Source organism: Barbus barbus, assembly GCF_936440315.1.
Source record: "Barbus barbus genome assembly, chromosome: 4".
Lineage (NCBI taxonomy): Eukaryota > Metazoa > Chordata > Actinopteri > Cypriniformes > Cyprinidae > Barbus > Barbus barbus.
In genome coordinates this window covers 10,719,693-10,997,921 of record NC_136732.1, presented here as the reverse complement: position 1 = coordinate 10,997,921, position 278,229 = coordinate 10,719,693, and the positions used below count along the sequence as shown (strand labels likewise).

General features: G+C 37.6%; 10 protein-coding genes across 13 annotated transcripts in view; 7 read left to right on the top strand and 3 right to left on the bottom strand.

The window, feature by feature from the left end:
- Nucleotides 1-2,842: 2,842 nt before the first annotated feature.
- LOC306868817 (parvalbumin, thymic CPV3-like) lies at nucleotides 2,843-5,435 on the top strand. Its single transcript, XM_079415198.1, has 5 exons — nucleotides 2,843-3,188; nucleotides 3,678-3,742; nucleotides 4,363-4,495; nucleotides 4,796-4,905; nucleotides 5,160-5,435. The coding sequence occupies exons 2-5, from the start codon at nucleotides 3,682-3,684 to the stop codon at nucleotides 5,183-5,185; spliced, it is 330 nt and encodes a 109-aa protein (XP_079271324.1). The 5' UTR covers nucleotides 2,843-3,188; nucleotides 3,678-3,681; the 3' UTR covers nucleotides 5,186-5,435.
- A 13,417-nt stretch (nucleotides 5,436-18,852) lies between these two features.
- LOC306866095 (aminoacyl tRNA synthase complex-interacting multifunctional protein 2-like) lies at nucleotides 18,853-25,525 on the top strand. Of its 2 annotated transcripts, none has more exons than XM_079411106.1 (4): nucleotides 18,853-19,142; nucleotides 19,606-19,812; nucleotides 23,469-23,703; nucleotides 24,652-25,525. In XM_079411106.1, exons 1-4 carry the CDS (start codon nucleotides 19,020-19,022, stop codon nucleotides 25,038-25,040), a joined length of 954 nt encoding a protein of 317 aa, XP_079267232.1. In that variant the 5' UTR covers nucleotides 18,853-19,019; the 3' UTR covers nucleotides 25,041-25,525. The 2 variants fall into 2 exon arrangements, with proteins under 2 accessions (XP_079267232.1, XP_079267233.1); XM_079411107.1 differs by having other exon boundaries at nucleotides 18,868-19,034.
- A 7,933-nt stretch (nucleotides 25,526-33,458) lies between these two features.
- LOC306868023 (voltage-dependent calcium channel gamma-4 subunit-like) lies at nucleotides 33,459-48,728 on the top strand (the record flags this gene model as incomplete). The annotated part of the gene is made up of 4 exons (XM_079413996.1): nucleotides 33,459-33,675; nucleotides 45,697-45,780; nucleotides 45,900-46,040; nucleotides 48,208-48,728. 4 exons carry the CDS (start codon nucleotides 33,459-33,461, stop codon nucleotides 48,726-48,728), a joined length of 963 nt encoding a protein of 320 aa, XP_079270122.1.
- A 13,576-nt stretch (nucleotides 48,729-62,304) lies between these two features.
- LOC306864365 (voltage-dependent calcium channel gamma-1 subunit-like) lies at nucleotides 62,305-72,488 on the top strand (the record flags this gene model as incomplete). Its single annotated transcript, XM_079408355.1, has 4 exons — nucleotides 62,305-62,545; nucleotides 68,193-68,267; nucleotides 71,265-71,402; nucleotides 72,256-72,488. The coding sequence occupies 4 exons, from the start codon at nucleotides 62,305-62,307 to the stop codon at nucleotides 72,486-72,488; spliced, it is 687 nt and encodes a 228-aa protein (XP_079264481.1).
- Nucleotides 72,489-75,104: 2,616 nt separating this feature from the next.
- Nucleotides 75,105-140,105, bottom strand: LOC306867866 (putative helicase with zinc finger domain). Of its 2 annotated transcripts, none has more exons than XM_079413796.1 (31): nucleotides 140,053-140,105; nucleotides 137,484-137,690; nucleotides 136,778-136,814; nucleotides 135,945-136,069; nucleotides 134,082-134,138; nucleotides 133,834-133,882; nucleotides 133,653-133,728; nucleotides 133,193-133,391; nucleotides 131,889-131,996; nucleotides 131,216-131,516; nucleotides 129,664-129,931; nucleotides 128,524-128,863; nucleotides 124,033-124,163; nucleotides 123,600-123,779; nucleotides 119,897-119,998; nucleotides 118,364-118,542; nucleotides 117,269-117,387; nucleotides 115,566-115,711; nucleotides 112,858-113,005; nucleotides 112,519-112,702; nucleotides 107,669-107,897; nucleotides 93,146-93,350; nucleotides 89,770-89,821; nucleotides 86,727-86,905; nucleotides 86,337-86,544; nucleotides 85,697-85,779; nucleotides 85,007-85,460; nucleotides 83,459-83,687; nucleotides 82,054-82,564; nucleotides 76,767-76,995; nucleotides 75,105-76,015 (listed from the first exon to the last, which is right to left on the bottom strand). In XM_079413796.1, exons 2-31 carry the CDS (start codon nucleotides 137,670-137,672, stop codon nucleotides 75,684-75,686), a joined length of 5,649 nt encoding a protein of 1,882 aa, XP_079269922.1. In that variant the 5' UTR covers nucleotides 137,673-137,690; nucleotides 140,053-140,105; the 3' UTR covers nucleotides 75,105-75,683. The 2 variants fall into 2 exon arrangements, with proteins under 2 accessions (XP_079269922.1, XP_079269923.1); XM_079413797.1 differs by having other exon boundaries at nucleotides 86,748-86,905.
- Nucleotides 140,106-142,866: 2,761 nt separating this feature from the next.
- LOC306865178 (cytoplasmic phosphatidylinositol transfer protein 1-like) lies at nucleotides 142,867-246,459 on the top strand. The gene is made up of 9 exons (XM_079409631.1): nucleotides 142,867-143,468; nucleotides 219,103-219,251; nucleotides 225,622-225,710; nucleotides 228,085-228,092; nucleotides 235,244-235,315; nucleotides 242,221-242,316; nucleotides 243,494-243,649; nucleotides 244,087-244,150; nucleotides 245,114-246,459. Exons 1-9 carry the CDS (start codon nucleotides 143,421-143,423, stop codon nucleotides 245,425-245,427), a joined length of 996 nt encoding a protein of 331 aa, XP_079265757.1. The 5' UTR covers nucleotides 142,867-143,420; the 3' UTR covers nucleotides 245,428-246,459.
- Nucleotides 246,460-250,706: 4,247 nt separating this feature from the next.
- dxo (decapping exoribonuclease) lies at nucleotides 250,707-256,463 on the top strand. Its single transcript, XM_079409810.1, has 6 exons — nucleotides 250,707-251,453; nucleotides 252,593-252,819; nucleotides 252,899-253,118; nucleotides 254,238-254,373; nucleotides 255,149-255,243; nucleotides 255,502-256,463. The coding sequence occupies exons 1-6, from the start codon at nucleotides 251,047-251,049 to the stop codon at nucleotides 255,617-255,619; spliced, it is 1,203 nt and encodes a 400-aa protein (XP_079265936.1). The 5' UTR covers nucleotides 250,707-251,046; the 3' UTR covers nucleotides 255,620-256,463.
- An 8,670-nt stretch (nucleotides 256,464-265,133) lies between these two features.
- anks4b (ankyrin repeat and sterile alpha motif domain containing 4B) lies at nucleotides 265,134-269,739 on the top strand. Its single transcript, XM_079405726.1, has 2 exons — nucleotides 265,134-265,387; nucleotides 268,358-269,739. The coding sequence occupies exons 1-2, from the start codon at nucleotides 265,227-265,229 to the stop codon at nucleotides 269,463-269,465; spliced, it is 1,269 nt and encodes a 422-aa protein (XP_079261852.1). The 5' UTR covers nucleotides 265,134-265,226; the 3' UTR covers nucleotides 269,466-269,739.
- Nucleotides 269,740-269,817: 78 nt separating this feature from the next.
- Nucleotides 269,818-271,820, bottom strand: LOC306865964 (uncharacterized protein). 2 transcript variants are annotated; one of them, XR_013783912.1, is made up of 5 exons: nucleotides 271,620-271,820; nucleotides 271,335-271,387; nucleotides 270,655-270,874; nucleotides 270,479-270,554; nucleotides 269,818-269,973 (listed from the first exon to the last, which is right to left on the bottom strand). XR_013783912.1 is itself a non-coding variant. In XM_079410852.1 (5 exons), exons 1-5 carry the CDS (start codon nucleotides 271,644-271,646, stop codon nucleotides 269,931-269,933), a joined length of 465 nt encoding a protein of 154 aa, XP_079266978.1. In that variant the 5' UTR covers nucleotides 271,647-271,818; the 3' UTR covers nucleotides 269,818-269,930. The 2 variants fall into 2 exon arrangements, 1 of the variants encoding a protein (XP_079266978.1); XM_079410852.1 differs by having other exon boundaries at nucleotides 271,335-271,433; nucleotides 271,620-271,818.
- Nucleotides 271,821-273,638: 1,818 nt separating this feature from the next.
- The window catches only part of LOC306865953 (5-hydroxytryptamine receptor 3A), a 6,005-nt gene continuing 1,414 nt past the window's right edge, over nucleotides 273,639-278,229 (bottom strand). The window contains exons 3-8 of the mRNA XM_079410825.1: nucleotides 278,152-278,229; nucleotides 277,343-277,515; nucleotides 276,916-277,076; nucleotides 276,516-276,726; nucleotides 274,403-274,534; nucleotides 273,639-274,218 (exon numbers count right to left, since the gene is read on the bottom strand). The exon at nucleotides 278,152-278,229 is cut by the window's right edge and continues 32 nt beyond it. Coding sequence (XP_079266951.1) covers nucleotides 273,968-274,218; nucleotides 274,403-274,534; nucleotides 276,516-276,726; nucleotides 276,916-277,076; nucleotides 277,343-277,515; nucleotides 278,152-278,229 — 1,006 coding nt within the window. The 3' untranslated portion in view covers nucleotides 273,639-273,967. The remainder of the gene's footprint in view (nucleotides 274,219-274,402; nucleotides 274,535-276,515; nucleotides 276,727-276,915; nucleotides 277,077-277,342; nucleotides 277,516-278,151) is intronic.

Here is a 278,229-nt window from a genome sequence, read left to right as displayed (position 1 = left end):
GGTTATTTGGGACCACTGTCATGAAAACTGCAAACATTAAAACATGTTTTATTATTAATGGCTGTTTGTTTGGTGGATCATGCATGCATTCAGTTTTACTGCATATGTGAAACACCTATATTCACAAAGATTTTAGTTACTCACAAGCCAAAGCTTATCTGTTCAAATAAAATAATTGAATCAATTTAAAATAATATTTAATTATTTTCTGGAAGATAAAATTATATTTTTATTCAGCAAGCACAAGTTAAACGGATCAAAGGTGACAGTAAAAACATTTATAATAAACTATTACAAAGATTAGAATTACACACCAACAATTCGCCTGTTTCATAAAACAAGTTTACCAAACAAGCCAGGCTTATTTCAGTTAGTCTGACTTATTTTGAACCAAATCAACTGACAATAATTCAGACTAACTGAAATAAACCTGGCTCATTTGGTAAACTTGTTTTATGAAACAGGCCCCTGTTCAAATAAATAAATAAACAAGCAAACTAACTTTTCCCACAAGCGTATGTTTTAGCTTAAGTCTTCCACTAGACGGCGTTACTTCACAATCAGTGAATAGATAGTAAAAGCATACACTTTTTTACTGTAAAAAAGTATCTACAATGTCAGGAAAAACAGCAGCACCCTTCATAAGGGACATCTTTGTAGAGGGTGCATATTAGTACCTTGTAATAGTAATATGTATCTTTAAGATACTAGCCTACTGTAATTTTTAAGGGGTGCAAAGATGTCCCTCAAAGGGTACTGCTGTTGTGTCCCTAAAAGTACAGTTTTTGCACTTTTTTATCTGAGCGTAGTAGCTAAAGAGTAGCATGCTAGGCTTGTTAGGCTCTGACACACTAAAAGCAGCTGACCTTAGTAGAGGTCAATAGAGTAGAGAAAAATAAGCAAACGTAAATGAATAAATGATTGCTCAGTAACCGTATAGGATATGAGGTATCATCATGGCCCATGACATCAGTGTTGCAGGGTAAGTAGCACCTCTGTATCCGGTGTCCTTGTCAGCCTCAGGCTCTTGGGTTTCTCTCTGTGCAGCATCACGCTGGGTTATCCCACACATGGAGTGTCCCAAAGCATGTCACAGCAAACACCTCATCCTACTGAATTTACCGGTAAATGGGCCATGTGGGCCCTGCAACTCAATAGGCACGCTAGTATGCATTAACGCAGTCTTTTGTGATGCACTCAAACATGACCGTCAACGTAAATGCTTAAAGAAGTTGATACTAGCAGGTGCGCCGTGTGCCAAATTGACTTGCTATCATAATGACAGATGCATTAGTAAAACAAATGATAAATCCTCACTTAAATTGTACTACATACCGATTAGCATAATGTAAAAGCACAGCTGTCACGAAAAACACTACCTTTAAAAGCTTAGTGTCTGTAAGAGGTAAAAACAAACAAACAATAGGCTACTTTTATTTAGCAAAGGATGCATTAAAAAGACATTTTTATAAACTATTAAGAAATTAGGCTATTTTAGAGAGTTCTCACCAGCAAGCCAATATTTAGGCCAACCTGTTCAAATAAATAAATATTGAAATAAGCCCTTTATGCTTACCAAGGATGCATTTATTCGATCAAAGTAAAAACTTTTTAAATATTAACACAATATTAAATAACTGTTTTCTATTTAAATATGTTTTAAAATGTATTGTGATGCAAAGCTGAATTTTCAGCATCATTAATCCAGTCAGAAATCATTCCCATATGCTGATTTGCTGCACAACTACCATTTCCTATTCTCTATAATGTTTGCTGCTTCATATTTTTGCTGAAATCGTGATCCTTTTTTTTCAAGATTGTTTGATGAATAGGAATATTTTGTAATATTATAAATGCCTTAATGTCAATTTGATCAATTTTAATGCATCACTACTAAATAAATGTACTGATTCCTTATGTAATGCTTTGCCAGTTACAGTATTATGCATGCAGTATTAATCAGAGAAACTGATTATTTTAAGAAATTATGCAAATGTCATTAAAACATCCATGCGTAGAAACATATACTTTTTATTCATATTTTTCAGTTTATAGCATTTAAAGCATGAGAAAATATAACTAGAAAAGTCAAATTAATATCTAATACATATTAGACACTTGAAGAAAAACTGTCAGTCTATCTGTTACACACGTATGAAGGATGCGCTTTCTGTAACCCCATCGCTCTGATGGAAACAACACCTCGAATGAATAGCAACATGGGGTTTGGTGACAAAAAGTTAGGCAGTGTCTGTTTTTTTTTCTTTTCTTTTCCTGCACTTTAAAGTACTGACATATTGCACCCTCTTACATAATATATGCATCTAGCAGGTGCATTTTAAACATTGATTACAGTGTGCTATTGGGCACCAGTCAAAAGGTGACCTTGTATCCCTGAATCAGCAGGGGAAAAATGACAGCTCGCTGTTTGTCTGCCTATGGAGGGTGAAATGAGAAGGATAAACTCTCTATAACAACACAGCTGTACCTATGAATTAGTTTTGCATCTGGTGACCAGTGGATTACGGGGTCCCATCTGTTCATAAAGACAATATGGATATAAAAAAAATACAAAATACAAAATATCAAAAATCCAGTGCAAATTATGGGATTTATAAGAAGCCATAAATGAAAGCAAACACAAGGAAATGTGGTTTTTGAGCATCCCAGAGTGTCCTCACCTCCCAATAGAAATGCAATATAAAAGCGTTTATATAATATTCTAATGAGGAATTTTGAATGACCTCATGTAAAGCAGAAGGGAAAGAGGGAGGGACGGACTGACCAGCCTGAGAGGAGGATCGGATGTACATGAGAGAGGTGAACGAGTGCGAGGGCTTTTGTGATGTGTGTATTATGATATAGGATGGGAGGGATGTGACAGCAAAGCATTTATTACTTAATTTGCCTTTTACAAGGGCGTCACAAATGTCTGAGGGCTGGCCCATACACACACACACACACACACACACACACACAAGTCAAACAGATATAAATAGTACAGGTTAATTAGTTAGGTAAGTAATTTGAGACAGGGCCTGGCAGTTAGAATTTGATCCACAGACAGGTAACTCAAGAATTACCCATTGTCACTGCCTTCAGATCTATATAAATCGCACCTGGACAGACTCGCAGTCACCACTCAGCCTTACTTCTGTTGACTCGCCTGCCGGGAGAACTTCACTGAGGTAAGTGTCTGCTCTTTGCCAGCGAATCAGCAAATCTCTTTTTGTGTTTAGCAGCATATTGCATACTGCTTTAGGTTTGTTTTATGAGAATTATCCTCAAGTTGTATGCATTTAATAATGAAAACTGCTCCAATGCTGCATGTAAATAAATCCTTTTATTAAAAATAGCATTCAAACACATGCATATACACATTTTATACTGAAAAGTGCATTGAAAAAGCATGCATATAAAAGTTTTATTTGATAAAAATGCATTTGAATATATATATATCAATGCCAGAAACTTAGTTGAACTTGTGTCAGTCTGTATCTTTAGTCGATTTTTATTTATTTGTTTTGTTAAATTTTTTAACCAAGCAAGATTATAAATGTAGCCCAGCCTGGTTTGTGAATTAAAATGAACTGTATATAATATTATGTTACATATGGCTGCTGCTTGTAAAAATCAATGAATTATTTAAAAGTGTTCTTCTTTTTTTTCTTCTCCAGGACCATGTCACTCACATCTATCCTTTCCGCTGATGCCATCGACGGTGCACTCAAGGACTGTCAAGGTAGGAGACATGACCATAATTATAACATGATCATGAGGTAAGGATCCTGGACATAGTAGACAGGTGTTTTGAAAGAGGTGTAAAGGAGGCGATTTATGTGAAGGTTGAACGTCGCTCACTGAAAAGAGGAGGGGGTTTAAGACATCATCTGTCCGATGCATATAATGCTGTTTTAGAAACTATGCCACGGCGCTGTATGGCGAGATCTAGGGGCTTCACTGCAAGATGAGGAGGGAGACCACTGTAAGCAGCGGAGAATACCATCAGATCTGACAAACATACCATGTGGACAACTTGGTAGTCATGTGACTTCTACATGTTTGCAGGTCATGTGATTTTACAACTGAAGATGGTGTTTGGAAGAGCACTGAAACATCTTGCCGTTTGTTTTTATGTAGTCCAGTGGTTTTAAATAAATAGTTTGCTTGGAACAGGGTATAGGAGACAGAGACACTGTTTCTTCGGTATCAGCAGCGTGTTTGTGCCTTATCAACAGATTAGGAATTGAAGCTTTGAAGTTTTTGTGAACGTCTGACTTCAGCTGCTCCTTATATGGCAGGGACAGATCTCACAGTCACTTACCATGTTTTTAATTGGATGTTTCATTGGTCTTCTTCCAGCTCCTGACTCCTTCAACCCCAAAAAGTTCTTCCAGCTGTGTGGTCTGACAAAGAAAAGCCCCCAGGAAGTGAAGAATGTCTTTAACATCTTGGACAACGATGCCAGCGGCTTCATCGAGGAGGAAGAACTCAAGTAGGAACTTTCACACGAGTCTACATATAAACCAGATAATTGACAGGATCAATGCAAGAACAACAGATTTCAGCCCTTTATCTTACTGGGCTGGCTTTCCAAGCACATGAATTCTGAAGTATTCAAAAACAGACATAGATTACCTAGCTGCAGCCTTTTAATTAAGAAAGACGCTTTATCCTCCTGCTTTGAATACATCCTGTCTCTGTCTGCATATTGATATTTTAAGCATTTACTTCCCGGACAGGAGGACTGTCTGATATGGGGCAAGAGATGATGCTCTTTCTGATGTCCTTCCAGGTTTTTCTTGCAGCGGTTCTCACCTGGAGCTCGTGTACTGACCGATAAAGAGACAAAGGGTTTCTTATCGGCTGCTGACGATGACAGCGATGGCAAGATTGGAGTAGATGGTAATCATGGCTTTTATATAATATTTCCATCATTCATAATTAACACACAGTTGATCCAGACAGTTTTGCGATTGTTTCCATTTGATTTCTATTCATATGAACACAAGTGCACGTGCAATTTAAATATCCACATCATGCTTACATTATATTGTCATATATAAAAAGGAACTGCGGTATATGATTGTACGTCGTTTATTTGAGCATCTAGAGCCAGGTTTACAGCTCACATGAATTGTGTCTGTGATCTCTTGCAGAATTCCAGGCGATGGTTCTGTCCTGAATGATCAGTACACATCTCTCCCCTCTCCTGTACTCAGATTTCATTTCAATTCAGCAGTCCCGCCACTCGATACACAGGTGTTTTTGCTCCCGGGGACCCCCTGGTCAAAAGAGTCCACACAAGGCAGACGCATACTGTACACACTGCAGTTTTTATTTGATTTTTGAATAATGTAGAGGGGCACTGACCAAACGTAAAACTACCTGAAAATTATTATTGAAGTGAATAAATAAATGGCTCAAAATATTTCAAATGTTGTCTGTGTTATTTTCAATCTGGTTGTAAAATACTGAAGAGGTGAACACAGGTCCTGAAATACAGTAGCACTTCACGGAAACATGGAATGCATGAATAAAAAGGTTTGATGAATGTCTTCAGGAAATAAAACGTCACAATAAAGAGGACTTTGTGTAGATAAACATGATAAAGCCACTTTGGACAAAAGTGTCAGCTACAATGAAATTGAAAATGACATTTTTTAATGTCACAAATTGAAATGTGACACAAAATTCTCATTCACAGAGAAACAATGACATTTCCGATCGCAATATCCAAATGTGCATAAGATTAGAATAAAATTGTATATTAATCAAATGATTAATTATTCATCAAAAACAAACAAGACTTACATGCAATAAATAATTAGTGAAAATAATACTAATAATTCTATTATAATTTCAGAGTTTTGAAAATTTATTTTATCTTATATATTAATAATAGATGAACTAAAACAATTAATTAATCACTGCTGAAGAGAGAAATTGTAGTAAAATGATATGCCCACAAAATGAATCCCATTATAAAAGCTTGGCGCTTTGTATTGATAATATCGGGTTTACCATAACGTGCGTCATTCAATATGAATAAACAATGCACGAAGACAATGCGTGAACAAATATTATTAGGATAACTATGGCTGCTGTCAATCATTATTTAGCACGCACATTTTTGCCCATAAAATGTACACGCACAGATTTGCCATAAATCTAACCAGTTTACTTAATACACTGAACATCTTCCAGTTTCCACTGTCTCTCTTAAACACGCATTTACTAATGTATTATAGCAATGTATAACGCTACTGTGGTATTGGTTTGTGCTGCATCCTAGAAAAGTGAAAAAATCAACTGGCATTTCATCTTGAAGCTGATGGAGTATTTGGGTTGATGTGGCATAGGGGTTAAACTTTCAAGGAACTGATCCTTAATTGCTGCAAGTTGCTAGTTTAAAAGTGTCTGCTACACGACTGCTTAACAATTGTTGGCCTCTAACCCATGTTTAGTTCGTTATGGTCGTCCTTCCAGTTGCGATCAATCGGTGGTGGAGATTTCTCGCCTACCTACTGTAATTCAGCCTCTCTGTATGGATGCATTTTCTACACAAATGCATGTTTCCAAACAGTCAGCTCACTGTAGACTATAATAGCTGAGAATTACACAACAGGACCTAGAATTAGAGCGAGCATGTTGACAACTAGACACCACACCCTGACATTAGCAGCCTGTGTATTAGTGCAATTCTGCTTCACGTACATGCACTGTAAAATATTGCCAGGATTTTACCAGAAACAGTAACGGAAGTTTCTTACATTAAAATACTGTACTAAATTTTGCTTGGTCGTTTTTGTCTTAACTCAACTCAAGTGGTGTTTAAGAGAGAAAATTACATTGTCTCCAGAGATTTCACAGTAAAACCCAGAGGATATAGTGTTTTACTGTGACAACCATTTGGTAAATTGTCAATATTTTCAACTGTAAACCTACAGCCCAATGTACCATGTTAATATTAAGGAATTGTGTTTTAGGGTTGAAGGAAATGGAATATGGTGCAATATCATGCACCTTACACCACTAAAATGTGGGCTATCTCAGGAGATTTCATTAAAATTTACATCAGCTGTTCCAGTGAAGTTTAAAGGGACAGTTCAGTAACTTTCCACATCACTCTTGTCATCCTCCTCCATGATAGCATAAACAAAGGCCATTTTTAGACTGCATACAATTTTGGACTGATATAATTAATGTAAAAGTTCTAAATTAAATACACTTTATCTATACGTGTTTACTAGTTATGGTTCATGAATAAGCCTGACATGATTATGAACATATAATAAATGAATGAGTGAATGAATGGAGAGAGAATGAAAAACAAACGAAAACGACTTACAGCGGCTTTCGAGCAGTAAATGAGGTGCATGTGGCACTGCTGGGATATATGGGCTGGAAAAGTCATAGATCCCACTATTCAGGGATACAATATAGATCATGACCCCTAAATGGTCAGAAAGCATGACTTGTAAACAGGAAGGAAATCGGAGATGTCAGGTCCAGGCTGACTCTTTGGGCAGTAGAGTGGGATCATGTGACAAGGGCGGGTGAGCGGGACAGCTGTGACTATGCAGTATTATTAGGCATACTGTACAGTCTCAAGCTGCAGAGGGAGAAACAGAGGAAAAACACAATCAAGGCAAAAAGCTATTTTTATGGTTTTCACAAATTACTGAATGTGTTGCTGCTAATTTTAGCATGTTTAGCCAGCACGCTAAACAGTTATACTTGTAATGAACTGTCTATGTTTTACAATGTGGTTACCTCACTCATTAAACATATAATATAAAATGACATATAATAGTGCAGAACTATGCAAAATGAGAGGCACCTACAGATTTAGTAGATAGAGGTAATATGCTTTTTTATGTGCATATTACCTTTAAATTCTGGGTATGATTTTTATGGTGTGGGTCAATTTGACCCTTTGGATTCGGAATAATTCACTATGAAAGAAAAAAAATAAATAAGCTGTTTTCCCACAAAAGCAGTTGTGAAGCCTCTCCTCCATTGACATCCATTCAAAAAAACATCTTCTAGTCTCCTGGAGCATTATGTTTTTTTTTGTATTTTTTGCTAACCTTGGTATAGCTATCCACTGTAATTGTGACAGAGATATATTTACGACAGTGAATTAAAGGTACGGCTGGCGATGTCGGAAAGGCTGGCAATAGCAAGCAAGCTTTGAAAGCAAGAGATCCCACCCTCCCTGCAAAATCACTCTCCGATGTCACGCCTGGAGGATTGAATGGAGCGCTATCAGATTACCGCATCGCTCATTCGCCGCTGAGAAAACATTACAGTACAAAGCGCATAATACAACAATAATAACATCTTTCATACTCTGCAATAGCGTAATGAACGTGCTGATGACGTATTATGTCTGTGTGAACAGTGTGCACGGAGGTGTGCTAATACATAGGCTACGTTGACAGGAAGGTAGGACAGCCTATCATAGCGCAGGCTATTGGACCGAGAAATATGATTGGACAAAGATTTTATGGTCCTACACCTTCCACAGTATATAAATAAAATTTCAATACATTTGGACCACTTAGATTTTTATCGGCATGTGACGAGACTTTCAACAGCATAACAAATAATGTTTTTGAACCAAATCACCTACCCTGCCTTTAACTGTTGGGGGCTTTAAAGTAGCAAAACTAGACAAAACATACTGTTCCTTTAACATGCATGAACTTCTACAAATGTACGCCATCAACACAGTGTAAAGTTCTTCTGATAAAAACATCTGCCAAATGCGTTAATGTAAATACCCTTAGGGGGGGCGGTTTACACTACCCCATTTTCAACTATAAACATACAATTTTTTATGTGTTTTAGCCGTTTATTTACACGACAATGGCATTTTGTGGGCCTTAAAACACAATTTTTTGAAAAAGGGTTTCAAATGGCACGTTTTTGCAAATTATACCATTATCGTCTCTGTGTAAACTTCAAAAACACGAATTAGTGAAAATGGTGGCGTCATGTGCGTAGGTATTGCATGTTCAGTCTATAGATATGTGCGCAGGCATGTAGTGTTTCTTTAATAAGTGACATGTATGGTGTTTTTAGTCACTTTCGCAGAACTGCAGATGTATGCGAAAATTTTCAAAGACACAAACGAAAAACATTTCCATTTTCAGTACATGACTGTCATGTAAACGTACCCTTAGAGAGGGTAGGTGAGAAAATCACATATCAAATTATTTTTGGTTTTGTGCAGCTGCCTCTAAGTATGAAATATGTCATAACATCATAATCATAACAAAAACTGTGCATGCACATTCACACACAAAATAAGAAAAAGTCGCAAAATAAGAAGAAAATCATACTTTACCAGTATTTCCGACATCTCAAAAATCACTTCGGGTCAAATTTGACCCGCAACATAATACAAGGCTTAAAAGGAACAATGGCAGAAATTGTCACAGATAATTGTTGAGTGTCACATGTCTGGACTGTCTGTGTTGTGTTTTCACCCTGTGTCAGTTCCTGTTTTTCCTTTTTTGGTCATGTTCCTGTTCTGGTTGTCTCATCATTAGTTGATTCCCGCACCTGTCTGCCCCTGGTTATCCTGAGTTTATAAGCCCCAGTCTGTTCAGCTCATGCTTGTCGGGTCTACTTGTTGAATTGGCCTGTGCCACTCATTTGGATTATTAAAGACTCTCGGTTTGTGAATTCTCCTCATTCCATCCCGTGAGCAAAGTGTGACATTGAGATTTGTCTTCCGATATCATTTTGGCACCCCTAGCACATTTATTCAAATATCATCTATTTTAAACACTATTTTATACAAAACAGTTTTTGGTATTCTTGTGTTATACTATACTGTACTATAAATGTGTCACTTATCATCTCATTTTCACTGTAAAGCCAGCTACCGTTATTAAGGTTTACGGTATAAATGTCAAGTCCACATTTTAAACAGTCATGCAGCTTTTCGCCTCTGTTCTAGCTCAGTCTAATGCATAATTAACCAATGTCACCTCAGTTCAGTGCGACTATAATGCACATTTAATGATAATCCCATGTAATTAATTTAAGATACTGTAAACAGTATCAAATGCATTTTATCAATAGATGTGGCCTGAGCACTTGACATCTCAGTCATGCATGGGGCCATGAAGAAACCTCAAAGAGGTGAGATCGGATGCCCTGGATTTGAGTCGGCGGCGTACCCTGGGAGGGATTATGATCTGAAACTCGACCAGGGCTTCCTAGCAAGATTTGATGAGCATGTCTAATCGTAGCAGTAAAAGAATGATGTAAATAAGTAATGCTGGCCAAATTTATTTTGTCCTGCTGTGACAATTAACTGGTCTGGTGGGGTGACGGCCGAAGATAGTTCCAGCGTCTTGTGCCTGCTGTCTCTCGGCTGGTCAATAATTGATGCACCTCGCTTCATTGTCACCAAAAACTCATAGCAAGGAAGGAGTGTCAGGGTCGTCTTACTTATTAAAGGTCTGAATCTTTAATGGGCACCCCATCCTCCGTGATAACACACCGTTAGCGGCGATTTCACAGCTCCAGGGTGTTTGTTTCAGCTAGATGGTGTATGAAGGATGAAAAACAGTAATTACAGATTCGGATAAAGGGGATTAACTGCTGCAGGCCGTGTTATTATTCAGATCTGATTCGATTTGGGCTCTCCTGAGTCCTGAAAAGCATGAGCGTCGTGAAAGTTTTAAGTGCTGGGGAAGATAAAGGTTGAGTGGATTCTGCATGCCACGGATCATGCATTATGCAGCGTGGGCTTCTGGCCAGCGAGTCAGCTGCTATTGTTTAATGTCTGCATAGGGTTACATGCTGGCACTTATGCATTATGAGAAATCTCAGCCAAGGTTAAGAATGACATCAGCTCTGATACAGGTCAGTCCTCTAATGCAGGACATTATGGGTGTCTTCATTCAAAATATAGAAATCATAAGACTTGTATCATTAACATCATGAACTAAGTAAACACAAATAATTTTACTACTTTGGCTTGAGCTGATGTTACCAACATGAAAAACAGGCAATTTAATAGTTTCTTTATTTCTTTAAATGTTTCAAACAAAACGTATAATTTTTTTTTTTTTTATAATTTTCAGTTTCGATTTTGCTCTGTCCTTAATTTCACTTTTCATTTTGTTAGTCTTTTATAAAATCCCTTCGTGTATCAAAGGAAAGTTCCTTATGACATTATCGAGGAAGTGACCTCATTTTTAGTGGGAAAACAACAGCATGGTCATTAGTAAGTACTGGTTTTGATGAATTCTGTGATTTTTGTGAAGTTTTGTGAGTTGGTTTGTGTCACTAAAAACATTGTCAATTTTAATATTACAGAAATCTGTATAGTAATTCAAAAGATTATTAAACTTCCTCATATTGTCAGCAGATAGACACAGAGGTAAGTGCAATACAATCAACAGGTTTGAGTAGTAGCAGAGGGGAATGAGAGGAGCAGAATGTCCAGGTAAGCAGGCAGGGAACGGGAATGTCTCTAGGGGCTTATCTGAGGGTGAATGTCCTTTTTCCTTTTCCAGGGGATCCGGAGGTAACAGCGGAGCATGGAGCAGTGGAGAACAGGGATAGGAACACTGGAGCAACTGGTAGGTAGACAAAAGGTAAGTGGGTCAGATTAGTCAACATGGAAAGTTTGAGACCACACAGTGGCTGTGTCCAAATTCAGGGTCTGCATCCTCCTTAGGATCCTTCCTACCCGGTTGAAGGAGGAGGGATCCTCCGACGTCCGCAAAACCCGGAAGTCTGTGTTTGTGAATTTGGACAGCCTACCCTTCTTTCAGTTCCCTCCCTTACCCGTTGCTCATATCCTGTCGCCTAGCAACCGTGACAGCGCCAAGCAAGAAGCGGGAAAATGGACAAACAAAGAGTTATTCTCCTCCACGGGAAAGCCGTGGCCTAATGGTTAGAGAGTCTGACTTGTAATCCAAAGGTTGCGGGTTCGAGTCCCCGGCCGGCAGGATTTGTAGGTGGGGGGAGTGAATGTACAGCGCTCTCTCCACCCTCAATACCACGACTGAGGTGCCCTTGAGCAAGGCACCGAAACCCCCAACTGCTCCCCGGGCGCCGCAGCATAAATGGCTGCCCACTGCTCCGGGTGTATGTTCACGGTGTGTGTGTGTTCACTGCTGTGTGTGTGCACGTTGGATGGGTTAAATGCAGAGCACGAATTCCGAGTATGGGTAACCATACTTGGCTGAATGTCACTTCACTCATTTTAATTCTTTTGGAAGAAATAAAGCAATTAAATAAATTAAATACTTTCTTTGCTCGTTGTCGGAGAGTTTTTTATATCAGACTACAAGACAGTCACATCCAGGTAAGCCATTATAGCCTATTTTTATTTGTTTTTAAGTATTCTACTAATTTCTCCTACAAATTCATTGAGCCGAAGCATAAACTTTAGCTTGTTTTGTCAGAGAAACTCCTCTCCCACTCCGCTACCGCTCGCTTCGTCCGCCATTACGCTCTGCCGAAAAGAATTATGGGATAGGTAGGACGGGAAAGGATCCACCACACCCATCCTTCCAATTCGGGGAAAAGGAGGACGTATTTGTGGGCCGCATTTGAAGGATCCTACGAATTTGGACAGCCTTCGTCGCGGCGCTGTGACGTAACATCCTTCAAATGAGTACTCCGAAGGATGCAGACCCTGAATTTGGACACAGCCAGTGAATGAACGGGAGGAGTGCAGGGATATAGTGCTGACAGGTGGCGGTGATCAGAAATCAGGGGATTGGGATCTGGTGAGTGTCGTTGGTGGAGACTGCGGTGACTCTCTGACATATATGAGCTACCCTTATGAAAAAAGAAGTGTGCTTAATTGTGTTAAATGTGCACTTGTAGTGTACTTCATCTTAAAAGTATTTTTAAAATCTGTCCTTGCAGATAAAATAATATTAATAAAATATAAGGACACTTAAGTGAACTTAAAGAGAGACACTTTCATGACTGTTTTCTAAACACACTTAGGTACAGTTATAAAAAGTGCCCTTTGAAATAATGTCGAATTAAAAGTTTTTAAATTATTTTAACTAAAGCACAAGTTCTGATTGCAACTTGTGTGGTAATCACACACAAATGTTTAATTATAAATTACATTCAAATACATGACACACAAGTTTTAATAGAAATGACATTAAAGTATATTTTAGTTCATCATAAATGCTTGTCAGTACATTTAGCTGTACACTTATAAAAATGTACTTAAGTCCATACTTAAGTGGGCCAAAAAAGCTTTTAAGGGTAAAAAAAAAAGAAAATTAAGCTTTCTGTTCATTTTCTTGCCATTGACTAAATAAAGAGTGTTGGTTCCTGGGCCTTTATAGAAATACTAGATTATAAAAATAAGTTAACACTTTATTTTAAGGTGTGCTTGTTCCATATGTCACATGTACTATTATAATAACAATACATTATACATAATTACATGCAAGTAACCCTAAACCAAACCCTAATATATGTAGTTAATTATATTACTCAGTACCTAAAAGTATAATTACACTGTAAAATAAAGTGTAACCAAAAAAATACTTCCTTGAAATACAACACAATACAGTATAAGCTTAAAAGTTACTACACTTTTAAAAATAAAGGTTCCCAAAGAAGGTTTTTGAAGGTTCCCCAAAGAACCTTACAGTGAACAGTTCTTAAAAGAACCTTTTTTTTTGCTTAGTGTGAAGAAACTGTCAGTAATCTAAAGAACAATCATCCACTATAAAGAATCTTTTGTAGAATGTATAAGTTCCATAAATGTTAAAGATTCTTCATGAAACCATCAATGCCAATAAAGAACCTTCATTTTTGAGAGTGTATGTAACAGGAATGCATACAGCTCAAGGGTTTTGGCTTTACACATTGATCTTTGCATCATAGAAATGCAGATGTCCGATTACTTCAAAATGACGTCTCCATATTATAGGGCTAGATCAACAGCAGATCATCAGTACATAACATTTGTTTGGATTTGCCCGCCTTTGCAAAAGCAAATACATGCAAAGTGACCTATTGTCTGAGGAGCCGTAAGGGTTTTCAAAAACACGTCAAGCATTTGAGCCATGAGGTATTGTCAGTCCTGTGTTTAGAGTTTCCCTTGTGAAAAATAAGCTTACTTTTAAAATGTACAGAAATAATATACTTTAAAATAATATATAAGTGTGAACTGAAAGTTATGTTTTTGAACACGTAAACTGCATGTTATTTACCGTTAAATTAAAATGTATTATATAGTTTAAATGTATAATAAATGTAATTTGAGTAATTTCATAATTAAGAATATGAAGTGCACTACCACATTTTTAAGCATGGTTATTTTTCACAAGGGTTTTATTGGTTCATTTGTCCTTTAATTTTATTCACATTTCACATGGAATTGATTTGTTTTTCAGATCTTTTGACTTTCCACAATGACATTTTGCAAGTGATGAAATCGTATTCTTTAATTCAAACAGTGTAGTCAATGTGTCCGCATGTTCACTGCTATAGAAATGATTTAATTTGTTTATTCGCATTTGTACAAAAAACTGAATTGCCAATAAGTCTTTCTCATTTTTTCCATCTGAACTTCCTCTTGCTCGACCTGTTGGTTGTGGCAGTCCCAGGTCACCCATTCATGTTCTTAAGGCATTCAAATGTTGAGGAATGCTTCATTTGACAATAAAAGACCATTCAAATGTTGAGGGATACTTCATTTGATAATGAAAACCCTTGTGTTGGCCTTATAGTCATCCGAATGTACACAAGACAGATTACATGTGCCATGAAGATTTAGTGTATAGGCCAGGGGACTTGCAAAGCAGTTGTGACTAAATCGTCCATTCAGTACTGGCCAATATTAAATGCCGCACTCTTAAACTGCTCAACTTTGCATTAACTCGAAACATGTGATCAGTTGCTGCTCTAGGAGTAGTTGTGTTTATCAGAGATGCTTCGCTTGCTGCTGGAGCTCAGGCCCTGTCAAATCCCGACACGAACCAGTCACAGAACCTCACTGAGCTTCGTTTCCCATCCTTGCTCCAGTTTCTACATGATTGCAGGAGTCACTGTTGGGTTCGATTTCGACTTGACGGCCACCAGATCTTCTCATTACCTAACAGGGTTCTACACAACATAGCCATCACATCTCCAGGACCTCAGCGAACAGTGAATTATTAAAGCGTAACAAGCTGTCGGGACACCGAACTCAATTGTGTGTTTTAATTAAATGTCTCCCTCTCTCGCTCCATCTGCTTCCTTTCTGCTGACAGTGAGATGGTGGTGTTTGAGATGCTCCAGTGTTTCCTCTTGAGCAGACGGGGAACTTGGGACATGGAGTGTTTTTATCTGCTCAGTCAGCATGTTGAAGTTTATTATTGCTAATGTTTTTGCAAAACAAATAATCCCTCAAATTGTACAGCTTGATTGTATTGAATGAGCACTTGTGGTGAAGTGTACAAGTTCAGGTTTGAAAGTCTAAAATGATCATTTAATAAAATATTCATGAAATAAAAGGCCACTTAAGTGACTTTAAAGTTTCATGAATAAATTGTATTATACACCTTTAAAATGTGCTCTTTGTAATAATGTCAAGTTAAAGATTGTACTTTATGGTACATATTGTATAATACAATATAAATAACAACATATTAAGATATAATTAAAGTGCAGTTTGATTTGTTTAATAATCTTTTGTCATACTGTAAAGATTGACGTTTATTTTGATGTTGACTAACATACTAAAGCACATGTGAAGTACTTGATTTTCATTTTAACTGTAGTGTGTTATTTGATATTACATTTAAAGGAAATATATTTTAAATACACTAAATTGCAGCTTCATCGTAATCACATATAAACTGAAATACATTTCAATAGAAATTGCATTCTAGTATATTTTATTAGTTTACCACAAACGATTGTTAGTACATTCAGCAGTATTTTAAAGACAATAGAAATAAGTATGGACTTACATACAAAAATGGACTTAAGTCCTACTTAAGTGGGTAAATAAACCACTCTAATATTCAGCTAACTGCATTTAATATACATTTAAACTATAATACAAATAGCATGCAATTAATTGTCTGAAAACATTACATCTAGTTCACACTAAAGTGTATTTTTTTAAGTATATTATTTCAATATGTACTCTTGAACTGTACTCCCCCCAAGGTTAGCATTGCCCTTGCTACTACCCTAACAACCACCTATCAATAAGAAATTCCTTAGCATCACCTTAAAAACCGGTTAGAACATTTAAGCAACAACCACTTTTATAAGCAACCACTTGGCATTACCCTACAAACCACAAAGTAAATTAAAAGCATTCAAACACATTTAGTAACATAGTAGGCTACTTAAAACCACTCAGAATACTTTAATGACACCCTAACAAACACTCCTTAGTAAGCATATAGCAACACCCTGGCAACCACTCACACATTAGCAATAGCATCAACCACATTTGCATTTTGGTAGCAGGTTTTCTTAAATATCTGTACTGTTTTACTTGTAGTAAAAGGCTGGATGGCCAAGTCTGTATGTTGGTGTATATAAATAGTATGAGTCCTTTTAAACACTTGAAATGTTTTTTACTATGTCCTGACCCTGCTGAGGTTAACCTCAACAACTCACACACACGTAAACACAGTTCCTCTTATCACACGCGGCGTGCACACAGCGGGGCAGATCAGCGGCTCAGTAGTAAATGAGCAAACGCAGGGCTTTGGGTGGCAGAACAGATCACAGGTGTGCTGACAGAACACAGCCACTGTCCCAGAGCTGATGAGTGCAGAGAGACAACACACACACACACACACACACACACACACACACACACACACACACACACACACACACACACACTCACACAGACAGATTTACTGCACAATAACATGCACAGCAGGTTGCATGCTTAGGGAGCTAGTCCTACACATGACTGAACACATCCCAGGCACATTATTCCTGTTTATGACTGTAAATCACAGACAGTTGTTTGTGATTACTGGATAAAGATTTTCAGAAATCACTCACAACTTACAAACCAAACATTTTATAGTAAATAAAATATTTTAGAACTGATTATAACTAAAAATGTCATATTAAGGGGAGACACTGCAGGCAAAAACACAGTTTTTTCATGCACCTGTCAAATTTGAGATTTTGGGCTTTTTGGTTTTTCATAAAGTATTTTTTCAGACTAGTGGAAAGAAAACATCCAAAAGACACTGTTAAGTGTTTATTTTATAGCACTTTATCTATTTGTGCCAATAGATTTCAATTACAATACATATTTTTAAAGGCCGTTTTCTCAAAATGAGTTTTCTCTCCTACATTGAGCCATATTTCTCCACTTCAGTTGCACTTACACACACCAAACTTTATTATCTTTATTCCTGTCTATATCCTGAAGGGTTTTACAGAGGGATTTGTTCATATATAATTTGCTTGAATATATACAACATTTTATTCCCCCCAAAATTGTGAAAATGTGTTGTTTTCTGTTTGTTCTAAGTATTTTGGAGTGACAAAATGAGATACCCAAAATTCCCTCTGTAAAAACTTTTGACTCTAATATGTCAATAAAATTAAATAAGAATTTTGAAACCAACTTCATCCAGTGTTTAGATTTTTGTTCTAGAATGTATGCGAATTAGCACATATTTCATTAAATAATGTCTCATTTGCATATTTAACCCTAACATTTTAGAAAGCTTGTAATACAAGAAATGTTTGCAATTATCAATGTAATCAATCAACTAGGAAAGTAAGGTGATAACTATTAGTTTTTTTTTTTACCCTATTCACCTGCATTGTCTCGCCTTAAATAATTGTCATCTTACATTTCTTTTCCAGGCCTGAAATAATAACCAATATGGCTAATATTTAAGGCATGCTCCTTGTTTTCAAGGGGTATATATAATATAAAGGAAGTGTGTTTAGAATTTCACTTTTCAGAATCCATCCACTAAAGTCAGTGTTGCACTGAACCACAAGTCTTTGACTGAACTTCCCCTGCCATGTGTTGTAGCGTGCTGCCCTCTGATGGACATGAGCACTAGATAGATAGATAGATAGATAGATAGATAGATAGATAGATAGATAGATAGATAGATAGATAGATAGATAGATAGATAGATAGATAGATAGATAAACTCTGATTAAAAGATTATTAAATGCATTAAAAAACTGTGCAGAAGAGGCAACTAGGCCTATATTAATCAATATAATAAAATTAACAATAAAATAATATACAAAATTATATATACATGTGTGTGTGTGTGTGTGTGTGTGGGTATATTATATAGTTAATAACATAAATTTGACAGAAATGACTTATTTTAAACCTCAATATATTGTGATTAACCAAAATATATAAATGTATATAATATAAGCATATTTTACATATATGTACAAATGTGTAATTACAAGAAGCTTTGCAGAATATTGACATATTACTAATTCAGTTGCATAGTTAGTAGGCTACATGTTACTACACAGTAGTACTGTAATATAAAATGTGACCATGAATGCTGAATGTATTTAATATTAACCCCAATATACTGTGACAAATCCACAATCTTATTTACATCATTCCATTTTATAAGCCTATAAATGCATTATCAATAAACATACAAAACAGTTAGCCTACATTTCCCAAATATATTAATATAATATAATAAAATATAAAGTATTGAATACAGTGCGTGCATAATTTCAGATCTACAAAATTTTAAAATAAGACTGAGCCAATAAATTTGTCAAGTCTTCAAAGGCAATTTGAAGCAATCCTAAAAATGTTCATAAACTCATAAACAGATTCCATCCTCTGGCGTCACTGCGCGCGACCCGAGTGCTTTCATTCTCAGCGGAAATGACGTAAGACGGCCTCTTCTCCACTCAGCTGCTGTTAGCTGGCTGCTAGACGGTCTGTCGAGAAATCGACAAATCCCGTCAAAAACTAACATATCTGGAGCCCGTGCTTTTATTTTGGCACTGGAGCGCGTTTGTCACCCGACATCATGCCCATGTACCAGGTAAAGCCCGTCAGTCCCGGTGGCATAAAGATTGATTTGCCAACCTGCATGTACAAGTTACCAAATATCCACGCGCAGGGAACGAACTGCGGAGAGCACGCGCTTCAGGTAATCGGAAACCCATCAGTTCAACATTCAAACCACACATATAGGCATGCAATCATAAAGATGCGCAAAATACTCAGTCGCTCATGCGGAAGCCTGTTTGTCTGATGCAATGGACGCATGCCTGCGGTTTGATTGACAGCTGCAGTGCTCTGTGCTCTGAATGAGAGGTTGGTCCTCCAGTGAGATGTTTGATTTCCTGGAATCACACTTTCAGTTTAATACACTACAAATAGCAACAACAACGACTCCCTGAGATACTTAGGAAGGAGATGGTTAATACTAGAAAGGATGTTGATGATGATATGGTAATAATATGCCTATTATTTATATCAGGGTCCACTTGCACTTAGCTATAGTTCGTTTAATGCAACCAAATGCTGTTTTGTAGTGAACATTTGGGAAGGTATCCATGCAGATTGCCTGTAAACGTTCTCTTCTCATCAGCATCTCTTGTCTGTCTCAGAACGGGGAGGTGGATCCTGCTCTGAAGAGGCTGGAGGAGCGACAGGATGAGGTCTTGAGAAGACTATATGAGCTAAAGGCAACAGTCGACGGGCTGGCGAAGACAGTGACCACTCCTGACGCAGACCTGGACGCCTCCACACTGTCACGCGGACCTGCTGAGTCTGTGTTCAGAGGAACGGCCGATCTAGACCCCTTACTGGGCAAGGTGAGCCTTAATGAGCAGTGAAACGGTTTATATTTATGTTGATGATTCAACCCTGTTCAGGTATTTTCCTTCAACATTCTACTACCAACACTAAATCAGCATAAACATGTTAGTCCATTTAACCTAGTTGGCTGTTAACCGATTGTTTGTGTTCTGTTTAGCAGCCATAATTAGGCATGGGCATTATGATTAAAATCGTATATCAAAAAATAAGTAAATTTATGTCACGGACGTCTAAATTGTGAGGTTGTTTCTTCTGGAAATTTGTTTGTTTTAAATAACATTTTAATGCCTATTTATGGATAAACCTGTGAATTAACAATTAGTCTGGTTTCTAAATTGGAATTACTAACTTTAAGACAATAACAGAAAAATATTGATATTTAAACAATACCAATGCAACGGGGAGAAAAAAGAAGGCATTCAATTTGAACGGTATCAAAGTTCATTTACTGCTTTTGTAAAGATACATGCACACGCCTCCTTCGATTAAATATAGCCAAAATCCCATCAAATTCCGTTGCCATGACTTAACGCGAGAGGAAAAAAAATTAGTTTTTGTCGCATAACATCTGTTAATGGAAACACGGTCATTTCGCAACACTTTTTTTTAATCTACATTTATAAAATATCGGCAAAGTTTTGCGCAAATCTGTAATGGAAACTGTAATAAGTATTTTATTTCCCCTCACTCCACTACAAATCAGTTAAATTACATGGATGCGCATGCGGTTGCCGTGCAATCAGGATAAAAGCTAACAGAAGCAGTAGCATTTACAAATAACAGCGTATCTACAAGTATGAGACCACAACAAACAAACATACCATTAAGAGCCGTACTTGCACAGGTTCTGTGCGATCCTCTTCACTAATAGGGAAGTCGTGGCCTAATGGTTAGAGAGTCGAACTCGTAACCCATAGGTTGTGGGTTTGAGTCTCAGGTCCGGCAGGGATTGTAGGTGGAGGGAGTGAATGTACAGCGCTCTCTCCCTTGAGTAAGGCACCGGACCCCCAGCTAGACTCCCGGGGCGCCGCAACATAAATGGCTGCCCACTGCTCCGGGCATGTGTTCATGGACTGTGTGTGTTCACTGCTGTGTGTTTGCACTTTGGATGGGTTAATTGCAGAGCACAAATACCGAGTATGGGTCCATACTTGGCCGTATGTCACGTCACTTTCACTAATATCCTCAATCGAGCTCAAATTGATAAGATGACGCCATTGTTTACAATACAACAGGAGCACATGCCAGTCACAACACACTGGAGCAGCTAACCAATCTCAGCTTATTGTGTATTTCTGAGGTAGAGGCTTCATAAAAGCAGGAAATGATCGGAGCGTTTATCAGAGAAGGGACAGAACGGTGTAGAATAAAGGTAAATTATGTGAAAAGTAATGCATTTTTAAAAAGAACATGAATCTGCACCCCATAAACACAATCAAGCCTAGAAAAAAAAGTCAACCACCCCTTTGAAATACTCGATGTGTGTCAGAGAGAAAAGAGAGCGAGAAAGTGCAGCAGGTAGCAGTGTACTGATAGCGCAGAAAATGAGTAGTGAAACCATCTCAAGTATTTCAGTTTCAATATGGATCCAAAAAATTTATATTTTTGACTTGAATACTTTACAAATGAGAAGTATTTAATCTCAGTTGATTTTTATTTGAAAATGGATGGATATTAACCAAAACATGAGATTCATACAGACGATGTGATACATTTGGTGTCAGTTTGAAAACAGTTTTACATTTTGTGACACAAATATTATAAAATTAGTGCTGTCAAACGATTAATTGCATCCAAAATATTTTTTTGTTTACATAATATGTATGTACTGTGTATATTTATTATGTATATATAAATACATACACACAGTATATATTTTAAACACACTTGTGTATGTATTTATATTCATATTAATTTATATTATTTTATATGTAAATATATTTAATATACAATCAACATTTTTCTGAAATATATACATGCGTGTGTGTGTATATTTATATATAAGGAGCCCCGACCAAGTATTGAGTGCATAAATGAACATACTTTGAAGAACTTGAACTTTTCTGTTTTGCAAATCCTTTTTTTAATTGATCTTAGGAAATATTCTAATATTTTGAGATACTGATTTTTGACTTTCATGAGCTGTAAGCTCTAATCATCAAAATTAAAACAAAAAAAACTTTTGAAGTGTTTACTTTACATGTAATGAATCTAAAATATATGAAAGTTTCACTTTTTGAAATGTTACAAGAAAAAATGAACTTTTTCACAATATTCTAATTTTCTGAGATGCACCTGTAAACAATAAATCGTTTTCGTAATCATTATGTTCTCACCCCTTGACGGAAAAATATATGAGCTGTGTGGCGGATTAGGGAAATGCCTGTAAATGCCGCATCATTCACGTGAGGTTATCTGACTGAGAGACGCAAAGCCGTTTAAAGCAGAGTCCTGCACCTTAACAGAACACCCGGTCCGTTATCCGACAGCATCACTAATTTAATTCTGTACCAGACCAGAACCGTTTGACATAAAGACCACAAGCCGCGACGCGAACCGCACAACACCGCATTAAATCTACATCAGGCTGGCAAGATTATTTATTTTCTCATGTAACACAAGCAATCAAACCAACATTAGGCATTCTAAGTTGGTGCTTTGAAGAAAAACAGACACACAGCGCAACGTGATAATTAACAGAAAAAAAAGATGAGAACGCGTCTGTCTGTAAACAATAGCCTACAAAACTTTTGCCTAGCCTTGTGATCACTCTGCCAGGCTTTCGATCAAATGTGCAAAGGCTAAATCCCATCGTACACACGCTTATACTTCTTCATAAATGAAAAAAACCAAAAACATATTCAAATATGAGCCTTAAATGCGCAATGTTAAATGCGATTGCCGTTATTGAATTTCATTAGTCCCAGTTATGATTTATGCATGGATGTTCACGGAAAAGTGAGCTAGACACGGCAGCTACAATATCATGATTATGGTTAAATAAGAAAAAAGACATCTAACCATCAAAACCAAATTAAGCTACATTTTTCAAATTAAATATCTCAACACGCATAATTAGATATAATCACAACTGTAGATTTATTTAGTAAAAAAGCCTGACTGCTTCTTTTTGGCGTATATTTATATACTTTTACCATCTAATCACTCTCAGCATGCATTAATTTTGTGTCGCTAGACGTTTGCCTCACTAAGGTTAAGTCTTTCTTTGGCCTGCGCTCTGGAAATGATCTGTTAATTTTGCTAAACTTTAATTAAAACTGAAACTAAACTAAATAAAAGCTAAACTAAAACTAACAAAAATATTAATGAAACTAATAAAAACTTAACTGAATTTTATAGCAAATTTGAAAGCAATATTAAAATATAATGATTTTAAAAAGTCAAAACTATAATAACCTTGATGTAAACGCATGTGATTTAATTGCGATTAATCGTTTGACAGCACTATATAAAGCTAATTGTTCAGACTCTGTAAGTTGAGATCAAACACTATTTTCAGGTTCACACACACATGCACCTCTGCTGAATTCCATATCAGTGTGGCATGTTACAATGTTTGCTCATTCATCTGGTAAACAGCTTGATGTACTCACTGTTAAATCTTGCTGAATTGTTCCTGGTTGCCCTCCAGGACCTGGGTGCGCTGAGAGACATCGTGATCAATGCTAACCCTGCCCATCCTCCTCTGTCCCTGCTGGTTCTTCATGGTCTGCTGTGCCAGCGCTACCAGGTGCTCTCCAGTGTGCATGTGCACTCCTCTGTGAGCTCTGTGCCTCCTCCACTGCTGTCCTGCCTGGGCCCACGGCACATAGACAGCTACGCCCGCCAGCGCTTTCAGCTTGGCTTCACTCTCATATGGAAAGATGGTGAGAGGGTAAAAAGAGAGCAGCACTAAGGTTTATCAGAATGTGTTTTCCTGGAGGGCTGCTGTATCTTGTGCATTCAAGGAATCATGGTTCTCTTGTATGACAAGTGTGAAGCTGATCTGCTTAACACTCCTCTAGTGTATGTGTGAAGATGCCATGCTAAACGTGTAAGACTCAACTAGGAAAGAGGCCGAAACGAGTAGCTTGAAAAGCTTTTGTGGAGGTGTTATTTGAAATGCAACACTTCAGAATGCCTGGAGACTGAGTTGAACTGAATTTGAAGGTGTTTTTGGTGTGCAGTGGGGTCTGATTAACTAAGAATTGCCAGTTTTTGGAACATTTCTAAGGCAACATCCTACATGTTTTAGTGTAGGGAAGTCTTGGGTTTCCATCAGAAGTTTGGAGACATGGAAATCAAAATCAGTGTGAAAAACGTAAACTAACTTTCAGACGTTTGGGTTTGTATTTTTATGCTCACCAAGGCTGCACTTATTTGATCAAAAATACAGTAAATTCAGTACTATTTTACCATTTAAAACAACTGCTTTGTTTTATTATATTTAATATATGAAACCATGATCTGCACTCACAATAGTCTTCTTTTAGCATTTTGTTTTACATTTATCACCAGCAGCACAAAAAACATACGTTTTGGTTGGCATTGAATAATTCAATCCCTCAACACTTTCTAAATCATTAATTATATTGACTTCATTATTCATTAACCAATGTTAAGTCTCTAAACATTAATGCTGTCAAACGATTTATCGCGATTAATTACGTCCAAAATAAAATATTTAGTTTACATATGTGTGTGTGTGTACTGTATTTTATGTATATGTATATACTTAAGAAAAATGTTTTGTTTATATATATATATATTTAAAATATATATAGTTTTTTCCCAGATATTTCGACATGCTAATTGTTGTATCTTTTTCCTTTCAGTGTCAAAGCTGCAGATGAAGTTCAACACACAGAGCATGTGCCCGATCGAGGGGGAGGCCAACGTCGCCCGCTTTCTCTTCCGTCTATTGGGTGCCGAACCCCAGAACCCAGTTGCTGCCACGCAGATGGACTGCTGGATCGACACGGCAGTTTTCCAGCTGGCCGAGGGGGGCAGTAAAGAACGGGCGGCCGTGCTGAGGTCACTAAACGCAGCTCTGGGACGTTCGCCGTGGCTTCTGGGTCAGGAGTTCTCTCTTGCCGACATTGTGTGTGTCTGCTGCATCCTGCTGACCGGCCTGACCACCTCTGCACCAGCTAACGTACAGCGCTGGCTCAAGGCCTGCCAGAACCTGGGCCACTTCGACTGCGTGTACCCGTTACTACAGTAACGACGAGAGCTGGGAGATCAGTGCAGGTCGCTCTCCGGAAACTGATACACCACAGTAAATTATATCATGATAAAAGGGAAATGCAACATGACATCACCAACCAAATGTAACCTGTTCTGCCAACAAACACTGTTACATCCCAGAATCCAGTGTTAACTGAGCTCAGGTCTGCCATATGGAATGTTTAGAAATGATGCCATGTTGATGTTTGAACTGGAGGCGATCTGAAACTGATTCCAGGCCAGGGTCATAGATGCAAACACTCAGAGAGAGGGCATTTGGGATAATGATACTGTAAACACAACTCCCTCCTGCCTTGTGCCTAATAAAACGTTGTACTAGAAGATGTTGTGTGTTGCTGTTGCATAATCTATTGGGTGTTAAATGAAGCGTTTGAAATGTGAAACCAAGGACCTACTGGTATGTGACGGTATGAGAGGTGATGCTTTGTAGCGTCTTTTTCTTATTAAACACTTTCACTTCGGGTTAGATGTTTACGGATTTATTTTTTTCCCCCCAATACATAGATAGAGAATGATTACTGTTGTTTCTTAGTGATAGACAAAAGGATTGCACTTTAATTTAAGAAAAAAAAAAAAAAAAAAAACTTTTTAAATGGTAAAATAGTACTGCTAAAAATGTTCAGGTCAGTAATTAATACTTTACACAAGAATGCATTAAGTAGACAGTAAAGAAATATTTTTCTATTTCATTTATTCTTCAAAGAGTAATACATTTATCACAATTTCCACAAAAATTGTAAGCAGCATAACTTTTCAAAAATGATAATAAGACCCATTGCTTGAGCAGCAAATCATCATATTAGAATGATTTCTGAAGGATCATGTGACACGAAAGACTGAAAATGCTGAAAAATCAGCTTTAACATCGCAGGAGTAAATTGTATTTTAAAATACAATACAATATAAAACAGCCGTTTTACATTTTAATGATATTTTGCTGTTTTACAAAAAAGCAACTACAACATTCCAACCCAACTTTTGGACGGTATTGTAGCTTTCAGCTTAATTTCATTAGACCAAGCGAAGTAATTGTAGAAAACTACTACTAAATTATTATTATTACTACTAAAAAGGCCCATTCAAAGAGGCTGTAATACATGATGTAACCTGTGTATGGCAGCACCATCCTCAACAACTCTTCAGTTCATTTCCCTTTAGGCAAAATCATTTTAATTTCACAGCTCTTTACCTCCACTCACAACAGGAAAGAATTCACACCCTATACAGATCAAACCATATACTTTCAGAATGAATTAGGTTATTAATATGTATTGAATCACTAAGCACAGTATACACAGATTTAAGCTGATATGAATGTAGTTCCAGGAACTTGCCCTGCTTGGTAAAATCACGGTTGTCTCTAGCCTCTTCACTGACAGCTAAACAAATCGTACCACATTATGTTGTTTACAGTAGTATGACATTGACCTTTACAGCAGGCCAGTTATTACATTGTAGTTGTACAATCTTGCTCTTTTCCCCCTTAATAGAAGAATATTTGTTTTTGTTTTTCACTGAAGTGCACATTTCCAAGCTAAAGAGATTAAAGAATCAATGATGATATTATCAGCCCGGCGTTGATAAAGCTGATATCAATTTTCTCTCTCACGTTAATGAGAAAATTCCCTATAACGCCTTGAGGGACGGGTCACAATACTCAAACCGTGTGTTTTTAGTTAAGTTATTACGCCTAGAGGTCTTGGCAGCTGTGCTCAAGCCATTTCTATTTACATGAAAGCTGTTGTGGAATATAATAGGATTCATATCTGCAGGCGAGGGTTAAAAAAACATGATGCTTTGATTTCACTAACAGCACTCATCAGTGATGTTACTTGAGGGCTTAAGACTCATTTGCGTCATGTATTTCATATGATTTGACAAATATCAGATTTATGGATTTGGGTTCCAGTGTTGTTTACACAAACACTTTTTTTCTCTCAGAATGTTCTTCTTCCTAAAACAGAGCTGTTGAATAATCAGTTTATGCGTTATATCTTTTTTTAATCCTCTGTTTAATCATAGTCATTAAAATAACCATAATGAGGATGATTAGATGAATATGTACATGCAATATTTTCATGGAATGTATTTAGTTCTCATTGTACCACAATGTAGCTACAGTATAATAATCTTGATTTCACATTTCTTTTGCTGACCAGCACCCATAACAAATCATTATTAGATTAGATTCACATTCATTGTCATTGTGTGCAGAGTACAGTACAAAGCCAATGAAACACATTTTTGTTGCATAGCAACCATCTGTCATGCCGGGGACTATAACTTCTGGCAGGAGGATATACACTTATGAATATGCTTGATAAAATAATATTAAGATGAAAATTTGTGTCCTTAAAATTTTTTCAAATATAATACAGTATCCCCCAAAAATGATTCGGACTCATTATTGACACTTCTAGCATGAGATAATGAAAACAACAAGTGGCATAAATTGTGCAGATAATATTTTGTTAATGTAGTTAACATTAAGACATTTTTTGGGACCACTGTTTACTTTATATTTTTGTACTACCGTGCAAAAGTTTGGGGTCAGTAAGATTTTAAAAGAAATTAAATCTTTAATTCAGCACAGATGCATTAAATGTAATGGAAAAATTACAACACAAGTATTTAGCTGCACAGCTGTTTTCAACATTAGTGATAAAAATTACTTCTTGAGCACAAATCAGAATGATTTCTGAAGGATCATGTGATTCTGAAGACTGGAGTAATGATGCTGAAAATGCAGCTTTGCGTCACAGGAATAAATGACATTTTAACAGATATTAAAATCAGTTATGTTAAATTGTAATAATATTTCACAGTATTAATATTTTATTGTGTGTTGGGGGGGTGAGCACAGGAGATTTAAGATCAAAAAATCCTACTGACCCCAAACATTTGAACAGTAGTGTGTCTCAGTATTTGTAACAGCAAACATAATGTAAAACCCATATGCAGACGGGCTGTCAGTTCTGTCCTTCATTCATTGGTCAAGGTGAAATATGCACAGAACCTTCTTTCAGTGAGTGCTTTCTAAAAATAATGCAAGAGTGCTGACCTTTGTTGTGTTGGTCCACTTGTCAGACAATGCGGCCTCTCCTCGAAGAGCATCACACTCAAACTGCAGCTATAATTGGTGTTAACATCATGTTTTCAGGCTTATTTCACACCTACCACTCTTCAGTTACCACAGATGTATCCTGGCAACATAATCTCATGTGTTTTAATTTACACGGCATACATCAATATACAGCTGTGAAGATACATGGGGTTTGTTTGTGGCTATGTTGTTGAAAAGGTGAAAGAGAGGCAATAACATATCAGAAGAGTTTGTGTTGTCATCATCTGTTTAAGTTACTATTGCTTATACTTGGTTTAGGTTTTTTCCCCCATAGCCCAGCTCTAGGTACTCATCCCACACAGTTTGTGATTAAGACATGAATGATACCTCAAATCATGTAGCATGCTGAGGAGAGGTGTGCTATTACTTCTTTTTCCAATCAAATGACCAAAAAATTCCCATAAACTTATACCTATGCCCTTGTGTCGTATCTAGACACCAGAATATCATAGAGACTTGGAGGTGGGCTCTTTTGATTGGGCCAATGAGCAACTACTTAGCAACCACCAGAACACCTTAGCAACACCCTAGAAACTGCAAAGTAACATGCTAAAAATCTTGCACAACATCTTAGCAACTCCCTGGCCACCACCCGGATTGTCTTAGCAACTGATAACAACATGCTAAAATACTTTGCATGTCAGTTTAGCACTGGCTCACACAACATACTTTTTGTTGTTTTTTTAACAAAGTTTAGTTTTATAGTATACTAATTTGATTCTATTCTATTCTATTCTGCATTTTCAAACCGCCTGTCCAATGTTGGTTTGTCTATTCTATTCTATTATATTCTATTATATTCTCAATTTTACAAACTGCTTTTCCTAAGTAGGCTCTCAGGGATGCTGGAGCCTATTCTATTCTATTCTATTCTATTCTATTCTATTCTCAATTTTACAAACTGCTTCTCCTAAGTAGGTTCTCAGGGATGCTGGAGCCTATTCTATTATATTCTATTTTCCATTTTCCAAACAGTGTGTCCTATTTTGGTTCTTCAGAATGCTAGAGCCTATTCTATTCTATTCTATTCTCAATTTTACAAACTGCTTCTCCTAAGTAGGTTCTCAGGGATGCTGGAGCCTATTCTATTATATTCTATTTTCCATTTTCCAAACAGTGTGTCCTATTTTGGTTCTTCAGAATGCTAGAGCCTATTCTATTCTATTCTATTCTATTCTCAATTTTACAAACTGCCTGTCCTAAGCAGGTTCTCAAGGATGCTGGAGCCTATTCTATTCTATTCTATTCTATTCTATTCTATTCTATTCTATTCTATTCTATTCTTTTTTTCCATTTTCCAAACAGCTTGTCCTATGTAGGTTCTTCGGAATGCTAAAGCATATTCTATTCTATTCTATTCTATTCTATTTTCCATTCTCTAAACTGCTTGTCATATGTAGGTTCCCAGGGATGCTTAAGTCTATCATGTTTTATGTATTCTATTCTAATCTCAATTTTACAAATTGCTTGTCCTAAGTAGGTTCTCAGGGATGCTGGAGCCTATTCTATTATATTCTATTTTCCAAACAGTGTGTCCTATTTTGGTTCTTCAGAATGCTATAGCCTATTCTGTTCTGTTCTATTCTATTCTATTCTATTCTATTCTATTCTATTCTATTCTCAATTTTACAAACTGCCTGTCCTAAGCAGGTTCTCAAGGATGCTGGAGCCTATTCTATTCTATTCTATTCTTTTTTTCCATTTTCCAAACAGCTTGTCCTATGTAGGTTCTTCGGAATGCTAAAGCCTATTCAATTCTATTCTATTCTATTCTATTCTATTCTATTTACCATTTTCTAAACTGCTTGTCACATGTAGGTTCCCAGGGATGCTTAAGTCTATCATATTTTATGTATTCTATTCTATTCTCAATTTTACAAATTGCTTGTCCTAAGTAGGTTCTCAGGGATGCTGGAGCCTATTCTATTATATTCTATTTTCCATTTTCCAAACAGTGTGTCCTATTTTGGTTCTTCAGAATGCTAGAGCCTATTCTATTCTATTCTATTCTATTCTATTCTATTCTATTCTATTCTATTCTATTCTATTCTATTCTATTCTCAACTTTACAAACTGCCTGTCCTAAGCAGGTTCTCAAGGATGCTGGAGCCTATTCTATTATATTCTATTCTATTCTATTCTATTCTATTCTATTCTATTCTATTCTATTCTATTCTTTTTTTCCATTTTCCAAACAGCTTGTCCTATGTAGGTTCTTCGGAATGCTAAAGCCTATTCTATTCTATTCTATTCTATTCTATTTTCCATTTTCTAAACTGCTTGTCATATGCAGGTTCCCAGGGATGCTTAAGTCTATCATATTTTATGTATTCTATTCTATTCTCAATTTTACAAATTGCTTGTCCTAAGTAGGTTCTCAGGGATGCTGGAGTCTGTTCTGTTCTGTTCTATTCTATTCTATTCTATTCTATTCTATTCTATTATATTCTATTTTCCATTTTTAAACTGCTTGTCATATGTATGTTAAAACAATGTTTTTTGTTATACAAAATATGACTACTAAATCAACACACAAGTCAAAAATATGCAAAGTGTAGAAAAAAACACTGGTAATCAGAAACATCATGTAAACCTTTTTTTTTCATCTCTTGAAAAGAGTGTAGGGAACCAGCCAGCTGTGAACAGATCCTTTCCATTTGCTTGCTATTGATGAAGTCCTGTGTTCATCTCGATCGGCCCAATCAGTGTGTCTGCAGTCACTGCACTCTGAGTGCTCCAGCCTGATTCCAGCCACACATTCTCCATCGATCCACTGGGCTGATCACACACTCATCTGGGGGTCCGACACTCATCTGGGGGTCTTAGGTACTCCACCTCCATCATACTTATTACACTATAAATATCAAAAACAGTCTCCAGTCTCAAATGGTAACAGCACACCCGCACCTCTGTTTCTATATTATGTTTTCCCTGAGAAACATTCATATTGCTAATGGATTTAGTGGCTTCCATGTTCAATAGTGCAATTTTTGTGTAAAATGTGTTAAGCTAAGAAACAACCGGCTGCTGTCGTAATGTTTCCCAGGAGAGACGGAATAATGGTTTTACTCTGAGGGTCCAGGCGGACTAGATTGAAGGAGAACAGATTTATGAGGTACTTGACGCAAACTCAGTAAACAATCGCTTTTTAATGTCTCCCAAAGAGGATCTATTTGATTGTCCTTCTGAGAACTCAGAGGATTTAGAGAACTGTTTCATCAGCGCATGTTGCTTAAACTGCTGGTCAAATGACTGCTGGTTGGAAGGATGGTTTTATTGGTTTATTTCTCTGATGTAAGGCCACTAATCAAATAGGTACCATGGTACTTCCATGCTAATTTAAGCATGTCTTATGGTATGCTTGGACGTTCCTCGGAGAACCACGTGAATGGCTTGATTCATAAATAGAGTAAGTATTCAGATGGTACAGTATATATCAAAGTACCATGGTATTACAATCTAATACCATCAATTCCATTGTACCTTTTTAAGGGTATTTTTGGATGTACCATCAGTTTGTATACTGATGAGGAAAATATTATGATATAGTATTTGTTTTCCTGGGTATGATTTTCATAAATAATAAAGCTGAACCTTTAAATTAAATAAAAGTGGAGATCTGAGGCAAAATAATTTATAAATAAACTATAAAATGCCGTATTGCTTCAAGTGGTCATCTGATAACAATGGGAATACATCCCTTCCCTTATTAATAGATAGTTTGTGCTTTTAAATAATGTAAATGAATGATTATATTGCAGTAATCCATAATCAGTAGCACATTTTAGAAATAATAAGCACATCTGTGCCAGTTATTTAAGCACCAGTTACTGTACTACTGATGATGACGAAATCATCCATTTCCCAAACCGCTTGTACTGCAGGGTCACAGGTGATGAAATCATTTCTGGTAGCCTAACAAAAAAATCTCTATATGAAAAAAAGACATACTGTATTAATATTAGTCAATATTTTTACTTACTTGTATTTATAATAAATATTTTCAAATAATTTCTGGAATAAAAACTCCTATGCCATGTTTTGTAAAACATCATTAGTTAATTTAACATAACAATATTATGTTATGGCTGCATTTATAATTAATGTATTAAATTTATCAAACCTCATCTGCCATATTTTACAATAATATTATATAAACAGATTATAGCCTATAATATAGAGTAGCCTATAGATATACTTTATATGGGAAGAATGTGTGTGTTTACAATATGGTTAGTACATTTTATAAATTATATTAAGAACACAAGTTTTCATTTAAAAAAAGTATTTTATGAATTAATATTTCATGTAAACAATTTTAAGTGGATTTAACTGGAATGCTGTATTGACCAATCCGTGGCCAGAACCAGAACTTTCTGTTTTATAACTTTAATTTTGTTACTGACTCCAGCTCTTTATCCAATATGTGTAAAGATGGGACCAAGATGGGTTCCACCAGTGGCAAGTGCAATCCTATATGAAATCCATGTGGGCAGTTAACATGGGGACCCGCGGACAATCCCATATTTAGCCCATTTCAAACCCACATGGGCCCCACATATAAATGTAAGTTGGGTTAAAGCTGGGACCGAGGTGGGTCTTGTGCATGTTGCCCAGTTGGGTCCCACCGAGTGGCAAGTGGAACCCTATATGAAATCCATGTAGGCAATGGGGCCATTATGGAACCCACAGACAATCCTACATGGGGCCCATTTTAAACCATATACAAATGTTGGCTGGGGAGTATAATCTCATAACACATCAAACACAGAGCAGTGAAAGTTCATTTCAGTCTCTTTATTAATTCACACAAGCATCAAAACCTATAGGCTACTTTAGATTTTATTTTTTGTTTTCTGTTTTAAACTCATTTACAGCAGCTTTCGTTTAAGCATTAAAACATATCGTGCGTTTTCCTTCCTCATCATGATGATGAAGAGATGGGAGAGCATCATCTTATTCTTCAGGCCATGTGTGTTTCTCATTGGTTAGTGTGACTGAAGGTGGGGTTTGAAGATTGCAATCCCAAATCAAAGCCATCTGAGTTTGGAAAAGAGGGATGCGATTATAGCAAATGGTGATGATCAAAACTCTTCAGAAAGCATAGAAAGCTGAGTGAGCTCACGCAGCTGCTCACTATATAAACAGCAACATGTGGACGAGACGCGCTCAAGTTTCCTGATCACCCCGACTGTCAGAACAAAGCGGCGCAAACGCTACGCGCTCCCTTGTTTGAGCGATGTGTGGATTATTGCCGCGGCTGTTATTATAATGAGTGACCGTGGGATTCAGATGATGCTGGCCACCGTCGGGGCTTTCGTGGCGTTTAGTTTGATGAGCATCGCCATCGGGACCGACTACTGGCTTTATTCTCGGGCATATATCTGTAACGCCACCAACATCAGCACGGATGACACGCAGACGCAGCCCAAGAAGGTGCGCGGAGATCTCACGCACTCAGGGCTCTGGAGGATCTGCTGCATAGAGGGTACCATGTGCTTCACATCCTTTCTTAGGCTTGAGTTTTAAAAGAGAGAAAACTAAGTTCATTGTTCAGCCTTTGTCTCCACACTAAGAAGTCTTGCTTTAGGAGTCTTTTGTTCTTTATCAGCGTCCAGGTGAACTCAAAACAGACGCTTAGTTCTTTTTTAATAACCTATACATTAAAGTTAACCAAAATCACTGTTTTTCTTCATAATTACAGGCCTTTAGGAAAGAAACAACACAAGTGTGAGATCTTAAATATCTTCTAGACAGTAAATGAAGAATTCTACTGAAAACCCAGAAGATTGCACTCTTAAAAATAAAGGTGCTTCACGATGCCATACCTAAATGGTTGCATAAAGAAGCTGTAACATCTGAAGAACCTTTCTGTTTCTGTTTGTGGTGAAAGAGGGTTCTTCAGATTATATAAAGGTAAGAGATGGTTCTTTAAAGAACCTTTGACTGTTTCTTTGTGGTTCTTCTACGGCATCGCTGTGTAGAACCTTTTAAGCACCTTTAGTTTTAAGAGTGTAGTTTCAATCAAAGTCAGATCTCAATGTGAGCTCAAATGTTTCTCATCGAATAAATCCGAAACCCATTTTTGTAGATCACAGTATGTGCGTCGTCTTTAGGGAGAAACATCTAAAGCATAGTTCATAGCATGCGATGAAAAAGCAGTAAAATGGTCCTCTGGGTGGCCTTTCATCCACAGGATCTGCCAAGTACTCATCCAAACTCATTCACTGGGCTTGGATCTCTCTCAAGTTAACATAACTTGACGTTCACTTGGAAGGGAGCGAAAATGCTCCCCATTTCTCTGGGTTGACACCAGCGGGTTTCTTGAATGGACAGAAAGGCGTAATCAGTCCAGAGATTCTCCTCATAAAACCTCTTCCTTAATTCATGTCTTTCTTGCATTTGATGCTGTTGCTTGGAAACAATATGTCTGAAATCACTATGGTAACGTGGCCACTGTTTAAAAATAGATGAATCTGTTGCTTCTTATGATAGTCCATGGAAAAGGAAAAGACAGACAGACACGAGAGACAGACGGATGGATAGACTAACAGATGTTTAATAGCCTATATATTTGTATCATTTCGAGAGATGAAAGGTTTTTCCCACAACATATGCAATTTTGGCAGAGCTTTGACTCAGACAGTCAGACTGATTACATCATGCATGCGTTCACAGGTTAAACAAGGACATCAGAAGTGATGAACAGTCGTAACATTGCGTATCTTTTAATAAAAGTTGAATGATGATGCTGTCAGGCTTCATTTTAAGAGCAGAACTCATATTTACAAATGAAAATCAGTTTGTTTCTCAGGAAATTAGTTGACACCTGAAATGAACCACTACTTGATGTATTGTCATTTTATTATAGTGTGAAAACATTTGACTTTCACTCACTGAAAGAAGAAACTTAGTTAATTTAGTTACCAAAGAAACTTATTTTATTTTATTTTATTTTATTTTTCTTTACTTTATTTTATTCAAGTGCTGATATCCAAAGTCAACAGGACATAGGTCATGTTTTTTGTTTATTTATTTGCTTATTTTATTCAAACTGATCAAAAAATGTGTAGGCCATTCTAGAATAATACAGTTTTGACCCATTTCTTACTTTTTGTACATGTTTCTCATGTAGTGTAAATAAAATCTAATTTACATAGAAGTAATAATAAATGACTTGAAAAATAAATAAATGACTTCAAACTTTTGCATCACGTAACTAATAAAATAGAATTGTTTATTAAGGTTTTATTAAATTAAAGTTTATTTAGGTTTATTACTCAAACATAAATAAACACCTAAACTGTACCATATAAATAAAAATATAATAATAATAATAAAATAAAATAAAATAATCCATGCCTTGAGCCCTGAAAGTGTTTAATTGGTTATTATTCTTTTGTCTGTGATATTACGGGGTATTGGAAGAGAAGCGCTGTCACTTTTGCCATTCCCAGTGTGTGCAACAGATCTGTAATTAAATGCAGTGGCCGAAAGGCCACAGAGTCTCTAATTAGCCACCGGGTTTGACTTCCGCCGCTGATCCACGCTGAATAACACAGTCATAACGAGCTTTGAGCACGTGCCAGGTGCCTTACCGCCATTCTCGCCGTTTACCTTTCCTGCATAAACCTCACATAAACATGTCAATGATAGATATGTGATGCAAATAAATCACAGCTGGAAAATGCTGCTTTGTATTTAGTCATTACTTCTGTCATTAATAATATATTTTAAGAGCAAAAAACAGTTGTGATGTATTTTCATTATCAGTGGAAACTACAGTAAATAGAGAAATAAATCTTTTTTTAAACATACATCACAACGCAGACAATCAGCCACAACAGAGAGTGGTACACAAAACAACAGCAAAAAATAAATAAATAAACCCCTAATTAATAATATAAAATAAAAAGACAAAAATGAATAAATAGAGTAAATGACAAAAGATACAGAAAACAACCAAATGACGCATATATGCAGCAAAATATATACAACATTCTGCATATTCATTTCAAATACACATTTACAACAAATACATATACAAGCATCATTTTTCAGTTTTCATTTAGTTTTAGTCATTTTGTTATGTAATTTTGACATTATTATTATTATTATTTCTGTTTAGCTTTCATTTTTATTTCAGATTTAGTTTTAGTCATTTTAGTACTTCAGCTTATTTCAGTTATCTGCCAAGAAAACATTTCTAATTTTCATTCTCACTTAAGATTTTTAAGCCTTTTCCATTTATTTGTTTGTTTGTTTATTCATTCATTCAGTCATTCATTGAATTTTAGTTTATTTTAGTTTTGTTTTCATTTTAGTTAAAGTTAATAATAAAAATGCTAATGAGACATTTATTAATAAAAAGCATCATGTTAGCACTTTAATATTAAAATTGGATTTTTACATTGTCCATGTCACTGCAATGCAAAAGAGTGTGGCTGTTTGTTAGGGCTTTGTTAAGAATTTAAAGTGACTACAACATATGCAGTTGCTAGGGTGTTCTGGGTTGTTGCTAGGGTGTTGCTAAGTGGTTTCTGAGATGTTCTAAGTGCTTGCTAGCATGCAGTTCCTCCTTCAGTGAAAATAAATTTGAGATATTATGTCCAAAGTATAATACTCAGTTTAGTTTGTTGAACTCCCTAACGGTAAGTATACACAATAATAATACTGATACTTGCCTCAGCAAAGAAGACACTGTATATCGCCAAGGCAGTCTTCATATTGATCGATTTGAGATGACAAACAAAGGCACACTTCCCCAGCATGCAAACCACTGATTGGTATAAATTCTTGACAAGGCGAACGATTGGCTGCCCTGCCCCGATTCACAATTATGTCAAAATGCTGGAGGCGGCAGAATGCGGGGAATGTGGCAGCTGTTTCCTGGCCACGCTGGATGTGCCCAGTGGGGATGTGGGTTTGCAAGGATGGAGGGGGCTTTTGGCATGGGGGAGAGGAGTGTGTTGCTGTCTGCTGTATTAAACCACAATGAAGATGTCAAAGGCATCCTTGGAGACATTATGGAAATCAGATTGTTGGATCAGACCTGAGGTTGCCATGGAGAAGACATGCTCAGCGATGAACATTGTTACCTCCAGGCAGGCCGCAGGGACCGAGCGCTCGTTTTCTCCTCTCTCACGCTCCATCTCTGATGTGCCTCCGTGTCAGTCAACTGAGGTTCCTTATTTTGTCTTTATGAGGCTAGGTACACTTCAGTCACTGGACCAATAACCAGCTCCTATAAATCAACAGCCTGAGCAGAGCTTTACACAAGATCCTATGGCTCACCACACTCACTGCACACATTTACAGAAGTTATAAAGTCTGTCAGAGAGCCTGTGTGGATGTACATTGGGGTCTGAACGTCTGAGAACACCCTGGAAATGGCCGATTTGTTTAGTTAAACCTGGAAATAAACAAATATTTTGTTAATGTCGTTAAGCATTTGAACTTAAAATGGTCAGATTTTCTTGCTTTCACTGAGCACCAAATGCTCTTTGGATCATTTTCAAATCATGTTGATGATTACAATTAAATAATTTTCAATTTTGTAATTAAATCACAAAAATGATGAGAGGCCTTGCAACCAAATTGGGGACAATACAATAGACTTTATTTTAAGGTGTCCATAATACAGAGTAATTACCTAGTTAAGTACTTGTAAGATTGTAATTAAGATTGTACTTAAGTGTACTTTAAGTGTATCTATACTGTACACCTTATCCAGCTGCACCTTAGTTTGATTTAACCCACCAGTACACAGCTTAAATACATGTAATACCTTTCTAATTACATTCAAATTACAGAATATTACACAGGCATAAGCTACTTAAAATAAAGTGTATCAAGATTGTACTTAAGTGTACTAGTAGCGGTGTAACAGACTCGGTTTGTTACATTTGTGTATCAGTAGCTGCCTACTACATGTACATAATTACAGGCTGTTCCATAACTTAGTTACATGATAAGTATATTTTGTTTCATGTAAGTACAACGGCTACTGCTAAGTACTTAATTAGGTAATTACTCTGTATTATGACACCTTAAATTAAAGTGTTACCGACCATTTTGAGGAAATTTTGTAAACAATAACAATCTAATGCAATGGTCCTAACATATTTCCAGTTTTACATTTTTAATTTACATAACTTCTGAAAATTGAAAAAGGTCCACATTTTGATAAAAACTTATGATAGTGTTAATGTTATTTATGACTGAACAGCCTCCTATTACTGTTTTGAAATAGTTTGATGACAAGTAGGAAATCCTGGGTCAGTGGCATCACCGCTTTGAAATATAATTATTTATATGAATCTATAAATACAATGTACAATATTATTGGCATATATATATATGCCATTGATAGTGGCCAACATTTCTGCATATGTGCATCACTAATTAGAAAGCACAACTAAATGGAATATTAAACTAAAGAGGATATTTTTTTTTCTCCTCACATTCTGTTATTGAACAATATTCCATTGTTGATGGATATTGCACAGTTTTTGTCTCAGGGGTTCCAAGGATTGGTAATGACCCAGGAACAAGATTTATTCTGAGGTTTATTATGAAATGTTACCGTTCTCACTGTGTAACTTTCATGCATACTGTTATTAAGACCTTTTCTGATTGATTAAATAGTCTCATACTGAAATGCAGTTTTAACTTTGTAAGAACCTACGTATGTATTCAGATTCAGCATGACATGGTGTTGGCATCAGGATAATTGAAACAGGATATTTCATGAGAACGTAGCATAGGGTGTAACTTCACACTTTGATTAGATGATGACCTAAATAAGACCACAAATGTTTATTAAAAAGTGAGTTTGGGTCTCATAACTTTAAAATATACAAAATCAGAAGATATACCATGTAATTTGATAGACACAATGGCACTAGATGATATTCATATTCATGTACAATATTATTTACATGTTACTCCAAGATGAATATCATGGTACCACAAAGAATAGAATACCATTCTATCTATATATATAAAAAAAAATATATAATTTATAATAATTGATTCAAATTATAAGGTTTTACATTATAATTTTTTTTTACAGAGATCTTTTTCTTTTCTTTTTTCTTTTTTTTTTAACAATGACTAGACTAGAAAACACACGCCCCACTTTCTCAGACCTATTTAATACTAATTAATTTGCTCCTTTTTTAACACTAGACCCAATTACTGGGCCACACAAAAGCTGTGTCACAGGGAGTAGACTCCACCTGGAGACAGCAGAGGGAAGGAGGTTTGCAATGTGACACTTTATGATGTATGTTAAGACCTGCTGAATACATATCTTCTCGCTTACAGTCTTACAGTCAAGATCAAATAAAAAATAAACCTTCTAACTTTTTCTTAATATACATTCTGTCTTACCAGAGAAAATAATAAAGCTTGCTCTGCCTCTGAAACAACTTCACAAATCTAATTGATTTGACAACATTTTTTGACTTCCGAATGACAGGTGACGATCATATAGAATACATTTTTGCTTTTTAAAACACGGGATACAATAAAAATATCTCCAAATGCAGAGCCGCAGTTCTGATGAATGGAAAAGAAGGCAGGGTTTCAAGACATGTTTTTAGCCAACTAGCCAACAGAATCTAAATTATGCCATAGAGGAATTACGTTTACATCCAAAACATTGCATTTGATGTCAATTAAAACTGTATTAGAGCATTTACAGCATTTTGGGTGTAAACATTTACATTTGCATTTACATTTACATTTAGTGATTTAGGAGATGCTTTTATTTTTTATTTGAGCGACTTAGAAATGAGGACAATGGAAGCAATCAAAATCAACAAAATAGCAATGATATGCAAGTGCTATGACAATTCTCAGTTAGCCTAACGCAGTACATGCAGCAAGTTTTTTTTTATTATATAATAAATAAAAAGAAACATATAGAATAGAAAACAATAGAGCAAGCTCGTGTTAGAGGCCTTTTTTGCTTTTAGTTAATTGTATAATAAATAAAAAGAAAACAAATAGAATACAAAAATAATAGAGAAGCTAGTGTTAGTTTGTTTGTTTTTTGAAAGAAAACAAGCAGTTAGTAAGTGAATACAGTGTCTAAAAGGGGCAAGATTTTTGTTTTGTTTTAAAGAATATAATTAGAATAGACAGTGCTAGAGTTAGAGGGTCAAATAAAGATGGAAGAGAAGTGTTTTTAGCTGATTCTTGAAGATGGCTAAGGACTCAGCTGCTCAGATTGAGTTGGGCAGGTCATTACACCAGGAGGGAACAATTAATGTAAAAGTTTGTGAAAGTGATTTTGTGCCTCTTTGGGATGGCACAATAAAGTGACGTTCACTTGCGGAACGCAAGCTTCTAGAGGGCACATAAGTCAGTAGTAAGTAATGAATTTAGGTAAAGGGTTGCAGAGCCAGTGGTGGTTTTTTAGGCAAACATTAATGCCTTGAATTTTATGCGAGCAGCTATTGGTAGCCAGTGCATATTGATAAATAGAGGTGTGACGTGCATTGTTTTCGGCTCATTAAAAATTAATCTTGCTTAATTGTAAAGACCTGCCAAGAGAGCATTTCAATAACCCAGCCTGGACAGATCAAGACCTTGAACAAGGAGTTGTGAAGCATGTTCTGAAAGAAAGAGCCTGATATTCTTAATGTTGAATAAAGCAAATCTACAGGACCGGGCAGTTTTAGCAGTGTGGTCTGAGAAAGTCAGCTGATCATCAATCATAACTCCAAGGTTTCTGGCTGTTTTTGAAGGAGTTATGGTTGATGTGCCTCACTGGATGGTAAAATTGTGATGAAACGATGGGTTTGATGGAACCACAAGCAGTTCTGTCTTGGCAAGGTTGAGTTGAAGCTGATGGTCCTTCATCCAGCAAGAAATGTCTGTTAGACAAGCTGAGATGCGAGCAGCTATCATCAGATCATCAGGATGGAATGAGAGGTAGAATTGAGTGTCATCAGCATAGCAGTGATAATGTAAAGCCATGTTTCTGAATGACAGAACCTAGTGATGCCATGTAGACAGAGAAGAGAAGTGGTCCAAGAACTGAGCCCTGAGGCACCCCAGTAGTTAGCTGTTGCAACTTGGACACCTCACCTCTCCAAGATACCTTGAAGGACCTATCTGAGCACAGTGCTGAGCCTATTGGCTTGCCATACATCTAGCACATGCTTACACAGAAAAATCATTAAAATGCTCAGTGGAACACAAAAAAGCATTCTGTGTGAACAGCACAGAGTAATTGCATCATCTCTGTCAGAACTTTATAATTGGCCCAAAGCCAAACTTCTTACTTAAGTGCGTCTAGACCAGGGGTGGGCAAACTTTTTGACTCAAGGGCCACATCAAGTTTTCCACATTAAGTGAGGGGGCACATAATGTTTATGACAAATGAAGCTTTGAATTTTTTTATTATAAATTGACACTCACTTACTACCGTACACTGTAAAAAATGATTGTGATTTTAACGGTGTTATTTTAAAGCTTATTTATTTTTTATTTATTTAAAAAAGGCCTAGCTTGTTGTGCAGTATTTTGTTTTAGTTTTTTAAGGCTCTGTGGCTTTAGTATATTTTAATTTTCTTGTATTTTTTATTTAAATAGTTTAAATTCATTTTGGAATAGTTATCCTCTTTGCTATAGCTTTTTCTGGCACAAAAATAAACAATAAAAAACAATTCAGGAGTGTGTACAGAGTGTTAATGTCTAAAGTGTCATATGTTACAAAAGTATAGTAAGTAACACTATAGTCCAATCTAAAGGGTTAACTCAAAAGACATAAATACAACAAGGTATTGTATTTTATGAAGATTAGACTAAAAAAAATAAATAAAAACTAAGCATAACAAGTCAAGTCTGCTTTATTGTCAATTCTTTCACATGTACAGTACATACATACAGAGAACTGAAATTGCGTTACTCTCAGACCCTTGGTGCATACAGTTAACATTTAAGACACTGACAGTAGACGTTCAAATACAGATAAATACAGTTTAAACATATGCACATACAACTATACAAATGAGGACATTTGTAGAAAAAGAAAGAAAGAGATAAAGTGGCATAAGGCACATGGCAGAATAGATAGAGTGCAAACCAGTTAAATAAAACAAAACTAAATGTGCAGGTATATGTGTAGTGCAAGAAGAGGTTAACCAACTCGTTATTATCTTTTTTTACCACATGGTGTTATGGAAAAGAACCATGTGACAGAAATTAAAAGCAATAATTTGAGACCAGAAAAGCATCACATAACTGTAAGAGTAAATAATAATACTAATAATTCTAATAATAATAATAATGACTATGCACCCGTTTGTAAGGAAGGTTGTAAATGAACTAATTTCTCTGTCCAAAACTGTCACGTCACGTGACAAAAGAATGAACGACTCAAACCCGAGACTCGATATAGAAGAACTAATCAATTCTCTTTCCGGCTCAGGCTGCATTGGTTAAGCGTATGGGGCTGTCACGTGATGAACGAACGACTCAAACCCGAGACTCGATATAGAAGAACTAATCAATTCTCTTTCCGGCTCAGGCTGCATTTGTTAAGCGTATGGGGCTGTCACGTGATGAACGAATGACTCAAACCCGAGAATGCTGTGCAATGCGCATGCGCGACTGAACGAATCACTCCCCGAGACGACTCGTTCTTCTCGAGTCACATTAAAGATTCGTTCAAAATGAACGAATCGTTCAAGAACGACCCATCACTAGTGGTTATCAGTGTATTTCAAAGGAACAAAACGGATTTCAGTACTTTAATAGGTTGGTATATTAAGATTATATCAGTTAAAGAAATTACGGTATTTAACTGTAAATTTAAGTTAAAACCGTAAAACCTAAAACGTTGCTACCGTATTTTTTAGAGGTAGAATTCTGGCAACCACAGCTGCAGTTTTTTTACCGTAAATTTTACGGAATTTTTTTTACAGTGTACTGTATGTATACTTGTACATACATGGCAGTTATTTTCTTTTACCATCTCTACCTATTTTTATGAGCACTTTATGACACAGATAAGTTGCATTGGTGTACAAGTCAATGTATAAGACACATTTTATAATTTCATTCAGAAAAAATGTAAAATAAACTAAACGTTTACAAACATTAGAAACATGTTTTTATATTCCCCACCCCATTAGCAGTGTTCAGAATAGAAAAACAAACATAAATTATAGTGGCATTCACTATAAACATATATTATAAACGCCCAGCCTTAAATATTTAAGGCAAAACTGAAACTAGTTGTGTGGTTGCTGGAAAATGGTCCCAGAGTCTGGAGGAAGAGTGGAGAAGCACAGAATCCATGTTGCTTGAAGTCCAGTGTGCAGTTTCCACAGTCAGTGATGATTTGGGCTGCCATGTCATCTGCTGGTGTTGGTACACTGTGTTTTCTGAAGTCCACAGTCAACGCAGCCATCTGCCAGGAAATTTTGGAGCACTTCATGCTTCCTTCTGCTGACAAGCTTTATGGAGATGCTGATTTAATTTTCCAGCAGGACTTGGCACCTGCCCACACTGCCAAAGATACCAATAGCTGGTTCAGTGACCATGGTGTTACTGTGCTTGATTGGCCAGCAAACTCGCCTGACCTGAACCCCATAGAGAATCTATGGGGTATTGTCAAGAGGAAGATGAGAGACACCAGACCCAACAATGCAGATGACCTGAAGGCCGCTATCAAAGTAACCTGGGCTTCCATTACACCTGAGCAGTGCCACAGGCTGATTGCCTCCATGCCACGCCGCATTGATGCAGTAATTAATGCAAAAGGAGGCCCAACCAAGTATTGAGTGCATAGAAATGAACATACTTTTCAGAAGCCTGACATTTCTGTTTAAAATATCCTTTTTTATTGATCTTACGTAATATTCTAATTTTGTGAGACACTGAATTTTGGGTTTTCATTATCTGTAAGCCATAATCATCAAAATTTCAAGAAATAAAGGCTTGAAATATTTCACTTTATGTGTAATGAATCTATATAATATATGGGTTTCACTTTCTGAAATGAGTGACAAAAAATATATACCTTTTTCCTGATATTCAAATTTGTTGAGATGTACCTGTACTGCACTACAGGCGCCATCTATTGGATATTATTTGATATTGCATCAAATTAGCTATTTTGGAACAACTGCCTCACGGGCTGGATGAAAACGCCCGTAGTTTGCCCACCTCTGCAGATTCATTTAATTTTTAAAAATCCCTTGCGGGCCGCCACAGGAGTGATAGCGGGCTGCAGATGGCCCGCAGGCCGTAGTTTGGACAACCCTGGTCTAGACCTTGTACATGCTCATACCGGTATTTGGGGCTGTAGCTGGGGTTTGCGGGGCCCTGGTACAAATTGTACCCGTGGGCCTTGTTTGAAATCGTGTAAATAAATAAACAGAACAAAGATACAAATTAAAAAAAAGTTTAATTTTTTTAGGTGTTCAGGTACAGAAACTGAATAATCAAATGTAAAATATTGCACAGTCTTCACTGTATACATTACATACAGATTAATTCTTGTTAAAACTGCAAAGTAATTCAGTCAAGAGCAGTGAGTGATTTTCTCTCTTTTATTTTCTTGGATTAACATTAAAGACACCTACAGCTGCAAGTAAATTAGGCACAGTCACTTTTAGAGATAATGCAGCCAATATAATGATACAAATCTGATTTCTTTCTCAACTGTTTACATTAATTTAAGACATAACCTACCGTTTTTCGAGGATACTCGCCAAGACGGGTATTTCGACATCATTTTGAATGTATTTGTGCATTCAAGCGCAAGAAGAGGCAAAACTCCATTCTGTGTGAGACATGGCTCTCTGCGTGCACGCTGTGCAAACAGAAAACAGTGTGCAAGCACTGAATTGAGTTATTTTGTGTCTTTTTGCGCTTTAATTATTAAATTGGCAAGGTGTATTTGTTCATTCAAGTGCAAGCAGACGCGAAAGAGAACTCAGTTCGGTGTCAGTTGAGTTCTTTCATGTCTTGTGGATAAATGCTTTAAAATCTCTTAAATGTTTAAATCGGCAAGGCTTAAAAACATGTGCAAATTATAAGCTTTCATGACAACATGCAGCAGTGGCCCGTCAACTGTCCTGAGTGTCTTTCATGCTGGCCTCGGGCAGTCAGTTGAAATCTCTGGGGCCCCTCCCATGGCCCCTTTAATTGTCACCACCTTTCACCCCACTAGTGACGGCCTTGCTGGTAATCTTATATGCTTTGTTCACACATAGCATCAAAACTGTAATTTACTGGTCATTTTCCATAAAGGGCTGTATGTTGAAAGCCCCCGGTGACTTTAAAGTCTGTCGCTGAACAATTCTAAGGCTGCATCATATGCATCCTCTACTGCTTCAAAACAGAACAAATTCCTACCATATGCAGTATGTTTTTGTTAATTTTTAATTCTTTGTTCTGAAGCCCAGTATTCTCCCTTATGCTTAGTGATTTGCAATGTTTCCAGGTCCTTGTGACTCTAATCTTGACCGGTTTCATATTTTTGTAGGTCTCAACAAAGGAAGTTGTTACCGAATCAATCATTTCCCAGATGACAATGATTATGACACAGACAGCTCTGAATATCTCTTACGTGAGTGACTCTCTCTTCAGAAACGTTACAGTGTTACTGTCTATATGTCAATGTTCTTGTCATGCACCTTTAGATATCTTGCTAAAGTAAGAGCTGTATTTATATGTGTGTGTGAACAGGTATCGTACGCGCCTCCAGTGTGTTCCCCATCCTCAGTACCATTCTGCTGTTGCTGGGGGGGCTGTGTGTCGGGATAGGACGCATCTACAGCAAGAGGAACAGCATATTACTCAGTGCAGGGATACTATTTGTGGCAGCAGGTAAACTTGCTAATGATCACCTGCTAGCGCTAACATGCACACAGGGGTCTTTTAACTCACTTAAGACACTTTTAGCACCATTACCAAACACAATTTGTTAACTGAATATAACTGGAATATAATATTGGAGAATTTCTATGCTTTGATAGCACAACTTATCCCTGCTTTAACTGGCAGGTATACTGAAACTGAGGGGGCGACAACTCCCCCACTTTTTTAACTGTTATTCAACTGAATTTAGTGGGTTGATATTGCTTGTTCTAAAAGTGCCTTTCTAATATTCACTATAGTTTCATCACCTGATACACCTACCGTAAAGTTGGTGAAAAGACTTTAACAAAAGAGTAAAAGACTGTGTAAAGTACTAGGCTAGCAGTAAAAGCAGCACTAAGCTAGATGGCATAGTGTGTCTTGGCGGGTCATGCATTTCCTAGATGCTGCACTTGCAACTGTTGCTAATTACCACAATATATCAGCATGTCTACAATACTGGAAAGGTCAAGATCCACATGTGAAACAAGTGGTTTATAATACCTGGAAAGCCCAAATGCGATTGTCCCCCCTCCACACTCCCCTGCTGGCCTGCACTCACATTCCACTTTGCATTCCGGGCCAGAGCATGTTTGTGCTGCCTTCAAGTGCTATCGGAATTATTGTACATATGAGTTTCCTAATCAGAAACTGGACATAAACGGCCTCTCAAGTCGTATTTACTACTTACAGATTATTTTGATACTCGAGTTTCCGAGTAAAACATGTTGGAGGAGACATCGATTGCTGCTGTCAATGCTATTTTTTTATTAGTCTTTTTTTCAACAACAACTACATCAACTTGTCTTGTTGTTAAAGTAGTGCCTATTTATATATAGGCATTTGAAGCATAATGTATGTATTATAAACAGTGAAATAATCATATATTTAACCAAAATTCCAGAATTGTCAGCAAGCTGACTATCGAGCACGGTGAATGTTTATGGTTATCAACTAATGGAATATTACATTTCCGATAGCACGTGAAGGCAGCAGAGAAGCACTCTCGCTCAGCACAATGGAGTGCATCGTTTTGTTAACTTTGTGGTTTATTATTTTGAGTCTTTGGGACGCAGTGACCCAATCACAAAATATTGCTTAACAGATCTATCACTTTTGTTGCTCAGAAATGTTCACACAATCGTGCTGCACGTATCATCAGTTCTGCGCTCGGGTGCAGTTAGCGCTCACACTACATGCGTACTGCACCCGAGCCCTACTGAACCATGCTCTGGCCCACCTCTTCCAACTGAGCCAGGGACAGCTAAACCAACCGCACCCGAGCGAGGTAAAGAGCGATCACACTAGTCAAACGAACTAGGTTTTGGGGGTTAAACGCACTCGGGCATCGCCTAGTGTGAGTACACCCTTAGTGGATGGCCTAGTGCTGGTTGATGCTGGTTCAAATATTGGTGTCGTGGCCCGGATAGGAGTGAGCTTTAGAGTGGAGAGTGTAACAAAGGCAAGCTTTGCAGGTAAACCTCACTCCCCTGGCTTCAAGAGGCACACCACCAACTCATTCTAGAGGCTGCAGTCTTTAGTATCCTTGTTAGCGTGCCCACCTCTCATACTGGTTGATGGTGGTTTGAACCTAGCTGATTATGCTGCCTGAAGGACCAGTTGCACCAGGGGTAGCCAACCCTGTTCCTGGAAGGCTTACTTCCTATATAGTTTAGCTCCAGTCTTTATTATACATGAACCATCCTATCATGGTGTTCATGGTTGCTTGAAAATTACAGAAAAGTGTGTTGTAGCAGGTTTGGCTACCCTGAGTTGCACTAAGCAGCCAAACCTTGACGTAAACCATTGACGTAAACATATGCTGCTCAGAAGACATTGCAGCCTGTGCCAAGTGCCATGCCTACATTAATATTAACCCCTGATAAAATCTATCCTATTTTGTCTTTTCGTACAACTGAAGGCCGCTCAACCTGCAGTATTAACCTTTCAAAGATCGAGATGTTGTTGACATATCCCAATCAGCTGAATGTAACATCTTGGTGTTGGAATCAACATTTATCCAAATATTTATCATTTTATAACCAAGGAAAAGTTGAATAAAGTCATAACTCTGTTATATTACTTCATATCAAGGCATTTTTCTTATGCTTTCCTGGCTCTGTTTTGTGTCTGGTAGGTTTGAGCAACATCATCGGTATAATCGTCTACATCTCCAGCAATGCCGGTGACCCCAGTGACAAACGAGATGAAGACAAGAAGAACCAGTATAATTACGGTTGGTCGTTCTACTTTGGAGCGCTCTCTTTCATTGTGGCCGAGGCAGTGGCCGTTCTGGCCGTCAATATCTACATTGAGAAGAACAAGGAAGTGCTGTTCAAAGCACGCCGTGAGTTCATCAAGTCTACCTCTTCCTCTTCACCGTATTCTCGCATACCCAGCTTTCGCTATCGTCGACGGCATTCGCGCTCCAGCTCTCATTCAACGGAAGCATCCCGCGAAGCGTCACCTGTCGGCATGAAGATGATGAGCTCGGTGCCTGTCGGAGAAATCAACATGTACACATTGACAAGAGACCCCCTCAAGTCAGGGACAGACAGCTCCTACAGCCCAGACCATGATTCGGGATTCCTCCAAGTGCATAACTGCTTTCCCAAAGACCTTAATGATGGTATCAACAGGAGGACAACACCTGTATGAGGGTACACACTGGAACGGAAGAGATAATGTTAAGGCCATACTGAATGGATAGCCATCAGGGCTCAGTGGCCTGTGGCAGATGCCAGTGGAAGGGATACTCATTGGCAAAGCCAGTCAAGCAGTGACGTCTCTCATCGGTGAAGGAGAAGCAGGGAAGAAGTGAAGAAGGAAAGATTTCATCTCGATATTCAACAACCATTGTGAACACGCTAATTAGTTTTTCTCCTTGCTTGGTCCTCACATATAAACAGGAACTTTCAGAGAGACTCATCTCTCATCAAAGGGCAAGACATACAAATGTAAAATGGATGGTCTTTGGCAGATATTAAGAACTTTGAGTAAGCCAGTCCATTCCCTTGGTTGATAAATATATTTTTGTTTCTCAGTACAGTGCCATACTCTCAATGTATACAAATGTGATAATGACTCTCACAGTATGAGATGGTGCTAACATAGGCTCACAGCTGAAGCCTTCCCATTATTGTGCGTTCAGTACAGACTCAAATTGAATACTGAACACCCTTGTTTGTGTCATATGTTTGTAGCCACAGTTGTCTATTCCGTGTGCCTATCATCTTGGCAGTATCAACTGCTCAAACTTACTCTGGAGCCACTTTGCAACATTGCAAAACTGTATTTCTCTCTTTTTGTTGTTGTTGCTAACTAGAAATATCAGTTGTATTACTAAATAATCACAGGAACAATTTAGTTATGAGATTTATGACTACTAACACCCTGCTGAAAAGACCAGCTTGGATTTCCATGATGTTCTGACTGGTTTGTTCTGGTCTGGTGCTTTCCTCTGTGGCGAACCTGCTTAGACATGCTGTTCATTAGCAAAATTTGACCAAGGAAAACTTGCTGTTTAAAGCCAGTGTGACATAGCATTTTCAACCTTTTTTATTTTTGTCATCTGCCATATTTCTGAATGAAAGGCTGGATTGGACTTTGTCCATTGGAAACTGATTGGATTTTGAAAAGTTTACTCCCGTTCCAAAAAAAAAAAAAAGTTTCTCCAATAATGTCCAGGCAGCTATTTTCCATATAAAGAATGTGAATGATAATTGGGGCTGTAGTTAACCAGAATTATGTCTTTAATCATCTCCAGTTGCAATCATTGGACTGGAAAGAAAGATTATCAGTGAATAATAACTTGGATTACTAATGGACTGCTATTATGATGCTTTTATGTCAAGTGTACCTTATGACTCATACACAATATTCCAATTGGCTGAACCATTGAGTCACCTTAGAAGAAAATCAGTCCAATAAATGAATCATTCCAACTATTTGTGTGAACTTCATTGTACAAAATACACTGAAATGACAACTTGTTCACAAATCAGATTTTGAAGCTCGACAGCCCCCGTTGTCATTCACTTTGATTATATGGAAAAGGGTGGCCAGGATATTTCTTTAAACGAATGAGTATCGATGTAAAGTTGATGGAGCAAGAGCAGAACCAGAGCAGTGGATGAAACTTACATTACTTTGGTGACATCAACTAAAAAGGAAAATGATTTCAGCTGTAGTTTTTTTAAAAGATTACAAAGACAGGGAAAGATTATTGAAACATTTTTCCATGTGCACTGTGTCATGCAGAATAATGCACAATAAACCCAGAGATGTTTATAAGCAAGTAAATTGAGTCAGTTTTGTTAAAGCTAGTTCAGAAGTCTGGTTTAGACTCCAGGGTTCCTTGCTCAGTATCAGCATCCACAACACATCATATGATGGTGACCAGCTCTAATGGTCTTTTCAGCAGGGAAATATAGCAGTATTCAACAGGCCTCAAGTTTTATACTATCACTTCGAATTCTGACTTCCATTGTTAGTAGATCGACAAGTGTCGGTAGTTAACCACCCAGCGTCGTCGCTTTCCATTGTGAATCAGTCAAAGAGTGATGTAATTCCTTAGCCTTCATCTCCATCGAGGGGTTTCATCTCTACTAAAGCTCGGCCTTTGCCTGAATGTGGGTTAAATATAGCCACTCCTTCTCGTGAATTTGAATGATGGCTGTGCAACATCTGTATGGGGCACCTTTGGGGATCTGACATTGTTTGAGTCCGCTGAGAAATGTCAGACATCTGACAAGTTTTGAGACCAGTTTTTAGCCGGTCAGCCCTGAGAAGCATTTCAGCGACCGCTGATAAGTATCTAGGGCAGAGCAATATGAAAGACATCAGTGTGGCTGATCCAGCCCTTTAGAAGACCATTCAAAGTGTCTTAGCCTCACCAGAGCCTTATGTCTGGATTTCTCTTTGAGTCTACAATATAACCTCATCTCTTCTTTGTTACTGCTGGTTTTCCTCTCCCATCTCGCATCCCTCGACAGATTCTTAGTGAAGAATCTATCGCTTTTTCCCCACTTATCCATGTGAGCGGTCAAATCCATGTCGCTAAAAGTGTTTCCTCACAAAAGGAGAGGTTGCAGGTAGATGTAAATATCTGGTAGGTGTTTCACTAAATTGAAGCATTTACAGCTACCTTTTCTTAGTAAAGCCATTTTGACACAAGCTTTTGAGCCGTGGCTCTTTGTAGAACGGTGTGTGGTGGGTAGATGTAAATGTTTGCATGTTTTTCTCTAACCCATTGACTTTGTGTGCTTTTAACAGTATTATTAACAGGATGACTCCAGGATGCCTCACTGCCAAGCATTGCTCACTATAAATACCTGTAATGTTCTCTCTGTTCATCATGGAAGGCATTCATCATTGATTTGCTAATGCTGTTCTCAGTATTTCTCTGTATCACAGACAATAAATTTAATAAATAAATTTAATCGAGGAACGGTGTCTCACTTATGCATATGTGCTTTGTTATGTGACTTTTGTGTTTTGTAACAGTACTTGGAATAATAAAACAGCCTAGCAGCCTATATTTGCATAACAAAGAACATAATTAGAAAGACAATTTGTTTTTTTAGAAAGGCATTTGATGCTTTAAAGTACATCTAAAGATATATTTTAAAGGTTAGACAGATCATGTGACTTTACTCAACTCAATTCAATCCTGCCATAACTTATGCATTCTGCCGTTATTTACTCATCCTCATGTCATTCCAAATCCATTTATTCAATAATGTCAAGGCAGCTATTTTCCATATATTGAAAGAATGACTGAGGATTGGTGCTTTAATTTATCAAAATATTGTCCGTATTCATCTGGTTCTTAAAAGGTCAAAAGACTGACTTCATGATACCAGTTGCAATGGTTAACCTGACTGGAAAGGAAGATTATCAGTGAATATTAACTTGGATTACTAATGGGCTACTATTATGATGTTTTTATTTCAAGTTGTCTTTATGACTCATACACTGTATTCGCATTGAATCACCTGAGAACTGAATCAGTCCAGAGAATGAATGAACTTGATTGTATAATATACACTGAAAAGATCGAACTCAAAATGATTTGTTCACAAATCAAATGTAATTTTGAAGCTTTACAGCCCCAGTCCTCATTCACTTTCATTATATGGGTGGCCAGGTGCATGAGGGTGAGTAAATGATGACAGATTGTACATCTTATAAAGCACATGTGCTGTTCTTCCTCTATGAATAATGCTGAGATTCTTTGAGGATGAAACAAAATGAGGAATGTCATGTAAAAACAGGGCAAAATGTCAGCATTTTGAACATTTTCTGAGACAACCCAGTGACGCTAGCTTCCTGTCTCTGAACTGTTTTGACACCTAAAATAAATGAAGATTTTCTTGCACTTTTGTATAAATAGTGCGTCTGGCCTTCCAGTGACATTGTTGAATGGTTTGAATCTTTGGTGAATTGTACATTCCTTTTACCTCTCAGTAATGGGATATGTGGTAAAGGGTCATTTATTTAAAAGCAGGCTGTTCATTAATCTTCAAAGCAAGGATTTCAAAACAAGTTTTTACCACTTTAACAGAAGAAGAGCATGAAGTAGTCGCACAACAATGACACATGGTGGTGTTTGGGTTAGACAATTTCCACTATCACAATTGCTTATTTTTAGGATTATGGATTTAAACAAACCACAAGTATTAAAGGGATAGTTCACCCAAAAAAATAAATTGAAGATATTCTGAAGAATGTGGGAAACAGAGCAGTTCTGGGACACCATTGACTTCCATAGTATTATTTTTTTCTATGGAAGTAGGGATGCACGATTCTTGCTAAAATGTGAATCACGATTTTTCTCCATGGGAATTGAGATCACGATTCTCTTACATGATTCTCATTTTTTCAACCAAAATGTATTGCACTCAAGTACAAAAAAAAAACAAAACCAAAAAACCACAGGACATTCAGTATAATAAAGTGCTGGAGTAACAAAAAAATTGTCTCTTTTCTTTATTTTTGACCCCTTAACTTGAATAATTTTAAAGCTTTAAGTTGTTGAACATAAGAGAACATTAACAACTAGATAAAAAAGTTTGTCAAGACAAACTTTAGGTTGGCTTGAGAAAGCCTAGCCTTAAAGTTTAAAAGTTTAAAAGCAGTTGTAAAAGCTTGACGTTTGAAAATGTAGATGGATGGATTACATAGATATTGTTGCTAGCATGTTTTTAGCATGATTAGCAAGTCACTAGCAAGATACTAGCATGTCACTAGCATGATTAGCATGTTGCTAGCATGATAAACAAGTGACTAACATGTTGTTAGCATGACTAGAAAGTTACTAGCATGTCACTAGCATGTTTCTAGCATGATTAGCAAGTGACTAGCAGGTTGCTAGCATGATTAGCATGTTGCTAGCATGATTTGCAAGCTTCTTGCATATTGTTAGTATGTTTCTAGCATGATTAGCATGTCGCTAGGATAGATAGATAGATAGATAGATAGATAGATAGATATATAGATAGATAGATAGATAGATAGATAGATAGATAGATAGATAGATAGATAGATAGATAGATAGATAGATAGATAGATTAATTAGAAATAAGCATGTTATATGCATATGCAGGTTGGTAGCATGATTAGCAAGTGACTAGCATGTTGCTAGCATGTTTCTAGCATGATTAACAAGTGACTAGCATGTTGTTAGCATGACTAACAAGTGACTAGCATGTCGCTGGCATGTTTCTAGCATGATTAGCAAGTCACTAGCATGTTTCTAGCATGATTAGTAAGTCACTAGCATGTCACTAGCATGTTTCTAGCATGATTAGCAAGTTACTAGCATGTCACTAGCATGTTTCTAGCATGATTAGCAAGTCACTAGCAGGTTGCTAGCATGATTTGCAAGCTTCTAGCATATTGTTAGTATGTTTCTAGCATGATTAGCATGTCGCTAGGATAGATAGATTAATTAGAAATATTAGATAGATGAGTTTGAATGAGTTTGAATAGATTAGAAATAGTACATAGAAGGGAAGTCTGATTGAGTCTAATGGGCTTCAGTTTGTTTACGTTTGAATTTTGACAGTTGGAGTTTGAATATGAATGAGTTTGAATGGATTAGAAATAGTACATAGAAGGGAAGTCTGATTGAGTCTAATGGGCTTCAGTTTGAATTTTGACAGTTGGAGTTTGAATAGTCTTGGCTCATCTGAACATTCCATGAATGTAAGTCTATGGGATTTTTATGATTTTTAATATTCATTTTTATGAAAACTATAAGTCGGATCAGTTAGAAAAGATATAGCACACTAAGTGAGACCAGTCTGAAGAGCTGGGCTGAGTTTGGTGGTTCTAGCTTGAAAGCTCTAGGAGGAGATGCGTTCAGAAATTTGGCTAAGAAGAATAATAATAAGCTTAAGTAGAAGATCAGTAGGATGGCTTTCTCAAGCCAACCTAATAATAAATAAAAATAAATTCACATTCACATGGGGCATCGGCGTCAACGCCTTTCGTTTACTTTGAACGTCAAGCGTTGCCGAACTGAATTGTGGGTCCCTCGCGTCGCTTCACTGGCGTTGCATGCGGCAGAAGTTGAAAACTTTTCAACTTTTCAAGCGCCAACGCAAGCGTCAGCCAATCAGATCGCCTTATGCAAATACCCTAGCGCAGACGCTATCCAATCCCGTTCATGCAGCACCAGAAATGTATGTGATTGGCTGTCATCACTATGACGGCGCGTCAGCACCATGGTCAGCACCAGAGCCGTTGAGAAACAGAGTTGCGACACTCCCATAGGCTTCCATAGGAAATTAGGAATGCGGAAGTAAAGCGTGTCATGGAGCAGCCAATAGTTCCAAACAACCGATAGTTTCAGCATTGAAGCCCATTCAATCCAATGCTTCTCAAGCACAGTCGCCAGAAATTTGAGGAAATTACAGCATTTTTTGCCATTTTAACGCATTAGTTTATCTCTCGGAAATCTGACCAGTAGTTGTATTTTATGAAACGCGTTATAGTTAATGTTTATTTTTAGATAATAGGCAGTATATGCTATATTTGCAGTTAGATAACGTGGATATATTATATAATACAATATTTTGATGAATACAGTTGGTTGCCAAACTTAATGAATACAGTATTTGCAAAACTTAAATTTACTTTTTTTTTTTCATTCACATTTAGTCATTTAGCAGATGCTTTTAGCCAAAGCAACTTACAATGTAGAAGCAAACAAACCAACGAAAGAGCAACAAAATAAAGTGCTGTGACAAGTCTCTGTTAGTCTAGCACAGTTCACATAGCAATGATTTTTTTTTCTATAAATATAAATAAATAAATAGAATAGAATAGTAAGTGCTAGTATTAATTGGTCAGATGGTGGCGAAAAAGATGCCTTTTTTTTAAATGGCTAAAACCATTTCTAGCATTTTTCTAGCATTCATTGATATTCACGTGTATGCATATTATATCTTATATTTTAACAATATTGTATTAAAATGTGAATAATAGATGACCATAGATGAAGAAATATGAATTAATACAATAACACATTTTGCATACTGATTAGATTTCTTATACTCTTTAAATAAGCATCATTTATTTCCAATGAGGGAGAGGAGAAAAGATTTATGATTGATTGGTGAATTGTGTGAGTGTGACCAATAACACGTGAATGCAGCATGATCTGAATGCAGGGAAATACACTGAAGTGAATCGCCGTCATTTAGAAATGAGATCGCATTTATGTATGAATCGAGATCGCGATTTTTTTCTGATTAATCGTACAGCCCTATATGAAAGTCAGCGGTGCCCCAAAACAGCCTGGTTACAAACTTTCTTCGGCAGAACAAAGAAATTCATACAGGTTTGGAACTACTTGAAGGTGAGTAAATGATGACAAAATTTTCATTTTTGGGTGAACTGTCCCTTTAATGTGAATATTCTCGTCCTGCACCCTTTGTGCTTCAAACATGAATTATACCTCAAATTATGTAACATGTTAAAGAGAAGTGTGCTTTTACTATTCTAAGAGATCTACTGAAGAGTATTTGCACCAAAAATATTAAAATTTAAAAGGTAATTGCAACTATTTCATTGCAACTTTGTTTATATATCAAACAATCACTTTTGTTCTGACAAGACTGAGAAATTCTTATTGTTAAGAAAAGTGTTATTGCGAGTTTATCACAGACATTAAGATATAAACTTTTTTTGGATATAAATTTGTAATTCTGAGAAAAAAAAAAGTCTTGCTGCATGCTTATAACTGACTTCTTTTGCTCAATTCGGTGAAAAAGATCCAAATTGTGAAATATAAACAGATTTGTGAGAAAAATTATTCTGAATAGTGACATAAAATGTATTTTTTATTCTGTAACAGAAACAAGCTTCCATTGAGATCAGACTTAATATTTTTTCTTGTACATCAATAAAATGTCATATCTTTTGACCAGAATATATTTTAAATTGGGTCAACCCAACAGCAACAATCTGGGCAAGCACCAGTCACATTTTCTTTAGAAATTTGAAAATATCAAATACTCCGAATCTGCCTTAAGTCTCAAATCAAACTGTTTTACATCTGTGTGCATGTAAGATTGTGTCTTTTTAAATAATGAAACAATACAAACATTGCTAGAAGGAAAATATTCTTCACCATGACATTCTTATTCTGTAATGGTACAATCTTTGACCTTGTTTGTCTCCATCCTCTCTAATAGTCTTCATTAACCGTCTGTTTACTCAGTATTAAGAAATTAGTCCATCTGAATGGCCCTGATCAGCCGTGTTCTGCCACATTACTGCCCATCGTGTCTGTGGCACAGATCAAAGCTGATGGAGAATGGTACAAACCGATTTGGTATGCGACAGTTCTATTTTCAGTGACCTTTATGGAGATGGCCCTGAGGGTTTGGGTAATCTAATTTAGCTTGAATAATATTGCCTGTCATTAGGAAATGCATACAGTCTATTCACCTCCTCCTTCAGCCTTGCATATAATCTGAAACCAATCACCATTATCTTTCCATTTGGAAGCTAACGCATTTAAAACAATCAAATTGTTAACCATTTATTTGAATTCAAAGGAGCCTAATGAAACACTCGCGACAAGATGAGATTGATTTTGCATTGTGGCTATCATGTACTTGCAACACGCTCGGCAAAGTGAACTTTTGTATCGGCGATTGGAGATCGGTTTCCCAGCTGTGCGGTGCAACGGTGTCACACAGAGGTGAAGATGCTGCTGCGTTGACGATGATTGTGACAGACTGGGCGCAATGTTTTTCATCTGTTGCTTGTGACCCTTAAACATCAGGGTCTGTACGGTGGCTGATAGAGCTCAACGTGCTGCAAATAGAAAAAAACACCTGCAAATTAAGAAAACAACTTTGTCAGTTTGACAACACACGCTGCAAATGCACACAAAACAACCAAATAAAGAAGCGCACTGCAAATAGAAAAAAAAACACCTGCAAATTAAGAAAACAACTTTGTCGGTTTGACAACACACGCTGCAAATGCACACAAAACAACCAAATAAAGAAACGCACTGCAAATAGAAAAAAAACACCTGCAAATTAAGAAAACAACTTTGTCAGTTTGACAACACACGCTGCAAATGCACACAAAACAACCAAATAAAGAAACGCACTGCAAATACTCATAACACAACAAAACAAAAAAACGCGCTGCAAATATAATTCTTTATTTGGTTGTGCTGTGAGTATTTGCACCACCTGCTGTCAAATTGATGAAGATGCTTTCTTGATTTGCTGGTGCTTTTCCTATTTGCATGTGTTTTCTGAAGTTGCAGCGCGTTGAGCTCTCTCTGCCACCGTAGTTTCTTAAAAGAAGTGCACTTAATTGTATTGAATGTGCCCTTGTAGTCTACTTCAAATCATAAAAGTATATTTTTAAAAAATGGTACTTGCAGATATTATAATAATTAAATAAAAAGGACATTGTACTTACACATCAGACTATACTTGAAGAATATGTTTCTTAAGACACCTAAAAGTGCATTTAAAATCATGTTTTAATAATATTTTGGCAGGTTTTAAAGAAATACTTATTTTGATGTGTTGACTAACATACTAAAGCATAGTTAAATACTAAAATACTATTAAAAATAACTACAGTAAATATATGTGTACTAAATTGCAACTTTATCATTACACATTTGCATTCATAAAGAAATACAAGAGAAATTACATTCAGTTCACATTTAATTATATTCTTTTTTATTCTCTTTTCATTTTAAAGTATGCTAAAGTATTCTTCTTTATAAGGGTCCTGAGTCAGGCAAAAACTACAAATGAGATTAATGCCAATGTTCATAGTAAGCTATCATTTAAGTATAATTTAGCATTAGAAACAATATAGTCATCATCATTTATGTGGAAAAGTGTAGCTTGGAAATTCTACTAAACATCACAAGAAGTAAAGTGAGTTTGAGGGTGAGTAAATGGTGAACTGGCTCCGTTCAAACACAATTGCTATTTAGCCTTGTGTTTCTGGTTAGACTATCAATTTGGATCGCCATTTACATCTCATGAATGTTTTGACATTTCGGTGTAAAACAGCGTATTCAATAATATGAAAAGCAAAGGGGTTTTGGTTTTATCCATCCAGAATTGTTTGTAACAAAGTGGTGTCAACAGAAAATACGTTTTTTTTTTTGAAAATGCAGTGATAAGACTTTCACCAGGAAGAACAGGAATGTATTAAGACTGTTAATAAGGTTCATTTTGATTTAATCCTACATCATTCAAATCTCAATTTGACTCCTAAACAAATGCCTCATTGAATTTACATACAGTTTATAATAAAGAATCATCAAAAAGAATCAAATCACAGTGTTACTTGTCAAAAAACCTGCTTCTCCATTTTTAAATGTCACCCGCAGATAGTAGGCAAAAACACATCATTTGGCAACCCAATTTTAACAGCCTATTCCATTGTCGCTCACAGCTATAACAGAAACAACTTTCTAATTAGAATGAGTACATAACCCATTTTCACGATTTAACACTTTAGACTGGGAAACAACTGACATAAATGTGGTGGTCCTCAGTATATTTTAGACATCATAAGTGGAGGTGAATGAAAAGATAAAAACAGCATCAATACAGTAAAAATGTCAGAGTCTATTTATAAGTGATCCGAATTGATATTTAATAATGAAACGAGCTTTGAGTTATTTTGAGAATAGCTGTAAATGATCTTTTCAAGGCCAGAATACAGACATGCAATCATGACCTTTACATGGAAAACAACAATAAAGGGACTGAATTCTATCCCCCATCAGAACAATAATACTGAATAAGCTGGGATAAATGTAGCTGCCTATTGTGGATGTAAATGCTCAGTGTTGTTATGAAATAAGTTGTGCTTCTTATTTAAAAATCCCTGAAAGACTGAAGCATGAGTGGCGTGTTTGGAAACCCAGCGGCGTTCAACCTCTGCCAAACATCTAAATCCCTGTCGTATCCTAGCTACCACGCAGAGCCTGCGGATGAGAAATAACTTTAAGAGAGCTCTCCATCTCAATGAATGTGTCTACCATTATTTACACAACATACATCAGGCCCAGGGTGTAGTTCCTGAACAGTAACCTCTTATTTCAGGATAGCTGCTCTTTTCAGTCCAATTTTGCCGTGTGCCATTTTTGACATGTGTTTTGCGTAAAAACAGAAAGCGGCGAAAGACTTGTCACCAAAGAAAAGAAAATGGGCCAGAGTCTTGATAAGTGGGCCACAGCATTTTATAAAAAGCTCAGACTTAGACGTTGGTTTATGTTATGCTACATTATTAACACATAAGGGTAACTCAAGTGGAGAACGTTCTAGTATGTTTATCTTACACTGACATCTATGGGAGTAATGATCTGCAACCATAGTACCATAGTACTACCACTGTATTCTTTACAATTAATCTTTCAGTACTATGATATCAAGTACCATCACGTATAATCATAGATAGAAATTGGTAGTGTTGGGTCTGAGTTCACCTTTTCCAGTCAGGTCAAGTCAGTGGTAGGCGTTTAGGCTATTAATGTTTTTTTTTAGATGTTGTTTCTTATTTTTTATTTTTATGTTATCTTATATTACACATGACATTCGTCTGTACTCTGAAAAATGTCTGCATCCAAAATGTCAGAGTCTAAGTCCATGTTCATTCAATTTGAGTACCCCAGCTCTATAAATATTTAATTTTGCTTTATTAAAACATTACAGTACATTTAAATATTACAAAAGGCAATTCTGGATATTAGAAATATTACAGCACAATGAAAGATTTAAGCATTCTTAATAGCATGCAGAATGATCTGTGTGTGTGTGAGTGTGTGTGCTTGGCATCAAGAGAGTGCACATACATCTGTGTTGTACTTAATTTGTGCTATTTTATATCTTTTAAATATTACTTTTATCTCTATCTGTCTACCTAAAGTTCTTATTTCAGTTTTTTATTAATTGATAGAAGAATAATAGAAGAACTGACTTTCTGTTGACTATTCCGATATCAAGCCTAATTGGAAATGAATTAGTACACAGTAGCAACATTGTTTATATTAATGTAACCCTGAATATATACCCTGACCCTGAAATAAAAGACCCTGGTCATCTTTATACGTCACTATTAACTTTTCAAATGACTGCTAAATATATTGTAAATATATTATATGATTATTACCATTTAAGTCACTTAACATATTTACGATTTGTACGATTTCTGAACAAAATGTAAATTGTGCTTGACGTGTACTGACAAAATTATGAAAACCATGGTTTTATTAGAGTATAAGTGTAGTAACCATGTGTTTTTGTTGTTGTTGTTTTCCTGGAGGGTTGTTTACAATTTGATTAACCACAGTTTTACTATGAATACCATGGTTTAACTATGGTTAGTGTAACAAAGTGTAACAAACAAAACCATGGTTAATTTTGATTGAAGAGGTGGTTGTTAAGCTGTTCTGATTGGTTGGATGATTACTATGTTATTTCTTACAGAAACAGCCCACCCTAGGCCTCTATGATATTCTCAAGATAGTCCCTACTTCAACATAAATTGCCATAAATTGGAAGTGTTACCAAATTTTGCTTGTCCATAACACTAACTCTAAGCATTAACAATAGTAATAGTGATGCTTGACATTGGAAGTGCTACTAATAACTCTTTATATTAAACAGAAAACTTAGCAATATTTAAAAACATAAAAAAAAAATAAAAGCTAACAATGAGAGACTTAATCTCCTCCTGAAACTCAAAACCATTTTGATACCCAGGTATAGATACAGCCTCTCGCACTCACTGACGGTGGAAAGTAGATCATCTACTAATGAAAGGAAATTTCCCATGAGCCTCTCGGATCCAGCGAGCAACAGTAGCACAGGAAATAATTAAACTACTTTGGAAAAGCAAGGCACAAGGATAATGAATACAACAAGCCATCAACATCACATCATGCAAGATGAAAATGAAATTCAGTACATTTTAAACGTCTTTCCCAGTGATGTTTTGACGTAATGTTAGTGCTGCTCGAAACAAAGATGATTTATTGGTAAGCCAAGCCACATCACATGTTGACATTGATGTATTAGTTACATTTTTTTACATCCTGAAATAATTCAATGGAAAAAAAAAAAAAATTCCATCCATCCATTAAAATCTCGAAACAGGGTTGCTGGAGAGTATTCCAGTGTCTCAGGCCGAAAGCATAGAAACACCCTGGACGGATGACTAGTTCATTACCAAATCTCAAATAGGATATTATTAAATTATTTTATTTCTGACAGATAGGGAAACTTAAAAAGAAAATGGCATCATCTGGCTGTTTATTCATTATTATGCAAGCAATCACATGTCCTAATGGTCTAAGACATTAGCCAGTACACAAACTAAGACATGAGCACCTCTGGCTTGTCAGACTTGTGTTGTTCATTTCTGTATTTCCTCTACGCGAGCTGCAGATTTTACAATATTAGTTAATAAACTTTTCCAGCCTACATCATGAAGGCAGGTCTAAAAGTAGGGAGTCTTACAGGGAGGGAGAGAGAGAGAGAAAACTAGAGCACTATCATCTGGCCTCTTTTTCCAAGCAGAAGCAAAGATTTGTGGACAGCGAGCTGGAGTGAAGAGATAGAAGCTTGCCGTGTGACTTTTACATTTCCCTTAATGCCTGAGAAGTAAACTAAACCAAGGCGTTAATTAAAGGGCAGAGACACTTTCAAACTTATCTTCGGAGGCCACCATGCTGGAGGACAAGAAGACCAAGGTGAAGATCACCTTCCTGGTTATCCTGGTGGGCATCTCGTCCATGTTGGCGGCGGTGGTGACGGACCACTGGGCGGTGCTGAGTCCCAGGGTGGAGCGGCTCAACACCACCTGCGAAGCGGCCCACTTCGGACTCTGGAGGCTGTGTAAAAAGAGTATCTTCATTATGGAGGAAGACCCTCAGGGTAAAGGCTGTGGCCCTATCAGCCTGCCAGGAGGTAAGGAAGTTCACATCCAAGTTATTTCTCATGACCGTCATTAGCACATGTCCAGCCGTGTCGTCCGATATAGCCCAGAGGCATGGATCTGTCTTCTGTGTGAAGATTTTGGAATAGCACCTCATTCATCTTAAGTTTTGTAACGAAATTGGGGAGCAGAAGAAGCCAAGTCAGGCATACTTCCCCTTGAACTATTTCAGATGCCACACTGTCTCTCAGACATCACATCACAGAGATTTCGTGAATATTTCCAGTTCAAGGTGAAAAGTTTTCTTCTCTAAATTCAAAACTTAATTCACAATTTAGGTGGGAGTCTGTTCCTCAAATTGCATTAAGGGTTTATTTTAATTGCGTCGTTTTTAAATTGCTTAGTGAGGTCATTGACCAGAGCGCTAATGATTGAACGGGCGTTGATTTGCAGTTTCTGATGTCATTGGGTTGTTTAAGGCTGTAAGGTGATTTACGAGCAGATCTGTGGATTTGAATTAATGGAAAGGCAGATGAGCTGAATCTACCTGTGGGACACAGGAAATAACTCGAACGTTCTTTACGCTGCTCTTGGGACGGATCAGCCTCATTTCTTTCCTACACCCAAGCTCATGAGGTCAAACAGATTGAGAAGAAGAAGAAAAGAGTATGAAAAAGTAAATGCAATTCACTTGTATGACAGTAAAAACTGTATGCTTTCATTGACAGAGCACTGAATATCTGCCTTGATACCTTCTGTTCCTGACAAATAACCATCAACTGCATTCTGCAGATATACTTATGTCAACATTTGCAAGGCAGATGGCAGGTTATAGATCAAATGTCACACAAAAAGATCATAGTATTAAGTGGATAAATGGAATGGAGGGCTCAGAAACCACACAAAAACTAGGGTAAAAAAAAGTAATTGGATCCAGGCTGCCACCTGTGTAATCCAGGGCGCAGTAAGACCAGGATCCTCTTGTCATACATCAGGAAGAACTGTCGGGATAAACAGAGCGATCCGTCCCTCCATGTGTTCCTGTGAATGTCTGGGTAGGATCTCCTCCTTAAGCAAGGCCCCAAGATTTAAAATCAACCATGAATGTTGAAGGCAAAATGACAACAGCCTACAGTTCCAATTCTCCATCAAAGTTATTTATCTTAGACATGTTTACAACTGTGCGCAAAATCTCATCAACGTCAGCCTCAGAATGTAGTCTCTATGCTATTGGACCATTTATGTACTGAAGACTCATTCATCTGAGGTATATTCACACAAAATGGCAAGAGCTTTCCAAAAGCAGCAAGCTCAAATCTGATTGGCTTTATGCAATTTCCGGAAATCAAAATTTTGCACAATGGTGCACAGGTTTTTGCCAGTCCTCAAGGAAACAAGGCTGCTATAATGAAAACTTCTGAAGAGAAGGAGTCAAGGGTTTGCTTGCTTAACTAGTTGCTTTGAGCTGTGGTCTTTGAAAAGTTAAGAGTTTTAAGACCTTGTTGCAAATACATTAGTTGTCCTTAAATACATGTGCATTGCACTACTCCCTGTTGAAAAAACCAGCATATGCTGGTTAGGTATGTTTTGAAGCATGTCAGTGGGTTTTAGCTGATTTTTTTGTTGGTCCTGAGCTGGTTATAAGCTGGTTATGAGCTGGTCCTGAGCAGGAGCTAGTTGCTTAGGACCAGCAAATGACCAGCTTAAACCAGTTCAAACCAGCTACCATGCTTCAAAACATACCTCACCAGCATATACTGTTTTTTTCAACACGGCTCTCAGGGATATTTGAAATTTAGCCACACTTAAGCATCATGTAAAAACAGTGGTGGGCCAAAAGTGAGTGGTTCTTGACTGGAATAAGCTTTAGTGTGTGGTAGACTTTATGCCGATAGTCAAAATTCAGATAATCAATAACGCAGACTAGCCATTATTCCCTCAGATCTAAAATATAATTTCAGAGGTCAGATTATTAGTTAAAGTCAATATCAGTAAGAATGAACAAAATCTGTGCTTTTTCAAACATTTCCCGTATGACACTGTACAGTACCAGCACAGTTTACTGATGTGCAGCATGAGAATTCTCCAACCCAACCCCAGAGCTCTCATTTTAGACCATTAGGAGATAAGCAGTTCAATCAGGTGGAGGATTGCAGTCTTGGCAGACACCTACTGATATTCCTGCCCCGGTGGCAGAACTTGTGCTGGCAAGGGTTGGAAAGCACCTAACCCTGAGGCTCCACGGACACCTTGAAGAGCACAGCCGTTTAAAACGACGGCCTATGAGACAAGCTGTGGCCCAGTTCACACTGCAAACACAACTGCCTGGGGAGTGGTTAGATTTGGATAGCCTCTTGAATTGCACAGAAGAAGCCATAAGCCAAAACATTAGCATTTAAGCAGCTATATTCCGGCTTGCTCAATGATTCTTGGCTTCACTCCCAGACCTGCTTCTCACAGAGGGAAAATAAGAGCTATGAGTGTTGGCGAGACTCATCAAGTTCTTCGAGGGAATCTAGCATTTCACACTCATTCAACACTTAGGTCTGTTAAAATGTCTCTCGATCTTCCCAGTGCTGTTAATTATGTTAAAACAGCCATTTCAAGTGGCTTGAAACAACTTGAAAATGGAACCACTCAGTGGATTCTGATACAGTATTGTGGGATATAATTGTTTAAAGAAATGTATGACTTTCTTTCTTCTGTGGAAGACAAAAGAAGATATTTTGAAGAATGTTAGATGCATCAAGATGTGTCATGGCAGGATAGCAGATGGTATTGTATCTTGTTATTGTTACCAAAAGCACTGTATCAAGATTTTCAGTAAATGACTTAAACTTCAGTTTGTTCATCACAGAAAGTTATCATATGGCTTCAAAAGGCTTACAGCACACAAGTCATATGAACTACTATTAGGGGCAATTCACACAGAACGTGTTTTTCCATTCCAATGCGCTACTTTTCCATTGTTTTTCTATGTAAACATGCTAGACGGATGCGTATGACTGTTGTACTCACGTCTTTTTCAGCTCCTCGCTTATGAGTGATGTGTTTTTTAAGGGGACAAATGTGCTTTTTTACCCACCCCTCTCTTGCGTTTTTTCTGTATTCGGTGGTCCATTACCATCATAAACAAAACGAATCCACTGCGTCCTCAGTGGCTCTGATGTTGGGATTCTTATGTTCACTTTTACATCCAACTACAAAACACCAGCACTGCTTACGAGACATTGTTGTCACTATAGCTGCTTGAGCGTGGAGAAAATGGCGGACAGCATACTGGCCGAGGGCGGAAATATGCTAATACAGGACAGTCTGTCAGCGGTTGTGGGCGGGGCTTGAGCAGTATGCGGCTTGATAATTAAGACTGTTTAGTTTTTGGGGGGATAAAAAAGGAGTGAATTAATTTTTATCATTGTAAGGTGGTTGTGTCCACACACTGTTAAGACACATTTATACGCAAACACCATGTAAAACTAAATTTAGCATCCGATGTAATGTCAAGTTAAAAGAATTTTTACACAAAGCACCACTCTTCAATTCTAGTCTTGTGGACCAATCAGAAGACCCCAGGGTTGCAAGATTTTGTTTACAGTAGCAAGTTGGTATGGCAACTGTTTTATTTGACGGCAACATGACGGAAGAGACAATCAGCGCTGCGTTTTTTCGAAACCATTCCTGAGCACTGCGTCACGCGTTTTTAGACGCAAAGACACATTCTGTGTGAACGGCCCCTTACAGTACTTCAGTGGTGCGCTTTTGTCATTTGTGGAACTTGAAGGTCCCTAGTCACAGCATTTGTTCGTTGTGTTAAAAAAGAGTTGCGTGAAGATCCATTGTGAATATTTTTTTGTGCTCCACCGAAGAAAGAAAGTAATTTGTTTTGAACAACATGAGGGTAATGATGAGGTTAATGACAGAGTTGTTATTTTTGGATGAACTATTCCTTTAATACCTTTTTGTTGCAGGGGCTTTATCTCAGTTTGTCAGCCAAACTTCTGCAAAGGCACAGAGGCCCCGGAGGAAGCCTTCCCTTGTGTGACCCAGATATGAGCACCCTTAGCGGGTTAGCTGCTTTAAATGTGTCCTCCTCCTCTCACATTGACCCAGAATCTAACGGTCACTCTACAAGTGGACAAAAGAGGACACCTCTGTTTTCTTGAGCCACTGCTCCATATTTACCAAAATAAAAGCAGCACAGCTGCCTCACGGTGCTCGAAAACCTGCCAGGCCCGGTGGTCTGTTTGCTTGGGCCATGAAAGGGAGGGAGCTTTAATCAAGATGTAAAAAACTAATATGACAGCCACTGCAACCCAGCAATCGACCTCCTCCCTGAAATAAGTGCTTCCATTAACAAAACTGCGAGGTCAATGATACGCCCCAAATCGCTATTTTCGGTTCCTCGTTTTGTGCGGTCGTGCAGCTGAACTGAAAAGACTCACGCTGTTCTTTTTGAGCTTTAGGTACAATAATGCTGAAAAACAGATCTGCCTACATGCAGAGCAAGGCGCATGGCACAGGTCTCGCATTCGATACATGACAGGAGAAAAAAATGACAGATTTGTATCTGGGACTGATTTGTGATCGCTCTGTCCTTGTATATCTCTGTCAGATGGATGAAGGATGCTGACAGGCCTACCGAAGCAAGGCAGGTGAAGAGGACATAAAAAGACTAGGATAACATGGAAGGATGTCAATGAATCTCCACAATACACACTCGACAACTCTCTATTGCCGCAAAGGGCTCGAAACAGAATTAAATCAAGTCTCGCATCGTGGGTTGAGGGTATTGAAATGCTAATGCAGGGCTACACAACTGACCACGACTCAACACGTGTATTAGCCCACACATGGCACCAAACATTATGGCCAAAGGCTCTCAGAGGCCACAACAGCTTGCGCTAAGGGCCTGTGATGGGAATAGTCAAATAAGCTGAGTAAATCACGGTCTAAAGCAGCATGGCACGATGCATCCCAACCCCTCACCGCTGTCAGTCTGCCTTTACTAATAAAGCTAAGACCAGCCTGTTGCTAGGTAACCTCCCCCAACCCCCCGCTTGTGCTAGAGATTCTTGGTCCAGCGTAACAAAAAGCTCCTCTGTCAGTCTTTCTCCCGGCACAGGGGACGCTGAGGTTGCTTTATGAGTTTAATCTAAAGATGAGGTTCCTACCGTATGAACTCTTATATAACATGACTTTCCCCATTGCCCTGGGAGATACGAGAGCGAGGAATCATTTCGCGATTTTGTGGACCTGTAACCTGATGAATACATAGGCGAGAAGCTCATTTCTGTTAATTAGCCCATTTGGGGGGTGGGGTATTAGGCATGCGCAATACAAAGTGTTGTTTTGTTAAGGCTAAATAATGGTAGGAAATGTTACATTTCATCAGCTAATTTGCCTTCCGGTCCAAAAAGCACATACAAATTGTGCACACTTTCAGGATCCTACCAGCAAGAAAGCTTGCACAATGTAATCACATGCTCTCCACACATAATTCAGAAATCATGATCCATTCGATGGACGCACAAGAATGCCTGGCTTGTTTTCGAGCACCCGGCTATGTCTCTGGAGAAAATGTCAAGTGGGCTCATTGGTAGTTTGGCTGCATCGTAATTACAGGCTACGGCAGCACCTGCAACCCTCAGCTACAATCAATGTTTTCATCTTGTTTTGCAGTCAAGAACTGCTCCTACTTCAAACACTTCACATCAGGGGAAGAGGCTGAAGTTTTTGAAGTAAAGACTCAGAAAGGTAAGGTTTTCCCCCTTTGAAATCATGTGTGGATAATGCGAAGGTTTCCACTTAAAACCAAGCAGAGATGGAGGAAATCAAATAAAATTTGTTAAATGTTTTTTTGAAATGATTGATTTTAATTTGACAATCAAAATAATACATTTTCTAAAAACATTCCATCTGTTTACCTGCATGTCATGTGACCATTAACCAAAACTCGAAAAATTAAAGACCAAAAATCAATAAAAAGTAACTGTAGTCAGATTACAAGTATTTTTAAATGTAATATAATCTAATTACAAAGACCTATTTTTTGGTATCTGGTTACGTAATCCAAAAAAAACAGCATTGCCCATCCATGTTTACACAACAGACATGAATGATTCTGCTTTCCCAAGCAATTTTACTTTGCCCAATAAATGTTAAACCAATCCCGTTAACTTGCAATGAAGGAGTGACCCTCTGAACGACTTAGTAATACATAACAACAGTTTTGCATATGCAAGTACTGTTCCCAACATATCTATTATTTTTAAAAGTTATGCTATATACAGTAAATACCTTGCTCTTAGCTCTCAGTTAGACATAATGTCCACCGATCTCAGGCAGTGCAATCTGGCAACCAAATATGGCCACTGGCATTACATTTTCTGCCTACTTGAGCAGAGCGCATCTTTGCTATTTCACGCTCTAGCTCGGTCATTGAGTTAAAGTGGAATAAAGCCTTGTCTGAACTTGATAAAGTGCTGAATAAAGCGAGACGTGAAGCAAAGCACAAATGCTTCATCGCCACACATTTCCTGAGCCACATCCTAAAATGTCAATACTCATTCACGCTATTGATCTGTCTGTATTACTAATTAATGACACGTTAAACGCAACATTAGTCTAGAGGTCAGACTGATTAGCCAGATCATCTGAATTAGCAGAGTAGATGAAGTCATCCTTGAATGATCTACTTGTGAATACAAGGTGCAGTGAGTTGTTTGGTGAATGCAAGCTCTTTTAGTGAAGCAGCAGCCGCAATAAAAACATTAACAACAAATGAATTTGGACAAATAAACATAAACCTATCAAACACGTACAGTTATTGTAAGCTTGGATTCTCATTCAGGCCTCGTTAGGAATCCAACCTTTTTAACCTTGAAAGAAATAAACTATTAATAATCAGTGTTGGGGGTAACGCATTACAAGTAACGCGAGTTACGTAATCAGATTACTTTCTTCAAGTAACTAGTAAAGTAACACATTACTTTTTAATTTACAACAAAATATCTGGCTTTTACATTTGCTATAAATATAACTTTTTATATTAAACACAAACAATCAAGCACCACTCATAAAAAGTAATGCAAAATTAATGTAACGCATTACTTTCCATAAAAAGTAACGTAATTAGTTACTTTTTTAGGGAGTAACGCAATATTGTAATGCATTACTTTTAAAAGCAACACTCTTAATAATTATATTTTAGCTCTCGTACATCAGAATACACACAACGCTACAAATCGTCAAATTCGATATTCTTTCTTTTTGTTTCCTTTAGCATGCTAGCAGATTAGCCTGCATAGCAAAGAGCATAGCACAGATTTACTTCTCCATTCACTTTCAATGGCCGGTCATTTTTGACAAGTGTGACTTTGTGCAATTTTGTACAAAATAAAAGCATTTAGAAGCCAACATCCTGATTAAACATTAAAGCACACTAGTGTGAGAAACATAACATTTTCATAATTTTTGATCTCATATTGTAAAAATTATTAATAAAAAAAAATTCACTCCAAAAATGAGGTGCCTACTTTCAGATAAATGAGGCCTACGATTAATAAGATGAAAATAGAAACACAAAACCAGTCCTAAATGAAAGAAAACAAGACAAAAAGAATTAATCCAATATTTGGTGATAATATAGCATAATGACAGATTTATAAGCAGTTGTTTGGAGTCCGTGGGAACACCACGAGTGTGACAGGAGTCCGAACACAACTAGAGGGTTAAATACTGAATTAGGTTTAGATGTGGTAATATAAGTAGGATTCTCTGTGACAGCTGTATACCAAATTGAAGCCGTTTTAAAAAACTATTAAATAATAATGTTGCCATAAGATCTCATAAGACAGGAAGACACGGGGCCTCCATTATAAAGTGTGCTTAAATTCACGCCAATGCTCATATGTGACTCTGGAGAACACAAAACCAGTCTTAAGCAGCACAGTTATATTTGTAGCAATAGCCAAAAATACATTGTACGGGTAAAAATTATCCATTTTTCTTTTATGCCAAAAATCATTAGGATATTAAGTAAAGATCATGTTCCAAGAAGATATTTTGTACATTTCCTACCATAAATATATTAAAACTTAATTTTTGATTAGTAATATGCATTGCTAAGAACTTCAGTTGGACAACTTTAAAGGCAATTTTCTCAGTATTTAGATTTTTTTGCACCCTCAGATTCCAGATTTTCAAATAGTTGTATCTCGGCCAAATATTGTCCGATCATAACAAACCAATTTTGAAAAATTTACACTTATGACTGGTTTTGAGGTCCAGGGTCACATATTTGTAAAAACTGTCTTTGACGTGGAAAAGTGCTTAGCGTCACATCAGGGTCTGAGCAGACGTATGCACGTTTTCTTGTCGGAATACGGCAGGTTTTTGAAAATGTATGCTGTTCTTGCAGCTCGCTGTTCTAAATTAAAGACTTTGGATGATGACTGGTGATCTTTTACATGTTAATGACATTAATTAGGAGTCGTTTACAAGGCAGAGAGCTGAAACCATTCAGTTGCGTGCAAGTTCAAGATCATTTGTGATTCATAGATTTCATATCTGAAAGAGACGTGTACGTGTGTTTTCTGTTCGTACGTTCATTCTATGAATCACACATATGCATATTCGAGAGATGATTGTAAGATCAAATTTAGGATGGTTTCTGCACAACATTTTATAAATGAGGCCCAAGGTCTTGCTTTGATCCGCTCTCAGACTCTCTGTGTGATTTCCTTCTGTCAGAGTACAACATCTCAGCTGCTGCCATTGCCATCTTCAGTTTGGCCTTCATGACCCTGGGCAGTCTCTGCCTCCTGGGGGCTTTTGGGAAGGGCAGAGACTACCTGCTGAGACCAGCTGGCATGTTCTTTGCTTTTGCAGGTAAGAACTATGTTAAACGGAATATATCTTCTAAATTTTTTTTTTTTTTTAGCATTTTGTGTAATTTAACTGGTACCATAGGCCTACTTCTCTCATGTACACTGAATATTCATAGTTCAAACAATACTGTGGTATGGAGCCGACTACCATATTATATGTCTAAGAAAACATGTTATTAGCATTTATATTAGTTTTCGTGGTTGTTGATACCCTTGTGTAAAAGAAGTACACTTTTGCATATTTTTAGTATTTATGGAGTACTTATTTGATGTTTTCTGACACTTAATAGCATTATTAATGCAATTATTTGCAATAATATAAATGCATTTAGCATAGTTTTTGACCCACTTAAGTAGGACTTTAAGTACATCTTTGTATGTAATTTTATAATTACTTATTGCCAATTTTTTTTTAAATATGATTGACTTACAAACTTTTAATTTGATATTATTATAAAGTGCATTTTTTAAAAGTGTGTGCATAAGTGTCATGAAAGTGTGTCTCTTTCAGTTCACTTAAGTGTATCAGTATCATCGGCAAGTAGTTTTTAGAGTTATACTTTCAAGATGTGAAGTATACTACAAGTGCACATTCAACAATTAAGCACACTTCTTTTTGACAAGGGTGATTTTAAGACACCATCACGATTACAGCTTGCTACATTCATGTGGTAGCAACTGGTCAAGTGTCCTGTAGGTCGAAAGCAGCCGTGAGCATTTATATGTACTCAAGGACTTGCAGGACGTTGTAATTTAACGCCGGTGAATCAATAGTCTAGAAACCCCCGACACCAACCACAAAACCACCATCTTTATTCTCCATTTAACCTCTGTGACCTTCCTCACCCTCACAGGTCTGTGCATCGTCATCTCGGTGGAGATCATGAGGCAGTCAGTCAAACGCATGATTGACAGCGACGAGACCATATGGATCGAGTACTACTATTCGTGGTCCTTCGCTTGCGCCTGTGCCGCCTTCACCCTCCTCTTCCTCAGCGGCATCAGCCTCCTCATCATCTCCATGCCACACATGCCCAGAAACCCCTGGGAGACCTGCATGGACGCCGACCCTGAGTCCATAGACTAGCGTAGCGTCGACCACAGAGTAAGAGCGCAACGCAACTGACACAGGAGTCACACTAGCAGAGTGAATGATAATGATGCATTGCATTTGTAGATGATGATAGTGATGCATTGATATTTTTAACTAAGCATTGACAGAGACGTTGAATTATTTAAAGGGATAGAAAGTCTATATGAAATATCTAACATGAATTTTGTATGTTTTATGGTATATGAAAACATTTTTATGTGCATGCATGCTTATATGCAATAGATGACAGCTTAGAATGTATATTTAAGGACTTGTTTAGAATATGTAAAGTTTAGAATCAGTTATTTCTGAAACCGTTCCATTGAATGTGATGATGGGTGACCATAAAAGTATAAGCAATGGATATTTGTTGTTGTACGACCAGTTTCAGCATATTCAGATTGCACTTTAAAGTGAGGTGAATCTAATAACTTTACTAGAACAGGTTTATACTTCCCAGGTAATTTAAGCTATGTTCTTTACACGCATCACACTTGGACTTCCTGCTTTTGAGCGAGTGAATCTCAGCGATCTTCCTCGAGACAACTCCACAAACATTTTCTGTGTCGATGTAGTTGGGACAGGACATATTGCAGTTCTCGCCCGTTTTTTTTATTAGCCAATGGCCTTTAGTTTAAGACACACCACAAAACCATGAGTTACTACTTCCTGTTGCTGGTTTGAGGCATAATTTAGAGGCAAGGACATTCTCGTTCTCATTTGATTGTATGTTTGGCCCATTTTCCAGGAAGAAAAGGATTTAATATGTATATAAAATGAGTATACTCTTATAGAAAGAGTTCAAACTAATAGACGGACTGAAATCCACAAAACATTCATACGCATGCATATTCAATGAGCTTATTCTGTTATTCATACAGCTTTATTATTCTGCATTGCACTCCACTATATTGGACTAGTAGAATCACAATAAACCAGGGTTTAAAATCAAATGGACAAAAGGAGATTTGAAGGGATAGTTCACCCAAAAATGTAAATTCTGTCATTAATTACTCACCTTCATGTCAATCCAAACCGTCGTTCATCTTCAGAACACAAATTAAAGATATTTTCTATGAAATCCGAGAGCTTTCTGACTCTGTATAGACAGCAACACAACTAACACGTTCAAGGCCCAGAAAGGTAGTAAAGACATTGTTAAAATAGTCCATCAGTGTTTCAAATGCAATGTTATGAAGCTACGAGAATACTTTTTGTGAGCAAAGAAAACAAAAATAACTTTATTCAGTGATTTCTTCTCTTCCGTGTCAGTCTCCGCCGCGCATAAATAAGAGTAAAAGGACGCATGCGTCACTATTTTTGTTTTCTTTGCACACAAAATGCATTCTTGTAGCTTCATAAAATTACGGTTGAACCACTGATGTCACATGGACTATTTTAGCAGTGTCTTTACTACCTTTCTGGGCCTTGAACGTGTCAGTTGCATTGCTGTCTATGCAGGGTCAGAAAGCTCTCGGATTTCATCAAAAATATATTAATTTGTGTTCTGATGATGAACGGAGCTCTTAGGGGTTTAGAACGACATGAAGGTGAGTAATTAATGACAGAATTTTCATTTTTGGGTGAACTAACCCTTTAAGATGTTGAATAGTTAAAAGTGTTTGGGAGATTGATTAAATGGTGAAGAGTAGGCGTTCTTTTCTTTTTAAGTCACCTTATCACTTTTTACAGTGATAAGATGCCTATTTATTAAATATTGTGTGTGATCAAGCAGCACGCAGACTCAACCATAGTAAAACAAGCAAAGTTTCACAAAAATAAAATATTTCATTGTGTTTGGGGCAAATATCTGCACTCCTTGAATGCCGAATTTGGGGGCTGTCGCTAACTGCTGTAATCACTGTAAAGAAAGAAAGAATTTTCATCTTAAAATAATTTGTTACCCCGCTGACTTAAAATTCTCCAGTTGCCCCTTAAATTAACACCATCTTAATTTAAATTTTAAGATGACTAAACTAAAAATTTTAAGTCGGCGGGGGTAACAAATTATTTTAAGTTGAAACAACTTTGAAACTTTTTTTTTTTTTTTTTTTTACAGTGTAAACAGATTTTCGAAAAAGTGGCATCTTACCCTGACTGAGTGCGTTTCTCTAAACTGGCCAAATAATGACAAATATTCTGATCTAAGAATAACGAATGCTCATTTTCTGTTTATTTGTTAATTTACTAATGGTAATGTAGTTCTACAGTACAAAGATATGTTTGCTTTATTGCTAATTGCTTCATTAAATGACCAATTTTTTGTTTGCTTCATGCCTTTTGCCAGCACTAATAACCATTTCCTGAGCATAAATTCATATATTATAGCTCTCATAATGGTTCATTTTTATATCCTGATCAGGAGAGCACAAACCAACCCTCTTTGTTGCTTATTAAAACAGAGCATTTTGATATCCAATAACAAGCAGACTCTTTTGAGAAATCAACTTCCTGTTCATTTGGCAGCTTTGCATCTTTCCATGTTTTTGCAAACATAAAAATTTTAAATGTTCTGATGTGTCGTTTCATTGATAATAAAAAGGTTTGATATTTGCCTATGTGCATTTTTTACATTCTACATGCGGAAGGACAAGAATAAAGCACACAAATGTCATCTCATGTATTCATTTATTCATATGTACAGGTTTGAGAAAAGTCTGTCTACATCTATACAACTTTTTATAATATTTTTTATACGAGTCGGTTCACCACTCAGCAGCAAGCACAAGAAAACACACCAAGAAACTGAACATCATAAAAAAAAAAAAATGCCAGCTGGGAAAAAAAAATCACTTCAACAAGTTTTACTTCTGGGAGTGGATGCAAAGAGAGCAGACATAATTACAGGAAAGACGGGCAGCTGAGTGGTCAACCAATTCATGGTGTTTTTAAAAATCTTTTTTCCATAAATCTTTTTTTTTTTGTTATTGGTTTTTAAATGTTTTTTCCCCAAATGTTTTGGTGTTTCATATATATATGCTGATTCGGTTTGTAAAATCACAGATGCCAAACTGTAAAAGAACCAACTATAGTACTAAAGCAAGTAAAAAATAATAAAACGCAAAATGTCTAACTATCCCACAAAATCAAAAGACATTTTTATTGTTTTTTTTTTTTTTTAGATTGTTATTCTATTTTTTTTCAACAGTTTTCCTTTTTAACAGGTGTATATAGTTCATATATATTGACTTATTTAAAATACGTGTAATAGCCATTGCTACTGTTTGAACTGCCTATGCTAAGTTCCTGTAACAGAGAGATGGGGTCACTGTTCTTCTTGACCTGCTCTGGCAGCGGCCGGGGCTTTGGAGGGGCTCGGAGGGCGCTGGCGTAGGACATGGTCGGGGGCTTGGAGTTGCCGGGCCCCTGGTGGCCCCCTGGGCTGGTGTTGCCCCCTCCCGGGTCGGGCGGGGTCTGCTTGCTGGGCATGAGGGGTGGGAACTGTCCGTGGTGCTGGAGAGACGCGGCGCTGGCAGGGTGAGGTGACTGCTGCTCGTCTGCGACGCTCATCGCCTTTGAAACTGAGGAACAATTAGCGCACGTCGTTATTACTTCAACACAACTGGATCAAGTGCCAGTTATTATATTCATCTAATGTACATGGGTTAATGGAATCGCAGGCAACATTAATGTTCATTATTAAACACTATTGTATTTCACTTGGTATAGACATTATTAAATGACTAAAATTATGTATTAGGTTGATTCTATGGATGAGCAAAAAGAATCACAATATATTGATAGATCTTTTGTACGATTACATCAGCAAATTATATCAGTGTTGTTTTTGTATTAGTTAGCATTTCTTATATTTTAGAAATAGCAGCTTTTAGTTTAGAAGTAGCATTTATTTTAATATTTTCAGCTTTTAGTTTATTTTTACTGATTAAAAATAGCTTTGCAATACTGCAACAAAAAAGGAATTGCAATATATTCCTACATACGATCATGTTATTTCTTCATCATTAATACAGTATTACATTTATTAATAAGTAGCTTTTATTTGACTATTTTCGTTTTAATTTCAGTTTTAGTTCTTAAAAATAGCTTTGCAATGAAGAAGAATCTGAATATATTAAGACATACATAATTACATCAGCTAAACCAGTGTTATTTTAGTATTGTTTACATATCAGTTTTAGTAAATTCGGTGCCAAGGCAATATTCCAAACTTTTTTTTTTTCTTAAGTCTTCAGGTTATTCTTTTAGCTTTATTTCAATTACTGAAAACAAGTTTTTATAGTTTTTAATGCAAAGCTCATTGAAACGCACCTAAAACCTCCCTGTGAGGGACAAGGTGGCTCGCTCCGTTACATGGAATGTTGTGGAGAGGAGCGGGGCTCGGGCCGGGCCCACTGCTGCCCAGCCATAGGTCTGCTGAGGGGTATCTGTAGGAGGGCGTGGGGTGGTCCTGAGGATCCAGGCTGTCCGGATACGGCTGGGGGGAGCTGGACGAGATCCTCCTCTGGTACAGAGGCCGCCCGGGGCCCCGTGGTTCATACTGAGAGACAGAAAATGAGTGTGGGAAAAGGAAGAAACTAATGCAAATCAAAGAGATACTCATTTGGATGCATTTGTGTCCAACCCTCTGATTGAAACATCGAAAACAGTGGGAGCTCAACTGAATGAGCTCCTACTGTGTATGTGACAAATAAAAATCTTGAGATATGTAGTCCAATTCAGACATGATTTATTATTTGTTGTCCTTTTTCAGCCTATTTTTATATGCCAAATCACACAAGAAGAAGCAGAAGCGAACTAAGAATACCAAAAGTGTAACTACTGCAACTTTAACCCTCTGGGGTCTGAGGGTGTTTTGGGGGCCTGGAGAAGTTTTGACATGCCCTGACATTTGTGCTTTTTTCAATAAAAATGTTTAATATAATAAAATCACAAATAATGCTTAAAATATGCGACTCGTCCAGTTAGGTTTGATATGATTTTAGTGTCTTGTATTTATATGGAGCAAACTCCTACAGGAAGTGCAATGGTTAGTACATAACCAGTAGTTTATCCACCTACGTTGTAGAGTGATTCAACAAAAATGTGAGCTTTTAAACCTTCTGGTCTGCTTGGACTAAAGACTTCCATTGAAAGTCCATTACTGTAAACATGTTTCCTATAGACAACTAACAATTATTTTCTGTGGTAATTCTGTGCTGGAATCACTTTTTTTGTAGGCCAACCCATACATTTTGCATCACCCTGGTTCCCTCGACAAAAAACCCAATAGGATTTTCCCCATTGGCTTTTGGATTATTGCAGAAAATAAGCTCTGTGACAAAGACCCCAAAAAGTTTGATTCTTACACGTTTTGTTCATCAACATAATCTTCACAATGAATATGAGTAGGGCTGTCACGATTCATCGATTCAATTCGAGTACTCGATTTAAAAAAAATCCTGCCTGCAATTTGCCCAAATGTCAAGTAACCAGCAAAATACCGAAAGTGGCACATTCCACAGACGAGAATTCATGAAACACATTATTAGACCGTTTACCAAGGCTGCATGAGATATTAAACCAATTTAAAAATCATAATAAAGCATGATGCTATTGTGAGTTCACACGTTACAATTCAATTAGTGCTGTCAAACGATTAATTGCATCCAAAAAAAAAGTTTGTGTTTACATACAGTTGTGGTCAGAATTATTGGAACCCTTGGTAAATATGATCAAAGAAGACTGTGAAAATTAACCTGCTTTGTTAATCCTTTTGATCTTTTATTTAAAAAATTCACAAAAAGCTAACCTTTCATTAGATAATAGGAATTTAAAATGGGGGGAAATATCATTATGAAATAAATGTTTTTCTCAAACACACGTTGGACACAATTATTGGCACCCCTAGAAATTCTTAAGAGTAAAATATCTCTGAAGTATATTCCCATTCATATTCACAATTTTGAGCACTCCAGGGTGATTATGAACATGAAATTATCCAGCCATGGCTTCCTGTTTCACAGAAATATAAATAGGAGGGAAAACAAAGCCCAAATTCCCTTAATCATCCATCACAATGAGAAAAAACAAAGAATATATTTCTGATGTGCAGCAAAAGATAATTGAGCTTCACAAATTAGTGAAGTGGCTTTAAGAAAAGAGCTAGAGCAGTGAAAATCCCCATTTCCACCATCAGGGCAATAATTAAGAATTTCCAATCAACAGAAAATGTAATGAAACTGCCTGGAAGAGGACGTGTGTCTATATCGTCCTAATGCACGGTGAGAAGGAGCGTTTGAGTGGCTAAAGACTCTTCAAGGATCACAGCTGGAGAATTGCAGAAAATAGTTGAGTCTCGGGGTCAGAAAACCTTAAAAAAAAAAAATTGTCAAACAGCCCCTACATCACCACATGTTGTTTGGGAGGATTTCAAGAAAAATTCTCCTAGCTCATCCAAAAACAAACTCCAGCATATTCAGTTATCAGACAGGACTGGCACTTCAAATGGGACTGGCTTCTATGGTCAGATGAAACTAAAAAATGAGCTTTTTAGCAGCAAACACTCAAGATGGGTTTGGTGAACACAGGGATAAAAAGTACCCCATGTGTACAATGAAATATACTGCTGTATTTGTGATGTTGTGGGCCTATATTTCTGCTGGAGGTCCTGGACATCTTGTTCAGACACATGGCATCATGGATTCTATCAAATACCAACAGATAAAAAATCAATAAGTGACTGACTCTGTTAGAAATCTTATAATGGGCCATGTTTGGATCTTCCAACCGTACAATAATCCAAACACAAACCTCAAAAACAACACAAAAATGGGTCACTGAGCACAAAACCAAGCTTCTGCTGGCCATTCCAGTCCTCTGACCTGAACCCTGTAGAAAATGAGTGAGGTGAACTGAAGAGAAGAAGCACCATCATGGAGCTGTGAATCTAAAGGATCTGGAGTGATTCTGGATGAAGGAATGGTCTCTGATCTCTTGTCAGGTGTTCTCTAACCTCATCAGGCATTATAGGAGAAGATTTAGAGCTGTTAAACTGACAAATGGAGGTTTCAAAAAGTATTGAATAAAAAGGTGCCAATAATTGTGTCCAACGTGTGTTTGAGAAAAACATTTATTTCATAATGATATTTCCCCCCATTTTAAATTCTTATTATCCAATGAAAGGTTAGCTTTTTGTGATTTTTTTAAATAAAAGATCAAAAGGATTAACAAAGCAGGTTAATTTTCCAGGGTTCCAATAATTCTGACCACAACTGTAATATGTGTGTGTACTATATTTATTATGTATATAAAATACAAACACACACAATATATATTTAGGAAATATTTACATGTATATATTTTTATTAATATAATTTATTTTATATATAAATATATTTAATATATAAACATGCGTGTGTAGGGCTGTGTGATATGGATAAAAAAACCTATCGCGATTTCTTTGACCAATTTTGCGATTTTGATTTTAATCACAATTTTAATGCACAGACATGCTTTACAGTCATAAATGCATTCAGTGTGAATTTGAAATGCATTTCCAAAAGAAACCCAATTAGAGCTTTATCAAAAAGCTGTAACAAAATGTCTCCAGAGCAGACATATGGCAAAAAAAAAAAATTTTTTTTTTGCCATGCATTGGTCATACAGCTTTGTGGCGCTGCCTCAGGTGTTGAAATAGATTTGTTGCGCTAGGTTCATAAACACATTTATCCATTATTTTGATTTCAAATCCAAACGTTGTTACTGAAATTGTGATTCTCTTTTATCAATGTACAGTAATACAATCTTTCATAGACATTCACATTTAAACTCAAATATTCCTACCTCCACGAGTGTCATGTTGCATTGTTTATCTAAAAGTGCACTTTTCCTTGTTTTAAATCTAGCCAAAAAGCCATGTGTTGACTGTGAAACAGTAGACTTTAATTATATGCACTTATGGTGTAATTACTACATTTCCGTGTCAATCAATGTTAATTTTTACCGCGAACACATGCATACAGCACATGCAGCACAGCAAAAATAGACTGCATAAAACGATTACTGCATGATGCACCGCTCCTGGAGCGCACTGCCGGACCGCAACCGCGTGCAGTGTGAACGTTCGGATCCGTTAACATGGGCACGGAAAAAATATGCACCACATACGGAGTATGTGTGAACCTGGCGTTACGTCTGTATGCCTGATCTGTTCTGTTCTCATGCTCCATTTAGGCGCGCTGCATTCTGATTGAATCGGATAGCATACTGCGGGAGGTCGGGGGCGTGGGAAGAATCGTGCTATAAAGCGGTTTAGAAATAGTGCGCGCTCAAATCGTGATTTTATGACGATTTCGATTAATCGCACAGCCCTAATGTGTGTGTATTTATATATACATAATAAATATACACAGTACACATACATATATTACGTAAACAAAAACTTTTATTTTGGATGCGATTAATCGCAATTAATCATTTGACAGCACTAAATTCAGTTATATATATGCAATGCAGGTTTAATTAAGGTGCTTTAATTATTTACATGTGTGTAGGTTACATACGTGCATGTCAGAGCGGCTCTGTAAATGCTGCTCCACACAAACTGATATCATTTATATGTGTGGAGCGAAATGGATTGGATTGCGCAGTAAAGTGTAAAACAATCATCAGTCCTTTGGTGCCCTCTGCAGTCATTTGTTATAATGCGTAATGCACGTTAGATCTATTGTTGACAATACATTGTATTTTTACAGTTTTGTTCAATAAAACCATATGATTACTTGTTTTTGATGTTATTTGAACTAATTACTATAGCCTCATTGCTATTATATATGTATTTTAAGTCATTTAAAGGCTAGCATTCGCTTAGGCCTATTTTTATTAATCGCAAGAAATTAATTATAATTATCTGATCACTGGATTAATCGTCTGAATAATTGACAGATTACTCGGTTACCAAAATAATCGTTAGTGACAGCCCTAAACATGAGTTGAGTCTAAATCTGCCAGAAGTAAAAGCGAAAGTAAGGCTACAAACTTTAACGTCACTACTAGTAAGCTTCTGACAACTCTTCCGATCATTATTTTAAATCATCTTTGAAGTTGGAAAATTTGAGATGATTATAAACAATCAGGCTGCGAAAGCGGACTAGCGAGTAGATGAGTAGATGACGTTTAAGGTCTCAACAAAACTCTGTAGTCCCATTTAGCCATTTGTTAGTAACTGCCTTCTTCAAGACAAGTAAAAGCTCAAGCAGGCTATTACTGATCCATTTTACATTGTAGAATAAACCATGAAAATATCTTGAGCTTATTTTGACCACAGACCTTTTTTCAGGCATTTAACCCAAAACCCTTTAAAAAAAACCCCATTGGCTTCATGAAACTAAGTGCTAAAATGACTAATTCCTAAGTTTTATTACTCATTCATGGAATATTCCATTAAAACAAACTCAATCACCCCTTTGACAGCAGTTACAGCGACAAGTGACAGTAATTTGTTGATTTTCAATGCAAATTGTTCATTTGTGGCAACATTAGCATCTAAGGCTTTTGATGAGAGTTCAGCTTTATGTAATTATGCAGTGACTACTAAAAGCCCAAAGACAGCCCTCACCTCTTCTACGCTGTGCAGGGAGCTCTGCTGGGCCTGGAGCTGCTGTTTCTGCTGTTGGTGCTGCAGCTGCGTGAGGGGGCCCTGCTCTTGCCGGTGCGCCATGGCCTGCAGGCCAAAGGGCATGCCGTGGCCCAGCACATGGCTCTGGGGTAGGCCAGGGTGAGGCCAGTGGCCCTCCTGGAGGAGGTATTTGACCGGAAGAGGCCCCGCTGTGTGCTCGGGTGGCAGGGAGAAGGAGGCCTGATTGAAGGCTTGGTGCTGCTGGAAGGGTTGGCCGCCCATGGGCAGCTCTCGGCTGGTGTCGGGGAAGGAGGGCGGACCTGGAGCTGGGAAGGGATTGGGGCCAGAGGTGTGGTTTGAGCTGGAGGAGGAGGGAGATGGCAGGTCTCCGGGGCTTCGGGGCTGTACTTGACGGTACTGAAGGAGGCGAGACTGAGGAGGGGGCATGTCAGCCGGCTCCCGCTGCTCATATTGGTCTTGAGGGAGCATTTCACGCAACAGACCGGGATATCTGGAGAAAGAGATTGAGCGACAGAAGCAGGAAGATAAGATTAAGGATATGGTCGGAATGGAATACTAGCTTACTACAAACTGCACTGTATATACTGCCTATTATATTTTCAAAAACAGCATAGAAAAGTGACAAAACAGCATGAAACAAACTTCACAGTAATAAACAATGAACAGTGGTGTGCTGCATTGTGATCTTAAGAAGTTTTCAAATCATCACAAAACTTTCGCGTTCTAAGAAAGTTTGCATTTGCTCGCAAAATGTTTGTTCACCTGAGAATCTTTTGCATTCATTTGCAAAACTCTTTCGTTCTCCCAAGAAAATTGTGCATTAATTCGCAAAACTGTTTTCGCTCACAAAACTTTTGGGTTCCTCTAAGAAACCTTGCGTTTGCTTACAAAACCTTTTTGTTCTCCCAAGTCTTTTGCATTCTCCCGAGAAACTTGCGCAAAACTGTGTTCGCTTGCAAACCAACACAATTGCTTGCAAAAATTTAGCTTTCTATTGAGAAACCTTATGTTCACTCACAAAACTTTTTCATTCTCCTAAGACACTTTCATTAATTTGCAAAACTTGTTTTCACTCACAAAAGTTGTGAAGAGAAACCTTTCCTTTGCTCGCAAAACATTTGTGTTCTCTTGAGAAACCGTTTTTTGAGTGAACGCCAAGTTTCTTGAGGAAACAATGTTTGTGATAGAAAGTAAAAGCAATAGGGTCATTTTTTCCTCTCATCACATATTCTTCTGCATCTTGTCCCTTTAGAGGTGGCACAGCATCTAGTTGTCATCATGGTAATAAATATATTTACCTTATGAAATTTTACGGACTACTGAATTCTGGTTTCATCAGACTTGCAAAATAATATAAAGCGAGCATGACAAAGAGTCTTCTAACCTGGGCATGACAGGTCTAGGCTCCTCCTCTGCTGCAGGGCCCAGGCCCCAGCCGGCTCGGAGGAGCTGCTGGGGGAGTCGCAGACCCGGCTGGCCAAGATGAGCCAACTGCTGCGCCAGGGGGAAGGGGGCCACACCAGCCTGCAGGAACGGAGACTGTTCACCCCACTGACCCACACGAGCCTGCTGCTGCTGGCCCAGAGCATCCAGCCCTGAGGAAGCCTGACCATCTGTGAAAACACAACAGAGAAAGCCCATGACATGCTGGGAAAACACAAAAGGTCTGTTCACCAATCCCCAGCATGACTACTTCAGCAGACACATTCAAGTTCTCCTGAAGGAGGCTAACCAGAATAAACAAAACAAATATTTAAGGCCACACTTTATTTTAGCGTCCTAGTTATATGTACAGTAATAACAGTAAATTATGTATAATAAGTACAGTATGTACATGCTGTTAAGTTAATTACACTGTAACAAAGACTCAAATTATTGACATGGTGATGTCATAATTATTGACATATGTTCTTAAATTCTTTTCACATTTTAAATTTGGTTATGCTTTATGTTATGTTGTTTGTGTTTTGGCTGGTTGGTCTGCAGTTGCTTTGTAATTTTCTATGTTGCTTTTATGTAGTTGCAAAGTCATATTTTAATTATGATCATGATTTCTACTTCTGTCGATTAATTAAGCATAATCATCTGAGATATTGGCCTGCTGGTTATTTATTCCGAAAATGGTTTTATTAGGGATGTCAAAATTAATGCGTTAATTGTGCAATTATTTTTTGGCCTGCAGCAGTTTGTGTCATTGATGTAAATCAAAGAACAATTAAAGAACTTCGGTGGTTAACTTGTAGCTTAACTAAAGTTTAATCTATAGTCAATTTATAGTTTATGCATATATAATTTATACTATATGTGAGGATTGTTTTAAGCTTTAAATTTATTCATTTGATATTTTTTAGTTATCTTATATTGGTTAATATAATTTTGCATTGTTAATGTAAATAAATATTGTCACTGTTTTAGCAATAATTCTGATGAATGTAAAAAGAGATTACTCAATAACCACAATTATAATTGTGCAGCCTTACTTTCTAGGGTGTTGGTCTGCAGCTGCTGTGGCGTTCTGACTGGTTTTGTGTGTGTTGCTGCACGGTTGAGGGGTGTTCTGGGGGTTGATAGTGCATTACTACATGGCTGATACCATTTACTGAGTGTTTTGAGTGCACTGCTATTGTTTTCTGCATGGTTGATTCGGACTCAGTTTCGATTTAAAAAAAAAAAAAAGTTTTTTTTTTTTTATGCCAAAAAAAGTTGGTGTGAATAGGCTTTTACACGGTCAAATTCAAACCCTTAGGCACAATACTGTGGAATATATGAGAAGCTTGAAACGCTGGAACTTGAACTAAACTTACAACTGTCAAAGTTGTTGGGTAAGAAAATTCTAACTGTGATACAGAAAGCAGTCGGAATGAACACTATGGCACAATACATCAAAGGAAATGCACGTGTTTGAAGCACTGTGATCCATGCATGCACATACCCAGAGTATCGCCCAACAGAGAGTCCAAACTCTCTTCTCCAAAGCTGTTGAGGCGCAGGGGCTGCTGGTGCATCTGTGGGGGAAGGCCTCTCACCACACCCTTCAAATCCTCAGCCACCCCTCCTGGACCCACTCCCATCGAGCCCTCCCCACCCTCCAGCACTGGAGACTGCAGCCCGCGGTGCGCCATTGGAGGCCCACTGAAGAACGATGGGGGGAAGGACGAGGCCTGATTGTGGATGGGGGCCTGCATTCGGAGGGGAGGTCGGGATAGTCCGTACTGCTGCGGAAACGGGCTGTTCCCGTGGTGAGGGGGAAAACCGGGATGCGGGGGGCCCAGGTGGAAGTTGAGGGCCCTCTGGGCCTGCGGGTCTTTGCGTATGAGGCGGCTGCCAGGGAAGCCCATGTTGGCCTGGGGCTCTGGACTCTTGTTTTTCACCGACTCCGGGTCTCCCTGTAGAGAGGAGGAAGTACAATCGTTACAGACATGTGACTCTAATGGACTGTGTGAAAGAGTAAGAGAAGTGAAGTGTTTTGAGCATGCAGGGGACGAGTGAAGATAGATGGTCCATGTTACAAGTGCTCTTGTGGGAAGGCATAGTGGGCTCCTTTGATTTAGTTCAGATCAAATCGGGAAAGACGTATGATAGATGGATGGACACAAAAAGGGAACGGGCGGATGGGTGGTACCTGTTTTTCCTTCAGCTCAGGGGCTTTCCTCTCGGGTGTCAGCAGCCTACAATGCTCCGTTTTTCCATTAATGTCGATTTTCCCTAAAGAATGACAACAAATCAGCAAAATAAAACCCCAAAAGGCCCCACCAACAGCCGTATATGAAGACTCAAACCGGAGAGTTTGCCAAGTTCAAAAACTTTCAAAATAAACTTTTACAATGTAATATAAGTGAAAGTAAAGTCAAAAATATGAACTGTTAGCAAATGCAAACAGGACTGATGTGAAAAACAGTATTTTAAAGGAACATTCTGGGTTGGTTTCCATCCACAGTGGATGTCTAGGAGGAAGTATTTTGGTATGTATACTTGAATATTTTACAAAAGCGTTTTTGCCAAAATACGAGCTACATATTTCATCCTATAAACCCTCCTGAGTTCAAATGTAAGTGCATTATTATCGTAAACTATTTTTGTAATTCTCGAACAATACATCCAACAAGCACAAACCTACTAAACTAAAATAATAATTTTTTTAGTTATACATTCATCAGTATCTGTGCTCCCTGGGATTAAAACCCATGACCTTGGCATTGCTGCTGGCACATATTGAGCTACCAGTATTGTTAAAATGAATACACTAGCGTTGCGAGTTTTACCATTCCCACTGGGCTCCTGAAGTAGTTCTTTCTCAGAGGTGGGCTGCTGGTTCAGGCCTAGAGGAGACGGGTGACTGAACCCATACAGCACAGGTGAGGTGCGACTGGCTGCTGGCCGCAGGTTGAGGTTGTACGCGGCCATAGCGGCCTGATGACTCATTATGCGAGGATCCATAGCGAAACGGCTCTGGTAGCCGGGCCACGGCAACTGGTGAAGAGAGGGTGAGGTGAGAGTCAAACAAATGTACAGCAGCATGTTCAAGGACATGCATGTAGGGCTGATAGATAAGAGCCTCCAAATTCCAGGAAAAAGAACATGAAAACAGGGTGAAACATCTCAAAGATTCTAAAAAATAAACAGGTTATAAGAGAAATAAGTCCAGAACATACCGGAAGAGGCATGGGCATTACCATATTGCCCCCATAGACAGCGGGCACATACAGGATGCTGGCTGCGGGGTCGATTCTTTGAACAGGGCTTGGTGATTTGCCGGAGGCTGGAGCTCCGGCTCCTGGTGGAGTAAAGGTCTGAATAGAGTTCCCCATCAACACAGCAGCACTGGGCTGAACTGAAGATACAAACATCATCCAAAACTGTGACTAAACTAATCATATCTCATATTACATTAATACTCTGGAATGGTAAAGCAGTAGAACTTGAATCATTTCTGACAACACTATGAATTGCTCTTTGGTTCAGTAATCAAACAGTAAGAAGCTGATTACGGAGTAAAGTATCATATGATGAAGTAGGTGAAATCCAGCTAGACATTTAGCAAACTGGAGAAACACTAATGATAAAATAAAATTTCTAGACATTTGTCATCCAATTTACACATTTGCTAGACCCTTAACCCAAATTTGACTCTCCTTGACATTTATCACTGTTAACAAACAAGAAAGCTAATGTGTAATAATGGAAAATGGCCCTTTTGGTTATGGCTGTTTATCTGTTGGCAAAACCAAATGTCTTGGCAAAAAAATGCATGCACATGTGTGACACAACACTGATCAATAGTTTTATTAAAACTCTTCTCCAAGTGTTATTTATTCACTGATTTAATTAAATCTCTACTCTCCATCTGTTCATCACTGCAATTTTTTTAGCACTCATTTTTGATAAGAGATGAATGTACAGTATTCACATACAAAGATTAATTGTGTGCACTTCCAAGATTAATTAATTTTGCAAATGAAGTTCAAATTAATCATATCCAAGGCCATGTTTATTGGTGAATCTTACCAAATTAATCAAAAACGTTTAATTTCATCCCAAAATCAGAAAAAAAGATCAATTATAAATAATATTTTGTATAAAGAAAATGAAGCATGTTTTCAGGAGCATGAATATTACACTGTGACCTTAAATGACATTTAATGACTATTAAGCACACCTCATAAGCATCAAACGACAAAGTAATAAATAAAATAATAAATAACACTAAATAAAATACAATTCTGGAGGAGTATAACCTGAACATGTTCATAATGTTTCCGGTAACACTTCAGTATAGGCACCAATTCTCACTATTATCTACTTGCTTTATTAGCATTTATTAGTTTAATAACATATTGGCTGTTTATTAGTACTAATAAAGCACATATTCTGCAAGACCATATTCTACATCCCTAATCTTACCCAATACCTAAACTTAACAACTACCTTACTATTAATAAGCAGAAGATTAGGAGTTTATTGAGGCAAAAGTCACAGTTAATAGTAAATGAATAGTGAGAATTGGACCTGAAAATAAAGTGTGACCATGTTTCCTGCGATTTACCCAACACTGATTTGTGTGCAGTTCCGTTGTGCACACCCTAGTGTGGAAAAAGGCTTTCCTAAACACCTTATGCTCAATCAGACACAGGTCTGATCTAAAAGCTCTAGTGAGTAACTACGCCCTGATACACCCTAATCTGTACCAATTTCAGAGTCATCCCTGCTTCAGATTGAAGTAGTCTGTTTGAAGCCCAACACCCCCAGAATCATTGCGCTACAGCCACCCCCGAAATGTCCTCACAAGCACTGAACAGCACACACTACACACACACACCTGGCTCAAGTCATTTGCCCAGACACACAGCAATCCAAGGCGCTGCTGCCACACATTATCGGCAGGACCGTGTTTTGATTGGGCAAGAAGTGAGGCTGGAAGGAAGTTGGATCCACTTGACTGATCTCGTCTCACTCTTCTCTGTCTTCTCTTTCTGCCTTCGACAATCACTCAAGCGGCACTCCACAAACTAATGACCTCGATTTGTTCTGACAGCACTGTCACATCACACCAATAATATCCTCAAACTCTCCAATCAGAAGTCAAAGGCTGTGAAAACATCTCCTTCACGTGGGGCTAATACAGCTGCTGACCTCTCCGTATTATTTTCTAGGTAAGTGCTTCATATGAATGTTAAACGGGTAATGTGAAGTGGCTTTGACCACCTCAAATTACTCTTAAGTGGTGGCCTATACAAAGGTTTAACACTAAGAACCTGCTGCAAAATACACCAGTGCCAAGGTATACAATCTTAAAGAGCACGACTGCTTTTCAGATGGTAGAATTGGAAATATAGTATCATGATTGCATGTACAGTACTTGCTCCTATTTTTTTTTTTGGCCCACCAAAATAAAAACCAAAGTGTCTTCCATTAAAAATATAAAGTCAAAATTAAAAGTAAGTCAACTACATTATTTCAGTGAATAAAAATGCTCATTTGTTTTAGTTTAAAAATATAAAGACATTTTATTTAATTTTTACTTTTTTGAAGTACATGGTCACAACTGTAGCAAATATTGGGATATTATTATTAATAACATACATATATATACATACATATACACACACATACATATATATATATATATATATATATATATATATATATATATATATATATATATATATATATATATATATATATACTGTATTACTATATATTAATAATGTCAAGTGCTTGATAAATCCATGTATGATAATATATATATATATATATATATATATATATATATATATATATATATATATATATATATATATATATATATATATACACATACACACACATATACATATATATATACATATACATATATATATATATATATATATATATATACATATATATATATATATATATATATATATATATATATATATATATATATATATATCACACACACATATACACACTTTGTCCCTTTGGATTTGGTTGTTTATTTGTTACCCATATACTAAATGTCTTGCCAAAATAAAAATTGCACACATTGACATGCATTGATGTGATTACGGTATCGTGACAACCTTACACTGTAGCATTTCAGAGCTAGAGAACACGTAATGAGAGCACATCCACCCAATTAAGAGAAGCCTGCGTGAAAATGTGTGAAAATGTTCAAACCTTCAAGAACAAGGGGTCAAAGAGAGAGAGACTTACCAAAGCCTTCAGGGGGGAAGGGTTCAGTGTGATTGGCCAGCTGTCCTTTCGCCTGTGGAGGAAGAGGAGGGTTTGAGTGAATCACTGCTAGAGGAAGAAGGAGCCTGCGTAGGGAAAGTGAGGGGGGAAGGGGGTCTTAGGCATCTAGTGTGCTAACTATAGTCACAGGGTCAGGGGGCCGTGCTTCCCCTTTCCGTGCCGACGGTCACCCTGCGCACGAGCATCGCTGTGAGGCAGCACTGATTTGTCAAAACGGTTACAATGGTTTACTTCCACATGGCCAGGCAAATCTCGTCTGAGATGTTCTTGATACGTGGGTCAGGGGTGTCGGCTCCACGTGGGTGGAGATTCAGTAAAATGAGGGCGGAGGGCGACTTGAGGGGGTGGTTGGGAACACACAAATGCTTTCCAAGAAAAACACAGCTCTAACTGCAAAGATAATCAGTGAATCGAGTGGAACAAACTCTTGTTCTTGGTGCACTGAAATGTGATACGCTGGGAACGCGTGCCATTTCAAAACTGATCAATGTCGTTGAGTGCATAAAGAATGACATGCTGACAGCATCAACGGGCGATTGAGGCGTTCTCCTGGCAGCTCTGAGCACCGCCACTCTGGGGTCAGCACGTTTGCAGGAACCACCGATCACGCTACTTATTTCATCAGCATGTGATGAGCCACTTTCTGTACAAAGCCTGTGAAATTACAGCACAAAATTGGGGACGCACCTGTCAAGTGGGGGATGAAATCAATGGCGTTGTCTATAATTATCACACTCCAATCAAGATACACTAGAGATGACCACAACATGGTGGTTATTTGGTAAAGAATTGGGTTTTTGAGTTCTTCCCTCCTTTGTCTGTATGGCAAAGCTTATTTCAGACTGAGACTGCTATTGACCCTCTCATTGACCTTTTCCTTTCAAGCTTGTTAAGTTAAGGGTTTTAGGTGTTGTGGTGACATCACTGTTATTGCTAGGTATACAAACATTACGAAAACTGGGAGATTGGTAAACAAAATCAAAACAAGAATGTATATAATGGACCTGTACCAATACCCATACTTGTAGATTTGGCCACTTGAGAGCGCATGGCATGCGACGGGAAGTAAGTCTCATATGTGAAAAATGCCAAAGCTCAGTGCCCTGCAAGGAACAGTTCGCCCAAATATTTAAATTTGCTGAAAAAAATTCACCCACCCTCAGGCCTTCGAATGTGTAGATGAGTTTATTTCTTCATGGGAACAGAGTTTGAGAAAATTTAGCAATACATCATCATTACATACATCACTTGCTCACCAGTGGATCCTCTGCAGTGAATGGGTGCCGTCAGAATGAGAGCCCAAACAACTGATAAAAACATCACAATAATCCACACGACTCAAGTCCATCAACTAATGTCTTGTGACAAGCTGCATGTTTGTAATAAAAACCAGTTTTAACTTTAAATCATTGCTTCTCACCAAAATAGGAGTCCATAATCCATAATAATGCTTCCTATATTTCCTAAGAGTATATTTCAGCCAGAAACAATTGGCTGAAGTTAAAAACATCTTAATAATGGATTTGTTTCTCAAAAACACAGCTCTTCACTTTACAAGACGTGGAGTCGCGTGGATTATCGAGATGTTTTTATCAGCTGTTTGGACTCTCATTCTGACGGCACCCATTTACAACAGAAGATCAGCTGGTGAGTCAATTTTCAGCAATTTTTTATTTTTGGGTGAACTATTCTTTTACTGCAAACCACAGTATACCCACACTACCTAGAATACCACTTCAGACTGCTATTAATGTCTAAGCATGTCTTCTTATCCATCACAATTAGGAGCTCACGTGGCCCAATATCGTGAGATGTCAAGAAAAACTTTCTGGTGTAAGTTATATTAAAAAGATATCACATATAATTTGGTAGTACAATGTTAAGTGTTTTTTCTTTTTTTATGCAACTGCTTTTTACTTCGAGGCACCACAATTACAATGTGTCTTGTACAAAGAGACTACTGAACAGACAGTCCCCTATGTAACAAGTTCATTTTAAAGTGCAGCGTAATATAAATGAAAACCTGCAATTTTACAACACTTTGTAGTAAGTGTGTCCCATCATGTAATCAAAAGTGGCCAAATGGTTAAATGCATGGAGTGCAAGCATTGATATTGGGACAGGCGCTTTGTGTACCATTTTGGAAGAGTGGTGACAATGGTGGTGTTCAAAAGACTACCCAATTTGCCATTGATCAGACAATCCTAGAGGTTAGTAATTTGTTAGGTAGGTTGACCCCCCCATTGCTCCAGCTGGTAGGAGGTATAACTACACCATTATGATAACCAAAACAGTTTCTCCATTATTTATCCGCTATTAAAGGGAACCTATTATTCACTTTTTTACAAGATGTAAAATACGTCTCTGATATCCCCAGAGTGTGTATGTGAAGTTTTAGCTCAAAATACTGCACAGATAATTTTTTTTATAGCTTAAATTGCCACTTTTAGGGTATGAGCCAAATGTAACGTTCTTGTGGTGTGTCCCTTTAAATGCAAATGAGCTGGTGCTCCCGGCCCCCTTTCAGAAGAGGGCGGAGCTTCAAGAGCTCAAACCGTTTATGATTTATTGGGATTATAAAAAAATTAGTTGGTGGATTTGTACCATTATAGGCTGGTTGTTTTCACACACTGTGGCCGTTTTTGCATAATAGGTCCCCTTTAATTAATAATAAAAAAAAATTATATTCCAGGTAAATAAATGCGATAAAAAAAACCTCACTATATATGTAAAATGCCATGGAAATAATGTAAATAAGCTTCATTTTTTTATCTTCTTTCTTTTACTTTTGCTGTGAAAAATGACTTGAACTGCTTTCATGAGATGGGGACACTTGGACTTTAAGGCCAATAAATCAAGCATCCAATAATCATATATAACTAGTTAAAATGAAACGGAGGGGGTGAGTAGAAACGGATACAAATTTGAGCTATTAATGTCAGCGGGGGAGAGCGTGCATCACAGCACGTCATATCAAACCCTCCGCCATGGACGCCACTGACCGTACCCGAGCAGACACTGCGACTGTCACGTCCTTCTTTCCGTGTACAAGAGATGAACTGAGATGAGTTATAAACTTGGCCCATTTGGTAGGAATATCTTGTATTGTGAGAAGGCCTGAAGGTGCTATAAGCCCAATCGTGACATTCATTGTGTGAAATGGAAGAGGAACGCAATAAAATCAAGGGCAAAACAGCTACCTTTCTCATTCAGAAAAACAGTTTATGGGAGTCTGGCTTGTTTTTGGTGTAGCTTCTGACAAGTTTAGGGGTTTGTTCAAATCTCTAAGTAATCTGGTTATCAACGATTGGGGTTTGAACAGGATGAAGACTCTTACCTTGGGTGGTGAGTGCTGGTGCTTGCCAGGACCCTGGGGATGTTGCGAGCGCAGGGCACGGGGGATGAACTCTGGGGCCAGTGGGTTGAGCACGTAGGTCTTTTTCAGCTCCAGGGCCTCCAGCTGGATTTTAATCTGTTCAAAGGTGATGCCGTGGAGACTGTGGTTCTCATGACAGATGGAGATGAAGGTCTCCCAGAACTTTCTGTGATGGACCAAATAGAAGCAGAGATTTTGAGTGAAAACACAATTGTATAGTGAGATTTCCCTCACAATAAATGCCCCATCAACACACACACAAAAAAAAAAATCCAAGAAGGGACACTCGAGATCAGAAGTTCCAAAACTTTATGCAAGGACCCACCTAGACATATTGGGAAAAATAAATAAAAATGGAATGGATAATGGAAGTGGAAATGAACAGTTCAGTACTGTTATATGAACACATATTGTGCATGAGCATATCCTACCCAACATCTAAACTACCTTACTAACTATTAATTAGGAGTTTGAGGCAAAAAATATAGTTAATGGTTTATTAATAGTGAGAATTGGACCTTGAAATAATGTGACCTTAAAAAAAAAACACTGAAAAAGTCACTAATATTTGCATACTTAATTGGTATTTTTCCCCATTGTATCTATTTAACCAAATAACAACATTTACAAAAGAAACATGATATTGCGCACGGCACAGCCAGTTAAAAACAACTTTCACATTGTTCTTTTGCTGCCATGTAAGGACCATCTAGTTTCAATTTAGTGCAGCCTAATTGTTAAACTACAGACAAAAACATTGAAATTGTATGTCCCAAAATCACAGCCAAAAATAAACCGCTTGAGCATAACCTTTCACTTTACTCGTGACTAATCAGTATAGCACAATCAAAATCTAAATTAAGCCACATTCAAGCACCAAAATAACAACCTAAACACAATGCTGCCTGGAACAAATACAGTGAATCAGAAACACTCTTCATAAACATAAAACACTTTCCAGCACCGACACAGCCGCCCATAACTAGATTTGTTATGCCCAATGGCTGTCAGTGGAGAGTGATTATATGAAGTGGGATGGAGAGCAAGAGGGGAAACGTGGAGATTTTCAGTGGGTTTTAATTACAGCATTACCCAAACGTTTGAGATACTACAAGCTGCTCATCACTTAGGTAGTTCAACTGCAGTTAAAAAAGTATTTATCTAAACTACAAGCGACTAACATAAGTAGTTTATGACACTGAAGATATTTAAAGGGGCAATATCTTATGATTTAAAACACAATTTAATTTCAGACTTTTTTTTTCAGCTAGGTGCAGCATTAATTTTGAACAGCTTTGAACATGTACTAAATAATATTATGAGTCTCAAACTAAGCAAAAGAGCTGAATATAATAAATGTTTCATGATTAAAAACAACGATTATAATGCTATGCAGGGACTGCTGCTGTTTATTGTTTAAATGCTGAAAGCTCTTTCACTAGTATTAATGGATTTTTCCAATTCCACGGAAAGAGAGAGCAGTTTAAGAAAGCATTTGGTAATTCATTCAGCTCATGCCGTTAAGATTTTTAAACCAGAGATTCAGTGTTTTGTTGTGGCACACCACTACTTGCTTGTAGACTAGCTTGTTGCTGGAGCATTTTGAACTACTCATGACTACTTTTAGTTAGTTACTCTACAGTACAGATTTCCATTCTGAGAATCCCCAAGGGGTAAAAACATCCATTATTAATCCAGTATGTAAAACAAGGCGCAGAACTGGAACCCTTGTGGAACAAAATGAGACGCTGCTCGTATTCAGAGTGCAAAACGGTAGAGTTTTTGCACCATTGAACATCAACTTATTGAGTTACAAATGACTCAATCACATAAGCACATTAAGCAGGGTAAAGCAACGTAAGAAACCAAATCTGATCTCACGGCTGACTGGTAAAGACACGTGGAAGGCAGAAATATGACTGATTCTCTCCCTAATAGCCGTATTTCACGTCACTGCAGCTTGGAAGGAGAAATTCACAATCCTGACTCCAGTGACACCAATCTCAAACAATTTCAGACCTCCACTGTGACTCAGAGCTGGAGAAACTCGATGCGTCACCGTGTAAATTAGCGGCTGATCTCTCCTGCCTCTGAAAACGGCAGATGAGGGATCTTGTAACATTTGAAGCTGTAAGATTTTGGTCGGTTTAAGGCTGATAAGAGATGCTTGGAGATAATGTACAAGCTGGGATGGCTTGCGTCACGGAACAGACAGCGTCTGTTCATTTTTCCTCTCGCTATAAGTCATGGCAATGGATGTTGGTAGGTTTATGTATATTGCAGCCACTGCACTAGTCAATATTATTAATAAAAAAAAACAGTTTCCATTGTAGTTTTGCAAAATATTCCTTTTTCGAATTGCCCGAAAAACCACCTCATGTGAGCGTAAAAACTTTTGCGATATATGTGAGTTTTTGCAAATTTCACGCGTTCCCATTAAGCGTATTTTCGAGTCGCAATTTCAGTTTGCGCAATTTGAAGGATACAACACATTGAATTGGGTCTCACACAGTCTATGGAGATGATCTTGGCTCCGTTTTGTGCTCGGGAAAGAAATAAAAGTAGTAAATGCCCAGGTCTGTAGGCACTTTAACTTGCATAAGCAGGTTAACCGATGAAAGCATCAATCTTTATGAAGGCCCTACGCTGAGCGCCACATGCAGTGTATAATTACTGCAAACTTTAAGCATGTTGTACCTAATGTGCAATATGTAACTAATTAATGATTACTATTAATTTGGTATAAATTTAAGGGTTGATGCACTTGACACTCTGTTGTCGGTTTACTGCACAAACCTCTAAGCAACAGCTCAAGCAGAGACGCTATACTTCACCGTCCCTGATGGGAAATCTGTCATGATCTCAGCAGTGCTACACACTTTCACATCTTCTAGTGTCACACAACAACACGAGCAATATCAGCACCAGACAGTTCGAGACATCAAGTTGCGTTAGTGTTCGCAATGCATGCCAACTCCGGGAGCAATAGTTTGTGCCCCCTCCTCCTCAGACAGCAGAACTCATTTCAGATAATATGATGAGGCCTTGAGGAAGCGGAACTGATTGAACTAATCAGGAGCTTGATGAGGAGTTGACAAGTTGAAGCTACAGTGACAGACTGAATTAGATGCAAAACAGCTTGGAGACAGTGGATTTGTTATACAGCAGCCAGCTTGAACAGCAGCAAACACACATTTATCTGTCAAAGGTGTATAAGGGAATCTCATGTAACCGGTAAAAATATATCAAATAAAATATTAAGAAAGTTGTTCGAAACTATATTTTGCCAAATGAAATGAAGCCTGTTTTTTTTTAAACCGTTGAGACATTTTCATGACAATTAAGCACATTTGACTCCCAAATTCTCATTACTATAATGCAATTCTTGTAATTTTTATTACTGTGATGCAAAATAAAAATGTTAGAATAATATTCAATAATATTATATATATATATATATATATATATATATATATATATATATATATATATATATATATATATATATATATATATATATATATATATTTATTTTTAAGTTAAAGTTGAATAAATTGTTAAATTGGAGGTATAAAATACACAAAAATTATATATATAATATTATCATTATTATTTTTACTTTATATTTTGGGGTAAACATGTTTGAAAATGTTTTCATTAAATGAAACCATATACTGATCTGTGAAAATAAATGTTTTACATTGAAAAACATTCTGAAACTATCATGGCACTTTAGCTGGAGTGGTCATTATTGTCATGTCACGAGGTTAATGTTTCGATTACTGAAGTCAGTTAAACAGTGCTGTCCGTTCAGCTAGCTCAGAGCACAGAGTCCTCACCACACACACAGCTTTAATTGCCAGGCCCTTCGGCTTGACATTTCCTGTGGCCGGGCTCTAGCGATTGGTTGATGTGAGTCTGTCTCCATAGCGACAGCGGAGCTGCAGCTAGGGAGGATAGAGCCGGAGGAGCAGAGGGCTGCCAGCGAAGTGACAGACCGCTCTCTGAGGGAGTGGCAACACACCAATATAAACACACACACACACACACACACACAGAACACCCAACCCTGCCCAACAGCAATACACACTGTCAATCACATCAGAGAACCAGCACAAAAGCCAAAACACTAGGGGTCAAAGGTCACATGTAGGGATGTTAACCGTTAACCAACCGATAAGAATTTTGACAGATTAATACAATGTTAAACGGTTTAAAGTCACTTATTTATTTTTTTCAGTAATTTTAAAAAATATTTTAAAAGGTTTGCTGCATGGTTAAAATAAGCATGTATAAAAAAATAAAATTTTTTAGAGAGGGTTTAACAAAGTATGCTCATAAAAGAGTTCATAAGGTAATGGCTACATTGTTATTATAACCTTATTATGTTACATGTTTATTTCAATGAGTGGATAAAAGAGGATAAAAATGAAATGAAATGGTTTTAAAAATAGTTTACACTAAAAATGGAAGGTCGAACACAGTGCACTGTGAGATATAACATCGCACCCTCTGTGCTTTTTGTATACCGCAAATAAACGTCACAAACAAAAAGACAGATCTGCAGATGCTGCTTTGCATTCAGAATGGGACAAAATAACCTGCATCCTTTTAACAAATGAACAAAAAGTCAGAACCATCAGATCCATGACTCAATATCGAATTGGCATCAGAATTAAAACAAATTAACTTACATTTGCTGTCCTATTGTCGTATTGCTGCAAAGAAACTTATGAGGTTTTGGAAACAAACTAAATGTCCATCTGTTAAACAGTGGCCGAAAGAAACTGTAAAGTTATGACATTTAGAACAAAATCTGTAACTCTGTTAAACAAATTGGATCACTTTGATAAGATTTGGCTTGTCCTTCTCCATTATCTTGATCGTGTAGGTTGAGCAAGTGTGTGGCGTTGACCGCCCTTTTTTGTGGCATTACTTAGGTCCCTAGGGGTGAGGAGGGTGGTATGGGGGTTTAGTTTGTTCTGTTTTCTTTATAATCAAATTTCTTGATTATATTCAGTACTGTTTATTACTGATCTGCCCTACATGCTCACACTCAACACGGCAGTGATGCTAAACAAGTGCATTAGCTTCACACTGAACCCTGAAGAGAGGCGCCAAGCGATTTGATGTCCCTTCTGTAGAAGCAATGTCTGAAGCGTCCGTGCATGAGGAGCGAGTTAGTCCGAGCTGACAGCAGTGAAGTGCATGATGGGAAGGCTGAGAGACAGCTCTTCCTGCGGGGACACAGACTATACAGGTACTCACCAAAACCAGACAGCAATGAGCCACTGTCTGCCCAGCACACACATCCAGACAGGCCTATTCACTTCACATCAACGAGTGCGACAACATTCAGAGCTAAGGGTGTGCGATATTGGAAAAAAAAAAAATTCTCAATATTTGTTGGGATTTTTTCCGATAACGATAATTAGACGATATTTTGCAGAGTGTGTTATTGTGCTGATATCTGACTACTGTGAACAGCTGCAGTTTTTGATATTCTTCATATTCTGTGTGGTCAGTTCACATCAATGATTAATTAATTTTTTCATTTAAGTTTAAATTGATTTTTACCTTTAATAAAGCATTTTTTTCTAAAAGTGTACATCTTTTGAGTCAAATTGTTACATTTAATCAGTCAATTAAGATAACACACATTTAGGCTGCTACCAAACAAATTAAACCAGTATCATCAAAATTAATCTTCGCAGAAATTAAAGTTGCATCCGAAGTGGCATTTAGATGCATTTACACACTATTTAATTCAGCTCAGAGGGACATGGAGTGCTTTAACCAGTTACAAATGCATAATTTTTTGACATTTTAAGCATAAAACATTGAATACTGATATTTAAAATTTTAAAAATGAAAATAGACAAGGGTTCCGGTTTGAATGGTTAAAGCTGCTTTAGTCTAATTACATGAAGAGGCCGACGATCAGGGCAAAGCCTTGAGCAACGCTACGGGAGAGCCAAGGCAAATCGGCGCTGACGCTAGTACAACTTCTCCTAGCACTCAAGACATCATGGACGCCATAACAGCCCTTAATGCTTCATTTAGCCAAACATTCGACACGTTCACGCAAACATTGACTGACCTACGATCAACGCTGACAACCATGGCAGAAAAAGTCACTACGATCGAAGAGGCTACTACGAACCAAGAAACCCGTCTGACATGCGTAGAAAAACTGTGCAGAACTACTGGATGAGTGTAAGAGACTCAGAGATAAATGTAAAGACCTCGAGTCCCGCACCAGACGCAATAACATTCGGCTGGTAGGAGTTGCAGAGAAGAAAGTAAACGGCAGGCCTACCGAGTTTATAGCGGAATTACTTCCAAAACTGCAGGGTTCCGAAAACTTTATCAAACCTATCCAGATTGATCGTGCGCACAGGGCCCAGCGAAGACCGAGAGATGATCGTCCAAGAGCGTGTAAAGTCCACTCAATATCATAACAGATTAATATCAGATCATGCCCCATTATCACTGGACCCATTATCAGGGGAGATATAATTTAATTTCAGATCAGAAAAAACAAAGATGATACAAAGAGATTAAATGAAATAGATGAACAAATTACCGAATTAGAGGAAAGTTATAAAACCAATTATTGCTCAACTATTTTAAAGAAAATAGTAACTTTGAATAGTGCATATAATTCTATTCTTGCCTAAAAAATTGCTAAACAACTTAAATTAAACAATGCCATTTTGAATTAGTTGAGAAGCCTCGCAAACTTCTAGCTTGACAGCTTAAACAGTCCGAAGCATCTAGAGCCCTTCATAAGATTCAGACAGAGAGTGGGAAAATAATAACAGATGCAAAATGGATAAATAAATGTTTTGCAGACTTGTATAAAGTATACACATCCACAGGAAATATCGATATAAATGAAATCAATTCTTATCTAATATTGATCTTCCCCAAATAAGTGAAGCTGTTGAAATGTTGGAAAAGCAAATTACTCTAAATGAGGTAAACGAAGTTGTTAATAACCTCCCTAATAATAAACGTGCAGGCCCAGATGGGTTCAGTGCAGAATATTATATAAAAAATTCTGGGAGATTCTCTCCCCAATGTTTCCTCGCATGATCAATCAATCACTTTCTCAATTGAAACTCCCCCCAACACTTTATAATGCTAACATAATATTAATACCTAAGCCCGGACGGGATAAAATGAAGTTGTCATCATATCGTCCAGTCTCTTATTCCAATAGAGGCAAAAATCATTAGCAAAGTATTAGTGAATAGACTGCAGCAGTATATATGTTCAACCATAAATCAAGACCAGACAGGATTTATGCCAAATCGGCACATACAAACTTGAGACATCTTTATAAAATAATATATACGAAACATACAACAAAAGCATGTTTGATTTCCTTAGATGCACAACGTGCCTTTGATCAAATTGAATGGCCTTATATGTTTGCAACTCTGAAAAGATTTGGATTTGGGAGCAAATTCATTCAGTGGATTCAAATTTTGTATGCTAATCCAAAAGCTTCGGTCCTTACAAACTTGAAATTTTCAGCCTCGTTCCCACTATATAGAGGAACACGCCAAGGCTGTCCTCTCTCCCCCTACCTATTTACGCTAGCGATGGAACCCTTGGCAGAGAATGTCAGGCAGAATGTTGAAATTGCCCCTATTTTAATTAATGACAGACCCCTATATATATATATATATATATATATATATATATATATATATATATATATATATATATATATATATCTTTATATGCAGATGATGTACTGTTATATATAGCAAAGCCAGAATTGTCTATTCCGCCTCTTTTGAAGCGTTTAGAATCATTTAATAAACTGTCAGGTTTTACAATAAATTGGGATAAAAGTGAGTTAATGCCCCTAACTGAGGACATTGACAAAACATTTTTAAATTCTATACCATTTAAAATTGATCATAATTCATTTAAACATTTAGGAATCATAATCACAAGGCAGGCAGATGCACTTCTAAAGGCGAACTGGCATGTGAAAGTGAATACGCTAAAAGATAATATAAAATTTTGGAGGACTTTACCTACATCTATGGCAGGAAAGATCAATGAAATCAAAATGGTAACCCTTCCTCGATTTTTGTATTTTGTTCCATTCCAGTTCTGATTCCAGTGAAATTATTTACACAATTAGAGTCTATAATTATTTATTTTATACGGAATTATAAAGCAGTCAGAATATCTAAAAAAACATCTATGTAAGCCCAAAGCAGGAGGAGGATTCGGTCTTCCTTCAGAAGTTACTATTGGGCCGCTAATTTACAGTTCCTTTGCGGTGGAGACAAATTTCAGAGATACCAGAATGGGTTTGGTTAGAAAGAACTTCTTGTAGGACGACATCTTAAGAGGTCTTTTTGAATAGTCCAGTAAAAATTGAGTCAAGGTTTTATAATGAAAATATAGTAATAAATAACTCTCTAAAGATTTGGATACAGATTAACTCATTTTTGGATCTTCCAAATATATATTTGGACAGCCCAATTTGTAAAAACTAGGGATGCACGATATTTATCGGACCGATAAATTATCTACCGATATGAGAGAAAATGACGTCATTTTTATTGCTCCGATAAATAAATCCGATAATTAGATCCGATAAAGTATGCTTGCTGGTAAATCAATCAATCAGTCTGATTTATCAGAGATTCATCTTCTTTCCGAGTGCAAGTGATTGCAGCTTTAAACTACAGTGACTCTCAGCAAGTGTTGTGCTCATTACGTCATCATTTGCGAACATGTCTTCGGCGGTCTGGAAGTTTTTCTCGGTGGCAGAGGAGGACAATGCCATTGCTATTTCCAACGCATGTTCAGCAAGGATTCCGAAAGGAGAAAAAAGGGCATCAAGTAGGGTTGTGACAGTGAGGAAATTTTCCCACTGTATCACCTCGGTGGATGGGGGGTGGACGTCGTTCAAGTCTTCTCTCTTTTTCTCGCTTTCCTTCGATTTTAAACAGCTTGTAAGCTCTGTGCGCGTTTTATTTTCACTTTTAAATTAGTGGCAATTCGGAGTAAAGCAGTTGTTTGTTTTTAGTTCGCTTGAGTTTTCTCACTTTCCTTTGCTTAAATAGCTTGTAAAAGCACCGTGCATATTTTATTTTCACTTTTAAATTAACGGCAATTCGGCATCAAACAACAACAAAATACAACATAGAACATATAGCTAACTTTTATTAAAACGAATAAAAATGCACCATGCTATATGCCTAATATAAAATAACAGATAACTTACAAATTTTAAATATGCATGGTAGGCCTATACAAAACTGAAAATCAGTAAAGACTGAGGAACAAATAATTATAAAACGTAGAACATTTATTAGTGCGATGGAAAGTTTTGAGGCACGGACTGCATGCACCTTGATGTAAAATAATGGGACAAATATCAGTTTAAATAAAATAAAAATCAGCAAATACTGTGGAACCAAATAGGCTAAATGAGAAACAAATGTTTAAAAAATAAATAAATAAACCTTCCAATATCACCTTAGATAAATGGCAGGTCAACAGGCTTTTCAAAATCAAAAAATATTTTTAAAACAGGCGCTTTAACATTTAGTTTTGAAACTCTTCTGCCTTTTTCACCTCACTCGTCAGTCAGCTCGACTCACTCTCCTCATGTGATAAATTAAATCTGATCTGTGATGCGCGACTGTCGTTCGTTCACAAAAATTAACCGAAATACATGCCTTACAGACATGATAAATATATCTAAAGAAAGCTTTAAATTGCTACTTAACCAAATAAATAAAAACGAAAACAAAAACCATTTAATACAATCGTTATCCGTGAAGATGCACTTCTATCTAAAGGCGCGTCTAACGAGGAGATGGCGAATCCTTACTATTTCCCCGGACACATTCATGGTAATTACTTTTGCTGGGGCTTTTGCTTTATTGCGTGTATTTGAAGCAGAACTCTTCAGCTGTGCTGACGGCTCGCTGCTGCTGCGGGACACTAAACACCGTCGAGCCGCTCTTGACAGTCGTGGCAGCACAGACTCATGTTGTTTCCACCAGCGCGGCAATTTTTTTTCATCAATAATTGATGGATGTCTAAAATATAAATATAAGGAGAAGCCTAAAACAGGCCCGAGGCCCGACCCGCGTCTGAACTATGACTTGAATATTGGCCCGAAGCCCAGCCCTAGGGACATAAAAAAGTAGGAGCCAGACTTTAAATTACATTTTAAATAATAATAATTGGGGGCTAAAAGTGTGTTGTAATGCAAGCGTTACTGAAAATGTACGGAGTAAAATATTACTGAAAATTGACTAGTCATGCCTTACACTACTGCATTACAGCAAAAAGTAATACGTTACAGTAATGCATTACTTTTGTAACGCCTTACTCCCAACACTGCTTAAAGACTATATAACTATCTCATCCTCGTGCACTAAAAACGTTGAATAGATGCATTTCTTTATGCATGAAATATTTGAATATAAATTTGTTGTTAATGAGTTGTTAATTGCAGATAAACCATAGTTCTGTCATAATTCTGTTAAACCATTTCTGTTACAAAGTATTGTGGTGCCTTACACCAAAAATAAAAAACATTTGAAGAGTCAGGACTGATGTTTGCTATAGTTAGGCCAGAGCTACTAAAATATCAGTTTAATCAGTGAAGCTTAGATTTTGTATTCTCCTGGGTGCACAAACGGCAGATTATATGAAAATTATAATATAAAAATATGAATTTATCGGTATCGCCCATGAGAAGGAAAATTTTTCATATCGTGCATCCCTAGTAAAAACCATGCCTTTACCCCTGGCTTACAAGACAAGGTTTTCTCCCAATGGAAGCAAAAGGGTTTAATTTCCATAAGTGATCTATATATTGACAATAAATTTTGCTCATTTAGTCAACTTAAATTGAAATATGAAATATCTTCCATCTACAGATTTTTTCCGGTATTTGCAAATTAGAGATTTTACTAGGAAACATATTGCGGGTTTTGAAAACATAGCTATACATCAAACTCTTGAAATGATATGTAATCGCAATCCAATAGAACGAGGCGCTGTTTCTTTCTTTTATGCTTTACTACTGGACAGAGTCAATGTAAACACTGATCATATTAGACAAGAATGGGAAAAGGAACTTGGTATAGAATTGTCTGGCGAGACATGGGAAGTGTCTTAATGAAATTCATGAGAGCTCTATAAATGCAAGGCATTGTGTGATTCAATTCAAAGTCATTCACAGACTTCATTATTCGAAGACCAAACTACATACGATTTTCCCAAATGTATCCTCAATATGTAACAAATGTAAAATCTCAGAAGGCACTTTGTCTCATTTATTTTGGACATGTCATAAAATTAGACCATTCTGGCAAAGTATATTCAGATTTATTTCAGAAGCATTTAAAATTGATTTGCCACCTGAGCCAAAACTGGGTATTTTTGGTGATACCTCAGATATAGGAAGTAAGTATGTGTCACAAGCTGTTTCTTTATGTATGATCTTAGCAAAAAAGGCAATTTTACAGAAATGGAAGTCTGAATCTGTGCCTGTATTCAAAGTTTGGCTAAGAAACCTAAGCTACGTGTTACCCCTAGAAGAGCTGAGATATAAGACATCAGATAGACAAAAAATATTTTCAAGAATATGGAACCCAATAAAATCCTTAACAATTTTGATTTATAACTTCTTACTAGAATAGGGGTCAAGATTAGGGGTGCACTTACGCATTTTAATTAATTTTAATTTATTATTGCTTGTTTATTTTTCAACAAAGAATTATAAAATATCCGACAATTTGGTTATTGTATTACCGCCTTTGCTTAGTTCTTGCTAATGTTAGGGAATAAGTAGTATCCTGAGAGATAAGAGGTGTTATAGTCACTAGTAACTTCTTGTATTCGTATATTCTAAGTTTTAATTAGTTAAATTAATTCATTGTCAATTATCTTGAGAGAGACATATGTGGGTTGTTAATAATATATATATATATATATATATATATATATATATATATATATATATATATATATATAAGAATTTATGAGTATACACGGTAGGAGTGAACATGTACTAGGTGTTTGTATATAAGGGTTTAGATGTATATGTACCTTTCTTTATGTGTCTTGGTATGTTTATAATATGTGTTTAGGTATATGTATATATGTGTGTATATGTATGTGTGGGTATGTGTATGTGTATATATATGTATATGTATATATACACAGTGGGGGAAATAAGTATTCAACACTTGAACAAATGTTTTATTAAACACATTTCCAGTGCAGCAATTCACATGAAATTTTGACCAGATGTTGGTATTAACTCAAGAAATCTGCACAGAGAAAAAAAATCCATAATCCAATCCATAAAAAAAAAAGGTGTGTGTAATAAAGTGAAATGACACAGGAAAAAAGTATTGAACACACTAATTGAGATTATACTTAATACTTGGTAGAAAAGCCTTTGCTTGGAATAACAGCTTTAAGACGCTTCCTGTATGAACAAACTAATCGTTCACAGTGCGCAGGTGGGATTTTGGTCCATTCTTCTAAACAGACTGTCTTCAAATCTTGAATGTTCCACGGGGCCCTCTTGTGGATCTTGATCTTCAGTTCCTTCCATAAATTCTCTATTGGGTTTAAGTCTGGTGATTGACTGACTGGGCCATTCCAACAACTTTATTCCTGCTGGAATGTCCATCCATGTCTCATCCTGGCGGATGGTAACAGATTCACCTCAATAATTTCCTGGTACATAGCTCCATTCATCTTCCCTTCAATAACATGGATTCTGCCAGGACCATGAGAAGAAAACCAGCCCCATATCATAATGATTCCACCTCCAAACTTCACTGTTGGTATGGTATTTTTAGGGTCATACGCAGAGCCATTTCTCCTCCAAACATGGCGTGTGGTATTATTGCCAAAAAGTTACATTTTTGTTTCGTCTGACCAGACCACATTCTCCCAGTAATTCACAGGGTTGTCCAAATGTTTTGTAGCAAACATCAAATGAGCTTCAACATGCCTTTTCTTCAAAAATGGAGCCTTCCGAGGTGAGCGTGCGTGGAGGCCGTGGCGGTAGAGTGCATTGCCTATAGTTTTCTCTGTGACAACTGTACCTGCTGCTTCCAAGTCTCTCTGTAGCTCTTTCCGAGTTGTCCTTGGCTCTTGGATTACTCTTCTGATTAACCTTCTGATTTCGAGGAGCTCCTTTGCGTGGCAGGTTGATGGAGTTTTTTTCTTTTCACTTACGTATAATCGACCCAGTAGTGCTTACAGGAACATTTAGGAGTTGTGAAATCCGTCTGTAACCACTACCATTTTTAAGCAGCACACCAATCTTGTTGCGAAGCTCTTGGGACAGCTCTTTGCCTCTACCCATCATTAGATGTTTGTATACTTGCATTCAGAGGTGGGTAAGGCTTTTTCTAACTGATTAACCTGCAATAACCTGGCTGATTCTAATTTGCACAAATAGGAGGTTGAACTAATTAGTGAAATCAGCTGTTGTCTTGCTTTGTCTTGCCTTGGTGTACTGCTTTTTCTTTGTGTGTTCAATACTTTTTTTCTTCTCCTAATTCACTTCATTAAATATAACTTTTTTATGGATTGTAATATTTAATAGTTTTTCCCTGTGTAGATTTCTTGAGTTAATACCAACATCTGGTCAAAATTTCATGTGAATTGCTGCACTGGAAATGTGTTTAATAAAACATTTGTTTAAGTGTTGAATACATATTTCCCCCACTGTATATATAGATATATAGGTGTTTGAATGCATGTTATATGCATGTGTATTTGTGGGTATATACATAGATCTACATGTCATATGTAGTCAGTTAATTATTAGCTGATCACTTTGTATACATTATTCTCAAATGATTGCTGTGTGAACCCTGTTGTCTACACTTACAACTGCAGTATATAATGTACAGGCTATTAATATTGCCTGTTTGTTTAAAGCAAATACACTTTAAATGTGAAATTAAAACCTCCAGTAGGTGGCAGAAAGTCACTGTTAATAAGTGAGTCATTGCGACTGAAGCATGACTAATCATGCTTATTTTTGAAGAAAAAACGTCACTCTTCGTGTGATTTTTAACTATATGAAACGTAAATATGTACATTTTCTGCCCCCATATCTTGAATTTTGCGATCATTCTTAATGCATTTTAATAGACTGAATCATGCAGTGAAAGAACGCACTCTAAATGCGCACGTGCACTGTTTAACTCGCTTCATCACAACGTAGGCTAATGTATGCATGCACCCCGTAGGTGTTTTGTTCGGTTCTTGCACATCGTTAAAACAACAATTACGATATTATTGCAGATGACAGATATCGCACACCCCTATTCAGAGCGCAATGATTCTTGTTTTTTTTTTTATTTAAGTTGATGGAAACTATGAAACAAACCCCATAGATTGCTCACATTTTCAAAAATAAATACATAGTCTGAAGCTATTTAAAAAGTGTTTGATTACCTGCAGCGTCCCACCGAGCAGAGAGCGATGGGGTCTCCCACCACAGCCACCAGGGACTGCGCTCGAGTGATGGCGGTGTTCAGCAGCTTGTAGTTAGACAGGAAGCCGTAGTCCAGGTCTTCAGTGGAGTCCTCCACCAGCTGCTCCTTCCTCTTGATGGCCGTCTGCTTGTGTTTGCAGGTGTGACGGGTGCGAACGGTGCTCAAGAACAGCACCCGGAACTGCTTACCTATGGACAAGAGCAGATCCGAGTAATTAACATGTTGCTGAATGTATCAGCATTTGTAAAACACCTGTATGTCGACAGAAAATAAATTTTTTTTTTTAAGATATGATAGTGTGTCAGGTTAGCAGAATAATTACAATAAATAAATAAATAAATAAATAAATAAATAAATAATATATATATAAATATAAAGTAAAATAAAAGTGTTTTTAAAGGGGTCATCGGATGCCCATTTTACAAAGGTTGATATGATTCTTTAGGGTCTTAATGAAAAGTCTATAACATACTTTGGTTAAAATTTCTCAATGGTAGTGTAACATACACATTCTTTATCCTGTGAAAATTAGCTCTGTTTTCAGCACGCTAATCTAGTTCATGTTTCTTTAAATCCTAGTGAGCTCTGCTGACTCCACCCCTCTCTTCTGGAGTAACTAGCAGACCATAGATATGTGCAGATCCCTATTCAACCGCTCCAGCCATCTCGCATTCACCATAATAAACAATGAATAAACAATGAATATTCAAAGATATACAAGCGTATATCTTGCTGTTGTAGTCGCACACAGTCAATGCGCTCAAAGATTCACAGACCGTTCCAAAAATGGCAGATGGCTTACATATCTCAGCCCATAGAAACAGTCCATAATGAGGCATCTAGGTCTAGGTATATATATCTATGGAGCATACTGAACTTCAGCCGCAGAACTGGTTAACTAGCACATTATTAGGAAAGGCGATTTGCAAAGATTCATAAAAACCCTTATACTCACTTCTTCTGTAGATAAAGCTGGATCACGAATGATTCGAGCGAACATTGACGCATTTATGTAGATCGGGGATCGGTGCATTCACTTCAAAGCGAAAGTAACGTTAATCCTCTGCGTCTTCAGCGGCTCAGATATCAGGAGTAAACGACGACTGCTATATTCATTATTACATCCAACAACTAAACACTTCAATCGCTTAATCAGAGACATCTTGTCTTCCCCTGCAATATCTAATTGCAATTTTTTTGACAGACATTGCGATTTGATTTGCAATTTTAAATTTGAAAGTCAAGCTTCAGCTAAATATTGTCAATAATGTGCAGCACAGTATGAGTATCGGTACCCTGCTGAAAAACAAAAAAAACAATAGAAACCATTACAAAATTATTTTTTGTTTTGGGCATTATTCCAATAGGAATTACTGTTGTTCTATTCGTTGCCATCTACTAGATTACATCCCACCAATAGAATGCATCAAATACCAGTAAACACCATTATAGTTTACATTAAAACCAATACAATTCCCATTATAACCCTTAAATCCATTAAATTTTCTTTTGTATTTTGGGGAGGGGTTCTACTGTTTTAGTTTCTGATTTATTCATTTTTACGTATTTGGGATTTTAAGAACAAGTGGGAAATGTGCTGAATGTTTCATTTCATCCAAGTGAAATTGGCAAGCAGTTAGACTTAATTTACATTCGTTTTAAACGCGGAGCCAGGCGCGAGTTTACACAGGTTGCGCGCGTGCCTCAGGCCTTGTCCATATAGCGCTATATAAATAAGGGTGACTATTGCCAGAAGCGCACGTGGGAGACTTGTGGAGCAGAACCGGGCGCAAGACCGTTAAGAGCATTATGAGACAGGTTACGTGTGTGCGGCAAGTGTAAACGGCTCGTCTGTGAGACGCGCAACGTGGGGTAGAGCGAGTATGAGAAGCATTCAGAGACACGGGCTGTGTGTGCGGTCTTCTGAATTAGCGAACATGCATTATAAACTTATTTCAAATTAATCTGTTGGGGAGATAAAATGTGTAAAATATCGTTCATGTAGCCTACTAATAAAAACATCTAAAAATGTATATTTTATTCTCCAGTACTGAAAGCAGAACCGATAAGGGAACTCCTGATATGCGTTGTGACGCAGCTCTTGCAAATGACCTTTTTTGTTCGTTGTCTGTTATTTCGAAGTTGAAGTTACATACTTTTTTCTTTAGTTTTAATTTGCCTAACTTTCGATCTGACCCTTTTTAAATTGTGGGCGTTTACGCAGTTGGCTAGAGCAGTGCTGATCAGGGAGAACGGAGGTGCGCTCACTCTATTGAAGTTCACACTGCCCGATTTTCAAACTCGTCGGATCGCCGTTGTTTTCACACTGCATGACTATCTGGGGTAGCATTCAGTCGCTGCTGTGTTCACATTGCACGATGGATCAGCGACAGGGGGTTTCACATTGCACGATTTCACAATAGGAAGAATCACCGACAAATCTGTCTGATCTGCAAACTACGTTTCACAATAAAACACATGCGAGAAGTGACAAGGAAATAACGCTAGAACCCGCGTGCGTCAGACCGGAGTTCTCGAGCGAGGCTGGAAGTATTAAAAAAAATATAGCCTGCAAAATTGTCTGTGCGCGGATTTCCAGCTACAAAAAGAAAAACAGATTATGCAGGAGGGAGATACAGGGAACAGAGATTGTGTGTTCTCCAAAGAGAGGTAAATAATAATTCTGCAGTAACCGTTGCGGCTGGTCAAGCAAAATGTTTGTGCTTGTTTCTGTATGATATAATACTGATATTCTGGTCTATAACTCCTCCCCGAACTTCCCTCTGCCCTGTATCTTTGTCTCTCATTGGCTGAAGGTCATCGCCGATGTAGTTTTCAATCAGAAATCATTGCACACAGCGTGATTGTGAATCGCGTTGGTGATTCCCTCAGATCGCGTCTTTGATAATTCACACTGCGTGATTGTCATTCGCGTGAGCGAGCACTGATTTGCCTCCGATCTTGGCCATTTGTCGGCTATTTATCAAAATCTGTTGGCAAGTGAAAAATCGTGCTGTGTGAACTCGGCATTAGTAAGACTGGCAGTCATGCATATGCTCTGAAACAGAGTAATATCACGTCCACATCGCAGGCTTTGCGATTATCAAATTGCCACGTCTCAAATTGCGATTCGATTTCGATTAATCGCACAGCCCTACTTCCAACACACATTTATGTTCAAACAACTTGAAGTGAATTTTACATCCAATGACCCCTTTAATAATGTACACCAGAGGTTCCCAGACTTTTTTGTCAGCTAAACCCATTCAATATAAAATATTTACTCAAAGAATCACCTGATATTTATTTTAATAATTTAATGACACATGGCCAATAATGGTAACATGCAATCCAAGATAATTGATTAAATACTTCTTTATTTAGTGAGCGTTTTGTTTTGTCTTGTAGCTGGAGTTTAAAATAAACTCAAACCTTTTTAGTTGTGATAGTGTGTCAGGTTAGCAGTTGCGAAATAAAATAAAATGCATCAAAATAGAAAAAAAGAACATTAATGCAACAGTGGTGTTTGGAGGAAATGAATGTCACTATAATAAGAGAAGATCTCATGAATTACGACAACTGCAGAACTAGCAGTGACTTCTCACCTTTGGTACCCAGCTCAGATTGGCACCCAGATGAGCATGAATCAGGTAATGATGACGTAAACTGAATCTTTGTGCCAAACAAGCAGCTGAGTTACAGGAATTTCTTCATCCATTAAAAATGATTTCATTGCAACAGGCTGAACCAAACGCCATGAATTATGCACAAACCATTCTGGCTTTTCAAATGAAACCTGCAGGACACCAGCTCTTTTCTCAGACACCAAACACACATTTGGCAGGAGAAATTGCTGTCTGGTAAACTTGCTCTCTCTGCCACCCTTCTGAGCTGACACATGGGGTCTGGTCTCAAACCTAGTGATCTTCCTCTGGGGGCAGCACTTTAAGGCAGCACAACGAAAATTGGTCAAATGTTAGGTACCTTAATCGTGCTGAAGGTACCTCACTTTGACACAATTGTGAGATAGCATCATAAGTTTCCTTCTGAAGGAAAGGTAATCTGTCATTGGTTGGTGAAAAATCCAAGATGATAAACTATTAGAGCTGCAAAATTAATCATTTTAAATTTCTGCTCTTTTGTTAAAAAGTTAAATGCTGGATATTTAACCCTCAAATGTTGTTTTTCTTTCTGACATTTTTGTTATCTTGCACTGTCATCAAGTCTCCATGAGGTTGCCAGATGTCAAGTGTTTAAGTCCCCCAATCATATATTTTCTCTTAAATGGATACATTTTCAGTTGCTTTGACACAATTTACATTGTTAAAAGCGCTATATAAATAAAAGGTGACTTGACTTTTTGGGATGCTTTTATCAGCACATTGAACTTTTATTTTGATGGCACCCATTCACAAATTTAATGCTAAATTTCTCCAAATCTGTTCCCATGAAGAAACAAACTCATCTGCATCTTGGATGGCATGAGAGTGAGTACATTTTCAGCAAATTTTCATTTTTGAGTGAACTACTCCTTTAACCTAGCATGGAAAGTAGCTCATTTTAAACATCTAAATGTCCCACACTTGAATGAATTAATGAATGAATGAGAGATTTATATAGTGCTTTTATTGTGTATTGCTGTACACCCAAAGCGCTTTACAATCAAATGAGGGATCTCTCCACAACCACCACCACAATTTGTCCAGCATCCACAATTTGCATGATAACATGATTTTCCCCAAGAAACTACACAACTTGAGCAATTTCTACATATTAAAATACACTGTAGATCTGGCATCTTTCACTCACCCTGGACATTGAGCACTCTCTCCACGCTGACCTCTGGCATCCTCTTTTTGCGGAGTTCGGCTCTGATTCGGAAGACCTGGTCGGCGTAGGGCGAGACCACGCCGATACTTCCCTCGTCCAGCTTCCCCCAGGCCACAGGCCACTTCTTCCTCATCTCCTCCACTCGCTCAACTATCTCAAACACCTGCAGAGGGACAACAGTGCATTCCCAACGGATTCTCAATGATAATGGTCCAATACATTCATACACCCATTTAATCAGAAATAAGGCCCATTTACACCAATTCCAGCATAAATACATAATGGATTGGAAGAACAAACAACAACAAAAGGGGTTACCTCAGCGTTGTTGTAGTAAGCCGTGCTGTTCTTCTCTTGCACATCTTCTCCGCGGGCAGTGAAGAAGGTCAGAGGGTAGAAGTCCTTATGGGGCGGCTGCTTCCCGCTGGCCATCAGTTTGCCCTCGTAGAAGAGCTCAGACGTATAGCTGCGGTCAGCCAGAACACATGGTTAGCACTTCCTGACTTAAAAAGGTAATTTAGCTCCTCGTTAAACTATCAAGAGTTACAACTCTAAAGATTAAAATCTAAACACTAGGAGATTTCAGATGCTGTCAAATGTATTCATCATTGCGATGGTTTTATTAACAGCTTCTGCATATCTATTCTAACAAATTCTGCATGGGTGGAATTGAATCTTAGTCACTCAAATGTTCCACAGCACAAAATATGTAGATTGTATGCAAAATGATTCAATAAAACCCAACATCATGTAAATTTCTGTGTTGAAGACACTCATATCCATTTTAATTATCGATTTGACAACCAAGCTCTCCAATCAAGGACGTTTTAGTCATTTCTCTGACTTCTCAAGGGTTGAAAGCACTGGGAGATATCGGGAAGGGGGGGAGGGGGGCTATCAGCGAATGCTTGAACGCATCCAAAACAGACTGGCATTCAATTTACAAAGCCCCGCCGCTAGTGTCAGCGTGGTTCCCGCAGCTCAGAGGGGTGTCTCAGCTTTGGCTGCCGTCTTTGTTCTGTTTTGTCAGATTTCAATCTCAAAAGACACGACTGGGAGTCCAAACAGGGATTTTCAGCAAATGTGTTACTGTTGGCAACGACTGTACCGTCTGTGTATGTGTGTGGCTATAAACCTCAATTTTTGCATGCAGTGCCTTGTCAGTCCTTGAGGAAAATCTTCTCGTATTGCATTTAAAAGGTGGATTGAAACTGCTCCCAGGAGGATTATGTTTTATGTTCAGATAGACTTACATAAAGTATCTTAAGAATATACAACGGGGTTCAAAGTCTGGGTCCACATTGAAAATCTGCGTATCTATTTTAAATAGAGAAATACAGCTTACAGCTTAATAAATGAGGAATATTAGTAACACTGTACAATACGGTGTCATTTGTTAACCCTATATGAGTTAACGAACTAAAATGCTTAAATACTAAAGCATTTATTAATCTTAAAGTTAATTGCAATATTTACCAATACACTACTAAAATCTAAAATTGTATCTGTTAATATTATTTAATGGACCTGAGCTAATGATCTAATCATGAACAGATGTATTTGGTAACACTTTAGTATAGGGACCAATTCTGACTATTAACTAGTTGCTTATTAGCATGCCTATTAAAATACTGCCTGTTTATAAGTACTTATAAAGCACATATTCTGCATGAGCATATTCTACATCCCCACCCCAACACCTAAACTTAGCTACCTTACTAACTATTAATAAGCAGCAAATTAGGAGTTAATAGATGAAAAAGCCAGTTTAAGGTTTGTTAATAACAAGAACTGGACCTTAAAATAAACTGTGACTATGTATTTTTATTAACTAATGCTAAAAAAAGACTAATATATACCATAACAAATGTAATTCATTAACCACCACTAACTTATATGACCTTATATACACTACTTCGAGGTCATTAATCAAATAAGCACGTTTTCACTGAAGCTCAAAATGCTGTCAAATATACTTGTAGTACATGGTTTGACAAACTTCCTGGAGTTCATGAAGCTCGAGTGCTGCTGTCATTAAAGCAAAGGTGATACTAGTGGACTTTCAGATTTCATGGTATTTTAATATTATATTTTAATCACTTTCCTATCAGAGAAGGCGCATTTTCCCCATGTTGCCAGATATTTGTCACTTTAATGAATATTCTGTCAGAAATAAATGTCAAACTTACTCAATTTCACAAGGGAAATTAAACTAGGAAATACTCCTTTAGATTTGTCATGTTTATGTGGTTTTATTATAATACCCAGCTGGATATGATAATAAAACATCAAAAAGAACACAAGGAATATACCATTTAGAGAGAAATTTCACCGGCAACCAATTTTACAATCTACAGATAAAACACAGATTAGCCATCGACAGTAACACAACATCAAGAAATTTCATATGCTATGCTCCAACCTGTGAAACAGGGTAGAATGTATTTCAAAAAGAGCGGAATATATTATTTCTGGTGTTATGAAATCTTATTAATTTGGTACCGCCAGCTGAACGAATTTAATGAACTATCGTTTAGAGTAATTTCATTCGTTGTTTGAGGATGAGGGGAACATGTCTATGTTGGCATTTACACAGTAATAGATGAATATGCAGAAAAACACTGTTTAATCAAATGTACGGCTTTGGACAACCAAAAATGGGAAGCATTTTCTTCATTTTTAGTTAATGAGTCTACTTATTTTGCTCTTCTAATTGTGGTTGGTTGCCTTTTATTATTTGGATTTAGTGTGCTTTTTACCTGCTGTTTGTGGCCTTGTGAGAAGAGATATTCTCACTCTGATTTATGTCATACATATATCCACATAAAAACCAACCCAAAAGTTAAATGGAGAAAGACTGAAGCAGAGAGAGACAAAGATGTGTTCGTGAGAGACTGCGAATGAGAGGGAGAATCTGTTGGTAGACACGTGCGCAATTATGTCTGCAGCAACACAGCCCTAATGCTTTGTGTGTTTGCATGTCTGTCTCTCCTCAGGAAGAGTGGTGTGAAAAAGTTCACACCTACTTGATGATTGCCTCATGGGAGCGGTAGTTTTCGCACAGCAGGATCCTGCAGGGGTACTCAGATGGGTAATGCTCGTACAGCCGGTCCAGCAGAGACACGTGCAGATTCCTCTCCCGCGCAAACTCACTGTACACAAACGGACTGAGCTGGAAGACAGGAACGCTCAGAGTCACTCTCAAATGCCTTATATTAGACACACATAAACCAATGGCTTTTGGGTTCACTAACCCAATGAAACTGATTTGCATTTTTGCATATTTCTTGAAACTAGTCGTTGACTGACTTTGGGACTAATATTTGGCATTTTGACATGATTGGCATCAACCGATAAAAGGCTTTTCGTGTGATCTTGAGCATTTCAATGATTCAATGATGCATTTAAAATGGCCTTGTGTTATTTTTTTGTATTACTCATATACTATTATAGTATTTAATAATGCTCCGAAATTAGCTTATTTTTATATTTGCATTTTTTTATTTTAAGTTTTAGTCATTTTAAGTGCTTTTGTCCTTTTTATTTAGGTTTTAGTTTAGTATTTATATGATTTTGTCTATTACTTTTTTAAAAATATTTCTATAAGGTTTGAATTTGAACAAATTAAATTTTTCAGGAAATTCAGACAATAAATCCCGTTTTGGTGCTCTTTGATGTGGCGCGATATATCGGCGTATACTAGCGCCTCAGTCAAATGGCAGCGTGATCATCCCTTCCTTTTTATTACTAGTTTTAACGCGAAATAAACACAAACTGATGTAATCAAGTTATGACATTTTAATAATAAATTAAAGAAAGAGCAATTTTAGAAACCTGAGAAAAAAAAAAAAAAAACATATCGAACCGTGACGTCAAAACTGAGGTATGTACCGAACTGCCATGTTTTTGCTCCGTTACACTCCTAGTTTAGTTTGATTTTGGGCAAATTTATGTAAAAATAAATACATTAATATCTGATTTTTCTATTGTGTTCACCTTTTCTGCAGTCGGTCACTGTGCTCTCTAGATATCAGCACTGACCACTGAAAACCCATACTGGTCCACAACTAAAGAAATGAGTGTCTATTCCTAACTAACAGATTTGAGGCCCTCCTTCACATGAGGAGGCACAGGTGGAGTGTGAGATGAATTATTAACGCAGCAGGAAGTGAGGGTGGGTGATGAGGTTTCTATCAAAAGGGCATTTAATTAGTGGCCTATTGGTTCCACTCGGGCTGAGGCGGTTCTTCACGGGCACCGGCCGCGTTGCAGTCAGACACTGACGTGACACTGTCTGCAGAGTGAGGGCAGTGAGAAGAGACAGGATGTGACAATGTGGAGAGCCTGTTGCCCTGATCAAGCATCTCTGGGTTGAGCTCAGTCCACAGTCTTCAGTGAGGGGTCCAGTTCTGATCCAGCAATTATTAGCAGAAATATCTTAATCTAGGTCAGGTTTTTGCAGTTACTTAACTTATATTTTACTTAAAGTTTTAGTTTAGTTAAAATATTCATCAATATTTACTTGCAAGCAAATAAGGCACCAATAAGAATTTTTTTTTTTTACATTACATGACCTGTATAGCAAATGTGGGGGGGGGGGGGGGGGGGGGGGGATCCCAATTTTTTTCTGGATTCAGATTTTTTCTGTTTTTAAATAACTTAAAGAACTGAATGGTGCTTTGCAATGTTGTCGTTCTCAGTGCCGATGTCATCACTCTGCATATGGTACCTGCATATGGTCTCCTGCCAGAACGACTCGGGTGCTCTTAGAGGCCAAAGCCAATGGCATGATGGTCTCGCACTCCATAGCTTGGGCTGCCTCGTCCAACAGGATGTGTGTGAAGATCCCTTTGGAAACACACACACATGGGAATAAAATATTCATTACATGGAGCTTCACAGGAGAAGGCATCAATAATAGATTATTACACACACAGCAGCCATTAACACAAAAGAATCTAGCATTAGATGCCACAGAGGAGGTTCTGCAGGCACCATCTCGTGGGAACAGGTGTATGGTTTTTAGTGGAGGTGTGTGATAGACAGATATAACTGTGGATGTATCACAACACAGAAGCTGGGGAATGTATTGCATGTTTGCAGTAGGTAAATATGATGCTGCTTATTATATTTTGGTGATTAAATAGTTTTTTGAATTAATTTAGTGATAAACAATGTAAAAAACATGCCTTTATTATCTCAATCTAGATTTTTGTAGTGTGCTTTGTGTTTTAGTTCTTGTGCAAGACATTTTGAATCTAATTGGCCTCAATGGCTGTTTGGCTGAAATGACGATTCTCCTCTGAAATCAACCATCCTATTAAGTCAGACATATATATCAATAAGCCTATTTTTTGGACTATAAGATACACAAACCCAAAATGTTTGTGTCACCGGAGGGAATAAACTTTCACCCCTCAGAACACATTAGCGCAATGGCAGAAATCAGCAGTAATGACTTTAAATGAACAGATAAGAAAAGCGGGAAGACAAATGAAAAAAAGAAAAGACGACAGTGCTGGGTGTTAATGATGCTGAGTGTGTTAGACAAGCGACCCGGGTCTCTTAGCAACAGATGATCCTGTGCGCAGACACATAGGAGGAAATTAGCCTCTCCTAATAAACTGTTGCGGACCCTGCTGCATTGCTCCTGCAGGAGGGTTTTAATGCAGCCACATCAAGCTGTGCCACACTTCTGTTGTGTCTTTCTGTTTTAATCAGATGTGTGCAGATATGAAAACTAGAGCATGCCGGGAGTGTGAGGGATGAAAGCGAGGAACGGTGAAGTTCTGCAGGGTTTGTGTGCGTGTGTGTGTTTGCTCACCTGGCTCCAGGTCAAGCTGGCAGAGGTACTGGGACGTGCTGAGCGTGACCACGACCACACGGTGGCGTTCTACATCCTGTCGTGTGGGCATCTGGAAGGTGAAGTACGCTCCGGAGATCAGGCAGTACTGCTGCACCACTGGGTGCACCGTCTTCACCCAGCGGTTCCTGAAGTAAACCCTGAGCAAAAACAGAAACACAACGTTATCGGCATAGTTCACTCGAAAACGAAAATTCAGTCATTTACTCACCCTCATATTGTTTCAAACCCATAAAACTTTCCCTCATCTCTGAAACACAAATATTTTTATTGAAACCTGAGAGATTTCTCAGACTCAACCAAAACTTTGATGCAAATTTTAAGATACCAAAAGAGAGAAAACGGAGGAACAGACTCGTGTGGGTGGTGTGCTAATGTGACCCTGAACTATGAGAAAAAACAAGATTTTTAAATATTCTGGATGACTAACAGCATCAAAATTACATAAATTTCCTTCCACAATGTCCAGTTTTCAAAGCCATGTAACTTATCCAATCAACATTACGAAAATCATCAAGCTACACTATTCTTTAGCTAGTACGCTCAAATGCACCAGTACTTCAGTGGCAATTTACTACTTAAATATAAATAAAGACATAATACTAAAATAATGCAAAATGCCTGGTATTCATAGATAATTTATTTATACAATAACAGTCCTTGATACAACACTTTTTACAAGATATAACAAACGTTTCAGATGTCCCCTAAATGTGTGTGAAGTTTCAGCTCAAAATACCCCACAGATCATTTCTTATATCATTTCGAAAATGCCTATTATGAGTATAAGCAGGAACAGGCTGTGCCATTACAGCTAGTACCTCAGATACTCAGACATGATGATTAAAATCAAACATGTTTTTTTTTTTGTCATTTGCGCTGAAATCATGCGTTTTAAAGGGGACATCAGATGCCCATTTTCCACAAGTTGATATGATTCTTTAGGATTTTCATGAAAAGTCTATAACATAGTTTGGTTAAAATTTCTCAGCGGTAGTGTAAAATAACACCCTTTTTACCTTGTCAAAAACAACAGTCACGGCAGTAGAGGCGGCACAACTAGAATCACATGTGAATAATCCCGCCCACTCTAAAGTGGAATCGCAAACCGTCCCTAAACGAGCCGTGCCGAGCGTGTCTTTTATAGTTTTGTGCCATAGTCCCCCAACACTGCATGTTTTCCATGTCTCCTTAATCAAACACTCCTGATAAGCTCATTAGTAGAGACTCCAAGACCTGAAATGGGTGTCTCAGACAAAGGAGAGATGCAAAATGTGCAGTGTTGGGGGGCCTCCAGGAACGTGGTTGGGAACCACTGCCATAGTCAAACAAACCGTGCTTGAAATATTTAAGTGTGGCTATTATGAAAATGACAAGCATCTTCAGAAAGAGTAGGAAGACATCTCAGCCATTTAAACTAATATGTATTCATTTCAAAATCATTATGTATACTGTATTTATACAGAAAGTTGCTCCAGATGCAGTGAGTGTTACCTGAGAGGTCGTGCGTGTGGATTGCCTGCCTCCACGTATGGATGAAGGTAATCTTTGATATACAGATCTGCTGCACTGTTTGAATGTGTACAGATCAGAACCCTGAAACAAAGAGAAAGCAACCATCATTAGCTCTCTAAGACAAAGCTGCTTAAATCAGGGCGAAAAAACAACAAATGTCTTAAACAAGTTAGTTTCTCTGTTCTTCAAGACTATTCCTCACGATTGGCAAGGAATGTTTTGGGATCGATGCAAGTTAAGCTCTATTGACATCATCTGTGCAATGCTGTTTTCACCACAGCAAATTCGATTCGTCACACACACACAGACACACACACACATGGAAGTCTATGGGGCAAGACATTCTGAAAGGTTTATAGGTAGAACTGTCCAAACAAGGTCAGTTCTTTCACATTAGTTTCACGTTAACAAATATAACGTTTTAGTCTCTAGACTTTCATTGTAAGTGCATTAACGAAAATTCGTGTCATTGTTGTCAGCAGTTTTTTTTGTCTTAGTCCCATGTCAAATCTTAGTCCTCTTAGTTCTTAACATTTTATTGTTTTAGTTGACAAAGTCTGGGGATTTTAGTCTAGATTTAATCAATGAAAACAGTCATATTTTAGTCATGCTGCACAACGGTTAAAGGGGTTATATGATGCGATTTCCAAATGAGTACACAACTAGAAATCAGTGGTTAAGTTATATTTACAACACTGTTCCAGAACAGTACAACACAAATATTCGAGTGTGTGCAGCGCATTTTACGGAGGACTGTTTCCTGAACCTGGGAGAGAGTAGCTTACAATGTGAACACTATGAATGGCTGTGAACACCATAAAGTGGGGCAATTCCAACGTCGCAAGGACAGTCTGGTGCTTCTGACTCACAGCCTGCAAGTACGTTTCGATATTTAAAGAATTTGCTACAGACTATTCAAACAAGTTTTGAGCAGTGTAGAGTAGTGCTTGTTTGGCGTTTCTACGATCACAAATGCAGACATGGTGTTATGTTTGTGTGGCGTAACGTGTAAAATGACCGTATGAGTCATTATAATCAGTAATTATGTCCTCACTGAATGCAACAAATGCCTCGTTTATAGTGGGTTTTATTGTTTTAGTCTCGTCGTGCCAGGACACGGCATCACAATATGGTAAGGGGCATAACATTTCCGTCACACGCTTGAGTTATTCTGCCAATCACAACAAACTGGATAGCTGGCCAATCAGAGCACGCCTCGCTTCTCAGAACGATGAGCTTTGTAAAAATCGACACGTTTCAGAAAGGCGGAGCATAGAGGAGCAACAACAATGCACAGTATGTGGAAAATAATGCGTTTTTGAACCTCGGACCGTGTAAAAACATTGCATTCCACCAAATACACTAAATTATGTTCTTTTTATCAACATCATATGACCCCTTTAAACAAATAATCACAATTATTTTGCTCAAAATTATAAAATTGTGGTTTTTGACCTCAACTGTTGTCATTTAAGAGATCTGGTCAGAATTACTGCACTTTCACCTATAAGCAAAAATAAAGAGGTCAACCAAATCGCAGGTTTATTTGACCTCATCTAGTTTCATTATGTATTATATCATCAACTACATCATATTAACACACAGCTTCTGTCAAAAGCTAAAACTGCAACATTTCTAATATTATTATATATAATTTCAAATTATATTTCAGTTTTTCTATTGAAACACCAAAAAATAATTTGCATTGCAGCACAGAGATTGCGTAATTACATTTATTCAGTGACCACAAACGCAACAATAAAGCAACGTTTGTGAGTAAATGCAGTTATTTTTAAGCAGTTGTTGACATCCTATCTAAACCGAGATTTAGCCACAAAAAAACAACATCAACAACGTTACCACTCAAATATGTCTTGCAATATCTGTGCATGCAAAGGTTCTGCGCGATCCACTTGTTCAATATTCTCGGGGTCTGAATCAGTGTTAATTTTGGCAGGCATTTTTGATTTAGTCTTAGTCTTTATCTTGAGACGAAAATGCTTAATAGTCTTAGTCACATTTTAGTCATTTGAGTCTATCATAGTTTTAGTCTAGTTTTAGTCATTTGAGTCTTTCATAGTTTTAGTCTAGTTTTAGTCGACGAAAAGTCATTGCATTTTTGTCAACTTTTAGTCAAACTGCAGTTACCAACATTTATTTTGGAAGCTATTTTATATGTAGTATTCAAACAAAAATAGTCATCAATTCTTCTCTCTTTAGACCAAATAAATTAAGCTTAGTTATGAGAAATTTGAATCAAGGATTGAATTTGGAAAAACTGGAATAAATTTTCATTTTTTGGTAGAAATATAAATTAAACTCATTTTTCAGAGACAGTAGGTTTACTTAACAAGTATACATTTATTTAACATCTTTTGTTGGTTAACATTTATGACAGATAATTAGGAATGCTGTCCATTTAAGACGGAAGGTATGTATGTAATAGCCTACTGACATACATTCAGTTTTCACCCACCTGTTTAAGCGCACTTAAACCATAACGGACTGTATTTCCGTGAGATACTCTACATGAGAGACATGTGGACTGCTGTGTGTGTATTTGAGCGCTGAGAACTGATCGCGCGCTGTATGAGAACTGAAGAAGTGGAGCGCGCGCGAGAGAGAGCACTTCTATCAGCGCGTCTCCGCCTATCGCACCTTCACTGACTTTAAGTTAATCAACAATGAATTGTGACTCCCGGGAAAAACGGGACGTCTGGTCACCCACTCCCTAACCCTTCGGTTGCTGAGGCCATTGTTTCAGATCGCTATAGTTCGCGTTTTGGTAGCCTATCCGTCCACTGCGGCTGCCATACTGAGACTAGATATGCAAACGCCCCTTATCCAATGACAGAGACGCACATTTTGAAAGACAAGTCAGTTAACTTAGCCTATAGGATGTATTTTGAATGTCCGGTAGTCCTCAAATAACATTTTAGTCCCGTCTCGTCTTGTTAACGAAGACGCGCATAAATTTCGTCATAGTTTTTATCATCAGATATTAGTTTTAGCTCGTCAACGTCTCGTCTTAGTCACAGAAAAAAGGTTCGTTGACGAATATTTTTCGTCGTCGTCTTAGTCGACGAAATTAACACTGGTCTGAATGCGGCTCAAATTGATATGGCAATATTGATGCTATCCTTAACGATACCGGAGCAGACAGAACTTGCGGCTTTGGCAAGGGGTGTGGCAATACTGAAACGCCATCTAAGCTGTTCACCAATCACAACGCACTGGGACAGCTAACCAGTCACAACACATTTCGTTTTTCGGAAAGCAGGCCTTCATCAAACCCGGAATTAAACTAGCCATTTGTGCCAGGCTGGGGAGATAGGTATATAATAATGTAAATTATGTGAAAAATAATGCGTTTTTCGAACCACCAATCATGAGAGCATGTTCTAGTACACCCCCAAAACAAAATCAAGACTTTGTAAAAGAGCAGAATAGGACCACTTTCCATAGTGTAAAGAGCATATGCTCATGGTTGCCAGGTTGCAAAGTTAAAGTAAAACACAGGGTCCTAAGGAGAAAAGCCCTGATAAGGGGACTTAAACGTTTGACATCTGGCAACCCTAAGCATAAAAACTATAAAACTAAACAAAATTTCAAAATGAGTGGAAATTATTTTCTGTGGTAAATTCCTTTAAGGCTGGCCCTGCAAAACTGCTTTCCTGCTTACCGTGTCTCAGGCTGCTTGAGGATGTGTTTGACAGCCTGGGCCAGTGTGAAGGTCTTGCCTGTGCCGTAGGGTCCGATGATGAGCACCGGCGGGAGGTTGATGGAGAGGGGGGTGGTGATGGCCAGAATAGCCTCCTTCTGCTTGGCATTCAGACGGGGATCCAGCTGCTCATCCCACTGCCTGCGGCACCGAGAAAGAAGAACTTACACACTGGCAACACAGCTGCCACTCACACAAATAGAGATGTCTGTGAGTGAACCAGTGCTGCTGGACAAGCAGATATTATTCATGACCTTAGGTGCTTGTGAAGCTTTGTTGGAGAAGGAACTAGTGCAAGCAGATCTCCAGATGTGTGTGTGTGTGTGTGTGTGTGTGTGTGTGTGTGTGTGAGTGAGTAAAACTCACTCGTCCGGGTCTTTGCGTGTGCTCTTACCTGTTGGGACTCCAGGGGATTGTGGGAGTGAGGCCGACATCTGGAAACAGTATACTGTTTTCGCGGATGCGATCCAGAGCGTAGTGCATCTCACACAGAGGAAGTCTGTTCAGCTGAAACTGCAGCTCCACCTTGCATCCAAACACATACAAACACACCTGCTGTTCAAACAGACTCTGCCAAGACTTTCTGTATTTATTTGCACACTCTTTTTTAGCAGCGCCTGCAATGTGCTACAGACAACACATCTAACAGACGGCTGAAAATGCCTTTTATAGGAATGGCTTTCAATAAAATACACATCATTGTCATGATAAAACTATCTTCGTGTCATTCCAAACCCATATGCTGTTGTCAATACAGTAGGACACAAAAGGAGAAGTGTTGCAGAATATCCAGGAATATCCATTCAATGAAAGCAAATGTGAACTGAGGTTTTCAAGCTCCAAACAAATCATAAATGCTATATTACGAATTCTCTGAAATCATACATTACCATTCAAAAGTTTGGGGTAGGTAGTGTGGTGGGCGATGACACCAAAATCTTATATCAGGATTTGAGTAATCTTATTTTACGATAACGATATATCACTATATAGCTATTTTTGCTTTTAATAATATTTTTATGATATCAAAATTTTTGATACCATAGAATTTTCATAATTCTTGTCACCAGTGTCAATATCACAAAAAAAAAAATGAATTCAAGCCTAAAAAAAGAAAAAGAGAAAAACAAAAAAGCTGCACAACGTTTTAGTTGCAAAAAATTAAAAATTAAATAAACCTTATTTTTTGTCTTGTTTTCCAGTACAAATATCTAAACATTCTTGAATCAAAGTACATTTACATGAATAGAAAAATTACTTAATACAGATATTAGGTCTTATCTCAAATTAAAATATCAACATTTTATTTTGGCTTAAAACAAGAAAACAATCTATCAGTGGGGTAAGAAAAATGATCTTAATTCAAAGCGAAAACAAGGTTATTTTTCTTGCCCCACCGACAAATATCTTTTCTCAAAACCCACTTAATTTTTATACATTTTTCACAATACAAGACTTAATATCTTAAGTCATTTTGCTTCATGTATCTTGATATAAGAATGTTTAGATATTTGTAATGGAGAACAAGACAAAATACTATGCAAGAATTTAATTTTTTTTAACAATGTAACAATAATAAATGTTTCTTGAGCAGCAAATAATCATATCAGAATGATTTCTGACGGATCATGTGACACTGAAGACTTAAGTGAATTTGAAAGGAATGAGTAATGATCTTATGTCAGCTTTGACAAAAATTAAAAGAATATTCAAATAAAAAACTATTATTAAAAATGATTACATAAATGCAGCTGAGCATAAGAGACTTCTTTGAAAAACATTTACAGTGGTGGCAAAAATGATTAGAGCACTAGTATTTCCAGCAACTGTAAATGGTTTTAAGTCAGTTATTTCTATCTTTTGCTGTAGTGTGTCTGTAGGAAATATCAGTTTACATTTCCAAACATTGTCATGAATTGTAATAATCGAGTGAGATTTTTGTGCTCCACACAGAGATCTGATCATCATCATCCAGTCTGTCTGGAGAGACATGAAGAAACACAACAAACTGAGACAGACTCAATCCAGAAGAACTGTGGAGAACAAGATGCTTCAAGAAACATACCTGCAAAGCTACTGTACTGTTAAAAGTTTTAGACACATGTGGAAAAATGCTGTAAAAAGAGGATGCGGTCAAAAATAATGTCATAAATAGATTTTCAAATTCAGTTAACTTCTATAAACTAAATTAAATCAACATTTGGTGTGAGCATCCTTTGTGTATAAAGCAGTGTTTGCCCTCGATGCACTTGTAGCAATCCTTACAAAAACCTCACTGGATTATTACAATTAATGGGCAAAATGAATGTTAGGAAATGTAAACTGATATTTCCTACTAACACACTACAGCAAAAGCTGGAGCAGAAAGAGAAAAGCATTCGAAATGGGTCTTTATTATGGCAGCAGCAGGTATGCAATACAATTTTAAAATGTGTATTATAAACATATATACACATAACTATATCACGTATAATTATATACAACTATAGCGTGTCTATTTTCCTTTTTTTAAACGGGAGATTTAAATAATCAAATAATAAACAGGATTATATATTCTAATATATGTGTGGAGATGTGCTGATATCGCGTTTGGTCTCGTTCTGTCTCGAGTATCTTGTCAGTGTCTGCGCTTGCTTGGCCATTTGTTGTGGAAAAATAAGGAAAGCGTGTCCAGCTAAATTCAATTAGTATTTTGTTAGATGGGTATAAAAAAAGCTTAGTTTACCGTGGCAGTTGTCGTGTGATGACCGAAGAGTGTAAAGACTATCGACTCTACCGTGTGATTATTTTCTCTTGTGGACTACATGTAAACATCTTTTATGTGAAATATCTTATTCAGGTCAGTGCTAAATAAACAATAGCATGCATTTTGTATGATCCCTCTTACTTGGTAAAATAATCAACATTTTGCAGATTCTACAAGGTGTATGTAAACTTTTGACTTCAACTGTGTATATATATATATATATATATATATATATATATATATATATATATATATATATATATATATATATATATATGTGTGTGTGTGTGTGTGTGTGTGTGTGTGTGTATATATACACACATATACACACATATACACACACACACACACACACACATACATATAAATACTTGGAATATTGCACAAAACTCTTATGGATGAACAATTTGGAGGTATCGTTTTTACAGAAGAAAATAATTCATACAGAATTCATTTAGAATGACCTGAGATAATTCTGATTTCTAGGTATTTTTAGGATGTTTGAGTCCATTTCCATACACAGCATTAGAATTAATCCATTATCATCCCACTTATGGCTTGTAATGTTCTGGGACAATTTTACAATCACTTAAGGAACCGTGTCAAATTATCATACGTGGCGACACAAAACCCAAGCCCACACAGGAATTCCGCGAGACAAAAGGATTCAACACTATTAAAATACAGTGAGAGAGAGCATGTGTTATGCTGCAGGGCACAGTGATAAATGGGATCTGGTAGACGAGTAAAAAGGGTAAATTAGGCCAAATCCTGCTCTTTGTAGGGCATCCTGCTTGCTGACAGCGTCTTGCCTATAACAAAAGTCTCTGGGGTTTCTGCCATTGCAATTCAATTTACAACAGTAAATGCTGTACGCTGCTTAAACTAATTCCATTACATTGGCAGACATGTCTCTCTATAACAAGATAACAGAGACCGCACACAAGCTGAAAACAGTGTAAAACACGTCACCATTTACATTAGTGGTCGACCACTAGTTTAAATCAACACAGACATCAACCAATTAACGTCTTTTCCAGCAAGTAACCAGAAGTGAAACGCTTGACAAGAAACAACCAATATAAGCAAAAATGTTCTTGAAAGATTAAACAGTTTGAAGGTTAAACAAGTCTTATGTAGTTTGTGAGACTTATTTCAAGCATGTAGGCCCCGGGTGGTTGCTAGGGTGTTTTGGTGAGTCACTAGGGCATCGCTAATTGGTTTCCAAGGTGTTCTGGTTATTATACATTGCTAGGGTATTCTGGTTAGGTTCTAGGGCGTTGCTAGGCGGGGTGTCCTGGCTCATTTATAGGAGATAGTTAATGTTGCTAGGGTGTTCTGGCTGGGTTCTAGGGCGTTGCTAGGCTGGGTGTCCTAGCTCATTTATAGGAGATGGTTAATGTTGCTAGGGTGTTCTGGCTGGTTTCTAGGGCATTGCTAGACGGGGTGTCCTGGCTCATTTTTAGGAGATTGTTAATGTTGCTAGGGTGTTCTGGCTGGTTTCTAGGGCGTTGCTAGGCTGGGTGTCCTAGCTCATTTATAGGAGATTGTTAATGTTGCTAGGGTGTTCTGGCTGGTTTCTAGGGCGTTGCTAGGCTGGGTGTCCTAGCTCATTTATAGGAGATGGTTAATGTTGCTAGGGTGTTCTGGCTGGTTTCTAGGGCATTGCTAGACGGGGTGTCCTGGCTCATTTATAGGAGATAGTTAATGTTGCTAGGGTGTTCTGGCTGGGTTCTAGGGCGTTGCTAGGCTGGGTGTCCTGGCTCATTTATCAAGTTTGTTTTATTTATATAGCACATTTAAAAACAGCAAGCACAGCTGACCAAAGTGCTGCACAAACAAAGACATATAACACAAGATAGCCCACAGATTCATATGTTCTGGCTGGTTTCTAGGGCGTTGCTAGGCTGGCTGCCCTGGCTCATTTATAGGAGATGATAAAAATGATTAGAAAGTTCTGGCTGGTTTCTAGGGTGTTGCTAGGCTAGAGTGTTCTGGCTGGTTTTTATGAGATCATATATATTATAGGATGTTCTGGCTGGTAGCTAAGGTGTTAATAGGCTTGGGTGTAAACAGGCTATATTTTATAACAACATACTCAGCATATGGGAGGTCTTTTTGAATGATGTCACAACATACCTGAAGTTCCTGATCCGCCACCAGCCCCAGTTCCTCACAGCAGTCCTTACAGACCCGCAGAAAAATGTAGTCTTTCGTTTTTTCCTCAATCAGGGCCTCATACACACGTTCCTTGGCTCCAGCTGGCTGGTTCTGACCCATCCGCTCCTTAAAGACAGGCAGCAGCAGCACAGAGTTGACCTTTGTCATGACCAGACGCCCAGCCAGCGTATCTTCAGACAGCGTCTCAGTCAGCTTGAAGCGTGCAAACAGCTGTCCATTCTGAGCGTATTTGGCACCACCAGAAATGCCAGTCAACATAAAGCTTGTCACCAGCTGCAGGTTAACCTTGATGTTGAACCTGAGAGAAAAAAAGCAGCATGTTTAGGAAAACACGATACAGCAATGTTGGTTTCACCAGTTACAGTACCGACTACTGACCTTAGTTTACATGAAAACAAATGTAACTATAGGAAAAATACTATATCAATAATGAATCACAATATTTAACAAAAAGTGTGATTTAAACCCCCTATTGTCTTCAAATAAATGAAAAAAAAAAAGAATAATTTTACTCCAATCTACATGAAAATTCCCACAAACAATGCTCACTTGCTTTTCAAAAAGACCACCAGTGACCTCTAGTGGTAACAAATAGAAATTATCATTAAAGACCATGGAAGAATATTTCATAATATTGGTTTAAGGAACAATATGAAATTTTATGCATATTGACTCAAGTTATGCAATTTCCAGATGAGGGTTCACAAACTTTATCACGTCTTCAGGAAACAAATTTGCATTTACAAATGACCAGGCTGCAAATCTGAGCACATTTTAGGAAGAACTAGATGATGTGACATTGTTTATGAGGTCTATTGCATTAGATCCTTCAAATATGTAAGCAATATGAAAACAGGTCAGAACTGTACATTTATCAATGATTTTTGAGTTCTGTAAAACCTCAAAGACAACAACCATCCACGAAGACTGCCATGCTATTATTAGTTAACACTGTCACATGCTAGTCTACTGTGCTTTTATCAACTTTATAACAACCAACTTCCCATTCTAAACGAACTATGACTGATTGCTTCACATATCGGTCAGAGCGCCACTCTTGTGGACCAGACTTGACGGTGATCCTCTGAGACTACTCACTTGCTGACTTCTTTGTACTGAGCGATCTCCTCGATGTAGAGCAGATCATGAAAGCGGGGCTGGTAATTGTCTCTGGTGAGGGTTTTGTCCAGCACAGACTGGGTGAAGAGCTGGTCGGCAGAGAGGGGGATCTGATAGCGGGTCAGTAGACTGCGCTCTAGATCCATGTTTTCATTAGGGACAAACTCCACAATGGTTTTACATGACGAGTCCCAGCGCTTAGCTGTCATCTGGAGCTGCTGTCGTGCTTGCATCAAGTGCTCCAGATCTGTGGGATTATGGGTAGTGGATTATGATGAAATGCTGGTCTAGGGTTACATTTGAAAATATAGTGATATGTACACAGTTTGGATCTCTAAACATAGATAAGCAGCAGAAAGTGTTCTAACAAATAACTTTGTTCCTCACATAAAGCTATCCTATGGCATCAGAAGATTTCGAATAAACTGCTTGAGTTATTTATCATAAGAATTAATATGTCATCAAGGTGAAGTTATTCAATTGGCCATTGTTTTGCGAGAGTATGAAAGCTATAAATTCATAAAGTTACGTTATAGATGTATACACTACCATTTAAAAGTATGGGTCAGTGAAAGTCTTAAGTAGTCTTTTATGCTCCTCAAGGTTGCATTTTGGGTGATCAAAAATCCAGCTTTTTTGTTTGTGTTTAACGCCATTTTAATGGTGGAACAATTTATGGCTGATTTATATCATGTTTTTACTATTTATTTTTGCTAAAAACTCTAAAACTGACTTAAAAATCTCTTCAAAAGAGTTAACTGAATAAAAAAAGTTCTCTCACAGAATCAAAACCAGCACAATCTAGTAAAACATGCTTCATGCATTAAATGCGGTAAAAAGTTACAGTAAAAACGGTAATATTAATACATTATGTATTTTGAATGTAATTTATTTCTGTGATGGTAAAGCTGAATTTTCAGCATCAATACTCCGGTCTTCAGTGGCACTAGATCCTTCAGAAATCATTCTGATTTGCTGCTCAAGAAACATCAATGCTGATGTGCTGCTAGTGCTTATAATAACTCATATTTGTGGAAACAGTGATACATTTTTTCAGATTCTTTGATGAATAGAAAGTTCAAAACAACAGCATTTCTTTGATTAAATGATTCTGAAAGTCTTTATCACTTTAATTAATTTAATGATTCCTTGCTTAACAAAACAAAAAAAAAGACATTTATTTTAAAAAAACAACCTCAAAACATGTTTTATGTAATAAATATTAATTTACATTTATAGGTTAGTTAGCGAGGATAGGTTTGTTGCAGGGTTCTTGTCTTTATGGCAAAAGCACATTTTTAGCAGGAGGCACTTGACTAAGTGCTTTTTTTGGTTATTTTTGGAGCTTTAAAATAACCATTGACTTTCATTGTATGAAAAAATAAATAAATAACAGTGTGAACTCCCTTAAATGTTCTTTTGTTTTCCACAGAAGACTCAAAGTCCTGCAATTTGAAACCACATGAGCTTTGAGCAAAAGAATTTTCAATTATTTAACAAGTAACTTTTAAGCATTTTCCCACTGTCCTACCTTCAATGGAGGCGGCGTCCACCATCACTCGCTGCATGAGCACGGGCTCAGAGCCAAAATCAAACACCACGGTCTGCCGGAAGGTTCCGAAGATCTCTGTATTGAAGGAGACCACCACAATATAAACGCAGTGGTCCATGCCGTTCTGCACCAGGCTGGCGGTGCTCCACTCCTGACAGCCGCCCTCACACACCTCCTGGGGCACCTGGGTAGATGCGTCCCCGGCCGAGACCGCCGTGATGGAGAAATGTGGCCGGTTGGCATCATAAAGCAATGCTATGCGGTGTAGCGTCCGGACCGGCTGTTTGTGACAAAACAAATCATTCCTGGAGATTGATTCAAATCCTTTTCCAAGATCACTAACAACTTTTAAGGGTTTAAACATGAAACAGACCCATTTTAATTCCATATACAAGAAATAGGATATTCAACGAAAACAACAAGTTAGCGTAGGGGATATGAACAATATTATTTATAAAACCTTTATTACACTGAACAAAAACTCCTCAGAATAACATGCACAATAAGAATGAGTATTAACTGGGTAAATTGATTTTGCATTGACTTTGAATACATGGTCAGATTTGAACACTAATTCAAAGATATTTTCTCCAAACAAACGACCCTCCAGCCCTCTGTAGCTTGTGAAAAGAGAGGCTTAGATTGCCCAAACCTTGCAGAAGAGTGTGAATGTCCAGGAGTGGGATGATTTCTTGCTGTTGACGGTAATTGAGAGATCTGAGCTGTGCTCCACTGTAACTCCATCCACACAGTCATTCATCTGCATGACACGACAAACCATTAAATCAATAGACGGGCAGAAACATCTGCAATAGTTCACAAATAACCGCTTCGGACTGTATTGACTTCAAGATCACAGGTAGGCGAGTTTGATCAGGGTCAAACTCTGCAGCAGATTGTAATTATTACAATTAAAATACTAGATTATTTATAACAATTTAGCCCAAAACTGAAAACAAAGTTTAATAATTAGTCAAATTGACTTAATTAACCCTTGTATAGAAACATTTAAATTACACGCAATGCAGTTTTATATAAACATTTTCTACTTCAATACATTGTTGAAATATAAATATTCAACAGTGGCTGTAATAAAAAAAAATTCGGTCACACTTTAACTTTTTAACTATAACTTTTGCCTCAAACTCCTAATTTGCTGCTTATTAATAGTTAGTAAGGTAGTTGTCAAGTTTAGGTGTTGGGTAGGATTAGGGATGCAGAATATGCTCAATATGTTAAAAATAGGCATGCTAATAGTTAATAGTGAGAATTGGTCCCTATACCAAAATTTCATTAAATAATAAAGACAACATGTTACATAAAAAGAGAATAGAGTGCATGTATTTAGCAAATGTTTTTTTTTTTGGGGGGGGGTTCAGCTAACTAACAAGCTTATGAACATTGACGTCTTTCTGCTGTTGAAATACTGATTGAGCGATTATGACATTTCATAATTTCTCCTGATGTTTATTCATGCTTATTTTGTACTATAATTATTATTAAAGAGAAAGAGATGACAGGTCGAACTGAGGCGGCTTCAGCGATCTGTAACTCCAAAAAGAATGTCAAAAGCACATATTTTGCTTGAAGTTTGTGATCAAATTGACAGAATTGGAAAACTGACTTTGTTTTATATCAAAAGCACCAAAACACAAAGCTTATTGAGATTAATGGATGGTAGGTCTCCACAAATAAGAGGTTCATGCATCAACTGAAAATAACACATCAAAAGATCTTGGTTCATCAAAATGAAAATCGGTTTAAAAAACGAGAACTCAATATCGTGCTAATTAAATGTCAGTTATGGTCGATTTCGGCCATCCAAAATGTTCGCCCAAAACCAAAAATTGATTTCAGTGAAATTTTCCCTTTAGTAAACTGGTTGCAGCTTATTAGAGAGAAACAAAGCACCTCTCTAGTGAACCGTTAAGATTTTCTCTGTCAAAAGGACTGTACCACTCTCTCCGGTGTGAGGGAGTTGATCCATTTCTCGATGAGCGCCTCCATGTAGTTCTCGGTGAAGTGCTTGCCCTCCTGCTGCTGTTTGAGGCGGATGAGTCGGGAGGCGTAGCGCCGTTGCCATTCTGTCAGCTCCTCCTGAGAGTGAGCCGAGGTGCACTGAGCTCCGTACCGACACAGACCCTGCTCTAAAAACCTGACCGTAATCAACAAAACGGCACATTACAATCAATCAACAAGAGAGGAATAATGCTCAGGTAAGCACATGTGCAGAAAATCAACTCTGGAAATCTAATTTAACCAATAATGTGAACACCTTTCTAGATTAATGTTAGTAAAAATCTAGAAACGGAACAATGACTTACAAATCAATAAAAGTAAGATTATTTTACATTATTATTCTGTTATTTTTGACATCAGCACCACTAAGTGCTATTTGCTGTCAGGACTAGTGTACCTTTTACACAACGTGTACTCCTCACTACTAGTGACCCCTCGAGGAGGAGGACGAAACTGCCAGCCTTCCTGAACATCTGTCGGGAGAACATCGCAAAGAAAAAATGATAGATAGCATCTCAATGCAAACACCCAAGCTCTCATAAAAGCTAGAATATCAGAGAAACTGAAGTGGAACTCACCCTCCTCAGTCTCTTCAGTCAACTCTGACGCCATTTTACTCCTCACAGCCTGCAATTGAGACCACCCTCGTGATTCATACGCAAAAATAAACACTATTCTCTATGTCATGAACAAAAGCTGTGGTGAGAGGTACTAGTTCCTGAAAGTCGAAAGTATGCAAGGGTAACAGTCTTCACAGAGAAATGAAAACACAAGTGACTTTAAGCATGAGAAATATAATATGACAATAATAGTTAGACAAACTGACCTCTATTTCTGAAAGGAGCCTCTTCAGTCTTGTCATGTCTTTAGTCATGATCCCATTCTGTGACAAACAACATGCTTCAGTGAACTTTAGCAAATTAAAAGATAAAAAGTGTACAGTGTAAAGTTTACAGCATGACTCTAAAATGTAGAGCAAAATTGTAAAGCTTACAGAGCTCCTAAAGTCGAAAGCACAATTTTAAAGTTTAGAGCAAAACTGAAGTTTACGGAGCAATTGTAAATTTTACAGCACAACTGTAGAATTTAGAACAAAACTGTAAAGCTTATAAAGCAACTAAAGTTGAAAGCAAAATTGTAAAGTTTAGAACTGTAGTTTACAGCACAACTGTAAAAGTTACAAGCAAACTGTAAAGCTTACAGAGAACTTGGTTAAGAGCAAAACTGTACAATTGTAGCTTAAAGCGCAAATGCAATGTATATAACAAACTGTTACATTGTGTGAAATTGTGAAGCTTTCAGAACATCTAAGGTCATTTTGAACTAAATTGTAGTTTAAATTAGAACAAAACAGTAAAGAGTCATAGAAACTAGTCAAACAAAACTAATGTGTACTGCGCAAATGAAAATTTTACAGCACAATTTCACAATTTAGAGTGAAACTGTAAAGCTTTACAAAGCACCTAAATTGAGAGCAAAATTGTATATTTTAGACCAAAACTGTAGTTTATAGCACAACTGTAAAATTTAGAACAAAATAGTAAAGCTTTCAATGCACCATAAGTTATGAGAAAAAAATAGTAAGATTTAAAGCAAAATTTAAGTTTATTTTCCAGTTGTAAATCTTGCTCAACTGTAAAACTATACATCTTTGTAAGGTTTGAAGAAAAATACAGTGCAACTGTAATGTTTACAGAGAAACTAAAGTTGAGAGCAAAACTGAGAGTTTTACAGTGTAAAGTTTACAGAAAAACTAACGTTGAGAGCAAAACTGTGAGTTTTACAGTATAAAGTTTACAGAGAAACTAACGTTGAGAGCAAAACTGTGAGTTTTACAGTGTAAAGTTTACAGAGAAACTAACGTTGAGAGCAAAACTGTGAGTTTTACAGTATAAAGTTTACAGAGAAACTAACGTTGAGAGCAAAACTGTGAGTTTTACAGTGTAAAGTTTACAGAGAAACTAACGTTGAGAGCAAAACTGTGAGTTTTACAGTATAAAGTTTACAGAGAAACTAACGTTGAGAGCAAAACTGTGAGTTTTACAGTGTAAAGTTTACAGAGAAACTAACGTTGAGAGCAAAACTGTGAGTTTTACAGTGTAAAGTGTACAGAGAAACTAACGTTGAGAGCAAAACTGTGAGTTTTACAGTGTAAAGTTTACAGAGAAACTAATGTTGAGAGCAAAACTGTGAGTTTTACAGTGTAAAGTTTACAGCACAATCTAAAATTCCTAACATTAAAATGAACTAATGTAGATAGCTCACTAAAAAAAACATCTAAAAGCTTTTACAAGCATGATAAATCCGAGATATATACCATGATGGGCAGGGCAATATATCGAACGCGATATGCATGCGCATCTCGTCAGTAAAGCCGGTTCCTTGATTAGCGGTAAATCTCCATCACCTGTTTTCAAATGGAGCGGCATTTAATACACGGAGCCGTAGATCACTGACAAGCTGCACAACATCGCTTTCATTATCGCCGATATATCGCCTTCGATAATGAACGCGATATTGCCTAGCTTGTCAGTGAACCATTTGAAAACAGGTGATGGAGATTTACCGCTAATCAAGGAACCGGCTTTACTGACGAGATATCGCATGCGATATATCGCCCAGCCCTAATGTAAATTTGAAACAATACATCAAGCTAGCTCATTTGGAAAGGAATTGTGAGTTGGTTTACCAGTGGTTCTCCATAGAGAGCTTTAGAGAGAGTGGTGCACACTTCCTGTAAGCTTCCATCCAGCAGCATACTCTGAAGCCCTGCCCTGAAACTGCCATCTCCCTTCCCCAGCTCCTCAGCAAACACTACATGAACAAACACACCCGAGTGATCAAACCAGCCCACACAAAAACCAGACATCCCATAATCCAGAGCTGTCTGATGAGACCCATGGTACTACTTGAGAGTCTTTTATCAATTTCACAGGTATCGTAATTTTGATGAGACGTACTATTTTACGTTTCATCTTGTTTTCATTTTTTAAATAGATTATTTACACTTCTACTACAATATATTTATTTATTATTTTTTGTTAGGGATGAGCAAATTATAACATTGATTAAACATTACACGGACAAAAAAAAATCTATTAAAGAGACCGTTCAAAATTCTGCAACCAGTCATGTTATTCAAAACTTGTAGAATTTCTTTGTTATGTTGGTAACCAAACAGTTGCTGGCAGCCATTGACTTCCACTGTATTTTTTGTAATATTATGGAAGTCAATGGCTACTGTGTCAACTGTTATGTTAGCCACATTTTTCAAAATACCTTCTTTTGCGGTCAACAGAACAAAGAAACTCATACAGGTTCAGAACAAGTGAAGGGTGATCAAAAGATGACAGAATTTTTATTTTTGGGTGAGCTATCCCTTTAAAAAACATTTACAGATTCAACCTGAAAAAACTTAACAGTACTTAAAAGTACTAAGAGAGGCCAAAGAATATGGTCAATGGTAAATCCTGCTGATAATGATAATTTTATATATATATATTTTTTTTTTTTTAATCTTACCATGCTTGCAGTCTTCATCAGCCTGATCGTAGTCCTTCTGTTGAATCAAAAAAGCACAAGTCATCTGTTACTTATCCACTCTTCTAATCAAAACTATATGCCACGGGGTGCATTAATAAGAAATTATAGTGAAAATTATGGGGTCCACATGAATTTATATTTAGGCATTTAAAAACAAATGTAAACAGATCTTAATTTTTGATATTGACTTAAATTAACAGAAGTTCACTGAAGATTTTCCTCAGTAAATGAACTTTTAATGCAACCGGTACAACTACAATTTTCTTGATGTACTCAAACCTTTCACCTGAAACGATATAGTACTAGCAGATGCTAGTTTTACAGTTATTTGACTCTTGAAGCTAGTCATTTACAGACTAACAACTGAGTTTGCAGTCAAGCTCATCTTCACAGATGGTTATAGTTTTTAATTCAGAACACTGCAGTTGTTTTTTGCAAAAATAAATTAATACACATCACTAGACAAATGGGAATATTTTATTTTTGGTTAAGCAACAGTGACAAAACAGTATATAAAAATCTGTGAAGTGAACGTCTGATTGGCGGTGTGGGTATGTCTTGATCTTCAGTGCTGCTTACGTCTTTATTCATAAACGCCACAAAAATCACAAGTTATAAAATATTTAATAGCATATGAATTGCCTAAACACTTAAGTAATAAAATTAAGTTAACATGCAGCCTCACCAGCTGGAGTCGTGCTGCTATGCGGTAGAGCAAGGCACGCATTCGGAGGAAGGCTGTGCTGGGGGCTGGGGTCCGGGGCCCCATGGTCAGCAGGGCCTCTGTGCTGTGAGCCACTGCCGCCTCATACTCCTGCCTCACTAATGATCCAATGGCCTCGTCACATGACTTCTGTGGCCTCCTATCCTCCATGACTCTGGGACAGAGTTTCTGTCATGGGAGATACAAAGGGTTAAACACCTCAAAATTGTTACTAGGGTTGCAAAAAGGTGGAAAATTTCCAGTAAATTTCGGAAACATTCCAGGATTTTTGGGAAAGTTTCTGGAAATTTACCGGAAATTTTCCACCCCTTTGCAACCCTCCGAGTCTGGACATTTCTGTTTTTGCACAGTTATACGGTGGTCCCAAAGAGTATTTGGACATATAAATCATACTTAAATCAGATGGTGTTTTAGTGGACAGCTGTAGACAATCAGATTCACGATCAACATCCCCAATTTTGTCTACGTTTTGAGCACAATATCTATTATTTCATAATTAAAAAAAATTTAATAGTGAAATCAAATAAGTCCCGCTTGGATATATTGTTATACAATGCTGTGACATTCAGATGTTAAACGTGACTAATGTGTCCAAATAGTTTTGAATTTGTAATTAAGCTGTCACTCTAGAATTTCAAAGATATGATTCTTATTCAAAGCTTTAAAAACTTTAAAAGCAGCTGAAGACACATTCAAAAGTTTGTTTATGTGAAGAACTAGCTAAAACTTGCTGAGAAATGTGCTGAACACATAAAATGGCACTCAAATATACATTTTCACACCGGTTGCACTGGTTTGTGCAAATACTGTTGTAGTGTGGAGTCATTTTCCCTTTTCTGTAATAATTAGGTCACAGCTGTAACGTCCATCTGGGCTGAGTTAGTGGAGGCTGCTGTGAACGCTTTTTCCACATTGTTGCTTTTTTTGGTTTGAGTGAATGCTCCAAAAATTGTGTTCCATGCAACTAAACCAAAATCCAACCCACTAATCTAAAAGCAAAATATTATATTTTTATTTTAAATTATATTGACCATCATATGAACAGACACCAGCCACAGCTCATCTACAATAATACTTCGGTCTTAACTTTCAATACAAATTTAAATATTATAAACTAATGTACTATGAAAACTAGAGTCCCCAACAATATACCATAAATACAGTTATTGTTACAAATGTAAAACCATATATGGGAAAATGGCATCTATTCAAACTAAATTTGCCTGTTGTTTTCTTTCTTTCTTGGACAACGGTCATCAAAACACACCACATTACCAGATGAGTCTTGGTGAATGCATTTACATTATTATTAACAAAAATAACATGCTTGTGTTTTATTTTTTCAAAAATCTAGTCAAAATGATCCTAACCTCTAAAAATAGTTTTAATATAATATGATATAAATCCTGAATACTAATAACTTTTTTAAGAGATTACTATTATTGTGTACAAATGTATACAAATTTAATACAAATACAAATAAAGGTTGCTTATAGAAAGTCAAGAAAACAATCATGTAGTCTCACATAACAAATATATATGACAAACAGGCTAACTGTATTGTTGTTGATATTTGCATATTGTCCAGTTTCCCTGTATAACACACACTCTGTGCAGAGTCTCTCTCACTTCCACACAGAGAATGGGACTCTCAGATATCACATAATAACACACAGTCTTCGCAAACCAACATCTAATTAACCTCCAGCACACCAAACAAGGCAACAGAGCCTCAGTAAAATATATAAACACTCTATATTTGGATTCCGGGTCAGTTAATAATAGATGTCCCGTCTGAGTGCGAGTGTGTGGCCGCGTCTCAAAAGCTAGCAAGCTGCCTACCCAGACAACATCAGCGGGCATCGCAGACGCCTTCGAGACGCTCGGTTCCAGCGTTCGGTTCATACGTCAACCGGTTCGATTAGAACGTGCGATTCGAACGTTCGAAAAATGCGCTTACGACGCCCAAACGTGATGTCTAGGAAGGCAGCCCGCTAGGTTTTGAAACACAGCCACTGTGTCCATCCAGAAGAACAACAACAACTGCGTGTGTGCCGCCCAATTATATACATATATGATTACGGGACGAGCATAGCGGTTGATAATCACGAGAGGGAAAGGTTATGACATGTGTATGTGGACTGCGATGATCGCTGCTCTCTTGGCCTTGAGTTCCAGCCGCCCCCAGACACACAGATTCATATTATTCTGCAACATTTACCAAACAATCTGCACTGATTCTCACTCACATACTCCCTGCACTCATGTATCTGTCCGTACGCGTGATGAACGGCACAGATGTGAAGGGAATATCGTGAACATCTTTAGCTGCTAGTCAGTGTAGCGCAGCAGCGATCAGGCCTTTTCATCATCACAGTAATCGTGCAAACGCGCGTCGCGATTTTTCACGTTTTGACGCGCGGAACACGCGAGCTGACAGCCGCGTCTGGATGTCGGGATCGACGGCAGGCAGAGGTTAGGAGGGCGAACGGTGCCCCGCAAAAAGGTGTTAGAGGAAGTCTGCACTTACCTAGCTTTACTTTCTACGCCATCTTGGATCCACTTGTCAGCCTGTCGCAGTGCATTATGGGTCACATTATTTTTTTCTTTTTCTTTTTTTTATCGAATGCTTGAAAAAAACAATTGTCATCATTGTCAAATCATAACAATACAACAACAGTCCAGGGTCATTCAGTCTTTCAGTCCAAAAGAAGTGCCAAGTCCTTTAGCAAAGCCATTGTTCTTATTGCTTTTAAGTTCGTAGAGAACTCAATAGATTCAAAATATATTTTCATTTCAAGTTTGAATCTTAAAAAAAAGAGGTTTGCATTTAGAAAATTTACATTTATGAATACGATATTTAGCTAACAGGAAAATAAGGTTTATGAAATAAGCATCACTTTTTTTCACATTCATGAAAGCCTAAAATGACATTTCTATAAGTAAACTCAAAATTAGGATTCACATAACATTTGATAAAGTCAAGAATGTCACACCAAAATGATGTTTAAGAGCAATTCCCGAATAAATGTAAAGAAGTTTCATTGTTTTCTAAACAGAAAGAACAGTTGGTATAAATGTCATTATCCGGGTAAACTCTATGAATCAACTTAAATGCAATTTCTCTCATTTTGTTAGTAATTAAATATTTGTGAGGTAATGACCAAACTTTCTTCCAGGGAATATCACTTACTAAACCATTCCAATAAGAGATTACATAAGGCACAGAAATAAACTCCATCTGAAACAAAACAAAACTGAAAAAAAACAAATCATTTTCATGATGTTATAGTTACAGATTAATAAGAAATTTAAACCACCTAGTTTGGAAAAAACAACATTAGGGGTCAAATTTTTCTGCACACTGCTTCCTGCCAGTGCAGAGCACACACTGGACCCTCACACTTTAGAGCAGGGGTCTTTTTAGTTTTTATTTACAGGGCCCACAAATATGACGGTCCCCTCTCCCAACTCCCTTCCTAAAATATAAAGGCATGTAGAAAAGACGTTTATACTGTGTTGTGTAATTACTAATACTTGGCTCTTTAATAAATAAATAATTTAATTAATTAATAATTGGCTTTTCTATTGTAAATAAATAAATACTAGTTTGTATTATATTGACGGTGTGCGTGTTTTTTTCTGCTCGGTAATATTAGATGTACATCAGACACTTTATTCAAAATTCAAATGAATTTGTATAGAACTTCAACTTCACACTAACCACTGGTCAAAAGTTTGCAATCATTAGGATTCTTAAATTATTATTATTATTATTTAATTATTCTCTCTTACACTACCAGTCAAAAGTTTTTGGACAGCAAGATTTTATTTGATTTTTTTAAATAAATAATTCTCTTCTGATCACCAAGCCTGGGTTTATTTGCTCCAAAATACAGCAAAAACAGTAACTGTAACTGCTTTCTATTTGAATATATTTTAAAATGTAATTTATTCCTGTCATTTCAAAGCTGAATTTTAGCATAATTACTCTAATATTCTGATTTGCTGCTAAAAAAAAAAAAATATTATTATTATGTTGAAAACAGCTGAGTATATATTTTTTTAGTTTTCTTTGATGAATAGAAAGTTCAGAAGAACAGCATTTATTTGAAATAGATAAATGAAACATTATAAATGTCTTTATCATCACTTTTGATCAATTTAATGCATCCTTGCTAAACAACAGTATTAATTTCTATAATTTCATAATTTAATAATGGATATATAATAATTTAAATATACTGACTCCAAGCTTTTGAATGGTAATGCTGCAAAAGCTTTTTATTTCAGATAAATGCTGACATTTGGATCATTCTATTCAACAAAGAATCCTGAAAAAATGTACTCAGCCGTTTTAAATATTGATAATAATAATACAAAAAAAAAATACAAAAAATTATTGAGTAGCAAATCAGGATAGCAGAATGATTTCTGAAGATCATGTGACACTGAAGACTGGAGTAATGATGCTGAAAATTGAGCATTGTCATCACAGGAATAAATTACATTTTAAAATATATTCCAATAGAAAGCATGTTCTTTTAAATGGTAAAAATATTTCACTATATTACTGCTCTTGTTGTATTTTTGATCAAATAAATGCAGGCTTGGTGAGCAGAAGAGAATTCTTTAAAAAACATTAAAAAACTTACTGTTCAAAAACTTTTGACTGGTAGCTCACAACGTCTAATAGTAGCCTAATCTAACATTGTGAAATATTATTAAAATTAAAAAGTGTTCTATTATTATTATAATTATTGATAAATGGATAATGTCAGATGATCCCTCAGAAATCATTCTAATATGCTGATTTGCAGCTCAAGAAACATTTCTGATTATTATTCAAAACAATTTTGTTACTTTTTCAGAATTCCTTGATGAATCAATGTAATGCTTCCTTGCTGAATTAAAGCGAAATAAATAAATAAAATCCCTAAATCTATTCTATTCTATCAAATATAACAACAACAAAAATAAGAGCCTACTAATAATGTATTTTAAGATATTTGATAGTTCGAATTTAGTACTTTTTACTTATTTTTTAAATATTTGTCACTGTATCTTACATATTGTAGTGTCTTATGTGTTACAGAGCAGAGGGCTGTTCCATAAAACAAGCTTACCAAAATAAGCCAGGCTTATTTTGAACCAAATCAAGTGACAATAAGTCAGACTAACTGAAATAAACCTGGTTTATTTTGGTAAACTTGTTTTATGAAATAGCCCCCAGGTTTTGATTGTCTTTTGCAAACTCTCTTTTGCTGGGTTTATTGCTGCGGTTGGTGTGTGGTATTGCAGTCAGTAGCGCCGCCAGTCGCTTGAAGGCGGTATGAATACACTGACGCGTTGCGCCACACCGCCACAGTGTGTCTTTCTCCTAGCAAACTTATCATCCCGCGTTAGCGCAGCGGAGAAAACGACAGCTAAACAACATCTCTCATTTCACTAGACGAGGAAAACAATGCCACTAACTCCAGGTGCACCGTGTTCGCGCTGAGATTTGCGCATCGCTGTATCATCATCTATGCGGAGCGGGACGGGACAGGTGCGCGGAGTGCAGGGCTACGTTACAAAGAAGACGAGAGCAAAGACCCGCTTCGTTTTAAAGTTTAAAACCCCATAAACACCGAGACAATCGTCTTCTCCACTGGATTTCTGGCGCGTTTCCCTGTGCGTAAAAACGCAGGAGCATCGGCGAATTCCAAGAGTGAATTCATTAGAACATCACAAGTGTTCGCTGTGAACACAACGGCAAGAGCGTTCCTGGCTACAGAAGTGCACTGATATTTGCAATCTTTATATATGAACTCGTGATTGCATTCATCGCCAGATGGCTGAATTGATTTAGATGATCATTGGCACTCGATCTAGCACGGGAATCATAAGGAGAGGACAATGTTGATGAAGGAATACCGGATATGCATGCCACTAACAGTGGAAGAGGTAAGTTTATATTTAGTGATTGTGATGGTTGAAAAATATATGAAAAACAGTTTTGTAGATGCAAACTCATTTGTAGATGCAAACCAGAGTGGCGTACTATTTACTAGTTAATTTGCCCCAAATTGCATTTTCGTCTATTTTAATTCAGTTTTATTGTTTGTAACTTTTCCCTTTTTTCTCAGAGAAGCATCTCTAGTTAAATCCACTTGGTGGTGCTGTGGAACTCTCCGTTCCCGTTACTCTTTGACTGAGTGGTTGTTCATTTAGTGTGATTTTGACATTGTTTAAATGTTCTTTTTAAATGGGGAAACAAGATGATGATTTTGATAAACTGATAATAGCAGTCGTCGGTTGCGAGAGTCATTTACCCGTGATGGAGCAGTGCAAAGTGCCTCTGTGTTTTCACTGAAATTGAAAACCCCAGCTCGTTCACTGATAGATTGATATAATCTTTATATTTTATAACGTAAATGGAAGATTGGCAGCGTTTTGGATCCACTGTAGCTGTATCCTAATCAGTGGCGGCTGGTGAACAAAATTGAGGTGGGGCTGTGGCACAGCAAACAATTTCACAATCAATCAAAGCAATATGATTTATTGCAATGCAGACAAAGTTAACACATCTGGTTACCTGTTTATTCATTAAATCATCTCCGATCAGTTCTTTTACCAGTCTCAGTTAAATTTTGGATACTTCCATGACTGATACAAATCTGAGGATAATCATGTACAAGAAAATCGATGTGGTGAAAAAAACCTGCATGTTTTTTTTTACTTATTTGTACAGGAATTTAGCTGTTCTCTCCTTCTGATTGACAAACTTCTCAACTACTTTCTTATTGAAGTCAGGAATGTCTTTGACCAGTTTCTTCATTGCCAGAGCATTAAGGTGATCCTGGGTCATTGTATTTCTTAAAGTTTTGATCCTCTTCAAAGTAGAAAAGCACCTCTGACTCTGCTGTTGTCATAGGCGTGGGGATTATGATCTTGAGAAGACTGACGGTCTCTGTGAAAGTACTTTGAAGATTGTTTTCAATGAAAAACTGGTACAGAGGAACTGCACCACTGCCAACCCTAAACTCGGGGTTCTCATAGATGAGGGACAGTTCTGTTTTGAGCTTGGCCTTGTTCAGCATGGGGTATGCCTCCACTGTTGTTTCAAGTGCTGATGCAGGAAACGTCACACTGTGTTGTGGAAACAAATCTCCATGCAGCAATGTTGCACTAACGAGGTGCTGGGTGAAGTAAAACCACTCCTTGGATTGAATCAGGATGGTATCACATACCAGTAAAACATTTATCAAAGTGATTCTGAGTGAACATAACATGCACATCATATTATTACTAATGTTTAAACTCCAGTATTCCTCATTGCACCTTACTTCTCCTGATCTTGAACTTGCTATTAGTTTCCTAAACAAAACAAGGTCTACAGTAGAATTTCAATAAATAAACCACCTATTTTCTGCTACATGTAAGGATATTATGTACTCAATTATTTTCAAATGTCTACATTTGGCATGATCTTGTGAAACAATTCCAGGAAAAAACCGAAAGCCTCGTCTTCAAGCATCCTCACAAAACCCCCTGACTCTCTGACAGTTGAGGAATCAAAGTTCCCTGAGTCTCTGATGATCTGAAAACATTTTAAAAGGTCATCCTTGTGTTCGTACACCGTGTTTACCGCACGACTTTGGAAGTTCCACCGTGTTATAGAGGCCCTGGGAAGTCTGTGCGCAACCACTTGGTCAAGCACGGCGATTCGCTTGGGTGACCTGGAGAAGGCAGAAAATACACCAAGGTCAGAAAAAAAAGTGTTGATTCTGGGGATGTGTGATGTCGCCTGCTGCATGATGAGGTAGCATTGAACACAGTGAGCATTTCTGCAGATGTCCATTATCTTACGCTTCACTCCGCCAGTGCTTCCTCTCATCACAGTACCCCCGTCATAAGTTTGGGCAATTACTTAGTTTGTTTGTCCATTTGGTAGAATGGTACTTAGACTGTCCAGAAGTGCTGTAGCAATGGAGTCGGCGTTTGTGTTCTGGATGGTAAAGAACTCAAAAAAGTGCTCTTGGATGTTACCATTGGGCCCTATGCAACGAAGCACAAGCACCAGCTGACAGCGGGTGGAAACGTCAGTCGTCTCGTCAGCTTGAATGGCGATGAAATCAGCGGCAGTTACTTCCTCCAGAATGTAATCCTTTACCACTGATAGCATGGAGTCCAACAGCTCGTTATGTACCATCTTTGATGTGCCCTTAAAAAGGGTTGCTGTCTTAAGGTGCTCCTCTAGTACATTGTCTAGCGAAGCAACAAAATCCACTAAACCCCTAAAAATGCCAGGGTTGTCTGACGAGTCAGTCTCATCGTGCCCACGCAAGGCCAACCCACAAAACTTAACACAATCAATTATCTTGGATAAAATATACCTGCTTTTTATCCACCTCCTCGTTGTGTTTTCTTATCGCAATCCTGTGGCCGTCGTCTAACTGAGTAGCGATGTTTACTCTTCCCAAAATGGCTAGTTTGACGGAATTATCCATGTGTGCCCTGGTGTTCTCATGTTTTCTTACTTTCTCGGACAGGTGCTTCATATCTCTCACTCCCGCAACTGTCCATGCTGGATCTGCTCCAGTTGCTGTAAACAGCAAGCACGGGAAACAAAATAAGGCATTAGCAGAGACTCATCCACATAGCCAGGCCTTTTTGGTGTAAGTTACCAACGGGAGGAGTAGCTTCGCGTGTATTTCTTCCCTTTTTCGCTTGTCTGCTGCTGATTAAGAGGTCAGGCTGATCTGGTCCTAGCTCCTTTACCTTCAGTTTTTCTGCCAAAGTTCTCCTCCCTAAATTTTATGTCACATCTTGAATATATTTATATCTTGAATCAGCATTTGACTAAATTCTACAAAGACCCACCCCCTGTGGGCGATTTCTCGATCGCTCCTCAGCTGAAATTGAGACATGCTGACAGGCAGAGAGGTCATATGGTCATGGTGAAAACATATATTTTTCACAGGAGATTTTCTAATATATCACATCATACAAATATACATTTAAATAATTTATATAATTATTATTTTGTTTGTGTTGTTCAGGGAGGGCAGCGCCCTCTATTGGCCATCCGCCACTGATCCTAATGTAACAGTATTATGAAAACAAATATTTCAAATCAGTCTAGATAATCAATTCATATGAAATAGAACATTAGGAATGTCGGAAAGAACAAATGAAATCAGATTTGGAGTTTTGTGGTTTTTAGTCTATGTCAATGTTATGCGCACTCATAAAAGTTGACAAAATTAACTTCTTGGCAAATAAAGGTAAGTGATAAGCACATTCAGAGGGATGTATAAAGGAAAACATTACTTTTTTTTAGGATGTATAATGGAGTCTGTTATGAAAAGTAAATGTATGTGTACACAGATATTAATTTTTGTACATTTTATTCATTATAATAGGTATGTTTATTGACCATAGTGTCTTCATATATATCAGAAACAACATCTCAAAGCTTTTAATGTGATCTAAACATTGAGAACTAATATCCAGACAATTTCTGTATGAATATAGTCGGCGCATATGCGCATAAATCTGCATCTCAAATCGACTGACTGAATGTAACTGTAATTGGATGGAATGGATTTGAGCAGAGACTATAAGATCTATCAGTGCTTCTTAAGTACAACACCAGAGTGGCTGCTGTCTTCCCGTCATGAGGCTTTGTGCTTTTGCAGCCCATCTGCTGACTGACACCACAGATTTATTTTGTGTTCAAGCAAGCCGCATGTTAAAAAGCATCATTGTTAATATCCGTGCTTAATAAATCTAAGTATCCATCCATTTGTAATCTGTAAACAGGGTAAGCTAGACCCCAAATTAGCATGACATTCTAATGTTTTTTTTTTTTAACTGGCTTGATTATCATTATAAAACAATTACCACATTTGTGTTGTGCTTGTGTACATGGGTGTGTGTTTTAATTAGAGGGGACAGCCATCTGCAGATGTTATGGATGATTGATTTACCTAGCAACGGCTGAGACTGTTAGTTCAAATCTGTTTGATCAATTAAGGGTCTCATGAGAGGTTACTGAGCTGATAGTGAGATTACAGGTCATGGCTTCCCAGATGTCTTCAAATTCAAATCCTCGTGTTGACTGCCATCAAGGACATTTTCTTGGCTCTTTGAAACAAGTGTGACACTTGCTTTTGCTGTGTGTTGTATGTATACAGAGTTACCCTCTCTGTATGCATGCAGTGAACGAATTTCATCGTAACATTTATCGTCCTTGGGTGATAAAGACCTCTAAGTCACCTGCCAGACTTAATTCATTATAGATAATCAGTTGTGGAGGGATGCCAGAAAGATGACTGCAGGAGTGAGGTGATAAAATTAAAGCGCTTCTCCTGAGCTTTTCTTTAAAACTCGTCCCATGATATTATTTCATTTTGTATTTTGTTTCAGATGCATCAGAAATAAGTTGTGAATCTTTAGGTGATTATTATTTGTTAGTTTTATATTTTTGCTTATTTGTACTGAAAGTAACTTTATTCTTGATTGGTAATGCACTGAAAGTAAAATGTTCTGATTGATAAACCATGTTTATTTTGATTAATTTTATAATTAAATTTTATATACTTCTTCCTACAATAAGGAAGATTAGTAGATGAAGACATTGGGAATGTATTGGACAATTAATTTATATTTTTTAAATACATTTTATATTTATACTCTGTTTACATTTATATTTAGATATTTTACTGCATTTTTAGATATTTTATTTTAATTTTGTTTTGTTTTATTTTATTATCCAAACATACATTATCAAAACAATAAATGTAAATGTAGTAAAATATCAAATAAAGTTAATAAGTGCAAGTAAAAAATGTGTAAATGTGTGATGAAACATAATATAAACATACAATGTAAAAATTGCTTTGCAGACATTCTGGTTTTATAATTTGAAACTGCTACAGCAACACGGAAGATGCATGGGCGTTAATTTGCATTATTTTAAAGGCTAGGACACACCTAGCCGACTTCAAAGAACTAACGGCGACGAAAGCCGACGGTGTTGTCGTCTCGCGTCGGACCAAAAAACTGCGTGCGAACACAGCACATACTACAGCCGACGGCAAACTAACACTTGTGTTCTGCGCATGCGTGAGAGGAATTAACTGTCTGTATCAGCAGCTATCAATAGTATATATTCATCATTCAAAAGGAGAAACTGAAACAAAGATATATGAAATGAAAACAAATCAGCACTTGCTTACCATTTTGAATATCAGTAATGTTGATAACTTTTAATCATTTTAAGCGGCTAATGTTGTTATGAAAACATTCGCATATTAGAATGATTGGGAAAGATCACGTAACATTTAAACAGCCTTCTGTCTGTACCGCCTTCGTGCTTGTTTTACTCACTTTCGCTGTAATTCTTGGGCATTGACTCGTTTGCTAAACTGAACATCCGATTAGAATTCTCCCTCTCGCCGACGGTCCCGATGCCGATTCAACATGGCAAACTGCCGCCGACGTGAGCCTGACGAGAGCCAACGAGTGGAACACACCAAACAAACTAGCCCGACCGTCGCTCACTGTCGGCCAACGTTGGCTTGGTGTTTCCCGGCCTTAACGTTGTTTTTTTTTTTTATCTAAAGGATCCTAATTTGTGTAAAACATGCAGTGAGTTTCAACAGATTGCCGGGTCGCAGTGCCGTGTTAAATATAATTTTTCTTTACAATAATCAGTAGTAAAGTTAGCCATATGTAACTTAGCATTCATGCATCAGTCATGCACTCAAACTCAATTGAACTTATTTCAAAAAGTGAAACTTTTTTTTTAGATTTTAGATTTTTATTTTAGATTCATTACATGTAAAGTAAAACACTTAAGTTTTTTTTTTTAATTTTGATGATTAGAGCTTACAGCTCATGAGAGTCAAAAATCTGTATCTCAAAATATTAGAATATTTCCTAAGATCAATCAAAAAAAGGATTTGCAAAACAGAAAAGTTCAAGTTCTTCAAAGTATGTTCATTTATGCACTCAATACTTGGTCGGGGCTCCTTTAGCACAAATTCCAGCATCAGTGAGGAATGGCATGGAAGCGATCAGCCTGTGGCACTGATGAGGCACTATTGAGCCTTCAGCTCGTCTGGATTGTTGGATTGACTGTTTCTCATCTTTCTCTTGAAAATATCCCATAGATTCCATATGGAGCTCAGGTCAAGCATGTTGGCTGGCCAATCAAGCACAGTAATATCATGGTCAGCAAACCACTTGGAAGTCCTGCTGGAAAAGGAAATCAGCATCTCCATAAAGCTTGTCAGCAGATGAAAGCATAAAGTGCTCCAAAATCTCCTGGTAGACGGCTACATTAACTTTGGTCTTGATAAAACAGTGGACCAACACCAGCAGACGTCACGGCACCCCAAATCATCACTGACTGTGGAAACTTCACACTGGACTTCAAGCAGCTTGGATTCTGTGCCTCTCCAGTCTTCCTCCAGACTCCAGACCTTGATTTCCAAATGAAATGCAAAATTTACTTTTATCTGAAAAGAGGACTTTGGACCACTGAGAAACAGTCCAGTTCTTTTTCTCCACAGCCCAGGAAAGATGCTTCTGACGTTGTTTCTGTTTCAGAAGTGGCTTGGTAGCCCTTTTCCTGAAGACATCTGAGCTCCAGCTTCAGTTCTCTCCTTGTGAAGCTCTCTCAAGTGTTTGAATCAGCTTTGCTTGACCGTATTCTCAAGCTTGCGGTCATCCCTGTTGCTTGTGCACCTTTTCCTACCCAAATTCTTCCTTCCAGTCAACTTTGCATTTAATATGCTTTGATACAGCACTCTGTAAACAGCCACACCTTTCAGTAATGACCCTCTGTCACTTACCCTCTTTGTGGAGGGCGTCAATGATTGTCTTCTGGATCATTGCCAAGTCAGCAGTCTTCTCCATTATTGAGGTTTCAAAGAACAAGAGATACCCTGCATTTATACTGTAGGGATGGTCATTTATTGAAACTCAAATGTAACTATTCTAATATTTTGAGATACTGATTTTTGACTTTCATGAGCTGTAAGCGCTAATCATCAAAATTAAAACAAAAAAAACTTTTGAAGTGTTTTACTTTGTAATGAAGTGTTTCACATGTAATGAATCTAAAATATATGAAAGTTTCACTTTTTAAAATAAGTTAGAAGAAAAAATGAACTTTTTCACCATATTCTAATTTTCTGAGATGCACCTGTATTACTGAACTCCCGAAAAGTTCTTGAAATTCTCGGAACTTACTTCAAGATGGCGCCGGTGTCCATGGCTTGCTGTCGGTCTCGGAAACTAGTGTCTGTTTTGTTTGTTTTATTTTGTTTTGTTTTTAAAGTAACGCAGTGCACGATATTGGTTTGTGACCTGTCAACTATTTTAAGTCTGCAGACCAGTTCGAACTATTTACTGGGCTATGACTCAAATGGCTCAAATTGTCCACCTCCACCTTTCCTGTCCTCGATACCTGACTATCTTCGGCGATGGGCGTGCACGTTACCGGTGAAGAGACCGCGATAGAAACGTGGAAAATGGGGCGGCTGTGCCGTTAGGCTGAAGCTCTATCTGGTTTTGCAGTCGAGTGTGTGGCCTTTGGGAGAGGTGTTCAGTCGGTGACTATTCTGTTCGCTGGCGTTCCCTGGATCTATCATATGAGTGGAGTGCTCCCCTGGTCCCTGCCACGGTGATGTCTGGTGTTTATGGCTCTCCCCGAATCTACTGTCGAGGAGTGTGCTTCCGCCATCTTCACACTTTTCCTCAGGTGCGGCAGTCGGGGAGCTGACTGACAATCCGCTTCGTCTAAGAATGGGTCTACTCAACTCGAGATCAGTGGTTAATAAGACTTTTATTATAAATGACTTTTTTTTTACCTCACGTGAGTTGGACTGCTTATTTATTACGAAAACCTGGCTTACCCCGTCGGTGATTCAAGCCCTCTCTCTGAACTTTTATCCTCAAGCTGTTTGTTTTTAAATTCGCCTCGCTTAACTGGCAGGGGCGGGGGATTACTCTCTATTTTTAAGGACAAATTTTCTTATCGCCAAATAGTACAAAATGATTGCAGAAGTTTTGAGCTGCAACTGTTTACACTTGAACTGAATAGTCCACTATTGATTGCTTTGTTATATCGCCCTCCTAAATACAATACAGACTTTTTTAAACAAGTTTGCAGATTTTTTGGGTGAATTTGTACCAAAGTATGAAAAATTAATTCTTGGTGATTTTAATGTACATGTGTGTTGCACAACAAACCCTTTAGCTAAAGAGTTTATTACGTTGATAAATGCCTTTGATCTAGATCATCATGTAAATGTTCCTACCCATCAGGGTGGTCATACTCGTGATCTTGTGTTATATGGAATTTCTCTTTATGATCTGGAGATAGTGGACGATGGGTTTTCTGATCATAAATGTGTTTTTCATATATGTTTTCTATTCCTATATCATCAAACTTTTTGCAACTCAAAAAGCAGGTCCGTAAATCACGATTAATTAACTCTGCTACTAATATAGTTTTTTCATCAGCTTTCTGCAATACTATGCAAGCTATGGATGCAAACAAGTATGAATTAAGTGCAGAGGAGCTTTTGTCTTAGTTTAATTCTACATGTTTGAATGTTTTAAACACAGTGGCTCCTTAAAACCTAAACCAAGACTTGACCCATGGATTTATGACAACATCTGCCTCCTGAGGCAGTCTTGCAGAAGAGCAGAGCGTAGATGATAAGCTCCAGGTCACTTTTGAAATATTGAGGGATTCATTGTTAAAATACCAAAAGGCTATAAGAGCAGCAATTATTACTAAATATTATCATAGATCAAGAACTCTTTTTACTGTTTTTAACGCTGTTATCAATCCATGTGTTTATGAGTATTCTGCTGTATCAAAGACTCTGTGTGATGATTTTCTTAAATTTTTTTGTGAATAAGATCAGTGACATTAGACTGGGGATATCTTGTCCCTCTTTTGATCCTTCTATCTCTACAGCTTGTAAAGCGGAGTTTCAGCAATTTGAACCTATTTCTCTTTCCCATCTTCAAGAAATAGTGGGTCAATTAAAGCTGTCAGGCTCCTTAATGGATGCCATCCCTCCATTTCTTTTGAAACAAGTTTTCGATGCAGTGGGGCCCTATCTTTTAAATATAATAAATTAATTTCTGGAAACATGCACGCTACCGGAATCTTTAAAACATGCTATAATTCAGCCGTTATTAAAGAAACCAAACTTGGACTTAAATGTTTTGGCTAATTTTAGACCTGTTTCTAATTTGCCTTTTATTTAAAAGATTTTGGAGAAGACTGTGTTGCAACAATTGCAGAGTTTTTTGGATAAAAATAAAGTATTCAAGCTTTTTTCAGTCAGGTTTAAAAAATATAATTCAACAGAGACTGCACTCCTGAAGGTTCTAAACGATGTGTTAATAGCTGCCGATTCTGGGGATTGTACCGTACTTGTGCTGCTAGATCAGAGTGCGGCTTTTGATACGGTAAATCATGCTATACTACTTGCTCGCTTGGAGCATTGTGTTGGTATCAAAGGAATTGCCCTTGAATGGTTTAGATCGTATCTTTCAAATAGGACGTTCAGTGTTAAAATTGGGGAATATTCGTCGGAGACTGCTGTTCTATCTTGTGGTGTTCCACAGGGATCTATTTTAGCTCCCATTCTTTTCTTGTTATATATGCTCCCATTAGAGTCTATCTTCAGGAAATATGGGTTGTCGTTCCACTGCTATGCGGACGACACTCAAGTATATTTACCCTTAAAACCTAATACTGACGGGTGGGAAACGCATATCTGACGTGAAAGCTTGGTTATCTTTAAATTTTCTCAATTTTAATGAGAATAAAACTGAAATCATAGTTTTTGGCTCATCTGATTCTCCTAGTCAAATAACCCCAGGCAATTCAACATTTTCTGTAAAGCCTTTGGTAAAGAACTTAGGTTTTGTTTTCGATGATGGTTTAAAATTTGACAAGCAGATAAACTCAGTGGTCAAATCCGGCTTTTTCCAGCTTCATCTTTTAGCTAAAGTAAAACCTATATTATCTTTTAATTCATGCATTTTTAACATCAAGGCTAGACTATTATAATTCACTGTATTACCGGATTAGCCAATCATCTTATCCTAGTTACAGATGGTACAAAATGCGGCGGCAAGACTTCTGACATGTAATAAAAAACAGGACCATATTACTCCAGTGCTACGCTCTTTGCACTGGCTGCCTGTACGATACCGTGTTGATTTTAAAATTATTTTCTTAGTATTCAAATCTTTAAATGATTTGGCCCTTCCTTACCTTTCGGATTTACTGTCAGAACATCGTCCAGTTGTGTCTCTCCGGTCGTCTAATCAGAGATTGCTACGTATTCCTAAATTAAAGCTGAAAAGTAGGGGTGACCGCGCTTTCTCAGTAGCGGCTCCCAGATTGTGGAATACACTACCCTCCAGTATTAGATTTGCTCTATCTATATCTATTTTTAAATCTAGGTTAAAAACGTACTTGTTTGAACTGGCATATGGTCAATGATGAAATGAAGTGCACAGTGTGTTTTTTGTTTTTATAATTTATAATTTGGTATTTCTATTGTCTTTTGTTTTGGTGTAAAAAACACTGGTCAACTACTGTTGTGTTTAGTTGTGCTATAGAAATAAAATTGACATTGACCTCACTGTGAACAAGATTGAGCATTAAAAAATGAATTGGCAACCATATTTACCTGCAGTGTGTACAGGGCCTAAGAGTGTGAGAGGAAAGGATAGTGAACATCCAGGACAAACTAAAGGTACACACATGGGACTTTTACATTAAATATTTATTTCAGTTAAATTGAAGTTACATTTTGTGGCTTTTAGTTCATGTGTGTTCAATTCATCTAGTAGTTTACTCCTAAAAAGTATTAAAACTAAAATATTCATGACTCATACTGCACTGCACTGCATTTTTTCTTCAAATGCCATCTTTACTTTTACACTCATATTTCCAAAATTGTTCTGACTTCTTCAGTGAAACACCAAAGGAAATGTTTTGAATAATGCAACCAGTCAAAAGAAAGTCCTGCAGGTTTGGGACGTCAGTTACAATTAACAATAGAGCCCAAACTTAAATTCAATTACTATTTATTTTTAACTATAATAATCAACACTCAAATTAAAATGTTTTTAAAGTAACTTCTAAATTATACAATTTCTATTTGTTGTTGAAATATAATCATTTACATGGTTGCTGTCATAACTTGTTTCATAAAAGATTTATTTAAACATACATCAAATAATTAAGACATCACTAACAGGTAAAGTAAAATATAATGAAGTATATAGTCAAATATTTTGCAAAATGCTTTTCTCTAGACTTCATTTCTCTGGTGAACTAACAAGCTGTAGACACTGATGACTTGCCTGAGGTAACTGAAGCTTGTAAACAAAATGTCACATAGCATAATCTTGACTCTTTAAGCAATTGAAACATTAATTGAGGGATTACATGAGATGTTCGTTCATGTTTATTTTGCGTTAAATCTAGTAGTAAAGAGGAAGGGATGATCGCGTTCACTTGCGCTCCTCGCTGCCGATAGAACTGAGGCTTCTACAGCGATCTGTCTCGCCACATCAAAGAGCGGCAAAATGGCATTTATTGTTTGAATTTCCTTAAAATTCGGTTCATGTGTACCAAACCGAAAGATCTTTAACGACAATTTTCAGTACGAATACGTGTACCGTTACACGCCTAATATTAAAGGTGGGGTAAGAGATTTCTGGTAGCCAATGTTGATGTTTGAAATCACAAAACAAACACTCCCCTACCTCAAAAGGGTCTCGCCCCTATTTTGATAGCTCCGCCCCACACATGCGTACGCAACCCAGGCAACGAATAGTTCTGTGAAACAAAGCAAGACTAATGTTACACCGTGTCTACTCCGGACGCGAGCGGCGCGACAAAATACTATAGAAGTCATTATAATCAGTGATGCTGTCTACACTGGATGCTGCGTGGTGCGACAAATCTCAGACAGAAAATTGTTGCGTTCTATTTATGACGTGCTGACACAAATTTCAATTTCAATGGTCGCTTTATCGCATCCAGGCAGACTTTAGCTGTTGCGCCGCATCTGGTGCAGACAAGTGTTACTCACCTATTGAGAAGAACCAAAGCAACCTCGGCGTCCGATCGCAGGTCTTCCACTCCTTGAGTTCTCTCCAGCACTGGAAAGCTGATCTGATATTTACACGGGTCCTACTTCTTGCCTTATCGTTCCACAGACGTTTTCCTAAAACGTTTTTGAAAAATGTCATACCCCACCTTTAAGTATTTGTAATTAGATTATATTACATTCTAAAATCCTCATAATCAGATTTTTATGGATTACATATTATACACACAGTAGCAGTAAGTTATTCATAATATATTGATTCTTCCTAATTCTTTTTTTTTTCTCTTTAAAAATCCTTCTGTGTGTCATAATATTTAGCTTTGAGTATATTCGCAAATGTCATGTAAATAAATTTCCAAACCATGCTTCTGAATTTGAGGGAAAAAGCACCTCTCATGCAATTGCCCCATGTATAAAACAAATAATTATGTGATGCATAGGCCTACCTGTGAAACACTATATCTTTTTCCGGTGATCTTCAGTGACTGTTGATTCTGGAAGTCTGGACAAAAATATTTTAAACCTGGAAGACTTAGAGCATGTAATCTCATTGCTGTTTATTAATGTTTGTTCATGTAATGCAGGGATTCCCAAGCTTTTTTTTTTTTTCCAGCCTAACCCTTTAAATAAAATATTTACTTGAAATATCTCTGAGGAAGATAATATTTCAATAATTTAACAACACATTTGCATGTTTACAGTTCTCTGATTTATTACCTAAAGTGAGTAACCTTGATTACATTTCTAAATACAGTTTTTAGCATTTAATCTGTAATCGGTAACAGATTAAAATTAAGTAATCTACCCAGCTCTGACTGACAACAATTTCAAAAACACAGATGGTAAAGAGAAAGGCACATGATAAATCAAATATCATCACAAGTAGCTTTCCCATTAAGAAAAAACACACAAAAACAAAACACCGTCACTTTAACACATATGACACTAAAATAATGCAATAAACATAAATTCTAATGTAATAAAACTCTAATGTACATGACATAAGAAAAAGCTAAAAAAAAAAAAAATATATATATATATATATTTCAGTGAAAAACATCAAATGTGAAGTGTTGCACAGAGAATTCTGGGAAGGTCATAAGATGACTTGTGCTTCTAAAATGTGCAAATTCCTGGTCTATTTGAACTGGCTGTGGCCCTTGAGCCTACAGTAAAGTGAAGGTCAGAGAGGTTGTTGTATTATGAAAGAGCTCCTGCAGAAGTTAATGTTGAGGCTGTTTGGAGGTCTCACACACATTTGTTGCTGGGCACGTGGCTAATGGATCTGGTCCCAGTCCAGTGTTTTATGTTGGCCCCCATCCGTCATGTTCTTTTAAGTTTCCGTCGGCTGTGCTTGGCCAACTCCTGACAGCCCAGATCATTCCTCTGTGTTTCCCTGCGAGTGTTTGACCCTGCACCTAGTTTATGGTCTTCCCACTGGCACCCTAACAGGAGCACAAAGGTTGCAGATGAAAGTGGGGAACATTAGTGGCAGGGCAAAGGAAAATATAGCCTGTCACACAGGGCATGATGAGAAGAAAGCAACTGGACAATCCCTGATGCTTAAAACATGACTGTACTTCACCATCACAGATAACTTTCATCTGGTTTTATCATTTGTTAATGTATCTGTCTTCTGACGACACCAGAGAGTGAAAGACCAACAGTGGATCAGTTAATACATTCATTACTGATTATGACTAATCAGCTTTATTTTTATTATTATTAATCATATTGCTGTTATTATTATTTGAACACACAGCTGATTATATGAAGAATAAGAGGAAATAATAATAATAATAATAATAAAGTTTATTTTTATTAATCAGATTGCTGTTGTTATTATCATTTGTTATTATTATGAATTAATTTGTGCCCATTGGCACTGTTTAGAGCAGGGATCTCCAACCCTGCTCCTGGAGAGCTACCGTCCTGCAGACTTCAGTTCCAACCCTGCTGCAACACACCTGTCTGTAATTATCAAGGAGCCCTGAAGACCTCGATTAGCTGGTTCAGCTGTGTTTGATTGGGGTTGGAGCTGAAATCTGCAGGATGGTAGCTCTCCAGGAGCAGGGTTGGAGACCACTGGTTTAGAGAATAAAATAATAATAATAATAATAGGAAGAAGAATTAATTTCTCTTTATTATTGTTATTATTATTATTATAATAAGCATCTAAAAACACATTGCTGATGGGCACAAAAATGATTATTAATGATAATAAAGATGATGATATTGTCATTTTAAATAAAGAAACAAATAAATAAATATGATTGTTGTTATTATTCTTATGCAATGTGTGTGAGATGATGATAATTAATAGTTCATTATTATTAGCATTATTACCATGCAAACAATTCTGGCTGATTTAAAAATCATTTTAAAATAAGATCTTGTCCACCTGTGATTGTTGCATCAGTTCAGACATCTTGAACTCACAGTTCCCTGCGAAGAGTCCTTCAACATCTGCCACAGATTCAGATTCACATCACAAACGGGAGTTGGAGCTGAGATTGGACACAAGCACCCTGAGGCGCAGACTGATTTTATGAGGTGTGAAGTATTGAGGGCCAAATTGATGTCAGTGGCAGTGATAGAGAAGCACCAATTCAAGACTTGGAGATGATGCTTGCACTGGTAATGAGGTGCTGTTTGTTTAATGGAGAAACGCCCACAGCATTTTTCATTGTCTAGATTACAGAGCACAGAATATAAAGAACTCTCATCACCACAATGCATTTCATAATGTAGTGGTAATATTTGAAATGCATGCGTTTGAAGGTCACCGTGATGAGACTAAAGCTCTGAAACATGCATGTAGTGGCTTTGTAGTAATTGGAAATAAACCTTGAATGGTCAGACACACACAATTTTGTTGAAATGGTAGTCGTGTGGAGTATTTAGTAAACACAGTCGGTTGTGTGTTAAACGAAAACCGAGTGAAAATTGGGATCCATGCATTCGGTCTTAAAGTGACAGCGGCCTAGTATTTATATTTCCATTTCGCATAAAGATTCATGCTGGCAGCAAGTTGGTCTCAGTTAAACTTCTCAGACTTCACTGAATAATAAATGTGGCAAAATAGACAGAATGCAATAGGAGCACAATAATTCCAAATAAAATGTACTTGGAACATTTCTTGTTAGACATGAAATGTAAGTTTAAATTCTACAAGTAATTGTGTTTTATATAGAGCAATAACCATAAAGGGAATATTGTCATGAAGTAAAAATATGTTCAAGTCTGCCTTATATCAGTTAAAATTGTCTTTTTTATTATAATATCAGTTAAAATTTTGTCTTTTATTATAATTTTAATTCAGTGATTATTAACTCCTACTTTCAAACGGTAAGAAATCACTTAAAATAGTAACCCATTTTTAACATATTTAATTGCACATAGCTAACAAATAATCAAAAGATGAATCCATTATCAAACTAATCATTAGTTGTAGCCAGCCAACTAAAACTGAAGCTGAAAAAAAAATCATTACTAGAATAAAATAAAGTATAAATAACTTTTTATTTCAGTAATTTGCCAAGGCGGCATTTCTCAATTTAATTTAGTTTAACTTAATGTTAAATAAAATGAATAAAAACTATATAGGCATGTATAAAAAAACAAAATTATTAAAAGTTTTACTTAAATTAAAATAAATAGTTAAGTGATAAATATTAATTAAAACAATAATAGTATCTGCAGTTAAACTCAAATAAAATCTAGAATTGATGAATGTTCGCCACTTGATATATTTAGAGTGAAGAAATTTGTTTTTATTTTTCCAGCTATAATTACGTCGACTGTACGTTTTTGCTTATCTTTGTGGCAAAGCTACTTGTAATTGTCTCATAAGTTCTATGATTAATATTCTGACCTGACTGCAGCTAACTATTTGGGATAGTTCACCAAAAATGAAAATTGTCGTCATTTACTCACATTATCATTTCTCCAAACCTGTATGAGCTTCTTTCTTCTGCTGAACACAAAAGAAGATTATTTGAAGAATGTGTGCAACCAAACAGTTTCTGGTAGCCATCGACTTCCACGGTATTTTATTCAGGCTCAAAACCAAGACGTTCAAAATCATTGCTTACTAACTGCTGAATACTTCAGCATGGCTATATTAGCATGCATATTTCAGATCATACTGGCATGTAAATGAAGACTCAGGCTGACAGCATAGAGAGGATAGAGACTCAGGCTGTCTTTTACTCCCTTGTCACTTGTCGCCTTTCACTGAAGCTGAACTCTGACATGAAAAGCGATGGATTGCACAACGCACAACTGTCCCGCTTGTATAAAGGTGTTTGGCAGGACGTGAGCTGAAGGTTATCGCACACATTGGAGACGTCAGTGAGTCAGCCAGCAGTTGATCGTTTGTGTTCTCTACACAAGACCAGCTAATGAAGCCTTCCAATCAGGAAGCCCCCTGACTCTTAGACACGCTCATCAAATCAGCTCTGTCTGTGAGAGAGCTTGCCTTTGTGATTGCCTCTCTTGCCACCAGTTTAAAGTGTTGATAAAAGCAGCTGGCTTTCTTCAAGGGGATCCCTGGTCTTTGCCGGCTGATGCCATCAGCATTCAGTGAGGCGTCTCCTGCTCTTGGTCAAGGATTTAATTATGAACGGCTTAAGAGAGTCTTTCCATGCATATTTGTGGACAATCCTTTGCAAGAGGTTTGACATGGACCTTGAGCTGAACAGAGACCCAGAGGTGATTGCTCATGTTAGAGTACATTGTAAGAATTAGAGATGCACTAAAATTAAAAGTCTACACTAATAAATAAGAATAAAATATAAAATCTAAATCAAATGATTTTAAAAACTACAAGTAAATTTTGGCATGTGTACAGAATGAAAAATATGCATTTTATTTTGTTATTTACATTTATTTTAAGATCACATTTATCACCATTGACGCATTATTAGTGTTTTTAAATATTGACTTTAAGTTAGTGTTAGTGTAAAGGAGCGGGTATAGCTTGGGGTAAATGAGCACGAACAATTAAATATCTAATATAGATAAATAAAAATGCATTTATTATTAAATCTGGTTCTGAACCATTTAATGGCTTTCAGCTTTACTATGGGCCGTCATTGTTTGTGGATATCATAAAAATAAGATAAACTATTTTCTTTTGAAACCGCATTTATTTTGTTGTAATTTTCAAATATGACTCAATACAAAATGAATGCTTACACATTCAATACATCAGCCAGGCTGTCAATTCATGAAGTTGATTAGCTGCTTCCTTACAAAAGTCAGTGTACTTAACTTAGTGAGTATTGAGTATTGAAGCCTCTCCTCTAATGACATCAAATCCAACCAAAAAATATCCAACTTGTTCTCCATTGAAACATGGCCTAAAATAGTATTTGTGGTGTAAAATATACTCCAGTAGTCTTTGTTTTATTTTTTGGAAAAACAAAAATCTTATTTTACAGTGTAGTTGCTGTTACATTTTATAAAAGAGGTCAGCACAAGGTGGGTCATCATATTTTGGGGTTTATGGCATCAAACTATTTGAAAACCCTTTGTCTAAATAAGTGGAAACTGACATTTACTTTGTGAACAGTAACTTGTATTTCTTGAAACTGTCCCGTTTTGCAGTAAATTCAATATGCTGAAACGGTCTTGTCAAAATGTTTTGTACAAAGTCACCAGCAGTTTTATTTTTCCACAAAACAAATGTCTGTCCAAATATAATGTCAAGCCCTTCCATACACAGAACAATAATTTAGAGGATTTATTTGTCATTCCCAGCTCTTTGCAGTGCACACAAAGCCTTTGTTTACTCGGAAAAATGGGTCATTAAAACACATTAGTGCCTCGGGCTAACTTCAGGTGAACAGGCAGTTAATGGAAATGTGGTTTGTTAGTTTATTAGAGCACTATTTTCCCTTGAAGATGCTGACAGAGCTCCATCAGTCAGCTTGCCTCTCAGCACAAGGTCAAGACAGCGCTTCATTTACTGCAGTTTTGTCTACCAGAGCGTACCCGCAGACGAAAGCAACAGATGTCAGAGTACGCGCGGTACGGTTTGTGGTGAAGATGCCATGCTGACAGCACCACCTGTGCAAGGCTTGTCCTTCAGGAGACTGTGGGATTGTTGAGTCAGGCCTGAGCCATCAGTCCAAGAGCTCAGATGGGGAGCATTGTAAAGTCACACCCCTAGACTGATGCCAAATACAACAGACGAGAGTTATGTAAGCTGAGCATGTGCATTGCACCGCTCGTCTTGGTATGTGTACGTCAGCTAGTCCTGTAGAACATGGCACAGTGATGGGAAGGGATGTTGGAGGTTGTGGGTTCATTTTTAAGGCATGATCTGTAATGGCGGACCTTTCAGCCAGCAGTGTGATGAGACCGATGATCGAGGAAGCTGATCTATCTACATCCTGGCGACAGCCGGGTCTAGTGTGATTACATGCATGGGTAGTGCACGGTCAGATTTGGTCGTTAAAGACATTGGCTGTCATATATCCTAGTGAATTGACTATGGACTTGGAAACTTTCAGTGTGAAACCAACTGAACTGGAGCCACTTAAGCAGCTCCACACTGAATCTGAGCCTGGCAGAACCTGCAAAGGAACCGCCACAGAACCAAAAGACCTGTCATTCACAAGCTACTACACATCTCTCGCCCCCTTATTTATGAAATATTTTAGCGAATATGACTGCTACCAATAAGAGAGTATTACTGTACTTTTGGACCAGTTTAACACATTTTAATGTGTTTAAATAAGTGGTTATCAACCACTTTGACTCTAAGGCCCTCCATTCTCCACAAAAATATTCAAGTGCCCCATGACTTTTTCACTGTTAATGGCATTTCATTTATTGTATACCTTTTAAATCCGCTTATTGAAAGAACAACAGCAGCAGCAGCAGCAGTATGGTGTAACATTTATTTGAAACGCATGTATCTTGCTACCTTATGTTTACTCTTTTGGTTCATTCTTTTCATGGCTTTGGAAAACTTGCATCTGATGTTTCTCTACGTACTCCGGGTCATCGACACCAAGCTTCGTTGCAATTTCTTTCTAGGAATTAAATGTTTTCTGTGAAAGTCTCTCTGTGAGTGATTGTACAGGTGCGGCTATATTTGTGGCAGCTCAGCTATTCAACACAGTGTATTTATGTTGCTAGTGACTTGGAGATGTTCCCCTGCCTGATCTCCATTGAATGAGAAACAAACCGGGGCTAAAAAAAGGAGGTGGACGAAGGTGGAGCTCCAGAACACACCCGCCGATTGCGTAATCACCACGGACCAATGGAAGCTCAAAGTTGTTTATGAGCCAAAACGAACTCCCCCAAAAAGTTAGCTTTGAGCTGTATCGAACTGCCAAAACAAACTTTGTTTCGGCCTGATTTTGTTCGAAATGACGTCATAACATTTCGTTCTTCGAAGTATATCGGTATAAGCCTTAAGACTTTTCCAGATCTAGAAATCACACTTTTATAATTCTTCAGAGAAAATAAAAAAATGTTAAGGGGGTGAATTAAATATCTTGATTTATTAGGCCTCCTTAGAAGTTTGTGAGGCCCCCTAGTTGAAACATCAAAAATTTAACTTCAAACATTTTTCACCCAAATCAGTGCATATAAAAGATCTTCTTATTTTATTTTGTTATGGAGAACATTTTGCGTTTGTGATTTATGTGGTTTTGCGTTTTCTTAGGAAACTGACATCACTGGTCACTGTCAAGAAAAGTAAAAGCCGCCGCCGATAATTTCAATCTTGACAAAAGTTGATTTTGAGTCGTTGTGGTCTTTAACTCACAAAAGAGTTGAATCACTGCAGAATTAACTGCATATAATTTGTCATTCTGACATTTGAAATAGCATCTGAAGGGAACAGAATGTCTTCAGAAAAGTTTTGATGGCATTTTTTTCATGAAAATGAAGTGTTTAAGTAGGCAGATGCTTTGTGTACATGAGTAATTTAGTATATTTATGCATTTCCACAATTGCCACTTGGTGTTAAAGAGTGGGATTGCATTTAGCCCATCTGCCATTTTTGTTCAAACCATAACATAATCATAAGGCTGAAATGTGAAATATTATCCTTTTTATAAATCTTTGTAATTTTGTAAATAGTTCTATTCTAATATCAGAATTTTCCAAAATGATGTTAACAGCTGATTCTAATATATTTTTAGAAGAAATTCCCCATTCCCCCAGTCCAGAGGTTGCAGATACCAAAGCTAAAGGGATGGTTTAAGAATTCTGGCTAGGTTCTCAAATTTATGAAAAAATGTTCTACTAGTATCATTATTAGAACGTTTGTTCAAAGCTGTTCATGGAACACTTTTCTGAAGCGTTTTGGTTAAACATTTGTTTAACGTTTTTTAAAACGATAATACTTACTAGTTTCAGATGGTTCAGAGAACATTCAAAAGTAATTTTCCAATAATGTTTACAAAATGATAAAATGCAATATTCCCTTAATGTTTTATTTTAACATTTACATCACCTAGGAAAAAAAAATCTCGGTTTCAAAGCTAGCTTGCTATCGCTAGCCTTTCTGAAATCACCTACCCTAATGTTATCTTAGCACATATTTTTGTTAGCTCTTAGCATGGCAACATTTTCATTAACAATTGATGAGTGACAGAGATTGTTGCAGATGCAACATGCTGTACTTGGGCAGAGCACAACTTTTTATGCACATGAACAGTGACACGATATAGTGATAGACAGTAAAGGTCATGTGATCCACCACCTGATACAGTCGGATACTTCGGCAGAGAAGGAACACCTGCTGGAAACTAAGAGCCGCTGAACAGGGCTGGTGAAGTCAATACTGAGGTGCACAGATCAGATCACAGCTGTTCAACGCTTCATCTGTACAGCAGTGTGGTGTGCTGACGTGTGACGAGGAGATAATTGAAATTGATTCATCAGTTGTTCAGAGACAGTAGCGCTGATGACAGGCCACAGACATTCTTATCAGAACACTTCTCTCAGTGAAGGGTGTCGACGACCTGCCGCACAATCTGTGACAACACTAACTCCTTTGTTTAGAGATCAGTAAAGCATTGCTTTTATGTCTGCTTTAAAGGCATAGTTCATGCATCACTTTACATTACATCACTTGCTCACCAATGGATCCTCTGCAGTGAATGGGTGCCGTCAGAATGAGCATCCAAACAGCTAATAAAAACTTCACAATCCACATGACGCCAGTCCATCAATTAATGTCATGTTAAGTGAAAAGCTGCTTGTTTGTACTGTAATAAACAAATCAATCAAGACATTTTTAACTTCAAACTGTTGTTTCCGAGTCCTCTATCCATAATATTGCTTTCTCCAGTAAAAAAGTAATCTCATCTGATTCAGGAGAGAAATATGCACAGACTAAGCACTGTTTACAAGCAAAAACAGTCCAAAACCGTTCTAATAACAATAACAACAGGGGATTATGTTTTTTACTGGAGGAAGCATTATTGTGGGTATCGTAATTTGGCAAGAAGCCTTGGTTTAAAGGTGCTGTATGTAGTTTTTGACTCTACTAAAGCATGAAAATACTATATGTTTGCAGATATTTGAGAAACATGCTAAGTTAACATACTTGTTTATCTGAAAAACAATGCTACAGTCAATTATTCTCCTTTAAAAATGTGCATTCTGGCTCGGAACGTCGGTCTGTGTTTTGGTTTGTGAAACCCGCCCCCTGCCAGTTTACCCAATTGTATTTCAGCACGCCGGGTTGGCGGAAAACACAGCATATTTCATTTCATTCATCGTCATGTGCGCTCGTTCCTGTTGGTGTCGTTAATCTGGCAACCTGCGTGTGCGTCAAATCTGAGGAGGAGGGGCCGGGTGAAAACAAACTCTCCAATATTGTGAATTTGGACTGTCAATCCTACATACAACACCTTTAAAGTTAAAAACACCTTAATGAAGGATTTGTTTCTTACATGCAACCTTTTACTTCACAAGACATTCATTGATGGACTGGAGTGGTGTGGATTATTGTGATGTTTTTATCAGCTGTTTGGACTGACGGCACCCATTCACTGCAATGGATCCATTGGTGAACAAGTGATGTAATGCTGAACTTCTCCAAATCCATTCTGATGTATAAACAAACTCATCTACATCTTGGTTAGAGGTTTAGTAAATTGCCAGTAAATCATATTTTTTTGAGTTAACTATTCCTTTAAGGTGCAAGAAGTGTTTTTAATGCTCTTGTTTTTGTTTTCTTGACAACAAAGGAGAAGTATAACTTATCTAGATATTGCTTTTCACGTTTCTTTATTTGTATGTGTTATTTAAAAAAGTAACTAAATTCTCACATTGTACTTGAATGTTGCTATATTTTGTCAAAAGTAAACATTGATTTTCAAGAAATCTATTGCAATAACGGGAAGACATCATCTTTATCTGGGAGAAATGCAACATTTGAGTGATAAAGGGAATTGAAGGGCATAAATGCAAACTGATGGTATTTTTTCATTCATTTGATTTATCTCTCAAGTGCATGCTGAAAGCATTATCATCATAATACATGCTACTATAGGATGCAATTTCAGTTAAGCCACAGATTGTTCACAACATCATCTGTAATACAGTGCACTGTAGCATTAAACCACACTGTTAAATGTCACAACTTATGATGCATTAGAAACATAAATCATATCATTATACTGAGATTTAAAATAAAGGCAACAATACTATTATTGTACAGCTTCACGTTACAATGCACTTCCTCATAAAATAGTTTTGCAACAATAACATTTCTCATTTCTCAGCATGAAACAGATACTGTCTACCTTCCATACAGAGCAGTCCTAGATTTCCTGAATGCTTTAGTTTGTGATCTGTTGCCCCATGTGATGGATTCAGGTTTAGCCTACAACCAAAAATATAGCTTAAAGTATAAAGCATTTCATTATCACAAAATTGTGCTTTTATGTTAAATGTTAAAAGTAAATGTCAACCACCCACGCTCAAGCTCAGTGGTATCCTTCCAAGGCATATCAATTACATATTTTTACATTTTTAAAGACATTCAGCCAGTCTGCCCACATGCGGAAACTCAGATAATTAACACAGCTCCCTGAAGGAAGCCAATTTAAGCTGCTTTTCATGATTTCTCTATTTTGCTAAGAACACGTTTTATTTTTAAACTAGCATTTTCTGAAAATATGAAATAAAAGTGGTACAGAAACCACTGGCACAAAGCTTAGGGTATTATAAGTGGTTGCTGCCACCACATTGCCTGTTTTCTGTCACATAAGAAAAATATCATGCTTTGGTAAATCATAATTATATACGAAAACATTATAACATAATTGTGACATAGAAGAGAACTATGTTATGAAATACTAAGTCATAATAAGACAAGGTCAAATTATAAAATGCTAAATCATAATTATGGGATTAAAGTTGGGATTTTGACATAAATTGAAATATGAGATTGACAAGTCATCGTTATGACAAACATTTAAACTTTCCACATCATAATTTCAGTTTATGATTATGACTTACAACGCATCTCATATTTTAACATTTTATCTCAAAATTAAAATCTGCAAAATCTGACATTTCCAGATTGGAAATCTGGGCAAAGATCTGGACCAAAGTCCTGCAGCATATTCCAGTCATTAGCAAACATCACTAATGATGTTGGTACTTGATATCAGTTGATTTAATTAGCCTAATGATAAATGTGGTATTAGCTGAGCAAAAACAATATTACGACTGCTTAATTTGATTGACTATGACATGTAAAGTGGTAAATTAGTTTGGTTGGAGAGCTGAGCATCATGAGTTCAGTGATGCTTCAGTGTCACGCTATATTTCTGAGGCTCCTGGGGAAGATTTTTCTCTTCACAACATCTGCATTCACATCCACTGCTCTGTAACACCATCAAATGACTGTTCTGATTAGTGTTGAGTGATTAAGAGAGCACACACAATTATTCTGTGATTGCTAATGTGTGTGCATAATCAGTGCAAGACAAAGGCCTCATTGAAACTTGTGTGAAGTTTGCAACTTCAATATTAAAGGAATAGCTCTCCCAATGATGAAAATTTGCTGGAAATTTACTCATCTTCAGGCCATCCGAGATGTGGATGAGTTTATTTCTTAATCGGAACAGATTTGGAGAAATTTATCATTACATCTAGGGATGCACGATATTATCGAACTGATATCGAAATCGGCCGATAATGACTTTAAATGTAAATATCGGCATCGGCCTGACATGCAAAATTATGCCGATATGTCTTGCCGATAAGGGGAAGGGGTTAACTCGCATGTGCTCAGGGTGTGCTAGCGATTAGATCACGTCAGCAATGTGGCTCATTCTTGAAGCAAAGTTTTGTCTGAATGATGAATAGATTGACTGTTTTGGATCGCTGCATTTAATGTGTGAAGGCATGTACAGAATGACGCGTTCGGTGTGGGATAGAGTAAACCGTTATAGCACAAGCAGGGGCAGCAGTGACAGCCTACTTCTAATTAAATTAAAAGTAAAATAGCCTACACAAATAACATTTAGACTGTGTTTCTGATTAAATAAAGCAGTAATTGATGTAATAAAATAAGTATGTTTTGATTTAATGGTCAGAAGCTATAGCTTACATGAAAAAAAAAAAAATCACAAACATGACACTTGTAAATTAAATAATTTTATATATACTGATTTATTCATTAATGTGTAACGTTTTATTTTTTAAACAAATCATGAGCTCTAAACGATTTTCAGAATTTTTACAACTCTTTTGTTTTAGACCATCTACAAATGTTAAATCTTAAAATAAAATATTAGGGTTAACACTGCATCTTTCTGGGGGAAAAAATGCAGCGATTGATATAGTTGATTTATATTTATTTTCAAAGCTTCAATGTACTGTTAAAAAAAAACTTTATTATTTTTTATTTAATTTTAATAAATAAGTTCTTGTTAAAAACTAACCAAAATTAATAATATTTTGCTTATAATTTCTGCACAGGAGAGACTTGGTGTTGTTTCCAAACAAAAGGAAATATATCGGTATCGGCATCGATATCGGACAAAATGAGTTGAAAAATATCGGCATATCGGCAGAATTCGAATATCGTGCATCCCTAATTACATCACTTGCTCACCAATGAATCCTCTGCAGTGAATGGGTGCCGTCAGAATGAGAGTCCAAACAGCTGATAAAAACATCACAGTAATCCACAAGTAATCTTTCGGCTAATATATGAGTCCTCAATCCATGATATGGCTTTCTCCTTAAAATCTAAACTGAAATGTTAAAATAAAATAGATAACTATAATAACCAAAGTTAGCTTACAGTAAGTCACAATTAAGGGTAAGCATAATTTATTACTTAATTCAGTATATCCAGTATTTTTTCTAAACACTTCAGTCAAGTATATCTGTGAGCACTGCAGTAGTGGAGGCAGTGATGAATGGGCATATTAATACAGTGAAGTCCTTATGACAAGAGCCAATACATTTTCAATGTGAACATCCCTCTGAACTGACAAAGATTTGTTCTGTAAGCATTATGGCCAGATGAATGTCGTCACAAAAAGAAATTGGGTCAAAGCAGAGCAAAAATAGCTAATCCAAATATCTCATACAGTCACACGCTGATAATGCCCCATTAGAGGAATGAAAATGACCCTTACGGCTTACAGGCCTCTCTTAGTGACGTTTGCTCTGGGTCCATGGCTTAAGTTAGATCAGATCAATTGTGAGGCAGAGAACACATGTGGGTGGCTGGGTGCTATTGTATCTGTAATGGATTTGCTCTGGGACATTAAGCTTACCGATCAGCAGTAGAAGAGAAATATGCAGCTTGAATTTTTGTTAAAGCTCTTAAATTAAATCTTTCTACCAAAAAATACTATTTATATACTATTAATATATATACTATTTGAGTTGTTAGGTTGTCTAAAATCTTTTCGTGTTGGGACTGCTTTTCTGGGTGAATGGACTTTTGGTTATGTAATAATTCCTGTGGGAAGAGTTTACTCAGTGAGTTACATTATGCCAATTTCCAGCATCTTTGCATGTTTTGTGCAAAAGGTGATTTGTTTACTGACTTGACAAGTCATAATGGGAGTTAAAATGAATATGTTAGTAAGTCAGGTTTCATGATTTGTAATGCACTTTGCAGAGGCTGCGTGTCTCCACATTGTGCGAATAGTGTAATACACACCTAGCCTTGGTTTATCCCAAATTTTTTTTTTGTTAAGTAATACTGTAAAATTAATCTCACAATTCAGACTATTTTCTCACAATTCTTAGTTTAATTCTCAGGGGGTTTTTTTCATTTATTTTTGCAACAATTCTGACTTTGTTTCTCAGAAATTTGAGATATGAGATGATTGTGAGTTTAATATCTAGGAAACAAGTCAATTGTGAGATATTAACTCGCAGTTGCGAGTTTTGTAACTAATTACGCAACATAAATGTGCAATCTTAAGAAACATACAAATTGTGAAATATAAACACAGAAAAAAGTCAGAATTGTAAGATTAAAAAGTCATGGTTACTTTTTTATTTTTCATTTTGTGGTGGAAACATAGAATTGCGGAATTCTGAGAAACAAAGTCAGAATTCTGATTCTGATTCCAATCCTGAGTGTATATCTCGGGAACCTGAGTTTCAACTCGCAATCCTGAGTTTATATCTTGCAATCCTGAGTGTATATCTCGCAATTCTGAGTTTTAACTCGCAATCCTGCTTTTATAGCTCAGAATCCTGAGTATAGGTTATATCTCAAAATCCTGACTTTATATGTCACAATCCTGAGAGTATACCTCGCAATCAATATTTATATATTGCAATCCTGAGTTTAAATCCTGCTATCTTGACTCTATATCTTGCAATCCTGAGTTTATATCTCAAAATCCTGACTTTATATGTCACAATCTTGAGAGTATATCTTGCAATCAATATTTATATATTGCAATCCTGAGTTTAAATCCTGCTATCTTGACTCTATATCTTGCAATCCTGAGTTTATATCTCGCAATCCTGACTTTATATCTCAAAATCCTGACTTTATATGTCACAATCTTGAGAGTATATCTTGCAATCAATATTTATATATTGCAATCCTGACTCTATATCTTGCAATCCTGAGTTTATATCTCGCAATCCTGACTTTATATGTCACAATCTTGAGAGTATATCTCACGATCAATATCTATATCTTGCAATCCTGAGTTTATATCCTGTACTCCTTACTTTTATATATCTCGCAATCCTGATTTATGTTGCAAAGCTGAGTTCATATCTTGCAATCTTGACTTTATACCTCACAATCCTTACTCTGTATTTTGCTATCCTGACTTTATATCTTGCAATCCTGAGTTTGTGTCTCACAGCCCTGACTCTGTATTTCGCAATCCTAACTTGTATATTAAAATTCAGACTTTTCAATCAATTGCCATTACCTTTTCTATTTTTTTATTCCTTAAATATTCAAAGCACATGTGCCAGCTGAGCGTATGGAGTATGCATGGTTAGAAAAATACAGTATGTGTGTAATATGGTGACAATTACGTCATGCACCCAAGACATGTTCCCTAGCGTATATGTAAAAACCAAAGTATACAGTATGTTGGGCTTATGTCTTGTGGCTGTACTTCTGTTGTGTGGCTATATTATGTCGCTATTTATTTAAGCTGAGAGATGAGTCCTAATGATTGTCTGTGGTAATTGCCATTAAGCCACACATGCTGTCAATAGAGCTTAACTTGCATTTAACCCCAAACATTCCTTTTAAAGATCCTGTTCCCAGCATTAGCATGAAAATCGTAGCTAAAGTGATTGTGAAACAGCCGAGGGACTTCCACTTTCCACAGTGATTCCACAGCCACCGGCAAATCCTCACCTGTCTCTGGGTTTTCCAGACATAGTTTCCATCTGGAGAGAGGCGCTTCCATTGTTTCGCTATATCGAGCTGGAATGTGTAACTGCTCATGTGTGGAGCTCAGAGTCACATGAAGAAATAAGGCAGTCCGTTCACCTCTCACTCTCGCTGGGAATCCGAGAACACGTTGGAAATGAAATGGAAATGATGCTGGTTATGGCAGCCCAGAGCTATATATACTGTCTCACTGGCTTCCTGACCCGCATGCCAATCTGTCACAGTTTGTGGTTGCTAGGTTATTAAATATATAGATATGTTGACAGTGCTATTCAGAATAAAAGCATGTGAACTCTGTGTGTGTGTGTGTGTGTTTGGATGAGCTGTAATCTTTTCAAATGCTGCTCGGATCATTATAGCATCAGCTTTTCACCACATTACTTCCCACAGCTCTTTCATCTCCCCGTCACTCATCGTCACGCTCTGAGATTTTCGCGACTTGCCCGGTCAGATTATTTTTACTGTATGAAGGAAACTGAACATGTTGACAGAAAAATCCTTTGCTCTGAACCAGGGATCAATATAAATAGCTGCTCCCTCAGGAGCCCGTCAGAAACACAGGGCCTTAAAGATTTATTTAAAGAGAACTAGGACACACTTTAACTTTCTATTACAGTTGATTAATCGCTAATTTTCACCAAAACTTCATAAATATTTTCTCCTAATTATCATAACTTTAAATTATACTTTATATGCCACAATAATGACTTGATATCTCTCACAATGTTACTATATATCTCACAGTTTCTAATAATTGCAAATACATCTCACAAAGTGACTTTATATCTTGCAATTGCAACTCAATTTCTGAATTAATTGCAACTTACAATAGCTATGTTTCCATCCCAAGTTGTAAATTTAATTTGTGTGCAAAATTGGAATAAATTGTGCAAAATTGGAATATTGCATAAAATATTTGTGAATAAAGCAGCGTTTCAAACCAACGAGTCAAAGAGAACAAAATTGGTACTTCCTGAAAAACTGGCACTAAACATCACTAAGAAAAGTAGGAGAAGCCACTGAAAATAATAAATTCATTTGTAATAACCTGCGCCTCACACAAACAATAAATGCGGTAATTTTTTCTAAATTTGGTGTTTGATTACATGATTACAACATAAAATTGTATTTCACTATATCTCTCACTTTCAACTTAGTTTCTCCATAATTGTAACTATATCTAAAAACATAACTTAATATTGTGACATTCTCATAATGAGCAAAATCTGAAAGTTATTTTAGACAATTTTGGCTTCATAATTGCAGCTTCATATCTTATAATGTGGGATTGTATCTCGTGATTTTTTTTTTTCTCATAATTGCAAAATTACAGTGTGACATTATATTTCACAAGATCTCACAATTCCTTCATAATTGTAACAAGTCTTGCAGTTGTGACTTTGTTTCTCATAACTGCGAGTTAAATCTTGCAGTGTTACTTTATATCTCACATTTGCGATTGAGTTTTTACAATGTGACTCAATTGCAATGTGATTATAACTTATAACTGTCCCAGCTATTTCAAACCAGGCCGGCTACAGAAGAATGAGGGGAAAATAAATCTTGCACTCTACCCTACCGGATACTGTGTTCAGGATATGCAATGTATCAACAAAAGACAACAAAGAAAATCTTTTCTCAGCATATATTGAATTTTTACATAAACAATTCACCATAAACACCAAACAAACAAAACTCAACATTAAATAAATTACACAAATTAATTGTGTGAGTAGATGAGTGTGAAATATCCCATAAAGATGTTGACTAATAATGGGGTTGATAAAGTAAGCAGTCTTTAGAATGAAAAGTCTTATCTGGAAATGGTAGGACTTGATGAAAGGAAGTATTTGTCCTTCTGGTTGTAGCCCGGGAGTCTTTGAATAAAATCCTTGGGCAGTTGCACCCAAGCAAACTCCCAATCCAGCAATCAATGGCAATGTAATTCACGTGTAATACAAAAATCCTCTACAAAAGAAACAACTCAATAACATTTTTACAAATTGTTCGCCCAAAGCATACACAAAAGATAAAATATAAGAACTACAAACTCACAGCTGAGCAGCAAACTAAACGTTTCTAACTCCAGGATTATTAGTGAGAACAGCAGATACCATGTGGATACTCAAACTGAACTTATTTTCTGATGATTGCAATGTTTGTGTACATATACTATACACACACACACATTTACATAAACAAATAAATGTAAAAAATAAAAATATTTTAAATTTGTATTTAAATTTAATTAACGTTTAATATTTAATTTAAATAATATACCACATATCAAGGTCAATATTACCAGTTTTGATACTACTACCCTTTTTAAATAATTTATTTTTGTTATAAATCAATGGAGATTTCAATCAGCATTAAACATCTAATAAAACTGAAGGAAAAAAACACCCTAGTTTACATGCTGAGATACTGATGCTAATCTGTATTCAACTAAATTTAATTTAATTCAGTTTTGCTTAAAAAATGATAAAATGTCCCACAGGGATTATATAAAATGAATTTACCCAATGAATTGGATTTCCCAAAACTACTTAGCGTTGCTACATTTAATTAGTTAACTCCCCAACACTCTACAGAATGATGCATAAATAACAGCATGATATCAGCCAAAACCACTCTCAAGATATCTGCATTGACTGTTAAAAACTCGAATCAGTCAGCTGTTCATTTACAGCATTACTAAAATGAAGCTGCAAACATTTTCATTTGTGGATGCCAACATCACCACAAGCTCTTGAATGAAGGCAGCTCTGCTGTAGGTTATCTCACCATGTGCAGCAATTCACCCTCATCAGAAAACTCCATTGGCCATGAGAATTAATCAGGCATGGCTTATTAACTCACACAGGCAGGGCTTTAAGAGAGGAAAAGGGGCTAAAACAAGACTCTGTAGAGCAGGGTTTTAATTTGGGATCTGTCTTTCTCTCTCTCTCTCTCTTTCACAGACACACACACACACAGTCTCTCTCAATGTTTTTCACTCTTTCATATTTATTCAGAGGGAGCAGCCCCTGTTGAGTCTCTAGTGGCAATTTCTCGATCACTGAAGAAGTGCACGGCCATATGGATGCTACAAGAGGCTGGAAAAATTGGGTGCGTGACTGTGGAACGATACCGAATGATAAATTTGCGCTTGGGATCGTAAATCTGAAGGAAATGAGCAGACAATGTTGTAATGGATGTGATTGCGTCGTTGGGCTCCGAGAGTCTCACATTTCAGCCCTATAAACACCTTTATTTAAGCAGTGACATTTCCCAGCTGGCACCAGTCCACATTTAGCACATGCATATAGCACTGGCAGAGCGATGGGGTGAGGGATGATGCATGAGCTCAGGCTGTGGGTCATGTGTAAATGGAGGTCTGGTATGCATGGTCATTTTTAGTAAGACTGCTGGGGTGAGGAAACATTGATTTACTGATGCACTGTAATTCTTTCACAAACAGTTCTGAATTGATCCACAAAAATGATTAGCTTAACTTTAAATGATGCTACGATATGCTACGATAATAACTTTATATATTACAATGTGGTTTTATATCACACAGGTGCAACTCTCATGTACACATGTATATCTTAAAATGTGACATTATATATCACGTAATGTTTTTCATAATTACAACATGATTACAATGTGACATTTACATTTAATAATATTTCACAATTGCAACTTTTTATCACAACATGAATTTATGAGAAGCTGAGTTGCAGTTGGAAGATATAATTGCAGCTTTTTGACACTATACCTCATGTGATGATGTTTCTCTTAATTGCAACAAAATTTACCATGTAACATTCACAATTCCAAATGAATTTTCTACATAGTTACAATGTGGCATTGTATATTACGATATCTCGCAATTCCAACTTGGTTTTTCATAATACAGCTACATCTCGCAATGTGACTTTACCTATATCTCGCAGTTGCAACTCACATTTTCATAATTGCAACTTTATATCTTAGAATTTAGCATTTTATCTCATGTGAAGTTGGTTCTCATAATAATTAACATATGACATTATATTTAATAAAATCTTACTACTCTGACTTTTCTCATATTGCGACTATACCTCACTCAATATGACTTTATATCTCAGTTTTTACACAGTTTCTCATAATTGCAACTTTGTCTAAGTTATGTTTTATGTGATGTTGTCTCTTGTAACTGCAACATTATTACCATACGACATTATATTTCATAATATTTCACAATTTCAATTTAGTTTCTCATAATTGCAACTTGATATCTTAAAATTTGTTGTTATATCTCATGTGATGCTGTTTCTCATAATAATTATCATATAACGTTTTTTTTTTCACAGTATCTCGCAATTAAATATCTAACAAGATGATTTGTCTTGCAGTTGTTTCTTTTAGGGGGCTTTCACACTTGGTTCGATTGCCTGGTCCGAACCTGAGTTCGATTGCTCCCCCCTCCCCCTGCTGGACTGCGTTCATATTATTTTATTTGGGTCCGAACCACGGTTTGTTTGCGTCATCAAGCCAGCAGCTGTTTACCCCATTGCTTATTAACGACGGCATGGGAGAAGGCGGCAAAATGCATAAGATTGCTCTCTGCACTTTTATATATTTACGTTTTTTAACCGTTCATTTTGTTTACAAAGCTTCAGAGCATAACGGCACTTGCTTCTGTCTTACGAATGTACTGCAAATGCTCTAAAGAATGCTGAAGGTGAACAGAAATGAGACATACAGCTTTCGGCTTGCAGCGCGTCAGTCACGCTCGTCAGAAAAGTTTTCTCAAATAATACGGTATTAATAGCAGTTCACTTCCGTGATTTGGTACGATTGTGTTCACATCAACAGCGAACCGTACCAGAGTTCAGTTGAACCGTACCCTAGACCACCCTTTTTAAGATACGGTTCGCGGGTGCACACCCGAGGTCAGAAGACAGCGTTCACATCATCCAAACGAACCGAACCGACATTTTCACAGTGTGATGTTACATCTTGCAGTTATGTCTCCGTTTCTCAAAACTGGGACTTTATATCTTACAATAGCTGTTTCCAGCCACCTATTTTTTTGTGCATCTTGGAATATCGCATAAAAATGTTGGATGGAAATGCCAAGATGTGCAAAAATTAAAACAATGTGTATAAACTTATGCGCACAATTGAATAGGATAAAAATCCGATAAGGAAAAATGCACATAAACTATGATGGAAACACATTTACCGAATAAATTCCACCATGCGCATCAAAAAAGTAATGTGACAGTACACGGTGGGACGGGGTAACTTGACTAACCAGCGGACCAATCTCGTTGCACAGCATCTGAAATGTTGTTTTGGTTGTTCTGAAATGCCTAAGCAAAGTCTGTCATCAAAGTATTTATGTATAATTGTCTTACACGACTGCGTTCCCAAACAGTAAAAGCATCCACTTATTTCAAACTTCATCCCGCAATTACCTTTTAGTTTTTGACTGAAGCAGACACATTCTTGCATAAACCAGTGCCATGCAAGTGGTCACTGCACTAACAGCTTTGAATATGCAAGCTATGGTAATTCTATAATGTGTTGTGATGCAAGTTTACAGAATCATGAGGTGTCTAAAGTTCCCCAACCCTAATGATTACCAGCCTGGATTAGTTTTGAACAGTTCTATATCAAGATTTGAGCTCTCTCTTTTTTTTGAAAAAAGAGGCTTGGTTGATTTGCTGGTTTTAGCTTGTTTAAGCTGGACTGAATTCCCAGCTCGGTGAATGATGCTGAACCAGTGTATTTGAGGGAATGTTGAACATACATATATATTCAGTGCACAAAACTCATTCATTCAATCCAGGGGTTTCTATCAAAGAGCCCTCATCCACCCACACTGACCTTTTATACTCGCATTCTGTTGTTTATCTGTCCTCTCTTTCTGTCTCAGTTTCTGTCATCCATTTAATGAGCCACTTTTGAATCAAATTAGCCTCTCAAACCAGGTCTGTACCCCTATACAACTAATGGACTGAATGCATGATATATGGGCATCAGATTTGTGCCTCACATGTAGCACATATGGGTTTGCAGAGACGTTTTAGGGGAGGCTATGTTAGGGCATGTTCAGTTATTCCAACCCTGCTGAAGTCAGAGTATTTTGAGGGCTTTTTCTAAGCAGGGGTTGTGTAATTCAGTGTAATGCAGCACATTAGGTATCTCCCCCCGCTTATATGCATGGCTCAGTTCACTGAGCTGTGTGATTTAAATAAGGTTATGAAACGTGGAAAATGGATGTCGGTTGAGGGTAATCCCTTCCTCTGAATCTCTCACTGGGTAAATTTGGGCTAATGGGAATATGAGGTTCGTATGTGAAGCGACTCCTCTCAAGTTGCTCTGTGTGTGATTTCAAGCGTTACGGCTCTTAAAAATGTGTAGAACTAGTGCACTTCATGTTTTGTTTCCTTCAGTGCTTTGTGAAGAGTGAAAGTGTAGTCTCATCGCACCAGATGTTTGACTATCAACATTTATGTTATATTATACTTTGTATATGGGGGCTCGTCCGGGATGCAACGAACAGTATGGTCCATTTTGTGGCTAATTCTGACCAAGAATCACCAACATTAACAGGAACAGACTGTCTGACAAATATCTTACCAACATCTGTTTTGTTTTTTGAGACATTTTGGGGCAGGTGGCTAAATCTGAAATCAATAATTCCATATTACTAGTTTGGTAAAAAACTAGTGGAAAATGCATGTTTAGTTTGTCAAGTCACAATGAAACAAAAGTAGCAACAGATCTTTTCTTCAGTATTGTGATGTACATCTGAGTGTAATGGAATACAGAGAAAAAAAAGGAATTGGTGCTATCCATTGAATGTTGATTAGAGAATTCCTGCATTCATCATAAAACATGCATTTAAAAGACACATAGGGTGAAATTTTATTTCATGCAGACTTTAAACTTCTGTAAGTCATAAAAAAGCTGACCAATCAGACTGTAACAGGTCCTTTTGTTTTAGAGATTTTTTTTCCGTTATTCTCAGTGATTAATTAGATTAAGCAATTACAATTAATTAGATTTCAGGACATGTTTAACTTTATAACAGTAAATACATATTGTAATACAGTCATTTAATAAGAAAACTCTACAAATTCCAGTACAACTAATACTACATGATATAAATACTTTGCCATTTATAAAATATTATTATAATAATATTTTACAATCAATATAATATTAATATATTTCATTATTTTCATGACAGTTAAAGTGCCTCTATTGCTATTTTTTTATATACTAATTTGTTTTCAAGGTCTCCTACAGTGGGTTTGCATGCATCCTAGGTAAAAAAAAAAGAGATACATTTTCTCAACATTGCAGCATCACCTCTTATTTCATTCTGTCTAAAGCCCTCCTTTTCGAGCGTCCAATCTGCTCTGATTGGTCAGATGGCTCAGTCTGTTGTGATAGATAGGCAGGCATTATGCACATGTGATATAAACCTATATAGGTTTGTGCAGTAAGTAAGGCTGGATTCACTGACGACTCATTTTAGGCATTTCAGAATCAGTTCTTTCTTTTGGGAGATGGTGACTCCATTTGTTGTGCACTTTGATTTTTAAACTTTTCAGACCGTTTTCATTCCTAAACAGCTACATACATGAAATGTAATATCCAAAATGGCATAATAGGAGTATTCTTATGCACCTAATGTTAATTTTTACTTTAAATTCTCAGTATTTGAATGCAAAAAGTCACATTACTTTAATATGCAAATATTTGTAAGAAGAAAACTATTTAATGCATCTTAAAGAGTGCATAATTCTAGCAGTAGCGCATCATGTTTGAACTCTTCTCTCAGGAATAGCAGGCACTGCTGGTGAATATATATTTGTGTCCTGTGAATCTCTCTCTCTGTCTGAACCCTATTAAAGGTGTGAGAGTGTAGGACCCCCTCCTAAGTGCTCTTGACTGTGAGAGTCCAGAGGGAGAACTGTGATGAGTACCTTCCACTGCCTGTCTGTCAGATCTGATAGAAAACAACAGCCCTGAGAGATGTGAGAAACAATAATTCCTCAGACATGCCAAATAACCAGCTAGAGTCGTTCTCTTCTGTTGTCTTCTGTCTGAAGGATGTTTGGTTGTCTGTGATCCCAACTTATTCTGTTTGTATATGTTCTATTTTATACCTTTGATCTTTGTCATGGAGCAATAACAACGATATATATAGCTGTAACATGGTGAACGAGACGTGAGGCGTGCGGATCCATGTGCAAGCTTTTATTAATAGACATGGTCAAAAACACAGGCAGGGTCGAACAAATGGCAGACAGATATATTGAGGGCAAGACAGATGAGTACTCAAGTAAACGGGCGTGGTCTTCGATCGGTGAACAATATCCAGAGGGCTTGACAAGCGAGGTAATCCAGGTACACGAGCAAACAGACAGGCAGGCAGGGGCAAACAGAGTCCAAATGGAAGGCAAAGGGTTAATCCAAGATACAAGGCAGAAGATCAGGAACCAGACAACAAGGCAACACGAAAAAACTAGACTTAAACTAAAATAAGTAACGGAAACTAGGAATGGCTCCGTAAAGCAGCTAACACTCGGAGAGTGATAAACGCAGAACAATACAGGAGACTGAACACAAAACAAACACGGAAAGGCTTGGTACGTCGCTAACACTAGGAGAGTGCTAAACGCTAGGCAATACTCTGCGATCTGTGAAAGGAAGTCCATGGTTTAAGTAGGGTGTGTGATTGTGTGATAATTCTCAGGTGTGAGCGTGTGATCGTGAAATGGCTGTGTGATCAATGCATTCAGTTGTGTCTGTGCAATCAGCTGTGTGTGTTTGATCAGTGCAATGGAAGATGGGAAATGCAGTCCAGTGTGATGTGTGGTGTGAGAGGCGACCTCTTGTGGCAGTCGGACGGAAGACCATGAACCGGATTCGTGACAATAGCACAATTTAAAAAAAAATTTTTTTTTTTTTTTTAGCTGTTGACCAGAACATATTCAAGTTAAAGTTATATAATGAATATGGGCTTAAATTACACACAATTTAATTAAGCTTAAATTTAAGTTTAATTTGAGGGTATTCTAATCAAAATTGGAGGAAATGTTAAGGAATTACAGCTCTTTAATATGTACCTCCCCTCTTTTTCAAGGGACCGTAAGTACTTGGACAGTTGACTCAAAAGCCATTTCATGGACAGGCGTGGGCTATTCCTTCATTATTTCTCTGTCAGTTAAGCAGGTAAAAGGTCTGGAGTTGATTCTAAGTGTGCCATTTGCATTTGGAAGCTGTTGCTGTGAACCCATATCATGTGGTCAAAGGTTATCTCCATACAAGTGAAACAGCCAATTGTTAGGCTTAAATAAAAAATAAAAAAGCTTAAATACAAATAAATCAATAAAAACCCTTTCACAACATCCAGCCAAGAGAAGAACACTCCAGGAGGCAGACGTGTCTCTGTCAAAGTCTACAGTCAAGAGAAGACTTAAGACTCAAGAGAAGGCTCAAATAGTAGAGCATGGCGCTAGCAATGCCAAGGTCATGGGTTCGATTCCCAGGGAAAGCAAGAGCTGATAAAAAAATGTAAAAACTGTAACTTGAAGGCAAAGTAAGTCGCTTTGGATAAAAGCGTCTGCTAAATGCGTAAATGTAAATACAGAGGGTTCACCACAAGATGCCTGATGCCTGACAACAATGCCTGATTAGACTTTGCCAAAAAACAACTAAAAAAGCCAGACCACTTCTGGAAATGCATTCTTTGGACGGCTGAAATTAAGATCAACCTGTACCAGAATGACAGGAAGAAAAAAGTATGGAGAAGGCTTGGAAACAGTTCATGATCCAAAGCATCATCTGTGAAACATGGAGCAGAGTGATGCATGAGCTGCATGGCTTCCAGCGGCACTGGGTTACTGGTGTTCATTGATGACGTGACAGAAGACAGAAACAGCCGGATGAATTCTGAAGTGTATAGAGATATACTGTCTGCCCAGATTCAGTCAAATGGAGCAAAGTTGATTGGGCGGCGCTTCATAGTACAAATCCAAAACATACAGCAAAAGCAACCCAGGAGTTTTTGAAGGTAAAAAAGTGGATTATTCTGCAATGGCCAAATCAATCTCCTGATCTCAACCCGATTGAGCTACATTTCACTCGCTGAAGACAAAACTAAAGGCAGAAAGACCCACAAACAAACAACAACTGAAGTCAGCTGCAGTAAAGGCCTGGCAAAGCATCACAGAAGAAGAAACACAGTCTCTGGTGATGTCCATGAGCTCCAGACTTAAGGCAGCCATTGCTTGCAAAGGATTCTCAACAAAATATTTAAAATGAAGATGTTATTTTTGATTATATTTATTTGTCCAATTACATTTGAGCCCCTGAAAATGGGGAGACTGTTTATATAATAATATTTACAATATATTAAAAAAGAAACCAGTTATAATAATTATTGTAATAATATTTCACCAAATTACTGTATTTTTGATTAAATACATGTAGTCGTGGTGACCATAAAAAAACTTGTTTCAGAAATATAAAAATAAAATCTTACTGACCCCAAACTTTTGAACTGTAGCATATATAAGAGCTACAAAACGTTATTATTAATGGCAGAATTAAATCTGCAGAATTCACAACAACAGTATTAAATAGATCAATTTGTCTTTTTTTGTCATGTTCATCAGTTGTTAAACCATTAATAAAGCATCTTTACAACATAAAAGCACTTGTACAAGAACCACAAGACTAGGCAAAAGTGTACACACTGGCCACCTATATTGTTAATCCCTGATTGTGACGTTCCATACGGTAAACTCACTATAAATAGACCCTTCATGTATTAGTTTATGAACTAATGAAAACAGTCATTTTTCATTTCATTCCCATGAGAATATTGCACCCACGTAGAGTAGTGGAGTACAACGAAATTACGGCAATGTAAGTGGTGTTTTCCACCGAGAGTGAAAGTCAATGAATTCAATCTGACGTTTTAAAATAAACATGCTCCCGGCTGGGCGGCGAGTGGATTTGAGTGCATTGGGCATGCATGCTGTTTGCTATCTGAGTTAATGACTTCATTAAATTCTGTGTGCAGGGCTATTGAGAGCAGAGGGCAGACCCCTCGATCTCCGAACCGCAACTAAAACATCATCAGAATGCATGTCAGTTGCGGTGGAGCTCCCTGTTTCTGCGCGCTTTGCGCTTTAATGGAAACAGAGAGCGAGATCACAGCAGAGCCTAAGGCCGGAAACATACTCCACACAATTATGTGAACACAAACGCTTCAAGCTACACAAACTCAGAACGTATTTCATAACATAATGTAAGTTGTGTTCTTAGTGTTGCTGTCAGTGGTGTAAACCGTCTTCTACACTTTGTCTTTAAGGTGAAGGTCCTTCACTGATAATCTTCCCCTCTATTGAGCTGTGTTTGAATCACTGATTTAGTGAGAACCAAATAAGTTTAATTTATGAACGGATAATGAGGAATGATTTTAAGGGAGCGATTTGTTAATTTGTCAATGTGTTCAATCACTCGTTTATTTATTATACTTGTTTTTCCACCAAACATGACACTTCTTGGAAAAATTATTTCTATTTATTTTTAAAAAATTGCATAAAAAAGCAATATTATTGTTATTATCAGTAGTTTTTTATTTATTTAATTTTCCAAGTGTGTGAAAGAAATTCAGCAAGGATGCATTAAATACATGAAAAGTAACCGTAAGGACATTTATAATTTTACAAAAAATTATTTCGAATTGTTCTTTTAAACTTTCTTATCAAGCAATCCTGAAAAATATAGTTTCAACACTTATAAAAAATAAGAAATCAGCAAATCAGTATATGATTTACCATCACAGAAATATATTCAAATATAGAACAGTTCTTTTCAATTTTAATAATATTTCACAATATTACTATTTTCACTGTATTTTTGATCAAATAAATGCAGCTTTCATGAGCATAAGAGACTTCTTACAGAAACATTAAAAAATCTTACCAGGAAGTTAATTAGAAATTAAACAATTCGCACCATGTTGGCTTAATTTTGATATTGTGATTAACAAATGTGATTTATGTGAAAATAAAGTAGAGTTTTATTTGTATCTAATGTACTGCAACATATGACATGAAAATGTACACTGTAATAAAGAAAAAAATCTGTAGAAAAATCCTGGCAGATGTCAACCCTAATGCACAATTCAATGTGGAATTCAAAATACCACACAGAAAATTCCTTCATATTAACACACTGTACACTTGCCCATATTTTTACAGGCTTTTCTTAGCGTGTATGACCTAGTGTGAATGATGCACCTTACATAAACTACTGTCAGATGCAGAGCTTGTAATGTACGACTCCTCTGAGGCGTCTTGCACATTCATTGAATATGCATAAATGTGTGCGTGTCAGAGGGGGAATGAAAGGGAAGAAGAAATATTGTGTCTGTCGTTTTAGTTCTCTGACACTGACAGTCCCTCTCCGTGAGATAAGAGAGAACGAGTAACGGCTCTCCGTTAAACACACCACAGACGCTCCTGTCCTGAATCACACCGTGCAATCAGTACCTTCACATCTGGATCAATGCTCTGTCTGTGCTCATCAATAATAATCGCAAATAACAATGCAAATCAATAGTACCTGATTATGAAGTTAATCAATGACAGTTCTGATTATTGATTAGTATCGATGAGAAAAGGTCCTAACAAATTTGTCAGATTTGTTTTAAAGAATTTAATACTTTTATTCAGCAAAGATGCATAAAATTGATCAAAAGTGGCAGTAAAGACATTTATAATGTTGCAAAATAATTCTATTTCAAATGAGTCATGAAAAAATGTCAAACATATTAAACACTGCAACTGTTTTCAACATTGATAATAATCAGAAATGTTTCTTGAGCAGCAATCAGCATATTAGAATGATTTCTGAAGGATCATGTGACACTGAAGACTGGAGAATTCGTCTTCATATGAATAAATTACATTTTAAAATATATTCATATAGAAAACAGCTATTTTAAATAGAAATAATGTTTCACAATATTACTGTTTTTACTGTATTTGTTATCAAATAAATGCAGCCTCGGTGAGCAGAAGAGAATTCTTTCAGAAACATCTCACCAACACCAAACTTTTGAATAATATAGTGTAAATTTGTCAATCAGTGTCAATCAAATGTAGCACAAAAGAAAGTGAGTACAATTATTTGCAACATCAAAGGTTTTAAACTAACCTTTAATGAAAGTAGTGATTTTTTTTCTAGCATATTATATAACACAAATTTAACAGCTACCTTACTGACTATTAATAAGCAGCAAATTAGTTGTTTATTGAGGCAAAAGTCATAGTTAATGTGACCATACAGTTAAAATAAACAAACATCAGCAAAATCCATATGGCATGTATTAATGGTGTCGACTTCAGAACCGGCCTACTCTTAATAAACCGATTGCTATTGCATATCAGTGTGTGCATATCAGAAACGGAGTTGCATTTTATTTTATGATTTCACAGGAGTGAAGAGCACAATGGAGCGAGAATCTGAGATAGACAACAAACAAAAACTGCACTGCAGGTTAAAGCAGATGGAATGATAAACAAATAGCTTTTTTTCTTCTTGAATCATTATGGATCATTGAAATCCATTTTAACCCCTGGCGGGACACTTATATCACAGTGCCATCTGGGAGAATTGGATATGTGAAGATGTGAAATGAGAATCGGTGTGCTGAAATCTACAGTGTGTAGCGTGACCGTATAGTTGACACGCTAAACAACATCATCGCTCGTGCGTCTACCTGGGCTCCTGACAGCGTGATGCAGTTGCAATGTATGGTTGCCATGCAACAAGCTGTTGGTAACTGTACCTTTTAGACTATAATCGTGTGAGATATGGCTCTCTTTAGGATTCGTCTTATTCAGAGTACATTCTATAGCAGTATTTCCTGACATCCCCTATGCTGATAAGACCAGCTGTTTTAGATGCTGCTGTGCTGGCTTCGTCATTAGCATGAAGGGTTAGATCAACCAACAATGAAAATGATGTAATTTACTGACACTCATGTTGTTCCAAACCCATATGTGGAACTTAAAAGCAGATGTTGAATAAAATGTTCAGTGGCAACTTAAAAGGTGGCCCAAAGGAACATATGACAAAGCCACAGAACATGCTGAAATGTATGCAGATCATCAAAAACGAAGCGATTCTGTGACTGCTGATAACTTTGCATACAGTGTGCTTTTATTTATTTTTGGTCCATTTTGGCTCTACAGCGTCCGTCCCCAATCACTTCCATTAAATGGAAAACAGCTGGTAAACCTCTCCTTTTGTTTTCTACAGAAGAATGAAAGTCACATCTTGTGTATTTGGGCACAAATTCATCTGTCACTTGCTAGCCATCGGGATGCCAGTATGGACAGGTTTCATGTCCTCATCCTTGAACAATGAAGATAAATTGTGCAATAAACAGTTATAATCCATTATTATATATACCTTAAGCAAAACCAGTTGAGAACTACTTTAATAAATGGTGTGTTTTCTTCTAAGGACACACTGTGATCATGAAAGCATGTCTTAAGTCGCTGGGGTATATTTGTAGCAATAGCCAAAAATACATTGTATGGGTCAAAATTATGGATTTTTCTTTTATGCCAAAAATCATTAGGATATTAAAGATCATGTTCCATGAAGATATTTTGTAAATTTCCTACTATAAAAAACGTAATTTTTGATTAGTAATATGCATGGCTAAAAACTTCACTTGGACAACTTTAAAGGTGATTTTTCACAATATTTAATTTTTTAATTTTTTTTACACCCTCAGATTCCAGATTTTCAAATAGTTGTTTCTCGGCCAAATATTGTCATATCCTAACAAACCATACATCATACATACACCATACATAAAAAGCTTATTATTCAGCTTTCAGATGTATAAATCTCAATTTAGAAAAAAAATAAACCCTTATGACTGGTTTTGTGGTTCAGGGTCAGATATGTGAGAAGCAAACAAGCTGTTACTTGTGTGATTGCGTTCCTACCATAGTTCCTCTCTCTCTCTTTTTCTCTCAGCACACACTCTTTCATTAACACTTTTGCTTGCGTCAAGCAAACACTCATGTGTCATTCACACCCCCAGGCTTCCACACACATAAGGGTGTCACTTCATCGCCAGGCACTCTTATGTCCCAGGTGCTGATATATATATATATTTTTATTAAAACTAACAGATTTACTACTCTTTGTTACGTGACAGTTACACCAAAAGTCTTTTCTCATATCTTTGTGATTTATTTTTGTTACTTTCAAGTGTCTCTTATTTATAGATGTTATTGTTTTACCCTTTTTTTTCCAAGACTTGCATTTTTAAAATTAGGACTGGGCGATAAAATACCGATAATTATTGCGATATAATTTTCTTTGATAAAACGATAGCAAGAGTTCGATAAATGTTCAATATAATGTTTATGCACCAAAAGTGGAACGAAAGAGCATTACTCATTTAAACTGCGCCACATGGACCATTTGTCCCAGCTCAAAGTTCAAATGGCAGCGCAAGCTCACTAGAGCTGGCTACTCTCTGATGAGTATCAGTCACACGACACTAAACAGTACTGTGAGATCCAGTGTGAAGCGCTTTAATAGTGATTTAAATGATTTAATCAAGTTTAAAGGCAGATGAAACGGCGCTGACAAACAGGAGAAACTGTGCGCAACGATACTGATGGAAGGCTTTTCAATCTACAAATCACCATCGTTTACAATGGATTTGCTGTAGTTAAACTAACTGCACCATGATATTGTGGCAGAAATTTGGGACAATGATAATACATTTTATGATATTATTAATGTAGCTATATATTAAATGTATTAAAGGTGTAATGGAATATAATTACAGTATTTTTTTTATTAAGCCATAGCATTTGTGCATTTATACTAAATGTATTTAGACTACTGTTTTTCATACAAATACCTAGAAACCATATAGATACATTTTTTTTACCATGGTATTGAGGTTCTATATTAATTATTACTCATTTTAAACCTATAATTTAAAAAAGTATGAAGTTATCATAAAACATTTCAATATTTACTGTCAAAAGGAATTTCATCACTAGAAAACATATAAAGCATATTATATGTTAAATATAATATGTTAAAGCATAACATATAATTTATATGCAATTACATGAAGTAAAATTACGAATGACCCTTGTTTGTGATTTCAGATTAAACATAAAATGTGACATATATATATAATCTAAAGATAAATACCACTCTGGGGACAGAATATGTTTATGCATAATTTCCAATCAAGCTGTAAATTTTGGTTGTGCAAAAAGTGTGAAAACATTTAGTTGTGCATTTTTATGCAAACTTTTAACAAAAAGTATGCAGATCTAGCATGCATAAACGCTCAATGAGGGTGCTCAACCACAAAAAAAAAAGGAACAAATAAAAAGTTGGCACACCATAGATCCAAAGTGGAAATATCTACAGTGGGGAGACAGAATAACAACAAAAAAGTCCAGAAAAACGCATTTCAAAAAAGTTATAAATTGATTTGTATTTTAATGAGTAAAAAAACATGATGTAGTACTTGGTGGCAAAACCCTTGTTGGCAATCACAGAGGTCAGACGTTTCTTGTAGTTGGCCACCAGGTTTGCACACATCTCAGGAGGGATTTTGTCCCACTCCTCTTTGCAGATCCTCTCCAAGTCGTTAAGGTTTCGAGGCTGACGTTTGGCAACTCGAACCTTCAGCTCCCTCCACAGATTTTCTATGGGATTAAGGTCTGGGGGCTGGCTAGGCCACTCCAGGACATTAATGTGCTTCTTCTTGAGCCACCCCTTTGTTGCCTTGGCCGTGTGTTTTGGGTCATTTTAATGCTGGAAAACCCATCCACGACCCATTTTTCAGTGCCCTGGCCCTGACGGTACATGGCCCCGTCCATCGTCCCTTTGATGCTGTGTAGTTGTTCTGTCCCCTTAGCAGAAAAACACCCCCAAAGCATAATGTTTCCATCTCCGTGTTTGACGGTGGGGATGGTGTTCTTGGGCTCATAGGCAGCATTCCTCCTTCTCCAAACACGGCTAGTTGAGTTGATGCCAAAGAGCTCGATTTTGTCTCATCTGACCACAAAACTTTCAACCAGTTCTCCTCTGAATCATTGGCAAACTTCAGTCGGGACTGTACATGTGCTTTCTTGAGCAGGGGGACCTTGCGGGCGCTGCAGGATTTCAGTCCTTCACGGCGTAGTGTGTTACCAATTGTTTTCTTGGTGACTATGCTGCCTTGAGATCATTGACAAGATCCTTCCGTGTAGTTCTGGGCTGATTCCTCACCCTTCTCATGATCACTGAAACTCCACGAGGTGAGATCTTGCATGGAGCTCTAGACCGAGGGAGATTGACATTATTTTGTGTTTCTTCCATTTGCGAATAATCGCACCAACTGTTGTCACATTCTCACCAAGCTGCTTGGCGATGGTCTTGTAGCCCATTCCAGCCTTCTGTAGGTCTACAATCTTGTCCCTGACATCCTTGGACAGCTTTTTGATCTTGGCCATGGTGGAGAGTTTGGAATCTGATTGATTGATTGCTTCTGTGGACAGGTGTCTTTTATACAGGTAACAAACTGAGATTAGGAGCGCTCCCTTTAAGAGAGTGCTCCTAATCTCTGCTCCTTACCTGTATAAAAGACACCTGGGAACCAGAAATCTTGCTGATTGATAGAGGCTCAAATACTTATTTGACTCATTAAAATGCAAATCAATTTATAACTTTTTTGAAATGCGTTTTTTTGGATGTTTTTGTTGTTATTCTGCCTCTCACTGTTCAAATAAACCAACCATTCAAATTATAGACGGATCAGCAGGGGATCAAATAATTTTTTCCCCCACTGTACATCAGACAATGTGCATATTTATGACACACAAAATGTTACAATTTGTTTTGAAAAATTCATGAAATTTGAAAATGATTAAATTTGCCTTAGCAAGCATAGGCCACTTTATTACAAAAATATTCCTGTCGCCATTATTTCCATTACACAATGCTATTAAACACAATGCATCATTTGAAATGCAGTGTAAATGACATTTGCTGGTTCAGGAAAATATGACAGAATTCTCCTGCAATATCCACTAGTGTGTCCACTAGAGGAGAAATTAAAGAAACTAGTGATACTAGTTAAAAGTATGTTTTAAAAGAGTTCCTAAAGTTCTAATTTCTAAAATTCCACAGGGACAAAAGTGCCCATAGCTAAAGAAACACCCATTAAAACACACTCTCGTTCTCCCATATATTCCCCTGACACTCCATTGACCCATGTTAGATGCTGCGTTAGCGCTGAGCCTGCACTCTCTCGAGCAGTGATGGATGAGGTGTAGATAACAGCGGCCGATGTGCGCAAACCCTCCAATCATTTACTTGACAGTCACTCCACTCAACCTGGGAAAAGGCACCTTGCCAGGATCCCCTCTCTCAGCTTCTCCCTTCCATCCGCCGCGTTCCTGTAACATCCCGCATCGTTCTCTTTCACCCCGCCATCACCACGGGCGCTAATGCTGAATCGCGTTAACAACACATTGCTCACCCCAGGCTCACGGCAACACTATCAATCACACACGTGCACGCACACAGGATGTTGTCTCATAAATACAGCCACCAATGCTTCCTCTGTCAAACTCTGCCGGTGGGCTTGAATTTGATGTAATCAACACTCAGGTGGCTAAAATATCCTAAATAATCGCTGCTGTCGAATCCTTTTTTTTTTTTACCCAGAATGCTTTGGGCTAACAACACCATTTTAAGTGGTTGTCAGCTTTTGAACCCCCCTGCTTTGACACCCCTACGGGGAAGATTATTTCTGTAATAATTGAATGGAGATTAAAGCTTTTTTTGGCTAAAAAAAACATGAAAAATCCAAATGGACTTTATTTTTTTTATACATATTTTGGAGTGAAAAGTGATAGTTGACCCAAAAATCAACAATCTTTTATCATTTACTCACCCTAATGTTTTTTTCAAACCTCTATGCGTCTTTGTTCCGTGGGAGACAAAAGAAGATATTCTGAAGAATGTGTCTGCTGTTTTTGTTCATACAGCAAAAGTCAATGGGGTCCAAAACAATTCAAAATATCTTCTTTTATGTTCCACAGATGAAATAGTTTGCAACTACATGAGGATGAGTAAGTGGTAACAGACTGTTCATTTTTGGGTGATCGCATGAGAAAACATTACTATTTTATGAGATGTCAATTTCTTATGAAGTCCACCCCTTACCCCACCCTTCAGCCTAACCCTCAGTGTTAATTAAAAAGATTGTATGAAAACATTCAAACTTGAATTCATTCAAAATCAATACCAATTCAACAAAACATAAAATAGTCATGAATTCCTATGAAACTGCGTTGGAAATATGTCACATTATGTACGCACAGTTGCCATGCATCTATACAATTTGCACAGTGTCCTCCCAACCTTATAAGAAAGTGTGACTATTTTAATAGTCGGCGACTTCCTATGAATTTGTATGATTTGTTTCATGCAAAAACATAATTCTTTTTTGGTCCACTACTAGCCACAACCCTAAATCAGTAGGGCTTAAGAAGTTCATATGAAAATCTGCAAATTTGACCAATTCGCCAAAGCGTAAAAATAGATGTGAATTTCCATGGCAGTGTGTTGGTAATATACGTCACATTATGACTGTACAGTGGCCATACATCTATACAACGGGCGTAATATTTTCCTGATAGGAAAACAAATATTTTACATGGCAACAACTTGCTATGAATTTACAGTTTATTTCAGATGGAAATGTATGTATTTTTAGGGTCCATCACTAAACCTAAGCTTCAGTGAGTATATTGTACAAAAACGTGTATTTGTGAAATGTGCAAGCATTTTATGATTTGGCAATTTCTTATGTATTCGTACATTTTTTTAAGTATGATTTTAGGCTCAAAGACGTATGAATGAGATAAATTTGTGACCTATAAATAATTACGAGCTACCATGATAGTGTTACATTACGTCTGTTCAATAGACTGCGAAATGTAAAAAAAAAAATACCATAGTATTGCAATTTTTTACAACATGGCACCATGACAGTAATGTTTCAGATATGTAACATGGAAAAACCATGGTATTCTCAACGTTATCTCACGGCCAGTTCATATGTGTTTTATGAGGTGGCTAATTCGTACGAATTCATACGACCTCAGTTTGTACGTTTTCTGTGATTGATAAGTCTAGGGGTGGGTTTAGGTGTGGTCCTTCATAAGAATTCCCACAAATTTACCACCTCGTAACATACGTAAGATTTTTCACAAATCATATGAATGAATACCCATGATTTACATGGGTTGCCTGATCCTGGAATGCAATTTCAAGCAAGGGAGACCCCTGGGAATGCGTTTGTGCAACAGCCTGTGATGAACGCTTTGTACCATATCCAACAATTGCTTGCTGTGGCCTTGATCACGGTAGATTAATATGGTATTCATCCTGCACTGTGCTATATATATCTAATATCATAGCACATCTACAGCATAAAATAGAGCTGTTTTTGGCTCATGTACAGCGTGTAGCTCGTGTGGGTTTATAAGAAACTGTTTTGCTCTTTGATCTGATTGGGCTTTCTAGAAGAACAGTCGCTGTTTGATTAGCCCCCCTTCATCTAATGCAGACTGCTTAGCACTGTTAAATCAACAGTTCACATCTCTCTGGGTAGTTAAGTGTGAGGTATTGGTTTAAAAAGTGTTCTTTCTCCTCTGAAATGAGAGCACAATTATAACTCATCAATGGCTCTGGTAAACAGTGTTTGTTCTGTTTGCTCTAATAACAGAGCCTTAGGTTTTTGTGGAAAGCTTGTCAGTGTCAACTGAATTCATCGGTCGTCTGCAGCCTTAAAGGAAAAGTTATTAAAAATGTTAAGTCTGTCATTTATCCGCGCATATGTCGCTCCAAACTCATTCTGCCTTATTTTTCCATTGAGATGGAATGATTAGTTTTTTTCCTTGATGTTCCCTGTGATGTTCTAAAAATAACAAACAGTGACATGAAAGTGGTCTATACTAGTTGTGTACTATAGTTCTTGTGTTGTCTGACATGTTTGATTGGAAAGTATGGGGATCGGGAAAGGTCCTTGAGCCAAGACTTAAGACAGGGATGTCCAATGCTGCTCCAGGAGTGCCAATGTCTTTCAGACTTTAGCTCTATCCAGCTCCAACACACTTGTCTAGAGGTTTCTAGTAATCCTGAAGACCTTGATTAGCTGACTCATGTTGGTTTAATTAGGATTAGAGCTAAACTTTGCAGGACAGTGACCGTCTAGGAGTGGGGTTGGACACCCCAGCCCTAAGCACCATTTTGGTAGTGCTTAGGGCCGGAATAAAATGGAATTTCTTGGACTTACTGAAGCATAAAAGTAATACAATATGTTCAGATATTTATGAAACATGGTAAGTGCGGTTATTCTGCAGCCAGTTATTCTACTTTGAATTGTGAGTTCCGCGTCGGAGTGTCTGTTTTTGATTTGGTCTGTGTGATTCCGCTCAATGCCAATTTACCCACTAGTAGTTCAACATTCTGGGTTGCCAGTTGGCAGAAAACACAGCATATTGCAGCCTTGGAAGCTTGTTGCCTTCTATTGTCTAACTGTGCTCATTCCTGTTGCGTGTCCTCAATCTGGCAACCTACATGGGCATCTAAAGGGAGGAGGGGGTATGAGAAACGACTCTCTCCAATATTTTGAATTTGGCCTGCAGTACTCATTTCAACCGCCAGCTGTCAATATTTTATGCTTCACCTTTAAAGGGTTAGTTCACCCAAAAATGAAAATTAGCCGGTGTTTTACTCACTCTCAAAGCATCCTAGGTTTATATGACTTTCTTCTTTCAGACGAATCCAATCGGAGTTATATTAAAGATTGCCCTGGCCCCTCCAAGCCTTACAATTGGGTAAGTGGGTGCATTTGTAAACAGTCCAGTAGACGTGAAATAAAGTGCACGCATCCGTAATAAAACGTGCCTCACAAGGCTCTGGGGGGTGAATAAAGATCTCCTGTAGTGAATCCATGCGTTTTTGTAAGATAAATATCCATATTTAAAACGTAATAAACACTTTTTTTTCTCACTTCCACTGACTGTCGTACGCAGAAGGCGTTGCCTGCGGATGACGTAGGACATCGGCATTACGTGATTAGTGACCAACGCGGAGAGAGAACAAAACCAAACGCCGGTCACGAATTAGAAGCACAAAACGAGGATTTGTAAACAATGTCCGAGCATTTCGAAATAAGCCAAGAGTAGACTGGTTTTCCTTTGCTAAAGTAAGGAAACTTTGTTTCCTTTGCTCCTGTATATATCAGAGGTGCGCTCACGACGCCTACATCCTACGTCATCTGCCTGCATGGCTTCCGCATATGACAGTCAGCGGAAGTGATAAAAAAAAAGTGTTTATTACGTTTTAAATATGGATATAAAAACGCATGGATTCGCTACAGGAGGCCTTTATGCACCCTCCGGAGTCGTGTGAGGCACGTTTTATTACGGATGCATGCACTTTATTCCACGTCTCTTGGACTGTTGAACAAAAACACCCTCTGACTGCAATGATAGAGCATAGAAGTGCCAGGACAATTTTTTTATCTAACTCCGATTGGATTCGTCTGAAAGAAGAAAGTCATATACACCTAGGAATCTTTGAGGGTGAGTAAAACCCAGGCTAATTTTCATTTTTGGGTGAACTAACCCTTTAAAACAAAAGTTGCATCAGTATATCAAACTGTGATTCTAGTATGTTTACATAAAAAAAAAAAAAAAATTACACAGATCAGCTTTAAAGTGGAATTCAGTGCCAGTTATTCATTTTTAATTTTTTTTTAAATCACAGAATGTGCAAAAACAATCTACAGATTTTCCTCCTCTGTTCAGTCTGAAAGACATGTTCAGAGGTCAAAAAGATAAATCCGTTGTGGACAAGCCATTTACCAGTTTGTTATACTGACAACTGGAGCACTTGAAGTTGTTCTCGTCAAGAAGATCACAGTTAATTTCCTTTTCTCCATGGGCACAAAAAATCCCTTAAGCTTTCTAATTAGTAGTGAATGGGCGGAATGTAAATGTGCCGCTGCTGCTCGTGGTTTAATGATATAGTGGAGTCTGAGGAGTATTGTGTAGATAATTGCTCTACAGTCATCTGTTACCATTGTTCGCCCACTCTCAACAGCCTGTTGCCCGAGATACAGTCTTTCACTTTGTCGTCAAGTCTATATTATTTGTATAGCATTTTAACAATGCAAATTGTGTCAAAGCAGCTTTACATCAGCTTGATATAAAGCTGGGTGGCTTTATATCAGCTTTACAGTATTTAGACGGGGAAATAGTTTGTCGAAATAGTGTCGTTCTCCTCTGGCCAGACAAAATCAGCAGTTTAAACCTAGAATAAAGCAGAATCAGATTGTGCAAAGGACTCATCTGGTTCCTGTGGTCTTGTCCCGATGGCCGTCTTGGAGACAGGGTCTTCACTTGGGATCAGTCTCTGGGGCTCATCTAGGTGTCCTGGCTGTACAGGTCATCTCTAGCTGCTGATCCACCATCTGATCTGGATAAAGTCTGGATCTGGGTGGCTACGGTGACCTCGGAATAAGAAAGAAACAGACTAATATTAGCGTAGATGCCATTCTTCTAACAATGTAACAAGTACATCAGGTGTTTTGATGACGAAGTGTTCCCGGTTCCAGTGGACATAATTAATGCCTAATAATCCTTTAACGGATTTGAATTATAGAAATGCGATAGTGTATTATGTGTAAACCAGGTTAAAGAGATGGGTCTTTAATTAATGGGTCTAGATTTAAACTGACAGAGTGTGTCTGCTTCCCGAACAGTGCTAGGTAGATTGTTCCAGAGTTTGAGCGCTAAATAGAAAAGCGATCACCTGCCCGCAGTTGATTTTGATATTCTAGGTATTATGAAATGGCCAGAGTTTTGAGATCGCAGCGGACGTGAAGGACTATAATGCGATAAGAGCTCACTCAAATACTGAGGTGCCAAACCATTCCAGGCTTTATAGGTAATTAGCAAGATCTTAAAATGTATATGATGTTTAATAGGGAGCCAGTGCAGTGTTGACAGAACTGGGCTAATGTGGTCATACTTCCTGGTTCTAATAAGAACTCTAGCTGCATTTGATGTTTCTGCATTTGACATTGAGAGCATAGGTCGTAATTTAGATATATTTTTAAGATGGAAAAATGCAGTTTTACAAATGCTAGAAACATGTTTTTTTGAAGGAAAGATTGCTATCAAAAAGTATGCCTAGGTTCCTAACTGTAAAGGAACGGGTCTGACACAGATGGTAAGTGGAGTAACAAGGTGTTTATTTACAGCGTGCAATTGTGAATAGCAAACGTGAGGAGTCTTCGGATGTGGTGAGTGTCTCTTCGTGAGGTTTCAGGTGAGCGGAATGTCAATAGTGATCAGTCTTTCTGATCTTACAGATCCTGGGGGTTCGCCGCGGCTGAGCGGCTGAGAGATGCGGGGATCCGATCGAGCCAACGGAACAGACGAGGAAGAGGACTGGGATGGAGAAGACAGAAGGTAAGTAGGGACAGGTAAGTAATCGCAGGTAGTAATACTCAGCTTCGTAAGGTAGCAGAGATGGTCCATGTGGTAATCCGGAGATCGGACAACTGGTGACTTTGGTGACTGTGGTTATATGTGGTGGGTGATAATGAGGTGCAGGTGCCGGTGATTAAAATTCAGGTGAGGTGGATCGGGGTAACTGGCTCTGGGAGGAGCCTGGTCCTTCTGTTACAGTACCCCCCCCTCCACGGCCCACTCCTGGGGGCCGACCTCGGCGTCGTGGTGGTCTGCCTCGGCCTCGAGGTGCAGGACGATCCGGATGGGAGGCGTGGAAATCATCCAGAAGGCTGGGATCGAGAACATCATCTCTGGGGATCCAGGAGCGCTCCTCAGGCCCGTACCCCTCCCAGTCCACGAGGTATTCTAGTCTCCCACCACGACGCCGGGAGTTTAGGATGTCTCGGACCTTGTAGATGGCTCCATCTTCAATGATGAGTGGGAGAGGGGGTTCCTCGGTTGGACCAGGCTCTGGGGAAACAGAAGGGTAATATGGTTTGAGTAATGATACGTGAAAAGTGGGGTGAATCTTGTATTGTGCAGGGAGCTGAAGCTTGAAAGTGACCGGGTTGACCTGTTCCAGAATGGTAAAGGGGCCAACGAACCTGGGACTCAGCTTACGGCTGGGCAGGCGTAGCCGAATGTCTCGTGTGGAGAGCCATACCTTCTGTCCAGGCAGATAGGTGGGTGTTGCTGAACGACGAGCATCGGCGGCGATCTTCTGCCTGCGTACTGCCCGTTGCAGGTGGTGATGTGCTGAGTCCCAGACTCCCTCGCTTTCTCGGAACCAGTGGTCGACCGCAGGCACATCGGAAGGTTCTCCGGACCAGGGAAATAATGGAGGCTGGAAACCGAGTACGCACTGGAAGGGAGAGAGTCCAGTAGAAGATTGACGGAGTGAGTTCTGGGCGTACTCGGCCCAGCCTAGGAACTGGTTCCAAGAATTCTGGCGGCGATGGCAGAAGGTTCTCAGGAAGCGCCCAATTTCCTGGATTTTGCGTTCAGTCTGCCCATTAGATTGAGGGTGATAACCGGAAGTCAAACTGATGGTCACACCTAGGAGAGCGAAGAAGGCCTTCCAAACACGGGAGATGAATTGTGGACCTCTGTCCGAGACTATATCTTCAGGGAGGCCGTAGTAACGGAATACATGATTAAATAATAGTTCTGCTGTTTGCATGGCAGTGGGGAGTCCAGGTAGAGGAACGAGACGGGTGAATTTAGAAAATCTGTCGATGATGACGAGAATGCAGGTATTATGGTCGGAGGGTGGAAGATCCGTGATGAAGTCCACTCCTAGGTGTGACCACGGGCGGTTGGGAATGGGTAATGGCACCAGCTTGCCGGAAGGGAGATGACGGGAACTCTTGGATATGGCGCAGTCTGGGCAGCCCTGAACGAACCTTCTCACATCCCTGGCCATGTTCGGCCACCAGAAGCGATCGCTTAGCAGCGAGAGAGTAGCGTTGGCCCCTGGGTGACCAGTACCAAGTGAAGTGTGAGAGGAGTGGATGAGGGAAGTGCGTTGTGTCCTGGGAACATACTGACGCTCAGGTGGGCAGCCCGGCGGATTGGCAGGAGGAGTATCGGAGGCCACTGGCGGAGAGGACCAAGCAATGGGACTTACGATAATGTTGGAGGGCAAGATACCTTCGGGCTCCTCGAGAGAATCCTCCTTGGTGTGAAGACGAGATAAAGCGTCCGCCTTGGCGTTACGGGAACCTGGACGATAGGAGATTTGGAAATTGAAACGGGTGAAAAACAATGCCCATCTTGCTTGGCGTGGATTTAATCTTTTGGCGTCTCGTAGATATTCGAGGTTCTTGTGATCGGTAAGCACGAGAAATGGTTGAGCTGCCCCCTCCAACCAGTGTCTCCACTCCTCCAGGGCAAGCTTGATGGCCAGAAGCTCCCTGTTGCCGATGTCGTAGTTCTTCTCCGCCGGGCTGAGCTTCTTGGAGAAGAAGGCACATGGATGGAGCTTGGGAGGCTTCCCCTGCTGCTGCGATAATACCGCACCTACTCCAGTTGTTGATGCGTCCACCTCTACGACGAAGGGCAGTTCTGGATCGGGGTGGACGAGGAGTGGTGCGGTAGTGAAGGCTTCCTTGAGACGGTTGAAGGCATTGGTGGCATTCACATCCCAGGCAAGGGACTTCTTACCTCCTCGTAGGAGGTCAGTGAGGGGGCTTGTGATAGAACTATAGTTGGCAACGAATCTTCTGTAAAAGTTTGAGAAACCCAGGAAGCGCTGCAATTCCTTGATCGTGGTGGGTCGAGGCCAGGATGTAATTGCTTCCACCTTCCCCTTGTCCATGCGGATGCCACCGTGACTAATGATGTATCCAAGGAAGTGGACGGATGGTTGGTGGAATAGACATTTTTCTGCCTTGAGGTAGAGCTGGTGTTTCCGTAACTGTTGAAGGACCTCCGCAACGTGGTGGCGATGTTCGGCCAGGCTCCGGGAGTAGATCAAAATGTCATCAATGTAGACTATTACAGAGCGATGAAGAAACTCCCGGAGCACCTCATGCATGAAGCTTTGGAAGACAGAGGGGGCGTTGACAAGCCCATAGGGCATGACCCGGTACTCATAGTGCCCTGTAGGGGTTACAAAGGCGGTCTTCCACTCGTCCCCCTCTCTGATGCGGATGAGGTTGTACGCGCTGCGGAGGTCCAGTTTGGTGAATATGGTGGCACCGCGAAGCTGTTCCAACGCTGCAGGGACAAGAGGAAGTGGATAGCGATATTTAACCGTGATGAGGTTTAATTTACGATAGTCTATACATGGACGGAGTCCTCCGTCCTTCTTGGCCACGAAGAAGAAACTTGAAGCAGCAGGGGAGATGGAAGGGACGATGTAACCCTGTTTGAGTGCCTCCTCAATATACTCCTCCATCGCCTTCTGCTCGGGAAGAGAGAGGGGATAAATCTTTCCCCGTGGTACTGGTTCACCCGGAACGAGGTCGATCGCGCAGTCCCATGGCCGATGAGGTGGTAACCGCGATGCCCTCTTGGGGCAGAACACGTCCCTGAAAGCCTCGTAGTCCGGTGGAACCTCCACTGATTGTTTCTCCACAGGGCTCTCCACGGACGTGGCCTGCACAGACAAATTAACCACTGGACGTGGAGATGGTTTAGGCATATGTGGGAAACAGTGCGGGAAACAGTTAGTACCCCACTTCAGCACTTCTCCAGAGGCCCAGGACAAAACTGGATTGTGCTGAACCAGCCAGGGTCGACCCAAAACAATGTCTACTGTAGATTCTTCTAAAATTAGTAAATGAATACTTTCTTGATGGAGCTGCCCCATTCTCAGCACTAGGGGACCGACACAATATTTGACTAACCGACGAGTGAGTGGAGTACCTGTTATGGCTTGGATCTGGTAAGTGGTTTCGGTGGTAATGGGTGTGAGGTGGAGTTGCCGGCTGAGTTTCCCCGAGATGAAGTTCCCCGCTGATCCGGAGTCCAAGAGGACTGTGACTGGCATCAGGTGGTTTACAAGAACAATATTAGCACAAGTGGTTAAGGGGTTCATTTTAGGGATGTGAGGGTGCATACCACTCACCCAAAGCCTGGACGGACGAAGGGTGCAGGATTGAATTCGGTGGTCAGAACTCCCACAATACAGGCATAAACCATTGTTAATTCGCCTCTGTCGTTCTGTTGGTGATAGATGGAAGGTGTCAGTTTGCATCGGTTCGGAGATGGGTCTAACCTCTGGCTGGTGGCTTGGAGGAGTGTCAATGGCGGTAACGGTTGTGGTTTCTAATGTACAGGCCCGCATCCGGTTGGAGCAACGAATGGCAAGTTGAATGAACTTCTCTAGCCCAAAGGTGTCATCGTAGGCTGCCAGCTGAATTTTCAGGCGGGTATTCAAGCCTTGCCGGAAAGCAGTTATCAATGATGGTTCGTTCCATCCACTCGCGGCCGCGAGGGTGCGAAACTTCAGGGCATATTGATGAATGGTCTGATTCCCCTGACGAAGTTTATATAACTGTTCCCCCACTGAAGAATCACCTGGAGAGCTGCTAAATACCTCCTTAAAGTGAGCGAGAAATTGGGCAAACAAATGCGTGGCAGGTCCAGCTTGATTTAAAATTGTCTCCGCCCATCTTAATGCGGGTCCTGTGAGTGACGTGATCACAAAGGCGATCTTCGCCTGATCGGTCAGGAACATCTGAGGATGTAAATCAATAGTTAGGGTACATTGGAGAAGAAAGCCATTGCACTCCTCTGGATCACCTGAGTAGGGCGCTGGTCGGGCCATGGGACTGGCGTACATTATCGCCGAAGAAATGGTTGCGGCGGAAGTGACGGGTGTGGTAACAGAGGCCGGTGGTGTTGGTGAAGCCGGACGGGCTAATACCCGTTTCAAGGTGTCGACCAGTTCCTGGAATGGGTCGTTTACACTCATGGTGTAGCCGTCTTGGTCCGATCTTCTGTAAAGGAACGGGTCTGACACAGATGGTAAGTGGAGTAACAAGGTGTTTATTTACAGCGTGCAATTGTGAATAGCAAACGTGAGGAGTCTTCGGATGTGGTGAGTATCTCTTCGTGAGGTTTCAGGTGAGCGGAATGTCAATAGTGATCAGTCTTTCTGATCTTACAGATCCTGGGGGTTCGCCGCGGCTGAGCGGCTGAGAGATGCGGGGATCCGATCGAGCCAACGGAACAGACGAGGAAGAGGACTGGGATGGAGAAGACAGAAGGTAAGTAGGGACAGGTAAGTAATCGCAGGTAGTAATACTCAGCTTCGTAAGGTAGCAGAGATGGTCCATGTGGTAATCCGGAGATCGGACAACTGGTGACTTTGGTGACTGTGGTTATATGTGGTGGGTGATAATGAGGTGCAGGTGCCGGTGATTAAAATTCAGGTGAGGTGGATCGGGGTAACTGGCTCTGGGAGGAGCCTGGTCCTTCTGTTACACTAACTGATGATGAAGAATTTACTGAGCAGCCATCAAGTATTAGACCGTGATCTAGGTTATTACATGCAAAAGTTTTTGGTCCAATAATTAACACCTCTGTTTTTTTCAGAATTTAGCAGTAAGAAATAGCTAGTCATCCAGTTTTTGATATCAACTATACATTCCGTTAGTTTTGCAAATTGGTACGTTTCATCAGGTCGCGAAGAAATATAGAGCTGGGTATCATCAGCATAACAGTGAAAGCTAACACCATGCTTCCTAATGATATCTCCCAAGGATAACATGTAAACCGTGAAAAGTAAGGGGCCAAGTACTGAGCCTTGAGGTACTCCATACAACATAGTTGTGATGATACTACCTTTTCTAATATCTTTGACAGAAAAGGGAGATTCGAGATCGGTCTGTAATTAATTAATTCTTTGGGGTCAAGTTGTGTTTTTTTAATGAGAGGCTTAATAACAGCCAGTTTGAAGGTTTTTGGGACATATTCTAATGACAATGATGAGTTAATAATATTCAGAAGAGGATCTATTACTTCTGGAAGTACCTCTTTTAGGAGCTTAGATGTAACAGGGTCTAAAATACAGGTTGTTGGTTTAGATCAGGGGTCACCAACGTGGTGCCCGGGGGCACCTGATAGCCCGCATGGAGTCTCTGAGTCGCCCACCAAGCACTTCCTTTTAATAGCCTGAATTAGCGCCGGACGATAAACGATATCATATCGAGATTGATAAAAATGATGTTAATAATGATGATAAGCTGGACATTTTTACTCAATATGGATTAATCTAACATCATATCACACAACAGAAATAAATGCTGCAGCAGCCAGTTAGTGCATGTCGCTAATAAGTCTGCATGTGCTGTGTGTCTCTGTGTGAATGCGTGGAGTATTGTTGTTTCTCTGATACACAAACTCAAACACACGTGACTCGCTGTGTTTTCAGAGTCTCAATAAATGAGGACATGAACACACTTCATCTCCAGAGCTGCTCTGAGAATCACTTCACCAGCTTTATGCAGTTTCATTTGAGAAAAATCACCATGAAATACACGCTGAAACTAAAACCAAAACTGAAAGACCTTCATGACAAAATGCCAAAATAAAAGCCAGATTCAAGATTCAAGAGTTTTATTTGTCACATACACAATTATACAGAGTATAACCAGCAGTGAAATGTAGGTCAGGTCCGCTCCAAGGACAATGCAATTATAAAGTATACAAATATTAAGAGAAGAAAAGTAGAAAAAATAAAATAAAATAAAAGAATAAAATAAAAAGATAAGATAAAAAATATAAATATAAATGTGCAGGTCAGTATGTTGTTGACTTAAATAGTACTAAGAGGAATGTACAAAATAATGTGCAAAAACGTTGTACAGGGTATATAATAGCAGCAATATGAGGTAGAGAAAAATTATGAATAGCTTATTGATATGGTGATATTTACATGGAGTCAAGTGATGTTATGACACAGAGTTAGAGTTTAGGAGCCTGATGGCCTGGGGGAAGAAGCTCCTCCTATGTCTCTCAGTTTTTGCCATCAGGCTACGGAAGCGCTTACCAGATGGAAGCAAAGTGAATAGACGGTTACCAGGGTGATTTGAGTCCTTGATTATTTTGACAGCTCTATTTTTGCAGCGTTTGAGGTAGATGTCCTGCAGAGAGGGGAGAGCAGACCCTGAGATGCGCTCAGCTAAGCGCACAACTCTCTGTAGTGCTTTGCAGTCCTGATTGGAGCTGTTTCCATACCACACTGAGATGCACTGAGTCAGTACACTTTCTATGGTCCCTGAATAGAAAGTTTTCAGGATTGCTGGTGAGACCCTGAATTTCCTCAGCTGTCGCAGATGGTACAGTCTTTGCCTGGCTTTCTTAACCTGTGTTTGGATGTGTGTAGTCCAAGTCAGGTTCTCGGAGATGTTTACACCGAGGTACTTGAAGCTGCTCACCCTCTCCACAGGGGTCCCACTGATCATAAGAGGAGTGTAGGGCTGCTGCTGTCTCTTCCTAAAGTCCATGATCAGCTCTTTAGTTTTGCTCACATTCAGAGAGAGACAGTTGTCCCGGCACCATGATGTGAGTCTCTCTACCTCATCCAAGTATGCGGTCTCATCGTTGTTGGAGATGAGGCCCAGAACCACAGTATCATCAGCGAATTTGACAATAGATGTGGAGCTGTGAGAGGACACGCAGTCATGCGTGTAGAGAGAGTAGAGCAGGGGACTCAGGACACAGCCCTGTGGGGCTCCTATGTTCAGAGTGATGGAGTTTGAGGTGAACTGGCCAACTTTCACCACTTGAGGTCTGCCGGTGAGGAAGTCTTGAATCCAGTCACAGAGTGAGGAGTTTAGGCCGAGGTCTGTGAGTTTAGATGCCAGCTTGATGGGGACTATAGTGTTGAAAGCTGAGCTATAGTCAATGAATAGCAGCCTTACATAATTTCCATTGTTGCTATCCAAGTGTGTGAGGGAAGAGTGGAGAACGTGAGAAATGGCATCGTCCGTGGATCTGTTTGGGCGATAGGCAAACTGAAGAGGGTCCAGAGTATCAGGGATGGAGGAGCAAATGTGGCTCTTTACAAGTCTCTCAAAAACCTTCATGACTATAGATGTGAGGGCAACTGGGCGATAGTCATTCAAGCAAGAGGGTTTATTGTTCTTTGGCACAGGGATAATGATGGATTTTTTGAATGAGGTGGGAACCACGGCGGTAGCAAGGGACTCATTAAAGATAGAAGTGAGCAAACCAGCGAGCTGATCGGCGCAGGACCTCAGAACACGGCCGGTTATCCCATCAGGTCCGGCTGCTTTCCTGACGTTCACTTTCTTTAGCGCCCTCCGAAACTCATCCTCCGACACGGTGATTACAGGATCATCGCTGCTCTGCCTGTTGCTTCCTGACGCGCTGGTCGGCAGAAACGCGCCGCCGCCGTTGCCATCGAAGCGGCCGTAGAAGATGTTTAACTCGTCGGCCAGCAACGGATCTGCTCTCACCTCCGCGGAGGATTTGTTTCCGAAGTCACAGATGGTCCTCAGTCCCTGCCACATCCGTCGAGAGTCGTTGAGCTGGAAATGAGACTCAATTCTCTCTCTGTATCTGTGTTTGGCGGCTCTTACTGCACGTCGGAGAGCATAGCACGATGCTTTGTACTCGCTCGTATTCCCAGACAGAAGAGCCTCATTGTAAGCGGCGGTGCGTGTGTTAACTGCGGCACGGATTGTTCTGTCCACCCACGGTTTCTGATTGGAGAATGTCCTTATCGTTATTGTTTCTGTAGCTTGCTCGGTTAGCGTGTTTACGAAGCTTAATGCTACATCCGTGAACTCGCTGACGTCAGAAGAACTCGCCCGGAACATGTCCCAGTCGACGTCATCAAGCGCCGCCTGCAGCATAGTCTCTGAGTGGGAGGACCAGCGCGTCACTACTCTCTGCACCGGAGGTTCCTGAACGAGCCTTTGTTTGTATCTCGGTGTTAGAAAGATGGCGGCATGGTCCGATTTGCCAAAAGCCGGTAGTGAGCGGGCTTTGTAGGCATCCTTGAACTGAGTGTAGCAATGATCCAGTGTGTTTGGTGCTCTAGTTGGACAGGATACATGTTGATAAAAGTTCGGCATGACCTGCTTGAGGTTGGCTTTGTTAAAGTCCCCCGCGATGATGAAGGCAGCGTCAGGATGTTTGTTAATGTGGCCGCTGAGCACATCGTGAAGCTTAGACAAAGCCAAGCCAGTGTCCGCCTGTGGTGGAATGTACACGGCAGTAACAATGATCGATGAAAACTCCCGGGGCAGATAAAATGGGCGGCAGATAATGGAAAGATGTTCCAGATGAGGCGAGCAGGAACGTGACAGAATGGAGATATTCCTGGGATCACACCATTTCTTGTTGATCATGAAATATACTCCTCCACCCCTGGATTTACCGGCCTCTGCTGTTCTGTCCGTCCGAAAGACAGAGAAGTTATCACTCGGCATTACAGCAGTGTCCGGGACCGAGGACGAAAGCCACGTTTCTGACAAACAAAGGATGTTACAGTCCCTAATGTCCCGTTGGAAACTAATCCTGGCTCTAAGATCGTCCATCTTATTCTCCAAGGATTGGACATTAGCGAGGAGAATGCTTGGGAGAGGAGGACTGTGAGCCCTTTTCCTGAGTCTGACTCGAATTCCAGCGCGCTTCCCGCGGTGTTTCTTGATCCGTCGCCTCGGGGGGGGTGTTGTTTATCTCCGCTTTCCGAAGAATCTCCAGAGGCCACGCAGGATTCGTGGATAAAGTGTCCTGAAGCAGGTTGGTGTAGCGGTTTCCAATGTCCAAAAGTGTTTCTATGTTGTAGGTGATCAGTGCCGACGTGAGATGTGTAAAAAGAGAAAGTAAAACTAAGTAAAGAAGAAAGTTGAAGCAAAATCTCAGTGGAGCGACCCTGACGGCGTCCGAACACAGCGGCGCCATCTTGGTTTAAGTTTTTTTTAACTTTTGTATAGTTAACTTTTGTTTTTTTAACTTTTGTATCAGTTTAACTTTTGTATAGATTATATGTTATATATATTTGACTTTTGTAATATATATTGACCGATTTTATTACTATTGTATACTAAAATGCAATTCTCATAGTGATAATAATAATATTAATAATATAATTTTAAGGAATATCATACAACCAAGTTATTTTTTTATTATTATTAATTTATACTGTTCCGTTGTGCAGCATCTTATCTGATAAAATGAAAATGCTATTTTTTTTTGTACTCAATCATAAAACAAGTTTATACAATTCTTTATTTCCAATAGAAGAGAATGGTTGGAATTGTTCCTCAGGGGATCTATAGTGCACTATCTGATGTGAAACTGTGGCTGACAGCTGCATGGTTACAATTTTATCTCTAATAGTTTCGATCTTGGAAGTAAAGTAGTTCATAAAGTCATTACTACTGTGAGATCTAGCAGTTTTTAATGCTTTTCTGTAGGATTTTGTTTTTCACCAGCTGCACTCCATTTTCCGGGCTGTTCTCTTTAGGGCCAGAGTGTGCTTATTATACCACGGTGTTGAACTCTTTCCCTTAATCTTCCTTAAGCGTAAAGGAGCAACGTGTCCTGAAACGTGTTGTTTAACACCAATGGAGTTTAGAATGTCTATAATGTCTATGATCCCAACAAATGTCTTTTATTATCAACATGGATATTAAAATCACCAGCAATTAAGACTTTATCTGGAGTCAGCACTACCTCAGATAGAAAATCAGCAAATTCTTTAATAAAGTCTGTGTGGTGCCCTGGTGGTCTGTATACAGTAGCCAGTACAAACATCGCAGGGAATTTATAATTAACACTTGTTTCTTTGGATAACGTTATATGAAGCACCATTACTTCGAACAAATTATACTTGAAACCCAACCTCTGAAAAATACTGAAAATATTGCTATAAATTGTAGCAACACCTCCCCCTTTACCTTTTGGACGCGGTTCATGTTGTAACTGTAATCTTGGGGGGTAGACTCGTTTAAAGTAATGTAGTCATCTGGTTTTAGCCAGGTTTCTGTCAAACAAAGCACATCTAGTTTATGGTCAGTGATCATATCATTTACAAAAAGTGCTTTTGTAGAAAGCGATCTAATATTCAATAAGCCAAGCTTTATCATTTGTTTATCTGTATTATATCGTTTTTTTTATTTGTTGAACATAAATTAAATTGTTACTCTTACTTTGGTTTGGATGTTTTCTGTATTTTCTAGTTTGGGGAATACAGTCTCTACAGTGTGATATTTGGGTGAAGGAGTCTCTATGTGCTGAGAATTAACTGACTTCTGTGACATGAGGCGGCTAGCAGATGTTCGGTTTAGCCAGTCTGTCTGCTTCCTGACCTGGGCCCCGGTTAGTCAAGTACGAACTCTTAAGACTGTGTGCCATATTTCTAGAGAGAAGAGCGGCACCACCCCAAGAGGGATGAAGACCATCTCTTTTCAACAGGTCAGGTTTGCCCCAAAAATTCTTCCAATTGTCTATGAAACCCATGTTATTCTGCGGGCACCACTTAGACATCCAGCCATTGAGTGACGACAGTCTGCTATGTATCTCATCACTCCGGTAAGCAGGGAGCGGGCCAGAGCATATTACAGTGTCTGACATCGTACTTGCAAGTTCACACATCTCTTTAACATTATATTTAGTGATCTCCGACTGGCGCAGTCGAACATCATTAGCGCCGATGTGAATAACAATCTTACTGAATTTACGTTTAGCATTAGCCAGCACTTTTAAATGTACCAAGATGTCAGGCGCTCTGGCTCCCTCCAATAGCATTTGTCTTGACAATACATCATCTGGGAGGGTTTTAAATTATTTCTAAAGTGTTTGTATTCAAGTGGCTTTTCTTTTTGCGTGTGTGTGCTGGCACTATGATGAAACTATCAGAAATTTTTGAGGGAAAGTTCTTGTCATGGAGGTTACAGCTATTCAGTGTTATTCAGTTAAGAATTGCAAACGTACCCACTTATCCGTTAGATCCTGTTGTCATCTGTCAACTGTAGTGGGTTTCTTGTTTGTTTATTTAAAATTATGATATACTTATGTAGCATTATTTTACCCTCACAGTTCTTCCACTCATAGTTATTCAAGATTTGAAACTGTTGTTTTATCATGACAGGAGTTCATTTAAAATAATACCATAGACTGCTGAGGAAAAAACATTAGCTAATGTCATTATTGCAATGGTGAGAATACAACTGTATTATACTGCACTGTATTATAAATTGCACATTTGGATCAGAACAAATCAGAGCTTTTCTGGGCAGTGCTGCCAAGTCTGCAGTTTTACTGCGGAATTGGGCTACTTTTACACTGTTGTTGTGCGTTGTTTTTGAGTTTGAGGGTTGAAGCGATTTCCTCCTCCCCCGGAATGCACTTTTGAGGGAGGGGACTGTAGGAAAAAACATGACTGGGCTAGTTTTGCAATTTTAGCAGTTGGGCTGGTTTTGTTTCGCAGACCTGACAGTCATGTTTCCAGGTCAGTAAATCTGTCTTGGGTTGTGTCACCAAGTACTGTATATAGTGTAAATCCAAAGTTCTGTTATGAAACGCTAGATGATGCAGGCCGATAGGTTCTAACTCAATCTGATATAATGACATCACTTTTCACATGGTGCAGCCGAATGGTTCTTTTCAAATGATCAGCCAACGAGCTTGCTGCTCAGCATTCAAATACTCGGATAGTGATTGCTGTAGCAGTTACAGCACACTTCAGAAACCCTCCATATTCCCCAGCTCCACCTGTCTAGATCTGCTATGGGGCAATTTTATGTATGTTACTGTATCTCACAGAAGTGAGTACACCCCTCACATTTTTGTAAATATTGTATTATAACTTTTCATGTGACAACACTGAAGAAATGACACTTTGCTACAATGTAAAGTAGTGAGTGCACAGCTTGTATAACAGTGTAAATTTGCTGTCCCCTCAAAAAAGTGAGTACACCCCTAAGTGAAAATGTCCAAATTGGGCCCAATTAGCCATTTTCTCTCCCCGGTGTCATGTGACTCGTTAGTGTTACAAGGTCTCAGGTGTGAATGGGGAGCAGATGTGTTAAATTTGGTGTTATCTCTCTCACTCTCTCATACTGGTCACTGGAAATTCAACATGGCACCTCTTGGCAAAGAACTCTCTGAAGATCTGAAAAAAAGAATTGTTGCTCTTCAAAAAGATGGCATAGGCTATAACATTTACATTTTATGCATTTAGCAGACGCTTTTATCCAAAGCGACTTACATTGCATCCAGGTTACAGTTTCTACATTTTATCAGCTCTTGCTTTCCCTGGGAATCGAACCCATGATCTTGGCGTTGCTAGCGCCATGCTCTACTATTTGAGCTACAGGAATGCTATAAGAAGATTGCCAAGACCCTGAAACTGAGCTGCAGCACGGTGGTCAAGACCATACAGCGGTTTAACAGGACAGGTTCCACTCAGAACACGCCGTGGTTGACCAAAGAAGTTGAGTGCACGTGCTCAGCGTCATATCCAGAGGTTGTATTTGGGAAATAGACTTATGAGTGCTGCCAGAATTGCTGCAGAGGTTGAAGGGGTGGGGTGGTGGGGGGGGGGGGGGGGGGTCAGCCTGTCAGTGCTCAGACCATACGCTGCACACTGCATAAAATTGGTCTGCATGGCTGTCGTCCCAGAAGGAAGCCTCTTCTAAAGATGATGCGCAGGAAAGCCCGCAAACAGTTTGCTGAAGATAAGCAGACTAAGGACATGGGTTACTGGAACCATGTCCTGTGGTCTGATGACACCAAGATTAACTTATTTGGTTCAGATGGTGTCAAGCGTGTGTGGCGGCAACCAGGTGAGGAATACAAAGACAAGTGTGTCTTGCCTACAGTCAAGCATGGTGGTGGGAGTGTCGTGGTCTGGGGCTGCATGAGTGCTGCCGGCACTGGGGAGCTACAGTTTATTGAGGGAACTATGAATGCTAACATGTACTGTGACATACTGAAGCAGAGACTGGGCCGCAGGGTAGTATTCCAACATGATAACGACTCCAAACACACCTCCAAGACGACCACTGCCTTGCTAAAGAAACCGAGGGTAAAGGTGATGGACATCCTCAAACGGAAGGTGGAGGAGCGCAAGGTCTCTAACATCCACCAGCTTCGTGATGTCGTCATGGAGGAGTGGAAGAGGATTCCAGTGGCAATCTGTGAAGCTCTGGTGAACTCCATGCCCAAGAGGGTTAAGGCAGTGCTGGAAAATAATCGTGGCCACACAAAATATTGACACTTTGGGCAATATTGACAGTAGCAAGTCTCTATACTTATTAGGGCTGTCAAAAAAATTAGAATTTCAAATATTCGTCAATTTTAAAATAAAAATCCACATTCGAATGCCTAAACGCTGCATTCAAATTTTAGATGTGCATCAGGCAGCCTTATATGTGGCATACAAGATACGATGATGATGTGCATTTTAATGCTTTTTAAGCCTATACAGCTGAAGCCACTGGATTGCTGCTCATTCAAAAAAATTGTGGAAAAAGAGGACATCAATGCGGAGAAGATGTTGTTTACCTCAAAACTGGAACCAAGCCGTTCACACAGAACGCATATTATTGCATTTTCTATAGGGGCATCTATCACCGTTGCACTCGCGTCTCACACAAGAAAGCGGCATGTTTAGAAAGCCATGTAAAATTTATGTAAGTTATGTCTCGAGACTTTATGGTGGTTTTTCTGCATCCCACTGCATCTAATGTTTTTAAATGAAAAAAGTAGGCTACTCTTTGTGATTGGTTTTCGGTCCTTGGTATTAAACTACATACTTACATGATGCTTGTTTCAAAGTGTTTAAGCAACATAATTAATTATGTATGGTTTATAAGCATTATTTGAAACATTATGCACTTTTCAAAGATAGTCTTAGATAGATCGTTTTTTTTTTTGCTTTGAAGAAACATGCATTAGTACAGTAATATTTTGCTTAATATTTAATATTGATTCTCTCAGGAGAGAAGCCAAAAGCTTTTTTCCCCCTAACAGAAATTATGCCTTTTAAATTCAAATATAATTTGAATATTGATAATATTTTAGTACAAAATTCGAATTTCGTTTTTCATCCAATTTGACAGCCCTATTGTTCTGCTGCAGCAGCGTAGCAGATCTATTCTGCCAAGACCAAACACATTAACATTTCCATGTAGTATATTACCATGCTAAACTATCCGAGAGTTATCATGACAGAAATGCAGATACCACACATGGGTCACTTTTAAAAGATGTAAGCTGGTTGTCAAAAAAATAAGATATTGTCAACAAATCAGAATTGGGCATCAAGACCTGAAGAGTACTGTATATGCGGCTAAAGACTTCTGCATTTAAATGACCTTACATTGTTTTAGTGTATTTGCTTATGAAATGAGTAAAAATGTGCAGCCATAACATTTTGTTTAATTTATATACATGTGGGTGGTAATATGTATTGTTAGTTATGGTATTATAACTTCTGCATGTAACCCACATTGTTTGTTGTGCTGGCATGATACCTTAAATCATATTAAGACACCAAGAACACCCTAGCAATGCCCTAGTAGTGTTGTTAAAAAGTCAGTACTGAAATTTTTCAAATGTGATGAGACCGGCATTTCCCGCAAGCATTTTTAGTGCTTTTGAGCGGATTCTTAAACACCTCTGTTTGGTTATTGTGTTCACCTATCAACAGATATGTCTGTGGTTGGCTACAATGACCATCGCTTCACAATCTTCACCAACAGAAGCCAGGGCTTAAAGTTTTCCGTCGCTACAATGGATTTTCTCCAATTAGAAAAAATGAGGGGAAAAGAAACATGTAGAGCATTGTTGTTGTTGTTGTTCTGCCGGCTCAGCCATTTCAATTATATTCAGTCATTCCACCGAAACAGGTGGCTCTTCACCACACAATCTCTTCTGATTGGTCAAAAGTGTGAGCATGTGGTGGGGGGAGAGGGGGTATTAGCCTTGTTAAAAAACAAGAGTTTATGTATTAAGCTAGCCTGTCAGTTATGGACGCGCTGCATTTGGAAGAAGGTTTGGATGTGTCACTCATCGACAAGTCCGTTAAAAACAAATGGAGATGGGTTTGGCTTGAAGAAACGGGGGAGGATGGCCGCTCGCTCCCATCCTGGTGTACAAAAATGAAACTGCCAGGTGTTTGTATGTGTGTATGCTATAAAAAACTTCAGTACGGCCGTAACGGCAAAAAAACACCATCAATCAGAAGCTGATGTTCGTTCTCTTAAGCACACATCCTCCCTGCCTGGTGCGTCATCTACCACAATTGAGTTATGGGCGTCTATGGCTGACCGTGTATGTGACCACAAAGTGCGTATATGCGCATTCTTAGCTAAACAAGACCTGCTGCTCACTTTGTTGTAGCCACTAGGGAAGCTAATCAAGTCGGTTGCTAACGATCAGAGTGCACTTTCCAAATTATCAATATCTAATGCACATGCCTCTTACTTCTGCACACATGGCATTGCTGCGCAGTATAAAACAGAACTGTCAGCCAAGCTGCAAGGGCTTGTGACAATGTGTTATAATTTCTTATTATAATGTCCAGGGTTTAATGGCTAGGTTAAAAACAGAAATGATATTATATAGTTTGTGATATTAGCTCACTTTGCGGCAAAATCATTCTCTGTTGGCTTTTATTATTTAAGAAATAAAAACTTGTTTTGAAAATGTATGCAAATGCTTAATTATTTGTATGACTACATCACAAAGAGTCAAGTCTTGAAAACATTAACAATTTCATAAAAGCGTGTCAATCATAGAAATGCAGTTCAAAAATTGCCTTTAAATTCAAATGTTCTTTGAGTATTTCATTTGTGTAGGTTAAATCATGTACTCACTATACTCCTAATTACAAGAAGAAAAAATAAACTGCTCTTAAACTGGGTGTGTGACAGGTTTGGCTGTGGAATGGGGTTTGGCCGAGGAAAAATGTTCAGTTAAACCGTTTTTTTTTTGCTTTAACACCTGGAAGCACACAGGAGCATTTGAAAGCCGTGTCTATCAGAGGATCCGTCTATGAGAAAAAATATTAGGGATCCGCTGACAGATCTGCTGATAGACACGGCTTTCAAACGCTCTCGTGTGTATCTGTGTAAAGCCAGGCATACACTGCGCTTTTTTTAAATAGTCCTTTACGATTGCTGCTTGTCAGACTGTACAAACATGATCATGTCACACTGTGGGATCTCAGTTGTCATTAATGTCAGACTGTACGACATGAATGCGCGCAAGAAAACTTGTCTGGAATTTTACATTACCATCCCATACACGTTCAGTCACTATGAGCTGCATTACACTCAAGGCTGACACGATGGCTAGCATGAAAAGTATATGAATGGCAGCAATACTGGCGTATTTAAGAAGAATAGTGTATGCAGCTCTACACACCCACATGAAAACAGCAGTGCAACCGGTGCAATCATAGGAATTCCGTGAGCGCTGTAGTTTATGGCAGTTAGAGGAAATATCTAGCATTAATTCTGATCATGGCTTGTCTTGAAGAACGAAGACAGTTTAACGTCTTAGCAGACGTCACACTGCAAAACACTGCCAGAATTTTGTTGGAGGTAAAATTTGATTGCAACGGCCATTAATCAGCTGTCGGTGAACCAACAGCGATCAAAGACTACAAATTTTAGGGTAATATAATAGGAATTTTTAGGTTTTTCCAAATTTGTCTCAGACAACCAAATCATGGCCAAAATCGCACAGTGTGCGCTGGGCTTAAGCGCTTGGTGAAGAGCGTGAAGCAATGATCATTGTAGCCAATCACAGAAGGATCTGTTGAGCGTGTGAACACAATGGCCAATCAGAGGCGTTTTAAAAATCCTCTCAACAGTGCTCAAAATGGTAGCGCTGGAAATGCTGGTATCATCACACGCACAAGTCAGTACTTTAGACAACACTATGCCCTAGCAACAACTCTGAACCTGATCCTCATCGAGTTACTAAGGTGGCAACCCTGGTGGCAAGATTGCATGAAGACGCACCACTCACATTACTTTCAAACATGCTGTTGACACACTGGAGTCAGTTGACTACAGTGCATGAACCTCTCTGTGCTCATGATTTGAAGTCTTTCTTCAGTTTGCCCGAGAGAGGTTTTTCAGTTTCAACAAAACCAGTTTTCTTTCCCCAACACAATCAGGGCAGCCCTCAAGAGTTCTCAAGAGCAGTCTGACAGCACAATTTAATGACTCGCCATTAACTAACTCTACTCCCATGAAACACAGGAACTCTCCAGGTAACAGAGTGCTGCTGTGGGTGAAACTAGAGTCATGCTTAAAAGAAGAAAAAAAGACTCAAGTTTGCTATCAAAGAAGATCAAGCAGTTGCCTGGGGGATGCGCTTCTCCATCCCTGCCTCATTTATTTATTTTTAAAATGGCATTTCACTCCCAACTTTTAATGCGCTCTCATGCAGTCTGTCCGTCCTCTCATCTCTCCTCACGCCTGTTCGTCACACACAAAGTGAAAGTGGTAGCGATGAATTATTCACCACCACTTGAACCCCACGGCCACTCTCGTTCTCGCTTTTTCTGCAGCTTTAATTGGGTTTCAGAGGATAACAATGAGGACAGTATCTCATTAATCAAACAAAGAGCCATGGTTTTTAAAAAGCTCAGATGAATGAAGGACATGGAGGTGAGCTTGGTGTGCTTCAAGGGAGAGAGGAGGTTAAACATTATGATAGTTGTGTCTGACATCGGGTTTGAAAGTTTGAAATATTGTTTCTTCTCCAAGTGGAATTACGGCTAGTGTAATGCTGGGTATCTACTGGGTTAAAAGCAAGTTAAAGGATTAGTTCACTTCCAGAATAAAAATTTCCTGATCATTTACTCACCCCCATGTCATCCAAGATGTTCATGTCTTTCTTTCTTCAGCTAAATTAAATTAAGATTTTTGAGGAAAACATTCCAGGATTTCTCTCCATATAATGGACTTCAGTTGTGGCCAACGGGTTGAAGGTCCAAACTGCAGTTTCAACACCGCTTCAAAGGGCTCTACACGATCCCAGCCGAGGAGTAAGGGCCTTATCTAGCGAATCAATCAGTCATTTTCTAAAAAAAAAGGAAAATACTGTATATACTTTTTAACCACAAATGCTCGTCTTGCACTAGTTCTGCAAAGCACATGCACATCTTCATGCATTGCATAATCACCTTGGAAAAGTCACGTGCAGTTAATTCTTCATCTGTGTACTTTAGGGTAGAGTACGGCGAAAACGTTTTTTGTAAAGGGTGTTCGAGTTTCTTTGTACATTCACTTTTTAAACATTGGGTCGGTACTTCTGCCTATGTCACATATGACATTTCCAATGTGACTACGTAACACGTGAGGTCAGGCTAGTGCAAGACGAGCATTTGTGGTTAAAAAGTATATACATTTTTGTTTATTTTAGAAAATGACCGATCGTTATGTTAGACAAGACCCTTATTCCTCGTTCTGGGATCATGTAGAGCCCTTTGAAGCTGCATTGAAACTGCAATTTCAACATTCAACCTGTTGGTCCCATTGAAGTCCACTATATGGAGAAAAATCCTGGAATATCACTAACATAGCTACACTTGCTCAACCAATGACAGTCATTATTTTCAATTCAGTTTGGTCCTGCTGAATTTATACACATTTTTCTGTCTTTCCTTTCTCTGTCTCTCTACAGTAACTTTAGGGAAATTTCACCAGCAAAAATTACTTTGTCAATAGTGTAGCACAGCTCATGCAAAACTCACTTTCAAATCAAGCATTCTTCTGTTAGTTAACGTGGCAAATCCATGTGAACAACTTGAACTATTGTAAAAACTACTAGTAACTAACAAGAAACTCTGATTAATGAATTAGTAAGTAATAGTGCTCAGTCGAATGTGGTAGTTCACTATTAGCTAATCAGTAAATATAATTGTTTCATACCTCCCTAAGAACTACTGTATACAGGTTCATAATTAATATGAATAATACATAATTTATAATGAATTGTAAGTAAAGGTCATGTAACCCACTAGTAATGACTCAAGTATTACCAAATTCTTCAGAAGGAATTACTAATTATTTGGATCAGTATTCTAAAGTGAAGATCATGATAACTCGCTAGTAAAGACTGAAATCATTGTAAGCTTTTGAGAGTTGTTGTAAACTTTTAAGGTTTTTGTAAGATTTTGTTTAGTAATTAATTTCATTACTAGTGGGTTACCGTGATCTTCACTTTAGAATACTGGTCCAAATAATTAGTAGTTTCTTCAGAAGGATGTAGTAACACTTGAGTCATTACTATCCAAAACCTTACATAAATCTCAAAAGCTTAAAATGACGTCAGTCAATATTAGGGAGTTGTGATGCTTTTCACTTTAGAGTACTGATCCAAGTAGTTAGTAGTTCCTTTAGAAGAATTTGATCATTCTTGAGTCATTACTAGTGGGTTACCATGATCTTCATTTTAGAATTAATTATACATTATGCATAATTCATATTAATTATGAACCTGTATACAGTAGTTCTTAGTAGTTCTCCAGGATATATAAAAAAAATAGTAGTTATTGATTAGCTAATATTGAACTACCGGTTTCAACTGAGCGCTATTATTTACTAAATCAATAATCATAGTTTCTTGTTAGGTGATAGTAGTTACTACAATGTTAATAGTGCATTAGTCACTTGTTCCTGTGTAGTTATTCATTAACAAAGGATCAGTATTCTAAAGTGTTACTGAATAAATGTGTTTTTTGTTAGTTTGGACTGAGGTGAGGTAAGGACAAGATGTAATCAACAGAAACTGTACAAATACATTAGGCAAAAATATCTTGAATCAGAGACATTTATAGCTCCTTTTTTCAGATATGCATAGTAGTGCTAAAGGAAAAGAAGAAACATTGTGTAGCTAGTTAGAGATGTTCAAATGTTTGTGTGCTTTCACTGGATCACTTTGACTACTAAGATATTCATCTTGACTATGATTGCAGTGATGTTCATCTTGGTCGGGCACACACAAAGTCAGCATCTGGCCAACCTGAAGGCTTTAAAAAAAAGAAGTACGTTATATCTTATCATTGACGTATAAATATAACAGCAGGGCTGTGGTCATACTCCGTATGTATGACTGGCTTGATAAGGATCTTTGCATGCCTCCAGTGAGGCAGCCGCTGGGCTGGAGATGCAGAGAGTTGAACAGATGCCTGGGGCCTGTTCTGTTCATACAGATAAGCAGCTGTCACAACTGTCATACACTTCAAAACTTATGATACTGCTTCCTGTATCAGGCAGAGCATGACCCCGCTCATGATTGTGAGGCCGTTTTGTGTTTCTGCTGACATCTGCTAGGATCTGAAACTCATTCCTGTGGAGGACCAAGGGCTCTGCTAAATCTCGCATTGTTTTGATCTGCTTCATTTTGCTTGATATTTTAGTAGTTAACAGGAGGAGACAGTCAGACAAATATATAAAGTGGCCAAAGAGTGTATAAATCTGAAATCAGATATAACTTGATGTAACATTACAAGTGTGCATAAAGTCTGCACAAATCTGAAATTGCGACTTTTCTTCACTATTGTGATATATATCGTGGGGTCATGGAAAGTGAATTACTTAATTACTGATGACCTACACACAGTGATCATATGTGAAAACACTTAAACATCATTTGTTCATTTACTAATCAAAACTCATTTTTTTAGAAAGAAAGTATTTCCCCCCCTTGCATTTATTTTTACATTGTATCTATATTGTACAAAGCGCTTTATAAATAAAGCAGACTTTTCTGACTTGGCTTATATGCATATTCAGTGTGTGTGTATATAGAGTATATACACGGTACACACACTGAATATGCATCTGTGTAGTATGCATATTCAGTGTATATATACATATGTATATCAGAGAGGTCAACTTTATTTCTGAAGTGCTGTATACAATATAGATTGTTTCACAGAAGCTTCAATAGTATCAAATTCACATTCTGCTGTAAAGCAGCTCTTATAAGTCAATAGTGTCATTCTACAGCTCAAGTCAGTTGAGTATCGATTCAGATCAGTTGCATAACAGTGTAAAATTCATCAATCATACATGCAGTAGATATAGTGTATATGTGCATATACAGTATGTGCGAGTGCTGTGACAAACTCCTGTGCTCCACTGTGCTCTGAACAACCAAAAGACACACAAGAGCATTGTTTTACGTTTTTCACATCTGTGTGTAGTTTGGCGTGCATGTGGCTAATTATTTTATGTTTCTGTGTAGAGTTACTATGAAAAAATACAATTTTTAGAAGAGTTAAAACACTTTTCAAAGAAGTGTTTGCTTTTACAAGATGTGTGTGATGTTTTGTATGTTGTGTGTGTGTTTTGTGTCTAGAGTTTTGAGAAATGGAGCCATAGTTTCAAAAACTGAGTAAGCATTTTGAAAAAAAAACTATAACGGACGAAACCAGATTGGCCAACCTATATTTCTGTTTCAGCAGACAACTATTTTTACAGCCACATGAGAGTGAACTGGGCCAAAATACGAAAATGTTAAGCATTCTATGTGATGGGTGTATTATTTGAAGATGTATGTATCATGTAATGGCCAAATAGTTATTCTAAAGTCTATACCTCCTGTAAATGATGCGGGTTTACAGTGACATTACAGTACCTTTACTTTACATACAGTTCAGTTAAATTAAGATGTGAATATTTTCTAGAAATAAAAATTGCAAAAAACTAATTTTGAACTTTCTGTATTTGATTATTCTTTTTTTAACAAGTTCTTAAAAATTCCTGCCTCAATCATTTAAAACAATGTATATACAATTACAAATGATTAAGCATATAAACCATCAGTTTGTTGTTTTACACACATGCACACATTATTTCATACATGACATCATACAGTAGTGGGATGCATAAGAAGATTTTAAACGCGTAACACAAAGCATAATCCATAAAGCATAATCAAAACAAGATGATATTTTAAGCTCCTTATGTAGCTGAATCTGTGCTGGTTTGAATTGGCCACCTCCAATTTTCCCTTTGATTTGCCTCCAGCTACTGTTGCACTGTGACGTAATTGTGACATCGCCACAAAAAGGGTCTATACTGCATATGTTTAGCAAAATGCTCTCTTTTTCCCCCCTAACTGAGTTTCTGGACATTAATCGCCTTCCTGCCAGAAGTGAAACATTGTTTCAAGTCTTTCAGCAGTTGAAGCACTGATACTTCATATCAAAAGTAACAAAGCACAAGGCTTGTTGTGATTATTAGACAGTATATTCATAATATTTAGTGAAGTTTTCTTGGAACAGTCACTACCAAGAACCTCACAGCTGTGATTTGAAAAAGTTTATGCCATTTTTATGCAGACTATGCATCAAATGACCAGCATGATTTCCAGTGGTTGACTTATGTCATGTTTTATATGAGTTGAATATGGAGGTCCTGACTGTTTTGGGTCTGTGTCTCTAGTACAGGATTGGTCAGCTGTACATGATCAGCAAGCACAGCCATGAGCAGAGCGAGAGAGGAGAGGGTGTGGAGGTGGTGCAGAACGAACCCTATGAGGACCCCAACTACGGCCTGGGACAGTTCACTGAGAAACGCATTTATCTCAACAAGTGAGTAGAAACCGTCATCAGTTACTTGTCATGGCAAAACAACTCTGCAGAGCCTCTAGGTGTGTCAGTACAAAGTGTTTGATGCACTATAGTCAAACAATATTATCAAGTTTTATTGGAGCTCAATTATTAATAACGACTCTTATTATCAATGTTGAAAATGTTGCTTAATATTTTAGTCAAAACTGCTACTTTTTTCAGGATTTTTTTTAATGAATAGACAGTTCAAAAGAACAGCATTACATTTTTGTGTAACATTAAAAATGTCTTCACTGTCACTTTTGATCAGTTTGGCATCTTTGCTGAATAAAAGTATATATTTCTTTATAAAGGAACACTCCACTTTTTTTTGGAAATAGGCTCATTTTACAACTCCCCTAGAGTTAAACAGTTGAGTTTTACCGTTTTTGAATCCATTCAGCCGATCTCTGGGTCTGGCGGTAGCACTTTTAGCTTAGCTTAGCATAGATCATTGAATCTGATTAGACTGTTAGCATTTGGTTATCAAAAATGACCAAAGAGTTTCGATAATTTTCCTATTTAAAACTTAACTCTTCTGTAGTTACATCGTGTACTAAGACTGACGAAAAATGAAAAGTTGCGATTTTCTAGTCCGATATGGTTAGGTAGCTGGGGACTACTTTCAGGCGCTGCGTAATATCATTGATCCTGCTGCACTCATGGTACGGCAGCAGAGTTCCTTGATTATTACGCCGGAATGAGAGTATAGTTCCCAGCCATATCGGCCTAGAAAATCGCAACTTTTCCTTTTGCATCAGTCTTAGTCTTCTTGAACGGATCTACCGAATACAGAAGAAATGAATGCAAAATACGACTTGTGACGAGAATCTCTCCTTGACTTTATAGCATGTCTCCTTTTAATGCATGAACTGGGCGCTTGCTCAAGGCTTCTACAGCAAGAATGAGTTCTCTGCTAACTCTGAGCCAGGCTGTAAGCTGCATTACATGCTGCCAGTCGAAGTGAGACTTGTGTGATTTGTTTAACTGAGGTATATTTAGCAAAGAAAGTACCATATTTGAGACACCATTAATAAAAATTATTCTTCTGTAGGTTGTACAGGATGAAATTTAATGTATTGATTAAAGTCGGCATAAAATCTAAATTTACCTTTTTTACACTGTTCAAAAATTTGTGCTCTGTCAGCTCGTTTTAATGTTTTTGCTCACCAAGGCTGCATTTATTTAACTAAAAAAAACAGTAAAACAGCAGTATTGTGAAATATAATAACTGTTTTCTATTTGAATATATTTTGAAATGTCATTTATTCCTGAATTTTCAGCATCAAGAAATATTTCTCATTCTTATCAATGTTGAAAACACGTGTGCTACTTAGTACAGTATGTTATTAGTATTTTCAGGATTCTTTGATTAATATAAACATGAAAAGAATCACATTTATTTGTAACATTATAAATGCCTATTCTGTCACTTTTGATAAATTGAATGCATCCTTGCAGAATAAAAGTATTAATTTCTTTTTTTATTTTACTGACCCCAAACAGTACTGTATTTCCTAAACACATTTTAAGCTTATTGTGCATGATTTATCAGTTCACGTTGTGCAAAAGACACAATTATTTTCATAGTTTCATAGTAAATGTGCATATTTTAAGATTTCACTGTTGTTAAATATTTGATTCTCTCTTCATTTGACGTCACCAACACTGTTTACCTTTAGCCACATGGATAAATGGATAAAAATCAGGCCCTTTCCTACATTTTCTATTTATGTTTACTATCTGCAAACCTCCCTCTTTTCACTGGTCTTTGTAGTCTCTTTTCTAAATGTTTTATAGTACATTGACATTGAGCCACAGTTGGGGCCAATGCAATCCACCGGAGATCTTCAATTCATTTTCACTAAGAGAGCAGTCTCCAAGCGGCTGCTAGTTTAACAAGAATAAGCAAGGGCATGACCAGAGACCCAAACACTTTCCCAAAAATAGCCAGTAAATGGGCTCAGGACACCATCCCCCAAGACACTGCCCATTCTGGCCACTGATAAATCAATCGCTCATGCAGATGTGCTTTTGGAGAGACGCTTTATTGAACCGAGACATCAGTCCCCCAGGACCAGGCTGATTAAACTGTTCCTCTGCGGGTCATGATTGGCTGTGAGGTGGTCATGACATCACTGACAACCAGCTTAGACCATGGGCAACAGATTGGGTTGGCTTTTGGCATTCTGTGAATGTGTTTAGTGAAGCCATAAATGATTTTATCACATTGTCTTTTGAATCTTTCATGCTTGGTCATTTTCATCAGTTATCAATGCATTCAGAGCGGTAGTTCTGCTCTGTGGTCCAAAAAAGTATTCTCAGCTAAATGGTTCAGAAAATTCACAGATTGTGACTAGTGTTGCTATTGTTAACCAAAACTAAATAAAAAAATATATATAAATTAAAATAAAAAAATAAAATGAAATAAATATATATATATATATTTTATGTGTGTGTGTGTGTGTGTGTGTGTGTGTGTGTGTGTGTGTGTGTGTGTGTGTATGTGTATTAGTAATTTGGTAATATTTTGAAAAAAAATAATGTAAAATAAAATATAAATATTAGATGAAAAACTTATTAAATTAGAGATGCAACTAACTGAAATAAATAAGTGTGTGTGTATATATAATAAATTATATATATATATATGTGTGTGTGTGTGTGTGTGAGAGATATATATATATATATATATATATATATATATATATATATATATATATATATATATATATATATATATATATATATATATATAATAAATTCATAAAGCCTGTGATAAATTATTATAACCTACTGTAAATAAAATTTAAATAAAAGCTGAAAAGAAAAAATAAATGCTTATTCAAAATATTAGTAAATACAATACTAGTATATTAATACTAAAATGGCAACAGCTTCTCTACTGTTCTACTTGTACATATAGCTACTTTTTAAAATCAGATTTTTAAACAGACCGTTTTAAATGCAGGTTGTATGTTGTATGATCTGTTTGTTTTTTTCAGTTCAGACTGCAGTCACTTTTGCTAGCACATCCACGCTAGTTGTCATAGTAACGAGGCAAACTTGCGTAGGTTCACCATGCGTGAGACTTTAGCAATGCATGTTCTGCCACTGATTGTTGTTCATTATAGGGTGGAGTATACAAATCTTTGCTGCAGACAACAGTGTAAGGAACAGAAACGCCCAAGGTATGGGCGCCCAGGTAATGTTAGTTAAGCAAAAAGATATGGACCCATGAAAAGAGCGTTGACCGGTGGGAATGTATCCATGGGACTTTTCAAGAGGACTGTTATCTTGCTGACTTCAAGTTGTTAATGAAGGGAAGAATTTGAAATGCTCTGTGATCTTTACACACTGAACATGCCAATTAAAAATGAAAATTTGCTTAAAATTTACTCACCGTCAAGCCATCCAAGATGTGGATGAGTTGAGAAATTTCCCATTACAATACTTGCTCACCAGAGGATGATCTGCAGTGAATGGGTGCCGTCAGAATGAGAGTCCAAACAGCTGATAAAAACATCAAAATAATCCACACAACCCCAGTCCATCAATTAACATCATGTGAAATAAAAACTGCTTGTTTGTAAGAAACAAATCCATCAAGACGTTTATAACTTTAAACTGTCGCTTCTGGCCAAAATGTGAGTCCATTTTTTTTTTTTTACTCAAAAAAGCAATATTATGGATAGAGGACTCCTATTTTGGCCAGAAGAGAGAGTTTGAACTCCTTAATGATTTGTTTCTTACAAACACGCAGCTGTTTGGACTCTCATTCTGACGGCACCCATTCACTTTATTTAGATCGGACAGTGTAATTAGTGGGGGGGGGGGGGGGGGGTCGGGAAAGGTCCACGAATTGAGATTCGAACTTGGGATGCTTTATGTCGGCATGCTGCCAACAAGGCAAGGTGCCGGCCTTGGTGAACTATTATGAATTTTTTTGAATTATTATGAAAAGAACACATTGCTTTAACTATGTGTGTTTAAAAGTCTGAGACACATTATTAAAAATCAGATATCACACCACTTCTGATATTGGTTTGGATCAGGCAAACAAAACGACAAAACAACTAAACTAAACTAAAAAACAGTTGAATAGGCCTGCTTGTGTAAACATAGTCTAAAGTACACCTGGTGAGACACATGATTATAACTACAAAAAAGCCAGATATTTTAAAATGGTGTTTTCAATTACACACACCCATTAAAAGCAAGCTTCTAACCTTTGACCCAGTGTCTGAGGCTCAGACTAAATTTAGGAGGAGTGCTTCAGTAGCTCAGCATTTGCTTCATAAAAAATGACTCATGTTTTCAGCATTTCAACATTTATGAGTGCAGATGTGTGGGTTATGAACTGCTTCTAGTATTTTTATGAGCCTAAAAATATCCTTTTTTACAGTAGAATAACTACAGTAGCAGTTACAACAAACGGATTAAAAATAATTCCCTCTCAAAACCCCAAATCTGTGTGAACCCTAGATGATAAACTAGAGATAAATCAAGACTTAAAGGGGATAACAGACATGGTGAGGAGGAGTAGTCAAAGTGGAGCACACATGAGAACAAAAAAGAAGGAACAGAGAAAATAAGAGAGCGTGTGGGGAGCTTGAGATGTGCGTGGGATGGGAGACGGCTGGGCTCCCACTTTAATAGCACGTGTATAATTCGAGATTTGGCTGTGGGAAGCTGTACCTGCGTTTTCGCCCACAGGCCACCTGCTTTTGCGCTCGTGCTTGCCATGCTGCTTACGCAAGCTGTGGCCGTTGTTCGGGACCAAATCTAGAACTTTTGATTCACTGAAATTGAAAAATGGATGGGTTTATGCATTTGGAAAGAGTTGGAAACAAAAGCAGTCCACCAATGTAATCGGGTTTAGTGAAATGGTGCGCCGCATGGATGTCTTAGTGTTAGCGTTGGATCGTTTCTGAAAATCCATTTGCATTTTAAAAGCCCTCAGGATGAGGTTTGCATCCCTCAGGTTTACATCACAGATGTGCCGAGTCATGCACCAGCAAAATGTGCAAGGCCTGCATAAAATGTTCCTTTATTCCCACTGCTCAGGCTTTTAGGGCTGGCACCCGTCCCAGTTTCATCCACTCTGCATCTGGTTTATTTAGGACACAACAACTGGAGAAGAACTCCATTGGCTTATTATATCAAGATGAAAATGCATCACGCTTCCCCAACATATCATTGATTTTATTGGTTTGCCAGTCACATCCACCCAGCAACAATAAGATTTTTTCCAGCATTGTGTTTTACAAGGAGTAGTTGACACCAAAAACCACTTATTCGGTTAATATTTACTCCCCCTAGATGCAGTTGTGGGCTAGATATGAGTTTTGGGTGAGGCCAGGAGCATCAGTGAATGTTGATTTCAATTTTGGTCTGTTTTTCATACAATGTATGACTTTAGAAGACTATATAGTGTGTGAGCTACATTTCTGATACACTGGGTTTTTTTAGAACTTGATAGCTCCTGGTAGTTTTATGACAAGTACTGCATAACAGTTCTTCAGTCATTCTGTCTTTTGTGTCCATGGAAAATATCATAGAGATTTGGACTGACATGAGGGTGAAGAAATAATGACAGAATTTTCATTGTAGTGAATGAGAGCCACTGATTATTTAGACATGGCACAAAAGATGTTGAACAATTGTGCCTGCCATTAAGTTTGAAAATAGCAACACTCCCACTGAAAAATGATCATTAGATTGTTCTTAACACAAATGTACTGTTCCGTTTTATTTATTTATTTATTTTGGGGACAAGCACATAAGGTGCCCTAACCCTATTAGAGTGTGTGTGTTTTTTTCTTTTCAGGAAATGTTAGAACAATTTTTTAATAAAAATGTTTTAACAATGTAAAAGTCTTGTCATTTTTGATCAATTGAATGCATTCTTGCTGAATAAAAAATGTATTTCTGAACTTATTTGACAGATTCAGTCCAAAACAAGCATTAGTATAAACTTCTCTAGGCTGAATCACTGAGGCATAGAAGATTTCAATGTCTTCAGTGACTGATATGCTGCTTCTGAGCTGTCTGTTAGTAGTCAAACTCACATTCACAGCCGTCTATTAGGACTTTGAGCGACTGATTGAAGAGCGTTTTTGCAGCTGCTCTTAAAGAGAATGAGTTTTGGCAGCGATTTAAGGAAACCTGATCACAGATCAGAATTAAAGAGCATCTTCCTCCCTGAGCGGCCATCAGCGCTTCCTCGCTGCAGCTATTAGTCTGTCATTACTACTGTTATTGCAGCCGGGGGGACGGGGCGTTTGGCACAGTGAGCTGGCACTCTCCACTTTCTTCTCAATACTTTTCCTTCCTTTTTTATCCCTTTCAGCAAGCTGCCCAGCTGGGCCAAAGCCGTGGTGCCCAAAATCTTCTATGTGACGGAGAAAGCGTGGAATTATTATCCCTACACCATTACCGGTAACTACAGCTTCTTACTTGCAAGGACACAGTGCCATTGTAATTTCTTAAAGGAATAGTTCACCCAAAAATAAAAATGGTTGAATATGTGCTCACCTTCAAGCCATCAAAGATGTAGGCTAGATGAGTTTGTTTCCTCACAGAACAGATTTGGAGAAATGCATCATTAAATCACTTGCTCATCAATGCATCCTCTGCAGCGAATGGGTGCCGTCAGAATGAAAGTTCAAACAGTTGTCCTCTCACAACAAAATTGACTAACATATTTGTTTAGGACTGTTTTCTCTTCTAAGCGGTGCTTCATCCGTGCATATTTCTCTCCTGATTCAAATTAGACAACTTTTTCAATGGAATAAGCAATATTATGGACATACAACCATATTTTAGCCATTTCTTTTACAGAGATCTTGTGATACTGTGGCAGTAGCATACTTTAAATGTGACCCTGGAGCACAAAACCAGTCTTAAGTCACTGGGGTATATTTGTAGCAAAAGCCAACAAAACATTGTATGGGTCAAAATTATCAATTTTTCTTTTATGCCAGAAATCATTAGGATAGTAAGTAAAGATCATGTTCCATGAAGATAGTTTGTAAATTTCCTACCGTAAATATATCAACTTAATTTTTGATTAATAGCATGCAATGCGAAGGACTTCATTTGGGCAACTTAAAAGGTGATTTTCTCAATACTTTGATTATTTTTGCACCCTCAGATTCCAGATTTTCAAATATATCTCAGCCAATTATTGACCTATCCTAACAAACCATACATCAATGGAAATGAAAACTCAGCAATGAAACTCCATTCTGTGTTTTCACTAGTTACTCGCTCCTGCTGCACTCCCGCGACACAGCAAAGTAAAGCATCTGAGCGTACCTGCTGCTCAGATACACCTAATCCTACCCGATACTTTATTTAAACTTTTCAATTATTTCCTTCATTTTTATTTTTATTGAAAGCAAGTGCCTTTCCGATGTAATAAGAGATGTGAAAAGGGAGAAGAACTTAGATAAAATGCTTAGATATAGCCGTGCCGTTAGTGGGCAGAAGTAAATAACCCGTGCCAACAAACTTTGTGTAAATAGGCACTGCGTTAATTAAAAGGCACCAGGCTACAGAAAATGTACTCCAGTAATTAATTTTTTTCTGGGGGAGGACCCACCCACATTTATTTTGCTTCCGACGCCCATAAAGTGACGCAGGTTAATGGGAGGAAAATGCTTTACGAGTAATTAAACGCGTTATTTACTTATTCTGGACTCATCTGCTCGTCTATACATTGTATGCTTTATTAATAATGTGTTTATTGAGTTTGGTCTGTTAAAAAAACACTGTTTTAATGCATTAATAAGCCACGTTAAGCATTTTCAAACATCCCGCCGGAAGTGCAGTTGCTTCCTTTTACACTGAAATGTGAAGTTCACGCACATCCACATATGAAATCACTTGCATATACATATACACACAACTAAAGCATGCGTCTTTCTTATCAGAATTGTATATGTTTGTGAATTTATTTTGTATGTTTGCGCGAGTGTTTTATGGGTTTATGCGCGCATCGAGTTTATATGTATGTGTGAGTGTTTATAGGTGTATATGCATGGATCACGTTTATATGTATATGCGAGTATGTATAGGTGTGTCTGCGTGCAGCGAGTTTATATGTATGTGCGAGTGTTTATAGGTGTATATGCATGGATCACGTTTATATGTATATGCGAGTATGTATAGGTGTGTCTGCGTGCAGCGAGTTTATATGTATGTGCGTGTGTTGTTGTGGGTGTATATACATGGATCATGTTTATATATATTAGCGAGTGTCTATAGGTGTATGCATGCATCAAGTTTATATGTATACGCAAGTTATTCACAAGTGTATATGCATTCATTACTAACATAATATGTCTTGGTATGGATTTCTTATTAGTGTGCACGTGTATTTCATATATATATTTTGAACATCCAATAGTATACATGTATATGTGAGTAATTTATAGGTGTATATGCACGTGTTTTATGTATGTATTGATAAGCGAAGTTTGATTTAAATCCTACATGGCGCCTCATAGTCAGGAGCATCTTTTTGACATACTGCATTGCAGCAATTATTGAGCAAATGCTTTAGAAATTACATCAAATGAAAGGGAAGGCATGGACATATCAGAAAAGTGTGTGTGCATGATAAACACACACACACACACACATAACAGAAAGAACTTCAATTCCCTGAAGAACGGGAGGTCTTTCCATGAATGAATGTTTGATGGCTTCTAGACTGCCATGTGCTTATTGCAATGACCTTTAACATGAAGTCTCTCTCTCTTTCTCTCCCCATCATCTCGATCCGTCTCCTCCCCCGCCATTGGCTCAGAGTATACAGTGAGTATGGCTGCTTCTTCTTTTATTTATTTGTGTGCTTGAAACTCAAAACCAAAATGTCTATTTCAATACTTCTACAAAATGAATATGCTAATAAACACACTCACTTCATTAAAACATTACATTTTAATAGACAGTATTCAATTAGAGCAGTTGGTACATTGTACTACCGATACTGTAGAAGGACACTGAAGTACCGCTATTGCCGTTTATAATAGCTCACGCTCTTGGTTTGCATAATAGGTTCATTGTTTTGATGATCATTAGAGGCGTAGCAGTTCAGTGCTAATAATGTTTAACACAGCCATACACTCTGAGGGTACTGATCTCCCACAATGCATTGCTCTCTGTGTCTCTGTATAAATGCTGCCGGGTCATTATTGTGTGTTTTTGTAACAAATGTATAAATGGTACTAAGCCATGAAATATACTTTACACAAGTAGTACACAAACAATACCATATAACCTAATGTCCTGCTGTGCTGATTATCAAAACAACATTACCATTTAAAATTTTGAGTTTTTTTGAATAATAAACCCTTTTTTTTATTAGAAATTAATTTTTTTAATTTAGAAATTAACACTTTTTTTTCACCAGGGACACATTTAGTTGCTCGAAAGTGAAGACATTTATAAAAGATTTCTGTTTCAAATAAATGCTGTTCTTTTGAACATTCTATTCATCAAAGAATCCAAAAAAAAATGATGCTAAAAATTCATATTTGCATCACAGGAATAAATGACTTTAATATAAATTCAAACAGAAAACTGTTATTTTAAATTGTAATAATATTTCTTAACACTACTGTATTTTGATTCAATAAATGCAGCCTAGACGAGAGACTTCTTTCAAAGCATCTTACTGTTCTCAAAATGTCGGTCTTATGCATTTTACTGTATGTTTATTAGCATGTTATGATGTTAGCATAACTTGCTAAAATCAAATTCAGTTTTGAGTCAAGTCTCCTGTGTGTTTCACATGAAAAGCGCTATTTGTACGGAGTGTGGCGCTGCTATTAAGAGTGCGCTCAATCACTCACCATTTCTATTTCAGGTTCTATTTCAATTATCTTGTCTATGTAAGCAGTTCAAATCCATCTCACTAGGATTTGGAACAGAGCTACGGTGTCTGGAAGCTGATTCCCCTTAACCACCAACCATGTTGTTATGCTATCCCAGAATGCACCGTTCTTGTTTTCCCTTTCTGTGCTGCAACATAATTAGAGTGTATTGGAAAACCAGGCAGACCAGGTGTCGTCAAGCTCCTTGGAGACCATATTAGGTTTCATGGAAAACCTTGTGCTTATGCGAAAGAGCAATATACATTTTAACACCTCGGGACTCCTCTGAGCCTTTATGAATATATTGAAGGTCTAAGGCAGGGCTATTCAATTGGCGGCCTGCGGGCCTAATCTGGCCCGTCAATCATCTTCATCCGGCCTGGGGGAAGAGTCGCACACAAGCCTCGAATTGTTTTTGTTCTAAGTAGTTTGTCCACAAGGTGGCAACACTGGCCCAGGCCATTGTTTCACAGCCGAAGAAAGAAAAGTAAGACGATCAACAACAACAATCTACCGGAGACCGCAAAATCAATAGACGGCAGCGTTGACAAAAGCTCATGTGCTCATACGCAACTCTAGTTTAGAGTATAATGACAGTACTATGACCGATAGTACTGTCATTATCGTCCAGTGAGAAATAGCGCAGACTCGACGAAGTTGATTATCGAATGGAATAGTTAAGTTTGAACGCTGCACGACTTTCCACATACGCTGCGGAGCCGCTTCAGCAGATAAAAACGCACACAATTATGTTAAAATGTGCAGTTATGGCACATTAAATGAGTTCTAAATGATCGTAACATGTTGGGAGAAAAGCAAAAGTGTGTCAGATCCACGTCATGTGCTCCAGGTTTTAAAGAGATAGCGCTGTTTTTAAAGTGAAACCTGATGAAGTCTGTCACTGATGGAAATCAAAGAACAAAACAAAAAGGAGAAATCACTCCGCTCTAGTCGCTGATTAACTTTTGTACTTTGAATAAAGATTATTTTGTATTAATTTCAGTTTATAAGCCTACACAATTTATAGTTAATGTAAAGACTGTTTTAAGTTCACTTAAATTAAAAGTTGTCATTTTTTTCAGAGCCTATTAAGTGTTAAAAATAATGGCTTTCAATTATACTGTAATATTAATGGCTAAAAATGAATTTAATAGAGATATCAGTAAAATTATTGGTATCGATGATACTGGGCTTCATTAATAGTAGGCTACTTAGTAAAAAAAAATGGCATTAAACCGTATTTCAAATATACCATCTTTATGTTGTTTCTACATTAACTTGGAGGTTCACTGTGAAGTTATGATAACATAAATATATCAAAATGCAATTAATCACAATTAATTACATAAAAATGGGCTGTAAATGTAAATGTACAAAATGGGCTTTCACCCATTCAGAAATGTTTTAGCTACATCTATCCAAATGGTGTTTCTATATGCATTCTAAAATAAAAATAAATAAATAAATAAATTATTATTATTCTTATTCTTATATAGGCTTGAATTCAAGATTATGTATCTGAGTTGCATATTCCATCCATTTGGATTGAATACATTAAATATATTAGTTTGTTTGTTAAAAGTGTGTTCAATCCGAATAGATTGAAATTTTATATGCTTATACCTTATACAGATACATAAATCTTAAGTTAATTTTTTTGAGAATGAAATGGAAATGGATGAATGTCAACAGCAGCAAAATGACAGGTTGGAGATGGGTGGAGGATAAAGGCTTAATTTAAGCTGGCCGACAGTCAGTGGATATTGGAGTGGCTCTGCGTGCCGTATCTGTACCTAGAGATGAATGAGAGAGCTCTTCATCGGAATACCATTATCATAATCAACCATATGCCAGGAACAACAGGATACAAACTGCTCAAATGAGAGCAGGGGAAGACGAGAAAAGCCCAAAGGATGTAAAAATGAGCACAAAATGGAAACAGCTACATGTAAATTTGTGACAGACACTTCATTAACTCCAGGCTGTTTAAGCAGCATTGAAATACACTCATTTATTGGCTGAATGACTATAGAGACAAAATATATTTATAAATACATAAGGTGTTTTGTCCTTGTGCTAAGGAAACCGCAGTCAACATGTCAACGTTTCAAACTTTTATTTTATCCGATGCTTATTAAATTGAGTGCAACAGTAGAGCTCAGGAAGTACAAATCCCATTCATTTTCTTCATAGAGATATTGATTTTTAGCAGTAACATAAACCTTTTAAGACAGTCCTGCCATGAGCTCAGAGATTGTTAATTCATGGTATATGCTTGTGTTGAAGCCACACGTAAACAGAATTTCAAAATAATAAAAAAAAGTATGCAATTCCCAATGAAAAACTACACTACCCATAATCCTGACGAGAGATCCACCAATCAAAGAAGTCATGTGATCAACGTGGTTTCTGTACACTCTCAAACTACTTGTATTCTTAAATTTATCCAAATATTTTAAAATAAACCTAAAATGTATCGTTTTATACATAATGACTGTAAGTCAGTAGTTTTATAATAAACTAGAGGTCAACCGATGATCGGTTTTGCTGATTATTTGGCACTGATGAAAACCGATTACTTAAACAATGGGCAAGAATCCATTGTTGGAGCCGCTGAGAAGGTCCACTGTCATTATACAGCAGGGGTGTCAAACTCAGTTTCTTGAGGGCCGCAGCCCTGCAGAGTTTTGTTCCAACCCTGCTCCACACACATACCATGTGGTTTTCAAATAAGCCTGAAGGACTTGATTAATTGGATCAGGTGTGTTTAATTAGGGTTGGAGCTAAACTGCAGGAACTGAGTTTGGCACGCGTTATACAGTGTGAGAGCGACCTCTGGAGGCCAAATCACTGACAGCTCCTGCTGTTTGTTTTGACAAAGACAACAAAACAGTATGTTTACAGTACAATACCGTATGTGTCTTTATTGTAAAGTAATTAAATGTTGACATGTTTGCTGCATTAGTGGAGAACAGCAGTACGTTTGCCATCAAAGCTGAGAGAAAGTTAACATTAGTAGTGCCTCAAGTGGTTAAATAAAAGTTAAACCTATGTTTAATGTCACAATTGTTACCATCTATTTGCATTAGTTTATAAGAAGCTGTGCGGTGAAACCTAGTTATCATAACCAATGAAATCCCTCAGCCTCTATAATGTACCATCGTTTCTGATTCACTTTTATCACTCACAATGCTTTAGTTCATTCCCTCATACACAGTGTTGTAATGATCTTTTTCCAAATTTCTATAATACTTTTTGTTCGAGATCATACTTGCGTGCTGTCTTGGAGCTGGTTGGTTTGGAATTTTTGGAAGAATCCTTTGAAATCTCTATGGAGAAAATGAATGAGAAAAATACTGCTGGCACCCAGGCTGCAGAAAATGTGGGTGTTCACTGCTGTGTATTGCCAAAATAGACACTTCCTGTATATTCCCTCTACAGTAATTTCAGTCTATTTGGATAACATCCATAGTGCAGATATGTAATGGGCAAATATATGTCTTATTCTGTAAGCCGTTGTTATTGGAGTCTCTGTGATGTCCTTTAATGTAGTGTGTCCTGAGAATACAGTGGACTAAAGCACAAAACAGAGCAAACCGATAATATAGGAAAGCAGATTTTATACATTCTAAAATTGTGTGCATTTAAATAATATTGTAGCTTTAAATGTAATATCAAATAACACACAATAGAACACACCACAGATAAATTATAATCAAGTACTTTAAACTTGCTTTAGTATGTTAGTCAACACATCAAAATAAGTGTACTTCACAAAAACAGATTATTAAAACAACGGTTTAAAATGTGAATTTAAAGTAAAGCTTTTTATTTGTCATCATGACATTGGACTTTTTAAAAGCGTACTTAAGTGTGTTACGAAACAGTCATGAAAGTGTCTCTTAAGTTCACTTAAGTGGTCTTTTATTTCAGTAATATTACATTAGATATTTTTATTAATACCATGTTATTATATTGAAAAAAATACATTATTTTAAGATTTGAGGAAGAGAACAAGTGCATTCCATACAGTTAAGTTCACTTATTTTTCACAAGGGTAGTTATGAATTTGCCCCAATTAAAAGCTTCGGTATAGTACATTACAGTTTATTTTTTGTCAGTAGTATGAAATGTAGCCAACTTCTTTTTCAAAAGAGCTCGACTATAGTTTGACTACTTTTAAACGATTGAGTAGCTTGTACTACTACAGTTTCAAACAGCGAGGCAGGTTTTGAAAGAGAGTCGTAACTCAACAATGCCTTGCGGGTTTGCACCCATAGATCTGCTCTTCTTCTCTTCTCCTCGATCCTTTGCCCTTCCCCCACTGCTACAGCATTTCCTCCAGCATTACGTAACTCAGCTTTTATTGATCTCCATAGCGATTGCGGGAGCAGTGCTTAATCTAATCAGGCAGCAGTGTGTTGGGTCTCAGAGGGGCTACAGCTTCAGGACGTGCGGGGAGGAGGAGGACAGGGAGGCTGTAAATCCAGCGAGGCAGAAAAAGAGCTCATCATTACAACAGAACGCCAGGCTCATAAAACACAATCACACTGAAGCGCATTGCCCTGCAGTGCACCAGATCTACTGAGAGCATGCATGCAGTGTGTTCATGAATGAGGCATGGGTCGAGGTTTTGACCTTTCTTGATAGATGTCTAAAATTTGTTACTGAACTAAATGTCGTTTGTGGTGGGGTTATTTTGCCTTAATTGTCTGTTGATTCATTATATGTGCAGAGGTAATAAAGTATTTACATACTTAAAGGAATAGTTCATTGAAAAGTGAACATTTGCTGAAAATGTACTCACCCTCAGGCCATTCATATAGATGAGTTTGTTTCTTCATGGGAACATATTTGGAGAAATTTTGCATTACATCACTTGCTCACCAGTGGATCCTCTGCAGTGAATGGGTGCCGTCAGAATGAGACACCAAACACTTGATTTAAAAATTTCACAATCCACAAGTTATCCACAACACTCCAGTCCATCACTTAACATCTTGTGCAGCAAAAAGCTGTGTATTCATAAGAAACAAATCCATCATTAAGATGTTTTTAACTTCAAACCTTTGCTTCGAGTCATAATATTGCTTTCTTCGGTGGAAAAGTTGTCTCTTCTGAATCAAAAGAGATATATGCACAGATCAAGCACCGTTTACAAGCAAAAACTATTTTAAACAAATATGTTGGTGGATTTTGATCTGAGAGAACAACATGGATGGACTTTTTCACTGGAGGAAGCATTATGGATTATGGACTTTGGTTAAAAATGCCTTGATTTGTTTCTCACAAACAGCTTTTCACTTCACAAGACATTAATTGCTGGACTGGAGTCATGTGGATTACTTGTGGATTGTGTTGCTTTTATCAGCTGTTTGGACTCTCATTCTGACGACACCCATTCACTGCAGAGGATGCATTGGTGGATTGTGTTGCTTTTATCAGCTGTTTGGACTCTCATTCTGACGGCACCCATTCACTGCAGAGGATGCATTGGTGAGCACATTATGTAATGCTAAATTTCTCCAAATCTGTTCCCATGAATAAACAAACTCATCTCTATCTTGGACAGCCTATGGGTAAGAACATTTTACTCAAATTTTTATTTTGGGTGAACTATTCCTTTAAGGAGCACAACAATTTATGTCATTGTTAAATAGCATGTAAAACCAACTGTCAAGTTTTATAAAAAAAAAAATCTGAAAGTAATCTTTGTTTGGTTTGAAATAAAACAATAGATGCACTCTTGAAAATGAAGACAAAAATATTATGCGGTTGTCAAACAAATGTTAGTGCATTGTGTTGATTGTCATCAATGTGATTGTCTGTTTCCTTGCTGTGCGAATTTGGAGAAATGACTTAATATATCCACACACACAAAAAAAAAAAAAAAAAAACACCAGCTGACTAAAATACATTGAGCAAAAATAATGAAGAAAGGTGAAGAGAAAAGCTTGTTTTGTATTTTGTGTGCAGGTGACACTTGATTTGATATGTTTTTAAGTATCCAAATACTTTCTAGGGTGGCTGTTTTTGCTTAATCTAACAAATTTTTGACACATTTAACTTTTTTTTTTCCCTCTTCTTTAGTGCTCTTTCCTGCCAAAGTTTTCCATCCACGTTGAGACAAAGTATGAAGACAACAAAGGCATCAGTGACAATGTATGTATACTGGATGCAGTGTAAATATGCATGATTTCATCTTTCCTGGTCTTTTCTCGATTGTCTTTCATCTAAATCTTTTCTGTAAAGTGAATACTGTTGATTGTGTGGAATGAGAGAAATGATGGACAAAACTAACAAACAATAAGCCCTGTAGAGTCTCGGAAACAATTTGTGGCATCACTAAATTTAATGTGCTTATAAAACTTTTTATAGAGCTGTGGGTCTTCCCCTGTTTATTTATTACTCTGATTAAATATTCATTCATTATTAAAGGAATAGTTCACACAGAAATGAAAAATTGCTGAAATTTCACCCTCTGGCCATCCAAGAAACATGTTTGTTTGTTTGTTTCTTCATGGGAACAGATTGGAGAAATTGAGCATTACATCACTTGCTCACCAATGGATCCTTTACAGTGAATGGGTGCCACCAGAATCCAAACAGCTGATAAAAACATCACAATAATCTACAAGCAATCCACACCATTTCCAGTCGGTTAATCAATAATATGCACCATTAACAAGTGAAAAACAGTCTAGAACATTTTTTTTTTTAAATGATTCGCTGGAATTTGATGAGGAAGGACAACAGGAGAAGCACTGGAGGAGGAAGCAGTATTATGGGTAATGGACTTGTATTTTGGCCAGAAGTGACTATTTAAAGTTAAACACCTCAATAATAGATTTGTATCTTAGAACATCTTCACAAGATGTTAATTCATAGACTGGAGGTGTGTGGATTATTGTGATGCTTTTATCAGCTGTTTGGACTCTCATTCTGACGGCACCCATTCACTCCAGAGCATCCATTGGTGAGCGAGTGATGTAATGATACATTTCTTCAAATCTGATTCAAAGAAGAAACAAATTCATGGTCTGAAGGTAAGTCCATTTTCAGCTAATTTAAAATTTTTTGTAAAATATTCTCCCAAAATATTTGTCATCAGTTAGTCACCTGGATTTGAAGCTATAAAAAGTACATAGAATTAACAATAGAGTAGTCCATAGGATGTCACTCACGAATCTCATTAACACCTGTGCATATTCATATACATTTATGATGACATTCTGATAAACATCTATTTCATGGAAGAAAGAAACTTTTTCAGGTTTTAAACTAAGTCAGGTTCAGTAAATGATGACAATTTCAGTATCTGCGGCTGAGCTGTATCGCTATTATTTACTGGAATGATTTCAGAGGTTTTGACTTCCTTAACGCTGTGTAAATCTAAGTGGAAGAAACCCACTAGCCAAAAACCACTTGTGATTTCAGATGGGATTTGTCCTGGAGAGAGTTTCTGGGTGAGCTTGACTCTTTAATAATGCTGGCCTGCAGTCAGTCTGAAGAGCTTACATGTACCAGGATTGTTCCAGACGGCGGTTACAGTCTGTCTGAGCCAGTGCTGTCCCGAGCTTCTGTTCAAATCTCCGCACACATGCTCACTCGCTTAGAGAGAATTTCGCTTTGTTTTATTCCTTTGCTCTTGGCATCAAGTAACACTTTTATTCTCTGCCCCAAATGAGAGCATTTTACAGATCACTCACTGCAGGCGGATAGTTCTTCCTCTTCTGTGATCAGTTTGAGGCGTGTGCGGGTTTGTTTGAAGATCATTTACAAATGATGTGCTTGGACTTACAATGATTAAATGTACTTCAGAGAGGGAGAGAAATCAGTTGTACAGTGTGACGGGATGAAGTAGTGACAACCAACATTGTATATAAAATTAACTTTATTTGAAAAAAATCAAAAATGGAAATTGTATGGTATCACAATATTGTGTTCTTAGAAAATATCTTGGAATACAAGATGTTGCATTTTCATACTATAATGGCATACTGGAAAACAAGACAAGAAAAATGATTGATAGCAAAGTGATTGAATGAAATATGAATGTGCTTGTGGCACTGTAAAGGAGAGGTGTAGGAGCCAGGTAGCATCTGTTGGGAGGTTGTGGGGTGCTGGTTGGTTCGCCTCAGGGCTATTTCTGCATCTGCTGGTGAGAAATAACAGAACGTTGCATTCTTTCACCATCCGGTGTTCACACTCGGTTGAGATGCCAACACTTCTTTAGTAATGGCGGCTGATGAGCAGAAAATAGCTTCAGGTTTTATCACCCATCTCATTCCATTGGCCATGTGCTGTTGATTTGCCTTGTCCATGGTGCTGAAATCAACGAGTGAGGGTCAGACCTATCAACATTAATATGGCATCTTGTGAAAATATTAAGATTAATTATTTTAAGCATCATTATATTCAAATAAATCGCATAATTGTCCAATCCACATATTTTGGACTGTAGAGCCATCTTATGCAGCAGTGATTTAGTATGCATATGCATGTATTTGATGCCACTATCCTGGCAAACTTGAGTCCAGTGATTAATTATTTTTAAGAAGTGCATCATTCTACCAGCCTAAGACCCTGTAAACACCACTCTGTTTCCAGAACAACAGGTACCTGTGAATTTTGACTTAAGACTGGTGATTTCAGGCACTTTGATGTTAAGTTGCTCTTGTGTTTGGAACCATTGCCCTGCTGAAAATTGTATTTTATTCACAGCATGTTTTTATTCTACTAAAGCAGGCTCTCCTGCTTCATTTCTTTGTATTTTGCACCATTGATCCTTGTATTTTAACAAGAAGCCCAGTTCCTGCTGAGGAGAGGCAGCTCCTGGTGTTTTTGAGGTGTGAGCAGTGTTAGATTTGCTTTTATATCACTTTGAATTTCAGCTGAAAGCCTTTTCGGTTTATATGACCACAAAATATTTTCCCACATCACAGATGGATCACTATTATGCATTTTGACCTGCTCTAAACGTGCTTTCAAATGGTTCTTTTAAAGTAATGGCTTCTGTTGAGCCACCTATCCTGTACAAGCCCTGTGCTATTGATGCAGGTGGTTGGAGGGAGGGGGAAGAACAATAAGCGAGATTTGTGATATCAACCAAAAAAGAAGATTATTACATTTTGATGAGATTTTAAAGACATTTTTATTTATTTGGATTATTGTGCACCTATATATTTTGTGCACTATAAAACCAGAAACATGCATTAAAAAAGTAAAGCGTCTTGGTTCATTCTTACTTTTAAGATGCTGTAAGATATTTCTGCATCACTGGTGGAAACAAATGGAGCTGCAAGCTGATCTGTGGCAGAGAATTCATAACCTGAGCGCATTCCACTGTGCTGCTTTTCCATTGTTTTAACATGCAATAGAAGGAAGTCTAAAACCATTGCAATCTCATATTTTGCAGCATTCAAAAAACAGCACGAGTTAAAACAAAATATATATATTAAAAATGTTTTTACAAATATGTATCAAGACCTAGGGATTTCCCATTCCAAAAAAGTAAAACACAAAGCAGAAAATGTGTCATTTTAAAATAAAAGCACTGAAAGGCTCGTTTAAAGTCTTGACATTTGGCAAACCCAAGCATGAAAACGCAATGAGGTCTATATTTTTCCATTTTTTGTTGAAGAAAATTTAAGAGACATTTTGGATATATAAAGTTTTTATTTATTTTTAACTACATTTTAGTCTTATATTTGTTTTGATTAACAATATTGCATATTGATATTGTCTTGTCTTAGTCATGGAAAAAAGGTAATCAACTAATGTTTTTAGTCCAAGTTTTTTGGAAGGTCTCGAGACAATTTTTTCCCTTCTTGCTGAGCCATTTTTCCTACATATGTTGAATATGGATAGGATTTATAGCCACTGTTGTTTTGCTGTAGTGGTGTATTTAATAGTATATTCTGCTCAGTTGATATTTCAGTTGTGATATTATGTTAAGTGACTTTATCCTCAGGCTTCTGAATTTCTCACTCCAATTAATCAGTGTTTAACATGTACTGTAAAGGTCATTGCATAGAGTCCGAAATTTTTGCGTGCGTTTTTTTATATTTGCCATCTTTCCTATCATAATGCTTGCTACAGATGCGAAAACGCAGAAAATCTGATCCAAATTTTTTTATGATGGACGAAAGTTTCGGAAAGTAAACGTGATTGACACAACGTGAGGTTGTATTTATTTTTAAACGCGCGAAAAGTTCAGACTCAGTGTGCAGTGACCTTTAATATCTCATTTATAAGAATGTAGAAAAAGTTTTTTGGAATTGGGAAAAATACAAGGTCTCAAGACATTTCTTTTTAAAAGTTTTTTTTTTTTTTACTTCACAGTGTATTTGGACACTTATACACCTGATGTATGTGCTTATTGAGCATTTAATTACAATATAATGGGTATAAATAGAGAGTTTGTTCTTCGTTTGCTGTTTTAACAGACTGCACTTCTGTTTTGGAAAGACTTTCCACTGACTAAATGTTAGAAAATGGATGCAGGGATTTGTTCCCATTCAGACATACGAGTGGCAGTGAAGTTAAGGCACTGATGTTTGATGATGGAGTCTTGCTGGCTGTTCCTATTGCAAGGTGTTTAGTGGGGTTCAGATGTGAACTTTATGCAGACCAGTCAAGTTCTTCCACACCAGACTCATTCTTCATGGACATTGCTTTTTTGCTTAATCGACCACCGTCACGCTACAGGTACAAGGAGCAGCACTTTGCTGTCTTCAGCAGAGTGATATTTGAACCCACCTCCTCACTTGTCTCTTGTCTTTTTGCACCTGTAGAACTCCGTCTGCATCTGAAAAGAGGAGAAAACACAAATCCTTGATCTGTATTCCGCCTCCTCATTGGTGTGAGAGGCTGTTTCATGATGTTTTCCCTACTTTTGAGCCATGTTGGCTGCTTTGAAGTTTAAACGGCGCACTCCATCATGCAGCCAGAGTCTACTTTAATGTTGCTTATCATCACTTTTGGGATTTAGAGTTGGTTTTTCTATTTCATTCTTCAGCTTTGATAAACTTGTCCATGTTTTGTGCTTTGACTGCGTGTTGATGCCTCATCTCAGAAATTAAGGCAGATTTTATTGATTAGAGTCCTTTTCAAATTTTCCTTTCTGTCTTCCTCCCCATCTCTCTTGATAAGGTCCACCATACCTTATTTTATCAAATATTCAGCTACTCTGTCATGTCACCCCCTTGCATTTATCATTTTACAGTTTGAACCCATCCATTCCTTGCTCTCACAGCTACTGCACTCTCCTTTGTGTCTACATTTTAAAATAAAGAGGTTTTATACATGTCATCCCTGAAGCTTACTGTCAGCTGGATATGAAAAGAATTACTATGTAATTGGCAAACCCACACAGGTGGCAGACAACAGGAGAGCGTTCTCTCACCTGAAAGCACCTGATCCTTTGAAGCGGAGCGCTCTCACCCATTACAGTCTTTGTTAGGCAGCAAGCTCTCGGGCGAGTGGCAGCTTATGCAATACGCTCGCTGGCATTGACTCTCGCAAAGACCGAGAGCTCCTTCTTGTGGACAGCTTCATATCCTTCTTGTGGACGGAGTCATATCCTGGTGACAAATGAACAAGCTTGTGTTCATGCTGAGAGTGATTTGCTGCAATAAGCAACCGGAAGTCACTGTCAGGGAAAATTGATGATTTGTGAGGGTGACAAAGTTGAGCAGCTACTGTGGTTCAACATCCACCCATTCAGATAAAAAAAGAGATCATGTGATTGACGTAAAATGACCAACAACAGTTTACTTGATTCAATGTGAAGCTGAACCTCACAAACTGTGAAAAATCCCACTCAGTGCATCAGTCTGGGAACTTGTAAAGCATGACTTACTTTCTTGGCGGATTGTTTAAAAGCCTGTTGTTCAGTTTTGTGTGTAGTATATATCAAACTCTTGGTCTGTTGGTATGAGACTAACCAGTAACCAACAATACAGCAACTTGGCAACCAGTTAGAACTTGGTTAATCTAGGGTTGTCCAGTACTGCTACTGAAGAGTCACTGTCCTGCTAAATTTAGCTCCAATCCTAATGAAACGCACCTGAACCAGCTAATCAAGGTCTTTCTGGATTACTAGAAACTTCCAGCCAATATACTGGGGCAGAGTGGAGATAAACTCTGCAGGATATTAGCCCTTCAGGAGCAAATTGGACTCCCCTGAATTAAAGGGATAGGTTACCCAAAAAAAGAAAATTCTGTCATTAATTTCATGTCTTAACCTCAAACCCATAAGTCTTCATTCATCTTACATAAAGTAATATATTTTTGATGAAATCTGAGTGCTTTCTGACCCTTCATAGACAGCAACACAACTGACACAGTCAAGGCCCAGAAAGGTAGTAAGGACATTGTTAAAATATTCCATGTGACATTAATGGTTCAACCTGTGTTGTGGTACTCTTGTGATCGTGCGTCAAAGACTGACACGGAAGAGAAGAAATTGTTGAATAAAGTCGTTATTTTTGTTTTCTTTGAGCACAAAAAGTATTCTCGTAGCTTCATGACATTAAGGTTGAACCACTGATGTCACTTGGACTATTTTAACAATGTCCTTACTGCCTTTCTGGGCCTTAAATGTGTCAGTTGCATTGCTGTCAATGGAGGGTCAGAAAGCTCTCGGATTTCGTCAAAAATATCTTAATTTGTGTTCTGAATATGAACGAAGGTCTTACGGGTTTGAAACGACATGAGGGTGAGTAATTAATGACATAATTTTAATTTTTGGGTGAATGATCCCTTTATTCAGTTAATCTGCTACTTCAATGAGCCACAAGCAAAAAGGTTTTCTGTTAGTTGCTTGATTTCCACTCACTGTAATATATCATCCCCTCCCCATTTCTGTATTTTACAGATCAAATATGTTCTGATTGTGTTGCATCTCACATCTTTGTTGCTTTCAGTGTAAACAAAGGAAAGTTGTTACATCACATCTGGTTAAAACTAATTTGGAGTGCATCCTGACATTTTCAGTAGCAGTGAGAGCTGGTAGATGTTTTCTTCACTAATTTTCTTTCTAACATCCTCTCACTGTGTTCTAGATCTTTGATACAGAGCTCCGAGAAGAAGAAACGGAGGTTTGCTTTATTGACATCGCCTACGACGAGATCCCAGAGCGCTATTACAAGGAGGCTGAGGTAAGATATTTCTTCAATAAAACACATAAATATATAATCCATTAAAGAGATGATCAATAATTTATAAGCAATACAAATGTACAAAGTACAAATTTCCCTCTAAGGTACAGTATGTGCTAATAAACACCTCCAATATTTTCCACACTGACCTCCATGATTTATTAATTTGAGCTCTGTTGATATGGTATTTAGTGCTGATGGGATTTTGTTTTGAAGAAACAGGGGAGTGCTTCTCCCACATAGAAGAAAACAAAGGAGTATGGGTTATTTTTAAGCCAATACTGAATTATTAAAAAGAGCCTGTAGAGATCTCTACTGGATACACTCAAGACTCAGAATCAGCTCTCCACTGTACCGCTGCAGTAATTCATTTCCACACACTGTCTCTCTCTCCTCCTGCAGAGGTAAGCATAGACAGATGAGAGGAGTGCAGTGTTATCTTTCTCTGGCAGGAGCTCGCTGCTATCTAAGGATCCAGGCCAGCAGTGGTTCTGTTTGAGGTGGGATTAGATGTGGAAGGGAAAAGAACAGCCGCAGTGCTGGGAATAAGTGATCACTCTAGTCCTCATTTAGACAAATACAATCGCTTATGTTACAGAAGACATCCTTAGCACTATGTCCTAATGGGCACAATGCAAATAAAGCAAGTAATGTCAATCTCGTCAGTGTTTGTTTAAAAACATTTGTTGGCAAAAGGTTTATTTTATCAACAATAAAAAGGCAAATAGGAAGAGAAAATAGCATTGCAAAGAACCAACAGTGCACTAACAACTGTTTTAAAAGAAGAAAAATGTAGAAAGAAGTGATTCTAATAATCCATTAATTGTATGTTGAGGTTGACCGCTTATTAAAAACCCTAAAACTGAACTTCATCTAGGACATGCTGTTGAATTGACACGGTGTGTGTGTAATGAATTGCAAAGTTTAATTATGTTTTTAAACGGAATATGACTAAGGTGTATTTCAAGGTAATAACCTTTTATTTAGTCCTCTGTGTTGCTAAACAGCCTGTGAATCTAAATAATTGACAATTAACATCTTGCTCTGAGGAAGTTCCAACTGGCATTTTTGTGCCCCTCAACGGCATTGTGGGAAGGGGACACTATTTCTAATTTCTAATATTTTATTTGCATTCCAGGACTTTTTATTTTACTTCCATTCTGTATTTCCACTCTAGGACCCACGATACTTCAAATCCGAGAAGACAGCCCGGGGTTTGCTGCAGGAGGGCTGGAGGGACACACAGGATCCCATCATGTGCTCCTATAAGCTAGTAACGGTGAAGTTCGAGGTGTGGGGACTTCAGACACGCGTGGAGCAGTTTGTGCACAAGGTCACTTCCACCACTCCACATGCATATCCCGGGCGAGCCCCCTAAAACCCTAACCATGTAGCTACTCTCACTGCAGATCACTCAGCTCTATAGATAGATCTGTCTATCCAGCTGTGCTTACCATGATATCATCTAGCAGCACAAGTCCCTGGATCAACTTTGTTGGCTCTGAAACAATATTCCTGCCAACCAATCAGATTTAAGTGTTAGGATTAGTCAGCTTTGTGCTGGAGCTGGGACTTCAACAACATTTCTTTTAACTTTTCATTTTCTTCTGATGTTAGGGTTATTGTTAGCATTGGGGTTAGGGAAGATTAGGGATATGTTTGTTCCACAGAAGTAATTCTCCAGCACAAAATCCAGGAACACATTCACTACACATGTATACTTGGCAACATCACAATCACCATATATTTTACCTGTCTTCCTTTCTGTAGGTGGTAAGAGATGTGCTGTTGCTGGGTCATAGACAGGCTTTCGCTTGGGTTGATGAGTGGATTGGTAAGTTTGGCATTGACTAGCCAGTCATACACGCATCCTTCCCTTCAGATTGTTGTTTATTCATCTCTTTACCTTTATTTGTGGTTTCTTTTATGTTGACTCTGTCCCAGAGTCATGACTAACAAACCTCATGGATGCCGAAGGATGTTGTGATCCATAGCTCACAACCGTGTTTAGTTTTGCATGAGTCACTGCAAGAACAAACAGACAGAAAAGATGTTTCAGATGAGAAATTAAGCTCTTTAAAATTGTTCTTCATGTTCTCATCAAGGACCTTGACCATACTGATTAAATTAGATGGCTTGAACAAATTGTTCAGTCATATACACTGAAAGTGTTCAGATTAACAAACATAGAAAGCAGAGCTGTTTTCTCCTCAAAAAAAAAAAAACAAGAAGGAAAAAACAGCATTTCTTTTACCTCTGTTGGAGATTGGAGCAGGGGACTCCAATCCTGCTCCTGGAAGGGTCATGTTTCAGCAGTTTAGCTCTTGCCCCAATTAAACACAGCTAATCAAAGGTCTTCAGGATCATTAAACACTTCTACGGAGGACTTCAAAAGCTTGTAGAAACAAATAAAAGTGACATGAAATATTTTACTGCAGTTTGTTAATGGAAGTCTCGTGAACTAGATTGAATATGATTTTATATTGGATGTTTAATCCAGGGGTGTCAAACTTAACTTCTGGGGGGGCCATAGTCTAGGCCAGAGTTTAGCTTCAACTCTAATTTAACACAACTGATCCAGCTAATTAAGTCCTTCAGGTTTACTAGAAAGTACAGGTACATGGGTTGAAGCAATGTTGGAACTATGTTGGAACAGGACTGTTTCCCTTCAAGATCTGAGTTTAACACAGCTGGTTTAGACCAGTATAAATTACATTAGGGAGGAGACTTTGTCTTCATGTTTCAGATGTCCACTATACCCCACTAATTGAAATTTCATTGCTTTGGATGTTTAAAGACATGACAATGGAGGAAGTGAGAGAATATGAACGAGCCACTCAGGAAGCCACCAATAAAAAGCTGGGAACCTTTCCGCCAGCTATTTCCATTAGCGAGACGCCCCTACCAGCCTGTGCTCGTAGTGGCCCATCCAGCGCTCCCTCTACACCCCTTTCCACTGAAGCTCCAGACTTCCTTTCTGTGTCCAAGGACAGACCACGGAAGAAGTCAGCTCCGGAGACCCTGACTCTTCCCGACCCAGCACGGAGAGACTCTGTCTTCCGCCTTCCCAATCTCTTTTCCTGGGGTCCCAGCTCCCCACAACCTGAGTAAACCACAGTTCTAAGTTTATGAAAACATACCCCAGTAAAGTGTCCGTTTGACACAATTAAATCAGTCTCTCTTTAAATACTGAGAGATACTTACAGTTTCCCAAACCCACACACACAGAGTGGCTTTTCAACCTGTCCAACCTCATGTTTTACACTGGGAGTTCATTTACAATAGGCCAAAAAGTGCATTCGGACTTACAAAAACATTACAGATCACTGTTAAAAATATCTCAGGAGTTGTCCCATTGATAGACAGAGCTGAATTTTTTTTCTTTCTCTTTCCTTCTTGCTGAGCCATTTTTCCTACATATGTTGAATATGGATAGGATTTGTAGCCACTGTTGTTTTGCTGTAGTGGTGTATTTAACAGTATATTCTGCTCAGTTGATATTTCAGTTGTGATATTATGTTAAGTGACTTTATCCTCAGGCTTCTGAATTTCTCACTCCAATTAATCAGTGTTTAACATGTACTGTAAATATCTCATTTATAAGAATGTAGGGTTCAATTTGATAGTGGTTTCACTATGCTCTTGTCTTTAACTTTGATCAGTTCCATTCCCACGGACTCAGAAAACCAAGTGATACCAATTTTACTGGCCTAGCACGTTTGCGTGATCTGTTGTTAGACAAAATGAACTGCAACTTGTCTGTACATACTGTAGTTTATCTTCATAAATATATTTGTTAGGTTGAGGAGCATCTGCCATGTAACTGAGTATGCTGTTCTACATTATATGTTCTTGGTTGGGATTAATGTGATGCATTATTATCCATGAATATGAATTAAGTCCTCAAAGAATGCTTGATAATTAGATTGTTGTATAATCTTTGAGCTCTAAGGAATGTTTGCTGCAGCTGGCCAATGTATACTTTGTAAATTGAAAAGCTCTTGTACTCTTGCTGGTTCCCGCATATCTGTTCTTTTAAACTTAAACACTCTTTTCTAAAGGATTCAGAAATGCTCATGCCAAATCTTGGGAAATCACGCTTTTGATGTCAACTGTCATTGTGAAATTAAAGCATTTGCTATCTATTGGGATTTCTACTTCATTCCAGTTTCACCATACATGTCATATGTCCTTGCTATTTATGTTGAAAAATATGCTGTGTGGTAAGTTTGTGTTTACTAGAAATGTAAAGTTTTATACATTGAAGATATGGATTATAGCAGCTTTCATATCTTCAGTAATTGAGATGCAATGCTTTTATTCTCATTCTAAAGGTCTTTTCTTTGAATTGATTTTTTTCTGCATCAAGCAAGGTCTATTTAAGATAGCAGATTATATTATGTATTAAATTCATAGAGGTTATAATATATAATATAAACCACAACAAATTCCTTCCTTGTTAGTGCATACTTGGTGAATAAAGCTAATTTTAATTCTAATTATAGAGGTGAAAATATATTTTAAAATGTTATTTGCATGATCAAATTCTCCAGATGGTCCTAATAAAGATATGGAATTATCCATATTTGTAATGGTATTATCATCCTGGTAGGGCTGTAGTCAAGTCCACCTTTGTCGAGTCCAAGACAAGTCCAAGACCAGGACTATCGAGTCTGAGTCAAGTCCAAAGAGGTTCGAGTCCCAGTCAAGTCCAAATGAGACAGTCAAAACAGAGAAAGAAAATAAAAGCATCTTCTTCAAAACCACATACTTAACTATTGATAATTTATGGGACACGAGAGACAGCATATCTTCTATTCTAAGATAATCATTTTGCATTATTATTAGTAATGATCTAAAAGCATGCAGCAACACTGTAGGATCAAATTAGGCTATTTTATTTACTTTAGGTTTAGCAGTTTCATTAAAGTCACATAAGCTGAAGTGCAACTTCACATTTTCAGCATTTTTATTATAGTGTAACAATCATATTCTGGGCTGCCAATGAAAAATATTACAAAGAACAAGCAACATAAGTCTAAAAAATAAATCAACATGTTCCCATTCTTGAACTTGTTACTTGTTCTAAAGCAGGGTGTCCAAACTCAGTCCTGGAGGGCCGGTGTCCTGCAGAGTTTAGCTCCAACTTGCCTCAAAACACCTGAAAGTTTCTAGTATGCTTAGATTAGCTGTTTCAGGTGTGTTTGATAAGAGTTGGAGCTGAATTCTGCAGGACACCAGCCCTCCAGGACCAAGTTTTGAGACCCCTGTCCTAAAGAAACCATAGTACAATGTAACCCTCCTAAGCAAGGCTGTGTAGCATATAAACACCTTCAGCTCTGTGTGTGGCCGCGCAGGCATTTGTTTTCTGTTTACCTTAGGCCATATAATATAGGTGCAATATATATCCCCCGGGGATAGGGGGATATAGACAGTATTACAGGTGTTAAGATGAGGCCATTTTTAAGAGTAGAAATAAAAATATTTTAGTTCAGTTAGAGAATAGACAATTAAAGATTGAAAAATTCAAGAAATTAAAAATTTGAAGTTTTTTTTATTTGTTTCTAGGCTGGACGATATGGCAAAAAAATAAATAATAATAACTAGTCAACTTGAAAATATAACTACAACATGATTCAAGCAACTTTTTTTTTTATTAAACCTCTAGTAAAAGAAAATGATATTCTAAGTGCACCACACACATGAATTTGTCATCATGATATAAATGTTAAACAAATCAATAAATATCTTTGCAGAAAACATGCATGAACTACAACTACATCTTGTACAAACTTTTCTTATGCATATTATTGGTTCAGAAATAATACAAGAAAAATGCTTAAAAAATTCTCAAGTAATTCAAATTCAAAATGACTGAAGGTACAACACCTAGAGTGCTATAACTATAAATGCTCTGTAAAACAATGAACAGTAGTTTTCAGCCTGTCACCCTGATGCAAACATGAAATATCAGACATACAGTAGTAGTTCTTCACAGGTTTTGTATTTGATTACGCTGCTTTTCCATTGTTTTTCTATGTAAACATGGACGCGTGTGACTGTTGCACTCGCATCTCTCGCAGTGTCTCGTGCATGAAACGGCTTTCTAAAAACGCGGCGCTCTAGTTATTAAAAGATGTTTAATCCAATCTTCTTGAATTTTTTTCCTATTCCACTGCCCGCGTCGCATCTTTGTCAACACAAAAGCACATTCTGTGTGAATGGCACATATAGAGAGCAACACAAGAGAGCGGTTAATCATGTGCACCAACATGCGGTTGAATCGTTTTTCTCTCTTTAATGTTATTGTCAAAGTGTCTAATTCTAGTGTTTGGTAATATTTCTATTCAAAATCGCGATTCCTCTCAGAGCCAGGCATATGACTCAGCAGTGGATTTACCAGGCGACCAATGGCAATGCCCGTTCAAGATGGATTGTAAATTAAACCGTTACATTACCTATTTTCCGAACAAGCGAGCCAGATTAATGGTTTTGTTTTGAAAGAGAAAAATATATATATAGCTGGACTCGGGCGAGACCAACTAGAACATTTGGCGAGTCCAATGACCAAGTCCGAGTCCAAATACCAACGAGTCCAAGACCGAGACGACAGAAAAACGTCTCGAGACCGGACTCGAGTACTACAATCATTTTGGTTCCTGTTGACTTTCACTGTTTAGACAAAAATACAACTGGAGTCGATGGGAACTGAAACTCTTCGTTACCAATATTCTTCAACATTTTTCTGTGTTCCACGTAACAAAGAAATGCATACAGGTTTGGGACGACAGGGTGAGTAAATGATGGTAGAATTTTCATTTTGGTGGTGAACTATCCATCTTTTTCTTCCCGTTAAAATGGACATGGCCATTTGTAAATGTTATGGGTCTGGCTTCCGGTCTCATCTGCGTTCAGCTATTTTTATCTGTACAAAACAGTTTGTTTTGCTACTTGATATTGAAAATAGATGTGTCTTTCCATATTATTTTACTGTATTATCTTAATTATGAACACACTGGTTTGTAGTGCAAACGGTTTTAACGTTTACTGCACGTTGTTATTCTTCTGGTTATTTACCTAGCGGCTAATGAACCGGAAGCCTCGCCCATAGGCTTACTTCCACATTGAAGAAAAAGGTGGACCTTTAACCTTAATTCTAAAAATCACAAGGAATTTTTAAGAACAAATAATGACATTTTCATATACTGTAAAATAATAATAATAAAGAAATCTCAAAAATTAGTAGTCTGTTACTTTAATGAATTGTCTGATACAGTCTGAAGCTGATTGCTGTACATTTTAAAGTACCGCCACAACAAGGAATATATTAACAGCTTATTTTGGGACATTATTTTAGGACTGTATTGTCAGGGTATAGCAAACCCAGTATAGGCCTAAATTTTACATGATGCATAAAATAGCAATAAAAGGAAATGTTGCCTCCAAATGTCCATTTTTAATTTTAGTATTGAGATTCGTTGTGTCCAAGAAATGTAAATCAAACGTTTTAAATTTGTGATGAAACAGAAGAAGTGACATATCTTCCGAATGGAATAGCCTATTGTTTCTGCAAAGTGGTTAAAAAATACAAAAATACAAAAATTCGCAATTCTGGCTTTATATCCAGCAGTTGTGAGTTTGTATCTCACAATTTCGATTTCATTTTTTTTATTATTATTATTCTTTCAGAATAGTTTATATCTGTGTTATATCTATATCAGAGAGAAGTAACTAAGTAACAAAACCACCTCTGGCTCTGCACCCCTTTACCTAAATTCAGTACTTCAGACCTATGTGCCCTCTAGAAGCTTGCGTCCTGCAAGTGAACAACGCATTGTAGTGCCACCCCAAAGAGGCACAAAATCACTTTCACAGACTTTTTCATTAACTGTTCCCACCTGGTGACCTGCCCAACTCAATCCGAGCAGCTGAGTCCTTATCAAGAATCTTCCATCTTTATTTGACCCTCTAACTCTAACACTCTCAATTCTAATTCTATTTTATCTATCAGTCTTTTTATTTAAAAACAAAACATACACATTTGACCCTCTATCAATTGCATATTTATTCTCTAACTGCTAGCTTTTCTTGAAAAACTAACGCTGGCTTTGTTTTTCTATTCTATCTACTTGTTTCTTTAAAAAAAAATAGGTTTCTCTTTTTCTACTCGTGGATAAAAGCGTCTGCTTAATGACTAAATATAATATAAATGTAACTTGATCATTTTTACCAAAAGGTTCAGTGATGACATTATGATTAAATTACAAGGTCAGTTTTTCAAAATAAAAAAAAAACATGCTTTTATAAAATATATAGGTTGAATTTTAATTTCATGCAGACTCTTATTGTGAAGTTAGTATGTAGGGCTTTTATTTTGAAAACGTGTTTTCATTGCTGTTTACACGCTTGATCCGCTAACAGTAGCATATATGTTAGCTGAGTGAGATATCAGTTTAATCCTAACTAAGGACCACGTTTATTTTTATTATTAAACATTTCCTATGGAAGATTATTTTTTATTGATTACTTCGTTTGAGAAAGACATGTTAGCTAATGGAAGTGCTGTTGTTGCCATCACATAAGCTGGTTGGTTATCTACTTTCTATTAAGAACCTCATTGTATTCATTCATACTTGCATTACACTATTAGATAAACACGTACTATCAAGATATCTGCTAATGCTGAGACCTGCAGGGGTTTAACTCATCGCACGACACTAAAAGCACAGCATGGCTCAACGGTACCACAGAGGCCATCATCACGAGTCTGTTTATAAAAGATGCGGAGACTCCAGCGGTGATTATAAGACGAATAAACGCCACAGATCGACCGAGGAAGGCCAGCAGACTCTGAGCGCTCACAGACAGCTGTATGAGAGGAACTTCCCGCTGTATAAGCAGCCTGTGGAGGTGGGCTGCTTCTCTCTGGACTCCCGCAGGATCTTCTGCAACGACCAGAGGCAGCTGCGCTATTATGTGCAGCCCACAAAGAGCCCAGATTTTAATTTAAGGGACGGATACACCAGCCGCTTCGTCAAACGAGATGACAGCGTGAAGGAGAAGCTTGATCATGTGCTGAAGTGGATTCTGGCCAACAGAGACAAGATCCAAACCAGGGACCAAACCCCCTCATCCAGGTCAGAAACACCTTCTGCACCTCTTTACTTCTCTATCAAGAAATAACAGTGTAATTAAAGACAGACCTACAATAAGCTCTGCTTAGACATGCATTGCAGTTTATGTGTGTGTGTATATATATCTGAATGAGGGAGAGAAATAATTATTCATGCAAAAATATCATTATGTTTAGGGGGAGTTGCACGTGACATTTTACCAGAACTAACCTTGCCATTTCATAAAAATAAAAAATAGACAATCTATTATTTTTATCTAATATCTTATTTAATCATCATCGTGAGCATCTTTATGATATAAATTCCTTTTGTAAATTAATAGTTTGGAGTGTTTTTCCCCAGCATAACATTTTTTATTTTTATTTTAATAAGCAGTAAAGATTTTTTACAATATATATATTTTTTAATACGTTTATGCTAGTTAAAATAAGCCCAAGAGATTTTTTTTGTATAAATTACATTTTAATACATTAATAAATAAAACACAAGTGCTACGTGACATTATTTGAAATAAAAATAAATAAACTGCAACATTTCTCATTTTCATTCTGTTTAAACGGATGTACGAAAACAATAAATAAATAAACTGAAGTGAAAATTTATAATAATAATAATAAGAATAAACTATACCAAATTACTTGAGTTTTTTTTCATTACGATGTCAGGACAGTTGTCCAACCTTGAAATTTTTAAGGAAAAAATAAAAAAGTGTAATTGAATTTTTGATACAGAAGAGGCATATTCAAGCCATTTATGTGCATTTCTATGTATTTTTGAATATTTGAGTGCCAAATCATTGACCCAGATTGTATGTACCGAACAGCTGGGTTATTAAAGTTTACTGAACACTTAACCACAGAAACACTTTCTTGAAATAAAGTAAAAAATTAAAATATTCAGCTAGTTGCCTATGCAACAGTTCTCGTTTTCTTTTAGTTGATGTACTAAAATAAAAACTAAAGCTGAAGTAAAAATGACAAAAACACAACAAAAGTACTAAAACTTTAATAAAAAAACTATTCCGAATATTAATCAAAAACTATATTAGTGCCTCAGCAATACTAAACTAGCACTTCAGCACAGATGTCTTGTTTCTGTCAGTCGTTTCTTGTTTTCTGTTGAGTTATTGAGTGTGTTTGCAGTGGCCTAGGAGTGGACTTCGTGACATGGAGAGGACACCTAACCAAAGTGCTGACCACCCCATACGAGACCCAAGAGGGATGGATGCTGGCCGCCTCTAAGTTCAGAGGCACCATCTACATCAGTGAGGTGGAAACAGAGGCGGCCAGAGTGAACCGAGAGACCCGCTCCGAGCGGCAGGAGGAGATGATGTACTGGGGCTACAAGTTTGAGCAGTACATATGCGCAGGTTTGGGACGTCTTGTATTTTGTACTATCAGACAGATAACGGATCTCACCACTTATTGACCGTTTTCCTTCCTTTTAAGATGATTTGGATGGGACTCCAGACTCAGGGGGCATCGTGAACACCAATGAAGCATTCTGTACGGTGGTTCAGACGCGTCTGGCCGATCATAAGCTGCTCTTTTCTGGAGAAGTAGACTGCCGCATCAAAGACCCCGATGCTCCTCCAGCACCGGGATGTTATGTGGAGCTCAAGACCTCTGCAGAAATCTGCACCCCGAAGCAACGAAGCAACTTCCACAGGTGAAACTATCAATGTGGCGTCAACACCAGCTGTTCCAACACATGTGTTCGGCACAAAAATGAGGTCTGATTTAAAAAAAAAAACCAGCAAAGTGGTCGAAAGGAAATGCAAATTCAAACTCTAACGGGCGGCATTTAAAAAAGAAGAAAGTAGTGCTGTCAAATGATTAATCGCATCCAAAATAAAAGCATAAAACATTTGCGAATAAAGCACTTTCCATCCAGTGAGTTGACGAGAACAATGTCACTTTCTGGTAAAATTTCAGAAAGAAAAATTTAATTTGCTGCAGTAGGAGAATACTGTATATAATAATTTGTGTATACAATAAATTACGAGCTTCAGAGCTGTTTGGAAACGCAGTTCTGGGAGTTAATTATAGCGAAGCACTTTGCCGAGACTTTACTCAAGCATTTTAGAGTGACGTAACTAGTATTTCAGATGCTGTGCACTGACCTCAGTCCGTTGGTTGGTCCGTTCAATCTTATCTTTTTTGATGCGCAATAAGGAATTTATTCAGTAAAAGTGTTTCCATTGCAGTTTATGCGCATGTTTTCTTACCGGAAAAGAAATTTATCCGACTTAGTTTAGCGTAGAAGTTTTTTTATGCACATTTTTAGAATTTATGCGCATCTTGGCGTTTCCATTCAGCATTTTGTTTTGTTTTATAATGCAGTATCCCAAAATGCTATTGATGGCTAGAATAGATGGCGATTGACTTCCATAGTATTTTTTTCCCTACTATGGAAGTCAATGGCTACCATCAAATGTTTGATTACAAACGTTCTTCAAAATGTCTTCGTTTGTGCTCAACGGAAGAAAGAAACTCGTACATGTTTGGAACAACTTGAGGATGAGTAAATAATTTTCATTTTTTGGTGAACCGTTCTATTAACAGTCATTCATTTATATTACATTTTTACTACACTGAACATCTTGGTGTAAACAGGACATTAAAGGCATAGTTCTCCCAAAAATGAGCCGCCTCGTGTCATTCAAATGCAAATTTCTTCATGTTTCAAAGAATATTAACACTATTTTTCTCAAGGGTTGAATCAATTTATGGGGAATTAATTAAAACAACAGCTAGCCTCTTAGAAACATGTATATTCCTCTTGTAGGTACAAGCTTTTGAAATGGTGGGCGCAGTCGTTTCTTCCTGGAGTGCCGCAGATAGTCGCTGGGTTTCGAGACCATGATGGGATAGTGGTGTCTGTCGAGACCTTCCCAACCTCGAAAATTTCACAACTCATCAAGGTACACATAAGATTTCTTAATGTTTTTGAAAGATGTCTTTCAAGCTCACCAAGGCTGCATTTATTTGATCAAAAATACAGTAAAAATATTGTGAAACATTATTACTATTTAATTTTCTATTTTAATATATTTCAAAATATATTTTTATATTTGTTTATATTCATTCCCGTGAAGCAAAACTGATTTTTCAATATTTTCAGTGTCACATGATCCTTCAGAAATCATTCTAATATGCTGATTTGCTGCTCAACAAGCATTATGTTATCATTGTTGTTATAATAACAGTTGTGCCGCTTCATATTTTTGTGGAAACGGTGATACTTTCAAGTTTCTTTAATGAATAGAAAGTTTTCAAGAACAGCATTTATTTTAACTATAAATCTTTTGTAACTTTATAAATGTATTTACTGTCACTTTTGATTAGTTTATTGTGTCCTTGAGTAAAAGTATTAATTTATTTAAAAAAACAGTAGTTTGAACGATAGTTCGTAAAAATACATTGCATACACAATTATTGCGTAAAGTAGTCAGTTTGTAATTAGACTGAACTATATTTATTAGTCATGTTAAATTGAATTGAAATCTTGGTAAAAATTTTGAGTGTCAAATAGCCCATTGCAATGCATTCTGGGATTGCCTTACCTTGCCTTAAAATTTGGCCATAAACACAGGTTCCTTAGAAGGAAGCATTTTGGAACAGCCTTTGCTTTGGGAGCACATCTGTGATGCCTAAAAATACGGTTCAGTGATGTTTTCATTTCTCTTTATTCTGTAGAATGAGCACAACTGCTGGAAGCCAACAGTCTGTATGAATTTCTGCAACGATTTCTTGTCCTTTGTCAAATCAGTCGTCAAAGAGGACGACCCAAGGTAAGAGGGTTGCATGTGATCGAAAATGTGTTGGCATTAAATAAAAATTGTCTCTACTCACTTTCAAGGTCTTATTTTGCACATTTCATCGGTGCATGTTGGAAAATAAGAATTTCTTGTTGTAATCTTTTGCAATTTAACTTCAAATCAATCCCTGAAAATCAAGTTTTTTATATTACACAAGTAAAATGGAATTAACAACTTTAACATCTACCATCTTATCAGAGACTGTGACCGGTCTGATGTGATGTTTTTCAGACTGGTGTACCTGTTCACATGGGATCCACACAGAGACGTGGCCTACGCCGTCCACAGAGACTCTCAGTATACCTTCTTACCAGAGTGGTATATCAAGGACATGAGCAGTCATCATTAATCTCACCACTGATATACTGAGATCACACTGTATGTAGTGCATCAGGCAGGATGTAAGGACATCTTTGCCTTGTTTATGAATCATGTACTGTATCAGAGCAGTGCATGACTTGCCATTGCTTGTGTTTTCTATGAATGCTCTGGATTCAGTTTGTGGCCTTGGAAAGAATAGTTTCACCAAACATCAACAAACATATCGACTTGACGTGCACGTTGACCTTTTTTATATAAATGTTTTGGCATTTTATGTTGATAACCTCAAAATATCCATGAGATATTTAACAAAAAGGCAATGTACATATTTGAAGTTACAGATATTTTATAAATTTAACAGTTCAATACAATGTAACATCATTTACAACAAACTGGCCCAAATTCATGCAATTTATTGCAAAGCTGTTATGTAAATTCTTATAATTAATTCAGTGTGACAATTTAAATGACTTTGTACAAACAATTTATTTATTCCACTATGAAGAAATATGACTTGAGAATTTATTGCCACAATTTAAGAATTTGTGGCCGTTATTAATTTGTTCCCTCATTTTAGTTAAATTGTATTCTCATTCCCTCATTTTAATTTAGATTTAACTAAAGGGAACAAGTTAAACATGGACATGACTTAAACAAGGAATTCTCAATTCATAGCCATGACATGTTTTTTCCTCCCTGTCACATGCGGGACTCTTTTGGGTTATATCAACTGAGAGAAATTATTCCTCGCTGGATTTCTTCCATAGCTTTTATTAAAATTCACTTAAACATGCCAAAAAAGTACAGTACAGTTAAATAAAGGCTTTACAAAATATGTGCTATAAATTCTGAAATAAAGAAACTTGAGTACAAAGTCTTGGTGAAATCAATGCTGTGGCGCCCGAGGAGCAGTTGGGGGTTCGGTGCCTTGCTCAAGGGTCTCACCTCAGTCGTGGTATTGAATGTAGAGAGAGCGCTGGTTATTCATTCCCCCCCACTGACAATTCCTGCCTGACCTGAGACTCGAACCCACGACCTTTGTATTATAAGGCCGACTCTCTATCCATTAGGCCACGACTGCCACTTGGTTGCAATGTCATTATGCAAACCGTTTTAGTTTTTAAATATCTTACCGTGTATGGTCCACAAGATAAAACAGTTTCAGTGACACAGCAGGTAAGGCTTCAGTAAACTGGAGTTGCTCTCCAAAAAAAAAAGGCATAAATTAAGGCAAGTATGGTGTGAATAAATTCACATTGACCTCAAGCTCATGCATTTTTAAATGCCTTTCATGAATGCTAAAATGGGATAAATATCTTTCAAGTGACTGAACAAAACTCATGCTTAACTAAACTTTCAAAACATTGTTCATGGTTTGAAACTGGGAGAGATGTTAAAACGCAGCCATAAAAGAAAAACATCCTCTCCACTTGGTGGTTTTCAACCAGTTTTGCTCCAGGATCCAGATTTTACATTGGACATCAAGCGCTGCCAAAGGCTTTCAGTTATATTTCAGTAACACTGATGTGGAGCATAAGAGAGGACACAGCTCCAGATTTTCTCCTTAATTAATACTGATGTTCAAACATTTGTTTCCAGAGATCATCGCCTGGTTCGCCACGTGACATAGCAGCACATCACTTATAAGGCTCTGCTGTATTGATAGAAGCACAATACCATTTGTGCCAAATGTATTAATTATTAACCAATCTCTATTCACATCCAAACCTTCATACGCTTTCAAGTTTCTGACTGAAAACCTTAAATGTTAGACACATTTAAAGCTGCAGTCCGTAACTTTTTTTGATTAAAAATGATCTGAAATTCATATTTGAGCAAGTACATAACCAGCCAGTGTTCAAAACGATCTCATTTTAGCCCTATTTACAGCGGTTAGCTTATAATGTTTTCTAATTTGAGTGGTACGGGAGGTTTTCGCGGGAAATTCGAGCATGTTGCTGCATCATTACGTCACCTCTGTAAAGATAAAGAAGTTGTCCCGGCTAGTAGGCTATCGCATGTGAGGATCCTGCAGGTGACTGAGCGTTTATAGCCTTTTCTCACAGCAGCTAGAATAATTAAATTTATCATTTTGATGGCGGATTGTGATCCAGAAAGGATTGTGTTTATGAAACACATGTGAATAAAATTAAATTACATTCCAGTTTTAAATGTGCTTCTGATTACAGATAGCCTGGGATGACACAAGATTTGTATTTTAAAGAAAACCAGTTCGAAGGGAGCATAGCTTGCATTTTGGGTTAAAAGAATTTCTTAATATGAAATTTGAATGGCATGACAATTAGAGATTAGACTGTACAGAAATTGAAATCTACACGTTAATACACACTATAGTCAGTCACACAATGCTGATGTTGTTAACATTAATAATTTGAGAATAAAGTATAACAATAATAATAATTTGCACGGTTAGATGTGATATGAGCTAACCGATCTTTAGATTAAATCACCGTTGGTAGCGTGATTTATTGTATTGCTTTTTTCCTCAGTTGGTCAGAACAAACGTGGCAGACTTGTTACTTGCTTGTTCAGATGACAATATACAGTGACAATTCTGATTTGGGTCATATATTCCAAGACGTAGGCTAGAATCTGTGATTACGAAGTACAGTATTCACACCGGTGCGGTGACTGACAGCTACACATACACCTCAAAACATTAGATTCATCCGCGCTGGAGCACAACCCCACGCACGGAAGATAATTCTGCATAGAGCTGCAATTCCAGGTTTTCAAACTGAGATGGCGACAAAGAGGCAAAACTTACGGACTGCAGCTTTAACTAAAAGTTATTTACTCACCATCATGTACTTACAAACCCATATGACTGACTTTCCACTGCGAAACACAAAGATTTTCTGAAGAATGCTCACTCTGCTTTTTTTTTTTAATAGTCAAAGTATACCATAAAAGTAGTAAATAAAACTTGTGAGCTACATTATAAGTTTTCTGAAGTCATACAATAGCTTTATGTGAGAAGCAGATGAGAATTTAAGTTACTGATTGAAAATGTTTCATGTTGGGCTTAACCATCACCTTTAAATTCAGAATCACTCAACTAACATCATGATTTGCTTTGAGTTAACCATTAAAATGTTATAAAATACTTTCTGTAGCACAGATTTTGCCTTTTGACTTTAAGGTGTTTTACATCAGTAACCATTTAATCTCAGATTCTGATCAAATAAACTTGACCTTGTACACTTTTAAAAGAACTTGTTACAAACTGAAGGTACATAAATGCTTTTTTTGTTTTAGACTGACCTATGTTGTGGTTGGACTGAGACCGTACCCAGAGGAGCAATGGCTGATGGGATATGTGGAGCTCCTCCTGAGGGTGTGTGTAGGTTAGAGGTAGTCATGAATCAGTCACTCAGTTGCATGGAATTGACCAGAGCTGCACAGGTTGCTGCTGGGATCCTCTTCCACTCCTCCATAATGATATCACAGAGCTGCTGGATGTTAGACACATGCTGCTTCTCCACCTTCCGCTTGAGGATGCCCCACATGTGCTCAGCAGGGTTCAGGTCTGGAGACATGCTTGGCCACTCCATCACCAAGGCAGTGTCATCTTGGTGGTGTGTTTGGGGTCGTTATTATGCTGGAAAACTGCTGTTCAGCCCAGTTTCTGAAGGGAGGGCATCATCTTCTGCTTAAGAATGTCACAGTACATGTTGGAATCCATGTTTCCCTCAATAAACCGCTGGTCCCCAGTACCAGCAGTAGTCATGCAGCCCCAGACCATGATGCTACCACCACCATGCTTGACTGTAGGCAAGACACAGTTTTCTCGGTACTCCTCACCAGGGCGTCGCCAAACATGCTGGACACCATCGGAGCCAAACAAGTTTACCTTAGACTCATCAGACCACAGGACATGGTTCCAGTAATTCATGCACTTGGCCAGGTTGTCTTCAGCAAACTGTTTGCAGGCTTTTTTGTGAGCCAGCTTCAGAAGAGTCTTCCTTCTGGGATGATGGCCATGCAAACCAACTTGTTGGAGTTTGTGGCTTTTGTCTGAGCACTGACAAGCTGACCTTTCACTTCTGCAACCTCTAAAGCAATGCTGGCAACACTCATGCGTCTGTTTTTTGAAGCCAGCCTCTGCACCTGAAGCACAGCACGAGGACCTAACTTCTTTGATCCACCCTTGCGAGGCCTGTTCCGAGTGAAACCCGTCTTGGAAAACCTCTGTATGACCCTGGCCACTGTACTGTAACTCAGTTTCAGGTTGTTACTTATCTTCTTATAGCCTAGGCCATCTTTGTGGAGAGCAACAATTCTAATTCTCAAATCCTCAAGAGAGTTCTTTGCCATGAGGTGCCATGCTGAACATCCAGTGGTCAGTATGAGAGAATTGTACTCAAAGCACCAAATTTTAACAGCTCTAAAACAAGATAAACAAAATTGTATTGCCCTGTCAAGCAGACAAAACCATGAACATGATGAATAGGACATATGGCTTTGCATGGTTAAACAACTTATAGCTGTTATTACTTAGGGTGTACTCACTTTTGTTGCCAGTTGCCAGGCTGTATGTTGAGTTATTTTCAGAGGACAGTAAATCTTTACTGCTATACAAGTTGCACATTGACTACTCTAAAATATATCCAAGTTTCATTTCTATAGTATTGTCGCTTGAAAAGATATACTAAAATGATTGCCGAAATGTGAGGGGTGTACTCACTTTTGTGAGATACTGTTTGTGTGTGTGTGTGTGTGTGTATATATCTATATCTATATATATATATATATATATATATATATATCAGAAAAATGTTTATATATTAAATATATTTATATATAATATAAATTATATGAATATAAATATATACATGTAAATACATGTATGTGTGTGTCTCTATGTATGCATAATAAATATACACAGCACACACACACATATTAAATAAACAAAAACTCTTATTTTGGATGCGATTAATCTAAAATTTAAACTAAACTAAAATTTAACCTAAATAGTAATATCACAACAAAATTACAAAAATATTAACTAAAACTAAACGAGAAAGTTTTAAAAATAAAATACAATTCAAAATATTATTCAAAACTATACAATATTACATAAATAATACTAAATAACACTGCAACAACCTAGAAATAATTAAGACCACCTTAGTAATAGCAGGACAAAATGACATGCAGCACAGCAGCAAGAGGAAATTGTGAAATTCTTACAAGAAATAGACCTACATTGTGAAGAGGGTTCAGCTCAAACTTTCAGTACCTGATATGAAGCCCATGAGCAAATCTTTGCTAGGCTTGGACCGGTCCGAGATCATGACTCTCTTCAGTGTGTTGAACGTGTAGAAGTACACAAAGTTAGAGCAGCACAGGCTAGAAATGACAGGAAACCAGCCACGGTACAGAGACAATCTGAAACACAATCAAACGGCATCGTGAAACCCATTTCATTATCTGCATTTTTTTTTGTTTTTTAAACCCAATTCCAATCACATTCATGGGTGGTTAAAAATGACATGTATGTGCAGTGGTGCCTACAGATGTTCATGAGTTCACTTATTTTCACTCACACACTATTTTAACAATATACAATGCTTGCACTATAATTAATAAGTGACTTTTTTGCACCCAGCATATACACTGATGTTTGAAATGTCCCTCTCAGGATGTCCTGATGTGTCGTGCACGGTTAACTCAGTAACTCACATGCCCTCCTCCTTCGCTATCTCAGCCAGAATGATAGGGGTGGACTGGGACTTACGGTTTTCATCCACTGAAACACATCACAAATGTGAAATTGACATGACTTTACCATGTGTCCTCCTGCAGTGTGACATGTGACGCTTCATATAAAACCATGACCTATGACCTTATATTAACTGACCAACTAAATGCACCATTTATACTTAACCCTGTAAAGCCTGACATATGAAATAATAGCCAGTACGTTGTTGTTGTTTTTTGTTTTTTAAATGAAACAGTTTATTTAATCCAAATTAAATTGTGTTTTGTATATGTGATTCATCAGGAATTAATTTACTTTACAAGAAAATCATCAGATTTCACAGCAAAAAGATGAATCACAACCTTAAGGAGGGCATTTTAACAATTAAACTAAAAGGCTTTTACTTGCTAAAAGAGTATATAAACTATCAATCAGATGACAGAAGTCATGTACAGGTACATCTCATAAAATTTGAATATCATGAAAAAGGTCAATAATTTTTGTCACTCATTTCAGAAAGTGAAACCCATATATTATATAGATTCATTACACAGAGTGAAATATTTCAAGCCTTTATTTCTTGAAATTTTGATGATTATGGCTTACAGATAATGAAAACCCAAAATTCAGTGTCTCAGAAAATTAGAATATTACATAAGATCAATAAAAAAGGATATTTTAAACAGAAATGTCAGGCTTCTGAAAAGTATGTTCATTTCTATGCACTCAATACTTGGTTGGGCCTCCTTGTGCATGAATTACTGCATCAATGCGGCGTGGCATGGAGGTGATCAGCCTGTGGCACTGCTCAGGTGTAATGGACGCCCAGGTTGCTTTGATAGCAGCCTTCAGGTCATCTGCATTGTTGGGTCTGGTGTCTCTCATCTTCCTCTTGACAATACTCCATAGATTCTCTATGGGGTTCAGGTCAGACGAGTTTGCTGGCCAATCAATCACAGTAAATGATGGTCAATGAACCAGCTTTTGGTACCTTTGGCAGTGTGGGCAGGTGCCAAGTCAAATGGCAGGTGCCAAATGAAATCAGTATCTCCATAAAGCTTGTCAGCAAAAGTAAGCATGAAGTTCTCTAAAAGTTCCTGGTAGATGGCTGCGTTGACTGTGTACTTCAGAAAACACAGTGGACCAACACCAGCAGATGACATGGCAGCCCAAATCATCCCTGACTGTGGAAACTTCACACTGGACTTCAAGCAACATGGATTCTGTGCCTCTCCACTCTTCCTCTAGACTCTGGGACCTTGATTTCCAAATGAAATGCAAAATTTACTTTCATCCGAAAAGAGGACTTGGGACCACTGAGCAACAGCCCAGTTCTTTTCCTCTTTAGCCCAGGTAAGACACTTCTGATGTTGTCTCTGGTTCAGAAGTGGCTTGGTAGCCCTTTTCCTGAAGACATCTGAGCGTGGTGACTCTTGATGCACTGACTCCAGCTTCAGTCCACTCCTTGTGAAGCTCTCCCAAGTGTTTGAATCAGCTTTGCTTGACAGTATTCTCAAGCTTGCGGTCATCCCTGTTGCTTGTGCACCTTTTCCTGCCCAAATTCTTCCTTCCAGTCAACTTTGCATTTAATATGCTTTGATACAGCACTCTGTAAACTATAAAACTGTAATTTTTTGAGATGCACCTGTACAACAGGTTTCTCAGCAAAGTTTTGATCATGTTGATGATTTAGACGCCTTAGAAATACGCAATCGGTCACAAAGCATCAACACAAACTGGAAAAAGCTCCCACATCTTCATTCACCAATGAATTTTAATAAAAGTATTATTTGTGATACAGGACAAAAGATCAATTTATAGAGGATGGTACAAAATTTTAGCTAATTAAACGTTTTAAAGAATAGCATGACAATAATGTGTGCATTCACTAATAAAAACTACCATGGCATTATTATTTAATACCTTTTACTTCACAATTGTTGAATTTTTCAACATTCCCATAATTTTTTTCTTAACTCTGCAATATTTAAAAATGAAACCATTATTACTACACAATATAAATATCAAATAGAAACTGTCCAGTACAATACAAAATCCCTCTCCCTGCAGTCTGATCCTGGCTGTATCCAGAGGAAAAAACACTGTCATTGCTGTAACACTGCCCTACAAGGCCATAAAACATAGCTTAACACACATCTCTGATTCAGAATAGCATTACATTAACGGGAAACAAACTAAAGCAATTATTTAGCTCACCATTGCACCTGCCACAGCGTGCACCAGTGTTTCATATGACAGCACTGAGCTGCTGCTGTGGGCCATCTCTCTTACACTCTCTCGCTTTAGTCTAAAAACTGACTGCTGCGTCTTTACTTTACGCAAATTAGCTGACAGTCACAAGGAATGATTCCCGGCCTGATTCATATTCATTACATGCGACATCAAAGCACACCTTCCGCATTCAAAGCAGTCGCTAGTGCGGATGGTTCTTAGTGCTGATATTCTCGATGCCGCTGCACTTCACCGCCTCTAGCTGCCGGATGATGCAGTGGAACCTAGTGTTTATATTTGTTCATAATGCTGCTATTATGTATGCATGGACCATGCTTATGGCTTATAAGAAAAAGAGTTCACTTAAATCAATTATGGCATTTTTGGGAATTTTGGACAATTGCATGTCTTGTTAAAATCGTGGGAACATAATGAAGAATGAGAACTAGCTTTTATAACTTCATAACTGATTGCTAAAATACATAGATATATATGTGACAGCGCACACACACACACACACACTTAAAGTGCATTACTGCATATAAATTATAAGTAAATAAATTATCACATATTTTTTAATATATCAAAAGTGGTAATTCCTTATGTAGCCTATTATTCAATATATTGTAATATATATACACAATATATGTGACCATGGACCACAAAACCAGCCATAAGGGTCACTTTTTCCAAATTGAGATTTATACAGCATCTGAAAGCTGAATAAACAAGCTTTCCATTGATGTATGGTTTCTTAAGACAATAATTGGCCGAGATACAACTATTTGAAAATCTGGAATCTGAGGGTGCAAAAAAATTTAAATATTGAGAAAATCGCCTTTAAAGTTGTTCAAATGAAGTCAAGTGCAATGCATATTACTAATCAGAAATTAAGTTTTAATATATTTACAGTAGGAAATTCACAAAATATCTTCATAGAACATTTACTTAATATCCTAAATATTATTGGCATAAAAAAGAAAAATCAATCATTTTGACCCGTATTGTTGGCTATTGCTACAAATATAGCCTACCCATGTTACTTATGACTGGTTTTGTGCTCCAGGATCACATATTTTCAATATACATCACTTGCAATTATTTAATATGTAGATTATAATTTTCGTGTAAGGGTATACACCTACTCATGACCACTTTGGTGTTGCTCTGGCATGAAAATTAGCACTTTGTACTCAAAACATTTTTTATTTTTTGTATAAGACATGGTAGCCAGTATAGCGCATGGTCTAAGCTTATAATCTTGCTCCTAACTAACACATAAACATACTCTGTTAGGGGAGAGGTGGCATATCAATGCAATAATAGAACAAAGACAATGATATCAAACTGTGATGGAAAAATATGACTACAATAAAACCACATAATTAAACACTTTTTCAAGAAATTGAAATGATCAAATAAGAATATTTTTCATTTAAAAAAGAGCACATAGTTATCCCTGTTTATGTCTCTACGAACCAACACTGATGGTAAGCAATAACAGCTCACTCTGGACTTTAGTTTATGACTGATAGTGGTGTCGATTCCAGTCAGTGACATCAGAGTTTCTCCTCCCTCAGACACAGAGACAGAGCGCGCCAGATGCCTGCAAAGATGGTCCTGTAACACTTCACAAAACACATTTACTCGCTGAAGAAGAGAGATCGTTATTATAATCATGTCACGATATCACAAAGCAGCCATCGATGGCTATTTGGATCTTTTGAAGGAAGCCACAAGGAAAGATCTGAACACCCCGGATGAGGATGGCATGACACCCACTCTCTGGGCAGCTTACCACGGACACATCGAAGCTCTGCAGCTCATATGCAGTAGAGGGTGAGCTCAGAAAACCTGTCTGCTCTGTACAAAACTTTCGGTACTGATCCTGTTCATTGGCTTTTGGTTTAATAATTGAATTCTATACATTAAGTTTCCAGAATAATATTCATTTTAGTTTAGGTTAATGCTGTTAAAAAGTTTTACAATGTCACCTTGCTTTGTGTGTCTTACAATTGTTTTTTAAGCATTGGTGACTATATAGATATCTGTGTTACATATCAAACAGTCAGTAAAACTGTGATCTGCAATCTAGGACTTTACGTTAATTTGATCATGTGCGCTTGTAGTGCACCTCAAATCTTTATTTCTAGATAATACAATATTATTGAAATAAAAGGCCACTTATAATAGACACTTTCATGACTAGTCCAAGTACACTTTAACCCCCGGTTTCACAGACAAGGCTTAAGCCTAGTCCTAGACTAAAATGTAAATCTGAGCTGTTTCAACTGAAAGACACACTGACTGATCTTAAAATTATATCAGTGCCTTGTTTTGTCTCAAGATGCACCCCAGTAATGTTTTTTTTCTGAGCACGTTTATAAAAGTTACCCTAAATGTCCTAATTGAACTATGGTGTAATCCTGGCTTAGTCTGTGAAACTGGGCCTTTTAAAGTCAAATGATCATTTTTTAATTTAAAGTACATTTTAAATCATTATGTTTTAATAATATTTAGTCGTGCTTTAAAGAAGTACACTTATTTTGATGTGTTGACTAACATACTAAAGCACATGTACTTGGTAATTAAACTGTTGTGTGTTATTTAATTTTTAAACTTAATACAATCTAAATGTACTAAACATCATCGGTACTAATAATTACTAATATATTTAAATATATTAATGACACAGATTTCACTAGAAATTACATTATAGTATTTTTTGTCATAATTGCACATTCAGCAGGACAATTTAACCATATTTCACAGATAAAAGAATGATAAAATTACAGATAAAGATGTACTTATGTCCTATTCCACAAAAAGCACTTTAAAGTCCAGCTAACTGTATTTACTGTAAACTTTTTTTGTATATTATAATGTATTTATACAGTTCACATGTAATTATAAAGTATATTATGTCCATAATAAGTACTTATTTCAAAATTATGCTGAAGTGTACTTCTTTCCGGATTTAACCAGTTTTATGACCTTTGGGGCGAGTCTTTTTACTTGTGTGCTTTATGAGTCAGTAATCACTCTTGTCTACAGCAAATCACATTAAGGTCTTAATTGTTGCTACAATTTAAAACGGACATCATCATTAAAATACCACTGAAATATTCAGCAGCATATTAGAATAACACTATTAATTGAGCCCACTGTCAGAGTTTCTCTCTGGGTAGCTCTGTGTCCTCCTCTGACTTTCGTTCTCGCATGATTTGAAAAACTCCCAGAGCTGATGCCAAGAGTTCAATCAGCTAAATTAGTTATGAAAATCTGGAACAATAGGCCTCTTTATTTTTCCACAGTTTGTCCAGCATAGAGTTTATTTATTCTGCGCAGCGTTGGGGCTGATCTCTCAGAATATAGAGCATGATTGCCATGGCTGGCTCTCAAACAGAAAGCACTGTGTGTAGAATGTTAACCCAGACAGGGGTGTTTCTTGTCATGGATACTTAAAGACTTTCTAAAAGTTGTGTTTCTCTCTCTCTAAAATTTTTTTTATAATAATACTTTTCTCCGCCTGTGTCTGTTTGCACCTTGTGTGCCTCGTCCACCAATGAACAGATGGTGTTTAGAGAGATAAGCTCTCGTAGATATTGTAATCAGAGATTTTATGGATGTACCTGTGGACTTTTATTTTACAGCAGGTTACATATTAACTGTTTACATGGTTATAGCATCATATTCATCACGGGAAAATATGTGAGGGTGGAATTTTAAGTCTGCTCTGATTGGTCAGCTGCCCCAGTTTGTTGTGATTGGTCAACCACTTAAGAGTGTTTTTCAGAAATCCGTTTTCAGCTCCCAAGGCTTCATGAGAAGCTGTAAATAGTATTATAGCTACAGTACAGCATCAGTATTGCTGTACCAGTATGAGCCAGAGTCTGATAGCTAATCACTTATCCAACTGTTCTTTGAGGGCAGGCCAAAGCAGCCAGTAGGCAGCCATTATGCAAATATGTAACTTTGGTGACGTAGAAAAGTCACAAAAATAATGACTGGACTATAAACGAGGCGTTTCAGGCAAGTGTTTTCTGCTGGAGCAATCGATTCATGCCCATTGGACCTTATGCTGATAGTTAACTGCACATCAGTTAACTGCACATTGCTGAGCATTTCGTAACTTTTAGGTTATCCAGTGTGGCAGTGTCGAAACCAGCTAATTCTGAGTCCGAGTCCAGACCAAAACCTTAGTAGGTTGAGTCAGAATCAAGACAGAGACCAGAAGAAGGTTGAGTTCAATTCAGACATTGAAAATTCATGTTCCTTTGGGGAGAACGATGCCTGTTTTTGGTGGATTGTATGCGTGACTTGGAAAAGACCACAAAATGTATCCACTGTGTTCAAGTACTCAATACCAGACTCAAGGCATAGTCCAAATGCTCCAGAGCACATGACAAGACCAAGAGCATGAGAATGTGGTCTTGGACTCGGACTGAGATGGACAGAGTCTGGTCTCAAGTACCTCAAATGGGTGCTAAGGCATTGGCTTTTAGGGTGTTCTCTGTGGTTGCTTACTAGTCTAAGTCAAAAGAGTATGTTCCAAAGTGTCTAGGATATTCAAAATATGTAATGGGAAGTGTCTGCCTGATTTATCGCCTCCACACCAATCACTTAAAGTAACAGCACCTCTATTCAACACAGAAAACCAAACCTTCTCTTGCTTGTTCCGACAAACCCTTAACCCTATGAATGACAAATAGTAACAGTGATGCAAGCAGCACTAATTATAACTATCAAGTTGTCGACTGATCTACTCATTAATTCAAATGCTTGTTTATTATTATCTCGGTCTTGTAGGGGGGATCCAAACAAAAGTGACATCTGGGGGAACACGCCGTTGCATCACGCTTCTGCAAATGGTCACATGCAGATTGTCAGCTTCTTGGTGAACTTTGGAGCCAACCTCTTTGCTCTGGACAATGACTTCCACACCCCCATGGACGTGGCTGCCTCTCGAGACCACATGGACTGCGTCCGCTTCCTGGACACGGCTGCCGCTCAACAGACAGGCCAGAACGCCAAAAAGGCGGCGCGTCTGAAAGAACAAGCCACCAAAGATGCCGAGCGCAGAGTGAAGCAGTGCGAACGCGTCAAGAAGAAACATCAGAGTAAGATGGACAAGATGTACCGCGGCGGATCTGTCTCGGAAGGAAGTTCCCTTTCCAGCTCGGGTACCTTGAGCAGCGTGAACGGAGAACAGTTCTCCAAACTCATAACCGCAGACACCAACGGATCGGCCCAGTCGAACATCAAGGGAACCCTCCAGCACAAATTTGGGAAGAAAGACAAAGGGACAGTGAGTAGACAAGGGGACGGCAATGTCATTTTTGTCAAACAAGACAGCGGCTATCAAGAGAAACCTGGTTTTGTTGACGTCTTCAGTGAGCAGGATGAAATTCAGGATGATGATGACGATGTCAAGAGAGATTCGGACGACGAGGGAGCCAGTCACGGCAAGTCTATTTTCGAAAGACCTGGTCTCGGGAAAATGGTGTTCCGCAGGAACTTCTCCATGGAAATGGCCATGGACCCTGAAGACCTCCCCAGCGGCAATACAGAAGACCTAGGGTACCTCATCCGTCAAGAGTTGTTTGAGACAGTGGATGAAGGTCTGGAGGGTTTGGACGAGGATTCAGAGCTTCCTTGGAATGAAGAGGAGATCGGTCTGGATGAGGAAGAGGAGACCTCACACTTGGATTCCTTCTTGGCGTCGATCGGCTTGTTGGACTATGGTCCTGTGTTCACCCGTGAACACCTGGATCTTGACGCCCTTATGCTTTGCTCAGATGACGATCTGAAAGGCATCCGCATCCAGCTGGGGCCGCGCAAGAAGATCCTGGAAGCGTCGGCTCACAGGAAAGCTGTGCTGGAGCAGCCTGGCGTTATGAAGGACACCTTCCTTTAATAACGTGCACCACTCAATCCCGCCATACACAAACATTCACAGTTTCTCTCTGCTGACACTCCTTTGCCATCATGTAGTTGTTTCATAGCTCACTTTCTGTGATTTTGACGATTGTATGAACTAACACAGCAGTTAAAAATGGCCTTATTGTAGCAAACTAAGTTTAATCTCCAAAACAAACATTTGACTTAAGCTGTCGTATGAGAATCAACCACTTTTCCCAAGAACATGTTGATTGTTTTCATCTTTGAAATAAAAGTAACTTACATATCTCTAAATAAACACTGTTCATGTCTAGAGGTCATCTATCTATCTATCCGACCCTGAACACATTCTCCGACACAAAATATATATGGTATGGCGTTATAATTTTTTAATGTCTGATGACAGAAGAAAACAGATACAAAAGAAAGGCATTAATTTGGCAGTAACTTCATCTCAGATAATGCATTTGAGACGTAGCGACTAACGTCTGCAGCTCCATAACCATGAGAAGCACCCGCAGGTCCTTCAAGGAGACAATGAATAGGACAATTAGTTGAAAATACACTATATAGACAAAAGTCTTGGGGCACCTCCTTCTAATGAACGGGTTTGACTACTTTAGTAATTTCCATGAGTACAAATCTTAATGTTTAAGCATATAATGATATTCTAGGGAATTGTGTGCTTCTAATTTTAATAGCATCAGTTTGGACAGGACCCTTATTCTAACATGACAGTGCCTCTGTGTATAAGACACGGTTCAAAAAGAAATGATTGATTGAGTCAGTGTGGAAGAACTTGACTGGTCTGCAGAAAGCCAGCTGAACACCTCTGGTGTGACTTTAAATGCAGACCAAACACCAATGACTTGTACATATGGGTACAGTCATTTTAGACACTTCCAAAACTGTTGCTGCAGAGATGGAAATATAGTTTTTAAATACATGAATTATGTTTCCCAATACTTTTGTCCATGTTATACATCAAGTATGCAGTTGACAATTGAATGCATCCACAATGGTGCATACTTTCTTTTTCTCCTGGACGTCTTTTCCATCGCACCGGTGTTGACGGCTCCAACAGAGGTTTGTTCTGGATGTGAGACTAGAGGGGTTTTTAGAAACAACAGGTGTATTTAATTTTAGCAGTTTCTGGTGGTTTGTGCACTGTGTATTTTGCTGTCAGAGAAATGTAACGAGTAAACCTTGTACAGTCTCCTGCACTGATGCTACTGCTGCTGCTGCTTCCACCGAGATCTTCAGTATTTCCTCTTCAACAGGCTCTTTCTGGAGGGTCCCCTCTGGATTTAGGCTGCAGTTCTTCTTTTGCAGGGCTGGAACAGTCCTTTGGTTTTTCACATCATCTGCCTTTATCTCCTGAGGTGAAAACTTCCAGTGAAGTACTTCCTGCGCAGACTGCAAATGCTACCGAAAGCAAAGAAAAGGTCTCATTTCATTCGAAACGGATGCAGTGAATCATATAAAACAGTGACAAGTAAAGGTAGTTTGTAGCAGCCGTTTCGACCTGTATGATTTCTTTCTTCTGTGGAACACAAAGATTTTGAAGAATCCCCGTGTATACAAAGAAAGCCATTGGACTTTTATTGTATGGACAAAACATTAATTAAAATATCTTAATTTGTCTTCAACAGAAGACATAAAGTCATACAGCTTTGGAACAACTTGAAGGTGACTGAATGGTGACAGAATTCTGACAAAATGTACATGAATTTTGACTAAAATATCGATACTATGCCTAGTTAAATGTTTTCAGCCAAATAAAATTTAGTCATCAGTCTACCTTTAAATTTAGGACTAGCACAGTTTAGGGAAAACACTGGGTCCAGGAAGTGTTTTTTTGATTGATATGATGTGAATGTTTAACCTGTTCAATGATTTTCAGATGTAGGTCATAAACATAGAGAAGCAGGAGCTGATCTGTGATGGAAAGATGATCAGTCATTGTGAATATTTCAGCCGACATCTGCAAGAACCCAACAGTTGCTTCAGTTATGGATTCAACTAAATTAGCTAAGTTAAGCTATTCAACACTTCAGTCTAATGTTCAGAGAAACTACATTTAAATGTGTAGTTTGTTTTGAAGATTAACTCCAAAAGCACACATATTATTTCGATAACAGCAACAAACCCTTCAAAAGGGAACACTTACCAACAGTGTCCTCTTGAGTAAAATCATTTACAATATTCAGAAAGCACAGCTTATGATTGGTTCACTCTGGAAAAATAGCTAAATGGAAAGATAACGTTGGCTGAAAGACACGTCAGAAATGAGGAAAGCTATTCGATAGGTCATTTAAAAGCAATAGACTAAAAAACACTTGCGCTTTCAGTTGTGACCATCTGTGAGTAGACTATTATTTTCGAATCAAAACATTGTATTGCTGCTGTATCTGCAAGACATTTACCAACTGAAATGCTCATTTAACTAGTGAAGTAAAAAAAAAAAAAAAATAGAAAAGAGTACAACTAAAACCTGTAATGAAGATTATTATTATTATTATTATTTATGATGTAGAATCTGCTACTTTAATTGGATGAAAAATCATATCAGTTTTAGTGTTTTCATTTGAAATATTACCTGTGCCCTTACAACGTGTTTTGATGTTTAATAATGTTTTACATGAAATGGTTGACTTATACTTGTACTACTTCACTACATTCCAAAGAATTAAATTTTCATGTTTTTAGCTTTTTTTGTATTTGGTTTGGTTTATACTTGAGAAAATGTATCACAGGTTATATATATATATATTAAAACAATTATTTGATGGAGATTTACTACTGATCACAGAACTGTGTTTCACTGACAAGATGCGCATGACTATCGCAGCTTCTGCCTGATCGCGATTGCAGTTTAATTTCGATTAATCGTGCACCGTTAATTGCATTCCACAAAATACATGTTGTGATGTGGAAGTTGGGCATTTTCTTTAATAATCTATTTTTCTAATAGAATGGAATCTTCCAAGACGGCTCATCAGACAGCAACATTTATTGTTTGTGAAAACTGCCTACTGGAGCCCTTTGTTGAAGTGCCCTGTATGTCAGCGGGTTTCAGATGTGTTGTCCACACCGAATTCTCTGGATAATGGAATAGTCAGCCAATTTTCAGAAGCACTTTTGCAGGGAAAGTCCATCTTCTGTTGCAGTGTATGCCACTGGTGCCTCAGACTTGAAAAGGTAGGGCATATAGGGGATGTGTTTACTATATCACTGTGTAGTAACTAATTGAATATAGCAATTAATATCACTACACAGGATATGGAGAGAAATGAACATACTTTCCCAGAAGCCATACTGAAACAAAGACTCCACCTTTTCTGACCTTAGATTTTTCGGGCAGTGCAACTGAAAATGATCCACTATGGCACCTTTCGAAGGCATGCCCAGATGAGTCTGCAATTGTACATGGATGGCTTGTTGCAGAACATTGTCCTAGGATGTGACTTGAGGACTGACTCACCAGGTACTTAATACTGACTGACTGTCTTTATCGATATTACTGTCTGTGCAAGCAAGACATCATAAAGTGGCATATGGAATGTAAAAAATACCTGTAACGGCTAAAATCCTTTTTTTTTTTCTTTTTGGAAGAATGTTGTAATTTTTACATTGATATTCAACCAGTTACGCTGTGCCTGCTGATATACAGAATAAGTGTGTTTAAAAAGATCTGGTGTTCAGTTCAGAAATCTTTCAGACAATATAGCGTTGTACAAACGGTCTTGTGTGCTTTCATTACTTGGTATGTTACATTAAAGAAGACATGCAAGATTAACAGTGAGCCAAAGGGAACCGTATTTGTGCCCCCCCCCCCCCCCCAGTCATATTAGGGTAAACACTGATGACTCAAATGCATTAAAAAAACAACTCGTGTCTCTATTCCCCTTAGCTGTAAAGGCCCATAGTCTGTCCTGTAGATGTTCAATGCATTCTGTAGGGAGAATAGATGTAAACAAACAGGTTCCAGGTCCGTATGATCAACTGATGATCCAGCTGTTGTGATCCTCTTGAAGCCTTGAAAATATAATACTTTTGCTTAATTGTTTTTCTAATATATAATCACCATAAAGATATCAGTAACACTTTAAAATACACTAATTAGGTAATGTTAATTAAGCTCTAATTAAAATGAACAAACAATGAGCAACACATTTGAGTGTTTTTTAACTTTTATCATTAGTTATTTAATAAAAATACAACTGTTCATTTTGAGTTCATGTTAACTGAGGTCCACTGAATATTAAGAACAGATACAGCTTTTGATTTTAGTAAAGTAGTACATGCTGAAATTAATATTAACTACGATTACTAAGTGCATTAAACACATTTTTCATGTTAGTTGATGTTATGTAGTTTACTAGTGTTAACACAGGGAACCTTGTTTTCATTTACAGTACTAAAGTATGACGATTTGATGAGAATTATTTAACATAAATACACTTAAAAAAGAAGAAGTCTTTCCATCTCATGTACAGGCCTATAAGTGACATTCACTCACGGGAACCAAGCCTTGAACAGCATTATCAGAAACACAACAACTGTGGTTACATACAGAAAATTAAAGATCACATCTACTATTGTTGCCACTCTGGTCCAGCTCAGGCATTTCCTCTCTTGTTGGTTTTGATGAGTAGCAGCAGCCTGAAACTCCACGAGGATCTGCGTCAGGACGTCAAGAGCATACAGTCGCTCTTCATGCCTGTCTGTTTCTGAGTCTGGAGGGCTCTTAGTGTCCTTTACCGCATCTGTGAGAAGAATTAGGATGTTTTACCAAGGACCGATTTCTTTTCAAGGACTCACAAAAGAGTTCAATGGATTTACATGTCTTTCTGTTTGCTGCAGTTCTGATATATCACGATTATGGTATAATTGCTTTAAAAATTAATGAACTTAAAGCCCCTCATGATCAGATATTGAGTAAATGTTTACCAGAAAGAGCAGGTGAGCTTTTCATTGGTCTTACTGAAACGGTCCGATTTCCTTTCGCAATCAGAAAATTCACAAGAATGGTCTCCAGAACGCTGATTCCCATCAGAGTGAAGATGACAACACAATAAACCCCTAGGAAAGCCACCAGAAAATCATTAAAAATAATATGAATAATAATAAAATAGAAAAAATTAAAAAATATATATAATTATTTCATACAACAGAAAATTCTACATTTTTAAGCAAATGATGACACGCAATCAACTGTTAATTATTTCTCAGCCTTTTGTATTGATAATGAAATATATTTTGTAAATGAGTCATTCATTCACGGTTTAAAAGTTTAATTCATGTAAAATACTAAATTAATTATTTGCTTTTTTACTAAGATGAATAATTGAGTAATTTAATAACAGACAAAGCAGAATCACAGTAAAAGAGATTCATCTGTAAGTTTATGAAATTAATCTATGACTTAAATACCGGCATATGAATATGCTCATATTTAATAGTCCATATTTTAGGTGAAGATATGTCATAATAGCAACACTATGAATGCAATTTTAGTGATTTTACACACTAACCTGTAGGTTTTAATGAAAGGCGAAGATGTCTTAAATGTACATCTAATTAATTGAGATATTAAATAATAACCCCATTAATTACAAGAAGAGTTGCATGTAAAAATAATAGTAACAACATACCATCTGGGGTTTCTTTGCCAATTCTGGGTGGCCCATCTTACCCCAAGGCTCTAATTTGATCTTTTTACTTCCAAATAAAGACTATAACTTTTACTCCACAAATCCAAAAACAAATAAACACAAAGAAACTTTGATTTTTACGGAAGCGTATTGCATTCACTTGAGGAAAAAAAATCTACTCTGTTTTTCTGAATTAATGAGTTAATTATCTCAGAATTACGAGATAATTTTTCATGAAAAAAAAGTTTTTGCTCTGTTTTTCTGAATTAATGACTTAATTATCTCAGAATTACGAGATAATTTTTCATGAAAAAAAGTTTTTGCTCTGTTTTTCTGAATTAATGACTTAATTATCTCAGAATTACGAGATAATTTTTCATGAAAAAAAGTTTTTGCTCTGTTTTTCTGAATTAACGACTTAATTATCTCAGAATTACGAGATAATTTTTCATGAAAAAAAGTTTTTGCTCTGTTTTTCTGAATTAACGACTTAATTATCTCAGAACTACGAGATAATTCTTCATAAAAAAAAGTTTTTGCTCTGTTTTTCTAAATTAATGACTTAATTATCTCAGAATTAAGAGATAATTTTTCATGAAAAAAAGTTTTTGCTCTGTTTTTCTGAATTAACGACTTAATTATCTCAGAATTACGAGATAATTCTTCATAAAAAAAAGTTTTTGCTCTGTTTTTCTGAATTAATGACTTAATTATCTCAGAATTACAAGATAATTTTTTATGAAAAAAGTTTTTTTGCTCTGTTTTTCTGAATTACGAGATAATTAAGTCATTGATTCAGAAAAACAGAGCAAAAATTATTTTTTTCATTAAAAATGATCTCGTAATTCTGAGATAATTAAGTCGTTAATTCAGAAAAACAGAGCAAAAACTATTTTTCATGAAAAATTATCTTGTAATTCTGAGATAATTAACTCGTTAATTCAGAAAAACAGAGTAGATTTTTTTTCCTCAAGTGAATGCAATACGCTTCCGTAGATTTTCAACATAATACAGTGTCATAGATCACTATTTTCCAGAGATGCAAAATTAGATCAATTAACTTCAAAACTGTTACGAATGACTAAATCTCACAAATGTTGATATTCATGACAAAATCAAAAATAGTGTAGCCATTTGAGATTAAATTTTGTGCCATCAATGGTCAAGAGAAAAAAATAATCTTAAAGCCATTGCACACTGAGTATGAAATTTTCGTATGCGTTTTTCCATTTTTATTTTTTTTTCGTATTCGTCATCCTTTCTTATGAAAATGCTTGCTTACGGATGCAAAGAAACCGCAGAAAATCGAACCTGATCCGAATTTCTTTTTATGACGGACGAAAGTTTCGGAGGCAGTGTGCAATGTCCTTTACTGTTCAAGATAATCAGTACAGCAGATAAACTCTCACCAATCAGGGGAATATCACTGGCAGTAGAGGGCAGCATGTCTTTGAGAAGCAGCAGTAACACAGAAACAGACAGAAGCAGGGTTACTTTAAAACCCAGCTTCTCTCCTCCAGTCGAATCGAGGAAGAAGGAGGCCAAATCCAGAATAAGGAAGTAAAATACTGGCATTAGAAAGTTAATAACATACAGTAGTGGTCTCCTCTTTATGGTGATCTGAAAGTAAGAACAGAAACCTCGATAAATACTTTGTCAGAGCAGCTTTTGTTCCGTGTGTTTTAACAGTGGTCACAATGTCTGATCCCAGTATCTCAGCTGTAAGGTTGTACATCAAATGTGTAATTAGCTTGTTTTCTCTGTAAGTGGTTTTTATATTTAGCAAATAGCTATCTTTCTGCTCAATACCTTATATATCAGCTGATCCTGTGACCCCCCCATAGTAGTGACATTGGCTTTAGACATATTTATACTGAGGAGTTCCCACTCTCCCTGAGTCTGAAAGGCCTTCTTGGAGCTGAGGGTCAGGATTGAAGCATCAGAGAACGGGCTGATTACGAGCTCCTTGCCTGAGATAACATGAGACAAATGACCAATAGATATTACAGGAACTTAATGTCAAAACTCCAGCAGGTCAAATAGGATCTTTAAAAGTCAACATCAGGGTTGTGCACCAATAGGCATATTTAGTTCAAACTGAAGATGTTTTTGATCTTCCTGTCCTGTCAATATCTTGTGTGTGTGACTAATTCAATTTCACTTTCATGAACTGAATTCTTCAGTTTTGAATTCTGCCCAACCCTGATCGACTTTGTTTTCTGAGTTTTAAATGTACTTGAATGGATTGGAGACTGAAGGGTAAAAGTGCAGCTTTGGATGTCAAAGGGAAACTGGTGCAGGTTCATCTTGCAGGCCGTGGTCACAGCTAAATTTTCAGACGTCACAACAGCGCCTTGATTCTGCAACTGGACATACTGATTCTCCATTGTTGCGAACTCAGTCTTGATGCTAAACAGACAAAAACAAAGTAACAAAAGTTTACCCAAAAATGAAAATTCATCATTAACTCACCCTCACGTCATTCAAAACTCATAAGAATTTGATTCATAAGTTCATATATTTTAAATGAAACCATTTCTGTTCCTCCACCAAAACTTTTACACTTCAAAAAGTTTCTAAATAAAATTGTAAAAGAAATACATGTATCGAGTCTGCGAAAGCAAAAATCTGTGCTGAAATGTGCTCCTCAAACTGTTGAGCACTTCAGATTAGACTAAAACGATAAGGGATTTTTGTTAATAACCGACTAGCAGACCTTTCCTAACATTGTGATCTGCAGAGCAGTAGGTGCTACACACAGCCAGATAGTGCTCAGTTCACAAACACTAAATAGGCACTGCTGAGGTATAATTGCAGGCAGTTGTCAATATTTGGGGATTATAATGTCAAAAGTCTTCTTGCATCATCTTCTCGTTACAATAAAATGTTTTTTTTGCACTGGTAGGTTTTTCTGAATGTTTTCTTAATACAACAAACTCTTTTAACACAAAAGACCAAGGAATTCCCCATGATATGACCCCTTTAAATTTCTACGTTTTCTACAAATAACAAACCATTTATACTACAAAAAAGCAATTTTCAGACCTTTCAGTGATGGTGATGTCTGGAGTCCAAACCATATCCTTTTTAACTGAACATAAAGCGATCCCACAGAAGTCTTCT

What these genes read in the sequence shown, in the direction of transcription:
- LOC306868817 (XM_079415198.1), top strand. Translation starts at nt 3,682, where the DNA reads ATGTCACTCACATCTATCCTTTCCGCTGATGCCATCGACGGTGCACTC. An exon ending in TGCACTCAAGGACTGTCAAG is followed by an intron (nt 3,743 to 4,362) that starts GTAGGAGACATG and finishes GTCTTCTTCCAG; the next exon opens with CTCCTGACTCCTTCAACCCC. An exon ending in ATCGAGGAGGAAGAACTCAA is followed by an intron (nt 4,496 to 4,795) that starts GTAGGAACTTTC and finishes ATGTCCTTCCAG; the next exon opens with GTTTTTCTTGCAGCGGTTCT.
- LOC306866095 (XM_079411106.1), top strand. Translation starts at nt 19,020, where the DNA reads ATGCCCATGTACCAGGTAAAGCCCGTCAGTCCCGGTGGCATAAAGATT. An exon ending in GCGGAGAGCACGCGCTTCAG is followed by an intron (nt 19,143 to 19,605) that starts GTAATCGGAAAC and finishes TGTCTGTCTCAG; the next exon opens with AACGGGGAGGTGGATCCTGC. An exon ending in CACTCTCATATGGAAAGATG is followed by an intron (nt 23,704 to 24,651) that starts GTGAGAGGGTAA and finishes TTTTCCTTTCAG; the next exon opens with TGTCAAAGCTGCAGATGAAG.
- LOC306867866 (XM_079413796.1), bottom strand. Translation starts at nt 137,672, where the DNA reads ATGGAGGATAGGAGGCCACAGAAGTCATGTGACGAGGCCATTGGATCA. An exon ending in GACTGAAGAGACTGAGGAGG is followed by an intron (nt 133,729 to 133,833) that starts GTGAGTTCCACT and finishes TTCTCCCGACAG; the next exon opens with ATGTTCAGGAAGGCTGGCAG. An exon ending in GAGAGTGCTCAATGTCCAGG is followed by an intron (nt 107,898 to 112,518) that starts GTGAGTGAAAGA and finishes TCTTGTCCATAG; the next exon opens with GTAAGCAGTTCCGGGTGCTG.
- LOC306865178 (XM_079409631.1), top strand. Translation starts at nt 143,421, where the DNA reads ATGTTGATGAAGGAATACCGGATATGCATGCCACTAACAGTGGAAGAG. An exon ending in AAACGCATTTATCTCAACAA is followed by an intron (nt 219,252 to 225,621) that starts GTGAGTAGAAAC and finishes TATCCCTTTCAG; the next exon opens with CAAGCTGCCCAGCTGGGCCA. An exon ending in GCTATTACAAGGAGGCTGAG is followed by an intron (nt 242,317 to 243,493) that starts GTAAGATATTTC and finishes TTTCCACTCTAG; the next exon opens with GACCCACGATACTTCAAATC.
- dxo (XM_079409810.1), top strand. Translation starts at nt 251,047, where the DNA reads ATGGCTCAACGGTACCACAGAGGCCATCATCACGAGTCTGTTTATAAA. An exon ending in CAACGAAGCAACTTCCACAG is followed by an intron (nt 253,119 to 254,237) that starts GTGAAACTATCA and finishes TTCCTCTTGTAG; the next exon opens with GTACAAGCTTTTGAAATGGT. An exon ending in AAATTTCACAACTCATCAAG is followed by an intron (nt 254,374 to 255,148) that starts GTACACATAAGA and finishes TTTATTCTGTAG; the next exon opens with AATGAGCACAACTGCTGGAA.
- anks4b (XM_079405726.1), top strand. Translation starts at nt 265,227, where the DNA reads ATGTCACGATATCACAAAGCAGCCATCGATGGCTATTTGGATCTTTTG. An exon ending in CAGCTCATATGCAGTAGAGG is followed by an intron (nt 265,388 to 268,357) that starts GTGAGCTCAGAA and finishes TCGGTCTTGTAG; the next exon opens with GGGGGATCCAAACAAAAGTG.
- LOC306865964 (XM_079410852.1), bottom strand. Translation starts at nt 271,646, where the DNA reads ATGATTTTACTCAAGAGGACACTGTTG. An exon ending in TACTCAAGAGGACACTGTTG is followed by an intron (nt 271,434 to 271,619) that starts GTAAGTGTTCCC and finishes GGGTTCTTGCAG; the next exon opens with ATGTCGGCTGAAATATTCAC. An exon ending in AGTGCAGGAGACTGTACAAG is followed by an intron (nt 270,555 to 270,654) that starts GTTTACTCGTTA and finishes AAACCCCTCTAG; the next exon opens with TCTCACATCCAGAACAAACC.